Source organism: Dama dama, chromosome 31, assembly GCF_033118175.1.
Source record: "Dama dama isolate Ldn47 chromosome 31, ASM3311817v1, whole genome shotgun sequence".
NCBI lineage: Eukaryota > Metazoa > Chordata > Mammalia > Artiodactyla > Cervidae > Dama > Dama dama.
The window spans coordinates 57,624,459-57,912,816 of NC_083711.1; the positions used below are offsets into that span (position 1 = coordinate 57,624,459).

At 38.4% G+C, this 288,358-nt stretch overlaps 2 non-coding genes across 2 annotated transcripts; one reads left to right on the forward strand and one right to left on the reverse strand.

The window, feature by feature from the left end:
• Nucleotides 1-43,665: 43,665 nt before the first annotated feature.
• On the reverse strand, nt 43,666-43,772 carry LOC133050244 (U6 spliceosomal RNA). The gene has a single exon (XR_009691562.1). It is a non-coding gene; the product is annotated as a U6 spliceosomal RNA (small nuclear RNA).
• A 45,501-nt stretch (nt 43,773-89,273) lies between these two features.
• On the forward strand, nt 89,274-89,376 carry LOC133050255 (U6 spliceosomal RNA). Its single transcript, XR_009691572.1, has one exon. It is a non-coding gene; the product is annotated as a U6 spliceosomal RNA (small nuclear RNA).
• The last annotated feature ends 198,982 nt before the right edge of the window (nt 89,377-288,358 follow it).

The window sequence follows — 288,358 nt, forward strand, 5'->3', positions numbered from 1 at the left end:
GGCCTTGGTACAAATAGATGGGAGATTATCTCTAATCAGTGATATTATAATAAATGTTATCCCCAAATTTACTTTAAATTAAAAAAATTAATTTTATAATGAAAGTATCCAGGATAAAATATGTTCATGATAAATGTAAATAGACTACACATTCAAATTAAAGGAAAATGACAGTAAAAATAAATATCCACTCAAATTAAAATCCCACCTTCTTAAAGTTTAGATTGTGACTTTGTAATATGTATTTAATATCTATTTCTAATAAAGTTAATTTCCTTTTTAACTTCTTTCCATTTAACTTTTTTCTTGGCTAAGTCCCCATGTATTTTTGTTTACCATTTCAAAAATTTATCAATTTCCAAAATAATGGAACTTTGAGATTTTTATTAAAGTATATTTATCATTCAGATTGGCTTTTTAAAATTTTTGGTGTTTCCACTTAGAACAGGTTTTAATTTCTCCTTAGTGTGTCTCACTCAGTTCTAGTTATTGAGGCTTCTTTTGATTTTGTTGGTTTAAGTTTTTATTATTATAGTCATTGAAAAATTTTAAATCCTAACTTCTTTCCTTTACAGAACTATTATTATATTGTTTCAATAGCACTTTGTTTTCATTTTGCCATAAAGTCTACAAACAGAGCCAGCGCATAATGATAACTTTGAGCCTCCGTTAACTATTGACTGAATTCTGTGATGCTACCTTTGACTTATTCATTTAAAGTGGCTTCAAAATTCCACTTAGGAAATTCTCTGCAGCCTCCATTTTTATAATTTCTCCACATTGTGTACACGGCATAAAGGCAATATATTTAAATGCAAATTCTGCTGCCGTGGTTTGAGCACCTGTCATAGCCTAGATTCTGCGATCAGCTCTCATACACACACAGCCTTAATTACTCTTCACAACACCATGAGATATGTACTATTTAACTCCATTTTAAGTGAGAATGCATTTTAAGCTCTTAAAGAAAGATAACGAGCATGTTTTACATTCTGAGAAACCTCTTCCTACATGCCTTACTTAAAAATCATGAACAAAACAGCTTTTTAGAACAGATTTTTCAAATGTGGAACTTCTACACTTTTTCAGATGGGTTTCTTAGGTTGGCTTTTGTGTGGCATTTGTATACTGAGCAATGCGTTCTTTATACTATCCCTTACATAAAGCAGCAGAATTTTCTCTGAACAGCGTTAAGTCAGCAAGAGAGAAAACTTCAGTCCATGAAGTACTTATAAGATTTCAAGGGAAGTTCAATCAAATGAAATATGACCCTTGAAAAGCTCAGATATTCTGAACTTTCATCTAAAAACAAAGTAGATGAAGTACACAGTGACTCAAAAGTTGAATCCCAGGGAAGGAGGATCATTCAGAATTCCCTGTTCCTGCCAAAGGCATTATTAAAGAACTGTTCGCCATCATTTAATATTTTGTTGTTTTCAGGGGCATTGATCTTTACCCCAAGATGTCACTTTATGGCTATTTCTTTGGTCTCCCAGATTCAAATATAGGTTTCTTTGAAAGAAGATATATTTTACCTCATTGCACTATTTAGGACAACAGCAGTCAGACTTTGAGAAGCTCCAGCTCTAAGCCACTTTCACAAGGCAACCAAGTGCTCATTCAGAATGCGCTTCCAGTTTCTTCCAAAGAGTGGGGTTTGGGTACTGAACAGGAATCACTAAAGATAATTACCATGATTCTGCCACAGAGACCCAACTGTGTAGGTGTAGAGTGAGTGTGTGTGTGTGTGTCTGTGTCTGCATGGGTGTGAGACAGAGGGAGAGAGAATAAGATAATGATTTGGTTCAATGATAAATGCAACTATAGTTAAGAATTACAAGCCTTGCACTCTAAAGTCAATTTTTGTCTTCTAGAGTGAAACTGATTATTTTATTAAGCTATCCAAACAGAAAATATTTTTTTTTCAGTGTGTTTAATCATGCTTCAAGAGTAGTTGACAAAAAGACACTGTGTACGATCAATGAACTATGAAACATCAAGTACGACGCTAGCTGTTGTTCACACAGAAGCGAACATGGCAGGAACTCAGACACCGTTAAACAGATAGTTCAGAAATGAATTGTGCATTTGCAGTTTTGGTAAGAGTCACTTGGAGGAGAAAGACCACAAAGGGACTTGTTACAGGAGTCATAATTTATTCCCTCTTGTAATTGTGTGTGTGTGTGTGTGTGTGTGTGTGTGTGTGTGTGTGATCCTGGACTCCAATTGATAACTAGCATCTTGCTGGAGTATGGCATCTGACATGTTGGAAGAAAGATTAGAAAAAACAAACAAAAAACATGAGTTTGTCTGCTTTTCTTCACTTCTAGGATTATAGGACTATTGTGTTAGTCTTTATGCTATTTACTGTTGGATGATTAAGAATTACTTTAAAGTTTGGAATCTCTGTCAGAATCTGTCAAACTAGTATGTCTCCTGCAGTTAGTCAATGACCTAAGTTGGGATGAAATTATTAAAAATAAATGGAAACTGTGGCAAACAGGGATTAGGAGGTATAAACTACTAGGTATAAAATAAGTAAGTTACATGGACTTACACACACAGGGATTGCAGTCAATATTTTACAACCTTGGAGTATAATCTATAAAAACATCCAGTTACTATGTGGTACACCTGACACTAATATTGTAAGCCAACTGTACATCAGTAAACAATTAAAATGGGAAAGAAATAGAAGCTGTGAACCAGTCCTTGTCTTGGTTCTGGAGAATAACCTTGCAGTCCTGCTGGCACTCTCTGTTAGCGTGCCTGAAAGTAGAAGGCATGGAGTCTGTGGCCCATCATCTCACGGAGCCACTGATTATACTGTTCCCAGAACCATGGCATTTAGAGTAATGGCAAAATAATTTTACATGTTAGAAACCATTTGGATATGATGATCTAGTCTGTATACATTCATGTGGGTTGTTTAAAATGCTGAAGCAAGTCAATGTGTCAGTATTTATTAGAGAGACTTGAGAGATTATGATAAATATGATCTATTTCCCCCCCCCCAAAACAAACCTAGATATTAGACAAATTAAATGACTGCCTTGATTTCAAAATTGTGCTAATTACAAAAGAAGCTTTATTTATTTATTTATTTGGTTTGTTTTCAGCCTAAACGGGCTTCCCTGGTAGCCCAGATGGTAAAGAATCTACCTGCAATGCAAGATGACTCTTGTTCAATCCCTGGGAAAGGAAGATCCTCTGGAGAAGGAAATGGCAATTCACTCCGGTAATCTTGCCTGGAGAATTCCATGGACAGAGGAGGCTGGTGGGCTGCAGTCCATGGGGTCACAGAGTCAGACATGACTGAGAAACTAACAGTCACTTCAGGCTAAATAGGCTCAGTTCTTTCCAACATTTTTCATTGGAATTTTCAATTCCCTTACTAATTCAAATGCATACTTTGATGAGAAAAAAAAGTCATTAATAACATATTAAATAAAAATAAGTAAGGAGAAGCAAACATTTTGTTGGAAATAACCACTTTTCCTTGCATTTTCCCCCCTCGCTGCTTCTTATGGTTGCAACCACCAAAATTCCCTTCTGGAGAAGTGAATTCTTCTGCTTTTAGCCTCAGCTCATTTTCTTAGTGTTGCTGTTCTTGGTTTCCTTAGGGAGCATTTGGGGACAGAAGCATATTTCCTAGCGGCCATTAGGCTCTCACTAGTGGACTGGTTAGAGATGATAGATGAAATGTTCTTGTTAGCATTACAACAGTTGCACGTCAAACCATCTAAGCCTGAACTGGAAGTCTCCAACACATCCTTCTGGAAAACACCCATGCACATGATTATTGAAGTGACAGATGCAATTAAATCTGCAACAGCAGATGTCTGGTGGGAAGGGGCTTGAAAGTGAGCACATGGCTGTGGCCAGTGGGGCTGGGTTGGATGTAGTAGCTGAAAATAAAGCAACTAATCTTTACCTGATTTTCTCTGTCACCTCTTTTGTTCTTATGGCACCAGAGATGTATGTTTAGTTTCTTCCACATCAGCTCTTACAGAATTACATGTCTTCTCTGAAAGGGTCAAATGTCCTTCAGTTCAGTTCAGTTCAGTCACTCAGTCATATCCGACTCTTTGTGACCCCATGGACTGCAGCACGCCAGGACTTTCTGTCCAATACCAACTCCCAGAGTTTACTCAAATTCATGTCCATTGACGTGGTGATGCCATCCAACCATCTCCTCCTCTGTCATCCTCTTCTCCTCCTACCGTCAATCTTTCCCAGCCTCAGGGTCTTTTCCAATGAGTTAGTTCTTCCCATCAGGTGGCCAAAGTATTGGAGCTTCAAAATGACTGGTTTGATCTCCTTGCAGTCCAAGAGACTCTCAAGAGTCTTCTCCAACACCACAGTTCAAAAGCATCAATTCTTTGGTACTCAGCTTTTTTATAGTCCAACTCTCACATCCATACATGACTACTGGAAAAACCAAAGCTTTGACTAGATGGACCTTTGTTGGCAAAATAATAGCTCTGCTTTTAATATGCTGTCTAGGTTGGTCATAATTTTTCTTCCAAGGAGCAAGCATCTTTTTATTTCATGACTGCAGTCACCATCTGCAGTGATTTTGGAGCCCCCAAAAATAAAGTCTGTCACTGTTTCCACTGTTTCCCCATCTACTTGCCATGAAGTGATGGGACCAGATGCCTTGATTTTAGTTTTCTGAATGTTGTGTTTTAAGTCAACTGTTTCACTCTCCTCTTTCACTTTCATCAAGAGGCTCTTTAGTTCTTCTTCGTTTTCTGCCATAAGTGTGGTGACATCTGCATATCTGAGTTTATTGATATTTCTCCCAGCAATCTTGATTCCAGCTTGTGCTTCATCCAGCCCAGCACTTCTCATGATGTACTCTGCATATAAGTTAAATATGCAGGGTGATAAAATACAGCCTTGATGTACTCCTTTCCCAATTTGGAACCAGTCTGTTGTCCCATGTCCAGTTCTAACTGTTGCTTCTTGACCTGCATACAGATTTCTCAGGAGGCAGGTCAGGTGGTCTATTATCCATCTCTTGAATAATTGTCCACAGTTTTTGTGATTCACACAGTCAAAGGCTTTTTCATAGTCAATAAAGCAGCAGCAGATGTTTTTCTGGAATTCTCTTGCTTTTTTGGTGACCCAATGGATGTTGGCAAATGTCCTTAGAAATCACCAAACTTGGGATGGATGTAAATGTTGAATTTGGAGTTTATATTTATCCCATCATTTTCTAACCCTTTGAGGATGCCTGCAACTTGTCTCCCTTCAGTTCAAAATATGATTTGGCCATGCAGCTATCTCATTTTGCTTCTTGCCCATTGCCCTGTTGTTCATCCTAGTGTATGAGTTAAACATCAACCTAAACATTTCCCTGTAATAGATAGGTTCAAAAGCTCCCATGAAAATTTGACATGTTATTAGAAAATTCTTCCAGACTCTAAATCTACTTTTTGACTTATTTTATTTCTAAATTCATTCACAGGCAATCATTTTTTTAACTCTTTTAATAATCCTCTTAGGAGATAATTTTGATGCCCGAATAAATATTTAAAAGAGTTCCTATCATGTAGTAGGTGTTTGGTGATTGACAGCTAAAGCATGGAAAAGGTGGGAAGACCTGGATTTCAGTTTCAGGTAAACCTGTATTCCGGGTATATCTCCAAAGCTTGTTACTCATGCATTCTTAATTGCATATCCTAGTCTCTTTATGCATCAATTTCCTGAGTAGGAAATAAAACTTAACTTACCATGGTAATTTAAGGATTGGCAGTAACATCCCCAACAGAAATGGGGTGTTCTGTAAATCATAGTGATATCATCATCACCATCATTATTTTTAGCTGCTCATTTCAGGAGCCTGGCATCTTTGAATTGGCTGTTAAAATATGTTCTGTTTTCCGCATGAGAAATGGGATGGTAAACTCATAGCCTCATTGCCAGTTTGAAATAAATCCATGGGAAAGAACATGGAACTGGTATTATGGGCAGGATCCCCAGAAAGAGAAAACCTGGCATTCGTGTGAACTCTAGTCCCAGAGGTGCAATCTTGAGCTCGATGTGTCAGGCCATAAGCTTCTGTCCCCTATTCCTGTGACCTTCGATCGTTTTGGCACCAAGGACCGGTTTCATGGAAGACAATTCTCCCAGGGCTTGGGGTGTAGAAGATAGTTTTGGGATGATTCAAGTGCATTATATTTATTGTTCACTTTATTTCTATTATTATTGCAGCATCAGCTCCACCTCAGATCACCAGGCATTAGATCCCGGAGTTTGGGGACACTTGCCTTATTCTAAGAAGAGAGTTTTTCTTTATTAATTCACCAAATATTTAAGCTACTACACATAGGCCTGCCCCATGGCCTGGAGATGTATGACAATTTTCTCTGTCTTCGTGGACTTTACTTGGGGAGAATTGGAAAATAAGTAATCAAATGCATGCTTAGCTTCTGCCTGTTTGTTTGTTTGTTTTTTAATTGAAACTATGAATGCCACAAAGGAAAAGTACAGAATGCCATGACCACATTTAATGAGCACCCAAACTAGTCTAGGAGAGCACTGTGGAATATAACAGTACTTTCTGCAATCTGCAATATAGTCATGAGGATTAACTGTTACAATGGGGGAGGATTAATGAGGATTAACTCTTACAAAGTGTTTAGCAAGATGACCTGGCACAGAGTAAGGGCTCAGTAATTGTTTGCTATTAAAGCTATGTTTATTGAGCTCCAAATGAATAGTTTGCACAGGAATAAAAACTCTAAACATAAAAGAAATGTGAGTTCAGTTGCAAAACCTGTCCCCTAAGGATTAAACAGTCCTATTGAAGAGGCAATAGGTCATATAAATATGGGCCTAAATGTCCAGGCAATAAACTTTCAGCAATTCATATCAGGAAAATTATTAACAGGAGTATATTGAAAGATGATCCCAAGGGTGGTGGAATTTAATCTAGGTCTTAAAAAAAGACTACCTGTTGTAAAGAAGGAAGGTAAATACAATGGGTTAATATTAATGTGGGCCTTCCCTCTTTATTCCCTATAAAAGTTAGACTGATTTTAACATATCACTTGGTAGTTGAGTCTGAATTGGTACAAATGTTCAGTGATCATCAAGGACCAAGGTTCTTTCCATATGCCTCCATTATTCTTAGATTGTTTGGAAATCTCCCAAATAAAACAAAAGCACCTTCAAACATATACAAGTAGCTTCAAAGCCAGGGGGATAAAAAGACTTTTACCCCAGAAACTTTCTTTTTTAAAGTCAGAGAGGAAAATGTTTTCCATAAGTACACCCAACGGATCTCTTCTCACACATCATTGGACAGAAAGGGTTACAGGTCTGTCCCTAATCCAGCATTTGATAAAAAGGAATGTGAGTACCAAGAATGGTTTAGATGGATCATGATTCATCCCTTTCATATGGCATCTGGTGTTTGAATGCATGCGTGCCTGTTCAATTATGTCTGACTCTTTGTGACTCCATGGACTATAGCCCACCAGGCTCCTCTGTCCATGGAATTTTCCAGGTATTCTTGCCTGGCATACTGGAGTAGGCTATCATTTCCTACTCCAGGGAATCTTCCAACCCAGGGATCCAAACCTGCATATCCTGCATTGGCAGGTGGGCTCTTTAACACCTGGGAAGCCCATCTAGTATTCAAAAGCAGCAAAAACAAAAAGAGTTTTTTCCGTCAAAGGACTGAGGGGAAATTTGCCTCCCTGGGCAATTATCAGCCACACTTCCTCTCCCTCATCCTTTATTTGGAAATTCTCCTCTCATATTACTATCTCTTAAGAGCGCAAAGAAGACTCGTTCTTAGTGTATTATGCCCCTGATTCCCACAGACTGACTCCACGTTCTCCTGTAAGAAAGACTTAGTTTCATCTTCTTTACCATCACCTGCAAGACATAGTTAGCCAGAATTTCTTCTCAAAGATCTTTCAGGTGCATGATGTTACATGGGAGTAGTCTGAGAGATGGAACACATGGGTAGAGCCAAGAAAACCGTTCATAGAGGCATGTGATAAAATCAAAGACAAGAGTGCCTAATTGCTGTAGACTTTAGATCCAGAATCTTGGGAGGAGTGATAAATAGCTTTGGTATCGGAAGGACTGGTGAGCACAGACTGAAAGTTAGCAAAGTGAGACACAAAGAAATAAAAATGTACATTGTTGTATAAAACCATTGGTGATTAGCCAGGAGTGCAAACTCCTCCCACTTGTCAAAAATTACCACTCAGTACAATATTTGATTATGCATGTCATGATATACGGTTTTGATCATCTTCTTTGCAAGTCTTCTAGTCTTAGAGTGGGAAATTCCATACCTCTATGCTTTGCCTACGGAGCAAGTCAATCTATTCACAACATTAAATGTTTAGAAGGTATTCTGTAAAACAAGAAATGTTATTCCCCTGACCCTCTAAACTGAGGTTGTTTGAGCTCAGTACGGCATATGGTAGAGAAAAGCCCTGATCAATTAAATCAATAGGGGGCATGGAAGCAAGGGTTCCCAGGGAACATGCAAGTGTAATTGTGGTGAAAGAAGCAGAAAAATAGATACAGGAAATTCCAAACTTTTACAGAGAAGAGAGAACTAAAAGTTGTTGGGAAGACTGATTTAAGAAGTTAAGTACGAAAGAAGAAAGGAAAAAGGTGCAGGCATTTGTAGAAACTGAGTGAATTCAGGCCTTGCTGGGAGTTTCATTTCTATTACACTCTTCTGTAGTCGCCCACCACCAGCTCGAGAAAAGCCCCCGTTATTCCTCATTTTAATATCTTTAAAATGTTTCCTGGAGTTTAGCTGCTCTCGGATGGGGGTTTAGCTTCTGCTGCGTAGCACAGTGCCTCACCTACGTGTAGGTTTTATTGTCGTTGCTTAGTCGCTAAGTCATGTCCAGCTCTATTGCGACTCCATGGACTCTGTGGATTCCCGCCAGGCCCCTCTGTCCATGGATTCTCCAGGCAAGAATACTGGAGTGGGCTGCCGTTTCCTTATCTTTCAGACCCAGGGGTCAAATATGTGTGTCGTGTTGCAGGTGGATTCTTTCCTGCTGAGCGACCGAGGAAGCCCATGTGTATGCGTATACCCCCTGGTTTTTAATTTCCTTCCCATTTAGGTCACCTCAGAACACTGAGTGAAGTTCCCTGTGCTATACGCTAGGAGGTTCCTACCAGTTATCTGTTTTATATATAGTGTCAACACTGTACATATGTCAATCCTAACCCCCCAATTCATCCAGCCCTTCCTTCTTCCACTTGGGGTCATGTGTTTGCTCTCTGTGTTCGTGTCTCTATTTCTGCTTTGCAAACAGGTTCATCTGCATGGACCTAATTTTAATATTTCATATTTCCCTAAGTTGTAACATACTTGACATGTAAAACAGCAGCCAGTCTTTTGGGTCTGAATTTGTGCCAGAGGGTTAAAGGAAAGGGATGGCCATGTAAATCCTGGGTATCTGCAGTAGAAGGAAGGCTGAGAGGCACGTTAGTTTCATAAAGAGAGTCGAGGCCACCTATCTTGGGATGATTGGAATAGTCTGTTTCAGTCCTTCTCCTCTGAAATGTTTCATCTGCCCTTACAATATCTGTCGCCAGGTACTCAGCACTCTCGTGTTGGCGTCTCCTCTACCTCAAATACACAAACAGTCAATGGCTAAGGACTCTGATCTCTGCAATAAAATTCGGTTTGGCTGAGAAAATTACAGAACCAGGGATAATGGGACAGGCATTTTATAAAGGGGAGCAGCAAGTGAAAAAGGTCACTGGAAACCAAGAAGCATCACATCTTTCCCCATGCTTGTGGAGATTTGAGGTTTTAATCCAGAGTAACTTGTTATGACGGCTTTGGGGACCACAGCCCAGGTGTGGTGGGAGAGCAGGAGAAGGGCACCCCCACTGCCCTGCAAAGCCTGTGCCTCAGGGACAGAGGTCACCGCCGCTGCCCTTTGGAGTCGAGATTGTGATGGTGATGGAACCCCACTTTCTTGAGACTGGGCAGTAGATAGGTAGGGATTAGAGGATAAAGGGTGGGGGAATAAGAGGAACTTCTTATTTCTGAAAATGTGTTTGACCACACATGAACAAAAACAAATGGATACTATGTTTTAAACAAAAGTACAGAGACCACATTTAGGCACTCAGACAGGTAGAAAGGAATCAAGGGGGGAAAAAAGACAGAAAATTAACTATTGCAGTCTGTCTTCTGTCTGCACAAAACAGTGAGCATTTGTTTATTTGAATGCATCAAACCCTTTGAACTTGATGTTTTTATAAAACTCATGCTAAGATTTGATGGCACATTTTAGTGTCAGAGTAAATTCTGAGAAGTAGAATTTTTTATGATTTGAGCTCTACAGGTGGGGTTTACTTTTTGAAGCATTCTGTCTAGCACCTCACACTCCAGTCCTTCATTTTTACATGTTAAAAATCTGTTGCTTTGTACTTGGTCTGAATTAGGACCAATCATCCATGAATGCACAGAGATGGATGAAATCGATTTTAAATCAGTGAGCCTAATTTCAGGAATGTAAACTAAATATAAGCTGTCATCCTATAGCACTGCCTCAAGAAAACCAGGTCCTTAAGAAATAGCCTGTGATTACGCTGGATCTTCTGGTGAATAAATAAGCTACTGCTGCTTAAATGCGCCTTTACAATATACCTGACAATAAAGGGGAGAGACAACTGATGCTCTTACAAATGAAACAGCTACTCTCAGAAAAGGTAAGGTTAGGTATCCTGAAAGTCAGTGTCCTTTCTAAGTCCTCACATGCAGCAAATATAGCAGTAGTTTGCTATTATTTTAGCTTGTGTGTTTTGAGCAATTACTTTGTGCCAAGAAGTTTACAGTGGTCATCTCGTGGACTCTTCGAAACATACCCGTGATATTAGTATTACTAATGTCATCGTGTTACATATGAGATAACTTGTATGGATGTCCAAGGTCACAGAGTCCCTTGATGATAGACCTGGAATTTGAATGCAGATATGTCTAACCTGGTGCCTACACTTTTAACGTTCATCCACCTGCTAGGGTGGATGAAATATCTAGACCATCTCCTGGACTTTGCTGAGTAGTAATAATAAAGATTTTCTCTATAGCCCCTTTGGTTTTTCTGTGCATGTCACCTGCGCTTATCAATATAAGAGTCCTGACAGACGGGCAAAAAGTCTCACTGACTGCAGTCATGAGTCACCAAAACAAGCTTCTAGGTTCTCTCGACCTGTGTGCGCAGTCACGCCTGCATTTCAGTCCGTGTCTTAGTCTGCTCAGGCTGCTATAACAAAATACCACAGCCTGGGCAGCCTATCAGCAGCAGAATCTTTTTCTCATAGTGCTGGAGTCTGGAAAGTCCAACATCAAGAGCTAACATAGTTGGGCGAAAGCCATTTCCTTGGTTCATAGTCAATGACCTCTTCCTGTGTCCTCATTTGGTGAAAGGGGTTGGAGAACTCTCTGCAGCCTCTTTTATTAGACACTAATCTCATTCATGGAAGTTCCACCTCATAATATAAGTGCTTCCCCAAGCCCCATCTGCTAATACCATATCTTGGGAGTTAGGATTTGAACATGAGAATTTTGGCAAGACACAAGAATTCAGACCACAGCACTCCTTCACCACCTAGACCTGTGCTTGTAACAAATCTGGCAATTTAGAATTATATCCAATATGATGTTCTACCCTTTCTTCAGTCCAATTGCAATACACGGTAACTCACACTTCCTTACCAATATAAACCAGGGTGCATTCTCTTTGGGCTTCCCTGGCAGTTCAGTTGTAAAGAATCCATCTGCCAACACACGAGACTCGGGTTTGACCTCTGGGTGGGGGAAGATTCCCTAGAGGAGGGCATGGAACCCCACTCCAATATTTTGGTCTGGAGAAGTCCATGGATAGAAGAACCTGGAGGGTTATAGTCCATGGGGTCGCAAACAGTCAGACACAACTTCGTGACTGAACAACAACATATTCTCTTTAGCCTGGAACATTCACGCTGCATTCTGGCATTTCAGAATTTCAGAATCAAGCACCTCTGTACTTTCTAATGGAAAGCACATTAAAAGTATTCAGTTTAAGTAGTTTAAAGACAATACTGACTTTCAGATGGCTTCCCGAGCTCTTTGAGGGGCAGGGAAATGCCAGAGAAATCCTTTGTGCTCTGGTCCCCTTCCCCAAGTTTGATTAGATAAAAGCAGAGACAGTTGGCCTTTCAGTTACTATTTCCACCATAGCCACCTGAGATACTCTTCAAATGCTCTCCTGTTATATCTAAAATAGCAACATTTCTGCTAACCAATAATTCATTCTAACTACATGAACAAAATACTGAACAACTGTCTTTAGGATCCAAGAGGAAATTACTAGATAAGGCTTAACCAATTCTATTTTCCCAAAGGTCACAAGATTCATCAACCAATAGTTAAATAAAGCTGCCAATGTGGTTCTATGGAAGTGACAAAGAGCATGGCGATTTAGGAAAGCAAGTAAAATCAGCGTTTCTGGATGGCCCATATATGGGGGATGAGACGGAGGAAGATGCAAGAAAAGGGCAGATCGTGAAGGGCCTTCTGTACCAAGATTTTGGATTTTAATATTCAAAATAAATTTACAGAGACTTTTTTAATTGGAAAAAAAATTATAAATAAATTTGCAGAATATCAGTTCTGTTCCAGGGAACCGTTTGAAACAGCAATACACAACAGCTGCCATGACAGGAATAATTCCAGAACTCATGGAATTTAGTGTCCCACAGACAAAGCACATGATAATTCCCAAAGGGGAGGGGAGGCATTTGAGGAGTTTCACATAGGTAAGTTACAGCATCAGTTTTACTTTAATTTCTCAAAAATCAGCTCTCCGAGCCTATTTTCCACCCCCACCCCCGCTTGGAAGGAGAAGTGAAGATACATGAAAAGCTTCTTAAAAATTCCTGGATGTTTGAGAGCTGAAGCAAAACTCATCTCCGCCGGTACTTGGGACACGCAAACAGGAGCTGGCTGGTGGCGCTGATCCTGTGGGAAGTGTTTGCCTCCATGCACCAGGCTCTTACAGGCTCGGCTGGGTCAGCCTCCCAGTGGGAGCCATGAAGTCCTGGGGCTCTTCGTTTGGAAACAAATGCATTCGAATCTACAAAATATTTGCCTATAAAACACAGTGGCCACAAGTCTGTTCATATGTCTGTGTTTCCATTTCTGCCCTGAATGTAGATTCATCAGTGCCATCTTTCTATATTCCATTTACACGTGTTAATATATTTGTTTTTCTCTTTCTGACTTACTTCACTCTGTATAATAGCAGAGGAAGGGGAGGATGGAACAAATTAGGAGAGTATCATAGAAACACAGACATGACCATGTGTGAAATAGATAGCTGGTGGAAACTTGCTCTGTGACGCAGGAAGCTCAAATCCAGGCTCTGTGACAATGTAGAGGAGTCGGATGGGGTGAGAAGTGGGGGGAAAGTTCATGAGAAAGGAGATGTATGTGTACCTATGGCTGATTCATGTTGATGTATGGTAGAAATAAACACAATATTGTAAAGCAATTATCCTCCAATTAAAAATAAATCATTTTTTTAAAAGCAAGCACAAAATAAAGTGACTTTCAGAGATTTTAAACGTTTTCTAGTAATACTGACATTTGATGATTTATTGGAACTGCTTTTAAAACACAAGATAAAATGAAAATAATTATTTTAAGATTGTGTATTATTCCAGTGGTTCTCAAAATGCAGTCTCTAGAAAAGTAATATCAATATCACTTAGACACTTGTTAGAAATGCATTTTTAGGTCCTCCCCCAGACCTACTGATCAGAACCTCTGAGAGTGATACCACCTAAGCTTTCTGTGTGATTCTGATGATGCCTGTCTTAGGATCACATTTTGAGGTGCTCTCTGTCGTGTCCGACTCATTTTGGACCCCATGGACTGTAGCCCACCCGTTTCTTCTGTCTATGGGATTTTCCAGGCATGAATACTGGAGTGGGTTGCCATTTCCTATTCCAGGAGATCTTCCCGACCCGGGGATCGAACCTGCGTCTCCTGCGTCTCCTGCACTAGCAGGCAGATTCCTTACCACTGGGCCGCCGGGGAAGCCTGCCCTTGGAGAATCACTGTCACCTGACCAAATTAATACTATTTAGTTTAATCACTTTTTCCTGCTATCCACGAACCGTCCTTAAGGGACTGGATAGCTCCCAGCACGCCGCCCCAGGAGACGAGGAGATGAAACGGCCTCGTCACAGAGGCTCACCCGGGCGTCAGGCCGCAGGACGTTCCGGTCACCGGTAAGGCAACAGCAGAAACGAGCGGGGACGGCACAAGATTCCGTAACAAGTTTGCTGAAGAGGAGACGCGCCTTTGAGTGAATATGTGCTCAATCTGCCTAACAAGTTTCTGGAGAAATCGGTGGCCTTGAAATTCCGACTTAATAGAGCTGGAGTCATATTTCTCGCTTCTGACTGACTTCCCGCCACCTCCCCGTGATGGGCGCTCCAGTCAGGCCACTAACCGGGCTCGCGCGCAGCAGCGCCGTTCGGCCTTGCTCCTCGGTGTTGGGTTGCGAGAGGCCTCCGCGCCCATTACCGCCTCAGTTTCCCTCCCTAGCGACGTGGCCGTCCCAGACCCGGCGAGGCGCGTGCGCCCGGGGCTGCAGGGCTGGCGGCGGCGAGGCTGCCCTCGGAGCTCGGGCACCGCCGGCGGGAAGCAGGACAGGTCGGCGGCTACGGCTTCAGCAAGGCTGCGCGCTCCCGCGGGCTTCAGCTTGCCAATTCTGGTACAATGCTCTTTCACTGTGAAGAAACCCCAAGTGTTTCTTTCTTTCTTTTTTTTTCTTTTTACTGAATTTACATTTTCTCTGTAGAAAGTGAATTTTCTTAAAAAAAATTTAAATATAGTTGATTTCCAGTGTTGCATTAGCTTCAGTGTACAATAGAGTGATTCGGTTATACATGCATACATACGTGTATATATATATATATATATATATATATGCATTCTTTTTTTCATTCTTTTCTTTCTCCCCTTGTAGGTTGTCACAAGATATTGAGTATAGTGCCTTGTGCTATACAGTAGATCCTTCTTGGTTATCTGACTTATACACAGTAGTATGTATATTTTAACCCCAACCCCTAATTTATCCCTGCCCCTCCTCCCCTTTGGTAACCGTGTTTATTTTCTATGTCTGTGAGTCTATTTCTTTTTTGCACATAAGTCCATCTCTTTTAGATTCCACATGTAAGTGACATCATCTGATATTTGTCTGGCTTACTTCACTTAGTAGGATAATATATAGGCCCACCTGTGTTGCTGTAAATGCCATTGTTTCTTTCTTTTTTGTGGCTGAATGATAATCCGTTGCGTATATGCATCATATGTTCTTTAATCACTCAGCTGTTGATGGGTACGTAGGTCGCGCTGTATCTTGGCTGTTGTAAACAGTGCTCCTGTGAACACTGGGATGCATGTATCTCTTTAAATTGTGTTTTCCTCTAGAAACTCATAGGCATTTACTATCTGTAAAACGACAATTTTTTAAAGAAGTGACTGACTTATTTTGAAATCCATTTTTAGGTACATTGCTCCTTCTTTCAGACACACAAATTCAGGAGAATAGAAAGAAAGACAATTTTGGTTTTACTAAATGAGTGAATTCATAGCAACATTATATAGTCAAAGGGGTTTCTGTCTTAACACAAGTGGTTAGAATTCTAAATAGCTCTAAAGTTTTTGTTCTATTGATTTATATTCAGACCAAAAGGAAAAAAAGAAAAAAAAACCCTACTCTGTAAGCCAGGGAAGAACAAGCGTGTAGACAGATAATACAGATATCGTAGCTGCTGTGTCAGCAGTTTTCAATACTCAGCTCAGCAGACAAAGAGATTCTCTCCTGACATCTGTGTTTATGTACAGCAAGGGAAAGAATCCCACTCACCGGTATGAGGGGTACATATATTTCCTGTCACTTATTACCAAATGGATTATTGCCACCCTCAGAGAAATGCAAATCCTTTTTCTTTAATGGAACAAAAGTCTGGACACCCTTAATAAACTTCTTTTGAAATGAAGAAGTGATGTACTTTATAGCATGTCTTTTAGACTCAATTTTAATTATTTCTTTTTAAATACTGTACACTCTGGTGTCTTGATGCCAAGGGAGACATTTACTGTGACCTCTCACTTACCCTTCATTAAATCCTAGTAGATTGTAAAGAGAATGTGTTTGCTCTGTGGGAGGAATGGGAAGAATGTGCAAGATGCAGATTTAATTGGTAAAAGAGAATCAGACCTCTGTTCTCCTCCTTCCAACAATCAGAGTGTTTTCTCATTAAGGAATCAGAGTCCTCTCTTGTATCAGACATGCTTCATTGCTAGCAAAATCCACCCTGCTTTTCTATTTTCTCTCATCCTACAAATGAAAAAAAAAAAAAAAATTAAGTTGCCAAAGATAATAGAATGACATGGTCAAAGCAGTCCAGGGAAAGTCTGTCTGCTCTCGGGCCTGAGACAGATTGCTCCTGAGTTGTTCCTTCCCATTCTAGGAGAATGCAGAAGGCCATGGTTATTCCATGGGAAAATGCTAAGCTACTAAGTGGAATACCCTGGGTTGTATGCCAAGCCCACCCGCATTTACACATATCTGATAACATCTATATTTGATAGTATGTCCCTGGTGGCTCAGTCGTAAAGAATCCGCCTGCCAAGCAGGAGACCTCGGTTTGATTCCGGGGTCAGGAAGATTCCCTGGAGAAAGAAGTGGCCACCCACTCCAGTATTCTTGCCTGAAGAAATCCAGGGAAAGAGGAGCCTGACTACAGTCCACGGGGTCTCAAGAGTCAGACATAACTTAGTGACTAAACAGCAAGAGGATCATGATAACACATATATTTAAAAGAAATCATTGGCTACCATCATCAGATGACCCAGAGGAATCTGATTGTCTTTAGATGTTGCCTAGCAAGAAACCCCCTAGGGTTTCTTTTTTAACCTTTAGGGTTAATTTTACCTTCAACTGTCAGTCAGAAAGTATTGAGTATCTGAGTCCATATATTAAAAAAGAGTCTGAGCTCCATTAAGCTAGCAGAAATGAAGAATATTTTGATTGGAATGTCTGTCCTGGATGAGAAAGGGGGAGGGTGGTCTTGGCCCAAGGATTATCATTCGTTTTAGGAAGAGAGGACCATTACCCAAGGGCCAGTCAAATGTCTGATGAACGTCTCAAACTCATCTGGCCCATCACTGAAGTTCTTATCTGCTCCCCACCCGCCTCTTTCTCCCACAGTTTTCCCTATACCAATTGGAGACAGCCTTATCGTTCCAGCTGCTCAGGCCCAAGACCTGAGAAGCATTTCTGACCCCTCTCTTCCTCCTGCCCCCTTTCATCCAGCCTCTCAGGATATCCAGTTGACTCAACCTTCAAAATACAGCCACAGTCCATTGATATCACTTGGTAGTAGATACTACCATCTCTTCTAGGAAACCTAGGAAATCTGTCCATCCTACACTCACATGTAGTCTATTTGCAACATAAAAGTCAGATCTTTAAAAACTGAAGTCAGATTATGTCACTCTTTAGCCTTCTGCCTATGGGAACCTTTGCAGTGGCCATTTCCTCACCTGGATTCCTGTCCTGCTTTAGGAACACGCAGGGAGGCACACTTTGTTCCCTCAAGTCTTTTTCAAACTTCATTTTCTCATCAAGCTTACTCTGGCCTCATGTCGACTGGCCCCAGCAGTCCTAATCCTCTTTAATTTGATCTATACTTCAATAGTATTTATATATTAACATACCATATAATTTACTTGTACATTATGGCTTGACTTATTTGTTGCCTTTCTTCTTTCACTAGAATATATATTTCCTATCGACAGTGATTTGGGGATGTTTTGTTTGCTAATGGATCCCTAGAACCTATAATAGTGCCTAGCATATATTAGGCTTTTAATAAACATCACCGAATGAGGGAATAAATCACGTTCACTTGTGAATGTGGAGGATTATATTCAAGTGTTATTATGCATATTAAAGCTCTGAAAACAAAAAATCAAATATATAGACACATATATACAAAATCTAGATTTTCATGATATTGAATTTTTAGTTGTTTCTCCCTATCTAATTTATGGAACTATGCATTAAGAGATGAAACCATAATAGACTCATGTGGAATGATCTACATAACTACTTTAAATGGAAAGAAAAAACCTGAAGAGATTACATTAAACCCTTGAATTTCTACAGCTAAGATGAATTCTTCTCCTCATTAGGAGTTTATTAAATGATGAGTCAATTTCCTTTTTTTTTTTCTGTGATATTTTCTCTCAAATTTTTGTTATGGCATATGCTTTTAATCCACAGTAATAATAATATAGTTATTAAATTAAATGAGTGCATTTAGCATAATTATCTTAAGTAGATGAAAACTGTATTTGCAGCCACTTGTTTCCAGACTGCATTCTTTATTCAGTTTCTTGTTGATGATCAAATTCCCCTTTGCTGTGAGCGAAAGCTCTTGTTCTATCCATCTTCTGGCTCAATAGAACTTGCTAGCTACTCTAAAAGCCATTATAAAAGAAAGAATGCCATTTAAAAGTAGCTGAATTGTATTGTGTTAGATGATTATGGTGTTTTTTAGTACCCACCCTGCAAACAGTCTTTCTAAAACATTGTTATTTTAATGGAATGTGCCAAAAAGTGATGCAATTAAGCGTAACGAGCAGGGAATTGAACTGTCGGAAGAACTTTGGAATACCCTGGAAAAGCTGTAGCAAGGATAAATTCCCAATGGAGGCAACACCATTTAAAGGAAAGACACTTTCCCCGGGGAAAAGGGAAGGTGTAGCCGCCGTTGTCTTCCGCGAGCGCCCTCTTGTGACGGTGGCGTGAATGACCACGTGGGCTGTGGTTTTGGTGGATAGGAACTTGCTACTTGCTCCATGTTTGGTAGCAATCAGCTCAGCTCAGTCACTCAGTCTTGTCAGTCTCTTTGCGACTCCATGGACTGCAGCACGCCTGGCTTCCCTGTCCATCACCAACTCCCAGAGCTTACTCAAACTCATGCCCATCGCCTCGGTGACGCCATCCAACCATCTCGTCATCTGTTTCCCCTTCTTATCCAGCCTTCAATTTTTCCCAGCATCAGGGTCTTTTCCAATGAGTCAGTTCTTCGCATCAGGTGGCCAAAGTTTTGGAGTTTCAGCTTCAGCAGCAGTCCTTCCAATGAATATTCAGGACTGATTTCCCTTAAGATGGACTTGTTGGATCTCCTTGCAGTCCAAGGGACCCTCAAGAGTCTTCTCCAACACCACAGTTCAAAAGCATCAATTCTTTGGCGCTCAGCTTTCTTTATAGTCTAACTCTCACATCCATACATGACCACTGGAAAAACCATAGCTTTGACTAGACAAACCTTGCTGACAAAGTAATGTCTCTGCTTTTTAATATGCTGTCTAGGTTGGTCATAGCTTTTCTTCCCAGGAGAAATCATCTTTTAATTTCATGGCTGCAGTCACCATCTGCAGTGATTTTGGAGTCCCCCAAAATAAAGCAATACCTGTTCCTAATTGGGCATGAGTTGGTAAAGAATCTGCTTGCAATGCAGGAGGCCCAGGTTTGATTCTTGGGTCAGGAAGACCCTCTGGAGAAGGAAATGGCACCCCACTCCAGTACCCTTCCCTGGAGAAGCCCATGGACAGAGGAGCCTGGCAGTTACAGTCCTTGGGGTCGCCCGAGTCGGACACGACTTAGCGACTAAGCCACCACCACCCACCTCCCTAGGGTAAGCTTCCTGCAGGAAAGCTCCATTTACATAATCGGTAAATTTTAATCACAGCTTTTAACAATAATGTGTGTCCATTCCTCAGTGGCTTTTAAGAGAATAGGGTCTGGACGCAGGCTTCTTCCACAGCTACTAGTCATTTGAAATGAGGCTCAGAATCACACCTCTCTCAGAGAAATGCTGTGAGGATTGAATGTGAAGCACCCAGCGTAGTGCTTAATGAATGTTCACTATTAATATTTTCTGACTCTTACATCCAGCTTGTATGAGAAGTGCTTTCTTAGAAAACCCTCTGAACTGGCACCTAACTCATCAAAAGGATGGAAAGTTTCAGAGTCACTGAAATTCGTGGAAAACAGCCTTCTGATACAGAATCAAAAATGTATGTACTTGGTAGAAAAAATCCATTAAAATTTTCTGTAAATAAATCTTTTCTGGGTCAGGAAAAGTTACTGGAACCCCAAAGACTAGGAAATTCTAATAGCATCAGCCAGTGTTATCAGAAAGCTGTGCATCAGAGCACAGGGGGGTATGTTGGTCTTTTATCTCACTTAAATTTATTAGGCACTAAAAAGTTATAACTAAGTATCTAGGCCCATTTAGCAATTGCATTTGCTTTACTTTAAGATTAGACTAATTATACTGATTTAAATACAAGTCAACTCTGCTGCCTTGTTGGATGAACTAATAAAAATTCATCTGGACTCAAGGCATGATAAGAAAATGAAAGATACATATCAATGTTGGAATGAGCACCTAGGTGCCAGAAGATTAATATCTTTCAACTCCTGACATATCAGATTGTTCACATTGCTAGTTATCTTTTTTTTTTTTATAATTCCTTAAAACTTTAAACATGTTTAATTGTTGAGAATAATATATATGATGGAATGAGATAATCCAAATGCTCATTTTTACTTTATAGCCAAAGATCCTGCTATGTTAAATTCACCAAACATTTACAGCAGAATGCCATGCACTAAGCTGTATGCCAAAGGGATGCTGGGAGCCCAGAAATGATTCAGAGATGGTCCCTGCCTTCAAGGAGATGAGAGAAACATGCAAAGAGATCATTAGCATTGCAGTGGCACATGCAAAGAAATATTTGCAGGATGTATAAACTGTGCAATGGTTGTGTGAGAAACATACTTTTGGGCAGAAGGCGATTCATGAGAAGAATAAAACAATTTTAGAAAGATAAAGGGAAAAGAGATTTCTAGGAATGGAGACTAGCACTCGGGGAAGGACAGGTACATTCAGAGGTTCTGTTTAGCTGTGACATAGTTTGGTGTTTTTGCCATTATTGTACCTTTGGATGTTGGCCTATTGAAAGCATTCTTTCAATTGTTAATTCTGGCATTTTCCCAGAGTATCACTTCCTTTAGTCCTGTTATTTTATCCCCAAAGGGCCTACCCCAAATAATGCATAAACAGATTCTAGTGTACACCCCGAAACAGTCCACAACAAAACACATCGCTACTGCACAATATTCCCCCAAGTCTTTTTCTGAAGCTTTAAATTCAATCAGTCATTTTATTCTGTTTCTCTCTGATAATACTATGAAATTTGGATTTTTTTTAATGAGCTGTTTTCTCCCCATGTCTCCCATCCTACATCTATGTTGAATTCTACGTTGAATTAATCCTGCTAAATACTGAACAAATTCAGTGGTTGTGGGCAAAGGTGTAGGGTATTATGGGGGAAGCAGTTTGCCATGGGGTTCTCTTGTCTATAAGTTAAACTTCTTATCTTCAAGGCAGCTCCATAGGACCTGAATTTCAATAGTGTAGAAAGAGAAATTTTAAAAAAATAAATAAATAAAGGAAAAGAGGGAGCGAGGGAAGGAAGAAGGAAAGTAAGATAGGCTAATATGAAGTTTGAGCCCCACAGAGAGGTCTTCTACAAGGAGAACTATGAAATAAGGGAATGTTAGCACTTTAGATACCCTAAATGATGGGGTAGAAAGAAGACCTGCTCCTGCTAGTCCTCAGAACATCATTTGACCCTGGTACTACAAATACAAGAGTAAATCTAGTGTAGTTGTGTACCCTGCGAACTTTACAACTTTAGGAGACTAAGGAATTAATACCCTGGCTGAGAAGATCAACAGTCTTAAGAATGTCAGGTTGCAGGAGTGATCAATATTCTTGAAATGCCTCACAGTAAATATAGATTGGAAGCCACCAAAATGTCCTTCTGAAGATGAATGGATAAACTGCGGTACCTCCAGACTATGAATATTGTGTTAGTCACTCAGCTGTGTTCGACTCCTTGCAACCCCATGGACTGGACCTCTATCTGTGGAATTCCCCAGGCAGGAATACTGGAGGGGGTTGCCATGCCCCAGTGGAATATTATTTAGTGCTAAAAAGAAATGGACTATTGAGCCATGAAAAGGCATGTAGAAATCTTAAATGCATATAACCAAGTGAAAGAAGCCAGTCTGAAAAGCATACTGTATAAGTCCAACTATATGACATTCTGGAAAAGGCCAGACTAGAGAGAGTAAAAGGATCACTGCTTGTGGGGAAGTAGGGGTGGATGTGAATAGGCAAAAAAAAAAAAAAAAAGGTGTTTAAGAGAGTGAAGCACTCTGTATGATGTTACAGTGATGGATGTATGTCATTATACATTTTTCCAAACATATAGAAGGTACAGCACCAAGAGTGAACCCTAATGTAAGCTGTGGACTTTGGGTGGTTATGATGCTTCGATGCAGGTTAATCCTTGATAAAAACGTACCACTCTGGTGAATAATACTGATATTTGGGAAGGTCATGCATGTGTGTAGACAACAGATAAGTGGGAAATCTCTGTTCCTTTCAATTTCTTGTAAACCTAATACTGATTTAAAAATATTAAATCTTAAACAAATAGGCTAGAGTTGGAAAATAAAAGGGAACAGTTTACAAGAACACATGAGTACTTTGCTCCTGGTCATACAGACAGTAAAGAGCAGAGCTAAGTTGGAAACCAGTCTGTCTTAGCTCATAACCTCTGCTTATTTTCATAACAGAATGGAGGCTCAGTTCTTACGTCGTTTACACCTTAGAGTTCAAAGAACGAAGCCTCCAATGGCCAAAACAGTAGGGATGAGAAGATTCTCAATTCTTCTCAAGGCCCCCAAATTAAGTATGCCACATTTAGCAAATAAAAATAAGATGTCCAGTTAAATTTGAAAAGACTATAATGCTGGGAAAGATTGAAGGCTAAAGGAGAAGAGGGCAACAGAGACTGAGGTGGTGAGATAATATCATCAACTCAGTGGACATGGATTTGAGCAAACTCTGGGAGATGGTGGAGGACAGACACAGCCTGGCGTGAGGTCACAAATAGTCAGACACGAGTCAGTGGCTGGACAACAAGTTAAATTTGAATTTCAGATGAGAAGCAAATATTTTTTTTTTTTTTAGTTTAAATAGGTACCATATATTTTACACTGAATATTTACTTGTCATTTATCTGAAATGCAAACTGAACTCAGCGTCCTGTATTTTATCTAGCCAGCCATATTCAACACAGTACGTTGTGACGCTCTCAGTATTAATTTGCACTAAACAAATTTAAAAAATGGAGAAAACTAAGTATTCTAGTGCATATGAGCATTTCCTCAAAGCACTGGAGATAAACTACATGCTTTTTGCTGTTTTCTCTGAAGCAGCCAGTAAACATGCTCAGAATTTTCCCTGAATTGTTGAGAAGATCTACAAAACAACAAATACTGACAAAAACCCTTCAGAGAAGCTTTAGTCATCCTGTGTGCCTCACCATAAGCTATTCCGGTGATTCTCTAGCATGTGATTCACTCTGGAAGCAAAAACAAGAGAAATAATTGGTGTTTACTGAGACTAGTGTTTGTCAACTCATACCTAGCTACCATCATTGTTTTTTCCCACACTGAAAGCCAGCTTCTTTTTAGCAAACTGTACAAAAGATGAAGTCATTCCATCTAACCGACGCTATAGCAACAGGGAAACTTTATGCTTTCGGAATGTAAAATTACTAAGTTTGACATGCAATTAAGAAACTGGGGTCCACACTGACTTCCTAAAATTTAAAGATGTCTGACGTACTCAAAACCCTAATTTAGATCTGATGCAGTCAGCCTCTTTATTTGCCTGCAGTTTTGGGGCCTGAATATAAGAAGACTTGAGTCATTCCAGAACCACAGCAACATCTGCCATGAGTGTGAGTTCCCTGAGTATGTGATTGTAAACTGCATTTCCTACTTAAATTTGCTTTATGATCATATGCAAGTTCTGTGGCCTCTCTGTATGCAGTAGAGCTTAGGTGTTGAGAGCCTGGCTGGAGGTCAGGCTGTCTGGGTGAACCCTGCCTTCCCATGCCACATGTGCATAACCAAAGCAAATTTTGATTCCTCATCAGGATTGTTGGGAGGACTAAAATACACTTAGAAGAGTGCTAGGCACACAGTAGTTCCCCATACATGTTATTTATTTTCTTAGCAAAAGTAGTCCTATTATGCACTATTGTACAACGATAAATGCCAGTCATTGGCGTAGCAGCCTATGAAAGATTTTTAAATCTTGGTGTCCTTGAAGACAAGATGAGGAAACTTGAGAAATCATTCTTAAATAGTGATATATAAAATAATCTATCTAATTATTTGCAAGTGCTATTGATCACTGTTACAAGGCATCTTTAACAGATGTTTCAGATGGCCAAAAACAAAACAAAACAAAAAATCAGCTGTCCCTTTGGGAAATGGGGGTAAAAGCAGTAAAGTCAGATTTTCCCTTTCACTGAATGTGCTTCTGCTCGGGCCCTCCAGTACCTCATCTGTCTCTAGCACATTATCATCTGGGAGAACCCAGACTGGTGCAGAAAGATTATCCGGGAAACGCCCTTAACCTGTGAAAAGAGAAAAGGAAAACTCCAAGAGTCCCTGGTTCATGTCCAGTCAGCAAGCTGGTGGCTATGGTAACCACACCCCCCAAAATGACCCTATCGATTTCCACCTCCCAGTGTTCCTGCTCTTACATGAGCCCCTTCTGTGGTGTGGGCTCAACGTAGCTATTTCCTTCTGTGAATTTTGAAAAATCTGAGCATTCCTGGAGGCTCAGATGGTAAAGCGTCTGTCTGCAATGTGGGAGACCTGGGATCGATCCCTGGGTCGGGAGGATCCCCTTGAGAGGAAATGGCACCCCACTCCAGTACTCTTGCCTGGAGAATCCCATGGATGGGGGAGCCTGGTAGGCTACAGTCATGGGGTCGCCAAGAGTCAGACACGACTGAGCGACTTCTCTCTCTCTCTCTCTCTGAATTTAGTAAATAGGAGTTATGGTGTGTAACTCTGAGATGTAGGTCATAAAAGTCAGTGATTCCTTCCTCAATCTCTCTCACCCCCTTTCTCACTCTCTGTCTTTCTATATCTCTCTCTTTCTGTCTGTCTGTCTCCCCACATTTACACTGTTGAAAACCAGCCTAAGTCATGAACAGCCAAATAGAGACATTCCCTTGCAAAGGAAGTGAAGCCTTCCGCCAACAACCGTGTGAGTGAGTTTGGAGACTGAACCTCCATCCCCAGTCGAGTCTTCATGTGAAGGGCGCCCTGAGTGACAACTCGAACGCAACCTCGTGAGACTGAGTCAGAACCATCCAGCTGATCTTCCAGGACCTGGCCCTTGATTATTTGTTGTTGTTTTAAGCTGCTAATATTTGGGCAAACTTGTTGTGCATCAACAGATAAATAACAGAGACAGAGCTCTTAAAAGAGCATCAGGTTATTGCTGAGCTGACTGCAATTTTATCTGAGTAGAATGTAGAATGAGCATCATTTGTTTCTAAATTTTCACAACAGTTCTGAGTAATCATATACAGAGAGTTGAAATGATTAGCTTAAATAATGCTATTATTAGATCAAAGTTGAAATTATTATCTAAAATGGACTCATTGTTCAACTATAAAGAATTGAAAGTATTATAGCATTCCTTATTTACCAAGAAAGTACTGTGGCTGAAGTTAACATTTCTGGCATTTACTCAGACTCATCTAACCAGGGCAGACCTCAAATCCACCTCTCTTGTTTAAGGTGGATAAACATGTCTTAAAATTCCTGCAGGTGATGACAACTCTGGCAAACACAGTATGCACAGGTGGATTGGATCTTTTATATTGTGACAACAAAGCCAAGAACTAAGGACTTAAAATAGATTATATTTTTCAGACACAACACTATTTACATAGCAATCATTTCAAGTAGATCAGTATTTTAATCTTGGCTTAACACCATGAGGGAAACATACCAAACAGTGGCTCCCAGGTCATTAAAAATATGTCAGGTTTAGGTAAGCATAAAATTGGAGGTCAAGATGAATCCATGCTGAATCCAAGAGGCATTATGTCTTAACTGGTGAAGAGGTGGACAAAACCTCCCCAAAATCATTGTTCAGGAAGTCTGAGATACTTCAAGTCATAGTTAAAGGTAGCCATGCCTTCCTAGAAGGAGCCAAGGGCCTGAAAATAAATGCATTTGGAAAAAGATTAACCTAACTTATGGGAGACAAAGCTTCCTAGGGGACAAGGATAGAAGCCAAAGGAGTTAAATGCAGTACAAATACCATGGTTCTCAGGAGAAAGGGGCCTAGGATTACAATCGGCAGTCTTCACTCACATTGTCTCCCAGCATTCCCAACTTGGACCCACTGTTAGAGCCATGGATATTTCGTCATGAAATCAGATACATATTTTTGTACCCAAAGAAAAACTTTAAAAACAATTACATGTTCTGGTAAAAATTGTTTCCTTTGAGAGTGGCATGTTGTGAGATATTTTAACAGTAATATAGGTCATCCTTTTACATGCTCATTTCACACAATTATGAATAGGGAATTAGGTAATCCCCTACTGTATTTCACCAGACCTAGTCTCAAGTGACTTTTGACTATTTCCAAATCAAATCTACCTCTGTCCTTAGAGATAAAAATTCTTCCACCGTTGACTTATTTTTAAGCATGTAATCTGTACAAATCTCAAAGGAGTGACCAAATTTCAGAAATGCTTTTTGTCTACGCAGCATTTTATACATGCTATTATATGGAAATGAATACAAATTTTAAAAATATTAAAAAATGGCAAAAGGGACCTAAATAAAACATGAAATAACTGTCTCACCAAAAACTCTGTCCGATATTGGGGGTACTGCCTTGGGACTCATTTAGCATGGTGGAGTAGCAAGAACAGAGAGATTTTTATTTTCTAAAACTAACCTTTGAACCTGTAAACACTGGGTAAAATTACCCAGTGTTTAGAAGGTGCATCCAGCAGGCCTCCAACCAAGAAAAGCCGTTTTTTGAAATGAGATGGATGGATGGGCATAAACATCAGGGCAAGAACTGCATCTACAAAAACACAGCTTAGTAACTCCTGTCTCACTAGTTCCTTTTATCAGTGAGTCTGTTTCTGCTTTGCTTGTTTCCTTTCAGGAGTTTTAAGATTTCAGGTTCTTACATCCAAGCCTAAAATTCATTTTGAGTTTATTTGTGTATATGGTATAACAAAGTGATACAGTTTCATTCTTTCACATGTAGCTGTCCAGTTTTCCCAACACAGCTTCCTGAAGATCCTGTCTTTTTCCCATTGTATATTCTTGTCTCCTTTGTCACAGATTAACTGACCGTGTAAGTGCGGGTTTATTTCTGGGTTCTCTGCTCTGTTCTGCTGATCTGTGTGTGTTTTTGTGCCAGGACCTCACTGTTTAAATCATTATAACTCTGTAGAACAGTCTGAAATTAGGGAGCATGATTCCTTCTTTGTGGTTCTGTACAAATTTTGGTATTTAGTTCCACTTCTGTAAAAAAATGCCATTGGTATTTTGATGAGGATTGCATCAAACTTGTAGGTTACTCTGGATAGTATGGACATTTTAACAATATTAACTCTTTCAATCTATGGGCACAGTATATTTTTCCATTTATTTATGTCATCTTAAATTGCTTCTGGGTTTCTCTGGTGGCTCAGCTATAAAAGAATCCACCTGCAATGCAGAAGATGCGGGTTTGATCCCTGGGTCAAGAAGATCCTCTGGAGTAGGGAATGACAATCCACTTCAGTATTCTTGCCTGGGACATCCCATGGACAGAGGAACCTGGTGGGCTGTGGTACATGGGGTCACAAAGAGTCGGACACAGTGAAGCCACTGAGCACACAAAAATGTCTCTTACCGATGTTTCATAGTTTTCTGAGCATGGGTTTTCTCTCTGGTTTAATTTATTTCTAGATATTTTATTATTTTTTATCCAATTTTAAACTGGATTATTTTATTTATTTCTCTTTCTGATCACTCTTTATTAATGTATAGAAAAGCAACAGAGTTTTGTATACTATTTGTATCATGCAACTTTCCTGAATTCATTTATTTATTCTAATATATTTTTTTGTGGAATCTTTGAGATTTTCTATGTATCGTATTGCCATCAGTGAATAGTGACAGCTTAACTTCTTTCTTTCCAATTTTGATGCCTTTTATTTATTTACTTATTTTTTGCTCCCTAATTGCTGTGGCTAAGACTTCCAATACTACGTTAAATAAAAGCAGTGAGAGTCGGCATCCTTGTCTTGTTCCTGATCTTAGAGGAAAAGCTTTCATTTTCCTTAGTTGCTTTTAAGGGTCTGTCTTTATCCTTAACGTTCACCATTTTAATTATAACGTGTCTTGGTGTGTTTCTCTGAATTCAATGTATTTGGAACTTTCCGGGCTTCTTGGAGCTGGAGGTCTGCTTCCTTCTCCAGATGAGGGAATTTTTTAGCCATTATTTATTCCAATGACTTTTCTCGTCTTCCTCTTCTTCTTCTGGGGCTCCTGTAACGGGAACATTATTCTGCTCGGAGCTTTCCCAGAGATCGCTTGGAGGAGCTTCACTGTTTAGAATTCTTTTTTCATTGTGCTGCTCTGTCCAGTTTGGCTATTTTCATCACTTTGTCTTTCCGCTTACTGATTCACAAACCGCTCTAGTGTATTTTTTAGTTCAGTTATAATTTCTGTTTGGTACTGTCTTATATTTTCTACCTCTTTGTTGAAGTTCTCACTGTGTTCACCCACTCTTCTGCTGAGATCAGTGAGCGTTTTTATGACCATTATTTTGAACTCTATCATATAGCTTCCTTATCTCTATGTCACTAAGGTCTTTTTGGGAGATTTGCCTTGCTTTTTGGTTTGGAATATACTTGCATGTCTGCTCATTTTGCCCGTCTCTCTGTGTTTATCTATGTGTATTGGACAAAATGATTGCATCCCTCAGTCTTGAACAGGTGGGCTTGTGGGAGCTGCTCCATGGGGCCCCCAAGCACAGCCTTCCCTGGCCACCAGGGACAGGTTTTCTGCGGGCATCCCTTCGGCACTGCGTGGCCGGCTGCAGTTAAAGGCGGAGGGTTTGAAGCGATTGCTGGTCCTGGTTGCGGCCTGGTTTCTGTGAAGAGTGGGCCGCGTTCAGGGTGTTGACTGGGGTGGTTGTGGTCAGCGGCTACACAGGGACGGATGAGCTCAGGCCCTGCGCAGCCCGGGGGCGGCTCAGGAGCTGTGTCGGGGCACCCGCGGATGCCTAGCGTGGCTCAGCCGCTGTGAGGCTTGGGCGGCTTGGGGGGGGCACTCGTGTCAGCTCTGTGTATGAAGCTCAAGGCCAAGGGCCCTCACCCGGTCCAGCTGTGGTTCGATATCTTCCAAGGTGGTGCTCGCCCAGCCTGGTGAGGCGCCGAGGCTGTGTGGGGTGGGGACACGAGACGCTTGCCCAGCCCACCTATGGCACAGGTGGGCAGAGCGTGCGCTTGGGTACCGGCAGGCTTGGGGTGGGGGCGCTGAAAGCGGGCCCGTCAGCGCTGTTACCGGTTATAATGAGACTGCGAAAAGGGTATTGGTCAGTGTTGCATCCCTGGGTGAAGTTCTGCAGGGGCCTCTCTCTTCAGCAGCTGCGTTAAATGTAGTCAATGGGTCTCCTTTCCTTGCAGTCCAGGGGCATTTCGCTCTGTTGCCTTTGCGCCGGATCTCAGAGCCGGTGCCTTTGCGTGGAAGCACATTAAGGGCAGGAGCCCTCTCTCCTACATTTCTAGGACTCTCCTGCCCTTAATCCCCACTGATATTCAAAACCACATGGTTTGTGGGGTTATCATTGTTCGTATTTAGTGGAACATCTAATAAAAAGATTTTTCCTTTATTTCACCTAAAATTTCACCTAAAGGTCTTTACCTTAACAAGTCAGTTTTAATGATCCCTGATCTATGCAACTAGAATCTTGGGGTTTAGCCCTAACTCTTTCACTGATTAGCTGTTGTGACCTTGGATGAGTAATCACTCTGGGTTTGACTGCCCTTGCTGGAAACACCAATTTGTACAAAATGGGCTCTTCTAGCTCTGTCGGTCATTACCCTATTTCTTGCTACTGGGTAAATAGTTTGACTGAGAATTTCAAATTAAAGCCCTTTCTTAAACATTATCTTTGATTTAACTTTTAGCTCCATGATTTTCTGAGGATTTTCACTGGTATAGAAAAAAATGTTTTTTAATTATGAAATGCCATGAGAATCATCTATATCAATTCAGTAAGTACACAACTCTATGGCTCCTACTGATGAGCCAACATTTCAAACTTCTCATGATTGCTCTTTTTTTTTTTTTTAATGTGGCTTCCCTGTACCACTGCTCTCTGAATATAATAACATCATCATCATTAATTATAATTACACCTAATCTGCCAGCTGGTGATTATTTTTCCTTCTTCATTCTTGACTTTTTATATTTGAGATTTTTTTTTTCTTTTTGAATTAACATTCCCATCTGCAGTATATTTAAAACTTATAATAGTCTTCTTATTGCAAAAGTCTCTACAAGCCCTTCTTTCAAGGAGACATATACATGTGTAAGATGGAAAAAAATCAAAATCGTCAGGTTTTTGCCACTTGAATCTCACTGTAGCACTTCCATTTCTGTTCAAGTCAACCACTCCTCAAAGTGTGTCTATCTCTCTCATTCCAATAAAGCCTTACAAAAGGAATCCCCTCTTTAGTCATCTGGGTGTGCTTCATAAGCTTTTTACAAAAGACCACACGCTAATCTGCTATCACTAAGGTAACTACATAACATTACTGTGGGTGAGAATCTGGCCAATTACACATTTTCACAGACCTGCTATTAAATTTCAAGTAATTGCTCAATTCTTGCATAACATGAGCTATTAACATAGCTTATCATGTAGCATGCTAGTATTGAATTTCCATCTGAGGGGTTATTTAATAATGGCATTGAAATAAAAAATGAAATCTGTAGACCCTGAGCAATATCACAGCTTTTACATGCTCTGCAGTCTGTAATAGGCTATTAGATAAAAGATAGTAATGTATTCTGGAAGAGCGAGTCCATTGACAATGAATAAAGGGCATGATTTTATTCTTGCTTCACAAAGAATGATGTCTGAATCTTTCTTAAAAGAATTATAGTCTTCAAGAGCTCCCAGATTTATATCCTTTTGCAACTGGCATATAGGTCTTATTCTGTACAATATCTTAAGAAGGAACACCAGAAATGTTTTGGAATATATAGAAAGATATCTAAAAACATAGGTGTTTTGAAATGTTAAAAGCACTGAAAATTGTAATATCATTAATATCTGCATGTCTACCGAAGAACAAGGAAGAAGAAAAATATTTCGTTCATGACATTTTGTAAGATTTACCACATATAATTTTTAAAGTGTATTTTCCACTAAAACAAATATTCACAATGTAAATGCTTTAAATTCTTAGCTTTATACGTGTGTATATTTCTTAGTTCTTCAAATTAACTAAGATTGAGTAACTAAACTCAAATATTTAACACTGGGACAACTGTTACATAAATATTGATAAATTTTGCTATTTACGTGCTCAAAAAATATATTAGTAATTATCAAAGAGTTGACTCTCTCTAATTTCTCTATTATCAGTTCAACTTTCCAGGGCAATGCAAATGGAATTTTCAAAATTCTCCAAGAGCCAGAGTCATGAGAACCCAAGGTGAGCATGCTCGGGTTTTACGGCCACGTTTTCCCTACAGCTCTGGATAAGAGGGGATTGGAAAAAGACACAACTTTTGTTTAAAAATAATAATGTAATCTTAAGTTACTGTAGTAATATCTAATAACCTGTAAATATTTGAAAGTTGTATGGGCTTCCTGCTTGTACTGTTTGCGCTGTTGTTTAGCCTCTAAGTCACGCCTGACTCTTTTCGACCCTAGCCTTCCAGGCTCCTTTGTCCATAGGACTTCCTGCAAGAAGACTGGAGCGGGTTGCCATTTCCTACTCCACGGGGTATTCCAGACCCAGGCTCGAGCTCACGTCTCCTGCTTGGCAGGCAGATTCTTTATCACTGTGACACCAGGGAAGTGATTCTTTAAAATTACTATCTGATGAAGGAAAAATCATTGAACACAGTTGAAAAATTTGGCAAGTATTGAAATATTGAGCAAAAAGGAGAAAAAAGGTGGCAAAACTTTCTATGCCTTTTATAGGTATGGAAACAATTCTGAGTGTGATAGTCCCCTTTGATTTATAAAAATCATTTGGAATCCTAAATATCGAATTACACTACAGCCTAGTGACGTTTTTCAGTTTATTCTATTATAGGGAAAACTGCCTTTGACAGTTTGAAGTAGCAAGTATTGACAAGCCAATGCTTTTAACTGGATCTGAAGAAGAAATACATATATTAAAAGAAAAAGGAGCTATCTTGCTTATTTGAAGAGAGATCATTGGGCCCATCAGAACACAGTCTACCAGTTTGAAAACTAAACCTCATTAAAAAGCAAGGGAATTATTACAGCAATGGCTTTAAAACAAAGAAAACGAAAGCATCACGCAGACGACGAACTGAGAAAACTGGTTGACCCAGAAAAGAGCATCTGTCTAAACGTTAAAAGGAAAATTAAGCACAGGATCACGGTCTGCCCATTTATCATAGCAAAAATGCTATTTTAGCACAGTAATGGAGACAATGACTTTGTCTCCATGAAAAACATGAAGGGAGTTACTTTGTCAATTCACTGAGCTCCATTAACCATAGCAACTACAAAGGTTTGAAAATATAGTCAACAAGCTTCTTGAAGTTGGCTGATCCATATTATGCATAAACAGTATATTTGGTTCTGAAATAATATATGTATTATAGATATGAGTAAAAGCAATATATAGAGCAAATATATAGAGCAAAAGCAATTTTTAAAAGATTGGAAATAAAGATCAGTTTGTTCTCTTGCAGTTTTAGTCTATAACTGGGTTATCCTAAAGCTCTTGATTCAAAGAATTTGTCCCAAGGGATTTTTTTTGTATGGAGGGTAAGGAACTATAAATGCCTTTTCCTTTATTTCTCTTTGGATGCACATAAGGGGCATTATTATCACAACCATTGAACTCACCATGAAGGCTCATTTCAGGTAGAAAGAAGCAACTCTAAAAATATGTATGTATGTATATGTATAGTGTGTATCATTCGTCACATGATATGGCCCCCTACATGTTCACAGTATAATACTCCATTATTATTATAAAAAATATATAAAAAATAATGTTTTTATTTTATAAGGAGAGAGTTGTTAGAAACGATAGTTGGCACAGAACTAATTCTGGGCACTAGTCCAGCACTGGTACCAGCTTGTTTCATTATACAGGAGAAAGTCATTCTGCCTCACTAGGTTTTAATTTCTTCATTTGTAAAAAAAAAAAAAAAAAAGCAAAAAACCTAGCAAGGTGTTTTATCTAAGAAGAAACCAAATGTAGAATTTTGTATTTGTTTGTTTATGGATCAAGTGGCCAATAACTCCCTTGAACATCTATTGTTTAACCTGATATGACTGGAGGCTTAATGTTTGGTGGTTTAACTAAAGGAAGAAAGAGCTGTTGACTTTTTAAACTTTTTCTATGATGTTTTATTTCGTCCCACCCCACATGGACATCTCACAAAAGAAGAAGGAAAGCTGAGTTTTCATTTGCCCTTCACTTTCACCATCTTTCCCCAGCCTGCCCTACTAGTCTTGGAATTCTTTAGAGCTCCAAATGAAAGAAGCAAATATCATCAGGTAAACGAGGTACGCCCTAAAATGCTGGGGCAAACGGGCGTAGGACAGGTCCCTGGGAGGTTCTCTGGTGAGAGGGGGAGCTCAGCACTCTACCAGCCGCCCCGTTCCGTGAGCCACACTCACAGACACAGTCACGCCCTCCTCCAGCTCACACTGCCTCAGTGCAAGAGGAGCGAGCAGACAAGAACAGCCAGGCCAGGTGGGAAGGTGTTCTCTGAAAAGTGCCTGGAAAAAGCTACCCTGATAAGGAAGAAAGATGAAGATGAGCATGTTGTGATGTGCGTCTATGGGAATGCTCCAAGCAAGTGAAGCGTGTGCTGAGGAAGGAGGGTTGGGGGGAGGAGAGTAAGGTCTTGCACCAGAAAATCGGAGTCTAATGACCACTATTTATGATCTTTTTCATGAGACTTCCTTTGAACCTAAAGAGTAGTGGAGTGCAATGCAGATTATAAGATTATGCTCAGCTGGCCATACAGAAAGCTTGTGGCTTACCAGCACAATACCCCATAGGTGTCAGAACAGAGGAATACTAGTTTTAGAGAGATCTACATAGTGAAGGGCAATGCCTTGTCCCTAAGATGTTAGTTATCTAGTGTTTTGTGGAGGCAAAGAATCCTGGATGGTATGAAGATCTGAGCTGTGGCTTTGAGCCTGTCATTGGGTGAAATCGGAACTGTCTTTTCCTCCTTGTAAGCCTCCTTCCAAACTGCCTCAAGACCTTTACTTCCTTCTATAATGAGGAGCCAAATAAAGATGAAATGAAGATCCTTTCATTGTTATGATTTTGTTACTTCATTGAATAGAAAAGGCCTAATAGAATCGACGGATAATAAAAAAAAGTAAGAGAATTCCAAAACACTGTTTACTTTTGCTTTATTGAGTATACTAAAAACTTTGCCTGTGTAGATCACAACAAACTAGAAAATTCTAACAATATGGGAATACCAGACCACCTTACCTGCCTCCTGAGAAGCCTGTATGCAGGACAAGAAGCAACAGTTAGAACTGGACATGGAACAATAGACTAGGGGGAAAGTAGTACATCAAAGCTGTGTACTATCACTCTGCTTATTTAACTTCTCTGCAGAGTATATCATGTGAAATGCCAAGCTGGATGAATCACAAGCTGAAATCAAGATTGCCAAGAGGAATATCAATAACCTCAGATGTACAGATGATAGCACTCTAATGGCAGGAAGCAAAGAACTAAAAAGCCTCTTGATGAGGGTGAAAGAAGAAGGTAAAAAAGCTGGCTTAAATCTCAACATTCAAAAATTAAAGATCATTGCACCCAGTCCCATCACTTCATGGCAAATAGATGTGGAAAAAGTGGAAACAGTGACAGATTTTATTTTCTTGGGCTCCAAAATCACTGTGGATAGTGACTGAATAAATAAAATTAAAAGATGCTTGCTCCTTGGAAGAAAAGCTATGACAAACCTAGACAGCATATTAAAAAGCAGAGACATCAATTTGCCAACAAAGGTCCATATAGTCAAAGCTATGGTTTTTCCAGTAGTCATGTATGAATGTGAGAGTTGGACCTTAAAGAAGGCTGAGAGTTGAAAAATTGATGTTTTGAATTGTGGTGCTGGAGAAGACACTTGAAGAGTCCCTTGTACAACAAGGAGGTCAAATTAGTCAATCCTAAAAAAAAAATCAACCCTGAATACTCATTGGAAGGACTGATGCTGAAGCTGAATCTCCAATGCTTTAGCCAACTGATGCAAAGAGCCAACTCATTGGAAAAGGCCCTGATGCTGGGAAAGATTGAAGGCAGGAGGAGAAGGGGATTACAGAGGATAAGATGGTTGGATGGCATCACCAAATCAATGGGCATGAGTTTGAGCAAACTCAGGGGGATGGTGATGGACAGGGAAGCCTGGCGAGCTGCAGTTCACGGGGTCACAAAGAGTTGGACATGGCTTAGTGACTGGACAACAAAGGGGGAAATATCTGTCACCTGTAACTTCATGGTGACATAGGGTACCGTGTTATCAGAGTGGAGGATGTCAGCCTATGTCTGTAGCATCTCTGCTGATAGTTTTAGCTGTCTGTGTACATATACGGGCAGAACAAGCCCTGATTATCTTGATGCCCACAAGGACATAGATTATTATGTGGAATAATGTTAATGCCATTCTACTGAGGACAGTTCTTAGACTTGTGCTATCCATAGATTGAGCACTGCCCAAGTTGGAGCGGCATATGTCATGGCTACAGTCTGGTCATAATGCAGTTACCTTTGTTTGGTGGTGGCAGTTACAGCCACCATCAGTTCTTGAAAAGCATCAGTTCTTAAAAACAACTCAGGAATGTGCATCAGACACTGAATCTGAGCCTCTGTTGTCCTAATCATTAACTGTTCTATTTTGTACTTGGGAGGGGGATGGCCTTCAGGAGTCTGCTTGCTTCCAAAACCCTTATTCACATGTAGTACTATCCTTTGAACCTGAGTATGACAGAAAGCACAATTACATAAGAAATAAAGTGTTTATTTATTTTAGCCTTTCAGCATTTACATTGCTGTAGCAACTGAAAAAGGAGATTGTTTTCTGTGTCACATCCATTAATTTCAATCTTTGCTTACAGGATGAATCACCTGCATACCAAAGAATGTTATCTCCTTGGCTGCCTCTGTAGAAGAATGTACTTAATAAGGTGATAATCTTTGTTCTCCCTAAGCAGTCAATGAGAAAAAAAAAATGCTTGCAGTATAATTATACCTTTAAAGGAGAGAACTTAGCCTTAAGATAGGTCATGTTCTGCGAAGAGTGCTACCCAAAAAGCCATCTCCAGTCCTACAAAAACAACAACCCTTTAGAAATGGTCTTCTGTAGGCCTAACTTTAGCAGCTTGGTGAACAGATAATTTTAAATCTTTTTGAAATGATTTCAAAAATGGTTTAACCTATGGACATTTATCTTTTCTTAAGAAATGAACTTCATTTGCTGCATTTTAATGTTTGTTGAATTATGTGCTTTTTTAATTTAATATTCATCAGCCCTGTTCTTTTTATTTTATTTATTTATCATTTTCATTTTTGACTGTGCTGGGTCTTCATTGCTGCACAGGCTTTTCTCTAGTTGCAGCAAGCATGGGCGAATCTCTAGCTGTGACCCACGGGCTTCCCTCTGCTGCGGCTTCTCTTCTGCAGAGCGCGGGCTCCGGGCTGCGTGGGATTCAGTAGCTCAGCAGTTGTGGTTCCTGGGCTCTAGAGAAAAGCTCAGTAGCTGTGGCACACAGGCTTAGTTACTCCATGGCGTGTGGGATCTTCCTGGATTGGGGAGTGAGCCTGTGTCTCCTGCATTGGCAGACGGATTCTTTACCACTGAGCTGACTAAAGTGTGCCTTCTCTCCAGGCTTGTTGGCTGTGGCTTGCAGGCTTTAGTTGCTCTGTGGCATGTGGAATCTTCCCAGATGAGGGATCGAGCCCATGGCCCCAGAACTGGAAGGTGGATCCCCACCCATTGTACCACCAAGGAAGTCTGAGGATGCCAGATTTGTGAAGAGAGTTGAAGAGTAGATTTTCTAAACTCTTATCATGAGTCTCTGTGTCTGAGGTATATCCTCATTAAGAAGAGTTGTATGAAAAGTTTCCCACAATTATACAGTGATTCAGTTCAGTTCAGTTCAATTGCACACAATGTCTGTGACCCCGTGGATTGCACCATGCCAGGCTTCCCTGTCATCACCAACCCCCAGAGCTTGCTCAAACTCATGTCCATCGACTTGGTGATGCCATCCAGCCATCTTATCCTCTGTCATCCCCTTCTCCTCCTACCTTTAATCTTTCCCAGCATCAGGGTCTTTTCCAATGAGTCAGTTCTTCGCATCAGGTGGCCAAAATATTGGAGTTTCAGCTTCAGCATCAGTCCTTCCAGTGAATATTCAGGACTGATTTCCTTTAGGATTGACTTGCTTGATCTCCTTGCAGTCCAAGGGACTCTCAAGAGTCTTCTCCAACATGACAGTTCAAAGGCATTAATTCTTCAGTGCTCAGCTTTCTTTATAGTCCAACTCTCATACCCATACATGATTATTGGAAAAACCATAGCTTTGACTAGATGGTGATTATGTTAGTGTAACTAAAACTTTCCTGGTATGTTAATAATCTATAACTGAATATGTTTAAATACATCTTTTTAAATCATTAAACCTAGAACCTAGATTATTTTTACCATGATTTTTCAACACCAAAAATGCTTCCAGTTTGTATAGAATCAGATATTCTAGAGAACTATAGTAAACTGATTGACCATAGGTAAATCAACTTAAAATACACTTGGTGACCATAATCTTATATTGATCTCTAATTTATCTGGTCTCTTTATAGTCATACAAAATGAACTGTGATTAAAATATCTATGAACACCTTGACAAGGGTCTTGTATGGAAATACCTTCTTATATAGCTAGAGATTCACTTACAGAATATATAGAGGAATGTTCAGTTCAGTTCAGTCGCTCAGTCATGTCCGACTCTTTGCGACCCCATGAACTGCAGCATGCCAGGCCTCCCTGTCCATCACCAACTCCCGGAGTCCAACCAAACCCATGTTCATCGAGTCGATGATGACTTTCAACCACCTCATCCTCTGTCATCCCCTTGTCCTCCTGCCCTCAGTCTTTCCCAGCATCAGGGTCTTTTCCAATGAGTCAGCTCTTATATATATATTTTTTTTTTTCCAGTGGGTTTTGTCATACATTGACATGAATCAGCAATAGATTTACACGTCTTCCCCATCCCGATCCCCCCTCCCACCTCCCTCTCCACCCGATTCCTCTGGGTCTTCCCAGTGCACCAGGCCCGAGCACTTGTCTCATGCATCCCACCTGGGCTGGTGACCTGTTTCACCATAGATAATATACATGCTGTTCTTTCGCAACATCCCACCCTCACCTTCTCCCACAGAGTTCAAAAGTCTGTTCTGTACTTCTGTGTCTCTTTCTGTTTTGCATATAGGGTTGTCGTTACCATCTTTCTAAATTCCATATATATGTGTTAGTATGCTGTAATGTTCTTTATCTTTCTGGCTTACTTCACTCTGTATAATGGGCTCCAGTTTCATCCATCTCATTAGAACTGATTCAAATGAATTCTTTTTAATGGTTGAGTGATATTCCATGGTGTATATGTACCACAGCTTCCTTATCCATTCATCTCCTGATGGGCATCTAGGTTACTTCCATGTCCTGGCTATTATAAACAGTGCTGCGATGAACATTGGGGTGCACGTGTCTCTTTCAGATCTGGTTTCCTCAGTGTGTATGTCCAGAAGTGGGATTGCTGGGTCATATGGCAGTTCTATTTCCAGTTTTTTAAGAAATCTCCACACTGTTTTCCATAGCGGCTGTACTAGTTTGCATTCCCACCAACAGTGTAAGAGGGTTCCCTTTTCTCCACACCCTCTCCAGCATTCATTGCTTGTAGACTTTTGGATAGCAGCCATCCTGACTGGCGTGTAATGGTTCCTCATTGTGGTTTTGATTTGCATTTCTCTGATAATGAGTGATGTTGAGCATCTTTTCATGTGTTTGTTAGCCATCTGTATGTCTTCTTTGGAGAAATGTCTGTTTAGTTCTTTGGCCCATTTTTTGATTGGGTCATTTATTTTTCTGGAATTGAGCTTCAAGAGTTGCTTGTATATTTTTGAGATTAATCCTTTGTCTGTTTCTTCATTTGCTATTATTTTCTCCCAATCTGAGGGCTGTCTTTTCACCTTACTTATAGTTTCCTTTGTTGTGCAAAAGCTTTTAAGTTTCATTAGGTCCCATTTGTTTAGTTTTGCTTTTATTTCCAATATTCTAGGAGGTGGGTCATAGAGGATCTTGCTGTGATTTATGTCGGAGAGTGTTTTGCCTATGTTCTCCTCTAGGAGTTTTATAGTTTCTGGTCTTACATTTAGATCTTTAATCCATTTTGAGTTTATTTTTGTGTATGGTGTTAGAAAGTTTCTTAAAATTATATCCAATGCATGAAATATATTTTTAAAATGTTAATGTTCCCAGAAGTATTCACAAAGCATTTTTTATTTTTAAGATATGTGGGCTAAGGAAATAATCAGAGAGTAGGTCAATCAATTACGTACACATATATGTCTTCAATAGGGGTCATGCTTTCGGACACGTCGCTTTATATACCCACTTAAGTTTGCTTCAATTTCACTTAGATGTTTTACAGATATCTCAAATTCATTATGTTCAAGCTTTTGATACTTTCCTTATAAATTTCTCCTCTTTTAACATTTTTATCTTACTGTTTGACACTTTTTAATCACCTTCTCAAGATATTAAACTGGAAGATTTCCTTTCACTTCTCTTACTCTCATTCTCCACATCTGACGAAAGGACTGTCATTTCTGTCTCCAAATTACGCTTTGGCCCTATTTCCTTCCATCCCCACTGCCACTAGCCTAGGGCAATCTGCTGCCATTTCTACTATTGTCTTCCTCAGTTATTTTCCAGTTACAAGCCAGAGCAGACTTTCATGGTTTGCAGAGTACCTTCTTATTTCAGTCTCTTTGCATTTAATAAAATATGCAAAATCTTTTTAAAAAGAGACTTAGAAAGTCCTGGAGAAACTGATATCTGCTGGCCTTTCTGACCTTACCAGACACCAGTCCTCACTACCAACTCTCATAGCATGTCAACCAAATCTTCTTTAAGTTATGGAAAAGTTCTTTCCTGTCCCAGGGACTTTTGTACTTGATGTTTTCTCTCCCTGAGATTCCTCTCCTTCCCTTTTGTCCTATTAATTAAAAAAATCCCTTTAAAATATTTTCATTTTTATATATTTGTTGAAATTATTAAAATTTAAATTCTATATACAATTTTAAACTATAAAAGTATCTTGTTATCTTAGGTTCAATAATTTTCAGCTTTATTGAAGCATAACTGAAAAATAAAGAAAATGTACATATTTAAAGTGAACATCCCAATGAGTTTTGACTTATATATTTACTCATGAAACCATCACCAGCACTACAAATTCATTACTTTCAGAAGTCTGTCTGTAATTCCTCCTTGTCTCTTCTTGCCTTCATCATTCTTGTCATCAGGAAACTGTGTTATGCTTTCTGTAGGTGAGTTTTCTCTTTTTGAAATTTCATATATATGAAATCTTACAGTACGTCCATTTGGAAGCAGTGGTGGGGGGTCAGCCTTCTCTGCTTCAGTCTAACTGTTACATCCATGTTGCTGTGTGTAGGAAGAGTTCATTCATTTTTATTGCTGAATGCCATCCCATTGTACGGATGCATTAAAATTTGCTTATCCATTTATATGTTGACATACAAGCTGACTATTTCCCATTTTTGGTTATTAAAAATAAAGTTGCTGTGAATATTTATTTATAAGTCTTTTTTTCCAGTTGTATTGAGGTATAATTGATATACAAAAATCTGCATGAAATTATACATTTGGTGATTTTGGACATATATGTATACACTCATGTTATTATAACCACTGTAATGGAAATAAACATAGAAATGGCCTCCAAAAGTTTCATTGTGCCCTTTGCTGCTGTGTTTGTGTGTGTGAGTGGAGTGTGTACTTTTTTGTAGTAAGAGAATGTAACATGGAATTTATTATTTTGACAAAGTTTTAAGTACGCAATACCTGATCATTGACCATAGGCAGATCTTTGGAATTTACTAGTCTATATAACTCTACCTTTATACCTATTCAACAACTACCCCCATGTCTTTCACAACTACCCCAATGTCTTTCTACTCCCATCTTCTCATAATCATTATCCTAATGTCTGCTTCTATACATTTTTTTCTATTTTAAGTCTTGGTAGAAGAGGAATCATGTAGAATTTGTCCTTGTGACTGACTCATTTCACTTTGCTCTGCCTTCCAATTGAAGGCAGGAGGAGAAGGGGATGACAAAGGATGAGATGGTTGGATGACATCACTGACTCAATGGACATGATGAGTTTGGGCAAGTTCTGGGAGTTGGTGATGGACAGGGAAGCCTGGTGTGCTGCAGTCCATGGAGTCACAAAGAGTCAGACACGACTGAGCGACTGAACTGAACTGAACTGCCTTCCAAATCCTTAATGTCATCCAGGGCCATCCATGTTGTTACAAATGGTAGGATTCCCTTCCTTATTCAGGGTGAATAGTATCCACTGCATGTATATACCACTTTTTCTCAATCCATCCATCTGCTGATGGACATCTAGATCATTTCCATGTCTTGATTAGGTTAGGTACACTGCGCTCAGTTGTGTCTGGCTCTTCGTGGCCCCACAGACTGTGGTCTGCCAGCCTCTTCTGTTCATGTAATTTTCCAGGCAAGAATACTTGAGTGGGTTGCCATTTCCTTCTCAAGGGGATCTTCCTGATCCAGGGATCAAGCCCATGTCTCCTGAGTCTCCTGTGTTGGCAGATGGAGTCTTCACCACGAGCACCACCTGGGAACCCCAAAAGATGTGTGCCTGCTCAGTTGTCTGACTTATTGAGACCCTCTAGCCTGTAGTCTGCCAGGCTTCTCTGTCCATAAGACTCTTCAGGCAAGAGTACTGGAGTGTGTTGCCATTACCTCCTTCAGGGAATCTTCCCAACCCAGGGGCTGAACCCGGCTCGCCTGTGTCTTCCGCGCTGGCAGGCAGATTCTTTACCATTGTACCACATGGGAAGCATCGTGGCTAGAGTGATGCTAAAAAAATAACAAAAATAGCGCTGCAACAAACATAGAAGTGCAGTCAATTCTTCAAGATTCTGATTTAAGTATTTTGAATATATAACCAGAAGAGGGATTTTGGGATCATGCAGTATTTCTATTTTTAATTTTTTGAGTAACCTCCACTATTTTCTATATCAGCTAAAATTTACACTCCAATCAACAGTGTGCAGGGGTTCAGGTTTCTGCACAACTTATCTAATACACATGCACACACAGACACATGCACACACATACATATAACAGCTATTCAAATAGATGTGAGGTGATATCTCATTGTGATCTTGGTTTGCATTTCCTGATGATTAGTTATATTCAGTACCTTTTCATATACTTGTTGGCCATTTGTATATCTTCTTTAAAGAAATATCTATTGAGGTCTTTTGCCCACTTTTTAAAAAAGAAAGGTTGAGCTCTGAATTAAAAAAAAATTAAACTGTATTTTTAGAACAGTTTTAGACTTACAATAAAATCAAGATGAAGAAACAGAAATTTCCCCTATACCGCACCCCCACATGTATGTAACCATATAGCACAGCATCACCACCAGGATGGGACATTTTTACAAAGGAAGAACCTCCATAGACACATCATAATTATCCAAAGCCCATAGTTTACCTTAGGGTTCACTCCTGCTTTTGTACAGGCTATGGGTTTGGATAAATGTGTAATTACATCCATCCATTACTGTAACATTCACTGCCCTGAAAATAGTCTCTTCTGCCTATTCATTGCTCCCCCACTCTCACCCCAGGCAGCCACTCATCTTTCTACTGTCTGTACAGTTTCGTCTTTTCCAGATCTCCATATAAATGGAGTAATGCAGTATGTGACCTTTTAATTTTGGCTTCTTTAACTTAATAATATTCACTTAAGTTTCTTCCATATCTTATTATGGCATGATAGCTCATTTTTTAGCATTGAGTAGTATTCCATTGTCTGGATATACCACTTATGCATTGACTTACTAAAAGACATTTTGGTTGCTTCCAAATTTTAGCAGTTATCAATAAAACCGCTATAAACTTATCTATATGCATCTTTTTGTGTAGTTATAGTTTTCAATTCCTTTGGTTTTAAATATCAAAAAGCATACTTTCTGGATCTATAATAAGATTAAGTTTAGTTTATTTTATATTTTTTAAAAAACATGGAACACTTCATGAATTTGCATGTCATCCTTGCCCAGGGGCCATGCTAATCTTCTCTGTATCGTTCCAATTTTAGTATATGTGCTGCCGAAGCGAGCACAAGTTTAGTTCGATAAGAAACTGCCAAATGCTCTTGAAAAGTTGCTGTGCCATTTTTGCATACCCACCAATAAGGAATGGGAGTTCCTATTGCTCCACATCCTTTCCAAAATTTGGGGTTATCAGCATTCTGGATTTTGGCATTTCTAATATGTGTGTAGTGGTATCTCATTGTTTTAATTTTTTGTTCATTTCTGTATTTTGTTATTGAGTTGTAAGAATTCCTTATAATAAAACCCAATCTGAGGGTTGCATTCCATAAGATAACTGGCTTGTACTCTAAAATGTCAAGGTCATGAAAGACAAAGATGGACTAAAATGCTGTTCAAGTTTAAAGGATTAAAGGCTAGGGAGAACTGAATAGAATATATGAACCTGGATGAAATCCCAGAGCAGAGTTTCTTCTGGAATTTCTACTACAATTTTTGATATAAATGACATTATTGGGGCAATGTGCAAAATTTGAATATGATCTGTGTATTATATAATAACTGTATCAATATTAGTTTCTTAAATTTCATAATTGTACTACGGATAAGCAATTCAATTTCCTTGTTCTTAGGAAGCACACACAGGAAAGCAAGAATAAGACAAATATTGTTGAATATTAACGATTGGGAAATCCAGTGAATAATGAGAGTGCTTTGTAGTATTTTTATGGCCTTTTTATAGGTTGGAAATTATTTCAATATGTGAATTTATAGGAATATATCATGATGCCAAAGAATGGTAAATGGAAGAAGGATTGTGTAACTACTTTTAGTAAAAAAAACAAGGTTTAAAGCTATATATAATGTATCAGTATGTATTAACTTAAAATTCTAGAAAGAAAATTGTTAATAATATTTAGCCCTAAAAGACAGGATTGTATGTGATTATAACTTTTCTTTTTTATATATTTTAATATCCAAATACTACAATAGATATGCATTATTTTTATCATTGGGAAAAAAGTTAAACATATTTTACAAGTAATTATATAGTCTAAGGCCAAACATCCATCTCTTGAACGTTACCATGCATTGTGCTCTGTTTTCCCTTTTCCTCTGATAATTAACATGTATCTGAGTTCCATAGAAAGCTGTTTTGAAATAGCTTGCTTCTTTGACTATAGTCATAGGCAGTGAGGCTTTCAATTCCTGATAATTGTAATTGTCTGAAAGTTAGAATAGCTAATAAGAGTAGGGACTACAAGAGAAATAGACTTGGGTTCAAATCTTTTTATTGGCCATGTGATCCAAGATAAATCATCTCATTTTTAATTTTATTTTTCAAAGAGGGAAGATTATTTCATTTTTTAGTTTATTTTTCTAATAGGGAAAATACTAGTAAGAACTTCATAAGATTTGTTTTGGGCTGAAATCCAAACTCCTGCTAGTTTAGGCTATTCAGAGTTTTTACAGAGGTAAGGAAAATAAGATGAGTAAGGTTGGCCCTAATACAACATGACTGGTGTTTTCATAAGAGGAAGTTTTAACACACATACAGAGAGAATTCAATGGGAAGAGACACAGGGAGAAGGCAGTAATCTACAGGTTACAGACAGAATCTTGAAACAGATCCTTCCCTCAAGACTTCCAGAAGGAACCACTCACGCCAACGCCTTAATCTTGGACTTCCAGTCTCAGAACTGTGATACATTTCTGCTGCTTAAGCCACTCAGTCTCTGTTACGGAGCTCTAGCACGCTAATACAGGTTATAAGGAGCATTAAATGAGACCATACAAGCAAAGTTTTAACAACTCCTGGTACAAAAGAAACTTCATAAATGGGATTTGTCATTATTGTTTGTAAACTGTAGACGTTCTCATGATTACAGATTTTTTTTTTTCTGTATAGTTTACCCTAAAGTAAAATGCAATTGCAATTATTCATCAATTTTTAAATCACTGTTACCTGAAAATATCACTTAAAATAATAATTATAATTATATTTTTTAAAGTGATCTTGAAGTTAAACTAGCCTAACTCTTCCCCTTTTACTTTACTGAGAACAGGGAGATTAGATAATTTTTGTCCAAGTAGAAATCAAGTCAGAAGCAAAACCATTCTTACTGTATAAACCTACAGACTTTTATGGCAGAATTATTTTATACCATAGTATATTACTTATAGCTATGCTTGTTTTATCTTATAAAATTGTCATTTTGCTATATAAAATATCTGTTTTGTCTTTTTCCTCTTTGTACTCTTTAAATTAATTTTCATTTCCCTATTTCTGTGTGAAAGGATATATCTTAATTGTCCAAATTACTTTTTGTTATTTAGGGACTATTTCTTTTTTTTTTTTTTTTTTTTGCATATACACAAGATTTTTTTATTATGATAAGATGAAGCGTAATTTTGTTCCAAGAAATCTAAAAATCTAGATCACAGATGATTTCCAAGGGGAAAAACTGACTCAAAATTAGGTTGAAAACCTTAAAATATCAAAAACCATAAGAAAATTTTAAGATTAAAAAAGCACTCCTAAAATATACCAGGACTAGGATAATTTTAAGGCAATAAAAGAATAGATCAAGAAGAGAACAGATCATTTCTATGCCACATAAACCACTCTAGGGTATAGAAGAAGAAGAAAAATTTGGCAGCTAATTCTGACCCTAAAGCTGAAAGGCACAATTCAAATTAAAATGCAGGCTAATATCGCTTATTGAACAGGTCGGAGCACAGGGAACCTTCCAGCTTTTCTCCCTGGCCTGTATCTGGCAAAGGCTGACAGAGAATGCATGACTCGGGGACGCATGAAGCAGGGACTTCTGGGGACGTGAACCCTGGGTGGTTTATCCTGTTTCCAAAGCTGACTTTCTGGCAAAATGACAGTAATACTCACAGTGGCAATGATGGCAGCTCTGCAAGTTTGGATCACTGCTTGTCTTCACTTGGGCCCTCCTGGTAACCCAGTGGTAAAGAATCCCCCTGCCAATGCGGGAGAAGTGGGTTTGATCCCTGGGTGGGGAAAATCCCCTGGAGAAGGGAAAGGCTACCCACTCCAGTATTGAGTAGGAAGATCAGATCCATGAAATCTCTTTAGATACCAGGGAGAATTTGCATCCATCCTGTATAGTAGCTGGTATCATTATTTTTATTACCATGGAATTTGTCCCAGTCCTATTTAGAAAGCAGGATCAAACCCGCAGGCCGCAGTGGAAGAGCACTCAGGGAAAGTTCTGTGAGCGCAAAGCATGAGCCTGAAGTGGCGCCTGGGGTTGGGGCGTGGTGGTTCCCTCAGTGTAGACGAGAGGCGACCAGGGCCACACATATCTGAGGCTAGTGCTTTGTCTGTAGATCATTCAGAAACAGCCGCTAAGAAGGCCCATACATGAACTGGTTAGAGGGAATCATAAACATAGGGATGAAAAAGTGAGGATCCGGTCAAGTTATATTTGGAATAGAAATACACTTTTCTCTCAAGTCTGTGGAAGGAGAGAGATGTGAACTTAGAATATTCCTTATGAAGTGATTTTTGCCTCCGAGTAGAGAGATGATTTGGAATTCAAGAGTTTCTGCTACTTCTTTCCAATGTTAATGGACCACCAGTTTCAAAGCCACCTTAGAACACCCTGACAAGGAAATCCTGAGTGGCCCAAACTTGCACAGCGTGTCTGAAAGTCTGACTTTGAACAATAGTTCATTTAGAGGCGTCATTAAGTTCTAGTTAAATGATGTCTTAACTTCTGAGATGATCCAGTCTTTAATAGCTTGATAGACTTCATGAACAAGCTTTAACTTCTGGTTTAGACAAACTTGAATATTAGGTGACTTATTATTGAATCACGTGTAAAGATTTCAAACAAAATTGAAAGTGGTAATCAAATTTTAATAAGTATTTATTTAATTACAATAAGATAACAACCCCCACATGATGGTTATGGCTGTCTTTTGAAATTTCGGCCCTTGAAAATTTCTCCGAGTGGTTTGAAATAAGAAATAATATTTTCAAGGTTAAAATAATGTATGAAGGCTAAAGAAACCCTTAGGTAATGGTATGAAAACATCATCAAAACATAGGTTTGGAGTGGGAAAAGTATGTACCACTACTTTCTCATACGTATATAAAATATGCAGAAGGAGAGAAAAATGGAACAACAGTGTTTATTTGTTGGTGGTGGCAGTATGAAATGGGATCTTGGAGGACGGTGAAAGGGAGTGGAAAAAAAGAATTTTTTTAGTAAACACACATATGCACACACACACACACGTATATATATATATGATTTTAGCTTCATAAATATTTTACCTATTCAAAAATTTTAAAAAGTAGTATTTAACAGTAACATGAATTACTCCTTAATTAAAATTGTTGTGGTTCAGTCGCTCAGTTGTGTCCAACTCTTTATGACCCCGTGGGCTGCAGTACATCAGGCTTCCCTGTTCTTCGCCATCTCCCAGAGTTTGCTCAAATTCATATCCATTGAATCAGTGATGCCATCCAACCATCTTTTGACCCCTTCTCCTCCTGCCTTCAATCTTCCCCAGCATTAGGGTCTTTTCCAATGAGTCAGCTCTTCACATTAGGTGGCCAAAGTATTGGAGCTTTACCATCAGTCCTTCCAATGAATATTCAGGGTTAATTTCCTTTAGGTTAAAATTAAAGTAAAATAACTGTCAAGACCAAGTAGTTAAACAATTGTAAGGCTGGCTGTTGGGATACTTGGATGTAATAAACTTTAAACATGATTTAAAAGCTCAGTAACATTGTAAAAAATACAGTATTTGCCTAAAATTTCCATCAAATTTTACCTAATTCTGATGATTTGTGGAGTTTAATAAATAAGACAAATCAGAAATGTAAATATATTAGTTTACATAAAATTTATCTTTTCCTTCTTCTCAGAGTAATTTTAAAAAGATTTTTCAAGAATCAGAAAGCCATGTGATAGAGCTTTGAAATTCCTCTGTATTTTGACCAGTGCAACAAAGAGAGTAATTTGAGAAATAACCACTCAATGCTGAATTATATCCATGCAGCTCTTTAAAAAATGTTATGGTTTACCTGAGCCATAGTTTATTTGAAAGTGACCTCTTTGTGATGAACTCTTTGCTTGATACCATGTTTAAGAGAGAAGCGGAGGACAACAAAACAACCATGATCCTGAAATGCTGATGTTTCTCACCATTCGGACCTTTTTCCTATGTATCATCCCACATGCCTCACGTTCCCAGTTCATTTGAACCAACTTACTTGCATGTGCAGTATTGTCCCCAATAGAATACTGCTCCATTTCTTCAACCATTTAATTCTTTCCTTCACAGCTCACATAAAATTCGGTTTACTCTCATTGTTTTCCACTATCTGCCCTACCTAACAATCTGAACTTTCTGAAGACCTCTTATCAAGGTCATTGATGGGCCCTAGATACTACCTGTTTCATCTATGGTTTGTGAAAAAGTGAAAAAAGAGAACATGCTAGTCACTCAGTCGTGTCTGATTCTTTGGGACCCCATGGACTGTAGCCCACCAGACTCCTCTTAGGCAAGAGTACTGGAGTGGGTAGCCATTCCCTTCTTCAGAAAGTCTTCTTTAGGTGACAAAAATGCCCAAAAGAAACTGGAATATTTGGCTAAGACCCCCACCCAACCCTGTCCTCACTGATCTTCCCAAATCTAACTCCTACTGGCAGGCGTGACTAGTTTCATCTTATCATTCACTTAGAGCCCTACAGTTAAGCCGTTTGGCCACATATTATTCCCAGGCATCATTCTGCTGTAACAATCCCACTGGCTACTCAGTCTTCACCAGGCAAGAGCTAGCCTAGTTTTATTCTAATCTAGGTATTTTTTATGATATAGTCATATTACATCCAGAAGTTCAATGGGGGACATATTATTTGTTAAAATGTTGAATCATAACCAAATCAACTTCAAGTAGCTATGTCTGATATGAGGAAAGATTCCTTTCATTTCAATCATTGTTGAGTAAAAATTTGACGGTGGTTTAAATTCATACTGTTAATGCAAACTATTTTCAGAGAATATCTGGTCCAGACTTCTCATTTTCAAACAAGAAATACAAGTCTTGAGGAAGTTGAGTTCCCTCGCTGCATTTATGACTGTGGTGGAAGTAAGAACAGAAAGTAAGTCTCCCCAAGTCCTTCAGTTGTACAAATACTGATTTTTTTCTCCTATACTATACTATACTATACCATATTTTCTAGCAACAAAATCTAAAATAAGTAGCAAAATAAAATAATAAAATGAGTAACAAGATTAAATGGCACAATTTAAAAATCATTTAAGGAAGAAAATGTGTGAACACAGTATTTTAATTCACTTACGTGTACTATTTCCAGATATACTGAAAAATTAAATGCAAACATATTAAATGAACAGTGAAACAATATTTTTTTGCTTTCATGATGTTTATTGAATCATAGTGTTCATTACTGTTTCAAAAATTATTTAAGAGGGGCTTATTTTAAACTGTCATTTATTAGAATATGTATATTATAGCATTATAGAAAAGGCTGCTCTCTAAATGTTGGTGATAATGATGGATAATCCTCATAACTAATTTCTGAATCATGTGCTTCTTCCAGTCTCCTAGGTGTACTAATAAGGCTCTTTGTATTTTATGTTTCAGAGCTGTATCTTAGAATCATTGTTTCATGTATATTCAAGGTATGCAAGCAAAACTGAAAGTAATAAAAACATTCTTATAGCACAAATACATTAGGCAAGCAAGTCTCTTGTAGTTAAGGCTAGGGTGAATTCAGTTGGAATATGATTCACTATTCCATTCATAAATACTTATCAGTACTTACATGCTTTCTAAGATTCAGTAGTCTGAATAGTTTATAGCAGTCATTGAAAAGAATCATTTCTTCTTTAAATGGGGAAATGCTGAAAACTCAAGATAGTTCTTTTCCTTCTGGAGCTGTTATTTTTAAGAGAAATATAAATGTGTTTCTTTAATGATGCACACAAGTGATTTCAAATAAAATGAGAGTTACGCAGAGAGATTGAAGAGAAAGTAGAACCTATCATGCTTTAACTAAATGGAGCTCAGTATCTGAAAAAAAGTCATCCTTAGGATCAGTATAAACTTGAACAGATATTCAACTTTTGCAAAGAAATATAACCCAAGGCATTACTAGTTAACAGGAAGCTTTCTAGCAGTCAGTATACATACCATAATGATTTTTTTTTTTTTAAATTTCTACTCAAAGATGGAGTAGCTTCCCTGGTGGCTCAGAGGGTAAAGCATCTGCCTGTAAGGTGGAAGACCTGGGTTCTGTCCCTGGGTCAGGAAGATCCCCTGGAGAAGGAAATGGCAATCCACTCCAGTACTCTTGCCTGGAAAATCCCATGGACGGAGAAGCCTGGTGCAGGCTACAGTCCACGGGGTCGCAAAGAGTCGGACATGACTGAGCGACTTCACTTTCACTTTCAAAGATAGAAGACAGTCCCTGCTTCCACGCCTGATGTAAACTGCACAAAGTAAGATCATGCACTGTGAAAAAAAGTTTCATGATACCTTGGGAGAAGAAACCATGTTGGGTAAAATTAACTCTGACAAATATGGGAATATCCTCTATCGGGAGACTAGTCAGGGCAAAGTGCCAATGAATAAATTTTAATCAGAAAAGCATTTCTTGTTATAGCAACAACAACAAAAAGAAATATCTTTCACCTCCTGTGAAAATACAAAGTTAAAGAATTCTGTTAAGATATAGCAGGTGTAATGTAGCAGTTCCCATCCATAAGCCCGGGCTTCTAATCACTGTAGTATGATTATCATACTTAGTCCCTATATATAAAATATTTTGAGGGTTTTATTATCTTCTTTCTTCTTTTGAGTCATAGGAAGTGTAAAGTCTTAAGACTGTGCAGCTATTGACTGGAAAAGGTAAGGTTCAAATCCAGAGAACCCAAAGCCATGGCCAACTCAGTTAATCTCTAAAATGTATTGCATGTATGCTTGCATGCTTAGTTGCTCTGTCGTGACTGATTCTTTCCAAACCCGTGGACTGTAGCCCTCCAGGCTCCTCTGTCCATGAGGATTTTCCAGGCAAGAATACGGGAGTGGGTTGCCATTTCCTCTGTCAGGGGATCGTCTTGACCCAGGGAATGAACCCACATCTCCTGCATCTCCTTCATTGCAAGTGGATTCTTTACCCACTGAGCCATCGGATATTGGTTTCTGCAATTTTTAAATTATTAAACAGAGATCTATGTGCTACACGTTAGGAACTGTTGACTGGGAGGAAAACCTTTAGAGTTGGAGAAACTGAGCTCGAATTCCATTTTCAACACTTGCTAGAACATATTGAGCAAATTAATTAATTATTGGCTTCTTAGTTTCTTCCTGTATGGATTAACTCCTTGTTATCAATATGTATTCTCAATGCACTCTAGGAAATGTGAATGATCACTTGTAGGCTCAAGAAATGATGTAATGCAAATGTTGAAGATACAAAAGTAATATGGTTTCAGAGTATGCAAGACTTATATTTGAATTTATATTTGACAAGGAAGGATTAAAAAAAATTGGCCACAAACTAGATTTTCATTCTTTTCTCCTGCTTACAGTTATATTTGATATTAAAATAGTTCTTCATTAACTTTTCACATAAAAGTCTTTTTTTAATTCTAAGTTATCAACTGCCTTCTTATAATTTTGCCCTGATCCATTATTTTTTCCTAATTTTATTGAATACAAACAAAATAAAATGGCAATTATTATAACATGAACCTGCTAAGTGTCCATGAAGCAATCTATTTTTATTAACTACTTATAAAGGAAGTAAGGAGAAATGTTCATCTATAACGTGCATGTGAGCCATTGATGTGCAGGATTATTAGAGTCAGCAAACTAAAAACATGCTTACATTTTTACATGTTACATTTTAATTTTGTTTTGATTCCACCTCTTTTGTCTCAAGACATAGAAATGACTTAATTTTATCCCAAATCTAAAAAAAAATTTTTTCACATCTTTTTTATATTTTCTGAAGAGAGCACTGGTTTGAATATTTTATTTTGCTTGTTAAATTACAAAGTTTGCAAAATTAAGTCAGACATCTCACATTTAAATAAATATTTGTGATTTTACTTTATAAATACAATAATTTGTAGAAAGTTGTAACTGCATAGGTGACAATAAGATGCAAGAATCTATCAAATTACTTTGGAAGGTTAAATATAACTTTACTGGAATAAAATGACAGAAATGAAATAAATGATTTTTCCAAAATCAGGAAATTTTCTAATGTAATTTTAATTGGCTTGACATTGAATTCTGCCAGCTAAAGTCATCTTAAATTAAAGAATTTAATTTCTTTCAAGTTTCAGTTCAGTTCAGTTCAGTCACTCAGTCATGTCCAACTCTTTGCGATCCCATGGACTGCAGCACATCAGGCCTCCCTGTCCATCACCAACTCCCAGACTTTACTCAAACTCTTGTCTATTGAGTCAGTGATGCCATCCAACCATCTCATCCTCTGTCATCCCCTTCTCCTCCTGCCCCCAATCCCTCCCAGCATCAGGGTCTTTTCCAATGAGTCAGCTCTTCGCATGAGGTGGCCAAAGTATTGGAGTTTCAGCTTCAGCATTAGTCCTTCCAATGAATATTCAAGACTGAATTCCTTTAGGATGGACTGGTTGGATCTCCTTGGTGTCTAAGGGACTCACAAGAGTCTTCTCCAACACCACAATTCAAAAGCATCAATTCATCAGTTCTCAGCTTTCTTTATAGTCCAACTCTCACATCCATACATGACTACTGGAAAAACCATAGCTTTGACCAGACGGACCTTTGTTAACAAAGTAATGTCTCTGCTTTTTACTATGCTGTTTAGGTTAGTCATAACTTTCCTTCCAAGGAGTAAGCGCCTTTTAATTTCATGGCTGCAATCATCTGCAGTGATTTTGGAGCCCAGAAAAATAAAGTCAGCCACTGTTTCCACTGTTTCCCCGTCTATTTGTCACAAAGTAATGGGACCAGATGCCATGATCTTCGTTTTCTGAATGTTGATCTTTTAACCAACTTTTTCACCCTCCTCTTTCACTTTCATGAAGAGGCTCTTTAGTTCTTCTTCGCTTTCTGCCATAAGGGTGGTGTCATCTGCATATCTGAGGTTATTGATATTTCTCCCGGCAATCTTGATTCCAGCTTGTGCTTCATCCAGCCCAGTGTTTCTCATGATGTACTCTGCATATAAGTTAAATAAGCAGAGTGACAGTACACAGCCTTCACATAATCCTTTCCCAATTTGGAACCAGTCTGTTTTTCTACATCCAGTTTTAACTATTGCTTCTTGACCTGCATACAGATTTCTTTCTCAGAAAGTGGATCAGGTGGTCTGGTATTTCCATCTCTTGAAGGATTTTCTTTTCTTTTTTTTTTCTTTTTTTTTTATTATTTTTATTTTTTTTTTCCAGTGGGTTTTGTCATACATTGAAATGAATCAGCCATGGGATTTTCCACAATTTGTTGTGATCCACACAAAGAGTTTGGCGTAGTCAATAAAGCTGAAGTAGATGTTTTTGCTTTTTCCATGATCCAATGGATGTCGGCAATTTGATCTCTGGTTCCTCTGCCTTTTCTAAATCCAGCTTGAACATCTGGAAGTTCATGGTTCAGATTCTGGTGAAGCCTGGCCTGGCTTGGAGAATTTGGGGCATTACTTTCAAGTTTATTCTAAACTTTTTGTATATGTGCATGCCAAACATGCACATGTGTGTGTGTGTGTGTGTGTGTGTATTTCCCTTGAAGAAAATTCTTAGAATCTAAACAACACCACCACCAATACACAAATAGAAGTTTCCTCTATCTATCTATCTGTCTATTTATGTATTGGTGGTGATGGTGTTTAGTTTCTAAGTTGTGTCTGATCTTTCGTGACCCCATGGACCATATAGCCTGCCAGGCTCCTCTGTCCATGGGATTCTCCGGGCAAGAATACTGGAGTGGGTTGCCATTTCCTTCTCCGAGGGATCTTAATGACCCAGGGATCAAACATGCTTTCCTATACTGGCAGATAGATTATTTACCACTGAGCCACCCAGGAAGCCCATATATATATTTATCTCCAAGGAACTGTTGCCCAGTTATGCTCTGCAAATACTTTGAAAATAGATTGATGAAAATGTTCAGAAATCTGTAACTTGGCTTGGAACAACTATTACATAACTGCTCAGGGCAAATAACTCATGTTAGTATCTGAAAATTCAGATGGAACAAAGAAGGAATACCAAAATAGTATGATATTGTTACAATTTGTTATGACAAAAGGGAAGTTTCACATCTTTGTGAAACTGATTCTGAAACTCTATTGTCTCTTCTACTAATGTGTTTACGGTAGAGTAGTTCTTTTCTATTAAAAATATTCTTAGCTTTACAAAAACAGTCAAATGAAGCAAAAATATTGAAGTTGAACTTAGAAACAAGAACACGGCCTTTCCCTACAATCATATAGGAGAAACATTATGAGAGCAGGTGTTCAGTGGCCTGGACTTAGCTAAATTTGGTTCAATGACTCATTATTGAGAAAGGTTGACCTATTCAGTTTTTAAAATAATACTTTTTGAATAAGGCGGTCTAGGGTGAAGTTGACCAGATAGCACACATTAATGGCATAGTTTTTATTTGAGTATTTTTTTTTTTCTGTGACTTGTCCAGTTACTGCAAAAAGCAGCAAATGCATCTAAATTTTACTTATTCAGTTGGTGACAAGACTATGTATGTTCCTCTGGCTGCATGGTGATAGCAGATTGCTTGTTGTATTCATCAACTTGGTTTCCCCAGTGATTTCCAGTGTTTAAGCCTCCAGTGATTTCCACTGTCTCCGCAAGAGCATGTGTTAAAGAGGTCACCAGAAGAGCTGGTTGTGTAACAAAGGGTGTTTTCCAGAACATGCTTGGTGGCCTTTCAGTTTTCTTATTGGCTAGACTCCATATTTTTTTTCCTTGTATAGCGTAAAACATTTCTCACCACCCCAGACTACTGTATACCTAAAACAGACTGCCCTGCTGGTGCCTGTGAAGCAGGCAGAGTGCATCCTTGCTTTACACCAACTATTGCACCACCCTTGATTCTAACCCATCTGCCTTTCATTGCTTTTGCTCCAAGCCCACGGCTACTTAGACTCTTGCTTGCCCTCCCTTTCAGGATGGATTGATATTCCTCCTCTTCTAAGGTGTTTTTCATTTCTAGTCTGGTGATTTATCATTTTAACACCCATCCCCTTGATGTGTTGATTTCTTGTACACCTCTGCCTCTCAATTTGTTAAGCTGATCTCTGAAACATTTCTATTTATTGTATAAGTGCTCTTCGAGTTCATTAAGTTATATCCAGAGCCATGAAGATAGACTCTCATTCTTTTTCCAGAGAACATTGTGGAAATGGGTGTGTTCTTGTTCCTTTAGTAGGAACCACAGCTCCTTAGATTGCAATACCTGGGTCTCTCTCTCGTATCTCTTCAGCTTTCCTATGTTAGGCTAATAAGAGAGTTCTGCCTTTAGGATCATCTAAATCTACAAATTGTGTTTCTCTTTCCTCTGCAAATATCTGGAGTCATTTAACAAAAACCAAATTGCCGATTCATAAGATACTCATCAGCAACTTTCACACAGTCCAATATCCTCCAATTCTCTTTTATAGACACATACACAGTTGTAATAGTCATGCTCTCTTTATTCTTTGTTTCCATAAATTCATTCATGAAAACTCATACTAAACATTCCTTTTTAGTTGCTGCTGCTTTCTGAGCAACTGTTTCATGCCAGACATTTTGATAAGGGCTTTATAAAAATAATCATATTTAATTTTCTCAATAAAGCTACAAGGTAGATTGTAGTAGCAGCAGTAGTACCTCCTTTTTACTGATATGAAGACTGAATGAAACTGATTAAATATCTTGTACAAAGTCACACTGCCACCAAGGAGACATGCCAAGCCTCCAATTCGAGAATGTGTAATTCTGCAGCAGTACCAACACTGTATGCGACCTAAAGCTTGGTAAGCTCTATTCCGAAAGTGTGAAAACCTGTCTGGGGTTGCAAGAGTGAATGCTAGCTGAGACTGAAAAAGCAAAAGGCAGTTCTGCCATTAACCAGGCTGGGTAGGAGGTTGGCCATAGACAAATCTAGTCCCAAAGTTAACAGAAAAATTATTTCCCCAAGGCTGTGCAGTCAAATGCCATAAATGTCTTTGTATAACTTTTGCTTGTTTACCAGTGATGCTTCCAGAAGTTTTTTTTTTTTGTTGTTTTTTTCTCATCTATTACTGAGAACATCTAATTGCTAAAATGCTATCACCTCATAAGAGCACCAGATTCCTGACAAATCCTCATTCTCTTAATTCTAAAACCAGCAGTTGATCCAGAATTAATGCCCTCTTCTCTTAGACACTTTTCAGAATTACTCAACAGTAATTAAAGCTTTCAGAAGATGTCTTCTGACTCTCTTGTGTGGCTTTTCGGAGCTCCTCTGAAGTGTCCTCCTTTGCTGCATCAAGTCGATACATCTGATTCTATCAGACTTCACATTTGTGCCAGGTGGTCTTTGGCTGATTAAGCTTTTAACAATGCACAGTGAATTCATATGCATAGATAATTCCCAGAGGAAGAAAAACAAATAGCCATTAAATATTAGAAAGAATGCTTAGTGCCTCTTTAATAAAAATATTCCTACAAATTAAAGTGATAGGCTACTTTATCCATTTGGCAAAGATATTTAAAACTTCTGAAGATCCTGTATTATCAAGAGAATGCATATGCAGCTCACGTGCTCTGCTTAGCCGCTCAGCCGTGTCTGACTCTGTGACCCCACGGACTGTAGCCTGCCAGGCTCCTCTGTCCATGGGATTCTCCAGGCAAGAACACTGGAGTGGGCTGCCATGCCCTCCTCCAGGGATCTTCCCAACCCAGGGATCAAACCCAGGTCTCCCGCATTGCAGGCAGATTCTTTACCGTCTGAGCCTCCAGGGAAGCACACAGCAGTAAAGTGAGGAAGGCCGAGACGCTATCACACAGCCCGGTGGAGTCATATGTTAGATTTTCTGGTAGGAACTTTGAACTTAAAATATTCATTTGTAATCCAACATTGTTTTTTTTTTTTTTTTTGATGTGCTGTGAGGGATGCAGGATCTTAGTTCCTCAGTCAGGGATCAAGACTGCATGCCCTAGAGTGGAAATGTGGTCTTAACAACTGCACCACCAAGGAAGTCCTGTAATCTAACTTTTAATGTTATTGGAAAAAATAATAAAGGTACAGGAAAAATAAATGATATAAATGACCCCTCAAAAAGACATTTAATTAAACAAATGATGATTCATGTATACAACAGAATTCTATGCCAACAAAAAGCCTTTTACAAGTTGATAGTAACATAATATGTAGTTACATTAAAAAGATAATTTATTAAACAATACATATAACAAATAAAAATTTCATTAGAATTTTAGATTTATGTATGCATATATGGGTATATATAGAAAACTTATTAATCAAAATCTCTTAAAGACTTGGGCAGCAGAATAATAGGTACTATATTCTCTTTTTTTGGACTTTGTGCATATATTTTCCTTTGTAAAGCACATTATGAATATGTAGTGTAATGAATCTGAAATACATGAATATTAAGTTATTGTTTCAGGCCAAAAAATGTTAATAGCCATAGCCAATATTTTCACTAGTTCTTATTGGCTTGTTGTTGGCTATATATGGTTAATAACACCTATATTCCAAGCCTAATACCTTCATTCCACAAATCTGATATCCTCAATACTTCAGGCTACATTTTTGACGTGGAAAAAAGAGTGGAGTAAGAGACAAAGATCAGCAAAGTCCAGACCCTTTAACCCAAAGCTAATCCAGAAATTAGCGGAAATATTCCTTTCTACACACTTGATTTAAGACCTCAGATGACGAGAGAAACTGGTTAAACGTGCTACAAACCATGCACGCTGGAGAACATCCTGCGGTTTGCTCCCTCCACTCACACCTCCACTTCCCCAGGGCAGGCCAGACCACTTAGAAACGTTATCAGTAGAGGCTGACATGAAAGCTAAAGCCCTCCGTTTCTGCCTGCCCAAAGAGAACAAAGAATAAATGAAGTCCCTTTGGTTAAATACAGGGAACTCTCCTCAATTTCTCATGAAAACATTCTTCTTGAGTTACCCCTCTACAAAGAAAGACGGCAGGTGTGTGTGGCCTGAAGGTGACCCTGACAACTGAGGATATAGAATTTCTGACTACAACCCTTTAATGACTGCTAACTCAACCACAGCATTCAGCAGTACTGAAGATATTTTAATGTATTTCATCTGACTTTTGAGTGTTTAAAAGCATTAGTATTGATTGGAGAATATAGTTATAAAATAGCAGATATTAGGTAAATAATATTTTATGTTATTCCCTACTGAACCGTGTCCACAAGCCCATATTACTCCCTGAATATAAATAAATATAACCATGTGTCTATAGTTACTACTTCTCCTATGTTAGCACATGACAGTCACTCAATAAAGTTTATTTAAATGATTTTAGTTGTGTTCATATGTCATGCATAATTCATCATGGTAAGTAATTTGTAATGTTTTTAATTTGGAGGCATCCATTCTCCATTTACAATAAATAACTTTATTCTCATTATAATATGTACATAATTTTATTGTTTAATGCATGAAAAATATAGAAAATTATAATGAGACCAAAACTTTCTCACAATCCCATCAGCCCCTTCTCCCCCCAAAATCTGCAATTACCTTTTGAAATATTTTCTCTTTGCAGATATTACCTAGTTGTGGTCAATATGTGTATGTATCCTTAATATGTTTGTTCTCCAAGTGTTTTATTATATATTATAACATAATTCTATTTAGCACCCAAAAGTCTCTTAATGAAAGTCATTATGGTTAATATGTACACACTTCATGATATATACACATCAAGAGATAGTAACAAATTCTTTTTGATTGTTGTATCTATCCTTTCTTTTCCAGCAGCAGAGCCTCTAATAGATTTTGGACTTTAAATATTTTATAAAGTGTATATTTATGTCTTTCCCATGATATACAATACAACAACTGACATCGCTCAGTCGTATCCGACTCTTTGCGACCCGGTGGACTGTAGCCCGCCAGGCTCCTCTGTCCATGGGATTCTCCAGGCAAGATTACTGGAGTGGGTTGCCATTTCCTTCTCCAGGGGATCTTCCTGACCCAGGGATCGAACCCAGGTCTCCCACATTGCAGGCAGACGCTTTAACCTCTGAGCCACCAGGGAAGCAGCACCTACATTAATGAGTTCCCTCTTCCTACTATATCTTCACAGCTGCCTGAGTGGTGGAAGCTCATAACCATAGCCTCCTCTCTTTTCCCCGTAAATCTGACTTTAATGTGCTCCTTTTCCATTTGATAATCGTAATTGTGTATTTCACAGATGTCATGGTGGAGTTATAAAGCAGAACTCAAAAATATTGTTTTTAACATGCAACTTTCTTTTGTAATTCATTTTTTTTAAATTTTGAAAATGTTAAAACTTACATACATATGGAAAAATATTCATGATTTCTCCCTCTATTGAAATTCAACAATTAATATTGGAACAGTTTGGACTGAACTTGGGTCTCCCATATTGCAAGCAGATTCTTTACCGTCCGAGCCACCAGGGAAACCCAATATGGCGGGAACTGATGGCATAGATATGAGTCCATTAGTTTTGCTAACAACTCAGCCGATTACCAGGTCTTCAGAGTTGGTAATACTGATGATGAGGAAGTCAGACACTCCACAGTGTAGACCTCACATCTGAGGGTAACAATGTAAGAAGTAAAAGCACTTCTTTTAATACTTTGTTAAAATTCACTCAGTGTGTACATTATAGATTCTAGATTATAGTCCCTCGACCTTGAGAAACTCACTGTTGAGTGGGATGTCAGATATGTCAAGAAATAACTATCATGTGATAGTAATCATGTAAGAAATTTGTTTAAAGGGTATAATAGAAGCAAGTGTAAGCTCCTTCCCTTATGACTAGTAATCTCAGATGATGTACAACAGAAGGAAGACTTATAAGTGATTTTAGGCCCTGTCTATTGATCTCTGAGATCCTTGACCAGTCTTCAGGTAAAGTTTTTTTCTCCCCCTCTTTGTTTTGACCCCCCAGCTATCCCTTCAGCTGACCTTATAAGAATGTTATAAGGAGTTTGAAGAGGCGGAGAGTGACGATCAGAAAAAAAAAAAAAAAAAAAAAATGTACACGTTCCCTAAATCACCCTCTCTTTCTAAAGACACAGGTTCTTGAACATTTCAACAAGATATAGCAAAATCTATACAGTAACATTTGCTTTGTCATCTGAGAAATACATTTCAGTTCAGGTCCATTTGCTGCTAAAAATTTGTTCAGAAAGCAAAAATGTAAACCAGTATTTCTTGGGTAATGTTCTATTTACAGTGAAAATGTGAAATGCATACATTTTTTATCACCCCTACCCAAAGTCATTAGGACTTTTCAGCCTAAAATGAACAGAGAATTTAGTGTTTGTAGACAAGAATAACAATGTATTGAACGAGTGAGAAAGAAAGAAAAGGAAATAATAGTCCTTTGGGAAAAAAGATATTAAGAATCATAGTTGTTTTTCTTTTCATTCTATGTCAGTTCAAGCCTATCCTATTTGAGATAAAAGACCTATCCTGACAATATCTTCAGAAAGAAATAATGAAACAAAGAGTTGAGAGATACAAATTTGAATTACATTATCAAGTCTATTAATGAATTTTACGAATTAGCTTCTGAAGTTCCAATAGTTTTAATGAGCTCTTTATTTACATGAAAACTTTCTCATATAATAGAGCCTCATCTAGAATAAATACAGAAGAAATATATATATAAAATTGTAAATAGTCTCAGTAGTTGTGTCATGGAGAAAATAAATCAGAATAACATGATAGGAAGTGATTTAGATTTTATTGAAAGTTTCTCTGTGGCAACGACATAAAATTTGAACCTTAAATGAGAGGGAAATATTCATGTGACTAGAAAGAATTTTTCATACAGAGATAGCTAATGTGGAGGACCTGAGGAAAGTCCTTGCAAGTCGTTCATAACCTGATTTAGATTTACATTTTTCAAAAAGTATAACCCGATTTACATTTTGTTTTTCAAAAAGATTACCATCTACTCTCTAGGAAACCTATTGGCTATCAAAGGATGATAGCCGAAGATGCTGAAATCAGGAAAAGAGCTCTTGCATTGCTCAAGGTGAAAAGTAAGAGCCGTATAAACTAAAGTGTTGATAGTAAAGATGAAGAAAAGCAATTGTTGTCAAAGTATATTTAGAGAATTCTTAGCAAGTAGGATTGTTCAGGAATACTAATGTACTGCTTATAGGGTCAAAGACATAGAGGAATCAGGCATGATCTGGATTGGGAGGTCTGAACCACTAGATGGAATATGGTGTAATTTACTGAAATGGGAAATTCTGAGGAAGAAACAGGTGAGGGGGAATGGGGGGAAGGATTAGTTAAGCGTGATCAAGAATTATGTTTCAGGCATGTTAAATTGAAATGCCTATATAATATTCAAGGAGAGATGCTATGTAGCGGGTTATATATACATTTTGTGACCTAAGGGAAAAGCTACACTGAATATGAAATTTTTAGTATCATCAGCATAAAGATGAATTTCAAAGCCAGAGCTTGGAGAATATCACTTTTAGAGAGAATGTGTAGATAGAAGAGAAAAAGGTTCTGGGATTCTCCAAAAAATAAAAGCTGAGGAGTAAAAAGATTCAGGAAATGAGCCTGAGAAAGACTAGCACATAGGATGGGAGGGAAACAGACGCTCGTGTCATGGGAGCCTCGTAAGGGGTTTCAGAGTAAAGGAGTGCAGTTTGTATAGACCTAGCAGTGTTGCCAAGAGAATGAATAAAATGCAGACAAAGTGGCCAATAAAATTGTTGACGTGGAGATCATTGGTAATGTGGAGAAGAGCAATTTCAGAGGTAGAGTGGAACAGGAAATCGGGAGAGCTGGGACATAGGAACCACGGGAAAAGGTGAAGAAGCAGTGAAAGAGATGACAGATAGAAACGGTAGAAGAAGAATAGGGACAACTATCTTTACTTCTGTAATGATTAACGGGAAAATGGTTTGCAACAGTGAGCTGAACGTGGGATCAAAAGGAGGTTTGTTTATATCTTATTGTGTGTGTACAGTCACTCAGCCCTGTCCCACTCTTTGTGACCCCAAGGACTGTGGCCCGCCAGGCTCCTCTGTCCATGGGATTCTCCAGGCTAGAATACTGGAGCGTGCTGTCGGGCCCTCCTCCAGGGGGTCTTCCTGCCAGGGACTGAACCGAATCTCCTGAGTCTCCTGCATTACAGGCGGATTCTTCCTGCTGGGCCACCAGGGAATTTTTTGTTATTATGTATGACTGTCGTTTTGCACAGCAGTAGGAATGATGCACACAGTGGAGTTAGGGGGATTTACGATGCAGATGGTGGTGGCAGGAACTATGAGAGGAGCCCTTTAAAAAATTAACAGAGAATGAGGTGCCAGAGAAAAGTAGGGAGAGTTGGTCTCCAATATAACCCGTGATTTTTAATTGGTAAGAACAGAGTCATAGAATACAGATATGAGACAAAGAAGTTAGATTTGGAGGCAAGATAAGGGAATTCCAGCCTAAATGGTCAATGTCAATGATATATGAGTGTGACTATTTGCTGTGTGTGTGTGTGTGTGTGTGTGTGTGTGTGTGTTTAGGTGTAAAGAGTGAGAGTTTGATGACAAAAAATGTAATAAAATAATAAATTAGTTATCTTGGGATTAGAGCAAATATAAGATGGAAAGATATCATTAAAACTCAGAGTTAATTTTGTAAATTGATTTAAATATAGGTTTTATGAAGGTAAAACAGGAACAAGTATGCAAAGTCCCTGGATACAGTATCTGAGATAAAACAGAAGTTCTAAAATGATGACTTTAGTACCCCTACATTCTGTACCCCAGCCTTTTGATTATAAGAAAAAATGACTAGAGAAGATTAACAAAAATGGGAAGAAAGGGTAAATGAATATTCCTCTAAATTCCTTTTTCAATCATTGGATATAATTAACATATAATAAACTTCACATATTCAAAGTGTACACTTTGACACATTATGCACATGTGGGTGTATATGTTATATATACAGTCTATCAATAAAATTATTAGAATTTAACATAACTGGAATCATATAGTAGGTATTCTCTTAATCTAGCTTCTTTTACTCAGTGCAATTACTGGAGATTTTTTTAAGTGCAATTACTTAATAGTTTCTTCTTTCTTTGCTTAGTACCATACTGTTATTTTTCCATTCACCTGAAATGATTTATTCACCTGAGATTTGGGTTGTTTCTACTTTGGGTTGTTAAAAAGAAAGTTTTAATGAATATTTGCATACAAGACTTCATAGGAACTTATGGTTTCATTTCTTTGGGGTCAATACCTGGGACTGAAATAGCTGGGTTCTATGGTAGGTATATGTTTAACTTTTTAAGAAGTTGTTGAACTGATTCCCAGAGGGTTTGTACTATTTTACATTTTCACCAGCAATGTATAAGAGTTCTTATTGCTCCACATCCTTACTAGTATTGAAATACTCAGTACTTTTCATAGTAGACATTCCAAGATGTATAAAATGGTTTTTCACTTGTGATTTTAATTTTCATACCCCCAGTAACTAATAGTGTTGGACATTTTTTCATCTTTATTTCGTCAGTGTATCTACTTCAAATATTTTCCTCCTTTAAAAAACTAAGTTGTTTTCTTATTGTTGATTTTTGAGAGTTCTTTACGTGTTCTGGATATAACTCCTTCATCATATGTGATCTGCATATATTTATCCCTTGTTCATGACTTATCTTTTCATTGTCTTCATGGTGTCTTTTAAGAATAGAAATTCTTAAATGTGATGAAGTCTAACTTATCTTTCTTTTCTTTTATGGATCATATTTTAGCATGGAATAAAAAAAATAACTTGTCTAATTCCAGTTCATGAAAGTTTAATCTTGTATTTTTCCTGGAAGTTTTATAGAATCCCATTTAATATTTATTGAATCAAGAAATGCAAGTCACATCAACACAACGTAAAGATTTTTCAGTGGAAATCATAATAATAGTACATTGAGCAGCCCACTGGGCCACATTGAAAGGTTTCTTCAACTTCTATCCCTCACTTGGAAGCTTGTCCAAACCCCATCAATTAAATCTAACATCTCCTGCTGCTACAGGACAAGGTAGAATGATAACTTTGTCTTGTATCCAAGAAAGGAGCCACTCTTTTCTCCAAAGTTCCACAGCACAGTTGGACGGTTGCATATGCTCTTCACTCCTCTTGGGGACAGGAAGACTCTGGTCCCACCACTACTCATCCTTTTCTTTTAACCAACTGTGTTTGGGACCGTGGGGGAGGGAGGAATGCTGCGGTGCAGACAGTGAGAATGAGCAGCTCCATACATAGGCAGCAAGGGACATTTACTTCTAGATTCCTGTGGTGAAGCTCAGCCAACTAACAGTATACTGTGTTCACTCTACCCAATGGTTTACATTGAAAAACAAAGGTCTTCTTGCAGACAGCACTAATCTCAGCTTTGGGAACCTCTTGATTCTGCACCCATAGTCACATAACCATCAGTGTGGTGATGACAGCTTTGCTCCTTTGTCTAAGTCAAGTTGATTTACACCAAGACAGCATTTTTAAGGAGTTCAGTCTAATACATGACTTCTCCTGCTCTGATTTCACGATAACATCTTAAGTTTTCACGTAGCTTCATCCTAAGACTTAAAAGAGTTATCCAAATAGTAGAGATAACGACAAGAATTTATCTAGATTCCTTTGTGTCTGTTTCTCCAGGGGATCACTTTCATGAGCAAACCTAATCTATAATGATGACTCAAATACTGCTCAATGCCTCATCCATGGCTCCCTGTGAACTCTTTGTATACTAGAGAATCTCCCTCAAGAGGGCCAAGTACCCATATAGCAGCCAGAATCCTGGGAAAAATAACTCAGACTTTCTCTGTCATCCCTGAATGAATCTAAAGTTAGCACATAGACTGCAGGGCAGGCTGACCCATAAAACAATGCACTTGTTGCCATTCTTCTTTAACACACATTATAAACATCGCCCCACGTCCCAGTGGAATCAACCACACTGTGAACCTTTTGCTTCTCTGAACCATGCTGATCACTAATTCCCCTCCTTTTATCCTAAGTATAGCTGCACTCCTTCTTATCTCTTATCTAAAATGGGCTAAACCTCTGTCTACCCAGGACAAATCTCAATATTGTATGTCCACCTGAGGTTGACTGCTAAGTTACCAAGGCCATCACCTGGAGAGAATTAGGACACCTTTTGGTCAGTTGTTTTTGAATCTAAATCCCTGGGACTCGGTTTTCAACCACATCCTTAATTGTCCCCTCATTAGCAGGTGGTAATATAGAGGAGCATATTTTTGCCCAATATCCATGTAATTTGGTTAGTAACATTTTTTGTTGATTTCATGGTCTTTCCTTAAATCTTGATAACTTGCATGTGAAGCTCTCAACTTTACTTTTATGGAAAATCATATCTTTGTCAACATACCAAAGTTATCACAAAGTTGTCAAGAACTATGAAGTGTCTGAGATTTTCGTCAACTTACAAGCCAGTATTTCCCTGGTAGCTTAGACAGTAAAGACTCTGCCTGCAATGCACCAAACCCAGATTCAATCCTTGGGTTGGGAAGATCCCCAGGAGAAGAAAATGGTAATCCACTCCAGTATTCTTGACTGGAAAATCCCATGGACAGAGGAGCCCAGTGGGCTACAGTCCATGGAGTCACAAAGAGTCAGACACAACTGAGTAACTAACACACCAACACACAAGCTAATATGTTAGCCTGCTAGATATTCACATAAACTGTTAGAAAACATGAGATTCACGGGTCGGAGACAAAGGACTACTTATTACTCATTCCAATAGCAGCATCCTTGTGTTTTTGTTCCAGTTCCTGAGTCCTGTTTGTCACAAGATGATGTTAAAAGAGAGGTAACAGCTTCACAGGCTGTGCTTTGCTGATAGCAGAGAAATCCTGAGTTTAGGGAAGCCAAATGTTTGATAGTGAATATTAAACATGACTGTTGTTGCTCTGGATGGAGAAATAGCTGTTCACTATCTGAACATTTTTGAAAAAATAGTTCATAATAAAATTAATATCTTGCTTATGAAATGTGAGAGGCCCATTAAAAATTGTTCCCCAGTGATAAAGCTTTTGTTTTTTACTCTGTTTTTTATCACTGGTTTTAAACAATTTGAGTGTGATGGGCCTTGTGGTAATTTTCTTCATATCCCCTGCACTTGGATTTTTTTTAATTTCTAGATCTGTAAGTTTATACTTTTCATCTAATTTGAAAACTCCTTGGTTGTTATTTATCTGACTTTTTTGCTGTCTTCCCTTCTTTCTCTTTTCATTTGGCAACTCCAGTTACATAAATATTTGACCATTTGAAGTTGCCACAACTATCACAGATATTTTGCTTGTGTGTATATTCTTTTTCATCTTTTTAAAATCTTCATTGTCTCTTTTTGGATAGCTTTCATTGCATCTTCAAATTCATGAGTTGTTTTTCGTATAATGTCTAATCCAATGTTAATCCCAAGTAGTGTATTTTTTATCTCCAGCATTGAAATTTTTATCTCTGAAATATATATGTATCAAGTGCTAGGGCCTGGTGCACTGGACAGACCCAGAGGAATCGGGTGGAGAGGGAGGTGGGAGGGGGAATCGGGATGGGGAATGCGTGTAACTCTATGGCTGATTCATATCAATGTATGACAAAACCCACTGAAATGTTGTGAAGTAATTAGCCTCCAACTAATAAAAAAAAAAAAAAAAAAAAGAAATATATATGTATCTTCTATGTCTCTCCAACATCAATTTTCCCTCTGGTTACTTTCACACATAGCATATATATTTAATGACTTTTTAATGTCCTTGCTGCTAGTCCTCAGATCTATGTCGATTCTAGACTAGTTTTAATTAATTAATTAATTTGAAATTAAACTTTTTTTTAAAGTTAAGGCTATGTTTTTAGATCAGTGTAAGGGTCACAGCATAGTTGAGGGGAAGGTACAGAGATTTCCCATGTATTTCCTGCTCTTACCCAGGCATAGCCTCCCCTATTATCAACAACCTCTCCCAAAGTACTTTGTTAGAGTTGATGAACTTATATTGACATATAATTACTCAAAGTCCATGGTTTTCCTTATGGTTCATTCCTAGACTTGTACATTCTGTAGGTTTGTACAAATGTATAATGGTATGTATCCACCATTACGGTATTACAGAGAGTATGTATATGAGTTTGGGTAAACTCTGGGAGTTGGTGATTGACAGGGAGGCCTGGCGCGCTGCGATTCATGGGGTCGCAAAGAGTTGGACACGACTGAGCACCTGAACTGACCTGAACTGAACAATCCTGAATGTTGTTTCTGTTCTGCCTGTTCATCCTACCGTTAGCCCTTGCCCCTGTCAATCACTGATCTTTATGTTGTCTCCATAGTTTTGACTTACCTAGAGTACCGTGTAGTTGGATCATACAATCCTCTGACTTCTCAGATTGGCTTATTTCACTTAGTAATAGGCATTGACAGTTTCTCCTTGTATTTGTGAAAGTGAAAGTGTTAGTCACTCAGTTATGTCTGACTCTTTGCGACCCCATGGACTGTAGCCCACCAGGCTCCTCTGTCTATGGAATTCTCCAGGCAAGAATACGGATTTCTCTATTTATTTCTATGGCTTAATAATTCACTTACTTTTAGCACTGAATAATATTTCATTGTCTAGATATTCCACAGCTCCATATTCACCTGCTGAAGGATATCTTGGATGCTTTCAAGTTTTGAAAAGTATGAATAAAGTTGCTATAAATATTTGTAAGTAACCATCAAAATTACCTTCCAAAATGATTGTGCCATTTTTCATTCCAGCCAGCAATGGATAAGCACTCCTGCTGCTCCACATTCCCATCAGCATTTAATAGTCTCAGTGCTCTGGATCCTGGGCATTCTGATGGGTGTGTGGTGCTTTCTGGTTTTAATTTGCATTTACCTGATGACATATGATATAGAGAGTCTATTCATGTACTTCTCTGCCATCTATAGATCTTCTACTAGGTATCTGTTAAGGCCTTTGTTTCATTTTTAAATCATGTTACTTATTTTCTTACTGCTGAGTTTTAAAATCTCTTTCTTTATTTTGGATTGACGATCTTTATCAGATGTGTTTTTTACAAATAGTTTCTCTCAGTCTGTAGCTTCTTCTTATTCTCTTGATATTGTCTTTTGAAAAACAGAGGCTTTTAATTTTAATAAAATCCAGCTTATCAATTATTTCTTTCATGGGCTGTGTCTTTGATGCCAAGAATGATAACTTCTTTGGCCTTCAGACATCTACCTTTATTACCTCAACTCAGGAAGACCATGGGCTTTGCCTGGATTCTTTCTTAGTCGGGTGTGGCCTGGAAACTATCTCCAGAGAGTTAGCTAAGGAAATTGTGGGGATCACGTTATTTGTTTCCTGTCTCTCAGCAATCACTGTATTTCACTGTTTATGTTCAGTATCTTGAAAATTATTGTTTCATAAATTTGGGATTTTTTTTCAGTTGTTTCTAATAGGAGGGTAAATCTGGCTTCTATTGATCCATTTTAATCATAAGTGACATCAGTAGTTCTGTTCTTTAATATGAATAAGATGCTTTCCTTCACATTAACTCATATTTGTGTTCTATTAGCATGAAACCATAACTTTGTGTGGCTAGGAGCCAAATCTTTATCTGGATCTTTCTCATATATTGGTCGATGACATATAGAGAATATATATAGATTATGTGTGAGAGATTGGAACCCTGACACCTTAGAGAAAGAAGTTATTGACAGCACCTATTCTACTCCCTTGGAGAAGGAAATGGCAATCCACACCAGTATTCTTGCCTGGAGATCCCGTGAACAGAGGAGCCTGGCAGGCTGCAGTCCATGGGGTCACAAAGAGCTGGACGTGACTGAGCGACTCACACACACATTCTACTCCCTATGTTTGGAAAACTGGGACTGGAATAATTAAGGAAGTTAGCCTTTGGCTACCTAATTGGTGGTAGTAGGAAACTAGAAGCTGTATCTTGCAACTGCAGGTATACTGTGCTTCATTACTTAAATCCCTCTTTATAATTTTCCTTCTTTCTTTGTTTACTTCTTTATTTATTTTTGGCTGGGCTGGGTCTTCATTGCTCTGTCTTCATTATCTCTAGTCATGGTGAGCGGGGGCTCCTCTTCATTGCAGTATTTGGGCTTCTCACCGAGGCAGCTTCTCTTGTTGCAGAGAGGGGCATGCAGGCTTCGGTAGTTGAGCCACACGGTCTCAGGATTTGTGGCCCCCGGGGTCTTGAACACAGACTCAATAGTTGTGGCACATGGCCTTAGCTGCTCCGCAGCATGTAGGATCTTCCAGGATCAGGGATCAAACCCATATCCCCTGCACTGGCAGGCAGACTCTTCACCACTGAGCCCCCAGGGAAGCCCCTTAAATCATTTAAGAAATGCTTTAGAAGTGAGTTGCCTGGAATTCCAGCCCTACTCATGGTCAGGCAAGTCTCCATCCTGTGGATCCTTGATTTCATGCCTCTAGCTCCAAGTACACTTGCCATTCTGTCAACTACGTGAGACTTCCATGAACTGACTAACTCATGTCTGCAAAACACAGAAGTGAACAGAAGTGTCAGTCACTCAGTTGTGTCCGACCCTTTGTGACCCCATGGACTGTAACCCACTAGGCACCTCTGTCCATGGACTTCTCCAGGCAAGAATACTGGAGTGGGGAGCTGGTCCCTTCTCTGGGAGATGTTCCTAACCCAGGAATTGAACCCTTTACGAGCAGATTCTTTAATATCTGAGCCACCAAGGAAGCCCACACAGAAGAACAAATCACTATTAATAAGTCAAAGTTTGAAAGTTATTACCTACCAGTTTGTGCTATTGTGAGTTTTAATTATGCCAATTTATCATTGGCAGTTGAAAATCAATTGAGAAAATAGTGTTACAGTGATTACAGGGGAACCTCATAAATATAGCCATATCCTTAAAACATAAATCCCAATTTTATCCATTTAGAAACATACAATTAATGTCTCATTGGTATATTATGGCAGCATTTGAACTCTCATTTAAGTATTTTAAATAATCAAGCATTACATAACAATAAAAGCAAAATAGCAGTTTCATGGTGATGCTGCTGCCAACAGGTCTTAACCCAGGATTTTGCTCCTTATCAAAGCATGACTTTCTTCTCAGCATTTGCCAGTAAATTTTTTTAAATAAATCATTTAAATTGCACCGTCACAATACTAAATTGCTGTCACACAGATTCTACCATTCCTGTGGAAGGCTAACATTATTAACTTCTGCTGGCATCTATTAAAGTGTTCTGGCTTTCCAGACCCTGTAATATTTGCATTCATTTGTGGATCATAACTTTTTACGGTGCCAAACTTGGCTGTCTGCATTTCTCTTCCACTTTGGGGATACTTGTTGAGATAGTGTAGAAAATATGCTAGAGAAAGAGAGATAATGAAGTCACTTATTAAGCCAGGTAATAAATTTTAAGTCATTGAACCATTCTTTTGTTTCAAGAACAGTAATTTCAATATTGCTATAGATTTATAGCAACTCAGCAAGATGTTATATGAAGTCGTCTTGAAACACCTGGGCTTCAAGCAGATGTAGGATGACGTCCTTTACAGAAGTAAAAGTTGGCAAAATGAGAAATTATTATTGGTCCTTTAAAAAAAAAAAAAGAACATGTTGTGTTCAAGATATGATACTTAAAATTAATCTTGTGATGCAAAGGTTTAAAAAAATACAAAATTCCAAATAAAAACTGTATAAATTCTTTAGCTGCAAAACTGTTAATATAATAAAAATTTAGGTTGCTGACTTTCTATTTTTCATTTCCACTTCTGAGATCTTTGATATTATTCCTTCATCAGAAAGTGAATAATAAAAAAATATATAAAGTTTTTACCCAGTATAGTACCTGGTTTCTTCACAGATTATTTTATTTATCACTTGGAGGTATGTTCTCACCTCATCCTCTTTACTTCTATTTAAGTTTGCTTTTTCATTTCTATTTGCACTATTTCTCCTTACAAGTGGTATAGAATGCGATGCCCCTGTCATAATTTTCTGGAAGGTGATAAAAGGGAAAAAATAATAGGAAAGTCCATATCAATTAGTTAAATAAAACATTGCTTTTTGTGTTTCAATTATAACAATGATACAGTAGTTTTCTAACACTGTGTAAAATGTACCTTGTAGCTGCCAAAAGAGCTAGTAAAATATGAATCTAGCTTAGTAGAGCAGAAATACAATATCTTAAAATATAGGAGTTCCTATTCTGTGTGTGAATCATACTTTGGAGCACTGTATTCATTTCTGAAAGTTATACTTAGAAAAAAATGACAACTTGGAATAAAGTCAGAAGATAGTACCCAGACTATGATGGTATTAAAACTGGATCACATAGACAATGGTTGGAGTCAATGGATAATGGTATGTAGGCACAGTTTGAGTCATCTTTATATGTCTGAAGCTTTCATTAGAATTTGATCTATGTATATGATTCTTCATGTCAGAAGTAGGAAAAAATGCAAAAGTGATGGGAAGGCAGAGTCTGCTCAAGAAGAGGAGAAACTTTTTCAAATGACCATTTTGAAACTACTGAAACTGGAAGTCAGTATTCCAACAGTCCAAGTGTCCTGAAATGTTTTGAACATCCTATCAATAAGGTTAAAGGTTCTGCTCAATAATTTTACTAACTGATTTCTCAGTCATTTCCAGCTACAAGTCTATGACTTTTATTTGTCTTAAACATGGTTGGTACTTTCCCAAACAGAGATTTAGTTTACCTAGTATTTGAAATTTGAAACAGTAAAAGTTTCAAGTTACCCCAAAGTGATGTTTGGTAAAGGAGACATTTCCATAATGTTGCTTCCAAATTTGGAGGGTCATTGTGGATGTGTCCTGCACTGTTCCTAGCTATCAGCCTCTTTGAAATAAAAAAGATACATGCTGTCTAAGATTGTGCTGCCCCCTCACCTAAAGCACCTGTGACTAATTAAATTATGGGTATGAAAACTCAGCTCCCTTGCCTTACATCAGGACAACTCCAATGTTATTCCAGCTTCAGAATTCCTTGCGAAATGAACTGAAGTCATATTTTGGCTGTGCTGTAATCCACTTTTGAAAGTTGCCAGATCCTTTCTTTTGCTTTATCCCAAAAGTATTGACCCTTAGAGCACTTTCTAATGGAAATTCTTGTAATCTAGTCTCCTTTCACTTCCTGGAGAGATCTGAGAAGGAAGAAGCAAGGATTAGATTTTAGAGCTAGATTACCTGCTCTCCTGGGCGTAAGGATCCTACTACCTGTGGTGGGTGAATTTCTAGTACAAGGTTGACATGCAACTCTAAAATGTATGATGATGCACAAAAATAAACTCAAAATGGATTAAAGATCTAAATATAAGACCAGAAACCATAAAACTCCTAAAGGAGAACATAGGCAAAACACTCTCCGACATAAATCACAGCAGGATCCTCTATGACCCACCTCCCAGAATATTGGAAATAAAAGCAAAAATACACAAATGGGACCTAATTAAACGTAAAAGCTTTTGCACAACAAAGGAAACTATAAGCAAGGTGAAAAGACAGCCCTCAGAATGCGAGAAAATAATAGCTAATGAAGCAACAGACAAAGGATTAATCTCAAAAATATACAAGCAGCTCCTGCAGCTCAATTCTAGAAAAATAAATGACCCAATCAAAAAAAGGGGCCAAAGAACTAAACAGGCATTTCTCCAAAGAAGACATACAGATGGCTAACAAACACATGAAAAGATGCTCAACATCACTCATTATTAGAGAAATGCCAATCAAAAACCACAATGAGGTACCATTACACATCAGTCAGGATGGCTGCTATCCAAAAGTCTACAAGCAATAAATGCTGGAGAGGGTGTGGAGAAAAGGGAACCCTCTTACGCTGTTGGTGGGAATGCAAACTAGTACAGCCACTGTGGAGAACAGTGTGGAGATTCCTTAAAAAACTGGAAATAGAACTGCCATATGACCCAGCAATCCCACTTCTGGGCATACACACCCAGGAAACCAGAACTGAAAGAGACACATGTACCCCAATGTTTATCACAGCACTGTTTATAATAGCCAGGACATGGAAGCAACCTAGATGCCCATCAGCAGATGAATGGATAAGGAAGCTATGGTACATATACACCATGGAATATCACTCAGCCATTAAAAAGAATTCATTTGAATCAGTTCTAATGAGATGGATGAAGCTGGAGCCCATTATACAGAGTGAAGTAAGCCAGAAAGATAAAGACCAATACAGTATACTAATGCATATATATGGAATTTAGAAAGATGGTAATGATAACGCTATATGCAAAACAGAAAAAGAGTCACAGATGTACAGAACAGACTTTTGGACTCTGTGGGAGAAGGCGAGGGTGGGATGTTCTGAGAGAACAGCATTGAAACAAGTATACTATCAAGGGTGAAACAGATCACCAGCCCAGGTTGGATGCATGAGACAAGTGCTCGGGCCTGGTGCACTGGGAAGACCCAGAGGGATGGGATGGAGAGGGAGGCGGGAGGGGGGATCGGGATGGGGAATACATGTAGATCCATGGCTGATTCATGTCAATGTATGGCAAAAACCACTACAATATTGTAAAGTAATTAGCCTCCAACTAATAAAATAAATGGAAAAAAATAAAATGTATGATGAGGACATACACTGATTCACTTTGAAACTGACACACCTTGAGTATTGACACATTTGAAACTCTTAGCTTCCAAAACCCAGGGAATCCACTGAGCCTGATGAGGCGGATCACTCTTTCTAAGGCAGGTGTTTCACCCTTTCTAGAAAACATGTGTATGTCCCCACGAGACAACTCTTCCCCTCTAGGGACTTCCTTAATGTTCCTTTCTGACCATTAGACCAACAAGTAGATCAGATCCACATGTAATCAGTCCAGAGATGTCCTGGGCCTCCTGAGAGGGGAAAGGAATGATACCATGAAAAAACCAAACCACAGGGCCTAGAATATGTGTGATGGCAGAATTCAGGAGGAAGCAGAGAGCAGTAGCTCTGCCGTGGGGCTTCCCCGTGGCTCAGTGGTAAAGAAGACACCTGCCAAGGAGGAGACATGGGTTCAATCCCTGGGTCCAGAAGATTCCCAGGAGAAGGAAATGGCAACACATTCCAGTATTCTTGCCTGGGAAACCCCATGGACAGAGGAGCCTGGTGGGCTACAGTCCATGGGGCCAGAAACGGGTCAGGCATGACTTAGCGACTAAACAGCAACAAAGACTTTGTAGTGTTGGGTGTCGGGTGTTGGTTCTGCAGCCAGGAGAACATCTCGTTGGTCTACTGTATTGATGACATCGTCTTAATCAGACAAGATAAGCAACTAATAGCAAGAATGTTGGAGGCCTTGGAAAGTCCCATCAACATCAAAGAGTAGGACATGAACTACAGAGAGTTAAGATAATATTATTAAGATCTATAATCAAATTCTTAGGGATCCAGTGGTTTGCAGAATTCCAAAAAATACCTTCCAAAACAAAGGCCAGTGAACGTATCTCATACCTTCTATCACACAGGAGGATATTCCATGTGTGATGGGCCATACCTGGAGAGTCTTGGCCATCATACAGTGACATGAAAAGCTGCAAAGTTTGAGAAACACACAGAACAGGAAAAGACTTTGTAGCAGGTCTAGATTTCCAGATTTGGTGTAAGAGTTCCTAATGCTTGGATCATTTAATATAATAGACCCTGTGGTCTTAGGTATATCTGTGATAAGAAAATATGCTATGTAAGGCTTGTATAAAGCTTAGTGAGAAAATTACATTGATGTTCCCTGGGGTTCTGGAGTAAGGCTATACCATCTGCAAAGAATTAAACATCTCTTGAATAATAGGTCCTGGAGGGATACTAGCCATGCTAGAGATACATTATAAGACACCAAATGATATATAGTCAGAAGTGCTCAGTCAAATCTGGATTCTGTCAAACACACTATTTGAGGCCTTACAGCAAAAGTAAGGATAGAAGAAGGGAGTCCAGTTAGGAGATGATTATAACAACTCCAGGAGGTAGAACAGGTGGTGCTAAGCAGAGCTCAGATTTGGATTTACCTTCAGCAACCATTTGTTGTTAAGTTGGAGATGAAGTTTGGTGGAAAACAGAAGGACTAGGAATGACTAGAAACTGGAGCCTGAGCTGAAGAGGGGAGATGATTGGCCATGAACCGAGATATCAAATTATGAAAGGAGGTTTTCAAAACACCAGGGCCAGAGTGGGGTGAAGTTACTCAAAGTTCATGTTTTAGACATGCTAAATTTGAGATGCGTCTTAGACATTCAAGTAGAGAAGTCAAACAGGCAGTCAATAGACAAGTGTAGATTCCAGAGGAGAGACCCAAGCTGGAGAAATTTTGGAGTTATTAGCATATAGATGATATTTAAAGCCATGAGTCTATATGAGATCATTAATGGAGGATATGAAGATAGACAAGAGGGCCAGTGACTTAATGCTGGAACTGTCTTACATTTAGAGGTCAAGAAGATGAAGGAGAGCCAACAGCAGAACCACGATAACACAGAGATGAGAGGAAAACAGCCAGGCAAAAGTTTTTTCTCTTCGAGTCAAAGTAAGGAACTTGTTTTGAGGAGAGTGATGGGTGAATGGCATGTCATACACAGCTACTAAATATGATGACCCTACCCCCTTGTGCTGCTTCTTAAAATCTGTTTTACTTTGGCATTTTTGCCTCCACTCTTTCTAATTAGGTCCCATTATTTCTCTCCTTCCTTCAGCCCCTGTGTTTTTGCCCATCCCTCTTTCCTCATAATGAAAACTCTTCACATAACAGTACTAAATTCTTGGCAACTCACACTCTATGAAGTAGGAAAGACATCTATCTAGTTTATAAACACAAACATAATTCCTGACACAATTTGGACTCTGACTTTGTATGTCCTCCAAAGAATTCAGTTCTTTTTAGACATTACCTCATTAATCTCAAGATAAACCATAGTACATAAATGATAAGACATTAAAATTTATTTGAAAGTATATGGGAAGAATTGCCTGAAGTAGGCCATGAAGAATATTTAGACTAAGTAAAAGAAATGCACCTATAATTAAAGGCTTATTTTTCTTATAAGTTCTTATAAGTAAATATTCATGGAAACACAGAATGACTCATTGAAATATAAATTCAGATAACACAAGTAAAAGATCCAAAATGTTGTGCCTGATTGAAATAAGCACAATATCATATCATTAACAGAATTATCATCTTCATCAACATCACCTCCATTATATGAGAAACTTTAATCAGTGTTAGCACTGTGCTAAGCACTTTAAATCCTTTTTAATGTTATGTAAGTGTATTGTTTTATTCCAAGATTTCTGGATTGTGTTAAGATGATTTATACAGTTTTAGAGCTAAAAGATATTTTCAAGTTCCTGTAGTCTAATTCATTTTACAGATGAATGAAACAAGGTAAAGAAACAATCTGAAACTAGAACACTGAGCGCTAGGCTTCAGTGGAGCACATTTCTGTACACAGCACATATTCTATACACATTATGTACACAGTACTGAACTGTGTCATCTTTTCTTTGTTACATTTTGTAAGCACTTATTATTTTAATTGTCATAGCCACTCTATAACTATTAGAATTATCTATATTAAGATGAGGAATTATAGGCTTAGAAACTAAATAACTTGCCCAAGATCACACAGATTTAAGTGATGGACATAAAATGTGTGACTATAAAACTTAATAGCAATAATAATGGTGAGACTTAAATCTTGATTTTAGTGGAATAACTAAGATTGTTGCCAACAGTATCATGGAAGCTGAAATGAAAAATCTAGAGGATAGTTTAAGCACAGGGATCAGGAAACATAGCCCAATAATAACATCAATATTAAAAGCTGGTTCTTTAGGAAAAAAAATAAAGTTGATGAATGTCTAGCAAGACTAAGAAAGGTAACAAAATAGATAAAATATCTATATTTCCATCGTATCTATATAAATAGGAAAAGGAGTACATCAAGGATGTATATTGTCACCCTGCTTATTTAACTTATATGCAGAGTACATCATGAGAAATGCTGGGCTGGAAGAAGCACAAGCTGGAATCAAGATTGCCGGGAGAAATATCAATAACCTCAGATATGCAGATGACACCACCCTTATGGCAGAAAGTGAAGAAGAATTAAAGAACCTTTTGATGAAAGTGAAAGAGGAGAGTGAAAAAGTTGGCTTAAGGCTCAACATTCAGAAAACTAACATCATGGCATCTGGTCCCATCACTTCATGGCGAATAGATGGAGAAACAGTGTCAGACTTTATTTTTTTGGGCTCCAAAATCACTGCAGATGGTGACTGCAGCCATGAAATTAAAAGACGCTTACTCCTTGGAAGGAAAGTCATGACCAACCTAGATAGCATATTAAAAAGCAGAAACATTACTTTAACAACAAAGGTCCGTCTGGTCAAGGCTATGGTTTTTCCAGTGGTCATGTATGGATATGAGAGTTGGACTGTGAAGAAAGCTGGGCACCAAAGAATTGATGCTTTTGAACTGTGGTGTTGGAGAAAACTCTTGAGAGTCCCTTGGACTGCAAGGAGATCCAACCAGTCCACCCTAAAGGAGATCAGTCCTAGGTGTTCATTGGAAGGACTGATGTTGAAGCTGAAACTCCAATCCTTTGGCCACTTCATGCGAAGAGCTGACTCATTGGAAAAGACCCTGATACTGGGAGGGATCGAGGGCAGGAGGAGAAGGGAACGACAGAGGATGAGATGGCTGGATGGCATCACCGACTTGATGGACATGAGTTTGGGTAAACTCCGGGAGTTTGTGATGGACAAGGAGGCCTGGCGTGCTGCGGTTCATGGGGTCGCAAAGAGTCGGACACGACTGAGCACCTGACCTGAACTGAAGGTAATACAAATTTTAAAAGGAAATTGGCCCAGGGCAAGAAAAGGAAATTAAAGACTAATTTCACTTGTTAAAATAGATGCAAAACTTCTGCCAAAATAAAGATAACATTAGTAAAATTGATTAATTTTTCATATTTGAATTAATGCCTTGAATTCAAAACAGTCTTCTTGCCATCATCTTACTTCTAAACATTATTTGGTACGATTTTTTTTGGTTGATTTTCCTTTGTTCAAAGCAGTTCACAAGCAATATTCTTTAAAGCAATGGCAAATCATAAAATGGCATTTAGCAAGGAAGCGATTTGACCACATCTGAGCTTTACCAAGGTTATTCTGTCCTTAGTATATAGGATGTATTATGCTGGAAGAAAACATAGTGGGAGCAAGCTGTGAAGTTCCTGCTATGTACATGAATGTCTACAGTGTATGTGATTAAGCTGGAATAAGATAAATACTATAGATTTAATTGTTTAGTTAAGATTAAAGCTCCCTTTGTATAGTACAGATATTTAAGAACCCATAAAAATAAATGTCATGCTGCAAATTAGAGAAATTAATTGTCAATAGTGTTAATATTTTTGTGTTTTTGTTGTTTAGTCACTAAGTCGTGTCCAACGCTTTTGTGACTCCATGGACTGTAGCCCTCCAGGCTCCTCTGTCCATGGGGTTTCCCAGGCAAGAACATTGGAGTGGGTTTACATTTCCTTCTCCAGAATATCTTCCCAACCCAAGGATTGAATCTGGGTCTCCTGCATTGCAGGCAGATTCTTTATGGCTGAGCTTATAGAGCAATTTAAGCACAATTTTAATTGTGCTTAAAATTATTAGATAAAATTACTAGGTAAGTACAGTTAGACAAAGTACAAAATAAATACAGAAGATTTTTTTATATATGATAATAACTAGTTGTAAGATTCTATATTGAAAGATTAAGAAACTAATTTTATATCTATATAAATAGTAAAAAGATGTGAGTAAATATTAAAGTAATAAAGCTAGAAATTTTAATAAAGTAAAATTTAAAAGAAAGTTCAAACCCTATATAAATAAATGACACAACTCTATTCAGGGACATAAAAATATTTTAGTAAGCAGAGGCAAGCAAAATGGTTTAGATATAGAATTTTCCTGAAGAATGGGATATTGTATTGGTAGCAACAAAAATAAATGAACTTTTTATGTATAAAAGTATTATTTAATTTAAAAAATATTATAATTCATATGAATCAAATTCAAGTATCCACTTTTTAAATAGTTACCTGTGTATTTTTCAAGTAGTATCTAAATTATGTATTATTAAAAATTATTTTAATTGATCATTGCCATGGTCATTAATAATTTAGTTAACTGGTAGAACTAAATGTGACTCAAGTCTTGTATGCTGCATAGAACAGAATGATTTAAAATGTGGGCTTTGGAAGCAGACAGGCCTGTGTTTGAATGTTGGGGTGATGTTGCAGGTCAGAATGTTGGTCAACATGTAGGTCCTGTATATGTCGCAGTCCTAACTTCTTGTACATTTCAGTGTGACCTCTTTTGGGGATGGGCTTCCCTGCTAGCTCAGTTGGTAAAGAATCCCCCTGCAATGCAGGGGACCCAGGTTTGATTCCTGGGTCGGGAAGATCTGCTAGAGAACAGATAGGCTACCCTCTCCAGTATTCTTGAACTTCCCCTGTGGCTCAGCTGGTAAATAATCCGCCCGCAATGTGGGAGACGTGGGTTCTATCCCTGAGTTGGGGAGATCCCTCTGGAGAAGGGAAAGGCTACCCACTCCAGTATTCTGTCCTGGAGAATGCCATGGAGTGTATAGTCAATGAGGTTGCAAAGAGTCAGACACAACTTTTTAGGGATTAGGATCTCTGAAGACATCATTAAGATGGAATTATTAGGGTGATTCCTAATGCAATATGCACTTCACAGGTGGTAGCTAGTGGTAAGAACCCACCTGCCAATGCAGGAGACTTCAGAGATTGAAGTTTTACCCCTGGGTCAAGAAGACCCCCTGGAGGAGGGCATGGCAACCCATTCCAGCATTCTTGCCTGGAGAATGCCATGGAAAGAGGAGCCTGGTGGGTCCATGGGGTTGCAAGGAGTCAGACACAACTGAAGTGACTCAGCACACATGCAATGCGACATGACTGATTTAAAAAGAGACACAGAGACAGACATGCAGAGAGAATAATGCCATGTGAAGACAGGGTCAGATACTGGAGTGATGTGCCTTCAAGCCTAGGATTCGCAACAACATCAGCCACTTAAGAGAAAGGCATTAAATAGATTTTCCCCTAGAGTCTTCAGCTTGGGTCTGCAGACACTGACTTCAGATCTCCAGCTTTCAGAACTATGAGAGAATAAAATTCTGTTTGAATTTGCCCAGTTTTTGGCCATTTGTCACAGTAGCCCTGGAAAACTAATACAGATAAGTAACAACTTATTCCAGTTTCAAGTTTTCCCCTCCTTCAAATAGATATATTAATAATTACCATTAAGGTCTTAATTTCTCTGTAGTCTGAGCTTCCTCATCTGTAAAATAGGAATGATAACAGTATCCTCACCATAATGTTAAAAAGATTGAATAAGCGTTATATGTAAAGCATTTCCTTCTGAATTTTGAAATAGAAGAAAAGGTTCATAAGTATTTGCCATTTTATTTGATTTGTATCCTTGTAATGTGTTTAACATAGTGCTTAAAAATGACAAGTACTGGTTATATATTCCTATTCTGATTAAATAATAAAGCTATGTAAAATACAAGGTACCTCAAATGCAGTAAGGCTTCAAAAAAATGTTTGCCATTACAATTAATTGGTTTTGTAAATAAAGTAATTAATTTATCATTCAATTTATAATTTAATTTTCTGATGAAGCTGTAAGTTAATCTTTAAAATGCTAAAGTAAATTGCTTCAAATGGAGTAGTTTATGCTTTGATGAACTCTGAGGTTTGTATGAACTCTGAATTTAAGATGAGAAACAGACAAGTACTCCTTGAAGAAGTGATATACTACTTGAAAAAAAAATGATTTTAGAATAAACCAAAAAAGAGCAATTCCTAATTTAATTAACTATTGCAATTATGAAAAGAAGTGTCATGTTTTTAGGAAATGAACATTGAAGTATTTACGGGGAAAGGACATATTATAGCTGCAACTGACTCTGAACTGGCTAAGTAAATTATTCTATTTATCTGTCTATCTATGTTCATCATATTTAAACAGCAGTGGGTAAAAGTGTAGGTAAAATACTAAGAATATAGAAAATCTAGGGAAGACCACAGAAGAAATATTTTTCTATAAGTCTAAAGCTAATTCAAAAGTTAGAAAAGAGAATGTCACAAAAGAATAAGTAGGAAATTAATATAAAATAGAGATAACATGATTAGCCACTTGGATCTCAAAGTAATTTTTGATGAATGATTTAAAGCATGACTTCAGTAGAATCTAGCCTGCATAATTTGAAAATAAATGGGAAACAGGACTACAGACATTCACTTTATAGATAACTATATTTAAACAAAATCAGCTGAGAAAGTGATGAGCATTTTTTCACATTACTTTCTTTTACCAAACAATAGCATGTATGTAAATACAAATGAAACAATTATTTTTCCAAAGAAACATTCCTGAACCTTTTCAGCCATGCAAGGTCACCTGACATGTTACCTTTTTTAGCTCTCTGGAATATATGCAGAGAGCGTATGGACTAAATACTGTGACATCATTTTTAAGGAGCTATAACATGAAGAACATGGATGAGTTATTTTTGTTTCTATAAATAGGGTTGTCTGATAGATTCCTTCTATAGGGAGAAGTTTTTCCCTCTAATCTCACAGATGGGGCTTCCCTTGTGGCTCAGCTGGGAAAGAATCAGCCTGCAATGTGGGAGACCTGGCTTCGATCCCCTGGAGAAGGGACTGGCTACCCAACTCCAGTGTTCTGGCCTAGAGAATTCCATGGCCTGTGTAGTCCATGGGGTTGCAGAGTCAGACACGACTGAGTGACTTTCACTCACTCACTCAATCTTACAGATACAGTGTGGGCCACCAGATGCTATTTTTGTTTAATGATTTTCCAGCCTTAAAGACTTTTTCATTGTATATAGAAAGTTTCAAATTGGAAAGCTGCCAAATTTACTCTAATTTAGGCTTTGATATTACAAACGAATTTCCTCATAAGTCATAAATCATCGTGTAAAAATATCAATGAGTCTAAATGCCAAACCAAAACAATTTCAGGCCCAAAGGATGACTATGCTACATTGAACAAAAAGTTTAATTAGTCAGTAAATCAAAGCAAGTTTCAGTTATCCTCAGATAAACTGGACTACATTTTTTTAAAACATGTGCACCAGACTTCATCTATAGAATATTTTTTCCATCATTGATGTATATTTGTGGCCATTTATTAAGAGATGACCGGTAACTCTGCTTTGTACACAGTGTCATTCATGCAAAGATCTATCACAAACTGAAGTCAAACCTTCCCAATTTATGCTGCGAGGAACTAGCCTATCTCTGCAGTAACAGTATATTTATTGGTGGTGATAATATACAGCAAGGATCTTTTTCTCTAAGCAACAGTAAAACATCTCCATTCAAGTAAATTCATATTGTTAACTAATTTGTTTGGTAAGAGGCTTAAGAAGAATTATAAATTAGTTTTAAAATTTGTCACCTGTGTTAATTATTTAGCGGCTTCCCAGGTAGCACAGTGGTAAAGAACCCACCTACCAATGCAGGAGACATAAGAGATGCGGGTTTGATCCCTGGGTTGGGAAGATCCCCTGGAAATGGCATCCCACTCCAGTATCCATGCCTAGGAAATCTCACGGACAGAGGAGGCTGGCAGGCTACAGTCCGTGTGGTCACAGAGTCAGACACGGCTGAGCACACATGCACACTCATTAATTATTTGGGGCTCCCTGATGACTCAGCAGGTAAAGAATCCACCTGCAATGCAGGAGATGCAGTATTTGATTCTGAATATTTTACTGCCCCAAAACTTGGTGCTTTAAAACAACCCCATTTATTCACTCATGATACTGGGCATTGGCGACGCGGGCGGGCTCAGGGGCATAGTCCATCTCTTCCTCGTGGTTCCAGCTGGACTCAGCCACGCTGCAGTAGTCAGTTGACAGGTCAGCTGGCTGGTCCTGGAGGGCTTCGCTCACCTCACTGGCAACTGGCTGGAGCTGTTGGTCGGGATGTGCCGCAGTTCCAGCAGTCTCCCTCAGGCTTTCCTCTACAGCACCTGACTTCTAAGAGGACAAGAACACAGGCTGGACATCCTCTTATATTACTCTACCAAATGTTGGTCAAAGCAAGTTACATGGCCAGCCTATATTAAAGGGAAGGGAAATAGTCTGCACTTCTTCATGGGAGGAATTGCAAAGTCACCTTGAACACAAGCACAGAATAGAGATGAGAGCAATCGTTGTGGCCATTTTCGCAAACAATCAATTTATCATATTGATACATAAGTACTAGAAATATGTCTTTAAAAAAAATGAGTCTAATAGTAATTTTGCAAAATTTTCAACTAACTATCCCTCTTCATGCTGTTATTGTTTCCAATAGATTCATTTTAAATGCTTCCAAATATTTGTCCTAAATTCAGGCTACTTGTTTTCCTTGAGGTTGGGTAACTTTTCCTTGAAACCATAGTGACTTTCAGTAAAAATACCAGTGTTCGGTCTTTCTTTCACTAAGTTTTTAAATTGCTGTTTCTCCTTGGTCAACATCTTCTAAAATTGATCAGTTATTGCACATCACCTGGATATTTTAACTGAAGCCCATTAAGATGTTCGTATTTTGTTAAATTGGTCACAGTATCAAAACTTTCTTTCAGGGCTGTTTTGGACAAGCAAGCTGAAACCAGGGTGGAGGACTTCTTGACAACGGGAGATAGATGAGTGACTTTTCTTATTTCATGTATTTTACAGATGGCCTCATTGGTATGATCCAGAAGTGAAAATATGGAATGATCTGAATAACATGTAGCCAGAATAATTCAACTTTAGATTCCAAAACTTTATCAAACAAAAGACTTCATAACTGAGATATTAGGAGAGAAACTCTGAAGGTAGAATAGCAATCTCCTGCAAGCTCAGGCACAGGGCAGATTTTCTGTAAATCCTCATTTTTGAAATGCTGGGCTTCAGCAACCACTGCATCACTTATAACCACAGGCACGAAGTGCATCCTGCTGGAGGGCAACTATAAAGCTAATGGCACAAATATGTGGTTTCAGGAAAATAAGCAGCTTTCACAGATGGATCGTTATGTTCCCCTTCTCGTTTCCATTCTGCTTCAAATCTCCAAAAATGTTAGGTTTGTCCAGTGGAGTAGGTATATTATTTAGGGTACTAGTTGGGCTGATTTAACAGTGATTTACACCAAGACAGAATGTTTATTTCACTCTCATACATGTCTGAGATGCAGGGCTGTTCTGTTCCATGACCTGGCTCTGAGACGAGGGGTACATCTCCTTTGTTGTTCCTTCATTACCAAATCTTCTTGGTCCATGATGGCGCCCTGTAACTGAGCTGCGCCCTAGCAGGAGGGGAAGTGGGAGTGGGGGACAAGGAGCTTCCCTTTGGACATGGCTCAGCAGTTGCAGACATCACTTGGTGTACATGTCGCTTTCGATCAATCTAATTCTAAGGATGAGACTATAGTTTCTATTTGAATGTTGTTGTTCAGTCACTCCATTGTGTCCAACTCTTTGCAACCGTGTAGACTGCAGTACACCAGGCTTCCCTGTCCTTCACTATACCCAGAGTTTGCTCACATTCATGTCCACTGAGTTGGTGATGCCATCCAACCATCTCATCCTCTGTCGTCCCCTTCTCCTCCTGCCCTCAATCTTTCCAGGCATCAGGGTCTTTTCCAATGAGTCAGCTCTTCCACTATGTCATCAGGTGGCCAAAGTAGTGAAGCTTCAGCTTCACATCAGTCCTTCCAATGACTATTCAAGGTAGATTTCCTTTAGGATTGACTGGTTTGATCTCCTTACAGTCCACGGGATTCTCAAGAGTCTTCACCAGCACCACAATTTGAAGGCATCAGTTCTTTGGCACTCACCTTTTTTATGGTCCAACTCCCACATCTGTACGTGACTACTGGAAAAACCATAGTTTTGATTATATGGACATTTGTCAGCAAAGTGATGTCTCTGCTTTTTAATATTCTTTCTAGGTTTGTCATAGCTTTTCTTCCAAGCAGCAAGCATCTTTTAATTTCATGGCCGCAGTCATCATCTGCAGTGATTTTGGAGCCCAGAAAAATAAAGTCAGCCACTGTTTCCACTGTTTCTCCATCTATTTGCCATGAAGTGATGGGACTGGATGCCATGATCTTAGTTTTCTGAATGTTGAGCTTTAAGCCAACTTTTTCACTCTCCTCTTTCACTTTCATCAAGAGGCTTTTTAGTTCCTCTTCACTTTCTGCCATAAGGGGGTGTCATCTGCATATCTGAGGTTACTGATATTTCTCCCAGCAAGCTTGATTCCTGCTTGTGCTTCCTCCAGCCCAGCATTTCTCATGATGTACTCTGCATATAAGTTAAATAAGCAGGGTGACAATATACAGCCTTGACATACTCCTTTTCCTATTTGGAACCAGTCTGTTGTTCCATGTCCAGTTTTAACTGCTGCTTTCTGACCTTCATACAGGTTTCTCAAGAGGCAGGTCAGGTAACTGGTATTCCCATCTCTTTCAGAATTTTCCACAGTTTATTGTGATCCACACGAAGGCTTTGGCATAATCAATAAAGCAGAAATAGATGTTTTTCTGGAACTCTCTTGCTTTTTTTGATGATCCAGCAGATGTCTGCAATTTGATCTATGGCTCCTCTGCCTTTTCTAAAACCAGCTTGAACATCTGGAAATTCACGGTTCACGTGTTGCTGAAGCCTTGCTTGGAGGATTATATTGCTAGTGTGTAAATTGAGAGAAATTCTATGGTAGTTTGAATATTCTTTGGCATTGCCTTTCTTTGGGATTGGAATGGAAACTTACTTTTTCCACTCCTGTGGCCACTGCTGAATTTACCTACTTGGGTAGCCAAAACCAAGCTATAGTTAAATGGGGAAGGTTCTATTACTAAAGAAAACATTGAGGCAAATGGATTCTGTAGGACTACCAACCATCTCGGCCACATTATTCAAACTAAGTTGTGAACACAGCAATTAGTTGCCTCCAGGGAAGTTTGCATTGCATGTCAAAATCCTCCAATATGTACTCACCAGCACAACAATCATATTGCTAGGAATAGCACAAAAAATGACTATGAATGTGCAGAAAGATTTTTCTACAATTATTATCATTGCAATATAAATAATGTGAGAAGAAAAGCCCTACAGATTTAATAATAAGTAATGAATTTCCCAGGTGGCACACTAGTAAATAAACTGCCTGCCAATGCAGGAGACCAAAGAGACTCAGGCTTGATCCCTGGGTTGGGAAGATCCCCTGTAGCAAGAAACGGCAGTCCATTCCAGTATTCTTGCCTGGAAAATTCCATGGACATAGGACCCCAGCAGGCTACAACCCAGGGGTCACAGAGAGTTGGACATAACTGAGCATAAAAATTGAGTAAATATAGACTACTGAAGAACATTGTTAAACTGTAAGTTTGCTCTTTGGAGTAGTTATATTATCTAGAATATTGGATCAGTTGTTTTCATGGAGATCAAAATAGCAATGGATGACAGAATTTTCCCATGCATTATTAAGTAAAAAGAATTGAGCGTAACATAAATGATGTTTCATTTTATATAATCTTATCTATAAATTATGTTTTATGTCAAAACTAAATAAAGATTAATCTTTATTATCTCTCTAAATGGTCATATTCTTTGTTCTTAGAAAGGTGGGATAATTATATTATAAATAAAATATTTTTAATCCTCATTCTTTTAATGATAGAAAGTATATATACTAATAGAAGATTACTGAACAACATGGAATTCTAATGGCCTATCAATCTCACATTTTAAAAATAATCCTTTATCTTGGCTGAGTTTGAATTCAGCACAGTATTAGTAACTCTTCATTTATTTCGGAAGCTTTTTTGGTTGGGTTGTGCTGCAATGAAAGAAGGAATATGTTTTGGCTGCTGCAATCTCCTTGACTGCAGCAGCTTTGAGAATATAATCCATCAATTTGGAAATTCAGAATCCAAATAAATTGGCTCAGGACTGCTCACTTCTTTCTAGGGGTGTCCTATCTCCTTTAACTTAGGTCCGCATTAGGATTTGCTGTATTCTTGAAAAGGCAGCAAAGAGTTAAAATTAGCTTGCAATAGAGAAACAACATATCAGCTTGCCCCCTAGATCTAATTTAAATGGGAAATATTTCTGAGTAAGGACTGCATAAAGCAGCAAGTTGAAAGAGTTGCCAGGAATGGATTTAAAAAAAAAAATCTGCTTGTTACAAAGATCTGGCCAGAATTATAGCAGCGACTTATCTGGCTGGGTTCTTTTAATGTACACAATGACGGAACCCCATGATACCCATTTATTCGACCATCAGATTTCATTAAAGAGAAGGGAATTTAATCTCCTGATAGATTTCTTTCTTTACCAACTACCTAATTATGATAACTTCATCATGCTAACAAAATGGATTACATTTGTTTTCACTGCTCTCACCAGGGCCTAACTGTTAAATAGTCCATCAACATTTCCATTTCAACCCTAGTGTTTCAAGGGGATATGCTTTGACTAAAAAATAAGCTGCAGGCAACTACTTGCTCAGCCCCAAATTATTTTTCATTAAGTCAAATAGTTCTGTAGCAGTTTAACCTTCCTTAAGGAAAGGAGGACAAATTTGGCCCTTGTCTGCACCCACCAGTAGGTTTATTTTTCTTCCTCAAATATTCTTGGAAGCTCCAATTAGTATTTTAAATCTTCTATGAGTTTATAATGATTGAGAGTCTATTTTGCACGGCACCCAGTGGCCAGCTAAGACCCTAGGACTAGATTTTGTCTATTTCCGCTGAGAATGTAATAGTAGGTCAGACTCATACTTGAATGACTGTCTCCCTTGGAATAAATTATGGTTGTGCATTTTTAGGCAAACTTTAACTAAAAGAAATTTTGTTCTGCTTTTGTATACAATAAGATAAATGAATCTGACTTTCCTCTGCTATGATAGCTCAGTAGCATCTCGTACATACTTATAGACTAGCAATATGAGAAAGACCTCAAATGTCAACCACTATAGAAAAACCAACAGTTGGACACTTTCTCAGCTTCTATACAAATACCACGGGCTTGTGAGTGGAACAGGCATACTGAGGGATAATAATGATAACAGTAAGCAAAAATAATGTTTTTATTAAGTCTGAGAATGTATCTTAAAAATAAAATTTTTATATAATGAATCCAGGTGACTATAGAGGTTTTATTTTGAGAACTGTAAAACTTTTAAGACTTCAGCAGCACGTATACTAAAATTGGAATGATACAGAAAAGATTAGCATGGCCCCTGTGTAAGGATGACATGAAAATTTGTAAAGCGTTCCATATATCTTCTTTGTTGTATCTTTCATCCTTAAAAAGCTTGTTCCGTTTTCATTATGGGCAGTTCACACAAGGCAAAAATACTAACAGCTGATTTTAGTGTGTTGTATAACTTTGCTGTTTATCAAACTTAAGTTTTACAAGTTTTCATACTAAACCTCAAATCATGTAATTAATAACTTGCCTGTTTATTTATGACCTAATTGTGATTCTTTTATTAGTAAAAGCTAATGGAAAAGAAAAAAAAAACCCTGTAAAAAATGATACTCACTGACTGACACTCTTTATTGAAGTTTAACAGAACAGTGTGCTAACATAAGGATTTGCCAAATGACTCAGAGATGTAGCTTATATCCTTTCTTCTTGTTATATGTCATAATGTTATATGTCATTAAAATTTACTCCTCTTTATAATCTACACTTTTGGTCTAATTTTTTTCCTTATTAGGCTATTCTTATATTTGTATGCTGGATAAACTTTCCTATGAAAATATCAAGTTATCCTACAAATGCATGGCCATTTCAACTTAAAAATACAATTAAAATATGTTATTTAACAGAACATAAAAGAACAATTGGATAACTGTCTCAGTAGATGAAGAAAAGTCATTTGATAATAAATCCTTAATTTTAAAAAAATGTAGCAGAGTCAGAATAGAAGGGAATAGAGAATAACTATCAAAAGCCTATGGGGTTGTATGGGGTTGTATGCCACACCTTGGTTTTGGACTTCTGGCTTCCAGACCAATGTAATAATTCCTGTTGTCCTAAGGAAAAAAAAAAAAACTGTAGAGAACATCAAACTTAACAGTGAAAATTTAAGACCCATGATCGTTAGATGAGAAAAAGAAGAAAATGCCTGCTGTCATTATTTCTACTCAACTTTGTTACTGTTAAGTCTTAACTCATTCACGAAATCAACAGTCAGGAAACAAAACCCCCAAATGCCCTCGTTTGGAATCAACAGGGGAAAAAAAGTCACAGTATTCACAACGCAGCGTTCTTCCTAGTGAGCTGGAGAGCAATGCTGCCATTTCTCAAAACTGTCTGTAGGACTAGAATACCTAAGAATCCTGGAACAAAGCAGACGCTTTGCTTTTCCACTTTTTTATTTTATTTGCTTCTCTTCTGTATTCCCTTTGCATCTTTTCCCCATCATTCACCTCACTCTGACATTGGTTCCTTTGACTAGAAAATCTTGTAAAGTTCTATGACCATTGGAGTTGGCATTTTTCTGTTAAGTCATTGTGTTTGATGGATATAAGAATCATTGCTTTAATTTACTATGTCATTACAGTAAATATATTAAATCAACGCTTCACATTTCTAAAAGTAACTTATTTTAAAAATATAGTATATTTATGACTTCAGATATTAAAGTCATGTTTCTATTTTCATTTTAATCAAATCATAGCACAGAAAATCTCTTTAGCAGTTGAGATGACCACAAAATAAGTCTAAGTCCATAACTTGGCAGTAATTAACTTAAGGAGTAGAAATTATGTTTGGAATAACACTCAGAAACTGGATGTTGAGCTCTTGAAAGTATGTGTACTGAAACCGTGACTACCTTTACCCTTTTCCTTAAATATAGAGAAGGAAGTAGAATATGTATATGGCACGTGGATATAGCCAAGTAGCTTCCCTGGTGGTTCCGTGGTAGCATACCCACCTGCCAAGCAGGAGAAGTGGGTTCGCTCCCTGGGTCGGGAAATGCTCTGGAGAAGGAAATGGCAATCCACTCCAGTATTCTGGCTTGGAAAATCCCATGGACAGAGGAGCTACAGTCCATGGGGTCACAAAAGAGTTGTTGGACATGTCCTAGCAACTAAACAACAAACAGCAATATATCCAAATACAGCCACATTGTTCTGGGATTTGATAACTGGTAGAAACTAATTACCACTACCAATGTCTACCTCCAAGATTAACCTTGTGGTCTTGGACAATTTATTTCACTAATCTGGGCCCCAGTTTCCTCCCCCTATAAATTATTAAAGCCAATTAAGTCATCTCCCAAATGGTTTCCATTTCTGACATTCCTTGAGTGTTTAAACACAAAATGATGATATCTGCTGTTCATCAAATAGGATTTATGTATCTATCATGATGCTAAATATTTTATCTGCATTTTTATTAAATCATCACCACACTTCTCTGAGGGAGAATTTGTAAGTCCAATTTTATAGATGAGAGAACAAAGACATAGAAAGAAAAGATAACTGGACAAAATCTTATAGGTATAAAATTACAAAGGCAGAGTTTAAACCTTGAGTCTAAAATTTTTGGTCTTAATCACAATGATTCTGCACAATTCAGCTTTAACTGTGCTGATTTAGTAAATGTAATTATGCCAGTTATCCAGTTATTCTGAAAGGTCCCATCCAGGTCTGTAGCATAGCCCCAACACAGGAAGTTTAATAGTTGCTGTGGCAACCAACCGTCAGTATTAATCTTCCCAGCCCTGACCAAAACCAGTGATGGTGATACATACATCCATGAGTGAAAATGCCTATTTCCTTTACCAGTAGATGTAAATGTCACTATCATTGTATACATTTACCATCTAACATACTGTACAATACATTTACTTAATATGCTTGTTTATTGTCAGTTTTATAAAATGTAAGTTTGACAGAGCAAGATATTTGCCTATCTAGTTTATTGAATGTCTAGTTCTCAGAATAATACTTGGTATATAATAGATGCCCAATAGATATTTAATGAATGAAAGAATAATCAGGGGTATATGTTTATATCGAAATCTGTGTGCACACATGACTGAATTAGATGATTGAGTTAGAGCTGCACATATGTGTGCTGTTTTACAACATGAAACTAGTTTTCTTTCCAGTAATTTTCAACAAATCCTGTCTTATTTACAAGTCTTGAGTTAAACTGTAAAGGTAGAGAAGTAAGTTCTGATGTCTGGGCTATTGAACTTGTTTGATAATAGTAATCAAGGCTCTCTGGGTGAGTCATGAAAGCAGACCTCCTACATCACAGTAAGTATTTATCTAGGTACGAGGATTGTCTTTTTTGTCTGCTTATTGTAAGTTACACCTGGACCTCCCACAGTTTAAAAATTAAGGTTAGTGGCCAAACAGACTTGGAAATATCCCAGTCAGAAGATTTAATCACGTGTGTGTTAGTCGCTTAGTCATGTCCGACTCTTTGTGACCCCGTAGACTGTAGCCTGTCAGACTCCTCCGTCCATGGGATTCTCCAGGCAAGAATCCTAGAGTGGGCTGCCGGGCCCTTCTCCAGGGGATCTTCCCGACCCAGGATCAAACCCGGGTCTCTGGCGTTGCAGGCAGGTTCTTCACCATTTGAGCTACCTAATCAAATGATAGCAACTTAATGTGTTTTGTTGATTGATTCTAAATTGGAGTTAACCTATTTCAAATGATTCCTCTGCCAGTGAAACTTCATATGCAATAGATTTTTCAGTTTTCCTATTTAGTCACAAAAATGCCTATGATTCCTGTTATCTAATTAAGTACACTTGAGCCAAAACAAATACACTCTTTGGTTTGAAGGCATAACCATGTTGCATGCCGAGGTAAAAGAAAAAAGCCTCTTTAAATTACTGATGTCTTTTTAGTTTGGAGGCTAATGATAAGCAATGAAAAATAACCCATCAAGTACAAGTCACCATCTTTTAAATCAGCCTGTACTTTCACAGAGGTTAAAGTCTATAATTTTGTTCGTTGTAAACTTTATTTTCCCATCTTAATTTGGACTATTTCTAATTTTTGATTTTTTCTTTACAAGAAGCTTCAAATGTAAGCATGAAAACCCAACTAATATTAGTTTAATTGAATTGTATGGATTGAGTGAAATTTTCTGTATCAGGAGTATCTCACTAACATAGATGAACATGGAGAAAGGAGACAGGAAATTGTTACATACTTAGGGACCTAAGAGGTATGTGTAGAGTTGTAATGTCGTATAATACCTATGCTTGAGAGGCCTTTGCCACAAAGAGCCTGAGTTGCTATTTATTTTCTCTCTGTTTCTCATAAATTTCCCCCAAGGGTTTTTGAAATGTACACCATATTAGGTAGTCTAAAATCTGCACCGTTCTTACCACCACAGAATAAAAGACATTTAATTTTCAGAAATGATACAACAAATTTCATCTCCATTTTTCTTGAGTATTTTTGACATGAATACCGCCCCTAATTATCTCAGAAGTGTTATAAAAAGAAGGTAGAAAAATACCTTTACCTGGGCTAATAAGACTTCTGGTGCTTCTAAGAAGCTGGATTCTGTTGGTATGTTTTTATTTACTCTCAGTTTAGGCTTAAAATCTTGACTTACTGCAAGTTTATCGTTTTAGGGTTTTCTCATTACCAGTGACTGGACTTCATTATTAACTCCTTTAAAAAGTGCTTACCTACATCTTCTAACCAGAAAGAAAATTGTTCATGACTTCTTTTTAACATCACCTCCAGACTTCTTCCCCACTTCTTCCAAGGTCTTCCTGCCAATATTAAGCACACACGCATACATAATCTATAGTCTTTATTCTTAAAGCATGGCTAGCCCACTGAATACAGAGCATAAAAACCTGATTTAAATGGATCAAACATTAGACATAAAGACCCTCCAACCATTCATCGCTCTGAATTAGTAGCAACAATAATAGCAAAAGCCATTTAAAAAGTCCTCTATTCTGAATTAACATTTGCTGGCAAGGAGTTGAATGAAATTTATGAAACTTTAAGTGAAATATGGAACTTTAAATGAAATATGGAACATTAAAAATGTTATACTCAAAATTGTCCTGTTTACTAAATTTTCTAAGAATAATGCTACAAGTCAAAATTAAATTTTGACCCCACTCAGCACAGTATAGCGTCAAGAAAGCCTGAGCCAGCTGAAACTGATGAAGGCTGTACCGTCTTATGCAAAGACCTTTCTGAGACTTGGTTCTCTCAAACAGAAAGTGGAAATGCTAAACCTACTTGGCAAGGTTATTGTAAAAAAAAAAAATTTTACAGACCATAGATGATATGCAATAAATTACTTAATATTGCTAATTACATTAACTTTAAAGTAAAAATATTCATATATTGTGAGATTAAGTAAATACATGTTAATCATTCATAGAACTTAACACGCTTCCCAGTGGAATTTCATATGAAGGACTCCAGTAAGCTCATCCTTCTGAGAACACTTTCTCATACTGTTTCTTTCTCACATACTTTTCTTCTCACTCCACTATTTCTACATTGTGTGGGCACAAGATCACTATTATCTATGTTTTCTATAGCTAGTTCTTCTAGTTACTAACACAGACAGTTTATTACTATGTGACTGGGAGTCTCAAGACAAAATAGAGAACATTAACTGCAGGTTTATCTTGTATCAGAAATCATCATACATGCCTATTGTTTATATAGCATTTTGTTTTCATTATGTATCTTATACTTATAGACAAAGGGTTAAAATGATGCTTAAAATTCCTAGGGGAAACACATGATCTTGATGCTATATTTGAAGACATGGGGGATGAAGAAATGGAGAAAGTTGGGATAGTTCCCCTTGGTTAAGGAGACATAAGTTGGCCACTTAGAGAGATATATTCTCTAAATTGCATGACTCTACTTACAATAGACAGGACATGAAAGCAACCTAAATGTCCATCAACAAATAAATGGATAAAGAAGATGTGGTCCATATATGCAATGGCATATTACCCAGCCGTAAAAAGGGATGACGTTGAGCGATTTTCAGCGATATGGATAAACCTAGAGTTTGTCATACATAGTGAAGTGAGTCAGGAAGACAAAACAAACATAGTATATTAGTACATATATGTGGAATCTAAAATAATGGTACAGCTGGACCTATCCCCACGGCAGGAATGGAGACGCAGACATGGAGCATGGACATGTGGATGGGAAGGGGCGGGTGGGCCAGATCGGGAAGGTAGGACTGACGTGCACACACTGCCGTGTGTAAGACAGATGCCCAGTGGGAAGCCGGTCTACAGCACAGGGGTCAGCTGGGTGCTCCGGGATGACCTGGAGCGATGGGGATGGGTGGGGTGCTCCACGATGACCTAGAGGGATGGGGATGGGTGGGGTGCTCCGCGATGACCTGGAGCGATGGGGATGGGTGGGGTGGGAGGTCGGCTCTACACGGAGGGGATACATGTATACTCACGGCCACTCAAGTTGTGGTAAAGCAGAAACTATCACAACATTGTAAAGCAATTATCCTGCGATTAAAAAAAAAAAAAATGTGTGTGCGGGAGAGCAGAGATGACTCTCAGCCATCATGAACACCTTGCCAACAGGAACCATGGAGTGTTCAGTGAATATTAGCAAATGAAAAAAAATAAATGAAGACTGACCATTAGATTCTGAAGGAAGCTTATAGACTTATACTTGTACCAAAACTGAAGTTATACATAACCAGCAAGCATCAGTTAAAATGTTTTCCTGGGAATTCTAATGTTAATGACGTCACGACCTACTCATACTGTCTGCCTTGCTGCTTGAACCTAGTCTGGGACAGGAATTGCACACCGTGGATGTTGAATGAAAGCTTTCAGCTTCTGTGTATTTCTAGAAGGAGATAACAGCAAGGTGCCAAGATAAAACGTTTTTATTCAGGTTTTCTTAAGGGCTTATAGAAAAGCCACATTCATTTGGAAGTAGTGCAAGCTTCTAGAGACAATAACTCATGTTACCATTAGGAAAAACCATATAAGAAAAATATGCTAAGGAAAAGAAAAAAGTCTCGCCCACGGCAATCCTTTTAAAATCTGATGACAAATGTCATAGTACTATTGGACTAGTGGAATACGCCACATTGTGAAGAGCTAAAAAAGAAGACTGGATTAGAAGTGAGTCACAGAGGTAGGCTAAATCATTTACACGCTTAGTCTGAACATTTTCACTTGTAAAATAACAAGTCAGCTTCTCCAATCACTTGGAAGCCCAGAGATTTTCTACTGAATAACTAAAACACATTTTAGGTGCCCCAAATCACAGAAAGCCTCTAAGAAGAAAGACATGAATACAAGAGTGTAATTGTGAGCACGTGTTCACAAAGTGAGCCCAGGTGATTCTGATTGGTGAGAATTAAAAAGCGTGATCATTTCAGTACTGCATGGTGCTCAGTGATTTATCTAAATCAAGGGGGGAAATGGAAAAAAGAACTCTTTTCAAAGAAGTATTTCCTGCCCATCAGGAGCAGGCCCACAGGTCACGTGTAAATTCCCATAGTAGCTCTTGCTAAGGGATTACACATGCTGCCTCGTGAACTTAATTATATTTTAAAATAGCACACGAAAGAAGCATAGTGGAGAATTTTTGTACCTCGTAGAGTTGCAGCTTGCTTCTTTGGCCTTCGTCACAACTTGCCGTGAAAGAGAGCGCTCAGCAGATGTCGATAGGAAACCCCTTCCCTGCAGGATCCAAGAGGCAGGAATATTCATCCATGCCCTAGTCCCAACTCCCCACATCCTAGTTCTCTGGCTATGATTTCAGCCCCCAGGGACTCAGTTTAAAATGAACAGACTCCGATGTGACATTAAAATCTCTTCTGTCAAGTTTCGTGAAGTTTAAAATCAACCCCTAAGATTGACACATTCACAACACTGTATTTAAACTAGATAACCAACCAGAACCTACCGTATAGCACAGAGAACTCCGCACAATATTCTATAATAACCTAAATGGGAAAGTAATTTAAAAAAGCATAGATGCATGCACATGTGCAACTGAATCACCTCGCCACACATCTGAAACTAACGCAACATTGTTAATCAACTCTGCTCCAAAGTAAAGTAAAAATTAAAAAATAAAGCAATGAGAAAAAAATTTAATAAAAAATAAATAAAAATCTAGAGTAATAGTCTCTAAAAGGTTCAAGGTTCAGCAAGGCCCTTCACAATCCAGGAGCTAATAGTTGCAAACACACATACATATATGAAGCAATAGTTGGAGTGTAAGAAAAAAATATTTTTCCTAAATGCATATAATATTTTTAATGTTTACCCCCTCCCCCAAAACGAATTAACTTTAGAAACTTGTCATCTGGCCATTTACTTTTAAAACTGTAAAATGAAACTCTATGCCATGGAAAGTAGAATTACTTGGAAGAAGTAGGAAGAACACATTGAATGAATAATTTGGCTGCTATATATACTCTATATGCACACACACACACACATGCGCGCATGGTCATAAAATAAATAACATTCATAATATTATATTCCTCATTCTCTCTATGACTGATCACACTGTCAGAGATTTTGACTGTATTCTTCCACTATCCACTTCTTGTTCCCTTTGCCCTCAGCAAACATCTCAGTTGGTTATGTTTCTTTACCTGTTGGGGTGGCCCAAAGCTTCCTTCCTGAAGGTCTGAGTCATCTGCAGTCCTGGCTGGATTGGGTAGCTGTTGTTTCCAACTAGCTCTGATTACAGGATGTGCTAGTACTGAACGACCCCCAAGTAATCTGCTGTATGTCAGACACATTCTTCCTTGCTGCCACTTTGAGGCAGCAGCCCAGTCTCCCCTTGGTACTCAGGAGCAATTATCCCAGCAAGTACAGTGCTTCCCCTCTTTGCCTGTGGAACAACAACTGCTAAGCTTACGCTTTAGTGGAATTTCACGTGGGACGAAATATCCTCACATTTTTTTAGATCATTCAAAGGGATCTACTTGCCTGATTAACCATAGACCTCCTTGTCCCCAATTTCCCAGTTATATTTTAAGTCCCTCACAATCAAGCCAAACCACTGGCAGCAGCTTAATAAGCAGTAACTGCCATATGACCCAGCAATCCCACTTCTGGGCATACACACTGAGGAAACCAGATCTGAAAGAGACACATGCACCCCAATGTTCATCGCAGCACTGTTTATAATAGCCAGGACATGGAAGCAACCTAGATGCCCATCAGCAGATGAATGGATAAGGAAGCTGTGGTACATATACACCATGGAATATTACTCAGCCATTAAAAAGAATTCATTTGAACCAGTCCTAATGAGATGGATGAAGCTGGAGCCCATTATACAGAGTGAAGTAAGCCAGAAAGATAAAGAACATTACAGCATACTGACACATGTATATGGAATTTAGAAAGGTGATAACGATAACCCTATATGCAGAACAGAAAAAGAGACACAGAAATACAGAACAGACTTTTGAACTTTGTGGGAGAATGTGAGGGTGGGATATTTCAAAAGAACAGCATGTATACTATCTATGGTGAAACAGATCACCAGCCCAGGTGGGATGCACGAGACAAGTGCTCCGGCCTGGTGCACTGGGAAGACCCAGAGGAATCGGGTGGAGAGGGAGGTGGGAGGGGGGATCGGGATGGGGAATACATGTAAATCCATGGCTGATTCATATCAATGTATGACAAAACCCACTGGAAAAAAAAAAAAAAAATAGACTTGCACTTCTAGCCAATTTTCCTTCCTCCCCAAAAAATGAGCAGCAAAGCATACTACTCAAATGTCTGCCCACTGGGAGGATTTCCCCTCGCCACTGTCCTTCAGGGATGTCTCAGAAAGGAGCTGCATGCCAAACCTGTTCGCTTTCAGATGGCACCTGCATGTTGTATATGAGGCTTCCCTGGCGGCTCAGGTGGTAAAGTGTCTGCCTACAATGCGGGAGACCTGTAAACCACGCCCAAAGTAGATAACTCCCCATGGGGCCGTAGAGCCGGCCTGGGAGAGAAAAGACTGCAGCAGGAGGAGAGAACATGGCATTTGGGCCAGTTTCTCGTGTTACTTCTTGAGCCTTCAGCGTCCTCTCCAGTCTAATCCTGTGTACACCTCTTCCATTTGATAACCCCATGGTGCTCTGCACACCCAACTGTGTGTTTAGTGGAGCAGGCAATAGCCTGTTTGTGATGGGAAGTTTAAGTCACATGGTAATTGGGTGGTCCATAGCTAAGCCTTCAGTCTCAAGTAAGGCCCAGGAGCAAACCAAAAACCGTTTTTCAAAAGGAGAATAGTTGTCCATCAAGGATGGCAAGGCTTTCCTCCAGGGTGTGAGCTATGACACATCCATAGCAGCCTGCCAAAGGCTCCAACAGCATCTTACTGTGCCAGGGACACTTCAAGAACCATTGGATCTATTGGGTCCTTTGCCTAAATGATAGAGTGGCTTGCATGGCGTCCTGGACCTACTGTTGATCCTTCTCTCATTCAGAGCCCACTCAAAACTGGCAGCTTTTAGGGTCACTTGGCAAGTAAGCCAGAGCAGCACACCCAAATGAGGAATATGTTGCCTTCAAAATCCAAAGATGCCCACTTGATATTGTGCCTTGATTACTAATTGTACAAGGGGCTAAATGTAACAACTTATCCTTCATGTTAGAGGGAATATTTCAACCAAGTGTATCCCCTAGACACTTCACTGAGGTGGAAGACCCTAGAATTCTGTTGGATTAATCTCCCACCTTCTGACACATAAATGACCTCCCAATATGCTAGAGCAGTTGCTACTTCTGTTCACCAGGGCCAGTCTGTATAACAATGGATGATTATGTTGTCTTGTGAAAGGGAAAGATGATCAAGGTCTCTGCAGATTAAACTATGACATAGGATAGAGAGTTGAATTACTCTTCAGATAGGACAGTGAAGGCATATTGTTGGCCTTGCCAGCTGATAAAAATTGCTCTGGTTGTCAAAAGGTATTGAAAACAGCATTTTCCAGAGCAATAACTACATGGCAGGTACTAGGAGTGTGTTAATTTGCTCCAGCAATGAACTCATATCTGAAATAGCAGCTACAATTAAGAGTCATCATCCAATTAAGTTTATAATAACCCACTTCCATTCTCCAAGATCCATCTGTTTTCTACACAGATCAAATAGATATGGTGGGGATCATCACCCTTGGATGTTTCAAGTCCTTGATGATAGCACCAATATTTTTGATGCCCACAAAAATACAGTATTGCTTTTAGTTTAATGTTTTTTTCCAAGTCCAGGCAGTTAAATTGGTGTCCACTTGACCTTTTCCATCATGGAAGTCCTTATTTCAAAGGTCAGGGAATCAACACAGGGTACTCTGTAAGATGCTAAGTGTGTCTGTTTCAATGATCTACTCCAGAGCTTGGGAAATAAACATAGAACAGGTTTAGAGACCCGCTGTAACCACTGTGGAACTGATCTGGGCTGGAACCTCTGATCACTCAATCTTTATAAGTCCCTGCTCTGACTAGTAGATCACAGACATTTTGGGTCTCAAGGAATTAGTGTCACTTCAGAGGCAATGTCCAGTAATCATTGAAAGTTCTGATCATTCTCCTTCCCCCCGCACTGTCAGCCTGTCAAAAGGTCTTAGGCCCTTCGAGCAAAAGCTGATAGGAAGATTATAATTTTTGTCAGTGAAACAAGTTCCTTCCTCACGGAAAACTAGCCTCCCCTTCATTATAGGGGTTCTGAGTCTGTAAAGTGTCTCATGTCTAGGGTGAATTGAGGGGCTGACTCTAGTTTTATGATTTAAATTAGACTTCTGTTCACTTGGCTTAGAACTCTGCTTCTACATGTAAGAACTGAGTGGTCTGTGCGTCTTCTTCCATCCTAGGGGCTCCCTAGTCAGTTCCGCAATGCCACAGTCCCTGTAAGTCAGGCTGACCTGACTCCTGCGTTGCTTCTGCTGCCTGTTATAGGACCCACGTCCACCTCGTCTTTGATGATCAGAGGCTGCTTCTTGGTCCTGTCACCCTGGGATCCAATTTTTTGCATCACACTTAGGTTTCCCAATTCAGTGACAAGAATTCTCACTGTAATTTCTGAGCTACACAGAAGAACAAACGGAGCACTTCATGGATCCTGAGGCTTCTCCCGCAGGTGTATTTCTCACAGTCATGGTGAAAGGTAAGTTGTCTGGACTCTACCAGGGAAAACAAGAACATCTTGCAGGACAAATGCCCTCTAACATTTCAGTCTCCTTCACACTTTGGATACCTCTCTCTGCAATACACCATGGCAGTTCTGACACTGGAATTTCACTTAATATAGGTTAGTTTTGGTCCATGTTTCAGCTCCCTAAACAAACTGTTAGGACTTTGTATAACTTCTCAAGCTGCAACATTAAATCTAGAATTTCCACTAGATGGGTGCATATCAGTAAATTTGGCCTAATTCAACTTTTGGAGAAGGAAATAGCAACCCACTCCAGTATTCTTGCCTGGGAAATCCCATGGACAGAGGGGACTGGTGGGTTATGGTCCATGGGGTTCCAAAGAGTTAGACGTGACTTAGCAATTAAATCAGAGAAGGAAATGACAACGCATTCCAGTATTCTTGCCTGGAGAATCCTGTGGACGCGGGAGCCTGGTGGGCTGCTGTCCATAGGGGCGCACAGAGTCGGAACGACTGAAGTGACTTAGCAGCAGCAGCAGTTCAACTTTATATTCCTTCCACGGTTGTCTCACATTCTTAATATCCATTCCCAAACATATTCCTCGGGCTTCTGTTTGTATAATCTGGAAAACTCACACAGCCTTTTCACCCTCCTCTTTCACCTTCATCAAGAGGCTCTTGAGTTCCTCTTTGCGTTCTGCCGTTAAGGTGGTCCCATCTGCATATCTGAGGTTGTTGGTATTTCTCCTGGCAATCTTGAGCCCAGATTGTGATTCACCCAGCCTGGCATTTTGCGTGATGTACTCTGCATAGAAGTTAAATGAGCAGGGGGACAATAGATTGCCTTGTCAAACTCCTTTCCCAATTTTGACCCAGTCCTTTGTTTCATGTCTACTTTCTAACTGTTGTTGCTTCTTGACCTGCATTTGGTTTCTCAGGAGACAGGTAAGGTGTCTGGTACTCCCATCTTCACAGTTTGCTGTGATCCACATACTCAAAGGCTTTAGCTTTGTCAATGAAACAGAAGTAGATATTTTTTTCTGGAATTGCCTTGCTTTCTCCATGATCCAAGGAATGTTGGCAATTTGATCTCAGTTCCTCTGTCTTTTTGAAACCCAGCTTGCACATTTCAAAGTTCTCAGATCATGTACTGCTGAAGCTTATCTTGAAGGATTTTGAGCATAATCTTGCTCACATGTAAAATGAGTGCAATTGTATGGCAGTTTGAACATCAATGTCCTCTCTTTAATATCAGGTACCCTATGAGATTGGGAATTCAATTTGTTTTGTATTTTAGCTACTCACTTGATGAGACTCTGGACTTGGTTTTCAGCAATTTCAGTGCTGGGGCCATGGAAGATAAGAGTTTCTTGCAGAACACGTATAGCAAATTTTAAATCATTAATGTGGACCTTGAAATGGGAATCTGAAACTCTGAGCTCATTCTTTCTTTTCCAGTGCAGCTAAGAGCAACTAACCAACCTCATGATACTTCCTAGTTTCCCTAAAATGCTGTGAACTGTAATAGACAATCACCCATAACTTTACCTTTTGTAGGTGATATTTTCATCTCTATTGCCACATAATGGCATGGACTACCAGCTCTCACTTACTGCTGGGAATGTGCCTTTACATCTAAATCTAATTGAATTAGAGAACCACTTTCAGAAAACTCATTTTTAAGATTTTGTTCCTCAGAAACCACTCTCAGTATCAAAATCTTTATTAGTCGAAGTTCTAGAGAGAAGAAACAGACCCCGGTAGGAGATATATCTATATAGTTTTTGCTGTGTCATCTAATAAAGATCATAGCTCCTCCTTTTTTTTATCGTATATTAAAGGAAAAAATGAAGTAGGTTAAGGGCAAGAACTCCAACAAGAATTTGAAAGTTTCCATGCCAGCAAGTAAATTCTTTCAGAGAAAATCTTATTGAATAAGAATTCCGTAATTGATTAAGAATTCTACCATATCATCAATATCATATCATATCATCAATGACCAACAGCAAACACATATAATGTAATTTAAAATTCTGTTTGTTTTGTCAATGTTTGTTTTTTTTTAGGGGTGGGCAGGATTTAATGAGTGGCCATGAATTCTCAAGATAATTAATATATCTCCATACACTAGAGAAATTGGTAGGATAAAGTGAAATAATTTTCTACAAAGGAAAAAAAATCTATAAGAAGGTAAGCAGCAATGATAAAACTTGCTTTTACTGATAATTAATTATCATTTTAAAGTTTTTATTGTATTCTTGGCACCATGCTAAGAACCAAGTATTAAGATAATCTTACTTCATCCCCAAAGCAAATTCAGTGCTGTTTTTTGAAGGGCATCCAGTTTGCTCAATTCAAAGGCTGAGTTTATTCCTTCATAAAAGTACATTATATCAGCTTAATGATAGCATGCATTTAAACTGTCTTGCTAGCTACATTTTTTAAATATCATAACTTACGTTGTAAAACACACAGCATACACAACTGTTTGGATGGAGTTGTATTTTCAACTATTTAAATGTTAAAGCTTTAACAGTCTTTCAGCCGGTTTATCTAATTCTAACCCAGCCCGTCTAACCGGTGTTCTTTCCTTTACAACATTTATGTGCATGCCTGGATTCGTGGGCTTGCAATCTCTGCAGTCACATAGGGCCCCATGGTTAAAATCATCTCTCATGTGGTTTATGCTCAGCAGTTGCTATCTTGAAATTCTTCTTAATACTTGAGCAAGAGCCTTGAATTTCCATTTTTCACGAGGTACCACAAATGATGCATGTCCTACTTGTCTCCGTATGAAATTACTTTACTCTACTACATGCTTATATTTACTCTTCTACATGTCTTCCCTGCTAGAATGTGATCTTTATGTGTGTTAGATGTGTCTGACTCCTTACAACCCCATGAATAATAGCACACCAAGCTCCTCTGTCCATGATATACTCCAGGAAAGAATACTGAAGTGGCTAGCCATTCCCTTCTCCAAAGGATCTTCCCATCCCAGGGACTGAACCCCAGTCCCATGCATTGCTGGCAGATTCTTTACCCTCCGAGCCACCAGGAAGGCCCTGTAATGTTTATAACAATAGAGATTTTGTCTATCTTGCATACCAAAGTAAATAGTAAGTGCTCATGAAATGTTTCATGAGTTTTGTACCTGGCTCACTTATTCTTATCTGAAAAAAAAGCCATATCTTTGAAAATAAGCCTCCCAACCCCAGGAATCAATTTTCATCTAACATTACTCATATTTAAGGGAGTACCAAGGATGACACAAACATTCTAAGTCTGACCTTGAATTTCCAAACTTATTAAGTAATGGTAAATGTCACAGTGTGTCTTGAGAGAAGGATGCCAAATTTTCTCATTCAAATCAGTATTTAAGTTACAATTTCTTGGTGATAAAATTCTATCTGGAATTTCACAAGTAAGTGGTTGCTATTCTGTTGATCTTTTCCCATCCTCTTTTAGCTCCATCTTGTTACTTTGATCCCTACATTAACCAGTAAGAACAGGAAGGAGAAAAAGAAAAATGGAGAACTTAAATAACATAAAATAAATCATATCTGTTAAGTTATTGCCCTTAAAATTAAATTCTGGCTCTGATACTCTACCACAACCACCAGCACCATTTTGCATAGTATATTAAATATGTTCAGACCCTTCATCATGAAAAATTAGCTTTATATACTAATTTTAAGTTTTAAAAGTTAAAATAATTCTCTGTGATATAAATTATTCCTGGCAGCTGTTTTTCATGGTGTGTATAGATGTGGATCTGTGAGTTTATCCTTCTGCCAATTCATGAGCTTCTTAGGTGTGTAGATTGTTTTCATTATTTTTAAAGCATATTTTCTGCCTTTTTCTTTCTCTCATCTTCTGAGATTCCCATGAACGTGATGGTCTATTTCATGATATCGCACAGAGCTCTGAGGCTCTCATTTTTCCTTCACTCTTTCCTTTCCATTCCTCTAAATGGATAGTCTCAATTGACTTATTTTCAAGTTCACTGATTCTTTTGTTTGCTGAAACCTGCTGTTGAGTTCCTCTAGTGAGTCCTTTCAGTCACGACACTTTTCAACTTCAGAGTTTCTCTTTGGTTCTTTTCTATGATTTACACATTTTACTGATAGTCTATATTTAAAGGTAAATCATTCTTTTACTTTAATTTAGTTCTTTAGACATGGATTTTTTTTTTTTTTTAGTTCTTTGAACATATTTGAATAGTTGATTTAAAAAGTCTACGTCCAGTAAGTCCAACATCCAGGCTTCACCAGAGAGAGTTTCTATTTGCTTTGTTCCTTGTGTATGGACAATGCTTTCTTGTGTCTTGATATGTCTATAATTTTTTGTTTAAAACTTGCTGTTTTAAATAATGTGATGTGGTAACTTTGGAAATCACATTCTCCCCTTCCCCACAGTTTGTTGTTCTTTATTTAGCATCTTTTCTGAACCAATTCTGTAGTTTATATTCTTTTTTTACATGTAGCCACTGAAAATGCTTTTATTCTGGCTCCACTCATTCTTTAAAATTTCAGTCCTTTTCAAACTCATGCTAACCGGTTTCATGATATTCCACACAATGTCATACAGGGATCCCTACTGTTGAGAGTCATTCTGAAGATTGAGAAAATAGCTATAATGTCCAGGAAGCTGCTATCTCCATTGTTTCTCAGCTGAGAAAGAAGCTGAGTCTTATTTCTGATGAGTCCATCATATTCCTCCGAGAGCATGCACAAAGTAGATGTGCCCCCAACTCCCCAGGCAAAATTGGAATTACATTCTGCAATATTGTTTAGCAGTCTTCGACATGGGCAATGCATAATTCTGTGAGGTGTACAGATACATTCCCTATACTCACACAGGCAAACATTCCCCCTCCTACCAACATCTGTTACCAGAGTGCTATGTTTGTTACAACTGATAAAGTTACTCCAATATGTTATTATCAGCTCAGGTCCATTGTTTACATTAGGGTTCACTCTTGGTATTGTATATTGTATGGGTTAACCTAGCATATTAAAAAGCAGAGACATTACTTTGTCAACAAAGGTCCATCTTGTCAAGGCTATGGTTTTTTCAATGGTCATGTATGGATGTGAGAGTTGGACTATAAAGAGGGCTGAGCCCCGAAGAATTGATGGTTTTGAACTGTGGTGTTGGAGACTCTTGAGAGTCCCTTGGACTGCAAGAAGATCCAACCAGTCCATCCTAAAGGAGATCAGTCCTGGGTGTTCATTGGAAGGACTGATGCTGAAGCTGAAACTCCAGTACTTTGGCCACCTGATGTGAAGAGTTGACTCATTGGAAAAGACCCTGATGCTGGGAGGGATTGGGGGCAGGAGGAGAAGGGGACAACAGAGGATGAGATGGCTGGATGGCATCACTGACTCAATGGACATGAGTTTGAATAAACTCTAGGAGTTGGTGATGGACAGGGAGCCCTGGTGTGCTGCAATTCATGGGGTCGCAAAGTCGGACACGACTAAGCGACTGAACTGAACTGAACTTGTGTATGTCGACTATCCACTATTGTAGTATTACAGAACAGTTTCACTGCCTTAAAAAATCCTCTACTTTCTGCCAATTTTTTCCTTTCATATGCATAACCACTGGCTATTACTGATCTTTTAATGTCTCCATAGGTTTGCCTTATCTAGAATGCTATACAATTGGAATCTTACAGTGTTTAACCTTTTCAGATTGGCACCCATCATTTAGTAATATGCATTTAAGATTCCTCTATGTCTTCTTGTGGCTTGATAACTCATTTCTTTTCAGTGCTATGTAATACCCCATTAACTTGGCAATTATGAATAAAGTTGCTATAAATATCCATATTTTATTTTTGTGTTGACATTTTTCAATTTATATAAGTAAACATCAAAGAATATGATTTCTAGATCATATGGTAAGAATAGACTTAGTTTTGGAAGAAACTACCAAACTATCTTCCAAAAAAGGTGAAAGTGTTGATCGCTCAGTCATGTCCAACTCTTTGTGATCCTATGGACTGTAGCCTGCCAGGCTCCACATGGAATTCTCTAGGCAAGAATACTGGAGTGGGTTGCTATTTCCTCCTCCAGGGGATCTTCCCGACCAAGAATCAAACTCAGGTCTCCTGCATTGCAGGCAAATTCTTTACCATCCCAGTCACCAGGGAAGCCCTATCTTCCAAAGTGATGATAATATTCTGTATTCCTATCAAAAGTGAGAGTGTCTGTTATTCCATATCCTTACCAGCATCTGGTGTTGACAGTGTTCTAAATTTGACCTCTTTATAAATATGTAGTGGTATCTCATTGTTTTAATTTTCAGTTCTCTGGTGATATCTTTTTGCATATTTTCCTGACATCTATAAGATGCCTTCTTTGCTGATGTGTGTCTTTGGGCCATTTGCCCATTTTTCAGTCAGGTTTTAAATTTTCTTGCTGCTGAAACTTACGAGTTTTTTTTGTATATTTTGGAAAAGTCATTCTCAGATGTGTCTTTTGCAAAACTTTTGTATGATTTCATTTCTCTCCTTTTTAGTATATCAATTATATCTTTTTTTAAAACCATTTTTGTTGGTTGCCCTAGAGTTTGCAATACACCTTTACAACTAATCCAAGCCCACTTTCAAATAATACTATACCACTCACATGAACCTTAAATTCCTCGCAAGAATAAAACATTCCCAATTCCTCTCTACCATCCTTTGCATCATACATAGTTCATCTCACTTTTACATAAGTAAATATATGTATATAATATAGTCTAAAAGTACATACACAGACAAAGGAAGGGAGGGAATAGACTATCATTGCAGCTGTTATTTGAAGCAAATTGTTATGTTAAAAATGAGAAAAATAAAAGTTTGATTTTACCTTTTTTATATTCTCTAATAACCTTACTTTATGTAGAATCAAGTTTCTAAACTATAATATTTTCTTCCCTCTCAAGAACTTCTTTGAACATTTCTTGCAAGGTAGGTTTACTGGCAAGAAATTCTTTCAATTTTTCTGAAAGAAAGTGTTTACTTTCCCATCACTTTGGAAGGATAATTTCACAATTTCAGAATTCTATGTTGGTGCATCTTTTTCCCTCAAAACTCTAAAATTTTTACTTCACTCTTGCTTGCATGATTTTGAGAAGTTGAATGTAGATCTTTCTTCTTCTATAGGTAAGGTGTGTATTCCTCTGGCTCCTCTCAAAATTTTGTATTTATCTCTTATTTTTTGATATTTGAATACGGGATGTCTAGATATAGTTTTTAGTGAAATTTATGCTGCTTCATATTCCCTCAGCTTCCTGGATCTGTGGCCTAGTGTCTAACATTAATATGGGGAAATCTCAATTATTATTGCTTCAAATATTACTTGTGGGTTTTTTCCCCTCTCTTCTCCTTTGCTATTTTCTATATGCATATTTTATGTTTTGTACTTGTTCCACAGTTCTTGTATATTGTTTTTTTTCCTCTGTTTTTCTCTTTGTTTTTCAATTTTGTAAGTTTCCATTGTCATCTTCAAGCTCAGATATTCTTTCCTCAGCTGTTTGCAGTCTACTAATGAGCATATCAAAGGTATTCTTCATTCCCATTACAATATTTTTGAACTCTAGCATTCCTTTTTTTTTTTTCTTTCTTAGAATTTCTCTCTGCTTATATTACCCATCTAGTTCTTTCATGTGGTCTACTTTATACATTAAACCCCTTTGCATATTAATAATACAGCAATGATATGAGCTTTCAGAGATGTGAGCATGCGTTTCATCACCATCAGGCTTGAGTGAAATTACAGCTTTCCCTCCACCTCCTGTTGCTGTGATCCTTCAGCTCTACCATCTCCCATCTCATCTCTCTCTCCCCCAATCAGTAACTCTTCTTTTCCGTTCACTTCATGCCAACCTCTGTATGCCAGCTTTTGTACTGTACAACTATAATTTTCAAGGTGCTATAAGATTAAAAATATTTTCTTTTGTTTTTTGTGTTTGCTTTTTTATGTATTATTTGTGTGAAAACTATTATAAACCTATTATAATACAGTACTTATATAGCTGATTACTTGGCTACCTAGGGTAACTTGGTTGGCCTTATAAACAAATTGGACTTATGAATGTGCTCTAAGACTGCAACTCATTCATGTGTAGGGGACTTATAGTTTTTTAAACCCTTGTTCTGATAATTTCAATATTCCTGCCTTATATGAGTCCTATATTCCTTCCTTATCTCTTCAGATTATATTTTTTGCTTTTTAGTACACCTTGCAACATTTTGTTGAAGGGTAGGTGTGGTATGCTATAGATGTGGATAGACTTAGAGACGGTCATACAGAATGAAATAAGTCAGAAAGAGAAAAATAAATATTGTATATTAATGATATATTGGAAACTGGAAAAATAGTACAGATGAATCTATTTGCAAAGTAGAAATAGAGACACAGACGCAGAGAACAAACATACAGACATCAAGTGTGGGGGGATGGTGGGATCATTGGGAGACAGCTGTAGGTCACTACTAGGTATAAACTAGATAGCTAAGGAGAACCTACGGAACAGCACGGGAGGGAGAAGAGAAGGTGCAAAGCAGTCAGCGTAAATGGGCCCTTAGTAACGCAGTAGCGCGGTGTGTGGGAGTAGGGCGTATCCTGTGGTCCTGTGGATCTGTCTTTTGGTGAAACTGCGCTCCTGAATTGTGAACTGTACCGGTGCTTCTCACACCCTCTCCCCTTAGGCGGGCCCAGGGACTGGGGAGTTAGAGCTATGCATTTCCCTCCCCCAGTTAGAAAGCTAGAGTCAGCTGGAGCTAGGCATTCCCCTTCCCTCAAGTAAGTTAGGCTCTAATAAAACCCCAGAGTCGCCCTGGATAGTTTTAATAGAACACATTTTCAGTTTCTAAATTTTCTTTTGTGTATTTGCTTTGCATCTGTAGACAATGCAGTGCTTCTTTTTCCATCCCATGTTCCCCTTCATACTCACTCTCTTTCCATTGTATAGAAGAAAAGCATGCTTCTCCGTCATTCTATATTTTACTGTGACTACTGGAAGGTATAGAATTCTCTGCATACCACAAGAATAAACAATGCAATTTATTAGTGTCAATCCAATATCTTTTAATTAAGACATTATAGTGCTTCATGTCTTTTGCATTCTTATACATATTTATGTTTAGGGTGGTAGTGTCTTACTATAAATCATATTATAGTTCATATTGGAGTATTATAAATTAAGACAAACTGCAGAGTGGGCAGCATGACTAATTTTTATTTCCCAATCTTGGGTTATTGGTAAAGAATTAAGGAAGCGAGAATATTCAAAGCAGAGAGAATATACATGGAAAATACTAGATACACTGCAATAACAGTTTACTCCCCACTCTATATTTACACCGCTCTTGGAGATGAGGAAAAGTTTGGTGAATACTCCCAGATATTGTTGTATCAGTTGTGTCTGAAGCTTCAAAGTATACTTAAGGTGCATGTTAAGATAGAACAATGATTCAAAGTTACTATCAAAGATATATTTAAATTTATTATTCTAATTTTTCACAACTTTCACATATAGCCTATTAAAAAAATATATCCAAGTGAAAAACTATAATGTACCTAAATAGTCATTTAATAACTTTTCATAACATTTTTAGTTTACTTTCCAGAAATCTAATGACTATGTAATAAATCATTGTGTAAATCTATATTGTTTATAATTCATTGCTCTCTAAAAATGTTCCAGAAGACTTAATATGTAGTTATTGATGACGATAGATCACAATGTGAATCTTAACATATAAAAGAAGCTTTAAGAATTAATGGACACTGTTTTTGTAAAACCACCTTTAAATTCCCATTTACTCTCTTATGTGAATAAGGTTTCATATATATGTATATATGAATATATATATGTATATAATATATGTATATATATATATGTATATAATTAGGATAAATTTGATGTTAAGCCGTTGGGCTTCCCTGGTAGCTCAGTGGCAAAGAATATACCGACAATGCAGGAGACACAGGTTCGATCCCTGGGTCGGGAAGATCCCGTGAGAAGGAAATGGCAACACACTCTAGTATTCTTGCCTGGGAAAATCCCATGGACAGAGGAGCCTGGCAGGCTACAGTCCATGGGGTTGCAAAGAGTTGGATATAACTTACTGACTAAGCAGCAACAAATAGCAACAATTAGTTATTGATTCATATGTAAGAACTAGTTATTAAGAAATACATATCTAATGATAGTTTATTGTATATTTTTGTTACCAATAAAATCTAAGCTATGTTTTGCTATTTTGAATAATCCTGCAGTATTATTCATTGTAACATAGCTCAATCAAAAAAAAAAAAGGTAACTCATTTATAATTACCAGAACTTTTAAAACTTAAGATTAATTAATATACAAAATTTTCCTGCAGATTAGTGTTAGGTGATCAAAAACAGTACTTAGAGATATTCTGTTTGAACATGGAACAAAAATATGAGTTCAAGAAGAAAAAGAACATTTCTGTCTGCTTAAGGAAAAGCAGTTTGTGTATTTTTAAATAAATCAAGGGCAATGTGAACTTCCTAAGTGTTTGGAGGAGTGAAATAATTTAAAAGAGAAGTTTTATTACATTAAAAATATAACAGTTTGATTTTGAAAAGTGTTAATAACTGCAATGTGTTGAATACTAAAACATTTGGAACAATATAAATTTAGGATGAAAATCTTTAGAACTCAGTTTATAAATGTACAATTACATAATTGAAAAAAAATAATTTTTACAATACAGAAGCAAAGATTTTGGAAATAATCAGCATAAATTGCAAAGGATACTCCTTTAAGAATTCTTTGTCTAAGGTAAATTTACTGAAGCTATACTAAACTTTTTCCTGCCCCAATTATTTACCAATTTTTTCTGATTTCATTCAAAATCAGTAGCAGTTGCTTAGTAATAATCATCAGCTTTCTTCATTCTTGTCATCGGCTCATTGACTATGCAAGATGATCTGATTAGCATAATTTGTAATTTAGACTGACCTCTAGAGAATTTTGAATAGCCAGGTGCCAGATGTCATAGACTTGCCTAAGGAAAGTTGAGGCATCTGCATCTCGTTATTGAGCCCCCCTAGAGTAGTAAAGAGTACTAAAAAAGCTTGTTTTATATATTGGGCACATCTGTTGATGACAATTTTCAGAAGCAAAATGAATTTTTATTGATAAATTTCTATAATTTTGTATTAATAACAGTATCATTTTTATTAACAACTAGCATTAATTCTGAGCTAAATACTTGAATATGTTATCTCGTTTAATACTCATAGAAACATGAATTAGCTAATATATTTTAACATCAGTCCAATTTATAACTGGGGAAAAGTCTCAGAGATATTGAGTAATGTGTGCAATTTTATTTCTCTAGAAAACAGTAGAGCCGAGATTTGAATGCTAGAAGTTGCCTGATGGTTATCCTACTATATTGTTTACTGGGGAAGTCATACATAATGTTAGACCTTGGACAACATATCCTAGATCACTTCTGGTATTAACTCAGAGCAAACGCTCTGTCTAGACAGCATTAAAATCTATATTTTCTTACTGTACTAAAATGGTACCTTGGAAATGTCTAAACAGAAATTACATCTGTCACAATTATGATAGAAAATAAACACAAACTAAGCAATGTTTTCTTACCCTTGCCATGATAAAAGAAAATTTTGATTACTGTGCAAAGGAATAATGCTAATGAGACATGCCCTGGATGGAAACTATCCGGTTAGAAAACGTGATTTACAGCACATATAAAATAAGTGCTGAAGCAGATCTTGCTCTTTGACACGGGAAACTAATGTTGAAAAATATCTACTGAATTTCGCAGATTTCTTTATTGAAAGCTATAGATTCGGGTTCCTAGATAAAGAGCTCACTTTGGTACTATTTTAGTCTTTTAACAGAAAAATACATCAGGAAGCTACTGTGTTGTTTTGATGTAGAATCATCTCTATATATCCTCCTTCAAGAGCCAGGAGGCTAGATCCCATTGAGAATATGATGCTCCTAGTTAAAGACAGCAAGCTTTTGCATGGAACAATAGAATGGGAGTAGTTAAAAGAAATGGGGAGTCTCATTTTCAAATACCTTTATTTACATATTGAAAAACTAAGACATAGAGAGTTCTAGTGTTGTATGGTAACTTCATACATATTTTCCATATAAGTTACTTTCACACATATCTAAGTTTACTTTCTCTGTTAAATATTGTTTCCACTAGCCTATTTCTGATTGAGGGAGAACAGAGTGCTTTTTCTTTTCCCTGGAAATTGTAAGTTTAAATGAGTTCCAAGTTTCAAGTTGACTGCTTACCTAATACTTTTTGGTTTCTTTTTTTTCTTAAAGATTTTTTTTTTCTTTTTAATGTGGGCCATTTTTACAGTCTTGATTGAGTTTGCTACAGTATTGCTTCTGTTTTATGTTTTGGCTTTTTGACCACGAGGTATGTGGGATCTTAGCCCCCTGACCAGGGATAGAACCCATACCAATGCATTGGAAGGCAAGGTCTTAACCCCCAGACCACCAGGGAAGTTCTGCCTCTTGGCTCCTTGTTTTGATATATGGGAGAGCAGTAAGCCAGACCAGGCCTGCAGGCATCTCTACTTAACCTTTTGGGTTTGAAATTTTGTACACATCAGTCTTTAACAGCCTGTGACTTCTCCTAGGAAGCAGGCAGCATTGTGAACCAGGAAAAATTGTAGACAAATCACTCCAGGGCCATGCAGCGAATGACTGTGAGAGAAGCGGACCAGGCAGAGAGCAAAGAGCATGGGCAGCCAGAGACCGCACTTCTCGTGGAAGCAGCTGCTGGGCTCTCGCCAGTTTTCAATAGAAAATAGAGCCCCAGTGTGGCCAGATAGTCCCATATCTCATAAAAAACCAAAATCCAGATTTCGTTATGAAGTCTCCCGATATTTGAATATTGGAAACTAATTTTTAATTTTGCTTAAACTCTGTAAGCCAAGTGAAATACATCCCTCAGATGGAACAGATGCATGTGTTAGATGGAATGTAGACCACAGGCCACCAGTATGTGAGTTGAGAGATTTAGCCATGCCAGAATCCCAAGCCAAGAATCCTTTTCCCTGGGTAAAATCTAAAGCTGGTATCCAATGTACATGGCTGACTGGAACCTACTTGGAACCCTGCCATGTTTGATCCTAAACGTGCCTTAGATTTCTGGTTAGTTCTCTAAACTCTATGGGCTGGGTCAATTCTTGAACTCCAGATGTTCTGGCACACTTTTTTGCAAGAATTTTCTACTGAGAATAATGCTCATATGTATGCATAACCTAAGGCACTCATTGAAAACATGCTCCAAATTAATCTCATCAACTAAAGCAAAAGCAGTCACCTATTTTTCTCCAAACACCCCAGCTCACTGAAAATTCAAGCTACCTTTCAGCACTGACCAGACCAGATTCCTTTGAAGCTGGCATTCACCTGAATCAAGCACCCATGTGTAAACCATATGTTAGGCCGCATACTTGGAGTTACTGATTGCCTGTATTGGGAACAAATTGCTTAAATTGACCCAGATCCCCAGAAGCCATAGTATTTTGTACCCTCAACATCACAACAGTCCCTGGCTTACATTCTAATTCAACTTACTGTGGAAATCTTAGAAATCGATTGAACAAATTTAAGTACTGTGCCCAGACCTATTAAGCATCAAGAAAGTAGCAGTTTGCACGTTTTGATCATACTTTATACACTTGGTACTTTATTCATACTACTGCTTAATCTGGTAGTCCTGTGAGGTAGGCTTACTAGTTGGTAAGTAGGCTTTCTAGGCTTACTTATCAGTTGTACAGAAGAGTGGGAATATATGAAAGCTATCAAACTCACCAGGAGTCAAATCCTAAAGTCCAGAACTCTATCATACTAATTTTTGTGACTAAGGAAATTACTTTCAACGTAAAACTCTTAGAAAATTTAAAAGCAAACAAAATAAGAAAAAGACATATCTACAAGCATACTAACAAAATATGGGCATCATATTTTATTATTGCATAACTCAATTTTAAAATATTATTCATTTTATTTTGTCAAAGGCTTTCTCTGCATCTATTGAGATAATCATATGGTTTTTATCTTTCAATTTGTTAATGTGGTGTATTACATTGATTGATTTGCGGATATTAAAGAATCCTTGCATTCCTGGGATAAAGCCCACTTGGTCATGGTGTATGATTTTTTTAATATGTTGTTGGATTCTGTTTGCTAGAATTTTGTTAAGGATTTTTGCATCTATGTTCATCAGTGATATTGGCCTGTAGTTTTCTTTTTTTGTGGCATCTTTGTCTGGTTTTGGAATTAGGGTGATGGTGGCCTCATAGAATGAGTTTGGAAGCTTACCTTCTTCTGCAATTTTCTGGAAGAGTTTGAGTAAGATAGGTGTTAGCTCTTCTCTAAATTTTTGGTAGAATTCAGCTGTGAAGCCATCTGGTCCTGGGCTTTTGTTTGCTGGAAGATTTTTGATGGCAGTTTCGATTTCCTTGCTTGTGATGGGTCTGTTAAGATCTTCTATTTCTTCCTGGTTCAGTTTTGGAAAGTTATACTTTTCTAAGAATTTGTCCATTTCATCCAAGTTGTCCATTTTATTGGCATAGAGCTGCTGGTAGTAGTCTCTTATGATCCTTTGTATTTCAGTGTTGTCTGTTGTGATCTCTCCATTTTCATTTCTAATTTTGTTAATTTGGTTTTTCTCTCTTTGTTTCTTAATGAGTCTTGCTAATGGTTTGTCAATTTTGTTTATTTTTTCAAAAAACCAGCTTTTAGCTTTGTTGATTTTTGCTATGGTCTCTTTAGTTTCTTTTGCATTTATTTCTGCCCTGATTTTTAAGATTTCTTTCCTTCTGCTAACTCTGGGGTTCTTCATTTCTTCCTTCTCTAATTGCTTTAGGTGTAGAGTTAGGTTATTTAATTGGTTTTTTTCCTGTTTCTTGATGTAAGCCTGTAATGCTATGAACCTTCCCCTTAGCACTGCTTTTACAGTGTCCCATAGGTTTTGGGTTGTTGTGTTTTCATTTTCATTCATTTCTATACATATTTTGATTTCTTTTTTGATTTCTTCTATGATTTGTTGGTTATTCAGAAGCGTGTTATTTAGCCTCCATTTATGATTAAAACTCTCCAAAAAGCAGGAATAGAAGGAACATACCTCAACATAATAAAAGCTATATATGACAAACCCACAGCAAGCATCACCCTCAATGGTGAAAAATTGAAGGCATTTCCCCTGAAATCAGGAACAAGACAAGGGTGCCCACTCTCACCACTACTATTCAACATAGTGTTGGAAGTGCTGGCCACAGCAATCAGAGCAGAAAAAGAAGTAAAAGGAATCCTGATAGGAAAAGAAGAAGTAAAACTCTCACTGTTTGCAGATGACATGATCCTCTACATAGAAAACCCTAAAGATTCTACCAGAAAATTACTAGAGCTAATCAATGAATATAGTAAAGTTGCAGGATATAAAATTAACACACAGAAATCCCTTGCATTCCTATATACTAACAATGAAAAAACAGACAGAGAAATTAAGGAAACAATACCATTCACCATTGCAACAAAAAGAATAAAATACTTAGGAGTATATCTACCTAAAGAAACAAAGGACCTATACATAGAAAACTATAAAACACTGATGAAAGAAATCAAAGAGGACACAAACAGATGGAGAAACATACCGTGTTCATGGATTGGAAGAATTAATATTGTCAAAATGGCTATTCTACCCAAAGCAGTCTATAGATTCAATGCAATCCCTATCAAGCTACCAACGGTATTTTTCACAGAACTAGACCAAAGAATTTCACAATTTGTATGGAAATACAAAAAACCTCGAATAGCCAAAGTAATCTTGAGAAAGAAGAATGGAACTGGAGGAATCAACCTGCCTGACTTCAGACTCTACTACAAAGCCACAGTCATCAAGACAGTATGGTACTGGCACAAAGACAGAAATATAGATCAATGGAACAGAATAGAAAGCCCAGAGATAAATCCACGAACCTATGGACACCTTATCTTTGACAAAGGAGGCAAGGATATACAATGGAAAAAAGACAACCTCTTTAACAAGTGGTGCTGGGAAAGCTGGTCAACCACTTGTAAAAGAATGAAACTAGAACACTTTCTAACACCATACACAAAAATAAACTCAAAATGGATTAAAGATCTAAATGTAAGACCAGAAACTATAAAACTCCTAGAGGAGAACATAGGCAAAACACTCTCCGACATAAATCAAAGCAAGATCCTCTATGACCCACCTCCCAGAATATTGGAAATAAAAGCAAAACTAAACAAATGGGACCTAATGAAACTTAAAAGCTTTTGCACTACAAAGGAAACTATAAGTAAGGTGAAAAGACAGCCCTCAGATTGGGAGAAAATAATAGCAAATGAAGAAACAGACAAAGGATTAATCTCAAAAATATACAAGCAACTCCTGAAGCTCAATTCCAGAAAAATAAATGACCCAATCAAAAAATGGGCCAAAGAACTAAACAGACATTTCTCCAAAGAAGACATACAGATGGCTAACAAACACATGAAAAGATGCTCAACATCACTCATTATTAGAGAAATGCAAATCAAAACCACAATGAGGTACCATTACACGCCAGTCAGGATGGCTGCTATCCAAAAGTCTACAAGCAATAAATGCTGGAGAGGGTGTGGAGAAAAGGGAACCCTCTTACACTGTTGGTGGGAATGCAAACTAGTACAGCCGCTATGGAAAACAGTGTGGAGATTTCTTAAAAAACTGGACATAGAACAGCCATATGACCCAGCAATCCCACTTCTGGGCATACACACTGAGGAAACCAGATCTGAAAGAGACACGTGCACCCCAATGTTCATCGCAGCACTGTTTATAATAGCCAGGACATGGAAGCAACCTAGATGCCCATCAGCAGATGAATGGATAAGGAAGCTGTGGTACATATACACCATGGAATATTACTCAGCCATTAAAAAGAATTCATTTGAACCAGTCCTAATGAGATGGATGAAGCTGGAGCCCCTTATACAGAGTGAAGTAAGCCAGAAAGATAAAGAACATTACAGCATACTGACACATGTATATGGAATTTAGAAAGGTGATAACGATAACCCTATATGCAGAACAGAAAAAGAGACACAGAAATACAGAACAGACTTTTGAACTTTGTGGGAGAATGTGAGGGTGGGATATTTCAAAAGAACAGCATGTATACTATCTATGGTGAAACAGATCACCAGCCCAGGTGGGATGCACGAGACAAGTGCTCCGGCCTGGTGCACTGGGAAGACCCAGAGGAATCGGGTGGAGAGGGAGGTGGGAGGGGGGATCGGGATTGGGAATACATGTAAATCCATGGCTGATTCATATCAATGTATGACAAAACCCACTGGAAAAAAAAAATAATAATAATAATAAAAAAAAAAAGAAAAAAAAATAAATAAAATATTATTCATTTTATAATATTGCAATATTATTGTATGACTTTTTCAACAATTTCTTGGTAATATATCTCATAATTAAGTAGTCTTTTAAATGCAATTTTTATATCTACATAGAAACACATTTAGCATAATTTATTTATTCACCCCCTTATTGTTAGTCATTTAAGTAACTGTGGTTGTATTCTCTTATAAAAATGCAATAATTAATATATTTGATGTTAAAATTTTGAACCAATCAACCGCAATGCAATGGCTAGTTCGAAGCAAAGGCACCATTTTAAGATTCGTTTTCCAGAAAACTTGAACCTACTTAATTTCTTAACAGTAATTTTGGAAAGTTCCTTTTACTCGATTCTTCATATTGCTAATTGTATATAAAGCTCCCAATGTAATCATCCAAGTCTTGTGTCTCACTATGTTGATTTGTTGTTATTGGGGTGAAATATTTCCCCATCATGATAACAACATCAAGGAATTGCAGAGCTTTTAAATGTGTGAACTATTAGAATGTGTGGGGTTAAATCCACACAGTGCTTGGTGGAGAGAATAAAGTAGAAAGATGGCTCCACTACTGTGAGATTTGGGGAAAGTTATTTAAATGCTCTGGGACTCAGTTTTCTCTTCTGTAAGATAAATGAGAAAATAATAGCATCTAACTCATTAGTTCCTTTTGAGGATTAACAGGTTAACACTGTAAAGGGCTTAGAACACGCCTTACAGGATTATAAACACAACAAACATTCACTGGTGTTCACTACTTATCTGTATTTACTACTTATCTGTCATCTGTGTTTCTTCTTCCACAGTATACATTTCATATTATGGTGTACTTTTCTTGTGAAGGATCTGTTTCTCTCATATCGATATTTAAGAGCTTTAAAAAGCTTTATGGATATTTACCACTTATTCTATATAGCCTGCAGATATTTCCCCCCAACTTGTCATCTGGCTTCCAATATAGTTTATGGTGTTTTTTGTTGCTGCCATATATTTCTTCCTTTTATGCTAACTTATCTATAATCAGTCTTTTATTGATAAGGTTTACATCTGCTTATAGGCTTTCATAGACTTTCTTATGCCAAAACAGATGAATATTTATCCTCTGCTAGTTGTTTAGCAAATTTGTTCTGTATATTTAAAATTTTAGTTCATTCAGAAGTTGTTATTTGTGTGTAGCATGGTATCCATTCTTTTATTCAGGCATAAGTCCTGGATTCTTGAGCAGTAAATCTGACGGGGCTTACAGTCTAGTGGGGAAAACAAATAACCTTGTAATTAAGTAGACTATGATAAGTTCTAAGACAGAGAAATGCAAGATGACATGGAAAGCAACTGGAAGCCACGGAAGCCACTGAACACCAGCTTTGAAAGCTAGAGTCTTTCCATAGGAATTAATGACTCAGATAAACCCTCAAGGGTCAGGAGGAAACAGAGTACCTAGAAAGGCTCATGGTGAAGAAGAATGTGTTGCAGTAAGGGAAATTCAGTACGGCCAGAGCTTAGAGAAAGGGGGTGGGGCATGAGGAATAGAGAAGGGGGATTGGCAGCATTGGCAGGTACCAAGTATTAGTGTGAGTGTGCATGCTACATTGCTTCAGCTATGTTCGACTGTGCAACCATATGGACTGTAGCCCACCAGGCTCCTCTGTCCAAAGGATTCTCCAGGTGAGAATACTGGACTGGGTTGCCATGCCCTTCTCCAGAGGATCTTCCTGACTCAGGGATCAAACCTACATCTCTTATGTCTCCTGCATGGGTGGGCGGGTTCTTTCACCACTAACGCCACCTGGGAAGCCCCCCAAGTAGTAGAGGACCTTGTAAACCAAAGGATTCTGAACCATATCCTAAAAGAATAAGGATTAACTCTGATGTTTTAAGCAGCATTAATGCCATGTGATTTATATTTTTAAAAATCTCATTCCAGCTTCAATGCAGAGAAAGGCTTATAAAGGGGAAAAAGGACTGCATTGATCAAAGGACACAACTGCTGTTATCTGGGTAAAGTGGAGATGAGTGGTAAACTTTACTAAGGGGATAAATTTCACAGCATGTTAACAGGAAATGGAGAAAAAGAGTGTGAAAATAACAAATTCAGTGTGTGTCTGCATGTGTGTGTGTGTGTGTGTGACAGACACAGCCAATATGACAGAGCTTGATTACGGAGGAGACAGATCTGGTGAATAAGACTTTGGATATACAAGACATAGAGTGCATAGTTCATAGTGTAAGAATCACAATGAAGCAAAGATGCTGAGACCAGAGTACCATGGAGGGACTGAACTCAGAACGGGAAAGGACACGTCACTTATTGTAACAAAGATGAGGGTGGTGGGGTGAATGAATGTAAATGAATATATATTTATAAATTTGAAGGCCTGAAATGTACATTAATGGTCTCTAATTCTTCTGTGAAATAAAACTTGAAATTATCTCAGTTTATTTGGGTTACTGGGCTTCCCAGGTGGTGCAGTAGTAACGAATCCTTTTGCCAATGCAGGAGGCACAGGAGATGCGGGTTTGATTCCTGGGTCAGGGAAAATCCTCTGGAGGATGATCCCCTGGAGGAAATGGCAATCCACTCCATTATTCTAGCCTGATAAATTCAATGGACAGAGGAGCCTGGTGGACTGCAGTCCATGGGGTCGAAAAGAGTTGGACAAGACTGACCGACTGAGCATGGATGCATTTGGGTTACTATCTGCTAAAGAGGACAGAAAGAGAAAGAAAGCTGTGTGAACGGAAGGCTTATGAAGAAGAGTTAAAGGTCTATTTTATTTTGAAGATGATAAATTTATAGTGTAACATAGGAACCATGAACTTCCAGATGTTCAAGCTGGTTTTAGAAAAGGCAGAGGAACCAGAGATCAAATTGCCAACATCTGCTGGATCATCAAAAAAACAAGAGAGTTCCAGAAAAACATCCATTTCTGTTTTATTGACTATGCCAAAGCCTTTGACTGTGTGGATCACAATAAACTGTGGAAAATTCTGAAAGAGATGGGAATACCAGACCACCTGACCTGCCTCTTGCGAAACCTGTATGCAGGTCAGGAAGCAACAGTTAGAACTGGACATGGAACAACAGATTGGTTGCAAATAGGAAAAGGAGTATGTCAAGGCTGTATATTGTCACCCTGCTTATTTAACTTGCATGCAGAGTACATCATGAGAAACGCTGGGCTGGAGGAAGCACAAGCTGGAATCAAGATTGCCAGGAGAAATATCAATAACCTCAGATATGCAGATGACACCCCCTTATGGCAGAAAGTGAAGAGGAACTAAAAAGCCTCTTGATGAAAGTGGAAGAGGAGGGTGAAAAAGTTGGCTTAAAGCTCAACATTCAGGAAACTAAGATCATGGCATCCAGTCCCATCACTTCATGGGAAATAGATGGGGAAACAATGGAAACAGTGTCAGACTTTATTTTGGGGGGCTCCAAGATCATCACAGATGGTGATTGTGGCCATGAAATTAAAAGACGCTTACTCCTTGGAAGGAAAGTTATGACCAACCTAAACAGCATATTAAAAAGCAGAGACATTACTTTGTCAACAAAGGTCCATCTAGTCAAGGCTTATGGTTTTTCCAGTGGTCATGTATGGATGTGAGAGTTGGACTGTGAAGAAAGCTGAGCGCCGAAGAATTGATGCTTTTGAACTATGGTGTTGGAGAAGACTCTTGAGAGTCCCTTGGACTGCAAGGAGATCCAACCAGTCCATCCTAAAGGAGACCAGTCCTGGGTGTTCATTGGAAGGAGTGATGCTGAAGCTGAAACTCCAATACTTTGGCCACCTTATGGGAAGAGCTGACTCATTTGAAAAGACCCTGATGCTGGGAAAGATTGAGGACAGGGGGAGAAGGGGACAACAGAGGATGAGATGGCTGGATGGCATCACCGACTCAATGGACATGGGTTTGGGTAAACTCTGGCAGTTGGTGATGGACAGGGAGGCCTGGCGTGCTGCGGTTCATGGGGTCGTGGAGAGTCGGACACGACTGAGCAGCTGAACAGAACTGATAGGAATTATGTTTGCTTTTCTAAATGCAACCAATTGCCTACTAGCCTTTTATTGTGTAATCCGTCATTCAGTCTAATTTGAAATCCTTGCTTTAGAGCATCCAACAGCGTTTAAACCATTCTTCTTGCTAAACAACATGGTATGTGGTTAAGAAGGTTTTTCATCTTACACAGGTGCTCAGTCAGAATTTATTGAATGATTGACTAAATTAAAGCATAAATGAATTAGTGATAGATCCACTTGCAAACCAAGAAGAAGAAGTAGCATAAGGTTATATATTTTTTTAAATGTGTGTCAAAGCATTATAATAAACTATGGGATACGTGTGAGATTCTATTTTCCTGAACTGTCAGTTATGCTTGACTTCTGATGTAGTCCAGCTGTCCTCAGCCCCTCCCTGGGCCAGGTTTGCTGGATAACTGCCTGTCATTTATACAAGCGGTGATGTGTGATGCATACATCTGGTATTTCCACATTTTTATATAACCTGTGGGCTACACAGCAGGTGGACTCTGGTGGCACAGTGAAATATTGTGCCTGAAAACTACATGTCGGATTCAAATGGCATAACTTGGTAAAGGTGATTGCTGCAACTACTCAAATATGACATGATTTTAGGGAATGTGCTGAGGTATGTTCAATCTTAAGAAGTTCTCAACTGAGTCGGTCCAAGGACTGGTAGGACCTTAGGTTGGACACACAGAAAACCACCACCACAAACCCAAGCTCTTCTCCTTGAAAGAGTGTTTTTTCAACCTGCCAAGCTTGTCAATCACCACCAGCCATATATCTGTTTGGCCCTGTATCTTCATGGAAGGACTGTCACATGTTTTAAGATCACTGTTGCAGTCTGTTCAAGCTGCTAGAATAAAGTAACACAGACAAAAGGTTATTGCTCACAGATATGGAGGCTAGCAGCCTAAGATCAGAGCACCAGCATGGTCCCATGAGAGCACTTTGGGGGGTTTCAGGCTTCTAACTGCTTGCTGTGGCCTCACAAGGTAGAAGGGGCAGGGAGCTGTCTCAGGCCCATTTCACACAGCACTAAACTTGTATCACCTCCAAAGGCCCCACTTCCTAATACCATCAAATTGGCCATTAGGACTTCATTGTGAGAATTGCGGTGGAGGGTGGAAGACACAAATATTAGACCATTAACAGTCACCACAGCAATAAACTATAATACCTAACAATTTGAAAAGCATTCTTAATATGATAACGGAGAATTATAATCTTGTACTCAATAAATAGCTTTGGAATGTTTAGTGGTGTGAAACCTCTTTTGTAGAAAATCAAATGAAATATATAATATAGGATAAATGCAAATACTTTGGTCATCTAGAGAAACAGATTCTTATATAAAATTCTATACTATCCTTGATGTCTCTGTAAAATGATATATAACTTTCTTAGACATTTTTCCAAATTAATCCTTAACATTGAAAAGATTTATCTGAGTGCTTTTAACTAGACCATCCCTCCGTCCTTAGTCTCACTAGTTCAATATTGCAACTAGAAAAACAAAACTAGAATTACCAACCTTATAATAGTCATAGAAATTATATTTGACAAATATCTGACTGTCAAGCTAAAATTTTCTGAAATGAAAGTCATGATAAAACATTTAAAGGAAATGTAATTTTGTGATTATATAGTTAAACTCTGAAGTTGTGTGTTTGGGGGTTCAAATCTTAGCTTCTTTAATGTACTAGCTGTTTGATTTTGGTTACTTATCTTCAGGTAAGCTTCAGGTTCATCACTGTGAAGGAAATAATAGTAAGTTCTCATAGTTTTGTTGTAAAAATCAAACAATATAATTCAGGTAAAGCAACTAGCATTTTATATAAATATTAGCTTAAAATATTTGTATCAATTACCTCTATAACATTAGAATTACTAGATTTGCTCTTAGAGTATATTTACCTTGTCCATAAGTTAATAAAAAATGGTTGAGTTGCTTAATTGATTAACTAATCTAAAAACCAATTCACTAAAAGATTTCCTATATTTAAATAAAGTTAGATTCTAACTATGCATACCTGTTTTTAAAATTTTCCATTAGCCTAACAACTAAACATTAATTTTCCATTAGCCTAATAACTCCAGGAGTTGGGGATGGATGGACAGGGAGTTCTGGGGTGCCGTAGTCCATGGGGTCTCAAAGAATTGGACACGACTGAGCGACTGAACTGAACAATTAAACATACCATAAAAGTACCAAATCTCTTCATATTGAATTCTGTAAATTATAATAGACTGTAGGTGGGACGCAAGGAAGAGCCCTTGAATAAAAGATAGAAATAAGACTATTTATTTGGACAATGTCTGAATTACAAACTAACTTCAAAAATTATTCTTGATGCTACTGACTCAAAGTCATAACTAAGGGGCTTCATTACACTGCATGCAGAAACAAGGATATTTAATGGAAATCTTTTTCATGACAAATCAAGGAGAAATGTTTTTATTATAGCTCTAAAGATATTTCTCTATAAACACAGATTTAAATTATGACATATAAATTCATTTGTACAATATCAAAGTTTAATTAACAGAAAGTTTTTCTTGTCTGAATTGCTCACAAATGACAAAGCTTTGGCAAATATAGCAGATCATAGCAAGAAAATGCCAATTGGATATTTGCATTTCTCTCTCATAAAGTCAAGAGAAATGACCTCTAACATCATTTTACTTCAAAATACAAAAGATAAATTTGCACTTACTTATATCTTTACTGTGAAATATAGTACATTTTTCCTTATCTCTTTTCATTTATCCATTATATATACTTATAAGAGAATAGGAAAAAAATAAAGATAGGTTCATGCAAGTGTTCATACCCTAGAATCATAAGAACTATCCAAAGAGTAAAATAAAACATATTTAAAAGTATACAATAGTATAAAGAAAAATTATGACCCATGGCATTAATACAGTTGAGCCATGAGACTTTAAGGAAGTAGCTTAAATCAGCCTTCATTTTGTCAGTTAAAAATTGAGAGGATTAAACTACATGATAGAAGTTCCTTTGAGCTCATTTCTGCTTAAATTAGTTTGGGTCTATTTTTCTTGGTTGCAACCAAAAATTTTGAATGATTCAACCTCCCACCTATTTGCTTCCACCTTCTGTTCAACACTCTGATTTTATTAACTTTCTTATATTTGTGTTCTTTGTTAATGGGCTGTTTCAAAATCATTGAGTAAGAGATGGGATATGATTAAATACAGTAAACCACAGTGGCTCTAGCAAACCTTCCTTATTTTTCTGAAGACATTCTGTCTCTTAGAAAGCTACCTTGCTTCAAATACTTATATTTGTTCACTTCAGTTTCCACATGGCATTATGTTTTCTGTCCGTAGTTATCATAATCTGAAGCACTCCCCACATACAATCACTGCACATCATTACTCCTCACAAGTTATTTGCTTCAGACTTACTAAGATTAAGTTAGATTTTCACTTACAGAGCTCATACCCATATGGTACTAAAGCACCTAAGTGTATTCGGCTAAATCTCATTTCATTCAGTTCCACAATTCTGAATTACTTTCTCGTATAGACCTTGGATTAATACATCTTTAGAAACAGTCATGTACTTGCAATTATTCCACATCATCTTCCAGACCCTGCTTTAGGAACTCATTCATACACACAGGTCTTGTAAAACATGTTCAGGCTTATGCAGTCCTGAAAGCCACACAGCAAAGTTTTAAAACATTTTATTTTATTATTTTTAATTGTGAAAGGACATGAAGGTCCAATCTTAAGTGAATTTATCTGAGCTTTATATATTTTCCACGTTGGTTGATGGATTTCTATGTACTACATATGCTTATAGCCACTAATAATATGTCACTGAATAAGATGAATTATATTTCTGCCTCATGGAAGGCAGAAATATATATGGATATGTATATATGTATGGATATATATCCATATGATATATATGGATATGTAAATATACACATATATTTAGATATTTATAGGTAGATATAATAAATGCAGATAAATATGCAATTGTGGATTGGAAAAGTGCTAAAGAGAGATGCAGAATAGCAGGAGAGTGAGTGTGCACAGGGTGAGGGGAAGGTGGATGTGACTTGGGGAAGGCTCTCTTGATGCAGTGACATTAAAGCTCAGAATTCTGGGATGAAGGAGATGCAGAAACGAGGAGGATGTAGAAGGGTATCCCAGACAGATGGAGGTGCAAAGGCAATGAGGAATAAATGTGTCCAAGGCAAACGAAGTGGCAGAGACAGAGTAAGGGTGTGATACAAGCAGAAAATAATCAAGGGCTATACTATGTACTACAAAAATTTGTAAGGTCATGATAATAATATTGGTTAGTATTGCAGAACAATGGCAAATTACTGCTTACCATAAGAAACTCTAGAGGAGGCCCAAGTTAGGGGTGGGAGATAATTCACACTAGGACATGTTAATTTTGACGTATATTCAAATTAAATAGCAGTGTTGAGTAGCATCTGTATGCATGGTTATAGGAATAAGAGAGAGAACTGAATTAGATGAATAAATTTGAAAAAGTCAGTGTAGCAATCCTTCTACAGACATGGACTTTAGTAGGTAGTGTGCTAAAGAGGGGTCTGAAGAGAGAAGTCGAGGGGCAGTCTTGAAGGATGCAGCATTTAAAGCCCAATAGAGAAGGAAGAATCAACAAAGGAAGTTGATAAGCAATAGAGAGAAAAGCAGATGGAATCTATGTGGTTATTGAATCCAAAGGAAGAGAGTTTCCCACAAATGTGACTAACTAATAACGCATAAAATTTTCGAGAGTCTGAGGAAGAAGGGTGGAGGTGGAGGAGGTTGGTGGAAGGGCAAGCGAGTGGCTGTTGCTGCCATTCCTGCGACTAGTAAGGAAGCCAGAATCAGGCCCTTGTGTGTTAACTTCAGTTACGTCTGAAAATCAATGAATGGAAATTAAAAGGGGCTCAGACAAGAAAAACATTCGGAAAGTTGGAATTATAGCTAGGTAAGAGATATTATATAAAGTAGGTGAAGGAGGAAAAGCATTAGAGGAGCATTTGAGACTTATCTGGCACCCTGGAAAATTTAAGGAGTGGAAGAAATAAAGGTGTTTGCAGAAGAACTGCATTTGAAAGAATATGATGTGTTCCACCCTACTGTCAACTCCCGTGTCACTCTCTGCAGTCAAAGAAATTTTCTCTTTTTCTTTATGTTTAATCCATTTTTTAAATTAGTGTTGGAAGAATTCAAGTTATCACAAATTTGATGACATGAGAGAAAGATGGAAAGTCTCAAGACAAGAACTTGACCTCAAATTTGGCATTAGGCATTGGTTAACTTATTCACTACATGCATAATAAAGACAGATACAGATATGATCTCTCCACAAATGTTCTCTTATAAATGAAACCTTTAGATTCCTTGATAATGTGAACTGTCCTGAGAGCTAGAGCTGAGTCTTCATCCACAAGTAATTTCAAGTTGCAAAATGACTTCTATGTAAGAGAACTGACAGATGAGTAGAGAGGACTTCTGCTGCTCTTGCAAAAAGTTTCCTGTACACTTTAGTTAAATTTGTTTCATCATTTCATGCTTGCTAATAAGACATCTCTTTGGCTGAGAAGGGCTTTTGGCCCATCCAAGTAAAACTCACCTGCTGTGCTGTTGCAGACATGGACCAAGCCTTGTCATCCTATTCTCTTCAGCAGAATATGACGTGCAAGTAGTGAACTCAGCATGCAGAGTGGTGAAGCCAGCAGAAGGAGACTAAAAGGGTTTATCATGTCCTTGAGCAGCATAAGGGGTTTTACTTCCTAAGGATCCGCATGACATGCCAAATTACATATTTTCATCCCCCTGGTTATTAACATTTCAGTGCCTCTTCCTAACATCCCAACTATCTTATGACATGTAGATGTCAAAAGAACTATGTATTTATATTGGTCATATTTTGAAAACATAGTATGTGTAGCACAGATTGTGGTCTGAAAGATGTGACCGATCACTACGCTAGATTAGCCTGTCATCAAATTGGGGAGACATCAACATTTTTTACGAGCATGTTTCACAAACTGGCATTGTTATGTCATCTCTAAACTGTTACCTATCACACAGGGTTTTGTTTCACATAAATTTAGCACTGGCCTCAAAGCCATGCTGGCAGGCCCATGAGCGTCTACAATACTGCAGAACTCCCCCGGAGGAAATGAATCACTTTGGAAGAACGAAGAACATTTTCACTCCTTAACCAAGAAAGGGAACAAAGCTAGGAAGCTTAGGAAATAGTCAGGAGGAAAAGAGTTATACCCTTTATAATGAGATAAAGCCAGATTCTATTACTTTGGGACAGCAAATCCATTCCTTTTAGATCCTAACAATTTCGTGGAACCAGTATGAGAGTACTTCAGAGAAGCATTGGTTATAGAAATTATCCGTCTAATCCTGATCTCAGGCTGTATGGCCCAATTGAGGCATCTACCAGGTAAACTTGTGTCCCAGGGCCAGAGCTAGAGTGAATTTTCCTTCTGGATAGAGCCAAGGTTGGGATAATCTCAGAGGTGAGTCTGAACCTGATCCCTTATGAGTAAAGCGTATTGATCTATATGTCAAAAATACAAGAAGAGTCAAAATCGCTTAACAAGCTAAAGCTTAGGAATCAATTAAAACTGGAACACTTACTCAATTAAAACTGGGATGCAGCCAGTTAGGGTACATTTAGCTGAAGTACCTGAGGTTTATCTTCTGTCATTCAAATAATTCACAATCTTTATTAAGCACTTACTGTATGCCAGGCACTATTCTCAGCACTTGGGATAGTTCAGTGGAAAAACAAAACCAAAAACAGGTAACGATCTCAGGTTTCTAAGAACCTAACTTCTAGGTTGAGAGTTAGGAGAAGATAATGTCCTATGGACATAATAAGTATATTATGTAATTATAAGAAAATCATTAGTACTATGGAAAAATTTAAACTATAACACGGTAATGTGGGTTAGACATCCCAGGAGGAAGGCAGTTTGCAATTTTAAATAATGATCAGTGCAAACTTCATTGAGAATACAACATTTTAAAAAGATTTGAAGAAATTAAGGGGATTAGCATGTGAATAACTAAGGCAATAATGTCCCAGGCAGAAGGAGCAGCCCTTGTAGGCCCTGTGGCAGAGCTGCCTTAACCATTAGAGACTGTGCTTTTGTGTTGAACTGGCCTCAAGGTTAAAGGATGTGCACACATTAGAAAGGCTTCCTGAGCCCTTTAATTTTTCAGTGACTGCCCACGGCCCTTACTTTGGTCACCTGTATTTTGTCCTTTAGCCCCATAGAACTTTTGTAGTATCTGTCTCTGTATGGCTCAGATTCTGTAATTCCCAGTAGACAACTGGAAATCTGCTTTTACCTAACTGAAGATTCATCCAACTGAAGATCCACTTACCAAACATCATTTCTGGAAGTGGGATAAACCCAGATGGACCCAGTATGTGTGGTAGACAGAATAATGGCCCCAAAACATTCCTATATTTTGTCTCTGCAACCTATGAATATGTTACCTTACAGGAGAAAAGGGACTTTGCTGATGTGACTAAAGCTCTTAAGTAAAAAGATTATCCTGGATGTTCTTTGCACTGTGCAAGTCGCATAGACTCTGCAACCCTATGGACTGTAAAACCCACAAGGCTCTTCTGTTCATGGGATTCTCCAGGCAAGAATACTGGAATGAGCTGCCATGCCCTCCTTCTGGGGATCTTCCGGACCAGGGATTGAACCTGTGTCTCTTACATCTCCTACACTGGCAGATGGGTTCTTTATCACTGGCTCCACCTGGAAAGCGATATGTATACAAGGGTCCTGATGAGAGTGTATTGATGGGTCAGAATCAGAAAGAAAGAGATTTGAAGTGCATGTTGCCAGTTTTGAAGATGAGGGAAGGAGCTTAGAACCAAGGAATGCAGACAGCTTCTAGAAGTTGAAAAAGGCAATGAACTGGATTCTACCCTAATGCCTGCAGAAGTAAGCTTGATTTTTGAACTTTCAACTTCTGTGGCTGCAAGAGAATAAATCTGTGCTGTTTGAGCCTGAAAAAATTTGTTCTAACTTGTTACAATAGCAAGTTGAAAGAAGTCATCAAGAAGCCGTGACCTCCAGTTGACTTGTGAGCTAGACCCAGGCAATTGGAGGCTGCTCACCCTTTCCTCAGGGTTTCTCTGGTGGGTCAGTGGTAAAGAATCTGCCTGCCAATGCAGGAGATGCAGGTTCTGATCCCTGGCTCTGGAAGATCCCCTGGAGAAGGAGATGGCAACTCACTCCAGTATTTTTGTCTGGAAAATTCAGTGGACAGAGGAGCCTGGTGGGTTACACTCCATGGGATCTCAAAGAGTTGGACACAAAAGCAGCAGCAGCACCATTCCTCACCCTTGTGAGCTGTTTGCCTTCCCCAGTTCCGGAAACTGTTGCAACCTTGAACTGGAAATATGAAGTTGAAGTTATCTGAACTATGCGTGTGGCTGAACCCAGGGCAGGCACAGAATCTGCTAGTTTTGCAGCAACCCATGAAAAGCTTCACAACCAAGTTCTCTTGCTCATAAACCTGCCCCCCAGCAGTCTGACGAGGTCTGCCCTTTTCTCCCTAGCTTCTCTGTCTGGGGGCCAGTTTCAGGTTATATTTGGGAAGCCTCAGAGGAGGCTGCAAAGCAACACAACAAAAGGAAACTAATGCAATATGTCATGAGTCTGGATTTATTGGCCTGAGGAGCCCCAATCCTACTATTTGTGCTGGTCCCAAAGATCAGAGAAGATTCTGACCTCTACGGATTTGGATGAAACATAGAGACAAAGTTTTCTCAGTGCCTAATGAACTTTTCTGAAGAGCAGGCATTACAGCTCATAGAAACTGTTTCCCAAATTTATCAGAAACCCTCAGTACCCCATACCAAGTGCTGCAAGCTTTCAGGGAAGCCCCAGCCCAGCCCAGATGCCTACTGTCACTCAAAGTTTGATTGTGTATAGATTGACCTTGGCTTATAGGAAGTCAGAGAGTCATTCACATCATTGCTTTGTCTTCTCTGTACTACATTGTTCTTCTATTACCTTGACAAGGCTGACACTTTTCATATGCCTTGGCAGATTTGAAAAGACTCTCTATGTCTAAGACTTACAGTTCTTGGATATGGGAAATATTTTGAAACTATTTGTATTCTAGTTCATACATTCAATGGAGGATACATCATTATATGTTGATAAAATTACAGAGTGAATACAACGAAATAGATTGTACTCTTAGCCCTGTTGAAGATCGTGTAGCCTTGAACACTTGGCCTTGCCATACCACTCTCCAGCCTCTTAAAATGTAATAATCCTCAAGGTTATTGACAGAATAAATGTTCTGAGATACCTGGAAGAACTCAGAGGCAGAATTTCATAAGCATTTAAAGTATAAAATGTTGGAACTGGAAAGCACTTTAGCAATGCAATGGTCTAAGACTCATTCCCTAGGCAAGGAAGCTTTTGGACAGAGAAATGCAAGTGATTTCTACGATATCATATAGCTGGTGGGGACAGGGGCAGAGTCACATAGCCAGTGGGACACAGCCTCTTTAGTGCCGTCCCAGGCTACACTCGTTTTAGCATATACATTTTTTAAAAAATCCAATGTTTTCAAAAGAGTAAGCAGAATTCTTTAAATCTTTATTACAACTTTTTTTTCTAACACCCCATCAATTTACCATAACCAATAAATTGCCACTTTCCTAAGACTAAACGTGGGGACAGTGCCCTTTGGGTTAGCAGATTCTATTAATGATGAGCCTGGATGAATAATGAAGTAGAAACAGGAAGACTTTGAATACATAACTTTTGAAATATATGAAAACTATGATTTCCCTCAGTTTGTTTCCTTGTCTCAGGCTTGGAAAATCTTTTATGTTGTTTAGCTGTTCTAAATATCATCTAACAAATGATCACTCATCTATATATATATATATATGTTTTCCCTCTAGTTTCTCCTAACTGGCCTTCTTCAGAAACTTCAAAATACTATTGGCTTGATTACCTGATGGATATTCCTCTCTTGAAAACATCAAGAACACCAGGAGGCATAAGGCTATGGACAGAGAAGGAAATTGTTCCATGCAAATAATAAATAAAGAGATTTTCCTGAATGCCTTAACTTGTGCCTTTTGCCTTCTTCAAGGTGGCTTAGTGCACGAAAAAAGGACTTCTGAGAACGCAGAGCCATGTATGGAATAAGCCTGAGTAGAGGTGAGCCTTGAGTCAAGAGTCAAATAAAGGAAGGAAGCCATCATTAAAGGTGCAAAACAATAAATATGAAATAAGAGAGTTACCAGGCCATGCAATGAAACCAGCCACAAGGTGCAGGATCACACAATATGAAAGTAGGAATTGAAGTCTGATTGTTGAGAAAATCACTGCTGGAATATCATTTGAGCTGGACACACGAGTCTACGTGGTGAGATTTTTTTCTCCCTTCTGTAGCAGGCTTAGCTTGATTCCAGAGTATATGTGCCTTAAAGCAACACTGAGGGTGTGTTTGATACCACTGAGTCCTGCATTTCTAATATGACAGAAGGAAGACATTTTTATAATAAATAGTCATATCAATAGGAGTTTCTCAGCTTCTTTTGGTACATACTACAGACTCTTGCTTCAGTATTAGGAAATATGAAGAAAGGATCCTGCCCTTTGAGAAATTCACAACTGGGCACTCAATAAATGTGTGCTCTATTACTTTTCCTGAAAGAGAATTTCCATGGTTTGCAAGACCTTCAAACCCCAGAAACAGGGGATTTTTATTTTTATTAATATTGAGAAATGTCACCCACTATTATGTTTTTATGGTCGGATCCCTGGTGATTATCTATTATCACTACAGACAGCAATTCCACACTGTGCTGCTAACATTTTAAATACCTGAATTAAAACAGAAGTTGTGTGAGGCCCTGAGACCACAGGAAAATGTGTTTCTTTTTTAGTTTGCCTTGTAACAATAATTTTATATTTTGAAAAATTAATGTGGAAGCTAGGTGTTTAAAAACAAGGCACAGTGTATAGAACTAATAAAATCTTGGCAAACAGGACATTATGACCCCATTCACAAGGATGGTGAAGACAGCAGGCTAAATTTTCAAAGTGGCATTTTAGAAACTTTATTCTAATCTATTTTTTGAGATTTAACCACCCATGGTACATGCCATGTGTTGTGAATTTCAACCATCTCTTTTTGCCTTTACTTCTTGGAATTCTTCAATTCTGTATTGCAACAGTTCATCCTAGTCATCATTGTATTACTCTTTAAAAATGGAGGGAAGAAGGAAGGAAGGAAGGGAGTTGCAAAATACCTCACCCTTTACATAATAAAACATATTTTCCTTTGAATTAGAAAAACTGACAGAAGAATTTACACCATTCTCACAGTTACAAAAGCTTTTAACTAATAAAAATTGAAACTTGTATTACAAAGAGCGTCTTTTGCTAATATAACCAGTCATGGTACCAAAATCTGATAGAACCACTCAAGGTACCAAAATATTCACCAAATAAATAAAACCACTAGAACCAGTGGAGATAGAGAGAGAAAGATTTTAATTGGCTTGTGCATTTGTGGAGGCTTGGTAAATACAAATTATCAAAATCTGACGGAGCTGGCCCACAGGCTGGATTCTCAGGGAAGTCTTATAGGACAAGTCCAAAGGCAATATTTTGGTAGACTTCTTTCTTGCCCAAGAGGAGATTGGTCTTTATTCTATTAAGAGTTTCAAAGAAATAAGTCAGGCCCACACACTTTATGAAGGGTCCTCAGTGATCCATGCAAAGAAATAGAGGAGAACAATAGAATGGGAAAGACTAGAGATCGCTTCAAGAAAATTAGAGATGCCAAGGGAACATTTCAAGCAAAGATGGGCTCAATAAAGGACACAAATGGTATGGACCTAACAGAAGCAGAAGATATTAAGAAGAGGTGGCAAGAATACACAGAAGAACTATATGAAAAAGATCTTCATGACTCAGATAACCACGATGGTATGATCACCCAGCTAGAGACAGACATCCTGGAATGTGAAGTCAAGTAGGCCTTAGGAAGCATCACTATTAACAAAGCCAGTGGAGGTGATGGGAATCCAGTGGAGCTATTTACAATCCTAAAAGATGATGCTGTGAAAGTTCTGCATTCATGCCACAGGACTGGAAAAGGTCAATTTTCATTCCAATCCCAAAGAAGAGCAATGCTCAAGAATGCTCAGACTACAACACAACTGCATTCGTTTCACATGCTAGCAAAGTAATGCTCAAAATTCTCCAACAGTACATTGGAGAATTCTCCGACAGGCTTCAAGAGTACATGAACTGTGATCTTCCTGATATTCAAGCTGGATTTAGAAAAGGCAGAGGAACCAGAGATCAAATTGCCAACATCCACTGGATCATTGAAAAAGCAAGAGAGCTCCAGAAAAATACCTACTTCTGCTTTATTGACTGTGCCAAAGCCTTGGACTGTGTGGATCACAACAAACTGTGGACATTTCTGAAAGAGATGGGAATACCAGATCACCTGACCTGCCTCCTGAGACATCAGCATGCAGGTCAAGAAGCAACAGTTAGAACTGGACATGGAAGAATAGACTGGTTCCAAATCGGGAAAGGAATATGTCAAGGCTGTACATTGTCACCTTGCTTATTTAACTTGTATGCAGAGTACATCATGTGAAATTCCAGGCTGGATGACGCACAAGCTGGAATCAAGATTGCAGGTAGAAATATCAATAACCTCAGATATGCAGATGACACCACCTTTATGGCAGAAAATGAAGAAGAACTAAAAAGCCTCTTGATGAAAGTGAAAGAGGAGTGAAAAAGTTGGCTTAAAACTCAGCATTCAGAAAAATAAGATCATGGCATCTGGTCCCATCACTTCATGGCAAACAGATGGGGAAACAATGGAAACAGTGACAGACTTTATTTTTTCAGGTTCTAAAGTCACTGCAGATGGTGATTGCAGCCATGAAGTTAAAAGATGCTTACTCCTTGGAAGAAAAGTTATGACCAACCTAGACAGCATATTAAAAAGCAGACGCATTACCTAGCCAACAAAGGTCAGTCTAGTCAAAGTTATGGTTTTTCCAGTAGTCATGTATGGATGTGAGAGTTGGACTATGAAGAAAGCTGAGCACCAAAGAATTGATGCCTTTGAACTGTGATGTTGGAAAAGACTCTTGAGAGTCCATTGGACTGCAAGAAGATCCAACCAGTCAATCCTAAAGGAAATCAGTCCTGAATATTCACTGGAAAGACAGATGCTGAAGCTGAAGCTCCAATACTTTGGCCTAACTGACTCATTAGAAAAGCCCCTGATGCTGGGCAAGATTAAAGGCAGGAGGAGAAGGGGACAACAGAGGATGAGATGGTTGGATGGCATCGCTGATCGATGCACATGAGTTTGATCAAGCTCTGGGTTTGGTGATGGACAGGAAAGCCTGGCATGCTGCAGTCCATGGGGTCGGTCGCAGAGTTGGACACGACTGAGCAACTGACCTGAAATGAACTGAATTTGCTTTACTCGAAGTCCACTGCTTTAAATGTTGTGGTTTAGTTGCCAAGTTAAAGTCTTTGTGACCCCATGGACTGTAGCCTTACAGGCTCCTCTATCCACAGGATGTCCCTTGCAAGAATACTGGAGTGGGTTGTCATTTCCTTCTCCTAGAGATTCTCTTTACTCAGAGATCTAACCTGCTTCTCCTGCATTTCATGTGGTCTCCTGAATTGTGGGCAGATTCATTACTGCTGAGCTACTATAGAAGCCAGATTTAAATGCTAATCTCATTTAAAAAAAACACCTTTGCAGAAAACATTCAGGATCATATTTTTCTATTTATATGGTCACCATGGCCCAGCCAAGTTGACACATAAAGTTAACAACTACAAATATGTAGTTTTAAAATCAGTGTTATCAACAGAAAGAAAAAAAGATCCAAGAGAAAAAGAACACACTTCTATTTCACCCTTAAGGCAAAGTACCCATTACCCTCCATACCTTGGCTTAGATACACCTGCAGTCTACCTGGGATCTGTGTGTGTGGTATATTCATGTGTGTATACACATCTTAACAAATAAGTATCATTCTAATGATAGAAATTGTAAGCATTATGAAACTTCACCCTGATGCCAAAGATCTCTGTAGATATACAGTAGTCACTGTTCACCGTCCCCTGCTGCTTCTCCTTAGTCACTTCAGTCGTGTCTGATTCTTTGTGACCACATGAACTGTAGCCTGCTAGGCTCCTCTGTCCATGGGGAGTCTCCGGGCAAAAATACTAGAGTGAATTGCCACATCTTCCTCCAGCACAATCTCCTAGGAGAGAAATATTTTCTAATTCTTTGTTCAGTTTTCTCTCTTGGATTTGGTTGACTTATTAGATTATTTTGTATGTAATATGTTATTGAATATGGATTGTTTTCTGAACAATAATATGCAATGCCTTTCTTCTTTATAAAGAGTATGACCATTGAAATATTATGTTTCATATTCTTGAACGAAAACTTTTGCTTCTAACTTTTTCACCTTCTACACAAAACAAAAATTTTGAAGTAACAGTCACTTTTTTCACTGTAGGAAGTATTTTCACACTATGCCAGGAAGTTGTTAAGTGTTTTCAAGGTTAAGAGGTAATGTATTTTGCATTAATTGTGTTTAGTCTAGATATTTCTTATTAAGTGTTGGAAAGCACTTAGGAGTAACAAAGTTAAATCAATTTGTTGTATTGGTTCATTTTGACATGTTTGACATAGATAAATTGGCTCCTTTTATTAATGAAAACAGTTTCAAAGTAAATAAAGTCATCATGGTGTTTGTGCAGCATCAGTAGGATGTGAGAGGAGGTGTTAATGACCTTCAAAAGCCTTTCCAAAAATGTTATGGTGAATCAGGCACTTTCAAGTTTTACTTTTCCTTATTTTTTTCATTGGCAAATAAATAAAACTCACAGTATATACTTTTAAAATGAAATTAATATCCATGAACATATTTATTCAAGGGAAGGTATAAACACATTTCATTTTCTTCTTAAAGACCACAGCTCCAGTTTTCTGATTTTTCTGTAGTTCCCATTATAAGACTATATATGAAATAGGAAAAATCAATATTTTGCCATCCTGAAAAATGGTTAACCAGTCACCAACTTTTTACTAATAGAGCATCTGTCCTAATGTGTTTGATGTCACGCCACAGTTGTTCTAATAAAGAAACTGACAAACAGGAAAATGAAGATCTGGGTGGTCCCAGGCTCTTCATCTACACTGACCAACTTCTTGGATTTTCCTATGTTCCAATCCAGCTTTGCTATGTCATTATGTGAGGCAAAATTAAAACTAACTGGGTGAAGGAAGCTAATATTTTTCAAGTTTTTAATATGACCCTGCAACAATAGGTGGTATTATATATCTTCTAATTTAATTCCCAGAACAATCTTTAGAAGGTAGGATCAGTATACTTGCTTTACACATGTAGAAACTAGAGAAGAGTTAACAAATTTGGACTCTGATCTATTGGACTCTGTAGTTTATGTTCTTTATGCTATTTTCACAAATGTGAGATATGTCATTTTCAAAGGTAAGATATGCCATTATAAACTCAGGAGCACTAAATTAAGTAATAGTCAGTCGGTTAGTGTTAGTCGATCAGTTGTGTCCAACTCTTTGAAACCCCATAGGCTATAGCCTGTCAGGCTCCTCTGTCTAAGGGATTCTCCAGGCAAGGATACTGGAGTGGGTTGCCATGTCTTTCTCCAGGCGATCTGCCCAACCCAGGGACTGAAACTGGATCTCCTGCATTGCAGGCAGATTCTTTACCATCTGAGCCACCAGGGAAACCCAAAGCAAACAATAATTACATTTAATCTATTTAACAATACTGTTTAGCACTCAGCTCCATGGTACATACAGAAGGCTCTGAATTTCCTCACTTTAGGGTGAGGAGGGAACACACTGTCAGTGCCCTAGCCTGAAGTCTGTGAATTTCGTGGAGTTGTTTCAGGCTAGACTGTGCAGTTGTGGTTTCCCCAACCTTTAAACAGATAGCTCCTCTTTGATTTGCCTTATGTATGATCTCCTAGTGGGGGAAAAAAAAAAAAAAAACCACTTCACTGATTTTAAGAAAAATAGGTCTGACCATAATTCAAAATGATGTGTATGCCCTACTATTCATTGCAGCACTATTTACAATAGCCGGAACATGGAAACTGCCTAGATGTCCAACAACAAATGTCTGTTCTTATGGTACCTACACACAATGGTATATTACTCAGCCATAAAAAGGAGTAAAATTCAATCATTTGTGGAGTTATTAATGGACCCAGAGTCTGTCACACAGGGTGAAGCAAGTCAGAAAGAGAAAAGCAAATATTATATATTAACAGATGTATGTGGAGTCTAGAAAACTGGTGCTGGTGACCTATTTCCAGGGTAAGAAAAGAGATACAAATGTAGAGAACAGACATGCAGACACAGGGAGGAAAAGGCGGGTGGGATGAACTGGGAGATTAAGATCAACATATACACACCACCATGCGTAAGACAGACAGCTAGTGGGAGCTTAGAGTTTAACAGAGGAGCCCGGCCCAGCGCTCTGTGACGACCTGGATGGGCGGGATGGGAGTGGGGAGAGAGGTCTAAGACGGAGGAGGTATAGGTCCGATTCACTCCGCCGAACAACAGGCAGTAACGCAACGTCGTAATGCACTTATACTCCAGGGAGTATTCCTTCTCCAGGGAATTATACACCGATTTTAAAAAAAAAAGTGCTTTCCTTAAAAACTAGATCTGAAACTAGATAATTTCTAAAAGGTCCTCCATTTGGAATATGAATTAATCTGTGAACAGCATGACAGCTGACTTTAAATACAGAAGTTCCTTAAGGGCAGGACATGACTGAGTATCACACAAACGCTCACAGTGGCTTGGGAATCAGCTTCCCCACCCTGCTTGAATTGTACCTGGCACCATACAGGTGCGTCTGTCTGGTCTGAGGAATGCAGGAGCTTCTCTTTAGTTTCACTGCCAAAAAAGTGCATACCTTGGGCTTTCCTTGCTCTAAGTAGATTGTTAGAACCCAGTGTTCTGACATTTAAAACTTAATAAATGTAGACAAAGAGTATGACTTTTGCATAATTTAAATCTCCATCATATTAAAAATAAAATTTCAAATAGAGAAGGGGAAGGAAAGATACACTCAATCACCTACAAGATAATGATGAGAGAAACAAAATGAACAATCAGCTGCTTTTTCGCATGGATTACTCTTCTGATATAAAATGATCTTTTGGAAGAAAATATAAAACACCCTTAAATAATCTTTACTTTCCATTTTGTGAGTGGCTTGAATTTGAGGGACAAATGAATAAGCCCTCACATTATAAACCAAAGGCAAAATGAGCATAGGAGTCGGGCAGATGGAATTAAACTATTGGTTTATTACTGATAGAGTTGTGGAAGTGTGTGTCTTTAGGTTCATTAGCCAAATGGGCCTGCCAAAAGCTTACTCCTAAATTAGTTCTTCGTTTTCAGTCGCAGTCATTGGGATCTCAGACCCCCCGGATTCCCCACTGCCTCACCCTAAAAAAAAATCACTTGATCCTGGGAAACTTACTGCCTGGTCCTGAGCAAGAGGGTTATACATGTTTTCTTCAGGCAGACTGATCTTTCTCCCAGACTCAACCATTGGAAATCACCATTCCCTCTTTAAAAGGAAGACAGGGGAAGGCCACTGACAAGAATTGAATGATGTCAGCTAGTCAAGTCGTTTATTTGGTTTTCAGTACCTCTTCCATAGTGGGTGATTTTGATGGGTGCTATATGTGTACAAAAATGTATATTCTGTGTACTCCTGAATATCCATCCATGTTCCTTTCCTCTACACCTTATCATTAATCTTCTAATTATTTTTCCTTCCAGGCCCCTGAAGCACTAGCTAGGTCTTTGACCCCTGTTCAGGTATCCATATATATAATTCTCACCTTCAGCCATTTTTTTTTTTTCAATGTGGGGAGGACCCAGCAAACCATTTGCCTCTCTGCTGATTGGGGAAATTTGCCCTGCCTTACTCTTTCAACACCATATTTCAGCATTACAGAAATACAGACACCACCCATCTTTGTCTTGTGCTCACATGGTGATCTGATACACTCTTAAACCAAACTGGGATCTTTTTCCTTATCCTTCAGCTGGTTATCCGAGACACTTTTTCCTATAGCTATAGGGGAGAGGTAGGTATATTCTGTTGATGGGCAGTGTGAGGATCTTGACCACCCGTCATGAAGCTCACCTATACCCTCTAGTCCTATTTGAGTGGAACGGCAGCTATCCCATTTCCATCTTACAGTCGACGGCTGGTCCATCTGTCTGTCTTTATGATACCAATGCCAGCTCAGGATGGAGCTCCTGGAGGGCATTCCAGAAGCACAATCACTTAGTATCTCACGGTTTTGATCCTGTCTCTCCCAGTGCCCAATTAAAAGCTGGAAGCTGTTTCTCAAAAGTAATATAATTCTGTTAAAAATGGCATTTCTTGCTTCTGAACTCAGGGGCCTGTGTGGGGCTTTTTTCGTTGGAAAGGACTATGGCTTGGATTTGGGCCATAGTCCTCAGTAAGCCCCAATAAAACTGAACTTACACCTCTCAGGTTGTGTGTGTGTTTGTGTGTGTTAGTCAACATGGGTTTTCCGGCCTCATGAAATATGTTCAAAGCAGCATGACCACTTTCGTCAAAGTTTTTTTTCCCTTTTTCTATATGCCAGGGAAGCCCAGGCTTTCCCACTTCTCTCAGCATGAGCCACGCTTCCTCTGGGCTTTTGAGAACTACCCTCAGTAGCTTGTCACCCAATCCCCTGTAGTTACTGCAAGGTTATGAAATCCTATGTCCCCAAAACCAGTGCCCTGAGTCTATGAATCTTTATCTGTCTAGTCTTATGTTCAAGGGCCCTGATAATGTGTCTTCAAAGCCAAATCCTAAGGCTATGACTATGGCTTCTATAGGAAGGCAGCACACTCCATACCTAAAAATTATGATCAGACCCATATGCCAAGCGACACAGAAGAAAGCTTAACAAGAAAAAGCAGAAGTGCGTTCACGGGTGCCTAGGTATGCATCTGCTGCTGGTCTTCACTCACTGAGTCAGGTCTGATCCTTTGTGACCACATGGACCATAGCCCCACAGGCTCTTCTGTCCATGGGATTCTCCAGGCAAGAATACTGGAGTGGGCTGCCGTTTCCTTCTCCAAGGTATACATCTGGAAGCACTCAATGGTGAGTAACCAAAAGGAGTAGTTACAACTTGGACTTATATACCATCTTAGACTAAAGAAAAAAAAAAAAAGGAATTCTAGGTTTCTGGGAAGGTGAAGCCAGTTATAAGGTGACCAGGTTAAGTGTGGTAAACAAGATTTGTTCTGCTTAGAAACATTTGTTACTTTATGCTGGTGATTTCCCCATTGATAAGAGTTGCTAAGAATCCTGCTCTTCTAGTACTGAAGAGGGTGGCGTCTTTACAAGTGGAAATTTGCTTTATAATTATACATTTATTTTAAAAAAGAAAACATGTGTCCTGTTTTTAGAGTTTTTTCTGTATCTGCTGGTTCTCGGTGGCCCTTAGTTTAAGACAATTTGTATGCTAAAAAGGCATATTTTGTTGTGAAATGTGGTGTTAGTGGTAAAGCACCCATCTGCCAGTGGAGGTAGACATAGGGGAAATGGGTTCAATCCCTGGGTGCAGAAGATCCCCTGGAGGATTCTTGCCTGGAAAACCCTATGTACAGAGAAGGCTGACAGGCTGTAGTCCATAGCATCGCACGGAGTAGAACATGACTGAAGCAGCTTAGCATGCATTCTGGTACCGTCAGGGGAAGTGGTGTCCACAGTGACAGGGAAATGGCTGTTTATTGCTAAGTTTTACTGATGCAGAGGGCTAATGAAAAACTGAGGGCTGTTAGCAAGAATCAAAGGATACGTATGAGAGCTATATGTATGAGAGGAAGCAAGGGCTTCCTTGCAATGCTGAGTCATTCAGTTGTGTCCGACTCTTTGTGATACCATGAACTGTAGCCCACCAGGCTCCTCAGCCCATGGAATTCTCCAGAATACTGGAAAGCTGGGGGGAGGGGGCATTTCCTCCTCCAGAAGGGCTTCAGTTCACTTCACTTCAGTTCAGTAGCTCAGTCATATCCAATGCTTTTGGGACCGCACAGAACACAACATGCCAGGCCTCCCTGTCCATCACCAACTCCCGGGGTTTACTCAAACTCATGTCCATTGAGCCATTGGTGCCATCCAGCCCATCCAACCATCTCATCCTCTGTCATCGCCTTCTCCTCCTGCTCCCAAATCCCTCCCAGCATCAGGGTCTTCTCAAATGAGTCAGCTCTTCCCATCAGGTGGCCAAAGTATTGGAGCTTCAGCTTCAGCATCAGTCCTTCCAATGAACACCCAGGACTGATCTCCTTCAGGATGGACTGGTTGGATCTCCTTGCAGTCCAAGGGACTCTCAAGAGTCTTCTCCAACACCACAGTTCAAAAGCATCAATTCTTCGGTGCTCAGCTTTCTTTATAGTCCAACTCTCACATCCATACATGACCACTGGAAAAACCATAGCCTTGACTAGACGGACCTTTGATGGCAAAGGAATGTCTCTGCTCATTAATATGCTGTTTAGGTTGGTCATAACTTTTTTTCTAAGAAGTAAGTGTCTTTTAATTTCATGGCCACAATCACGATCTGCAGTGATTTTGGAGTCCAAAAAAATAAAGTCAGCAGCTATTTCCACTGTTTCCCCATCTATTTGCCATGAAGTGATGGGACCAGATGCCATGATCTTAGTTTTCCAAATGTTGAGCTTTAAGCCAACTTTTTCACTCTCCTCTTTCACTTTCATCAAGAGGCTCTTTAGTTCTTCTTCACTTTCTGCCATAAGGGTGGTGTCATCTGCATATCTGAGGTTATTGATATTTCTCCTGGCAATCTTGATTCCAGCTTGTGCTTCCTCCAGCCCAGCATTTCTCATGAGGTACTCTGCATACAAGTTGAATAAGCAGGGTGACAATATACAGCCTTGATGTACTCCTTTTCCTATTTGGAACCAGCCTGTTGTTCTATGTCCAGTTCTAACTGTTACTTCCTGACCTGCATACAGGTTTCTCAAGAGACAGGTCAGGTGGTCTGGTATTCCCATCTCTTTAAGAATTTTCCACAGTTTATTGTGATCTGCACTGTCAAAGGCTTTGGCATAGTCAATAAAGCAGAAATAGATGTTTTTCTGGAACGCTTCTTAAGGTGACAAAAATGCCCTTCCTTCCTGTGGTGAATGAGGGGAGCACACTTAATGAGAATCCTCAGATGTGATGATGGGTGTCACAGAGCTTAGTAAACGCTTAGCTGAAGCAGGATTGTTATGTCAGTGCATCTGGGTGTGTGCGCTGATGTTTTAGGCTCTGTGGACCCATACAAATGTTTGAAACTTGCAGAGGTGTCTCACCATTTGTACTGTGAGATGGAATGTGAGAAGACAATTAACAACCTCTCTCCCTCGCTCTAGGCAGCACAATTCTGCTATAGAAATTATTCCATTATTTTTCTCTGGATCAGGCCAATACCTGGGGTTAAAATCTCAGTATAATTGGGAATGTACAAAGCCTGTGAAGAAATTATATCCTGAAAAAGCTGTACGAATTAGCTGGCAGGAGTGCTCTCTACAAGGACTTTTTTTTTTTTCTTCTAATCTACGAGGATATTTTTTTCTATTCACCAGCAGTGACATCTACAGCAAGTGAATCATGTCATTGTGTTAGGAACTAACTGCTCCTTTTTTGCTCTCAACAATGTGGTCCTCCTTACCATGTGGATGGTGAGTGAGAAAATCCTACATCCCATCATAACATCTATTTCCTTAGACCTTTACAAACACACTAGCTATCCAGGTCCTCTTAGAAGCAGATGCCAAATCCAAATTTAGATGTGCAAGCAATTTATCAGGGGAAATGCTTTTGCTTTTTTTGTAAGTTTTTTTTTTTTTTTTTTTTTAATGCTTACCAGTTTAAAATCTTTATTGAATTTGTTACAATACTGTTTGTTTTATGTTTTGGTTTCTTTCTCTTTTTTTGTAAATTAATTTAATTGGAGGCTAATTACTTTACAATATTGTAGTGGTTTTTGCATACATTGACATGAATCAGCTATGCATGGACATGTGTCCCCATCCTGAACACCCCCCCCACCTCCCTCCCCATCCCCTCCCTCAGGGTCGTCCCAGTGCACCCGCCCTGAGCACCCTGTCTCACGCATCAAATCTGGACTGGCGATCTATTTCACATATGGTAATATACATGTTTCAATGCTCTTCTCTCAAGTCATCCCACCCTCGCCTTCTCCCACAGAGTCCAAAATTCTGTTCTCTACATCTGTGTCTCTCTTGCTGTCTCACAAATAGGGTCATCATTACCATCTTTCTAAATCCTATATATATATGTGTTATTGTACTGTATTGGTGTTTTTCTTTCTGACTTACTTCACTCTGTATAATAGGTTCCAGTTTCATCCATCTCATTAGAACTAAGTCAAATGCATTCTTTTTAATAGCTGAGTAATATTCCATTGTGTGTATGTACCACAGCTTTCCTATCCATTCATCTGCCGATGGACACCGTCTGCATTGGAAGGTGAAGTTTTACCACTGGACAATGAGGGAAGTCCCAGGTGAAAAACTTCTGAAGGATAAAGGGGGAGAGAGAAAGAGTGGGCAGGGAGCCCTTGATGCATGCTTGACACCTATGAGAGAAGAAGGGAAGGAAGATTGGATGAAAAGAACCTCACATGATAACATAGTCCTGAGAATGCTGTGACCTGTTCCAAGAGTGTCACATGCAGGGGTAATGGCTCAGCTCTGAAATCCTCTACCGTGCTGTTGTTGTCTGGAAACATCCTGGGTAACTTTGGTGAATGCTTCAAGATTAATATGGAGGTACGGCTGCCAGAATTATCACCCACAGCAGTTCTCCTGAGAACAAAACCGCGCTCCCACATTCAACATTAGCTTGATAACTCTTAGAAATTATACCATAGAGTCATTCTCAGAATTAGAACAGGCCATAAAATATAAGGTCAGTAACAGATAGATTAAGGGATACAGTTTACGATGATAGAAAAAACACCAGACTGGAAGTTGGGAAAGTTGCGAGCTCCTCTCTGACTGTACTTTTTCAGTCTTCAGTAAATGAAGACAATAGTAGAAAACCTTTTATTTAAAGCTATGCCACTGGTCATTAAAGAAAAATCACTAAAGGGAAAAAATTGCAATGACTTATGTCCTATATATTTCCTTTGTGTATAATAAAGACAACAACGACAAAATGCACACCATCTTTTGAACAAGGGTCCACGTTTGAGTTTGCATTTGCCATGTTTGGAATTCTGCCTTTTTAATTTCTGTAATCTGAGCTCCTGTGTGTGTTCAGTGTCTGAGTCACATCCGACTCTTCGCAACCCCATGGTCTGCAGCCCCAACGTCGGCAATGCCCCTTGCCAGGCTCCTCTGTCCATGGGATTCTCCAGGCAAGAACACTGGAATGGGTTGCTATTTCCCTCTAAAGGGGATCTTCCCAACCCAGGGATTGAACATGCATCTCTTATGTCTTCTGCCTTGGCAGGCAGATTCTTTATCACTGTGCCACGTTAGAAGCCCTAACCTGAGCTCAAAGTACACCTAATTTTTATTCCATGTTTCTCCAATCTCTTTTCATTGTTTTCTTACACCTGATTTGACAAAGATGCTTTAGCAACTGAATTTAACTTAAACTGTCCAAGGAAACTTGCACTGTTTTATTTTGGGGTTTTTTGCAGTCATGTTTTATTTGCATGCATAAGTCTTAATTAGGCAAGTATAGGACCAATTATTAGTAAAATATATTTCAAGTCATTAAATATAAATACTTTTAAACTATAGAAATTAGCCTAAAATCTCTTAGAATTTACAATGTTTATAGAAATGGAATGAGCTGGAATTACAAAGAGTAGGTGACATAGTAAAGATGGATTAAGAAAACCTCTACAAATCTCAGGCTTCCCTGGTGGCTCAGATGGTAAAGAATCTCCTGCAATGTGGGAGACCTTGGTTCGATCCCTGGGTCAGGAAGATCCCCTGGAGAATGAAATGGCAACCCACTCCAGTATTCTTGCCTGGAGAATCCCATGGACAAAGGAGCCTGGAGGGCTTACAGTCTGTGGGGTGGCAAAGAGTCAGACATGACTGAGCAAGTAACATACACATACTACAAATCTCAGTGGGCTTTTGGAGAGTCTAAGTTGAATTAATAAATAAATAATCCACAAGCACCAATCATCAGATTAATTTTTGAAGTTTTATACTTTGTACATCATTTATTTTGATTGCCTTTTATCTCCTTTCTGCCAAGATGTGGTTTCTAAAAACTCCCTTTAAGAATCATTTCTTTACAAGATGCTCACAAGCACTAGGTATTTTCTGGGAAGCCAAAGGTAACGCGTTTGCTCTCTAGAAAGGCACTCATACCCTAGCTTCTCTTCTATATCTTCAGTGACCTGCCTAGCTTTGGATTACTAATCCCTACTTTATCTCTTTTCGTCATATACCAAGTCTAAGTGGAAATTATTACCCTAAATGGTCAAATAGCCCTAAAGTTAATACTGATTCACAGTAGCTATTTACACAACTTGATACTCTGTATTTAAATGAATTTCTTTAGCACCTTTTTTCCCCAAAACATTTGAGGATCTTTCTAGCAGTTTGTGTATCTTTTACATGGCAAAATTTAGACAAAAGTGAGTTTGACTCTGTAAGTAAGTTTAGCCTCTTCTGACCATTAATTTTTATTCAGAGATTTGAAAAGGAGAAGAGCCCAGAAAGTTGATCAACAGGTAGATGTGATGCTGCTTTTCATGAAAATCAAGTCTTATTTTTACTTCACATAATATGGTGCATGTTCTCATATCCTTTTTATTACGCTGTCAGGCTCAAGTGCCTAAACAATTAAATGGTGTTCCAGCTTTCAAATTCAGTGCAGCATATAGTTCTTGACTCCTTATTGTGTGCTAGACATTATGGGAAAATGAGAAGATTCATAAAGTACAGTCCCTACCCTAATGAAAATGACAACGAATTGAGTAGTTTTAAGATAAATACATAATCATGCCATAAGGCAGACAGTCAATTCATTTGAACAAATTGTATTGATCATAAAACAAAATAACCCAATACAAGGTGTAGCAGAACCTTTAGAAAGGAGGTTAGGATGCCAGCAGTTGGACTGAGATTTAATGAATGAGAAACAGCCTGGAAGAACGGCATTCAAGGCAAAAGGACCTCAAAGATAAAAGGCCTTAGACAAAATATAAGCTTGTCATGTTTGAGGAATAGAAGTAAGACTGAAGTTGCTAGAGCATAACAAGTTAGGGGATTCTAATATGAAGTAAAACAGGGACACCACAGGATGTCTTGTCTAGATTCAGCGTGAAGCCTGTAGTGGGTTTTAAGTAAGGAAGTTGCATTCTATTATTTTTACTTATCACATTATACAATTCTATGATATTATTTATATATAACATGCATGCATGCTAAGTCAGTCAATCATGTCTGACTCTTCAGTCATGTCTGACTCTTCGCGACCTCACAGACCATAGACTGTAAGGCTCCTCCGTCCATCGGACTCTCCAGGCAAGAACACTGGAGTAGCTTGCCATGCCCTTCTCCAATATACAAAGTATGTATTATATATTATGGGGCTTCCCAGGTGATGCTAGTGGTAAAGAATCTGCCTGCCAAAGCAGGAGACACACGTTTGGTCCCTAGATGGAGAAGATTCCCTGGGGGAAGGCATGGCTACCCACTCCAGTATTCTTGCCTGGAAAGTTCCATGGACAGAGGAGCCTGGCGGGCTATAGTTCATGGGGTCCCAAAGAGTCAGACACAACTGAGCACTCCTTCTACATTATGATTACATAGCGATGATCCCTGACATAAGGTTTCAGTTAATATTTTTCAATTTTATGATGATGTGGAAACAATTCACATACTTTGAATGCTGATCTTTCTCCCAGCTAGCAATAAGCAGGACTGTCTTGTGAAGCTGGGCAGGGGCAGCAGCCGAGCTTCCCGTCAGCTGCACCATCACAAGGGCGAACAGTGGATACACTTACAACCATTCTCTACCCACAACACCATTCTCTTTTTCACTTCCAGTACAGAGTTCAATGAATTACATGATATATTTAACACCTTATTACAAAATAAACTTGTGTTAGACGATGTGCCCAACTGTAGGCTTCTCTAAGTGTTCTGAGCACATTTAAGGTAGGCTAGGCTCAGCTGTGATGTTTGGTTAAGTTAGGTTTATTAAATGCATTTTTGACTTACAAACCTTTCAACTTACAATGGATTTATCAAGGCATAAGCAAGCAAAGTTTTAAAATTAAATAATCATATTATTCCTCATTTGTGACTGTAGAGATAGAATCCAGCATTATGAACTTTCTTCTTTTCTCTTGACTTTCCCCCAATATGGTTGTTTTTGTGATTCTACTCACTTATGACTTACTTCGGTAGGACCTCAGATGTAGGGCTTGATCTCATGAAGAGTTGACAACATTAGTGAGTAAAGAGACATACTCTGTTATGGTCCATAGGTGTGCTACAGATGGCTAAAAAGTGAAAGTGTTAGTCTTTCAGTCATGTCTGACTCTTTGCAACCCCAGGGACTATAGCCCACCAGGCTCCTCTGACCATGGAATTCTTCAGGCAAGAATACTGGAGTGGGTTGTCATACCCTTCTCCAGGGGATCTTCCTGACCCAGGGATAGAATCTGGGTCTTCTCCATTACAGACAGACTTTTTACTGTCTGAGCCACCAGGAAAGCCCTGCTAGAGACAGCCAGTGCTCACAAAATCCTCCAAGGTCTCTTCTGCATTTTCTAGCTTCTTTTTCAGGAAAGTAGGGACCAATGGATTGAGTACAAGAATTATGAGCATTACTGCTGGGCCAAGACAGTTCAGAGCTAACGTGTCTCCTCCATCTCTCTCGCTGGTTTGGAGGTTGTATGTTGGGATGATTATGTCCCAGCTATGTGAATCCTATTTTCTAAAAGTCAAAATGCTCCCATCAAATTACATAACATTTTATAAGAAGAAGTTAACTTTTGTGCTAAGCCATTGACCATTATCTCTACTACTGTGGGCAGGAAGCCCTTAAAAGAAATGGAGTAGCCATGATAGTCAACAAAAGAGTCCAAAATGCAGTACTTGGATGCAATCTCAAAAACGACAGAATGATCTCTGTTCATTTCCAAGGCAAACTACTCAATATCATGGTAATCCAAGTCTATGCCCTGACTAGGAATGCTGAAGAAGCTGAGGTTGAACAGTTCTATGAAGACCTACAAGACCTTCTAGAACTAACACCCAAAATAGATGTTCTTTTCATTATTGGGGACTGGAATGCAAAAGTAGGAAGTCAAGAAACATCTGGAGTAACAGGCAAATTTGGCCTTGGAGTACTGAATGAAGCAGGGCAAAGGCTAATAGAGTTCTGCCAAGAGAACACAATGGTCATAGCAAACACACTCTTCCAACAACACAGGAGAAGGCTCTACACATGAACATTACCAGCTGGTTGACACCGAGATCAGATTCATTATATTCTTTGCAGCCAAAAATGGAGAAGCTCTATACAACCAGCAAAAACAAGACTGGGAGCTGACTGTGGCACAGATCATGAACTCCTTATTGCCAAATTCAGACTGAAATTGAAGAAAGTAGAGAAAACAATTAGACCACTCAGGTATGACCTAAATCATATCCCATATGGCTATACAGTGGAAGTGAGAAATAGATTTAAGGGACTAGATCTTATGGACAGAGTGCTTGATGAACTATGGACGGAGGTTTGTGACATTGTACAGGAGACAAGAATCAAGGCGATTCCCAAGAAAAAAAATGCAAAAAAGCAAAATGGCTGTCTGAATAGGCCTTATAAATAGCTGTGAAAATAAGGGAAGCAAAAGGCAAAGGAGAAAAGGAACGATATACCCATTTGAATGCAGAGATCCAAAGAACAGCAAGGAGAGATAAGGAAGCCTTCCTCAGGGATCAATGCAAAGAAATAGAGGAAAGCAATAGAATGGAAAAGACTAGAGATCTCTTCAAGAAAATTAAAGAAACCAAGGGAATATTTCATGCAAAGATGGGCTCAATAAAAACAGAAATGATAGGGACCTAACAGAAGCAGAAGATATAAAGAAGAGGTGGCAAGAATACACAGAAGAACTGTACAAAAAAGATCTTCATGACCCAGATAATCACGATAGTGTGATCACTCACCCAGAGCCAGACATCCTGGAATGTGAAGTCAAGTGGGCCTTAGGAAGCATCACTACTAACAAAGCTAGTGGAGGTGATGGAATTCCAATTGAGCTATTTGATATCCTGAAAGATGATGGTGTGAAAGTGCTGCATCAATATGCCAGCAAATTTGGAAAACTCAGCAGTGGCCCCAGGGATGGAAAAGGTCAGTTTTCATTCCAATGCCAAAGAAAGGCAATGCCAAAGAATGCTCAAACTACTGCACAATTACACTCATCTCACATGCTAGTAAAGTGATACTTAAAATTCTCCAAGACAGGCTTCAGCAATACGTGAACTATGAACTTCCAGATGTTCAAGCTGGTTTTAGAAAAGGCAGAGGAGCCAGAGATAAAATTGTCAACATCTGATGGATCATTGAAAAAGCAAGAGAGTTCCAGAAAAACATCTATTTCAGCTTTATTGACTATGCCAAAGCCTTTGACAGTGTGGATCACAATAAACTGTGGAAAATTCTGAAAGAAATGGGAATACCAGACCACCTGACCTGTCTCTTGAGAAACCTGTATGCAGGTCAGGAAGCAACAGTTAGAACTGGACATGGAACAACAGACTGGTTCCAAATAGGAAAAGGAGTATGTCAAGGCTGTATATTGTCACCCTGCTTAATTAACTTATATGCAGGGTACATCATGAGAAACGCTGGGCTGGAGGAAGCACAAGCTGGAATCAAGATTGCCAGGAGAAATATCAATAACCTCAGATACGCAGATGACACTCCCTTATGGCAGAAAGTGAAGAACTAAAGAGCCTCTTGATGAAAGTGAAGGAGGAGAGTGAAAAAGTTTGCTTAAAGCTCAACATTCAGAAAACTAAGATCATGGCATCTGGTCCCATCACTTCATGGCAAATAGATGGGGAAACAGTGGAAACAGTGACAGACTTCATTTTTCTGGGCTCCAAAATCACTGCAGATGGTGATTGCAGCCACGAAATTAAAAGACGCTTGCTCCTTGGAAGGAAAGTGATGACCAACCTAAACAGCATATTAAAAAGCAGAGACATTACTTTGTCAACAGAGGTCCATCTAGTCAAGGCTATGGTTTTTCCAGTGGTCATGTATGGATGTGAGAGTTGGACTATAAAGAAAGCTGAGCACTGAAGAATTGATGCTTTTGAACTGTGGTGTTGGAGAAGACTCTTGAGAGTCCCTTGGACTGCAAGGAGATCCAACCAGTCCATCCTAAAGGAGATCAGTCCTGAATATTCTTTAGAAGGACAGACACTGAAGCTCTAATACTTTAGCTACCCAATGAGAAGGGCCGACTCACTGGAAAAAGACCCTTTTGCTGGGAAAGACTGAAAGCAAAAGGAGAAGAGGAAAGGCAGAGGATGAGATGGTTAGATAGCATCACCCACTCAGTGGACATGAATTTGAACCAACTACGGGAGATGGTGGAGGACAGAGGAGCCTAGAATGATGCCATTCATGGAATCACAGAGTCGGATATGGACACGACTTTGCTACTGAACAGCTGCGACAATCCTGTCCCCTCCCACCCTTCTCAGATGCCAGGAACCAGGCTTTCCGCAACGCTGCTTTCCGCACTGCTCCATCTGTGAATGAAGATCCTTTTTGTGTGAAGGATGGATAATCTATTCCTTCAAATGTGTAAATAATTAATATCACTAAAGGATTTATTAACAGATGTAGTGGATCAAACCAAAAGGAAAAGCATAAATTAAACTTATATATCTAAGTAGGTAAAATTGCAGATTTTAAATCCAGTTGGGAGGGAACAGTCCTAATATTTACTGAATGTGAAGTGTGCTCCTGACACTGTGAAAGGAGTTTTCACGCATATTATCTTCTTTTATCTGTACAGTAACCTCATGGTTAGATATGATGCTTTTTTATATATAGATAGAGAACAGTGTTTGAGAAAGATTAAGCAATTTGCTGAAGGTTACAAAGTTAGTAAGTAGCAGAACTGGGATTTCATTTCCAGGCCTGTCTGACTACAGAATCCACACTTTCCTTCTCAATCATTTTACATCTTCTAGTTTCTGAAATGATGTTTTGAAAACTGCTGTAAGCCCCTGAGGCTGGCCCTGTTTAAAGCTCCATAGAATCACACTTTTAACTCTTTTTATTTGCCAAGTGACATTATTTAAATTTTAAAACATCTCTCACGGTGTGAACCATATTTCTCTGTTCCATCTAGGTCTCCTATAAATGAAAATGCTCTGACAAAAAGAGAAGAAAAAGAGAAAAGCAGAATTTATGACACCTACAACACGGGTATGATTACATTTAAGCACCACTTAAACCTATTTTTTTCCCTACTCATTTAATGTAACTTTTACAAAAATATTAACCCCAGTGAAAGTAATACAGATTTATTTCTTTTTTGTGGGGAAGCCTCTCATGAAATGAAAGCTTTTTTATTTTATCTTATACTTTAAGGAAAATTGGAGCAATTTCATTTGTGTTTTTAACTTTACAGATTCTGCAGCACAAGAAGTTAGGCTAGATTTTGGAACTGAGTAAGCCAATGAACTGGATCCACTACACTTCCAGGATTTACTGCTTTAGAATGCCTTTTTCTTGGGCTTGAAACTGTGGGAAGTTTGATGAAAGTCAGAATATTTAGCAGTGAGTTTGAGAGCATATATTCATATATACGGAATTCCTCAACTTTTTTTTTTTTTTTTTACCTAAAAGGTACTAATCAACATCACAAAAAGGGAAACAAAACAGAACTATCTCACTTGCTAGTATAGAAGCAAAAATCCTAAATAAAATAATAGCAAGCAGAACACACCATGACATTAAAAGTAACAATATATCACAAACTCCAAATAGTAAAGGCAATGTCTATCCAAGCTCCAAAATGGATTTTTTGTTGAATATAGTTTAAAAGACAGTTTAAATTTTTTCTATTCATGATTTTCCATATTAACAAGTATTAGTATGCTAATAAAAAGCATCTCAGTAAGAGCTAAATATTAGAAAATAAGTTCTGAAAGAGATAAGACTACCAGACCACCTGATCTGCCTCTTGAGAAATCTGTATGCAGGTCAGGAAACAACATTTAGAACTGGACATGGAACAACAGACTGGTTCCAAATAGAAAAAGTACGTCAATGCGCTATATTGTCACTTTGCTTATTTAACTTATATGCAGAGTACATCATGAGAAACGCTGGGCTGGAGGAAGCACAAGCTGGAATCAAGATTGCTGGGAGAAATATCAGTAACCTCAGATATGCAGATGACACCACCCTTATGGCAGAAGAAAATTGAAATCATTCCAGAAGAATTTATTTTTTCTGACGTTAAACTGTGTTATAAATTTTTAGTGAATAAAATATTTTTATACTGTTGAATAGACAAATGGTTCAATATAATAGCATAGAGAATGCCAAAATAGAAAATTTGTTAAACATTAATATTTTGAATTAGTGATTATTCATTATAATATTTTGTGAGAAGTCCTGGGTGTTCATTGGAAGGACTGATGTTGAAGCTGAAACTCCAATACTTTGGCCACCTGATGCGAAGAACTGACTCATTGGAAAAGACCCTGATGCTGGGAAAGATTGGGAGCAGGAGGAGAAGGGGACGACAGAGGATGATATGGTTGGATGGCATTACCGACTCAATGAACATGAGTTTGGGTAAACTGTGGGAGTTGGTGATGGACAGTGAGGCCTGACGTGCTGTATTCCATGGGGTCGCAAAGAATCGGACACGATTGAGCGACTGAACTGAGCTGAACTGATAGGTGCAAAAAAGTGCAAAAGATGGACTGTTGTTAATCTCCAGGTGGAATTAACTAATTAAATAGAAAAATAAATCCACATAACTACTAAAGGAAAATTTAGGTTACTATTTCCACAATATTGTAGCAGTAATTATTTTTAAAGTGTATCTTGAAAGCTATAAGTTGTCAAATAATGGTTAATTGAAAATATGTTAATATTAAGAGTAAAAATCTCTATTGAGCAAGTTGACTTCAAAAGAGGCCCATGATACATTTTAAGTGAAAAAAAAAAATCATTTAGCATAGCACTGTGTGTTTTAATAGTACTTTATTCGTATGTGTGGGTATGTCTCAACCTGAATAAATCTCAGTGTGCCTACACATGTCTATATAAACAATGACTCGAAGTCTATTCAACAAAATGTTATTAGGTATTACCTTAGGACAGTGGAATCATGGGCATCATCTTTCTGTATTATCTGACTCTTATACAAGGATTATATATTATACTTACATATTTTTGCAAAGGTATTTTAATTCTTGTGAAGGATTACCTTTTGGTTACTTAACATACTCTGTCTATAATTTTCAGTCTTGATTCATTTATGGATAAAAACAAACAATATACAAGATTCTTATAATGGAAATGATAAAACTCTGTTGAGAGACATTAAATAAGAACTAAACAAGTGGAAAGTGAAAAGTGAAAGTGAAGTCACTCAGTTGTGTCCAACTCTTTATGAACCCATGGGCTGTAGCCTACCAGGCTCCTCCGCCCATGGGATTTTCCAGGCAAGAGTACTGGAGTGAGTTGCCATTTCCTTCTCCAGGGGATCTTCCCGACCCAGGGATTGAACCCAGTTTCCCCACATGCAGGCAGATGCTTTACCATTTGAGCCACCAGGGAAGGCAGATAAGTGGAGAAGACCTAAAGAAAGACGTTAAATAGGTAAATATTTATGAAAAAGAAAAGTCAACATGGTAGAAATGTGAATTCCCCCATGAATTCTGGTAAATCCTATACTTTACATTAAAATATATATATAGAAAAAATGTCTATTCAACATGTTGTTGAATGACTTCTAGTCATTGGGCCTTAGGAAGCATCACTATGAACAAAGCTAGTGGAGGTGATGGAATTCCAACTGAAGTGTGAACTTCCAGATGTTCAAGCTGGTTTTAGAAAAGGCAGAGGAACCAGAAATCAAATTGCCAACATCCGTTGGTTCATTGAAAAAGCAAGAGAGTTCCAGAAAAACATCTACTTTGGCTTTATTGACTACGTCAAAGCCTTTGACTGTGTGGATCACAACAAACTGTGGAAAATTCTTCAAGAGATAGAAATACCAGACCACCTTACCTGCCTCTTGAGATATGTTATGCAGGTCAAGAAGCAACAGAACTGGACATGGAACAACAGACTGCCTCCAAATCAGGAAAGGAGTACGTCAAAGCTGTATGTTGTCACCCTGCTTATTTAACTTATATGCAGAGCACATCATACAAAATGCCAGGCTGGATGAAGCACAAGCTGGAATCAAGATTGCAGGTAAAAATATCAATAACCTCAGATACGAAGATGACACCACCCTTATGGCAGAAAGTGAAGAAGAACTAAAGAGCCTCTTGATGAAAGTGAAAGAGGAGAGTGGAAAAGGTTGGCTTAAAGTTCAACATTCAGAAAACTAAGATCATGGCACATGGTCCCATCACTTCATGAAAAATAGATGGGGAAACAGTGGAAACAGTGACAGATTTTATTTTTTGGGGCTCCAAAATCACTGCAGATGGTAACTGCAGCCATGAAATTAGAAGATGCTTACTCCTTAGAAGAAAATCCATTACCAACCTCGACAGCATATTAAAAAGCAGAGACATTACTTTGCCAACAAAGGTCCATCTAGTCAAAGCTGCAATTTTTCCAGTAGTCATATATGGATGTGAGATTTGGACCATTAAGAAAGCTGAGCGCTGAAGAACTGATGCTTTTGAACTGTGGTGTTGGGGAAGACTCTTGAGAGTCCCTTGAACTGCAAGGAGATCCAACCAGTCCATCCTAAAGGAAATCAGTCTTGGGTGTTCATTGGAAGGACTGATGTTGAAGCTGAAACTCCAATACTTTGGCCACCTGATGCAAAGAACTGACTTATTTGAAAAGACCCTGATGCTGGGAAAGATGAAGGCAGGAGAAGGGGACAACAGAGGATAATATGATTGGATGGCATCACCGACTCAATGGACATGAGTTTGGGTAAACTCTGGAAGTTGGTGATGGACAGGGAGGCCTGGCATGCTGTGGTTCATGTGGTCGCAAAGAGCTGGACATGACTGAGCAACTGAACTAAACTGATTATAGGTTCAGGAATGAAGAAGTTAACCAATGTTTGCAAAAGTAATTAAATATATATGTAACAAATATGAGAAAAGAATGGTGTATTCAAGTATGGAGCTAGGCGGGTAGTATCAGTTAATTGGAGAAAAAAATGTAGCTGGATAGATAAGAGGCAAATCTAGGCAGTTTACTATGATTGCTCAGAAATTTACACTTGTAATTTCAAATTAAAAACTTGATATAATTGTCTTAATTTAGACTTGGAGGTTTTCATTTTGTTTTGTCTTCTCTTTTTGGCAGTATAAACTAGAGGGAATTATCCACCTGACCTAGAGTCAATTTTAAAACCAGCAAAAGAGCACCCATGAACTTGATTTGATTTTCCCAAAGCCAGTGCTAATTTTCATCCTTGTTTTATGCTACTTAAATGAGTCATTTACCTTTGCCCTAAGGCAAGGAAGTGTAAGCAGGATAATCTGTTAAGATATAAATGTATGTATGGTTTTTCCTTAATTTCCTTTCTTCCCATTCAAGCAAGTAATAAGGCCTACATATTCATTGCCTTAAATATGGATAATTTCATAGGTAAGACATCAGATAATGGCTTCTTTCTCTGCTCAGTAAATGCCCAGCACACCGAAGAGACGGCACAGAACTAAAAAGGAGAGAATTCTTAGAAGTTTGGAGGAAACAGAGATGGGTGAACCTTCCCATCTGCGGACCTTTGTGCTCTGCTGTGTGGGGATGCCCTGGAGAGAAGGTGGGACTTCAAGGCTTTGGGAGCATGTTGTACGAGGGGAGCCTGGACACTGGGTGGAGCCGCCCACCTCTGCGAAAATGCCCATGCCCGCTAACAGCCCCTGAGTGGGCTTCCGGCAGTTATAGCAGATGGGGGCAGCAGCAGGCGTCATAATGCAGGCCAAGACTTAAGGCCCTGCCCCTCTTTCAGAAGTTACTTGGTCTTCCCAAGTTCTAGAGCCATTTTGTTGAAAGGAAAGGCCTTGACACTGATTAAAATAGAATCTCCTTCCAGAGGGTGTTGGAGTTGGCACGGAGAAGTTTGGAGGCGACTTTGAAAGCGAAAGTCACTCAGTTGTGTCCGACTCTTTGTGACTCCATGGACTGTAGCCTGCCAGGCTCCTCTGTCCATGGAATTCTCCAGGCCAAAATACTGAAGTGGGTAGCTGTTCCCTTCTCCAGGGGATCTTCCCAACCTAGGAATCAAACCCAGGTCTGTTGCATTGCAGGTGGATTCTTTATCATCTGAGCCACCAGGGAAGATTTATGTTGATTTAAAAAATATTTTAAAACAGACTTTGTTGCTCTCCAGAGTTTGCAGATTAATATTCATTATTAATATTGGTGTACTGTATATGCTTGATAATAATACTTATTGAGTCAACAGGGCTGACTTGACAGAACTTCAAAGGTCCCACATGTTTATTTAGATTGAGTTGATATCTTTGAACACATGGGAATAGAATAATCTTTAGTATGTATACACACGTGTAGAATTTTAGGAAGAAAAACAAACAAACAAAATCTATTTAAGCTGATCTCATTTTTTTTTTCAGATGGTAAATAATCTGAAATCCAAAGCCATAAGATGGCCTTGAAGATCACCAAGGTTGAGCAGTAATGGGACTAGAGTGTGGAATGTGATTCCTTGACTACTAGACTCTCTAGGTCATGTTCATAAAGCTCCTAAGCCAGGCTGACCCTTCTTCCAAAAGTGATTGAGAAGAGGAAATCTTTGCCTTCATTCTTGACAAGTTTTCCCAGTTATTACTGCTGCTTTCAGAAAATAGTATTCTTTCAGTAGCTTGTCTACTGCTTGACATTGTTCTTCACAGTAAAGCCTTGAAGGTTTTGGATCTATTAGTTTGATTTGTCATCAGGCCCCACTATCATCAATTCATCAGTTTATGTGAGACCTGAGATGAGAGATTATGCTAGGAGTAAAAGAGATGAATTGAGTTTACTAACAGCTTGCAAAAGAGACGTTGGAGCAAAGTCAGCCTTATTTCTGGGCTCATGTAGCAGCGTGAAGAGCACAATGCTTCAGTCCGTGACCATGTACAGTTACAATCGGAGAGACTGCAGTGAGACCCTGCACATCTCAGCAGCAGTGAGCCAGGATGGAGGAAGGGTGGGTGGCGAGGAGGAGACAGGGCCCCGGGGGCAGCCCACAGCTCTTTCAGGGAAGGCAGTAGGACCTGCGGCAGCGGTGAGGCCTCCCGCTGCTGCTCCTCCTGAGCAGCACAGCATCACCGTCATCCCCAGAGAGAGCGAGCAGTGATGGGCACTCCAAGGGGGCAGAGAGGACATGGCTGAACACATGGGCCACACCCTCTTAGGACCCACAGAAATAGTCCACGGCAAGAGGTAGAACCTGTCATGGTTTCCCTGACAGAGGGCTAGGACTGTAGAAACAGAATCAGAAATGGCTAATGTGACCCAAGTTTTACCCACGGGCTGCTTTGGGGCTTTAAGACCGTTCAAATAAAATAAAATGAGACCAAACCATTTAATCCACGTGCATGTCTGCCTGTGTTTTTAGTTTTTCAGTGGTCAACTCTTTGCAACCCCATGGACTGTAGCCTGCCAGGCTCCTCTGTCCATGGGACTCTTCTGGCAAGAATACTGGAGTGGGTTGCCATTTCCTCCTCCAGGGGATCTTCTCAACCCAGGGATCAAACCCGGGTCTCTTAGGTCTCCTGAATTGGCAGGCAGATTCCTTACTATTTCTGCCACCTAGGGAGCCCATTTTTTTTAAGTGCCTCTGATAACCAAAAAATAAACTTAAATTATCTTCTTAAATGGTGTAACACAACCACTTTTAACCTGCTGTCTAGAAATGCTTATGGTAATAAATGATCTTTGTAAAAGTTAGGTGACTTCCTGCTTTTTACTTCTCAAGTCACCCTGTTATGTCATGCCTCTGAGCTTCATATTGGTTTTGAATTTGAAGACTCCTAGTTCACAAACTGGGCTTCCCTGGTGGTTCAGATGGTAGTTAAGAATCTGCCTGCAATTCAGGAGAGCCGGATTCAATCCCTGGGTCAGAAAGATTTCTTGGAGAAGTAAATGGCAATCCACTCCAGTATTCTTGCCTGAAGAACCCCATGGACACAGAACCTAGAAGACTGGAGTCCATAGGGTCACGAAGAGTTGGACACAGCTGAGTGACTGAGTATGCATGCAGCTCACAAACTGTTATTTTGTGCACAATAAACTCTTACTGAATACTTTTACTGATCTGGCTTTAATTTATACTGTTTTTAAATCTTTGACAAGACAGAGGGGTTCGACTGGAGCAATAGTTTAGAATTGTCCGTTTTCTTTTTTTTTTTTTTTTTTAATTTTTTTATTAGTTGGAGGCTAATTACTTCACAACATTTCAGTGGGTTTTGTCATACATTGATATGAATCAGCCATGGATTTCCCTGCTTTGGCCTCCCCAGTTCCTACTCCCCTCCCCTCTGGCTCAGACTTTCTCTTCCCAGCGTGTGGTGTGAACTTCTTCTCTGTCTTGAAACGCTTCTTCCTAATCTGAACCTCAATGACTTTTCATTTATTCTGTGCTACCTAGTCTTATTGGTCATCTTTTCATGTGCATCTAATTTTCCCCTCCTAGACTGTAATCATCTGGATTTTGTCTGTGAATAACTACCACTCAGTAGAGCACCTTAAACCTAGTAAAGTTTTGATAAATGTCTATTGCTGGTTTTATTGACATCAAGTTTAAGGTTTAGTTAAATATTCTGTATCTAATTAAAAAGAACACAGTAATAGAACTGTAAAAATAGCTGTTTCTCCACTTGTGTGTTCCATAAATTAAAAAACTCATAGTTGTTTGCACTGACAATTAAAAGGCTGTTTTAGATTCTCTCCCAATGCAAAACGGATATGGGACGATATCAATAATCACCTTGAACAGAGGGAAAGCAGTTTTCAGTTTCTCTATTTTCTTGTTTTGTGCTGTGCTGTCCCTCCCTTGTGTCCGACTCTCTGTGACCCTAAGGACTGGAGCCCACCAAGCTCTGTCTGTGGAATTTTCTAGGCAAGAATACTGGAGTGGGTTGCCACGCCCTCCTCCAGGGGATCTTCCTGACCCAAAGATGGAACTCTTATCTCTTGTATCTCCTGCATTGGTAGGTGGTTCTTTACCTCTAGAGCCACCTGTTAAGTACTCCTAAATACCTCCTAAGTTAAAAGGAATCAGTGGGTAGGGGACAGTGATCTATCTATTATTATCTGTAATCTATCTATTGCAGGTAAGCTACAGAAAATAAATGCAGTATTTTTTAGATGCTGATTTAAAAACAAAAGATTTTAAAATTAGATTACAAATTAAAAGCAGTCAAAACACCACATTTCACACTTTATTTAAAATGTGTGCTAGTTAAGTTTGTTTATTTCAAACTTAATAATCACATGTGAAGGTGGATTATTTTTCTTTTGGAAAAGATTTCCCTGAGGACTTTAAAAAGATGAGTTCCCTGATACCTTAAAAATCTGAATCAACCAAACAAAGTCCACTCCAGGATAAACAAAGAAGACATTTAAAAGCCCCCAGTGCCTCCATCTATTTCATGCCTTCACAGAAAATTCAGGGCTGGTCCGCACCTGACCTCTGCCTACATATCAGCCCCAGGATGTGTCCTTCACTCCAATGCATGTTGCTGTCTTACCATCTCTGGAGGGTGACTGAGCTTTCCTGCTCTGGCCCTTGCATTTGCCTCTTCACCCTGAGAGAGCTCCCCTTTGCTCTATTTATAGACATAGCCAGCAGACAGGTCTCACCAGTCCCTCTGCCCAAAGGCTTTCTCCCTGAATTCTTGGCATTCGTCTCATTCCCAGCCTCTGGCATGCACGCCTGCATGCTAAGTCGCTTCAGTAGTCTCCAACTCTTTGAGACCCTGTGGACTGTTGCCCACCAGGCTCCTCTGTCCACAGGATTCTCCAAGCAAAAATCCTGGAGTGGGTTGCCATTCCCTCCTCCAGGGGATCTTCCCGACCCAGAAATCAAACCCACGTATCTTATCTCTCCTGCGTTGACAGGCGGGAGCTTTACCACTGGTGCCCTCTATGGAGGCTTCCCAGCTGCCCCCGAGCCCTGCCACTCTCTGGATTCAGGTCAGAGGTCACAGCCACAGAGAGGTCTTCCCTGACCACCTTTCTTCCTCAAGTTCACTTCTATCTTTTGGTCGGATTATGTCCTTTGTGGTAATCACAATTTTCAGTTTTTTTTTTTTTTTTTTTCAATTTGCCAATACATTTGCTTACTTATTTGTTTACATGTTTATTGTTGGATTGCCCATGTAAGCATTAGTTCTTTGAGATCTTATTTGTCTCTCTGTAGTTCTAAATTCCCCAATTCCTGTCACATAGACTACCCTCATAAAAGAGGAATGGGTTTTGAAATGTTCTGTTAGTGCATGTAAAAAGTAGGTTGACATCAAGGTGAGAATCAGGAGATGTTTGAGATAGTCTGGAATTTGAGAAGCTGAAGAAGACCATCAGTGGAGACTTTGCCTCTAGCTTTCCCACTGAACCAGCCATGAGAGTCACAATGGGTGACTTTGGATGACATATTTGAGACACTTCAAGGCTTTAAAACTCTGTAGTTCTGTGATTTATTGACTTTGCTTTAGATTCAAATGATTACATTGTGCTACTTTCCAAAGATAATCAATAGCCTATGCTTAATTTTCTTTTGTTTCAATTTTTTTCAGCATTAGCTGTCTGACTTCTCTCCAGCAACTTAACTATTTTTTTTTTTTTTGGTTGGTGGGGGGAGGCAGAGGTTTCTGTATTTGTCAGTTTCTTCATCTATAAATGGAGAGGGCGGGAGGAGAAAGAGTCACTAAATGTTCCTTTGGAGTTTTTTTGTTTTGTTTTGTTTTTTGCTTTTTTGTTTTTTATTTGTTTTGTTCTTATAATATGAAGTGGCATGAAGGAGAAACCCAGGGAAAGAAAAAAATAGACACCAACAACCTACCTTGCTGAGAGTCTTTCAGAGGATGTTAGCAAGCCCATGGCTACTTGCTGATGATTGAAGCCAATTTCCTTTTATTACTTGCAGGTAGAAATATACACATTTTCTGTTTCTCCTGCAACATAACTATTCAGTAAGTTTCCAAGTGCATTAGCTGGTTTTAGACAACTGGTATGGCGTTTGTCACATCAAAAGGCATACCTAAATGTTTACAAACATGGTCTTTAAAATAAAAGTTTTAAATGATAGTTGTTTAATATCCGAGAGTGAGAAAGTATGGAAACAGTTGTACAGGTGGTGTCAGCATGAACACTGGAGGAGTGGGCTTTCTTCTACAATTTTAGGCTTTTCTAATGCCTCAGTCACTGATACTTTTAGAATCCTGTGCTCCTTTTCCCACTAAATTTTGCCCAATACAAGCACCCTTGTTTCTGTCCCTTTTGAACTGGTAACCGGATGGAGCAGATTCGTTACTTGAAGTAGCACATGGCTTTAGGAGCATCTACTTCTGCATTCACATGGAAGATTCATCAATGGAAAACCAAGGTCTATAGCAGTCAAGGGGCTGCTGGCAGCTGGCATCAACTTCACATATATGAATGTGCCCTGAGCTAAATGGTGTGTCTTCCATGGCTTTCCCTATCCTAAAATAAAGGTTAAGTGAAGTCGCTCAGTCGTGTCCGATTCTGCGACCCCGTGGACTGTAGCCTACCAGGTTCCTCTGTCCATGGGATTTTCCAGGCAAGAATACTGGATTGGGTTGCTGTTTCCTTCTCCAGGAGATCTTCCTGACCCACGGATCAAACCCAGGTCTCCCGCATTGCAGGCAGATGCTTTACCATCTGAGCCACCAGCAGATGCTAAAATAAAGTTTCATTTCAGTTCAGTTCATTTGCTCAGTCATGTCTGACTCTTTGCGACCCCATGAATTGCAGCACGCCAGGCCTCCCTGCCCATCACCAAATCCTGGAGTTTACCCAAACCCATGTCCATTGAGTTGGTGATGCCATCCAGCCATCTCATCCTCTGTCGTCCCCTTCTCCTCCTGCCCCCAATCCCTCCCAGCATCAGGGTCTTTTCCAATGAGTCAACTCTTCACAAGAGAGGGCCAAAGTATTGGAGTTTCAGCTTCAGCATCAGTCCTTCCAATGAACACCCAGGACTGGTCTCCTTTAGGATGGACTGGTTGGATCTCCTTGCAGTCCAAGGGACTCTCAAGAGTCTTCTCCAACACCACAGTTCAAAAGCATCAATTCTTCGGTGCTCAGCTTTCTTCACAGTCCAACTCTCACATCCATACACGACCACTGGAAAAACCATAGCCTTGACTAGACAGACCTTTGTTGACAAAGTAATGTTTCTGCTTTTTAATATGCTGTCTAGGTTGGTCATAACTTTCCTTCCAAGGAGTAAGTGTCTTTTAATTTCATGGCTGCAATCACCATCTGCAGTGATTTTGGAGCCCAGAAAAATAAAATCTGACACTGTTTCCACTGTTTCCCCGTCTATTTTTCCATGAAGTGATGGGACCAGATGCCATGATCTTAGTTTCCTGAATGTTGAGCTTTAAGCCAACCTTTTCACTCTCCTCTTTCACTTTCATCAAGAGGCTTTTTAGTTCCTCTTCACTTTCTGCCATAAGGGTGGTGTCATCTGCGTATCTGAGGTTATTGATATTTCTCCTGACAATCTTGATTCCAGCTTGTGCTTCTTCCAGTCCAGGTTTTGTAGGGTTCACCCAATCAATCCTCTTGATTTAAAAGTAAACATGCTGTTTTCAGGGTAAAAATAGTTGATTTATTAAATGCACTGATTAAGAGCCGTCTGGATATGTATCCTAGCCCTACAACTATTTTCTGGTTTTGGAAACTTGAACATCTTAGTGCCTACTACCTCGTCAGTAGAGCTGATGTAATCTAGTACCAGAAGCTGTGATAAATATTTTACATTCATTTTCTATTTAAGGAAACATCCCCCTAAAATGGGAATCTTTGAGCAAGCAGAGGACTTTGGGAGAGATACATTTGAAGGTGTGAGGCAAAAAAGAAAAGTGTTCTTACACCTAACCATGACACAACTAGGTTAATCCTGTGATAACTAGTGCAATGGGGTTTTACTTTCTGAGACAAAAGCGACTGTCAAAAAGGAGAAAGTCTTCCATAACCCATTAACTGAAAGAAAATATGCCGCCACTAATTATCTTCTTTAAGCATTTTATAAATACCAGAGTGTCTCGCTCCTGAAAATAGGATTTGTAAATTTTAGGCATATGTGAAGAACTTTCTTAAACTTGTTGACTGATAATGTGAGTCATCAGAAATACTGAGCAGGAGGGGGCAAGTGAGATGAGAGAGAAAAAGTGATTTTTCAATGTCTCTATCTCACTTACAGGCAATATAAGCATACTGTAATGTGCTTATAAATAAAATACAAATTATCTTCTTATTAATTACTTCAAGTTGTCTTACAGAAATGATCAATTAATACTAAACTTTTAAAGACAGAAATAAGACAATTAAATTTATGTTTTTACATAGTTTCTTTGATTATCTCCTTTGGAAATACCATTAATTTTAGTTCTCCATGCTTTTCCAACTAGAAATAATGTGAAAGTCAAAATTACAATATAGGAATTTTTAAGAATTTATTATTTTATTGTCTTTGTGCTCATTTATCTGCCATTTCTCCTATAAGTAGACTCTCTTTGGTTTGGTTTGGTTTAGTTTCACTTATTCTTATCTGATTTAGTTTGGGTAATTTTTTTTTTCCTTTGGTTCTATTTTGCTGTTGGACTTCAGTTACTAGAGTCTATTAATGAATCAGTAAAGTGTCATCCAGCACATTGCCCACCAATGCAGGAATTGTAGGAAACTCAAGTTCAATCTCTGGGTCAGGAAGATCCCCTGGAGAAGGAAATGGCAACCCACTCCAGTATTCTTGCCTGGAGAAGCCCATGGACAGAGGAGCCTGGCGGGTTACAGTCCATGGGGTCACAAAGAGTTGGACACAACTGAGTGATTGAGCATGCACACATGCATGCACATGCAGTTTATTTATGAAACTTGTGTACATGCTAGTATACTAGGTCACTGCTAAATCCAAGACAGGCAAAATGTCTTGTTTGTTACGGTTTTAAAAGAGGTCTTAACAGAAACCAATACAGCTTCTTTTATATTCAAATTAGATATTATGAAATATTTCAGAGTTGAAATAGTGCATTTAGAAGCTTTGTCTTGAATTGTGTTGTTCTTTTGACTCCAAACAAGGATACTTCTGCCTTAACTACTGTCCAATATCAACCATTATTAGGAGGTATAATCATGATTGTATGTCAGCAAGTAGAACTGTTTTAAAGTAAATACTATGTACAGGCACCGTGTTTAGTATTATCAAGTATTTTCTGACTTAATGTGTGTGTGTGTGTGTGTGTTAGTAACTCAGTCGTGTCCCACTCTTTGCAACCCCGTGGACCATAGCCGGCCAGGCTCCTTTGTCCATGGAATTCTCCAGGCAAGAATACTGGAGCGGGTAACATTCCTTTCTCCAGGGGATCTTCCTTACCCAGGGACTGAACCTGGGTTTACCACATTGCAGGCAGATTCTTTAACCATTTGAGCGTCGTACAGCAGATTTAAGTATCATTGTTTCAAGAAACTAAGTAACTTGACCAATTTCAGAGTTACTAAAGTACTGAAGCTGAACCTTTAACTTGGGTTTATTTGACCAAAAGACTGGGTATCAGTCTTCACTTTTAAATTAGTCAGTATTTTATTCTTATTCTGCCAAATAGGTATATTAAAATGAACATTCTCAACAGTAAAAATATAATACATTTAAAGATCTTTATTTTTCTCAGTTGAGAGAGGAACATTGACATATGTACACTCAGTATGTCCGACTCTGTGAGACCCCATGGACTGTAGCCCGCCAGGCTTCTTTGTCCATGGGGATTCTCCAGGTATGAATGCTGGAGTGGGTTGCCATGTCTTCTTCCAGGGGATCTTCCCAACCCAGGGATGGAACTCTGGTCTCCTGAATTGCAGGCAGATTCTTTACTGTTTGAACGACCAGGGAAGCCTAAGAATACTGGAGTGGGTAGCCTATCCCTTCTCCAGGGGAAGGTCCTGACCCAGGAATCGAACCAGGGTCTCTTGCATTGCAGGTGGATTCCCTACCAGCTGAGCTCCCTGAGAAGCCCTGTATACTTGCTACCATGTGTAGAGTAGAGCTAGTGGGAAGCTGTTGTAAGCCTCAGGGAGCTCAGATCCAAGCTCGGTGACGACCTGGCAAGAGGGGGAAGGCAAGGGCGGGGTGGCGGGAGGTGCAAGAGGGCACGAGTGTGTCCTTGGGGCTGACTCATGCTGTTGTACGGCAGAACCCAATGCAAAACTGTAAAACAGCTATACTCCAATAAAAAAAGATCTTTACTACTTGCGCTTGCTCTCTTTCTCTTTCTTTACCTCTCACTTTCTCTTTAAAATTTTTGTGAAAGATAGGGATATTGAATTTATCAGTATATCCTACATTCTCAACAAAATGCATTCTATTTTTAATTTAATGTATTTCCATTTATGTCAATGTACTTTTAGAAAAGTCATACAAACATGTTAGATATTTTAAAAGAATTCTTCACCTATACCATTTATTTAATTCAACAAAGAAGACTTAGCAGAATAAAATTAGCCATAATATCATAAATTCATATTTCTTTTTAGCACAACAATCATCCTTGACCAGCTTCAACATTCAGCAAAGGAATTCAGTAGAGTGCTTATATTATCTTGAACTGAATTACCTGGAAGCAAATTAAAAATGAAGAAAATTAAATTCATGTGCTGTGTAGACTTCAATACGAATTTTACAATAATTGTATTCTAATTTCAGTTTTTGCTTCACTTAGCAATTGCATCGCTGTGAGAATTATTGGGAGAATTGTTGAGGAAAAAGATAGATATAAAATTTCTAAACAAAAATAAAATAGTTGCATTCTGAAAAAGCATTGTTTATTCAGTGAAAATAAGTTGTTTTAAATAGAGAGTCTAAAACTCATTATATGATATCTCTTGAATCTGAACTCAAAACAACACATAACAGAATATGGGAATAGCAGGTGGGTTGGAGGGTGGAGGATGGAGAGATTATAAAGACTGCATAACCTGGTTTTTGGCAGATGTCAGAAGATAGACTGAAGGATTTCATGCCATCCTCAAATTCTTTCATTTTGCTGACTTGAATGAAAACAAAGTTTTAACAATAGAATTATGGTTTGATTCACAAAAAGAAAGAATTCAGTTGAAATTGCATAAGCTCATAAATCATAACACAAAATATCAAATTAGGAGAACTCAGTAATCCAGACTGGAGAAGACTCTTCAGAGTCCCTTGGACAGCAAGGAGATTGAACCAGTCAATCCTAAAGAAAATCAGCCTTGAGTATTCATTGGAAGGACTGGTGCTGAAGCTGAAGTTCCAATATTTTGGTCACCTGATGCAAAGAGCTGACTCATTGGAAAAGACCCTGATGGCGGGAAAGGTTGAGGGCCAGAGGAGGAGGGGCAACAGAGACTGAGATGGTTGGATGGCATCACTGACTCAATAGGCAAATTCATGGAGATATTGAAGGACAGGGAAGCCTGGCATTCTGCAGTTCATGGGGTCGCAAAGAATCAGATATGGCTTAGAGACTGAACAACAGCAACAAATAACCCAGACTAAACTTGAGTTCTCTCTGGAATTATAAAACCACTCTTTCAGTCCAGTGTTTATTGAAAATGTGGTCCATAAACTGTTTATACCATAATGCCCCAAAGGAATCTATAATCCATACATAGATTTCAGGTAGGGACTACCATACAACCAAATCAAAATACCTGTGGCAGAGCTCAGGAATTTCAATTTCAGAAGGTATTCCAAGTTTTTTTTTTTTTTTTCTTTTGAGTTTGCTTCTCCTTATGAGATGAAATTTTATTATAATACATTTTTTAAATGTTTATTGGAATATAGTTGATTTACAATGTTGTATTAGTTTCAATATAACATTAAAATACAGAAATCTCAAGTGTATCTGGATGAATATTTGCATATGAATATACCCACATAACCTCCATTCAGAATCAAGATATAGTAAATTTCCATCAATAATGTATTCTGTCTTAATTGCTTTATAGTTTCATAATGGATATTTGGGTAGTCTTCTAGGCAATTCTTATGAACTATAACATTTAAAAATCTTACATTTCGATCTTTTGAGAAGTATTCTATGGTGGATTGAGGCAGCCTGCAACCAAAATAACAACTTTCAAAAGTGGTATTGCCAAATCATTTTACCATGGGGGTTCAAATTTGAATAACTTCCTTGTTTAAAATAGTCACAGAGGTTTGAATTTATATTTATATAAATGTTATCTGAGAGAACTTTATATGTATAAACCACATAAAATGCTTTATCATATTACCATGTATAGGTTTATTAGATTAGTTGGAAGGTTGAAACAGGAAAAAACAATGAACAAGAGGTATGAAATTCTATTTTGATGATAGGAACAGGGCAGGGAGAGTTAAGGAAGAGAAATAGAGAGTAAAGTGGTCCATGGCACCTTTGGCCACTTTCTCAAATACATGGCATCCCTTTTCAGTCTCAGCTCAGACGGTCAAGCGTCTGCCTACAATGCGGGAGACCAGGGTTCGATCCCCGGGTTGGGAAGATCTCCTGGAGAAGGATGTGGCAACCCACTCCAGTACTCTTGCCTGGAAAATCCCATGGAGGAGCCTGGTAGGCTACAGTCCATGGGGTCGCAAAGAGTCGGACACGACTGAGCCACTTCACTTCACTTCTTGTTGAACTCATCCTTGACAGGGTAGAGAACTTCACTCTCTTTGCATGTGTTCTGGGGAAAATACCAACATCAAAAAGGCAGGATTATCTCTTAAAGTCTCTTTCCCCCGGTTCAGGCAACAAGACCTAGGTTGACAAGAAAACTCCTTTCTGTGTAGCTGTGGTTGGTGCCTCATCCAGAGTAGCGTCAGGTGTTACCTCTGACAGACAGTAAACACAGAAGGTTCCAGGGTGGTTTATGAATATAGATGGTCTCAAACTTCACCCTTTACTCAGCATGGTGCTGGGTGCAGGCTAGGGAAACTCAAAGAATGGGACATTCCCGAGGTAAAATTTAATCCACGTTCAAATTTACTTTTGAACAGTAGATATATTTCTTGTGTAATTTAACTAACACTGGGGAATTGGTTTCTTTGTTGGGTCCTTGAGTATCTGAACCCAAGGGTCGGTGAAGAAGCCTGGATTTATGGTAGCGGTCTAAAGCTCTTTGCAGTCTTCCATGTGAAATTATCTGTGTATATTTACATCTGTGTACATGTGCATGTGTAAATGTAAATGGCTTCTGAATAGGTTCACTAGAATGTGCTGGATTGGACTAGGACTCCTTATTATTTCTCAACTTAATTCCTCGCATTGGAGGCATCCTTGTCAAAATTCAGTCAAAAGCTGAATATCTAGCATAGTCTTGTATCACTTAAAAATGCCTAATATTAACAACAACTGTGAATCCCTGACATATTTCATATTTTGCACTGGATGATTCATAAAATTTTCCCCCTTATTTCTTAATTATTTTGCCATAGTAGCAACAGCCCGTTTGCTGGGTGTTTCTCTGGTTTTCTAACCATCTATAGCCAATTACATAAGGACTTCTGGAATCTGAAAACTTTTCGAGATTTAATGTTTTCAAAATAATGCATACTCAAGAATTAAGAAAGCTTTTGAGACTTTTACAGGGTGGGTCAGAACGGAGATTTGTTTTGTTTTGTTTTTTACTTTGAGAAATTGGGCAACTAAGGCAAGGAGAAATAAGTGATTCATTTGAAGAATTAAGAAATGATGCTAGGTGTAAACCTTACTGTTAGGTTATTACCTGCATTTTTGCACAAATTTTTGCTAGAAAGAGAACAGCTAATCCAAGAGGCCCTTGCACAGTCTTAGGAATTTTGAGTTCAATCACTACAGTAAGAAAACCACATGTGAAAACTGAAAAAAAAAAAAGCTTGTCTTTGTATAAGAGTACACTTTTCAAGGCTAACTTCTAAAGCACCTTTGCCTTTCATTATGGAGAAATGCACCATTCATATTTTTATTGTAAGGACTGGAAATTGTCTCCTTTTAACAATTCAGCACTCTCTTGTTCTTCTCAAACATCGGGGAAGAACCCTGGATGCTGGTCTCTCTCACTTCCATACATAGAGGTCACACTAGAGCAACCAACTTCTGTTGGCAATATGCAGTTCAACCAACCTGAGGACATCTAAGTCAGCTCAGAGCACTTTGCCAGAAACTTTGGGAGCTTCTTATCTCGCCCAGAAAAGAATCTAAAACCTAAAAAATAAAAATAAAAAATTCAAATTCCTTACATTGGTCCATAAGTTTGTAGATTATCTGTTGCCTCTCCAACCTCATCTCCTACCCTTCTCTTCCTTGCCTCATTATTTCCCTAGGCATATTGGCTTCCTTATTGTTCCTCACACACCCAAAGCACACTCCTGGCACAGGGCCTTTGCCCTCATTGAGCCTTCAGCCTGAAATACTCTTTCCAGAACTATTCCCATAGCTTGTTCCCTCAGTTCACCTCAGTTCAGTCGCTCAGTCATGTCTGACTCTTTGCGACCCCATGGACTGCAGCACGACAGGCTTCCCTGTCCATCACCAACTCCCGGAGGTCCTCAAACTCACGTCCATCACATCAGTGATGCCATCCAACCAGCTCATCCTCTGTTGTCCCTTTCTCCTCACACCTTCAATCTTTCCCAGCATCAGGGTCTTTTCCAATAAGTCAGTTCTTAGCATCAGGTGGCCAAAATATTGGAGCTTCAGTTTCAGCATCAGTCCTTCCAGTGAATATTCAGAACTGATCTCCTTTAGGATGGACTGGTTGGATCTCCTTGCAGTCCAAGGGACTCTCAAGAGTCTTCTCCAACACCACAGTTCAAAAGAATCAGTTCTTCTGTGCTCAACTTCATTAATAGTCCAGAGTCCAAGGGACTCTCAAGTGTCTTCTCCAACACCACAGTTCAAAAGCATCAATTCTTCAATGTTCAGCTTTATTTATAGTCCAACTCTCACATCCATACATGACTACTAGAAGAACCATGGCCTTGACTAGAAGGACCTTTTTTGGTAAAGCAATGTCTGCTTTTTAATATGTTGTCTAGGTCAGTCATAGCTTTTCTTCCAAAGAGCAAGCATCTTTTAATTTCATGGTTACAGTCACCATCTGCAGTGATTTTGGAGCCCCAAAAAATAAAGTGTCACTCTTTCCATTGTTTCCCCATCACTTTGCCATGAATTAATGGGATCGGATGCCATGATCTTAGTTTTCTGAATGCTGAGTTTTAAGTCAACTTTTTCACTCTCCTCTTTCACTTTCATCAAGAGGCTCTTTAGTTCTTCTTTGATTTCTGCCATAGGGTGCTATCTTCTGCATATCTGAGGTTACTGATGTTTCTCCTGGCAATCTTGATTCCAGTTTGTGCTAAATCCAGCCTGGCATTTCATATGATGTGCTCTGCCTATAAGTTAAATAAGCAGGATGACAACATACAGCTTTGATGTGCTCCTTTCCTGATTTGGAACCAGTCTGTTGTTCCACATCCAGTTCTAACTGTTGCTTCCTGACCTGCATACAGATTTCTCAGGAGGCAGGTAAGGTGGTCTGGTATTTCCATCTCTTGAAGAATCTTCCACAGTTTGTTGTAAACCACACAATCAAAGGCTTTGGCATAGTCAATAAAACCAAAGTAGAAGTTTTTCTGGAACTCTCTTGCTTTTTCGATGATCCAGCAGATGTTGGCAATTGATCTCTGGTTCCTCTGCCTTTTCTAAAACCAGCTTGAACAGATGGAAGTTCATAATTGACATATTGCTGAAGCCTGGCTTGGAGAATTTTGAGCATTACTTTGCTAGCATATGAGATGAGTGCAATTGTGAAGTAGTTTGAGCATTCTTTGGCATTGCTCTTCTTTGGGATTGGAATGAAAACTGACCTTTTCCAGTCCTGTGGCCACTGCTGAGTTTTCCAAATTTGCTGGCATATTGAGTGCAGCACTTTCATAACATCATCTTTTAGGATTTGAAACAGCTCAACTGGAATTCCATCACCTCCACTAGCTTTGTTCATAGTGATGCTTTCTAAGGCCCACTTGACTTCACATTCCAGGATGTCTGGCTCTAGGTGAGTGATCACATATCACACCATCATGGTTATCTGAGTCATGAAGATCTTTTTTATACAGTTCTTCTGTGTATTCTTGCCACCTCTTCTTTATATCTTCTGCTTCTGTTAGGTCCATACCATTTATGTCTTTTATTGTGCTCATATTTGCATGAAATATTCCCTTGGTATCTCTAATTTTCTTGAAGAGATCTCTAGTCTTTCCCATTCTACTGTTTTCCTCTATTTCTTTGCTTTGATCGCTGAGGAAGGGTTTCTCACCTCTCCTTGCTATTCTTTGGAACTTTGCATTCAGATGGGTATATCTTTCCTTTTCTCCTTTGCCTTTCCCTTCTCTTCTCTTCTCAGCTATTTGTAAGGCCTCCTCAGGCAACCATTTTGCCTTTTTGCATTTCTATTTCTTGGGGATAGTCTTGATCACTGCCTCCTGTACAATGCCATGGACCTCTGTCCATAGTTCTTCAGGCACTCTGTCTATCAGATCTAATCCCTTGAATCTATTTCTCACTTCCACTGTATAATCATTAGGGATTTAATTTAGGTCATACCTGAAAGGCCTAGTGGTTTTCCCTACTTTTTTCAGTTTAAGTCTGAATTTGGCAATAAGGAGTTCATGATCTGAGCCACAGCCAGCTCCCAGTCTTGTTGTTGCTGACTGTATAGAGCTTTTCCATCTTTGGCTGAAAAGAATATAATCAATTTTATTTCAGTGTTGACCATCTGGTGATGTCCATGTGTAGAGTCTTCTCTCCTCAAATGTCACTGTATTATGTAGAACTTTCTAGACGGTGCTGTATAAAAGAGCATCTTCTTTTTTCTCTGGCTCTCCTCAGCCCCTAGACATACGACTTCCCCTTCATTTAGTGAAATTTTATTGCCTGTTGCTATTTCTCCCAACTAAAAGCTGAGTTCCATGAGGTTGCACCTTTCCTTGTTTCCTACAGTTTTCCCAAGAATGGAAAACAGCACATAGTTGATGCTCGAAACATATTTTTAATACATGAAGGAATAGGGACAAATAATGGTATAGTAAAACCTAAAATGTGAAACAGCTGAGGTCAGGCCCAATTCTGTTTGTCTTTTATTAGCAAAGACATTATTGTAAAGAAATGGCAGCTGGCCCAACAGGTGCCAACACAAGTGTTTGAAGCTCACAGACAAAAGATTTTGGGGTGACATGTGTGTCAAAGACAGGGAGCGTATTTATGTCTCATTTCTACAGAACTGATGTCTCTGCAGCGTGCCCGAAGAGGTCACAGAGACATAAATCGCGAACCTCACTCCATGCAACAGGTGTGACCTCGAACTCTCAGCCTCCATTTGTAGCTTCAGTGGGCAACGAAATTATGACACATCAGAAAAGAGCAAGGATTCAAAACTGGTTTTGAGATTCTGTTACCTGTCAGGTATGTATTTTAATCTCTATCTTCTTTTCTTCCTTGACTTCCTAATTCTTTAACACTTCCCATCATCTTTTCTACATCCTCAGGAAGTGCCGATTTTCCCAGTTCTAGAAGAGCTCCACGATCCTTTCTGCTTTCTCCCTGCATGCCATTTGGTGAGGAAATAGTCTGTACCTTGCCTCATAGTTTCTGAAACAAGCTCTGTCCAACACCAATGTGGATTCTCTGCTCTCAAGAGGAAGCAAGTGGTCTGCTGGAGACTTCAAATCAGAGTCAGCAGGAGCAGGCTTTTGTTTCTGTTGGAACCAGCTTTGCTCTGCATCTCACATAGAAATTCCCTCTAGAAGCCTGTGTTCTAAATCAGCAGGAAGTACAAGGGAAGAGGCCTGGAGGTGGGGAGTTATAAACATCTTAGTGACTGATGTTAGCAACAGGAACAAGCACTCAGCTCATCTATAGTTTTTCTAACTTCATATATACCACGAAAGTGGTCCCACAATGTGATGAAATGTGGGGAGAAAATCACACTTGATTTTTTTTAAACTGCAATTACCATTTTGTAAGGGAACGAGGAGCCCAACAGAACAGGGAACATAGAAATAATAGCTGTATTAGGATAGGGAGATGACAGGTACATTTTTTTCAATTTTGAATTTTATGATTGTTTTATTATCAGGAAGGTGCATTAATGATTATTTAAAAGTTGGGAACAAAGTCGATGTTGTATGGTGGGTTTGTTGGTACTAAATCTAGGGACTGTATCTCAATTCTTAAAAGAAAAGATGCATAATAATACCTATAAATGCTTTCCATTCACACCCAGCAAATAGCAAGACATCAAAGTATGGAAAAATTAGGATTACAGGTGATTATAGTTCACTTTTTGCAAATCAAACACTAGAAACAATTTCACCATGACATGGAAGGTCAAACAGGAAAAAAAGTAATTCTTGCCGAGCACATAATACATGGCAGACGTTCTCAGGCTGTCTCATCAGTCCACAGCAAATCTTGGTGATGGACGTATTACCCCATTTAAGAGAGGAGCAAATGGGGTTTTGAAATGATTGTGTAACATCCAAAGCCACAGAGCCAGGAACCTGATTCAGACCTCTGCCTACCTGCACTTGAAATAGGAGCCTGTGAAAATTAATAATCACATGATCCTTACAGAGTTCATGACTTTTATATTAGCAAAGTATTTTTATGTTCATGTTTAAATAATATGGAAACTCTGAATAGCTGGGTTCTTGAAGACTAAGATTATTTTACTCTAATTTTGGTGAATTCATATATATATGTGTGTGTGTGTGTGTGTGTGCACGTTTATTAGAAAATCTTCTAACCTAGCTTCACATCATTTACCAGCCAAATATAGTAAAAGTTTACACACAGAATGCCTTTCTCCATTCCCTCAGTAACATCCTTTCTGAGACCCACAGCACACGGAATACCAACAGGCCCGGGTGTCTATGCATATGTACTTCTACTCAATTAAATGCATCTGTGCTTTTTCAAAACCTGTTTATACCAGCTTCATGTGTTACTAAAAATAAATAACTTAATTAGCTATGATATAAAACACCGAAATAACAGTAGGGAAAAATGTTGAACTGATGAAAATTTAAGTGAATACTTTCAAAAGACTTAATCAAAGTAGATCATTAAATGATCGCTGTGGAGCAAAGTGTGATTCAGATAACTGGAAAGATTGGGGGCAGGAGGGAGAGCAGATTGGCAACATTTAGAATGATTCTGTAAGAAGACTGTTACACAATCACCTGTAAGATCTGACTCCACTTTAAGGAACATGAAACTAGGAAATACAGAGGAAGCATTGTAAGTATGATTTATATAAAAAGATTGAAATTTTAATTGCAGAATTAATCTGTCCTACAATAAAAATCAGAAAGTTAATAAACATATGCATTTAGCTTAAAAATTTTAAATATGTTTAAATCACTTGTCATGAGTATTTGCTTTAAATAAAGACTTTGATTAATAAAAATGACTCTTCTTAATTAATAAAAATTAACCACCTCCTCTTGATTGCCCCATTTATTAGTTTTCTATTGGCAGCTTAAAACAATTCAAATACAATACGAATTTATTTTTTCAGTTTCTGGAGATCAGAAGTCGATGTGGATGAATTCCATACTCAAGGTCTCAGAGAGCTGAAATCAGGATGTCAGTCATGTGGGGCTGCCATCTGGGATTTAGAGTTCCTTCCAAGCCCACTGGTTGTTTGCAGAAACCATTTCCTTGTAATTCTAAGATAAAGGTCTCCCATGTTCTGCAATTAGCTGGGGACCACGCTCAGCTCCTAGAGACTGTCCATAGATCCGTGACATATTGGCAATTCACAACAGGGTTTGCTTTTTTTTTTTTTCCTGGGTTTTCTCTGGCTTTCTCTTCGCTGACCAGCTGGAGAAAATGTTCTACTTTTAAAGGGCCCTTGTGACTAAGTTAGACACTCTCGGATAATCTCACTTTCTTAAACTGTCTTATTTGCATAACTTCATCACCAGAGTGAAATTAATTATAGCCACAGTGCCTATAATCATAGAGGACACGTGCACTAGAAGCTCACAATCTAGGCGGGCAGTGGGAAGTCTGCACCACAGCCACAGACGAGGCCAACACGTGACTGCAGTGGACTCCAGCGTTCCCCAGTCCACATCAGATAGGCAAAGCTCAGCTGAAACCAAATGACTACCCGCAACCTCGAGTTGTTGCTTTCATCCTTTTTTCACCCTTTTGTCCTTTGCAAAACAACCTAATGTTTGCAGGATGAAAAATGGCTCATGATAATATTATCAAAGAGTGGTGGTTACAGTACTGAGAGAAAGATAAATTTTTATTTTATTAACAACACACTTTGAAAAAGATTCTCACTCAGACATCCTCCTACTCTCTGACACCCACATCATTTTTCTTTAAAAAGAGACTTACTTTCCAAAGAAAGTGCATTTATTTGGAATATTATTAGTTCGGGTTTGTGAGAGTAGATTAAAATTGTGATTCCCAAAATAACTATTTGCTGTCTCCAAGGAGAAAATACTTCACAATAAAAAATTAAGATAATAGCAAAGGAAAACAATAGCCATGATGCAATATCTGAGAAGTGGAGAGCGGGCTGTAGCCCGTCGGCAGGACACGTAGTCTGCAGTCAGTGAGACTCTGCTGACCGCACACACCAAGGATGGCAGAACGGAGGTGTTTTGATGGCTCTGTCCCCGTGGCCTGCAGGTGCAGACACCGCGGATCTCTCCGGCTCTGTTATCTCTGCTTTCTCCTTGGAAGGGCATCAAACAGCGCCCCTCCTCTAGAGCTTCAGCACCACGTAGGAAGTGTGCTCTTTGGCATCACACACGCTCCATGTTCTCTCAGAATAAAAAAAGGAAGCATAACTGATACAAGTGAGAAACTAATGACAAAGCCCATTTCCAGTCCTTACAGAGACATTCCCCAGACCTTCTCCGGGCCCAAGGAAGCAAATCTTTCTGCTGTTGAAGGTAAACAGCACCTGGAGAAATAGAGGAAATGGAAGCATCAAATGAAGGCTATGACTGGATGTTTTTAAGACTCTTCCCTACCTTTCCATGAACCTGTATATGGACTACATCGTCAAATGTGGAGAAGACTTTAGAAGTCAAGCAAAGTGGACATCAGTGAGTCAGTAGTTGTGAGTCATCATATTCTCATTCTTTCTACTAAGCACCACCCCGAACAAAAAAAAATCAGTCGACCCTTCTTCAACCTTCCTCTTTGTTTTTCCTTAAGTAACCATTCTCTCATATAAGACATAAATATATGACTATCTATCATGTATAAATGGTGTTTCAAAACATACATACTTTAAAATGCTTAAACAAAACTGCCTGAAATGTTATTAGCTGAAGTATAATGCAAATAGTCCAGATTTAAATAATATTTAGAAGCATTGTAAGAATAGCATGGCGTTTCAACTTGTAGAATTAAAAACAAAAATTTTCCACTTTCAGTATCCAAACTCTTCTTGTCATTCAATACCTGCCACTTTAATATAGAAGAGAAATATCAGTTTCCAGAATAACTACCTATTCTATATAGGAATTAACCAGGCTAGAAATTTTGCACCAGCATTTATAACTTAAGTGAAGCACATTTTGTGATGAAACTCTTTATAAGTATGAAGAATACCTAAAATCTCTCAGCCACCAGAGGTCTGCTATACCTTAATGAACTCCGAGTCATGGATGGAGCAACCTCAAGAAATACGGCTGAATTTCTCTGAATCAGACCTTATAAAAGGTGGCTCATCTCTTTTGACTCTGCTGCTGTTTCTGCTTAGTTGCTCAGTCGTGTCCAACTCTTTGTGACCCCATGGACTGTAGCCCGCTGGGCACCTCTGCCCATGGGGATTCTCCAGGCAAGAACACTGGACGGGGTTGCCATGCCCTCCTCCAGGGGATCTTCCCAACCCAGGATTCAAATCGGGGTCTCCTGCATTGCAGGTGGATTCTTTACCAGCTGAGCTACCAGGGAAGCCTTACCCGTTCCTTCCTGTAATGTCCACAGGAATTTGGGGAAACTCCAGGAGATAACAGAGGACAGAGGAGTTTGGCGGGCTGCAGTCCATGAGGTCACAGAGTGGGACACAGCTTAGGGACTGAAGAGCAGCACTAACCTTCTGTGAGGACTATGTCAGCTTTTCACACTGTGCACTCAGCCTATCACCAGCCGTCTGCCTGGAAAAACACAGTTTTGAGGAGGGGTCAGAAATCCTGACACACTTCTGCAGGAGTGTAAAACAGTGCTACCAATTTGGCCATCAAATTTGCAATTTTGTAAAATGTTAAACATACATTTACCCCATGGCCCATAAAATTCACTCCTAGGAACTCATTAAAAAGAAAGGAAAACATGTGTTCATGGAAAGCTTGTACAAAAGTTCTCATAACAGATTTATTTATAATAGCTAAAAACTGGAAACAATCTTTGTGCCCATCAAGAGGAGTATTAATTAACAAACTGAGAAATACAATAAAATATTATTGAGAAATAGTATTGAGTTACCAAAATGTACAAATTAACTGAATCTAAAAAACCATGCGACTGAAAGAGGTTAGGCACAAAAGAGTGCATATATAAAATTTCATTTATACGAAAAAGGCAGAAGTACCTTACACTGGTAGAACATGGATTTATGGATTCCACAAGATTCTCGAAGATTGACTGGGGAGCAGGAGGCACTATTTGCAGTGATGAAATATTTCGTAACCTGATGGGGAGATATGGGTTAAATAGATTTTTGCATTTGACAGAGCTATACAAACTATAAACTGAAGATGGGTGCACACAATATAAAAATACTACTTTCATAAGAAATAATTTTTAAAAATATTCTAAATTTTTGTTTGAGTTAATAAGTTTGAAAAACATAGGATTAAACAAAGTAAGACTTCGTTGGTAGTACCAAGAATACTACTTCTTTTATAGAATTAATGTTTGTGCTCAGTCACTTCAGTCACGTCCAGCTCTTTGCAACCCCATGGACTGTAGACTGCCAGTCTCCCTGTCCATGAAGATTCTTCAGGCAAGAATACTGGAATGGATTGTTATGCCCTTCTCTGGGGTATCTTCCCAACCTTGCATCCGCATCTCCTGCATTGCAGGTGGATTCTTTACCGCTGAGCCATTGGAGAAGCCCAAAGTATTGATATTCACTATGAATTTCCAAGAGCTGTAGTAAGTAAAAGTTTGCCATAGAACATTTTGAGGACCACTTTTAGAGATTAAGCCTCTTCAGAACACAACCCAAGGGTAAAATTTTATCATAATGCATACCAAAAAATATTAAGAAAAAGAGTATGTGTGTGTGTGTGTATGTGTGTTAGCAATATGATAATAGGAGTGAAATTAAATTAAGAAGACATCAGTTTCCATGGTACAGTGACACATATCATCTCTTCAATACCACCTGTTAATAAGGTCAGGGAAAAAATGGAAATTGTCCCTGAGCCTGCAGAGAAGATTAGAGGAGACAGCTGAAGAGAACAGCAAAGGGAGATCCCAGGACAATAAAAGAACAGTGTGTTGGGACTTTGATTCACAGAAGCGAGGCAGGTGTATAGGAAGAATCAGGAGTTTCATTTCAGCTCTGTTTGCAGACTTAGCCAGGGGCCCCTGAGCAATTCATACATGCAATTTATGACACTCTGGTTGGCTTAGTATATCTGACCCAAGAGTTTGCAATTGTCTGTGACTAGTGGCAGCTGCCCCTGGAGTACAGTAAGAAGGTGAATCTTCTGTGCTTCATGTTTTGGGAGCCACCAAAGCTACAACAGAAAATATGCTAGTAAAGAAAACGAAATATTCAAGATCAACTGTAAATAGATCACTTTGTGAATGCTCCTGATGAATTGTAATACTTACTTTAAGAGTGTCCAGGTGTTTCAGAGCTTTCAGAAAACTGTAAAATACACTCAGGGCTGGAGATAGACAGTGGGGTGAGGGTGACTCAGGTGGCAATCTGATGCCAAGAAAGAACTGAAAGACATCTATTAAGTTGATACAAAAGTAATTGCAGTTTTGCATTGTTGAACTTTCCCATTTGATATTGGAGTACTTTCTTAAATAAACGTGGTCATGTTATACATCATTTTAATGGGCATTTCTCACTTTATGGTTTTTTTTTTTTTTTTTTTTTTTTGCTAATGACTTATTACTTACCATTTATTTTATTTTAGATTGGGAAATGATGTTCAATAAAAAAGCAAATTTGAGCAATTTTCTTATTGAAGTTCAAAATGGGTTGTAAGGCAGCGGAAACAACCCTCAACATTAACAACACATTTAGCCCATGAGCTGCTAATGAACTCACAGGGCAGTGGTGGTTCAGGAAGTTTTGCAAAAGACAGAGAGTCAAAGATGAGCAGTGCAGTGGCCAGACAGCGAAGGTTGACAGCGAAGAATTGAGAGCAATCGTCCAAGTTGATCCTCTGACAACTGCACGACAAATTGCTGAAGAACTAAACGTTAACCATTCTACAGTCATTTGGCCTTTGAAACAAAATGGAGAGGTGAAAACGCTCGATTAATGGGTGTCTCATGAGCTGACCACAAATCAAGAAAATCATCATTTCGAAGTCTTGCCTTCCCCTATTCTACACAACAACAAAGAACCATTTCTCAAATCAGATTGTGACATGCGACAAAAAGTGGATTTTATACAACAACTGGCAATGACCAGCTCAGTGGCTAGACCAAGAAGAAGCTCCAAAGCACTTCCCAAAGCTTGTATATTCTAATATACAAGGGAAGGGGATGGGGCAGTTGTGAGGCAGAAAGCCAGTGACTCATATATTGCTGGGATTCAATACAACATAACTGATATTAACATATCCCACTGATTGATTAACTATGTGAAAAAATACTAGGGGCACATGAATAATTGAGGCTTGGTTGAGTCACCAGGCACGCTGCTGCCCCAGGGCCTTTGCATGTGTTCTCAGAAACCTCTGCCTCTAGATATCCTCCTAACTCACTGACTTCCTTAAAATAACAGAAGTCACTACTCATTACTCAATGATGCCTTCTCTGGACATCTAGTATTTCACTCCCTCTAAGTATTTCATATGTTCTTCTGTTTCATTATTTTTTCTGAGCACATATCACATCCAATGGATAATCTATTATTTAGTTATTATTCATCTATTTGTTGTCTTCGCCATACAAATGTACACTCCTCATTGCAAAGGACTTTTATGTCCTTTTTTACTGCCAAGTCATCGCACTTAGAACACTGTCTAGTACATAGTAGGCCTTGTTAGCCATTTTGTGAATAAATAAATAAACCCATGTTGAATTATTATCTCTGAAAAACAAGAGGCTAGATGGGTTTTTATTATTATTATTTTTAGCCTTGTAGAGCTAATAATAACCTTGAAGATCAAGAGGCTGGATCAGTTTTTATTGTTTTTATTATTAGTCTTGTATTATAACTTTACTGAGACACACTCTCATTGAAAAGTGTATGTGTGTGTGTGTGTGTGTGTGTATATATATATATATATATAATATTTATTTATTTTTGGCATGCCAGGTCTCAGGTGGCATGCAGGATTTTCAGAGCTGTGTGGGCTTCTCTCTAGGTGTGACATGTGGGCTCAGTAGCCCTGAGACATGTGGGATCTTAGTTCTCCGGCCAGGGATCAAACCCACATCCCTTACATTAGAAGGAGGATTCTTATCCACTGGACCATCAGGGAATCCTTGAAAAGTATACTCTTTTCTTAAATAAAAAGATCAAATATAAAGAAAAATCTTTCTAAAATGATACTGAATTTGACAAATGTTTGGACACTCCTGTGGAGGTTTCAGATAGGTTTTAACCCTTTTTGACAGCCAGTTTGGAGACATACTTACTAAATAATGAAGAAATTGGAAAAATTAGCTATTCTACTAGTTACTGAAGACAAGATTGAATGCTTCTCAGAAGAGTTACTGGCCAAAATATTTTAAAGACTAGATCTAAAGAAACAAACATGCGGAAAAAATGATAGAATTATCTTTTAATTCTGTAAAATTCAAGACTGAGAAAAATGTTTTAATTATTTTCTTCTAATAAAGAATATATGTATTTCATTGTGTAACATTTAAAAAATGGAAATTGGCAAAAAGAAGAAATTTAATTCATAATCTTTCCGTTCAGAAACAGTTTTAATATATGTGTGGACATTTTAGAGTTCTAGTCCCATATGTGTATGTATGTGGGTGAGTTTGTGCGTTGTGTTTGTGTGTTGTGAGTTGTGTGTATGTATAAACCCCCTCTTATTTTCAACCTAGGATTTGTGATACAAATACATTTGAAGAGCAAGATCGGACACTTTCCTTCTTTGTCCTGTAGCAAACTGGCCATTTGTACTCTAACGACTACACAGCTACTATTACCTAAGAGTAGATTAGAGCTTTTGGCCTTGAGCTTGAAGTTTCCATGTCGCCTGTTACTAATCTCCCGAGACAGCTTGTCCCCAGACATTATTTCTTTTGGGCATGTTTTCGCCTAAGTTCCTTCTCACAATAACCCACTAAGAATCTCTCAGTCTGAGAAGACTGAAAGCTGATCCTTGGAAAAACCATACCACGCTTCTCAAAGAATATGTTGAACCTTGATCTTCTTGTAGAAATTTCATGGTTGGTATGAACTGCCCTATCCAGAAAGTTTCCCTTTACTGTTAATAAGGAATAACTCAGAGAATAGCATTTTTTTTTTTTTTTTTTTTTAGTTAACAGTGGGGGTTCCAAACACATATGGAGCACACCAAACAGAAGCTCTCCAAAAAAGAAATCCACTTCTTCTGGGTATCATTCCCTATTTTTATAAATAATCAGGTAGCTATTTTCTCCATTTTTTATTTTGATCCCTCCATTCTCTCTTATAGATTCTGCACAAAGGACCTGATCCAATCATGACAAGGTCAAAAAGGCACTGAGTTCCGAACCCATGCATAAGAGAGAAAACAAAAACACACAGCATTTGCCTTAAATTTGTCTCTCTGTTGGCACTCAGCTATCATACATATATGAAATAATTACCAAACTGAAGCCAGGAAAAAGAAAAATCCCTTGTGACACCACTGAGATTAAAATACCACAGTGAATTCCCATTGGCCTCAGAATGGTATTAAAGATTGACTCATAGAGGAGCTTACATCACAAGTGCATATATTGGGTGAACAAAAAGTAAACCCCTTTCTTGCTACAGGAAATCATGCACCTGTTTCACTGCCATTTCAGCACAACCCTTAGTACATGGTAATATATAGACCTCTGAATACCAATTGAATTCTTTACGTGCAATTGAATTTGTTTAAACAGCTACTTTAGTAAAAATGGATCCTCTAATTCCTTAAAGTATTTATAGTCTGAAATCCAGTTAAGCATTAAACTCATTGTATGCTCAAAAACACTCAATGCCAGCATTTTTATTGTCCAAATTATTGGCGGCATTGACATTTTTCCTTTGTGCATTTCTAACTGGATAAAAATACGTTTGAGTTTGACTGGAAATTTAATATTAATAAAAGGGGTGAAATTATTCTTCTGTCCTTCTGAGATAGTACTTTTTAGCATAGCTTAGATGTAAATATGGGGCTTCCCTGGTGGTTCCGAGGTAAAGAATCCACCTGTGAATGCAGGACATGCGGGTTCGATCCCTGGTACAGGAAGATCCCCCAGAGGAGGAAGTGGCAACCAACTCCAGGATTCTTGTCTGGGGATCCCATGGACAGAGAAACCTGGCAGGCTACAGCCCATGGGGTCGCAGAGAGCTGGGTACAATTTAGCAACAGAGCACACACACACAGATCTAAACGCCTATGTTGACTTCTAAAATTTAAATGGTGGAGAAAATGGCCCTGTTCCATTCTCCTCTTGAAAATCATGCCAGGAAGAAGGAGAAAGAGAGACAGAAGCAAAAGTCTCATTTTAAGGGAAGGGGAAGAGATTTAAAATTCAAACAACAGACATAATGTGTGAAAAACTACATAGTAGAGGTAAAAGAGTTATGAAGAAAATGAGAAGCATGAATGATGTCAAGATCTCAAGTCATCAGCTTGTTCACACCTACCCAACAGGAGATGGTACACCCCAATGGACATACCCAGAATCCACGCCAGGAACAGTAAAAATATTGTGTGGAAGCTGGCGCTGCGTTCCTACTTCGGCTCTGAAGTGATACCCAGAGCAACAAGGGCGGTAAGGCTGAAAATCTGCTGTTTCCACAAGGAAGAGATTTGCACATGTCTTTTGGGAAGAGATTCTGAATCATGACGATCCCTGTAGCTAGAAATACTGTTGGCAGAAGAAAACAGAAACGGGATACAAAATGTATAGAGCTCTGTCATAAGGAAATTTCATGTGAATTGGGGAGAATCCTCACCATCTGGAAAACCGGTGCTGCTCACTTTTCCAATGACTATTCTATAACTAAATCACCTTGTTAAAACTCATCAAATTCAGAGATGAGAAGTAATAAAAAAATGAAACAAACTGAAAACCGTTAGAAAATACAACAATGGAAAGAGCAGGAAAAATAAACCTCAGATGAAGAGAAAGCATTACTACGGAGTAGTGTGCTCCCGTGAATTTGAATAATTTAACAAATCAAGAGTCTCAATAGAGACCATCACTCAGCATAGCAGCGATGAGGCAGGAAAACACAGACTACAAGCTAACAGCGCCCGGCAGAAAAAGTATAAAATAAAGACAAATGGTAACATAGATAAAGGCAACATATATGTGGATGTGGATAAAAACACGGAGTTAAGAAGAGTAAGCAAAATAAAAATGTGAAGGTTTATAAAGCAAATATGAGATCTGGAAGACAGTCAGAGGAGGTACTACATGAATATAAATACAGCTGGAGAAGAAAATCAAACTTCCAAGAGAAAAACAAAATGTGTTTAAAGATATACATTTAGAAGTTTTCTAGATATAAAAAAGTCAGATTTACAAATTGAAGGAGCATACTGAGCCTTTAAAAAGGTCATTTTATTATTCTAAATGGGCACCAACATGCATCCTAGTAAAATTTCTGGACTTCAAAGATAAAGAAGAGTCAAAAAATAAGTAACCTTTTGAGGCTTCATGCAGGAAAATAAAGAAGACTTGAGTCGCACAGAGGAAAGCATTCAGATTCTCCTTACACACACTGTCTGCAACAATCTTCAACCCTAGAATTCAGTGGAGAAATACATTGACAAGTCTCAAGGGGCAAAAACACTGAGATACAAGAACATCATTCTTAACAAAGTGTTGGGCTCTGGGCCCAAACAGTGTTGGCAAAACAGTGAAAGGATGGATAAATGAATAAGCTTAGTGATGGTATATGGGTTTGATTCCCTATTGGACATTTACAAGAGGCAAACTTAAAGACATAAAGAGAAAGCCCAGGAGGAAAGGGGTCACATTTGTGAACCATGACAAATTAGAAAAAAAAAGTATAAGCCAGGAAGGAGATAAAAAGCCCAAGGAAAATAACTTTCCATAACAATATCCTTTCAGAACTAAACTCTATTAGATACAGTAAAAACACAATCTAGAGTAAGATAATGCTTACTGTTTGCCAGGCCCTGTCAAAAGCCTGTGACATGAATCAACTCATTTAATTCTCATGAACGCCATGTAAGTAACTACAGCTATTAGCACTATTGCCTCCATTTTACAGACAGAGAATGTGAGGCACAGATGACTTAAGTTCCATGGCTATTTGAACACAGTCTGGCTCCACACACGTAGTTGTTTCAGTCAGTGAGAAAGGAATACCATCCCAAGAAAGCAATAGGCAATCACACTGACAACAGCCGGACACTACAGAGAGGTCAAGTGGTATTTGGCAATTAGGTGGGCTTTCCTGACAGTTGAACAAACAGCCTCAGCAAGTGTTGAAGGTAGAAGCCAGACTAAGGTGAAAATAGTAAGTGTGGGCAAGAAAAGTGAAACGGTGAGTCTAGATCAATACACAGACACATTTGATATGGAAAAGAAGATATGAGTATCTCCTACGACGTTTCAGGGAGTTTCCGGGTGACTCAGTGGTAAAAAGAATGTGACTGCCAATGCAGGAGACATGGGAGATGCCGATTCAATCCCTGGGTTGGGAAGATCCCCTGGAGGAGGAAATGGCAACCCACTCCAGTAGCCTTGCCTGGAAAATTCCATGGACAGAGGAGCCTGACAAGCTACAGTCCGTGGGATCACAAAGAGTCAGACACGACTGAGCATGCATGCATAAATAAGACATTCTGGACATGTTTTTGGTCTTTCTTCTGTAAGGGAAGTCTAAACTTGACATCGTCATTTTTACCTAATTTGAGAACCACATCTCAGAAATGTATATATATATGCAGCATTTAGATTTTATTTCTCTTGTTTTAAATATCGTATTTTGACTTGTAAACCACACAGCTTACAGGGGAGAACTGCAAAATGGATAATCAGAGCATAAACCACAAAAAGTTGTAGGAGATATCAAGAGTATCTGGTTTGACCTCCATTTGTCTTGTTTTTAGGTAAACCCATTTACAGGACTGTTTCACCTCCTTGTTTACAGCTTTGGGGATTTTGTTTTTGTCAGTGTTATAGTTCACAAAATTGTTTACCTAAAATAGTGATCTCAGTAACTCAAGTGCATAAAAACATGCTTTTGATAAAGAGCATACAATGCAAGTTACAAGCTGCAGAACAGTATTTTTACCTAAATAAGCAAAGAAGTTTTGAACTCCATCACCTCCTCTTTGATTACCTCGTGCTACTGCCCATTAACAGCGAGTCTTCCCAAGGTGAGTCAAATAAAGCAGGTCTGCATGTGCTGCAGATCTTAAAAACCTGTGAATTTACACTATAGAGTAGGCCCCTTGAGGCTCGAGGCCACATATAAATAGTGATGACACCATCATTGGGACGTTTGGGTACATCACTCCAATAGTACAAAGGGAGCTTTTTTCCTTTTTAATCACAAAAACAGTTAGCCAGCTGTTGCAGCATTTCCCTGACTACTTTCAAGACCATTTCTCTCTTTCCTTTGATGGAAACAGCCAGCCACTTTTCCCCAGCCTTCCGTTTTTGCGTCTCATACAGTATCTGGGATTTGACAGTGGAGAGATTTTGTGTTTGCACTGTCACAAAACAGTCTGCCACTGCTTGAAAGCAGCAGAAAATATGTATATAAAGCATCGTATATAAAAGGAGGCTATCCTCCACTTGGCAAGAGAGAGATGTGTGAACAGACACAAACAAGACTGCATTACTCATGCGTGCACTGGAAGACACTCGGATCCTTGTAGAATTTAGCTACAAGCAAAAATCTCATGCCATGAACCAAGCTGGTAACCAAGGTTCTAAATGGAAACAAGGCCCATAGTGACTTTGGGCTCTTGATCGTTTGGCATTTCCCCCATGGAGTCCATTCTAAATAACTAGATGTTCTTTGCTCTGAGGTTTCTATAAAAGCTAAAATAGCTAATTAGGATTTCTGAGAAGTAAGAAGATAATCCTAAGCACCGAAGCGTATCAATATCCAGCATATGACACAGTCTCTGCGCCCCCTCCTAAGCTAGTTATTACTGAGTTACAGACTTTGAACATTTTCTTCATAGCATTCACAGGCATTTTCAGATTTCTCAGTCGTTTAACTTTGGTGATTACCTAGGGCCAAGTGTGTCCTGTGGTAGGAAGTATACCTGGTTTTATAGCCCCTCTTTTTATAATTTAACACATAATTACTGGTGAAAAAAAAATGTGGTATGAATTGTCTGTCAAAAGATGGTTCTATACCCTGAGAGAAAATTTCATGTGGATTTTTATATTTTTAACCCCAAATAACTGCATCTCCCCTAATAGATTGGGCTTCCCAGGTGGCTCAGAGGGTAAAGAATCTGCCTGCAATGCAGGAGATGCTGGAGAGATGGGTTTGATTCCTGAGTTGGGCACGGCAACCCATCCAGGATTTTTGCCTGTAGGATCCTGTGGCCAGAGAGGCCTGGTGGGCTGCCGTCCACAGGTCGCAAAGAGCTGGACACGATGGCATAGACACAGCAGCGCAGCGCTGATAGATTAAGTCTGGGGTGAGAGAGCATTTTCAGGCTGTTTTATGACTTTATAGTCTTCAAAACCTGTTTTTAGCAGGAAAAAAGCAGCCATAAATGCCTCATCTTAGCCTAAGCCGAACTCTGTCCACTAAACTCTTCATTAGAGGAGGATCACGCTGATTTTACGTCAACCAGTGAAAGTATGTCCTGAGCACTCTATCTGTGCTGCTTCACGTGTTTGGGCAAACTCTTCACCCGCTTTTATACACTTGCAATTTGGGCTGCTCTGCTCCTCAGTCTTCATCCAAGAAGTCCGGACATGCACAGTGCTGGAACACCCTTCCAGGACCTGTCATTTCTCCCCCCGGGCCCCCAGGCAGGGCTCATGTGTGCACTGCAAGGGCGGCGTCTGTGAGAATCCGCCCGCCTTCCAGGCTGGTCACCGGTCCCACCTGCTCCTGGCGCCCCCTGCTCTTGGACAGTGCCCATTCATTCCCCTCCAGCACCGCTGCCTGAGGCAGACACTGTCTCTCACAGCGCCACGCTTTGGGGTTTTCCAGCTCTCTGACTTCTCTGAGCATGCTTACAGGGAGCGTCCCTTCATCTGGCACATAGACCATGCCCAGGCAGCCTTTGTCTGGTGACTGGAGCCCTCTTGAGAGTGCCATCAGAGTAGTTACACGGCCTCTTGCCCTTTAGATTTACCAGACGTGAGTCAGGCACTAGCTCACCGAGCTGCAGGGAGCGTTCCTGTTGTGGAAGACAAAGGCCCCTGCCCCCATCCCCTCTCCATGGGCAGAGCACCAGACGAGAGACAGTTGACAGTTCTCTCCAGAACTCCTCTTCAGACCTCCGCCTGGACGTTTAGGAATTTAGACTTAGTGTGGGTGAGGAACTGACTCACAAGCTGGACTTGGCCACACAGGCAACACCTGCAGGATGGCCTCTCACCTCGTCTGGGGATGTTTATCAGGCTCCAACAGAACTGCGTCTAAAACAGCTCCATTTCAAAATAATATCACCGATGTGTGAAGCACTACAGAAATATCGGTAAGAGAAGATTTCCTTTTTGCTACATGAAACTCAACAACTGGATTGACCAAACTGCCACTATTGTGCAAAAGATCTCATAAAATAGGAACTCTGTTAACCGTCAGGGATCAATGGATTTTAAATGAGACGGTATGGAGAAGCTAGTGATAAATATAACATGAAATAATTCTAGATTTTTAAAATATCAGTTGGGAGCATTATTTTGAAAGGAGATCTTTTAAGCTTTGCTTGGATTTCTCCACTCCTGCTTTATTGACTATGCCAAAGCCTTTGACTGTATGGATAACAGCAAACTATGGAAAATTCTTCAAGAGATGGGAATATGAGACCACCTGATCTGCCTCCTGAGGAATCTGTATGCAGGTCAAGAAGCAACAGTTAGAACTGTATATGGAACTACAGACTGGTTCCAAATACGGAAAGGAGTACGTCAAGGCTGTATATTGTCACCCTGCTTATTCAACTTGTATGCAGAGTACATCATGCAAAATACCAGGCTGGATGAAGCACAAGTTGGAATCAAGATTGCTGGGAGAAATATCAATAACCTCGGATATGCAGATGACACCACCCTTATGGCAGAAAGCAAAGAAGAACTAAAGAGGTTCTTGATGAAAGTGAAAGAGGAGATGAAAAAGTTGGCTTAAAGCTCAACATTCAGAAAACTAATATCATAGCATCTGGTCCCATCACTTCATGACAGATAGATGGGGAAACAATGGAAACAGAGAGAGATTTTATTTGGGGGGGGCTCCAAAATCACTGCAAATGATGACTGCAGCCATGAAATTAGAAGACACTTGCTCATTGGAAGAAAAGTTATGACCAATCTAGACAGCATATTAAAAAGCAGAGACATTACTTTGCAAACAAAGTCCATCTGGTCAAAGCTATGGTTTTTCCAGTAGTCATTTACAGATGTGAGAGTTGGACTATAAAGAAAGCTGAGTGCCGAAGAATTGATGCTTTTGAACTGTGGTGTTGGAGAAGACTCTTGAGAGTCCCTTGGACTGCAAAGAGATCTAACCAGTCCATCCAAGAGGAAACCAGTCCTGAATGTTCATTGGAAGGACTGAGGTTGAAGCTGAAATTTCGATACTTTGGCCACCTGATGCAAAGAACCGACTCATTGGAAAAGACCCTGATTTCTGGGGAAGATTGAAGGTGGGAGGAGAAGGGGATGCAGAGGATGAGATGGCTGGATGGCATCACCAACTGGATGGACATGAGTTTGAGTAAACTCTGGAATTTGGTGATGGACAGAGAAGCCTGGCGTGCTACAGTCCATGGGATCGCAAAGAGTCGGAGATGACTGAGCGACTGAACTGAACTGAAGTGAGATTTCTCTACATTCCTATCCCCATAAGGATAATCCAAGATCTATTTATTGGCAATGATGATTTAGTTGCTAAGTCATGTCTGACTCTTGCAACTGCATGGACTGTAGCCTGTCAGGCTCCTCTGCCCATGAAATTCTCCAGGCCAGAATACTGGAGTGAGTTGCCATTTCTTTCTCCAATTTATTAGCAAGATAGGGCTCAAAACTGTGACTTTCTTTAGGTTTTTATGGTGATTTTTAGACATTGAAAATTTTCCCAGTCTCTAAATTCAAAATAGGTAGCATGTGGACAGAGGATCAAAGGAGAGAGAAGCAAGGAGAGAATAAACATACAAAATTCTTGTGGTTCAAACAAAACTGTACCTGCATTCAAACCAGTCTACTGTTCTGAGCAGCGGTCCTCTTAGTCACGTACTGTTCTCTGCCACAGAAGCAGTGGTGGCTGCCTTTCATTCATGTGTTTCCCGCTACAGATTAGGAGCTATACTAAAACCCTCTGAATCTTGTTCATGAATTTTTTTTTTTCTTTTTTCTCCAAAAAGGTTCTTCTTTCTTTTTCTCTTTCCTCTCCTCCTTCTCTCCTCCCTCCTGTCCTCTCCCTCTCTTTCCTTCACCCTCATTCTCTAATCAAAAACCTCTCTCTTCCCATCACTACATGGACTTTCATCCTTTCTGTTCCTCCCCTTGTAGTTTTCAGGTAGCTTCCCAAAGTGAGCCTTACACATAACCCTAGTGACCCATCCTTCCCCCTGTCTTTATCTTTCTCTTGTGATGTAGCCAAATGCCCTTTGAGGTTTCAAACTGGCAGACTGGTCAAACTGGAACACTGGTGCCTAGAAAAAATTCACCAAGAAATTTTTACAAGTATGACAAACTAAATTTTGCTATTTACTTAAAAGAAGAAAAATGCATTTGCCCATTTTTCTGGTTGCATCTGACAAATTTATTATTTTCTATTGTCTGATAAAATTTATGCCATATCACTTTATGTATTGCATTAGAAAGATAATTTTATACTGGGCACCACCTGCAGAAAACATAGAAGTGTTCAAACTATCCTTGAACTGGTGAATAATCTGCAGCAAAAATGTCCAATAAAATCAACCATCAGCAGTTCAGCCTGTCACTAATTCTAATAGGATGACTGTCTTAGCCTGTCTAAAACTGCATTTTTTCATCTCATCATGTTTAGGTCAGCACTGTTGATAGGCACAAAACCAGTACTTTATGCAATTCCAGAAATAAGAAAAGTAATGACTATTTAATTTCAATAATAGTAATGAAATACAAGCTTATGAATAGGATATTTTATGTACTAAAATAATCGTGTTGAATGAAAAATAAGAATTAAAATGCAAATAAAATTACTACTGAAAGGAGAGACTTAAATCTTGAACTTCATCTACAGCAATACAAGTTGTTAGGGAAAAACCAATAAACATACTGCCTACTTTTAAATAAATCGGAAGTACAATTAATCAGAAAACATTTGTTAACCTTTCTAGGGTACAAGTTAGTGTAAGGGCTTCCCTGGTAAAGAATTCGCCTGCCAACCAGGAGACCTGGATTGGATCCCTGGGTTGGAAAGATCCCCTGCAGGAAGAAATGACAACCTGCTCCAGTATTCTTACCTGGGAAATCCCATGGACAGAGGAGCGTGGCAGGCTACAATCCATGTGGTCGCAAAGAGTTGGACACAATTGAGTGACTAAACAAAAATAAGTTAGTGTAAGCTTTGGAAAGGCTATTTGAAATGAATCAAGTGGTGTAGATTATAATGGAATAGAGTCAGCTGAATAGTAAACAGAAGGAACGGGGAGGAAAATGAAAATGAAAGGCAAGAGAAAGAGAAGGAGATGGGGAAGGAGGAAGAGGACATAGGACATGCTCAGTGGAAGCTCGAAGAGTCCCATCTAGAAAAGGCTTAGACTGCAATCTGCCTGGGAAAAAGTGAGCTTAATTCTCTAGTTGTTAGATAAAACTCATACAATCATGTATTTGAACTTCCTGTCCCTCCTAGAGTTATTAACAGACTTTTGAATATTATGTCCAACACAGAAAATAGTATTACCATTTTCATACCCTACTGAAAGCCACTCATTCCTGTCTAACTCTTTGCTACCCCATGGACTGTAGCCTGCCAGGCTCCTCTGTCCATGGAATTCTCCAGGCAAGAATACTGGAGTGGGTTTCCTTCTGCAAGGGATATTCCCAACTCAGGGATCAAATCTAGGTCTCCCGCATTGCAGGCAGATTCTTTGCCGTCTGAGCACCAGGGAAGCCCAAGAATACTGGAGTGAGTAGTCAATCCCTCCTCCAGCTGATCTTCCCGACCCAGAAATCCAACCAAAGTCTCCTGCATTGCAGGTGGATTCTTTACCAGCTGAACTACCAGGGAAGCCTCTATTGTCCCTATTGCTTATTCTTAAATTGATTATTTTAATGATTTAAGTAGTCACAGAGATGCTTATTCCCAAATCAACACAGATTAATGGTGAGAAAAAACTAGCACCCTTTTTTTAAGAAAAGGGCATTTATTAAATTCATACTTTAATTTTGACACCTTTCATAACTATGTGCTCTGCAGTAATGCTTTAACAAAGGGATTATTAGCTCCATTTTATAGTTTATTAAATGGAAATTCAGATAATTTAATTCATTAGCTAGGGTCACACAATTTGTAATTCATGATTCCTGATACAGTTATAGTTTCTTGGACTAGTGCTTCTCACCACAATACCTTTACTTAATGAGCTTGCTTCCTCATGATTCTCTCTCTTAGTCTGCAGGCATCCTCCACATGTGCTATGACAGAGTCATCATGAAAATGTAAATGTTGGGTTAATATGTTTTCTATGTTATTATCTGCACCCCATAACTAAACTGACTATATTTACTGTGAAAAGTTATCTAAGGATCATTCAACTGCAGCCAAAACAATTGCAGTGGATCCCAGAATGCACCACCCAGATCTCCTGAACAGACTGAAACACTTACTTTCTCAGCTTTTCAGAGTGCCGGCGGCTAAGAGAACTCAGGTGAGCATGTCTTCAGGGCTTCCTCGTAGTCATGCTCCATTTCCAGAAGCAGTGAGTGTCTAATGATGGAGTAATAGAAGAATATAAAGATCCTTGCATCGATCTCAGACAGCTTTCAAGGGCCATCTCAACAAGAGGGCTCCCAGTAGGATTGGCTGGGTCCTCTTACATAAAACTTATTGCAGTTAAATCTCTTCCTCTACTTGATTGATACCACTTCTTTTACTTTCTTCTTGGTGTTGATTGCGGGAGAACTTCCCAGTAAATGTCCTCAATGCAAAGGTTTGTTTCAGGGGATGCCTCTGGGAACTCAATGTGAAATAGGTGGTGCTGGAGTGGTCTGAAAACACAACCCTAAAATGAGATTTTGAAGCTGAATCTCCGGCTGGTGAGAAGAGCCCTATCATTGGTGGTCAGTGTAGAGACAGCCTTTTGTGTTAGATAAGTGGGACAATTGTCAAAACTTGTACTGGTTGTGAATTTGGATGCTATACTTCGAGAAGGAAATGCATTAGTAGATACAATGTATAAAGTAGTTAAGAAATACAGAGCAACCATGATTACAAGGATGATGGAATGTGATGACTGCTGTTGGGGGCAATTGATGATTTGAAAAAGACAATGAAACACTGAAGGTGACTAATCACAAATTAAGGACTAAATATGAAAGACAGTTGGCCTCAAAGGCAGCAAGTAAACAGACTTATCTTTCCAACTAGAGAGTTCTTTGTGCCTTTAACATTCTTGCCACTTCTAGTTCATCCAGTTCAATTAATGTGGTGCCAGTGATGTAGTGGATAAGTTTGGTGTTTGTGAGATGTCCTCATAGTTCTTTAAGCCTCCCAGTTATTTCAGACTCTGTATGCTAAGAGGCCAACAGACAAGAACGATGAATCAATGTTCTCACAGATGTAATTGATGTTAATCTTAAGGGGGAGTTGGAGATGCTACTATAGGAGGGGCCATGAAGTGTATGTTTGGTACCAGTTAAGTAACCATGCACAAGCTGCTTGACTTCTATGGCTCAATTTCCTCATCTATAAAGTGGAGATAGTAATAGTGGGAATAATAAATGTCATTATGAGAATTAAATTAATACAGAATTGAGAATACTTTTAGATATATAATATGATATACAAATACTGCATAATTTTAGCTCTCATTGTTTCTATGACTTTTACCCAAATTTCACTGCTCACATTTTTAAAAAGGATATCATACTTTTATTTCATTAGTGACATCACATTTTTGATAATTTTACATTTTGCTGCTATAGGCCTTATTTTCACCTTATGGATTTGTGCAACGAAAGTATGACTTTCAGAGACAAGTAGTACATTTCTAGGCACTGATCCACAAGTCATTTGAATACTACCACATTAATGGTGGCTGCTGGCTAATGTTGTCATCTGGTTAGCTGAACCTTTCTAAGTATTACTGATGGAGAACACAAAGGCCAAAAAGATTATTTTCTAGATTTTCCCATTAAGGATCAAAAAGTACAAAGTATACCTTGATTTTGCTAATCATGGTGAGGATTTTCTAACTTATGATTATGCAATTCTTCATATACCAAATATATCTGAAAACTGCATCTGGTAACTGATAGTATTGACAGCCTAAATGTTAGGCAAACACTATTTCCCAGATCAGTAGATCTCAAACGGGAGATCAGACGTGTATAAGAATCCTAAGTAAATGTTATTAAGCTCCTCTCTTCCACAACCCCACTCTGTTATATACAATAACCATTCCCACCTTGGGACTGGTGAGAATGTTGGACATGGCAAAAGGACAAGTCCCCCAGAGACGTCTAACAATTCCCCATGCCCAGCATCCACTCCTCATTTTTCTGGTTAAAAACTCTGGTTCAGAGCCTTTTCTTTCATTCTGCTCCTAATTGTCTTCCCAGGAAAGTTATTCAAACTCTTTAAAGCTACTCCATCTGTACAGTTTTTCATTCATATTTCTTGAGATTTTTCTTTCTGCACTAGAGAAAATTTGATGATCTCCTTATCTATAATATTTCAAATCCGTCTATATCTCAAGACCTTGACTCAGAAACTCTCCCTAGAAAGTTAATCCTTTTCTGAAAAACAAAAAATTACTTTCTCTTTTCCCTATTCCTTGATAGACCTTTATTTAAAAAGCCATTAAGATATATAGATAGTTGACCATTGATATGCCATTTTTATGTATTCCTTGAAGACAGAGCTCTGCCTTATTCAGTCATATGTCCCCTATATCTGCTCTAATGCCTGGGACATAAAAAACCTTACTCATATACTTTTTCCTTTGTTCTTTATGGAGTCAACATAATAGGGTGTGGTAATTCTTGGCATTCTCTGTGTACAAGTATCACCAGGGGAATCTGTCTAAAAGTAAGTTCCTAGCCTGTCCTAGAAGAGAATTTTATTTGATGGATCAGGAAGAGAGCTAAGGGTGGCTGTTTCTGTAGCCAGCCCAGGTGATTCTAATAACAAAGACTGTCAGGACAGCGGAAGAAACAGCAGTCTAGATCAGGTCTACAGCCTCACAAATCTGGAAACTAGAGTTTGCCAGTAAACTTAAAGACAATCAGGATCAGAGTAACTAATTCACAACAAACATGATCACAACATTTATATAATAACATAAAATGAGAAATAAAACTATAGAAAGACTTATCAACTAATCAGTTAATTTTCTCCTATAGGGAAATTAACAAGACATCAGTTCAGTTCAGTTTGGTCACTCAGTCGTGTCCAACTCTTTGCGACCCCGTGGACTGCAGCACACCAGGCCTCCCTGTCCATCACCAGCTCCTGGGGTTTACCCAAACTCATGTCCATTGAGTCGGTAATGCCATCCACTATCTGTCATCCCCTTCTCCTCCTGCTTTCAATCCTTCCCAACATCAGGGTCTTTTCAGTCAAGTCAGTTCTTCACATGAGGTGGCCAAAGTATTGGAGTTTCAGCTTCAACATCAGTTCTTCCAATGAACACTCAGGACTGATTTCCTTTAGGATGGACTAGTTGGATCTCCTTGCAGTCCAAGGAACTCTCAAGAGTCTTCTCCAACACCACAATTCAAAAGCATCAATTCTTAGGCGATCAGCTTTCTTTATGATCCAACTCTCACAACCATACATGACTATTGGAAAAACCATAACCTTGACTAGACAGACCTTTGTTGGCAAAGTAATGTCTCTGCTTTTTAATATGCTGTCTAGGTTGGTCATAACTTTGCTTCCAAGGAGTAAGAATCTTTTAATTTCATGGCTGCAATCACCACCTGCAGTGATTTTGGATCCCCCGAAAATAAAGTCAGCCACCATTTCCATTGTTTCCCCATCTATTTGCCATGAAGGGATGGGACCAGACGTCATGATCTTAGTTTTCTGAATGTTGAGCATTAAGCCAACTTTTTCACTCTCCTCTTTCATTTTCATCAATAGGCTCTTTAGTTCTTCACTTTCTGCCATAAGGGTGATATCATTTGCATATCTGAGGTTATTGATATTTCTCCCAGCAATCTTGATTCCAGCTTGTGCTTCCTCCAGCCCAGCAATTCTCCTGATGTATTCTGCATATAAGTTAAATAAGCAGGGTGACAATATATGGCCTTGACTGTATTATACTCCTTTCCTGATTTGGAAAACATCCAGTCTGTTGTTCTGTGTCCAGTTCTAACTGTTGCTTCCTGACCTGCATACAGGTTTTTTGGGAGGCAGGTAAGGTGGTCTGGTATTCCCATCTCTTTCAGAATTTCCCACTGTTTATTGTGATCCACACAGTCAAAGGCTTTGGTATAGTCAATAAACAGAAATAAATGTTTCTCTGGAACTCTTTTGCTTTTTCGAATGATCCATCAGATGTTGGCAATTTGATCTCTGCCTTTTCTGAAATCAGCTTGAATATCTGGAAGGTCACAGTTCACATACTATTGAAGCCTGGCTTGGAGAATTTTGAGCATTACTTTACCAGCGTGTGAGATGAGTGCAATTGTGTGGTAGTTTGAGCATTCTTTGGCATTGCCTTTCTTTGGAATTGGAATGAAAACTGATCTTTTCCAGTCTGTGGCCACTGCTGAGTTTTTCAAATTTGCTGGCATATTGAGTGCAGCACTTTCACAGAATCATCTTTCAGGACTTGAAATAGCTCAACTGGCATTCCATCACCTCCACTACCTTTGTTCATAGTGATGCTTCCTAAGGCCCACTTGACTTCACATTCCAGGATGTCTGGCTCTAGGTGAGTGATCACACCATCATGATTATCTGGGCCATGAAGATCATTTTTGCATAGTTCTGTGTATTCTTGCCACCTCTTCTTAATATCTTCTGCTTCTATTAGGTCCATACCATTTCTGTCCTTTACTGTGCCCATCTTTGCATGAAATGTTCCCTTGGTATGTCTAATTTTCTTGAAGAGATCTCTAGTCTTTCCCATTCTATTGTTTTCCTCTATTTCTTTGCACTGATCACTGAGGAAGGCCTTGTTATCTCTCCTTATAAGATTTAAATCAGAAAGTTGTGCCTTGAGCTAGGCCAGTTACACAGGTGCTGTTCCAATAAATGGCCTATTTGAACTTGCTTTATAACAAGAAAGTGATATCATACAATAAATGTCATAATTATTTTTATAAAATTTCCTTAAGCAAAGAAGTGTAAATGAAAATTTATTTTAAGCAAAGAAATTCTAATTTTGCTGCAGAGTTTGGTCTTTTACTTCTCTTAGAATGCAATTTCTAGGAAGGGTACTGTGCATCTTCACTTGGCAGATGAAGGAATTTTATCTTCATGGGATTCCCAGGTGGTGCTAGTTGTAAAGAACCTCCTGCCAGTGCAGGAGACATAAGTCATGGGTTCGATCCCTGGGTTCGAATGGTCCCCCGGAGAAGGGCAACCCACTCTAGTATTCTTGCCTGGAGAATCCCATGGACAGAGAAGCCTGATGGGCTACAGTGCATGGGGTCGCAAGGAGTCGGGCACGACTGAAGTGACTTAGCACTCAGCGTGCACATGCATACACATACTAAAAATCCATGCTGAAGTCAGAAAAGCTGAAACAAGATGTCCTTACAAATTGCAGGGGCAACTACAGAAATACAAAAAAGAGGCACCATCACCATCATCCTGGCACCATCCTGGCACCATCATCATCAGGAGTTAAATGGACAACTCTAAGGAAATATCCCCTGGCAAGTGACCCCCAAAAAAGTATCACACTTCTGCCTAACAAAATAAGAATCCTCGAGAAATGCTCCCCAAAGCAGCAAAACATACCCGCCCCCCCAAAAAAAAACCAAGGGGAAAATAGATTTAGGCAAGAAGAAAATGAGAAAAACCCTAGACGAAGATCCAAAGAAGGCAGCTTTATTCCTCAGGAAATTCACATTAATATGCTTCTAGAAAACACCTTTATCTTCTCTTTTTTCACCCTTGAATCAGTTTAAAATAAAAGTATGGAGCCAAAAGTGCTAACATTTCAACTTCTGCTTGTTGAGATTTAAGTGGATTTTCATGAGTAAAATATGTTAAATCGCCAAACCTTTGCACTATCTACTTGACATTACACTTTAATTTTCGGAAGATAAGGGCAAACAGCAATTTCAGTCTGTAGAATCAGTGGGATAAAATCACCACTGAGAAAATTATATGTGCAGTAGCTTTTTGTAACATGTCTCTAGAATATCAGAGATTAAAAACTAGGAGATTTGAAAATGAAAAAAGAAAACATTAAATTGAGGAAATATTTCATTTGCACAAAGGCTACTGATGCACATAAACAAGAATCTTTAAAATGTCATTCTGGTAGAACATTCGGGATATATTATTCACTTTAAAAATACTCTACAAATGGAGGACTTGCTGCTCAAAAAATTAAGGAATTTATATATAATTCTTTTCACTTCTCTCTCACTAATTTACTGAAGGACCTTGGTAGCAAATCTCTTAACTGCTCCAAGTCTATTTCCTTCTCACTTTCAAAAGACAAAAGAATTCTACAAATCTGGGGCCTTAGATAAACAATTAGTATATGGTAGATAAAAGATGGCTAAAGAATCTTTGTTATCCCTCCCCCCTGAGATGTGGAGCCAAATTCCAAATGAATGTTAGCTGGCTTTAGGAATTGCGAAGTGAGGAGGCCTCAGATAACCACATAGTCACAGGAAGAGCAAAGATAGTCAGCCAACAGCCATGTGCTCCAGCATCCCAGGCCACCTGACAGATATGTGAGTAGAGAAAACTTCAGATAACTCCAGCCCAGATATCATCTGACTGCAATCATAACAGAGATCCTGAACAAGAACTGACCAGCTGACCCAGTCAACCAAAACATGTGAGAAAGAATAATAAACTGTTTGAAGATACTAAATTTTGACATAGCCTATTGCATTTCAATAGATAACTGGAGGGCTTCCTTGATGGCTCAGATGGTAAAGAATCTGTCTGCAATGCAAGAGATCCAGGTTCGTTCCCTGGGTTGGGAAGATCCCTTGGAGAAAGAAATGAGTGTAAAATTTTTGCAGAACTCTGGTTTCCTGCAGTAGACTTCACAAGTAGCTTCTGTAAAACTCTAGGGTACTATAACATGCTGCTAACGGGTTCCCCAGTAGAGAGCAGTTTTTTGAAATAAACATAATTTTTGAGCTTCAAAAACTACAATGCTTGTGCACAAAGTGATGGACATTGACCATGCGGTTTTGTTATGAATTTCTTTATTGATTCCATATGGAAGCAAATAGTAGAGCTGAGTATTTGGTTTCCATTCTCCATTTTTGGCATGGAAAGCTGTTCACAATTAGTGCTTTCTGTATTACAAGAAGGGGATGATGTTAGGTTGATGATAAAAAACCTCTCCTTCCCAAATTATTTTTCTCAATTTCTTGTTACACATAATTGCCAGAATTGCAGGCATGAACAAGCTCTATTAGTGTAATGGAATTATGAGGGAAATTTTTGTAATAAAGAAAAAAATCCTCAGTTTTATTTGCCTCTTTTCTGTTGCTGAACACATTGCAATACATGACTTGTGTAGATTAGAAATAAATTGTAATGGGACAGTTTTTAACTGTTTTGGAATATTTTTCATTTAGTTATTTTTGTATCTCTCTGTTTTATATTCTTTTGTTTTTGCTGTTGTTGTTTAGTCACTAAGTTATGTCCCACTCTTTGCAACCCATGGATTGTAACCCACCAGGATCCTCTGTCCATGAGATTCTCCCAGCAGGAAAACTGGAGCAGGTTACCATTTCCTTCTCCAGGGCATCTTCCTGACCCAGGGATCAAACCTGAGTCTCCTGCATCACAGGCGGATTCTTTACCACTGAGCCATGGGGGAAGCTCATTACTATTTTCTATTTTACCAACATTTTTGAGGATCCAGTGTGTTCATTTTTTATGATAAGGTATACGAGAGAAGAAGAGAAATTTAGATCTGTCCTAAAAGAATATTCTGATAAAGTTTATGATGAAGAAAATGAAGACCTCAATCACAAACTGTATGAGCTCATTTACTTATGACAAGTCACATGATGCTAAAAAGATTTTGTGCAGTAAACTAGAAACCAGTGGCTTCTCCATATGTGTTTACTTGTCAACAGGCTTCATCAGTAAATGTCATTTTTCAAAGACTTTTTAATATTTATTTTTGTATTCTTGGCTGTTCTGGGTCTCCGTTGCTACATGGGCTTTTTTCTAGTAGAGGTGAGCGAGAGCTATTTGTTAGTTGCGGCACTCAGGGCTTCTCATTGCAGTGGCTTCTCTTATTGCAGAACATAGGCGCTAGAGCCCCTGGCACACAGGCTTAGACGTCCCATGGCATGTGGGGTCTTCCCAGACTAGGGATCAAACCCATGCTCCCTGCTTTGGCAGATGGATTCTTTACCACTGGACTACAAGGGAAATCCGGTAAATGTCATATTTTAGCATTTGCAAGATTCAAAAATAATTATGAATTTTATAATTTTTCTCTGCTGTGAAAAGCTGATCCCCAAAAGCAAACATCTCTTAATTTCTGGAAACACAGTATGTGCCTTGGACAAACTGACTTGGCATCTGTACCGATGGTCTTCTGTTAGAGATTTTTGTCTCTCTTATGAAAAAAGAAAATACTATCATAACATGCTATTTTTGTCATGTCAGAAAGGTGCTAGAGTCAAATAGCCTTGGAGATGGAAAGATAGAAGTTCCCAATAATGGCCCCCAAATGCTTAGTTTTTCATAAACCAAAACTATTTCATTTAAGAATATTCTAGAAAACTGTGAATGCTTCTCAACAGGATGTTTTAACTGAAAGTATAATTGCAGAAGTGCTATCAAGAAATTAGCCAGATTTTGCTGAAATGCTTTGAAGATGAAGCATGACTACCCATCACTGATCTGCAGAACTTGCCTGGCATTTTTCATCACATCAACCATTTTTATATATCTCAGCAAGGTCCTAGAGAAAAATGTTTAGACTTCAAGGAATGTAATTCTTGGATATGAAGGGGAAATGGAATATTTATAAAAAACCACGTTGCAAAAGAAATCATAAAATGTTTCATTTGCTGGTTGGGCCTGAGAGTAAGGAAAAAGTTCAGCAAGTTTCAAATCCTATTGAGAACCAAAAATTTTGTTTGTTTGTTTTTGACCACATTGCAAAGCTTGCAGGATCTTAGTTCCCTGACCAGGGATTGAACCGGGACCACATCAGTGGAAGCACTGAGTCCTAACCATTGGACCACCAGGGAATTCCTCCCAAACTCTTTAGAATATGGTAGACCCTCTTGAACAGTCTTTATGTATGACTGAGTGAAGGAACCTATCTTTGAATAATCTTCTCAGCTGAAGAACGTGAATTTGAGAGACAAAGAAGAACTCAAGGAGCTATATCTGACCTGGCAGTAAAGAGAAAATTGACTGAATTCTGGAAAAGTTCTGGGCTTCTGAAAAAAAAACAAAAGTATCCTGCCGTTATATCATAGCAATGAATGTTTTGCTTTGCATTTCTGTTTCTTGCATGTTTGTGTAAACTTTTTCTTGCTGATCAAGCATCAGGAGCATGATACAAATTGTCTCATTTTTGTTGAAAATGTTATCTTGTGTGTTCATATCATTTTTAATCATAAAATGAGAATTTGTGCAGCAAAAACACAAAACAAAGCAAAAATATAAAACACAGATTTTAGACTAAAGATAAAATTTTACTTCTTCACATTTAGCTTCAAATATTACTTCTTATCATATGTAGATGCATAAATATCATCAAATAATCAACTTGTTTATATTTTGAAAGCCTATATTTGAGTCTTACATCTCTGATTAGAAAATGCATTTTTTTTCTTTTTTTTTTTGTTTATTTATTTATTTATTTTTTTCATTTATTTTTATTAGTTGGAGGCTAATTACTTTACAATATTGTAGTGGTTTTTGTCATTTTGCATCATATGTTATATTTTTACTCAGCACTTTGGATTATGACTTTAAAGTTTTATTATTCATATTGTTAATAGATGTTCAAATTGCAAATAGCCTTAATTAAATCAAATGGCAGCTTGTGTTGAAATTGAAATCTACCAAGCTTTCTTTTAGAAGAAATAAATGTCATTTTGTCTTGAGACAGTTGTTTAACAGAAATTTGTTATGTATACCTTATGACTATGTAAAACTTATAAGATGGGAAGAAAAAAGTTAACTTTGTGAAAAGTAAAATTAATATATTATTTTTTCTAAAAAATTTGACTAAAATTCCTTTCACTTTTTTAAAAAAGTGACCATATGGGTCTTTTTTAAATCTCTTTATTTTATATCAGAGTGTAGCCAGTTAACAGTGTTGTGAGAGTCTCAGGTGTACAACAAAACAACCAGCCGATACATAAACGTATATCCATTCCCTTTCATCCTTAAACAAAAAATACTGTGCTTGAACCTGTTACACACCTTATCTCACTAGCAAACACCATGAAGAAACATGCAATGAAACCTTTAGATTAATATGGATAAGCTTAGAAAACTGAAGTAGGATTCTTTTTTATGAAAAATTGAAGTTTCTTACACCTATAGCAGCCACTTGTTTTAGCTATTATAACCTGTGTAGAGGGTGGAATCGTACAGAATGAACAGGCTAATAAGTTAGCTATAATAGATAGAACCATATTTGAAAATGGTACTTGATGCAAAACAACACTGGCATTTACTATAAGATTTTCTGATCTACAACTTACTGATCGATCAAATATACTGTGAGATATAGATATCATAGCTTTATGCAGGCCTGCATAAAGGAAAGTTTTGTGTGTTCTTCCAGAATAAAAAGATTAAGAGGTTGATTTAGAGTGATGACTTAAAAAATAGCACCATGGCATAGTTTTATAACAAGAATTAAGGTATGGTAGTATGTTGTTCCCTGGTGCCAAACAAATTTAACACTGCAACTTGATGAACTCCTCCAAGATAGCTGCTCTTGCTGAAGGAGGAAATGAAGGAAGGGAGGAAGTAAAAAGGGAAAGAGAGAAGAAAAACAAAGAGAAGAGAGAAAAAGAGAGACACTGTGAAGCTTTATGACGATGACAACAACCAAACTCTGAGCCGAACAGTCAATCACTGGGCTACAATTTGTGTTTTTGAAAGGACTTGTACACATTCATCTTTAAATAGCCATGGAATACTCCTAGAAAGATGCCTAGTTCAATGTTTGCCTAAAGGGAAAGAGTCTGGGGGTTTGGGGTCCAAGATCTACTTTTCATTTTTGTGTCTCCACTGTTTGAAGTAATTTTTAGAAATGTCTAATTTTCTCGCAGAAATCTGGTTAACAATAGTAAGTCCACTTTGGTAATGGCTTGGTCTCCAGGCACCTATTCCTAGGCTTAAGATGAAGAAAGACATCACTCTGATTAGTCGGGATTGGGATCAAACAAGGAATCCTCAGATGAAGGATTAAGGAGCAGAGAAATTGAGAGAGAAAGGTAAACACTGAGGAGTTGGACGAATACTACAAATTGTGCAATATGATTCCTCACTCCTGATTTCTTCTGATCCTGAAGAAACTTTAATTTGAATGTGCTTGAATTTCTTGTAAAACCTGAAAAAGATGCCACATGAGATCATGAGATGAAGTTGTGGAGAAGTGGGAGAAACATAATAGATATCTTGGTTGACTGAATCAAATAATCAAGACTATTTCATACCTACAGAGAGACAAAGGTGGAAGGGAGGAAAGAAAAAGGGAAGGAGAGAAGAAAAAGAAAGGGACGAGAGGAAAAGAGTGAGGGAGAGGGAAAAAAGGAGAGAGGGAGGGAAGTAAAAAGAAACAAGAAGAGAAAAAGAAAATGAAAGAAAGGCGGAGAAAGAAAGGAATAAGGAAAGGAAGAAAGAGAAAAAAAGAAAGAAAGAGAAAAGGAAAAAAATTAAGTGATTTGAGAGAAATTCAGCCCTAGGACAAATCTAATCAAATGCAAATATGCTCATGTTCTGTAAAGACATTGTTTTGCCTGATGTCCAAATCCCCGAGTGGGAAGAGAGAAGTCTCCCAAGACAATGCAATTCGCAAAAAGGGAAGTTTATTACTGACTCGAGCCAGGGCTTCTGCCGCAACCAACGCAGTGGTGCAGGGTCGGAGAGCCCTGAGCCCAAGCTGTTACCCAAATTTATAAGGTGTGCATAAGCAGTCGGTAGCTGGCTTAAGCGGATTGGTTACATGTTTGCAAAACAATCTTATTGGCCCAAACCTTCACGGGCTTGTTTTCAAACTTGGGCGTTTGCGGGCTTTTCAGCTTTCCCCTGATAGGTTCCCTTTTTCTTACTAGGCGCATGTTGATTGGCTGGCTCCAGGTGGCCTGATAATCATGTTACCCCGGAAAACCGGGCCTACCCCTAATCTAGGCTGCCTGTCATGGTGTCAGCCCTGGCAGCCTCACAGAAATGAAGTGAAGGAACTAGAAGTCAGGGACCAGGTACTTGAGCCTTTAGGACCTAAGCAGAAGGAGAGGAGTGAGTCAGCCCAGAGGACAGAAGGCTCCGATGGGAGAGATGGGTAGATGAGGACGTGGGATGGAGAGAAATACGGATGCCACTAACTACTCCTCCAGAGAGACAAGTTCAGAGAAGATATGAGAAAAAGGCGTTGGACCATGGGAGAGACAGTGACATGAAATAAAGGAGAAGCGTGCAGAGATCTTAGCTGAGGCGGAAGTGGGCCAGTTTCCATGTAACAAGCGTGATGGGTAACAGGAAGGGAGGAGGTACAGGATCATGCTGGTGACGTCTATCCTCTGTGAAATATGGTGTAGACTGGATGCAAAGGAGATTCCCCGGAGAGGAATAGTCGGGAGTAGCGGAGATCCTCTTACATGATCTGAAGTGTAGTCTTATCTGAATGAAAAAGTGCAGAAATTTTAGCACTTCCACCTTCAAAGAGCGAAGCAGCCCTTATTTAGGCCAGGGGTGGGCAGAAAAATAAAGTGGTAAACAAGGAAGTGAAACTAGAGACTACTATTCAAATCCAAATTCATGCCCAGAGTAGAAAGTTTAAATGAAGTTGCAGGGTACCTGTAATGAGTAGGGGTGTTTTTAGCACAGTTGGTAAACTTTAGCTCAGTAGAGCATGTGCAGGGCTAAAGAGAACTTACAGGTGGAGGGAACAAGAGGAATGTGGAATGGAAGCCCCAAAGTCCTGAGACCAGGGACTTGGGAGAATATGCTTATTGCTGCTTGCTGTTACGAAGGCGTTAAGAGTTACTCGGTCATGGAACGGATGGACATGCTGCGTAGCCCTGTCTCACCACAGCTTTACTATTTATACGTGTAGAGCCAACTTTGCCTTTTTTCGTTCCCTATGGACACAAAGGTCAGCACAGTCCCTTGAATAAAACAGATTCCTGATAAATATTGAAATGAATAGATAGGAGAAATCCCTTATCATGTTGGTCCTTGTTTCTGCTCCTTCACACACAAAAAATATTATAATCCAAAGTTTACTTTAGGATGGAGTTAACATTACATTTCTACCAGCCATTATGTATTCTATTCCTATATTTGAGGTAGCAGTCACATACTCATAAGGTAAAAATCTAAAGCCTGAAACCCATTAATTTCCATGTGAAAAGCCTTGATAGGAAAATGTCCAACATTGAACTGAAAATGACCTCGCAGTAGAAACTGGCTTTCACTGGCTGTTCCTTTTTCCATACATACATTCATTTCTCTGCTACAAAATGGCCACATGTATTTTTGGTGTCAATAGCTTTCCAAAATAACAAAATATCTTAATATTTTATAGGTGTTCTTACAAAGTTATAGTTTCTTAACTATTCTCTGGTTTGTAATTTTAGAACTCTGGTAACTCCTATATTAACTTATATCTGATGGCAAAGTGCTGGAGTTGTGTACATCTTAGGAATGTTTCTAAACCTGAATACATAAGCTTCAGTGGACGAGAGAGTAGCCTGTTTAATTCTGTGTTGCCACTTCATTCTATGTCAGTTTCTACTCTGTCATCATTCAAGTTTCCCTAACTTATACTTGCGAAGTTTCCTTGGCAATTAACTTCTCTGAAGGGCCATGCCAGATCCTTTAATCTTTCCAAAAGCTTGCTTTTCCTTAGTCGTAATTAAACAATAATTTTAAACTCTACATGATCCCAGCTAAGAAGATGTAGGTAATAAAATGAATCTTTTTTTTTTGTTCTGAGATCTGAACTTCATACTGGACCACTTACAAATTAGAAGAAAAAAGGTATCTTTTTGTAGATAAATTTATAAAATATAGTAATCTAGAACAAAAGAATTTTTTACCTCAGCTTTCCTACTTGATTCTGAAGCTAAAATGTCTTGAAGAAAATTTTGTTTCTTTGGTAGGAGACATATAATCTCTATGCATATGAGTGACATGGACTTCATTTCCTGTTCTTTTGACCCAGTCATTTTGGGTTTTTCTGAGGAATGTTGGAGTGAGGCTCATTGTGCATGGGGACCCAACACATGTAAACTGTTTAAATCTTCATTGCTCAGTTGAGCTCCCTATGATCAGAAGTTGCACAATACTATGAGGACAGTGTCATTGCCCTTTGATGACGATGTAAATTTAGTAAGTATTGGTAAGCCCCTTGAGTTCAGCATGAAGAGAAGGAGGTTAGGCAAGTCGAAATTATGGATTTCAGTGAAATTTGGGTTGCTTGGATTTTCACCAGACTGTAGACTGTGGCACATAGCTGATCTCTCCAACATCCCCCAGACATTCCCTGGGGGTGACTCATCCAGTTTTAAGTATCACGGACTACATGCCTCACTGCTTCTTTTCAATTCTGTATAAAAAGCCTATGAATCTTTGGAGGAAAATGAGAAATGAATTTCAAAGGAGGCTCTAACAAATGAATGGCATAGAGTTTGCACCACGGAGGAAAACAGGCAGTGGGGGAAGTAATTAAAGTATTGAGAGACTCACTGAATTTAGCAAAGCTAAATAACAGAGCTAAGGGTGGAGCTGCACCCTGGTTAACATTATGCAGAAATGCCACTATTTCCTTTCATTCTTCTCTGGAAATGAATTTAAATCATATTCTTCAGGTTACTTAACAAAAGGTGGTGCTTGTGAGAAATTACATGTCATTGTTATTGAGATGTGTGATTTGATCTGAAGGAAAGGAACTCACAAAGAGCTTTCCACCTGGCTACGACTTCGTCATTCTGACAGGGGGGGTTGGAGGTTGTGTAATTGGAGACGAGAACTATTCCTCTAGGTGTTCCCTGGTAACTCAGCTGGTAAAGAATCTACCTGCAGTGCAGGAGACCGGAGCTGGAAAGATCCCCTGGAAAAGGAAATGGCAACCCGCTCCAATATTCTTGCCTGGAAAATCCCGTGGACAGAGGAGCCTGGCAGGGTACAGTCCATGGGGTCGCAAGAGTCGGACACGACTTAGCGACTAAACCACCAACATTCCTCGCCTTGTTGGCCTGTGTGTTGGCGAGGGACTGCAGGTGGAGTTTGGCTTAGGCTGTCCTTCACACTGTGCATATCTGGTCACGTGCTTCAGTGTTTCCACTCCACTTACTGAATAAAGTCCAAAGTCCTTAGTGTGGCCTAACTAGCCCTTCTCGGTACAGGTTTCTGACTCCTCCACCCAGCCTGACTCCTGGCTACTCCCCCCAGGGCAGATCCCAGGCTTTGTCATTCAAATGCTTGCGGCTCCTGCAAGGTTTTCAGCTGCAGGATGGAAGGCAGTTTCTCTCTTAGGCTGGTCCTGTCTCTAACACACAGCCCGGCTTTATCTACTTTATGAAAGCAACGTTTTTTACATCTTAAAAAATTTCTCCTTGTTCCACCTCCTATAGTTTTTACAGCATTGATCACATTTACCCAGGCCTACCTCTTGAAGCAGACCACCAGCCCCAGGAAGACAGGAGATGTTATTTTTATCTTTCTTTCCCTTAGAGTATAGCAGTGACTCAAATAAGACAGGAAGCCTATTTAATTTTTTATATTTAAATTTTTAATGATTCTTCATTTTGCCTGTAAGGGAAAGGCTGTAGACAGCTTCTAAGATGACTTCTAATAAACTTTACCTCCCATATATTTGCTCCTGTCTAATCCCTCCACTTGGACCGAACTCACTGACTCACTTCTAATGAAGATAATGCAGTGGATATGATGGAACGGCTCTTCGGAGGTTATTTTACAAAAAGACTCTGCCTCCCATCCTGGTCTTGCTCTTGCTCTGTCCAATTCGCCCTGTCTGAGGACAGTCAGATACAGAGAGGCCCATGTGGTAAGGAGCTGAAGAAGGATCTGGCCAACAGAGAGGACGACAGAAGGCCCTCGGTCCGGTATCCTGCAAGGATCTGAAATTCAGCCATTCATTGTGTTGTAACTGAGCTAAAACGCAAATTCCCCCCATGGAGGACTTCAGAGGAGACTGCAGTTTCAGCTGACTTACGGACTGCTCCTCGTGAGAGTCCTTAACCCAGAGGCACCCGGCCAAACTATGCCTACATTCCTCACCCATAGAGACTGGGAGACGAGAAATGCTTCTTGTTTTAAACCTCTAAGGTATGCAGGAATCTGTTATATAACAAAATGCAACTAATGCAGGGAGTAAAGAATTACACTAAATTACACACTCTAAATTACATGGTCGGTAGTATGCTGTGAGTTGGTTTGGGTATATAACAAAATAGTTTAATCTAGGCTTTACTCTGTGTGCTTGATGAAAAAAAAAAAACAAGAAACACTTCTCTGCTTCCATAACAAAATGCCACTAAGTGACTAGCTTAAAGAACAGTTATTTATTTACCAGTTTTGGAGACTGAGAAGGCCCCCATTCAGTTCTTGGTGAGGACTCCCTTCCCGTCTTGCAGATCAATGCCTGATTTCTAAGTTTCCTCGGATGCAGGGAGAGACGGGAAGCTCTCTAACATCTCTTCTTGTAAGAACACTGGTCACACTGAATCAGAGCCCCACTTTTATGGCCTCATTTAACCTTAGTAATTTCCTTTTAGGTCCTGTGTCCACATATAGTCACATAGGGAGTTAAGACGTCAACGTATGAAATTTGACGGGATACGAGTCAGATCATTGCCCTCTGCTTTTCAAAACATTGTACTTTTTCTTTATTGTTATTTATTTTATCCCCCCAATACAAAAGAATTGTTAAAGTATCTGGGAATAAAACAGGGAAAAAAGCAGGAACCTATTCCTGTTCCAGTTAATGGTATATTAGTATATATTGACTAATCTTTCTACAGATAATAATCATAAATTCTGAAGAAAAAGAAATGTTTGAAGCTATTTAAAAGCACAGGAGAGTGGATGAAAGTGCAGAAACGAGAAGATTTGAGCCTTGTAAGATAGTAAAAGATCCAGGTTTATATGCTCTTTACCCCCAAGAAGACGTCTTGGTCAGTTGTGAATATAAAACTTCTATAATTTGAAGAGAAAGTGGAGTTCTCACTGATCTGATGGTTGAGGGACAGAATGTAGGCTGCCAAAGAAGCTTCAACTTGTGAACCTGGAAAAGGGGTGGTCACAAAATATATGTATCCAGAATACATAAATAATCCCTCATGCCTGTTGCTGAAGAAACAAATCATCCAACAAAAAGCAATGGGAGAAACTTTCCCGTAACCCAGTGGTGATGACTTCAACTTCCAGTGTAGGAGATGTAGGTTTGATTCCTGGTCAGGGAGCGAAGATGCCTTATCCCTTATGGCCAGAAAACCAAAAAATAAAAATCAGAAGCAATATGGTAACAAATTCAATAAAGACTTAAAAAAAAAAACAAAAACTGTGGAAAAAAGATTTGAGATACACTCAAAACATCATACTACACATAAAAGATTTGTATGCTTCACTGTATGTAATTTTTACAAAATTTTCAAAAAGAGAAAAGCAAAACATACACTCTTCCTATTCACAGGGAGCTTATATTTTGACTAACATGATTTTATTTGTCTAATTCAGTTTAGGAGGGAAATTTGAATGTGAGAGGGACAGAATCCAGAATGGTAGGGTGTAGAATAGAAAAGATTGGAGTGTAGGCAAATAGATGCAGTCCTTCTCAAAAAAGCAACTGAAATACTTAGCAAGGCATTCGCCACTGTGAGGTATTACTGCCTGGTTTTAGGGAGTGAGATGCTTTACCAGACTCTGATCACAGTCATCAGCTCCATGTAGCTTTTATTCCAAGGCTTGGGTTTAGTCTTGCAGACAGGAAAGTAGATGACAGTTTTCCTTCACTATCTGAAAGAGTATTACTGTGAAACTTTTCTTGAGCCAAAATAGTATAAAGCAAAACGGCAATTAACCTTGGACACATGTTGCCAACAGATGCACAAAATTAATCGAGATAAATAAAGCAAGATGCTCACAGACACAGTTCAAAGCTACGGCAGCTTGATGTGGATGCTGAAGGTAGTTCCTGGGGAAAGAGCTTGGTGGAGCCACTCCTGCCGGCCCTGGGTGCTCACTGCTTCTAAAACAGGCCTACTGCAAACCAAATGCTCAGGGATAATGCTGTTGTTTGCATAAAAGCAAAAGTCCTTTTCGGATTTCGTTCTGTTAAGGAAAACAGGTTCTGATGTAGGTCTTTCCTAAAAGCAAAGTGGCAGAAAGTGAGGTGGGGATATGTGTACATGCCTTTCCCAAATGGATATGCTCACTGGTACACCAAAGATGAGAAAGAGGAAGAACTTAGATGCAGCAGGAAGGAGAATTTTATCATGGACGCTGGTTAGATTCACTGGTGCATGAGAACAACAAGACTGGGCTGATTTTAAGTCGATTTTACTGTTATTTTTAAGTTCTCCAGAAAAACAACGCACCCCTTATTGCCTGCGGGGAGATGGATGCTCCTGCTGTTCTTTTCCCTCTGGTGAAACACTGGATGTCGCCATTTGTTGGACCAAGTTACCTTAAAGATAGGACACTGCTGTTCACTTAGCAGCCTTGGTTCCCAAGTCCCTAATGAGTCTGGATCCTTTTGATCCACTTTCCTCTGTTCACATCATAGAAAGAATGTAAAACGTAGACTCAAGAGGCCTAGGAGTGACAGCTCTGCTTTTGGCTCATAATCACAGGGTAAGTGAGATGAGTCTATGGAGCAAGCCCACGCTCTCCTTTGAAATTTAAATGGAATTGCACAAGCTACCTAACCCACGATTTTGTGATTTTTGTGAATCCCCCTGGGTTTAGTTCCTCATAATTGCCTCTGGCCTTGAGTTACCACTTCTCTTCACTTATTTCAATCTTGTCTTACTCAAACTTAATCTCTTCACTATCTTCTCTCTGACTCAGGTGTAGAACACAACATCTTTTCCCAGATTTCACCAAATCCACTCATTCCATGCAATTATTATGTGTAGAAGACTTGAAAACTATGGTCAGGGAAGTTCATCGTTCAAGAACACACCCAGCTAAAACAATCCAAGACCTCGCTGCTATTCGGCAGCAGCATTTTTTTTTTCCATCCAGTACCAGCTCAAAGCATGATCTCTGATTCTTTCTCAAACTATCTTCCTAGTAAGTCTACCTTTGATCTCCAAGGATTCATTTGTGGGATTTTCTAAGCAGAGGTGCATCTTCTCTGGATCTTAAACAGCCAAGGAAAATAAGCAGAAACTAGACATTCTACTGTGTGTTTTCTCTGTCCCGCATGACACTCTGAAATAAAAAAGATGAAGATATTTTCCCCCATTGGTATGGTTTGTGTCATCCCTCAGAAGCAAAAGGCTTTAATAATTAGCTTTAAAAAAAAAAAAAAGAAAAAGCTTTTCCCTACCCTATATCTTAAAAAAAAAAAAAAAATAGCACATTAAAAGGCATTTAATTAACTTTTGTTTTCATTCTTTCTTTAATAACTATTGGTCAAATGACTCAATCTCCTTTAGTCTTAGTACCCATTTTGACAACATTCAACATTTTTTGAGCCTATATTGTGTATCAGAAAAAAAATGATAAAATGGTAAATAAGGTAACCTCGTAATTTAAGTTACTTATTTCTCCCTATAATACACACTAACTGGCCTTACTAGATACAGATAAATATGACTCTGTCTCCATATAAATGTGTCCTAGAATGTTCTCTCATACTATTTATGCATACAGGAGTCTAATGTTATCTACCTCATAAAAAGTCTTTCATTTTCCATTTTGCAATTTTGTTTCTGAATTTCCATAGCCCTTGTGTTTTTTTCATGCATTTCCATAGTTAATCATTTTCCCCAAATCTTGCACCTCTTTTTCAATTAATGGTAAATTGATGAAAATATTTCCATTTGATTTTGTTGTATTCCTCACATATTTTTGTATTCCTTTTTGGATCTGCTATAATGCTTTCCCCTTTTAGATATTCAACAAATATTTGTAGAAATGATACATTTCAGTAGACATTGGCATTTTATCATGTTTTCCCAATTGGAATTTAAGAATCTTCTTTGACTGTGTATCTGTTACTTAGTACACCTTTTGAACCAAATTTCACATTTTTTTTTATAGTATACTTGGTATATTTAAAATTCTACTTTTACCCTATTTCACCAATAAATCAAATATTCAATCCTTTCCTGTCCTATCTTGGTAATCTTAAAAATATTTTCTGGAAATTCATTTTAGATTCAGTGGCCCAATAATTTTCTTCTTGCTCTCTTAAAAACCTCAACCACCTTCTTGAAACAGTTCATTTTCTCCTCAGCCTTACATTAAGAAAAAGGAATGCTTTATCTTAGCTTCCTAGACATCAGTCTCAGCTATTAAATGAAATACTGTTATCTATTCTTTTTAGCACTAATGTAACCCACACATTAAGATATCTGTTTTGCTAATTAATTTTTAGGTTTGTTTTTATCTCTTTTACATTTCAATCTCCAAGCAGAGAGGAAGGAAAAGAGGAGAATTAACTGTGAAGATTGTAATAGAAATATGAAGTATGGTAACCATTACTTTAAAAACTTGCAGAAAGGATAACAGTATGTATTGGATTATTATGGTTTTTCTAAATGCAGATAATGTTAAATAGTTGCAGGGTTATCTTGATCATATTTTGGAATACATATGTATGAATATGGTAATGGCTCAAAAATATATTAATTGATGGCATTTCTGAAGAAGTCATCTGAATTGATAAAAATGGCATCAGTATAAATCTGATCAAACACAAAAGGGTATCTTCAGAAAATATTCAGTGGTGAATAACCCCAAATTCCCTGGGTATTTTGTTGCCATTGAAATATAAGAGCAACATTAGGGGAGGAAGGTGATGCCAAAAATTGGAAGGTAACCTGCAATAATCTTCATGGGAGTGGTTTACATCAATTCATGTGGTTTCATATAAGTACCAGGCTCCCTTATATCCAATTAGAATTTCCCAGAAATTTCACAGTTGCTTTTCCACAAGGAAAAAGAATAGTTCTATATTATCCTGATTCTGGAAATATAGCAATCATATATCCTGGATTACACTGAAGTGACTTACTTAGCACGCATGCATACAGAGCCATGAGTGCATACTAAGTCGCTTTGGTAGTGTCCGACCCTTTGTGACTCTATGGACCATAGCCCCCCAGGCTCCTCGGGCCACAGGATTCTCCAGGTAAGGACAGTGGAGTGGGTGCCCATGCCTTCCTTCAGGGGATCTTCACGATCCAGGGGTTGAATCTCTGTCTCTTTTGCCTCCTGCTTTGCCTGGTGTATTCCTTACCACTAGCGTCACACCATATCTATTTTAAAAACCTTTCCCATAGCTGGATCTTGCATCAAAATGCATTCCCCAACACATAATTCTGGAAAAAAAAAAAAAAAACCTAGAAATTTCAGAACTATTCTTTTATTCTGGTGTTTAAATTTAAGTTTTTCTTAGAGGCAACCCTTTCTTCTCTGATAACTGAACACTATGTTAGTTTTATTAGAGAAGTAGAATTGGCTGACTGAAATAAAACTTTACCTCTAAGTCTGGAAAGATCAGAATTGATCCTGTAACCTACAGACTAATCCATCAACTGCTCAATGATCAGATTCTGTCTCTCTAAGATGAATAAAGAGACACAGAGGGAGTAATACAAAGGTCTAGGGTACGTGAAATGAAAATTCATGTAAGGTCAGATTTGACCACGTGTACAATGAGGAGGAGCAAACTGGTCTCTTCTTTTGGCTTGAAGAATGGAACAAACATGAAGCCCCTAAGTGGCATTTCAGGGGGCTCCGATGAACTGTGTTTCTTCATGTCTCAGTGTGGAAGGAAGTCGGCACAAGGCAAAATGATAGATAAGTCATTTATTAGAATAGGACACTTGTGAGGCTCACGAGGTGGGTGAGGGAGTTCTGTGCCCTGAGAACTAAGTGAACTACAGTTTTATAATCAAAGGAAGAGTGGGGAGGGGGAGAGACCATCTTCGTCCTCATTTCTTCAGTAGACATCATGCTTCCATCATCAGCTCCCCCTCTATGTCAGACAGGGCAGTTTTCTTGTCCCTAGATGGCCAAGGCAGGACGATCGCAGCACTAAGGAAAAATTATTTCAGGTCTCAGGGCAATGAGGGTCTTTACCTTTAAAATGTCACTTTTCCATAAATTACTGTTTTGTTTTTATGTATGCAGGGAGCTTCCCTGGTAACTCAGCCGGTAATGAATCTGCCTGCAATGTGGGAGACCTGGGTTTGATCCCTGGATTGGGACAACCCCCTGGAGAAGGGCATGGCAACCCTCTCCAGCATTCTTGCCTGGAGAATCCCCAGGGACAGAGCAACCTGCAGGCTATGGTTCATGGGTCGCAAAGAGTGGGACATGACTGAACGACTAAGCACAGCCCAGCCCAGCACATGCAGAGAGCACATCTGAGGGGTCATTACATTACTCAGGTCACTGGGCAAGATGTGGGTCTCACACCACCATTATTTATCCTTTTGGGGGCAAGATGTGGGCCTCACACCACCATTATTTATCCTTTTGGGGTCAAGATGTGGGTCTCACACCACCATTATTTATTCTTTTGGGGACAAGGTGTGGGTCTCACACCACCATTATTTATTCTTTTGGGGACAAGGTGTGGGTCTCACACCACCATTATTTATTCTTTTGGGGACAAGGTGTGGGTCTCACACCACCATTATTTATTCTTTTTGGGGACAAGATGTGGGTCTCACACCACCATTATTTATTCTTTTGGGGACAAGATGTGGGTCTCACACCACCATTATTTATTCTTTTGGGGACAAGATGTGGGTCTCACACCACCATTATTTATTCTTTTGGGGACAAGATGTGGGTCTCACACCACCATTATTTATTCTTTTGGGGACAAGATGTGGGTCTCACACCACCATTTATTTATTCTTTTGGGGACAAGATGTGGGTCTCACACCACCATTATTTATTTTTTGGGGGGGGCAAGATGTGGGTCTCACACCACCATTATTTATTTTTTGGGGGGGGCAAGATGTGGGTCTCACACCACCATTATTTATTCTTTTTGGGGACAAGATGTGGGTCTCACACCACCATTATTTATTCTTTTGGGGACAAGATGTGGGTCTCACACCACCATTATTTATTCTTTTGGGGACAAGGTGTTGGTCTCACACCACCATTATTTATTCTTTTGGGGACAAGATGTGGGTCTCACACCACCATTATTTATTCTTTTGGGGACAAGATGTGGGTCTCACACCACCATTATTTATTCTTTTGGGGACAAGATGTGGGTCTCACACCACCATTATTTATTCTTTTGGGGACAAGGTGTTGGTCTCACACCACCATTATTTATCCTTTTGGGGACAAGATGTGGGTCTCACACCACCATTATTTATCCTTTTGGGGGCAAGATGTGGGTCTCACACCACCATTATTTATTCTTTTGGGGACAAGATGTGGGTCTCACACCACCATTATTTATCCTTTTGGGGGCAAGATGTGGGTCTCACACCACCATTATTTATTCTTTTGGGGACAAGATGTGGGTCTCACACCACCATTATTTATTCTTTTGGGGGCATGTCTCATGCTCCTGTTGCATAGCTTTGTTGCTAAGCAAGTCTGCTTGGTTTTGTGGTTAAGTGAACCTGTTTTCTTGAGTGCTCATTAATTTACAGGAGTCTCCCATATTTTCTCTTTACTTACAATCCCCTAGTGGGGTTAGCTATTTAATCAGTTACTTTGTCCTTTTACTCTGTCCCTGTTAGACATTCAAAGAGAAGTCCTGGCCCCAAAGGTCCTCAAGTCCTCAAAGGTTGTCTCCCATGGGGACTGGCTAAGACTTGTTTCTTTATTCTCCTGTCCAGCTTTCTTCTTCAGCCTGCCTACAGGGGGCCTTGGGGCTTCCCTGGTGATTCAGTGGTAAAGAGCCTGCCTGCCAATGCAGGCAGTTTGATCCTTGGGTCAGGAAGATCCCCTGGAGAAGGAAATGGCAATCCACTTCATGTTTTTGTGTGGGAAATCACACGGACAGGACCCTGGCAGGCCGCAGTCCATGGGTCACAAAAGAGTCAGACGTGACTTAGCAACTAAACAGCAATAACAAAGGGGTCCTTTGTTACCAACACGTTGACTAGAACACTAGTGTTTGAGCGGTGGAAAACATTGTGTAACTGAGGCAGATTTCCAGGTCATTCCAATTAAAGTATATTTTAGGGGGAGATACTCCATGGGAGATTAATTATTTTCATTTCTTAAAAATATTAATTTTCTTCCTTATCTACCATAATGAATACTTTAAACAGAGAAGCTAAAGGCAAAGGAGAAAAGGAAAGATATACCCATCTGAATGGAGAGTTTGAAAGAATAGAAAGGAGAGATAAGAAAGCCTTTCTAAGTGATCAATGCAAAGAAAGAGAGGAAAACAGTAGACAGGGAAAGACTAGAGATCTCTTCAAGAAAATCAGAATTACCATGGGAACATTCATCTTCCCTTGTAGCTCAGTCAGTAGAGTCTGCCTGTGATGCAGGAGACCTGGGTTGGAACCCTGGGTTAGGAAAATCCTCTGGAGAAGAAATGGAAACCCACTCCAGTATTCTTGCCTGGAGAATCCTATGGACAGAGGAGCCTGGCAGGCTACGGTCATGGGGTCACAAGAGTAAGACACGACTTAGTGACTCAGCCACCACCACATGGGAACATTTCATCCAAAGATGGGCAAAATAAAGTACAGAAACTGCCTGAACCTAACGGAAGCAGGAGATATTAAGAAGAGGTGACAAGAATACTTTAAATAGAACTTTCTTTAAATATTATTCCCTTAAAAAATTGGAAAGATCATTCAAATTTGTGACTATTTTAATGAGTCAAAGAGTGCAAGGAACAGCCTAAATATAGTCTCTTGTCTTAACTCTCAATAGACTAGCCATGTGGCTACAAGTCATAAGTTTGGCAAGTCACTTTCTCATAGCAATCAAGAGACGCAAGGCCCAGTTCCTTCATCCAAAAGCAAAGAGGTTAAATTAGAGGTCATCAAAGATTTCTTCAAGTATAAGAAAAAGTTGTGATTTCTATATTCATAGGAAGTGATGCCCAAGAAAAATTAAAAATAGCCACAGTTAGGTATTTTTTAAGCTTTCAATTAACTTGCTCAGCTGTGAGCACTGTGATAAAATTGCAGTGTAATTGTGATTAATGTTGTAATCGTTATGATAATTTTTATCATAACAAATCAGGAGGAGATATCCGACAGCTACAAAGGCAACAATACAGTACAGATTGCTGCTAATATTAACGCTTTTCATTTATATAGAGTTTTACAGCTTAAGAAAATATTTTATGTGCATTTTCTCATTTGATCTCACACCTACTCTGTGAAATATGCCTTGATAAAATATGCTCTCAGAAACTGTAAGATGGAATCATGGAGGTTAACAGAAAGATGATTTTTAAGTTAGGGGAGAATTAGTACAATTTATACGGCCAATAAAACTGTAATTCCCAACATTTTAAATGGATATGTAGGTCACAAATCACTTTAGAATCTGAAGAGACCTGTGAATCTCTAACCAAAGCATGTACATACCTACAACTATTGACCCTATAGAACCTCTAGGTGTTCATGAATCCTTCGTTATTTACCTCTGGCTCTATTTCAGAATACTGTGAAACTTGAGAACTCATCAAAGGGAAAAGTAAAATAAATTTTTCTTTAAGTCTACACATGTAGGTAGAAGAAGAAAAGATATTTAGGTAGTAGATATATAGAAGAAAAAAAGGATATTTAAGTGTAGGTAAAGAAGAAAGGGTATTTTGTATTTACTGAGTGGTGCTTACATGTGAAATATTTTACATTTTTATCCTATTTAATTCTAATAATAGCCCTAAAAGTAGAAATTATCTTCAATTTAAAGCTAAGGTCCAGAGAAGTCTATACACAATTAGAAAGCAACAGGAAGAATTTAAATGTAAATGGTTAAGGTCTGCACGAAGGATAAATTTAAACTTAGAAAAATAACTTTAAGAGAATTTAACCTGAGGAAGAGTCTCTGGTCCTTAGAAAGGATGTATTCTTTCTGTTACAACATATTGACTAGAATGTTACTGCATTGTTCAGAAGAAAATAACCACTTTTGTTTGACTGTCTTTGTAAATAGTTGAGCTTAAGAGTTTAGATAAATGACTTTGCAGAACTCCATCTTTAAGTTCTAAACAAGAGGTGAGGAGAGACCATGTGGTGCATGAAGAAGTGATGATGTCACATTATATTCAAAAAATTATTTACATTGTGAAGATATATTTGAGGGGAACAGAGCAGACTAGAGGTATCGCAAGACTAGATGTAAGCACGTATCAGGCAAACAGAAAAGATGGTTTATCCGTGATGCCAGAGCAGTGAAAAGAGTGCCTGTCAGAGGGATGTGGGGCTGCAGGGAGGAGGGCGAGTCACAGCTGGAACCCGTCCTCAGGTGTGTAAGCACTGTCTCGGGGCTGGATGCCCCCTCGCATACTGAGAAGGATCACTTCCTGGTTATACTTAGAGATACACCCTTACCATGGGCACATTTTGTCAAGGCGGTGATCCATGGGCAGAGCCCTACTATGCATTTACTGGGCCATTCTTCTAATTCCTACCCTCCCCAGTACCGGCGGACCCCAAAACATCGTTCTTCAGGGGTAGTCTGTAATAGCTGATTAGTGAAAACGGAGCACCTTAGCTCTCCAGGTCCTTGCTTCTCTTCAGCTCATCTACCTGTCAAAGAATGGAACCCAGCACCGTTAAAGGAACTTCCAGCAAAAGACTCCTCCAGATTGACTTCCATGGGAGCCTCTCCTGGGAATTTACTGCGGCCACTGCCGGAGAAAGAGATGGTCATTTCTCTGGAGATTGAGCTCCTAGAAATCTCTGGTCTACCCGTTTCTTTTTGCTTGTAGGTAACATGCTTCTCTCACAATCTCCATGACAATACCACATGATGCTGCAATACGGACACTTGTCAGAATCATTTGGAAAGCTTTCATACATATTGATTCCAGGACTCAATTCTTACGGCTGCCAATATGGTAAATCTGAGGAAAGATCCAGAAATCTGCCTATTTATCCATGCATCTATCTATCCTTCCTTCTGCCCACCGCCCTAGGTAACTCTGGCCATCAGTTTGGAGTATCTCTGGACTAAAAAACATGCAGGGTCAGATCCACAGTTCAGTGCTTTTATTTGTATATCACCAAGAAACAAATACTCAACAAATAATTCAGAGTCTTGATTATTTTAAAATACATTTTAGGATGCATAACAATTTTTATTAGGGAAGCTTCAAATGAAAACTGCATGATCTTTGGAGAAAGATGTAAATACACAGTCTTATTATTCAAGTTTGGCACCAATTGCATCTGCCAACAAAGGCTTTAACTAACAGACCCACCTCTGGGCTTGAGTTTCTCTTTCCCAGCCCCAGGCTGAACTTTTCCTCTTGGTGTCATGACATCCGGGAAGCGAGGCAGTCTCCTCTTTGAAACTCTGATTGATGCCCAGAGCTTCATGTCTAAATTGCCCTTCTCAAAGTCACTTGAACTGTGACCCAATCAGATTTTTCTGCTTTAATCACAATCTCAGTGAGCACATCCCAGATTTACCTCTACTCTTAATTATCTTTTTCAATAATGAGCTTAACTTTATTCATATCCTTTTATAGCTCCTACTTACCTGGTAGGTGCTACTGTACTAGATTCTCCTTTCAGTTACATTGCCTCAAGATCACAGTTTCCTTTGGCATTATCACAGCTACTCCCATACATTTTTATTTTATCATATGATCCCTGTTAAACAGGGGCAGTCCAACTTGATTGTAAGAAGGTGTAGTTTCTACAAGCCTATAAAGTGTAAAGAGATTGCTGTGCTTCTTAGTTTAAGAATGGTTGTGAGGCAAATGGGGTTTCTCAGATGGCATTGGTTGTAAAGAACCCATCTGCTAATTCAGGAAACACAGGAGATTCAGGTTCAATCCCAGGGTTGGGAGGATGCCCTGGAGGAGCTCATGGCAACCCACTCCAGTATTCTCATGAGCAGAGGAACCTGGAGGACTACAGGGGGTCGAAAAGAGTTGGACACGACTAAAGCGACTGAGCACTGTACCACACCATGTGGCAAACAGCACCACGGAACTCAGAAAATTCCAAATGGAAGCGAAAGAATGTGAATTCCAGAATTTGTAGGTTTAAGTTCTTGAGGATGAAGGAGATATGCAAAAGAATAGAGGACATCAAAGAAGTAAAAAAATAAAATGAAGAAAGTAAAATTTTAAAGTCACTGACAACATCGAAACTAAAATTAAAAAGAACAAATAATATCAGAATGCTAAAGATGCAGGTGGTGACTCTGTATTGCAGTTAATTCAATTTAGTTACCCCACCTTACGTTTATAAGTTTCTGTCCATTCTGGATTCATATGGGTTACCACATGGAGCGTCCTCATTTCCTTTATGAGACTCAAATCTGCTATTTCCTGATCTAACACGTTTACTTTAAATTGCCTTGCAATTCCCAGTGATTTCAACTTCAATTTAATGCTAGCAATAATTGACTTCTGGTTAATTCTGAGCTTCATTTACAGGAAAGAGATCAATATTGTGTGCTGTAGTTTCTGAGATCCACCTTGACAGTGCTCAGAGGAATCCAGACCTAGAATTTTCAAGACAGAAATCATAGGCTCTACTGAACATGTGAAGCAAAAGTCACGAGATAGAAACTAGAAGTCTGCTCAAATCTGTGAGTCTGAGGCAAAGTCTGAGCTGTATTTCTGACCAGAAAAAAAAGAAATCCAAAATATAATCTCTTACATTTTTCTTTATTTGATAATCATAATTCAAGGAAAGGAAGGCATATTTCACAGTGATTCAAAACAGTATATAGACTCTGTTCTCAGAGTTTGTGTGAAAAATAAATAATATTTCATATTAAAAAGCAAAATAAACAACATTCTATATTGTGTGTGTGCTCAGTCATTCAGTCCTGTCTGACTCCTTGTGACCAGGCTCCTATGTTCATAGGATTTTCCAGGCAAGAATACTGGAGTGGGTTGCCATTTCCTTCTCCAGGGAATCTTTGCAACTCAGGGATGGAACCCAGATCTCCTAGGTCTCCTGCATTGGCAGGCAGATTCTTTACCCCTGAGCCACCTGGAAAGCCCTACATTCTGTATTACAGCACTCTAAATAATTGTGTCATTCAATGTGTTTCCAAATACCTTCCATTGTTTTATCTTCATAGCAGGAGGTAGACAGATTGGTCAACTGTGTTTTATAGTGAGAAGTCAATATTTAGAATAATGAAAGGTCTTGTCTCAAAATCTACCTTTGTTTCAACAACTATGCTAAAGCCTTTCACTCTGTGGATCTTAACAAACTGTGGAAAGCTCTTAAAGAGATGGAAATACAAGACCATTGAAACTGACTCCTGAGAAACCTGTATGCGGGTAAAGAAGCAACAGTTAGAACCCTGTATGGAACAACTGATTGGTTCCAGGATTGAGAAAGGAGTAGACAGGGCTGTCTGCTGTCACCCTGTCTATTTTGGGCACATCATGAGCAATGCCAGGCTGGATGGGGTACAAGCTGGAATCGGGATAGCTGGGGGAAACAACAACCTCAGATATGCGGGTGATGCCACTCTAATGGCAGAAAGTGAAGAGGAAGTAAAGAGCTTCTTGATGAGGGTGAAGGAGGAGAGTAAAAGAGCCAGCTTGAACCTAAATACTGAAAAACTAAGATCATGGCCTCCAGCCCCGCTACTGCATGGCAAATAGAAGGGGAAAAGTGGAAGTAGTAACAGATTTCCTCTTCTTTGGCTCTAAAATCACTGTGGATGGTGACAGCATCCATGAAGCCATAAGACAATTGCTTCTCAGCAGGAAAGCTTTGACAAACCTTGACAGTGTGTTGAAAAGCAGAGGCATTACTCTGCGAACAAAGGTCTGTAGAGTCAAGGCTGTGGACTTCCCAGTGGTCACATACGGTTGTGAGAACTGGACCATAAAGAAGGCACAGCACCAAAGAACTGATGCCTTCAAACTGTGATGTTGTAAAAGACTCCTGAAAGTCCTCTGGACAGCAAGGAGATCAAACCAGTTAATCTTAAGGGACCTCAACCCTAAATACTTGTTGGAAGGACTGATGAAGCCCCAGTATTTTGGTCATCTGATGTGAACAGTTGACTCATTGGAAAAGTCCCTGATGCTGGGAAAATTGATGGCAGAAGGAGAAGAGGGCATCAGAGGATGAGATGTCTGGATGGCATCACTGATGCAATGGACATGAACTTGGGCAAACTTCGGGAGATGGTGAGAGACAGGGAGGCCTGGTGTGCTGCATTCCAAAGGGTCGTAAAGAGTTGGACACAACTGGGAGACTCATTAACAACAACAGCAACATATGTGGAAAACCCAGATATATCAAATGTTAACATCTTGCTTTATTTCTTCCACGTCATTCTTTATCAAGAGTTAAACATTGCAGATACAGTTAAGACTCTCCTCTCTATTTCTTATCCTCCTTTCCCATGAAGGCACACTACACTGATGTTGTTGTGGGTAAGTTTCAAGTATTTATCTTTTCATATGCATATTATCATTTATATATTTTTAAATTTACATACACATCATCAAACTGTGAAATATCCTTTTATCACTCAACTTAATGATGTTTTTAAAAGCATCATTAGTGTGAGTGATAAAAGGACATTTTATGTTTTACATTCTTTTGTATATAAAGTGATATCAACCATTAATCTCTACTTGATTCATCTTATGCTTACTAATGCTTACTAAATAAGCATTCTACTTTATCAACTGAAACTAAATTTATTCATTCCTCTCTTAAGAGATGACTAGGCAGGTAGTTATCATTTTTCTTCTATTGCAAAAATACTACAGTGATTTTCTGCACATTTGGGAGAATTTTTCTGAGTATATACCTAGATCTCTATTTGTCCTTTAATTGCTAAGCTGTGTCCAACTTTTTTGTGAATCCATGAAGTATAAGCCTCCTTGACTATAGGGATTGACTATAGTCAATCCTTGACTTGACTGGGATTTCCCGTCAAGAATACTGAAGTGGGTTGCCATTCCCTTCTCCAATGGATATTCCCGTGTCTCATACTTGGCAGTAGGGTAATTTACCACTGAGCTGCCTGGACATCCACCACTATCTATCAAACAGACTCCATGGGCATCTTCAGCTCTCCAGGTTCCAACGAATTGCTTTCCAAAATTTTGGTAACAATTGACTCTCCTACCAGCAAGACTATTTTCCTGCACCCTTACCATATTATCAGACTCAAATTTTGCCAACTGAAAGTATATGAAGTGGTATACAATTGCTTTTAATTTACATTATCTGATTATTAGAAGGAGCAAGTATCTTCTAAAAGTTCTCTTATTACATTTTACTTCTTTTGGTGGTTGTGTAGGGATGTGAGATGGGGTAGAGGCACAAGAGAGTCAACAGTAAGTCGCTAAAATAAGTAGTCACTACCTAGTTATCTATGTAGTTATAGCCTGAAGACTCCTGTAATTCAAAGAATCTCAACAATGCCATTTACAAACAGGAAAATAATCTGCCATTCCTTACCTTGGTTTTGTTGTGTTTGTATCACAGCGACCACTCTCATGGTTCTCATGTACTTGTTCTACTCTTCTTAAAACAATTGGCAACCACAGAGAGAAACAGAATCATAAAATAAGAATAACTTGGGATAACGTGATGTATTTCTCTCAAAATTGAGATGAATGTGTACACTCCCACATGCCTAACTGGGATAAAATGACCTTTTGAATATTTAAATGAGTCATGACTCTGAAAAATTCAATTAATGAGAAACAACTAAAATACAAAGAAAGACAACGTGGACAAAGGCTGTCTGCTGCTTCTGAGACTGGAAGACTAGCATAACTATGCAATAGCTTATTTTTAATTAAAGTACCATCAATCATAAAAGATTTTACTGTGGGGCATCTTTCAAGAGCAAATCATCCACTGTGTCTCATGAAAAATTGAAAATGAAAAATCTTCATTTCTGAATTCACTGTAATTACATTTGCTATTAATTGCCATAGACTTTGTGGATACCTTGGTGGGATGTTTCAAACAAGCACAATTACTATGACAGTTCTGCATTTTATGACATTTTTCATTTTTCCCTGATTTATATGCTTTTAGGTTACACATTAACATGCTTTGTTGCATTCCATATAGAATGAAATGGGATCAATGCACATCTTAAACTCATTATGCTGATATTACAAATGCAAATTGCCTGCTACCTACAGAGTAGTTAAATATCATCCTGCAGTTTCCTGTTACTTATGAACAATTTAGAAATAACATCTGCAATTTTAAATATGTTTTCTTTGTCAACTCAATCTTGCAGTGCTCTCAAATATATGCCATATCTTGGAGAAAGACTTGCAGAGGCAAACTTTTTTTTTGTTTGTACATCTAGCATTTCCATCTCTCTGCTGAGGTGTCAACACAAACTCTTTGCTGTCCAGACAGGGCCACACTTTCAGGGAGGGACTTCAGTCTTCAGAGCCTCTCATGACAAAGCAGCAAGCACTGAATATCCCCGGGATTCCAAAGCCATGCTTTGTGAAGCTTCTCCCACAAGCAGCATCGCAGAATAGTACTAATGAGGAAATGAATACCCAATTTGGCCCCAGTGTGTGACAGCATTTCCAGGACAATATAGGCTTCAAAAGCATAATTATCGCATCAATGTCTGCTTGCAAATGTCATAGGAGAAGTCTCAACAATTCATATGAGGAACATATTCTCTTCTTAATGATCAGGAAAAAGGATTTGACTTCTTTGCCTCTCTTGGGTCTCACGCTTTCAAAAACTAGACACAGAGTTCAATGAAGATTTCTCTTCTTTTCTGCAGGCTTGGGGCTTCATTTGGTTTCTCAGTCAATGAGAATTTATAGCTGATTTGCTTTCTTATTTTTTAAAAAATCCTTCAACCTTTTTGCTTTTGTTGTGTACACATCCAGCACTTGGCTATCTGTGCATGCTTCTTCCTGGGGCTCATCTTCTGGCTGTTTGTGAACTTTCCAGACCAGCAATTAACTAGTCTGATAAGTTCATTCATGCCTCTGGTCCACTGCAGGTGAAGCAAAGAAGTAAAGATATTTACCGTTGACTACATTTAAAGGTTTCTTTCTGTATTTCTTTTCTGTTGTCCAAATAGTTAACTTTAATTGGAAATTTCAAGTCAGGAGGAAGACAATGACAGTGAAATACAAGAGAAGTTGGTGTTTCTGGATAGACTGAGCCTTAAATACGGTATGTGTTATCCTTCTCATATCTTTCACCCCAGTATATGAGTGGTCCCAAGCATAATGATAACTCAAACTGGATTATTCATTTATTTCATCAAATTGAAATTTTGTAATTAAATATGCATAGCGAAATATTAATAAGGAGTTGTATTCATTTCCCAGGGTTCCCCTACAAACACCACAGACTGGGTGACTAATAGAAATTAATTTTCTCATAATTCTGAAAGCTGGAAGTCCAGGATCAAGATATTGGCAGGTTTGTTTTCTCTTAAGTACTGTTTCCTTGGCTTACAAGAGGCTGCCTTCTCAGCCTGTCGTTACATGGCCTATCCTTAGTGTTTGCATCCCTGCTGTCTCCCTGTGGGTCCAAATTTCCTCTTGTATGAGGACACCAGTCAGATTGGATTAGGGCCCACCCCAGAGGCCTAATTTTAACTTAATCACCTCTTTAAAGGTCCTATCTCCAAGCAATCACATTCTGAAGGACTGGGTGTTAGAGCTTCAACATTCAAATTTGAGAGTACACAATTCAGCTGATAAGAGACCTGAAAATAATTATGCTCCATTTTTAATGCTTAAAGCTGTAAATGTTTTAAGAGACATTTTGATAAAATGGCTTATCATGCATAGCATCTTAAGACAATTCTGAATCTAGTCACCCTTGCCTTCAGAGAACAGTGAGGCCAATTGGTAACAACAAATGCTTGGCATAAGTAATGTCACCCCTCTGTCTCACCAACTGACAGGAATTAGTAACTGATGAAAATATTCCAAGCCCAGACATGGTTTCTGAGTCTTTTCACCACAACTTCCTAGGCTGTTGTTAATAATCAGTAAGAGATGGTACATAAAAAAACTTAACTTCCCTACTAAACTCATACATTAAACTGCATGACATAAAATTAAAAAAAAAATAATACAAATAAATTTTAGTTAATAGTTTGGCTTTCTCTTTATACCTAGCCACTATTCTATTAACACAACTTTTGATTGGATTTGCTCAGTGTGGCTTAAAGATGGTATTGTAGGCATTTTACGTGGAATAATTAATTCTTCACTGTTGTAGACTTGCCTCTGCATTACCTGCTACTAAATGTATGCAGCATCCCCAGACACTGTAAAAAGTTTCCTTTCACATATCCAAACTCTCCTGAGATAAGTTCAGGTGAGTTTTAAAACATGGACCTGAAGCAGCCACACAACACTAGCAGAATAGCATCATCTGAAATTATTTAATATTTTTCAATGATAGCTCTTCTCAACTTGCTGTGGTTTTTTACACAGTCTTGTAGGTATGCCTACTAAATTTCATCTTGTTGATTCTCCAGTATATACCACAATTTGAAGGAATTGACCCTTTGACATTATATTTTTTACTTCCAAGAATTTAAAGATATATATAGGCTTCCCAGGTGTGCTAGTGATAAAGACCTTACCTGCCAATGAAGGAGATGCTACAGACTCAGATTCGATCCCTGGGTCCAGAAGATTCCCAGGAGGCAGGCATGGCAGTGAACTCCAGTATTTTTGCCTAGAGAATCTCATGGACAGAGAAGCCTGTTGGGCTATATTCCATAGGGGTGCAAGTACATATAGGTGAAATACACATGGATATTTATAAAAATATTTTTATAAAGACAATAAATATCAAGCTTAAATATTAATAGGAGGAGAGTGATAATTAAGTGATAGCATATTTGCATAGTGGAATATTATGTAGCCATCAGCAAGATGAATGAGCTCTAAATGTATTAACATGGAAAGATGATAATAACTAAGAAAACAATAGAATAAAACTTTTACAATATGATCTCATTTTACAAAGTTGGTGTTTACATAAATACATATAAAATTATAAGTATATATTTCAAGTTTTATAATTGATAGTTTGAAGTATTGAAATAAATTAATGTATATTTTAAATAAATATATGTATTTATATGTATGACACTTTGCATATAACTTTTTTAAATGGATCTAATTATATTTACAATGAATATTATTGAATTTATACTTATAAAATATTTTTCCAAAATTTATCTTATCACATTTAATCCATAATTCTACCCTAAAATCTGTGGCTCCTGTTTCAATCATTTGATACAGTTTATATTATTTCTAAATTTGATAAAGAAAATCCAGTATCTTTACTTAAACTTTAGATAAAAAGGCTCAACTATAAAGGACTAAGGACAGAACAAAATCTAAGCCTCTGGAAATATTCATTTATTATGCAATACCCTTTTGGTAAAGTTAATCAACCATATGGCTCACAAGGGTATCAAAAGAAATTAGTGTCTGAATTCTGGAAATGGTATATCAAAAGCATTGTTTTTATTCATTCAGAGTAGTAGTTAGGAAATGTTAAAAAGGAAAGATGAAGAAGGAGGAGAAGGAGGAGGAGGACTATGTAGGAAGGAAGGAAAGAAAAGAAGAAAGGGAAAAATAAAGAAAGAAACCAAGAAAGAAAGAAATAAACAAATAAGGAATTTTAATAATTTGATTTGATTTTTTGTAAATCCATGCTGATCCCTATTAACACCTTCAATGAACTGTTCCAAAACCTTTTTTTTTTTAACCTCTTAATATGTCTTTCCTGTTAGCTCAGCTGGTAAAGAATCCACCTGCAATGCAGGAGACCCTGGTTGATTCCTGGGTCAGGCAGTTCCCCTGGAGAAGGGATCAGCCACTCCAGTATTCCTGGGTTTCCCTGGTGGCCCAGATAGTACAGAATCCTTCTGAAATGCGGGAGACCTGGATTCCATCCCTGGGTTGGGAAGAGCCTCTGGCCCTGAGCCTGGCAACCACTCCAATATGCTTGCCTTCCGAATTCCCCATGGACAGAGGAGCCTGGCAGGCCGCAGTCTATAAAAGTCACAGAGTCTGGCTCGACTAAGCTCAGCATGCCTCTCAGCTACACCGATCTCTTTACTGCCTTCAAATCCTGGTATGTGTCACCTTTCCTTCCAGAAGCTCCTCTCAGCCTCCTCCAGCCTCCCTCTCGCCCACCCTGCCATGCACAGGCGCAGAGCGTGTTTAATCTCCTGGTGAATCTTCTGATAAGAGATGAAAATCCTCCACTTCAGGCTCTTTGGAATTCTACTGTGTATTACTTGTATTAATTGCCTATTTACTTGCATATAATCCCCCACTGGGTTGCAAACTCTTTAAAGTTATGAAGTTTCCTGGTTATCTCCTGTTTATCTCTGTACCCCAACACCTAATACCATGTCTGGCACACCTGAATTCAATAAATAATTACTCAATGACTGAATCAAATAATTAATCAATGAATGTAGGCATCAAAGTCACTAGGAGCCTGGGGTTTATGTAATCTCTCCACTTCCCTTTTCTGTATTCTGAATATATGTGCTTGTTTGCAACCTTCTGGAACCTTGTACACCCTCTGCAAGTCCTTCTAACTCCAAGCTGAGCCTACAGTATTAAATTTATTTAAGGGACCCAAAGGCCTTTTTATTTTTCCTGGTCTGAGTTGCCTTTTATCAATGTTTCTTCACGTGCTTTTCATTCTGTAGAAAATCCAACTTGGAATTCATGTTTAATCAATGAAAATTGTGAAAGTCAATGTTATAATTTAAATTCATAGAAAATAAATCTTCAATTTTAATTTTTTAAAGCAAAGTGATTTTTTTTAGAATGAATAAATGCAAAGTGTTGGCGTATCAGCACTTTGAAAAACAAAAGAAATTTGGCAGAGAAATCCAAGAACTAACCCCTGGTAAATGTTGACCAGAAATAATTAAATAATAATAGTAATAAACAGAATCATAAAAGTAACCAAGTCTGTCTTCTCTCCTCACATTTAAAAGCTCTCAACTATAAAATTCATTATAGACTGTGAAATTACAATTGTTTCCTAGCAGGAGTGATCATTAATAGTGCTGTGACCAGTTCCTAATTTAAATAGAATTTTAAAGGTCTTCCCCTGATTCATGGTATATGGAGAAAAACAGATACACAAAGCTAGAATTTTATTATGCACATTTTCCTGGCTCACAAACACTAGGTTTTTCAAATAATTTATTTAATATGTCAATATTCAACTATTTTATTGCCCAGAGGTTTTAAAAGAGCTTGTTTGACATTAGCTCCATTTGCCCTCACAATTTCAAAGGCTTTTTTCAAAGGAATAGAGAGATGTTAGAAAATGCAATGCAGAGGTGAATTAAATATGAGGCTATACCAATGACTTTCTGAAAAAAAAAAAAAAAAAAAAATAGCCAAAGCAAAAAAGGAAAAAAAGATGACAAAAATTTTTAGAAACAGTCTTTTAACATAGACAAAAATAAGTCACTTCCAAAGGTATGTTGTTTACCAGTCTGCCTAGCGGGAAGATCAAATCCCTAAATTCTGGTTTATAAATCATGGTACATACCTCTTTGTAATTTAAATATACAGTTCAGTTGGTTCTGAAGCACAGATTTGTAAACTGCCCTCGGAACAGACCTGAGGAGTGAATGCGTTCTTCTGCAGAAAGAAAAGAAAGTGAAAGTTGCTCAGTCATGTCTGACTCTTTGTGACCCCATGGAATTCTCCAGGACTCCATACAGTCCATGGAATTCTCTAGGCCAGAATACCGGAGTGGGTAGCCATTCCCTTCTCCAGGGGCTCTTCCCAACCCAGGGATCAAACCCAGGTCTCCCACATTGCAGGTGGATTCTTTACCAGCTGAGCCATTAGGGAAGCAGAATCCCTGGAGGCTTTCTGTGAACTGGACAGCTCCAGGTGTCACTTGCACTCACAAACTAGCAAGCTGGTAGGGTCCTTGACAAAGAGAAATATTCTCAAACCAACCGGATAAATATGAGTTTAATAGAATCACAATGGGATGATTTGTTTAGTCTTCTGAAAGATTTTTTAAATAAAAGAATAATCAGCTGGCATTATGGATGACTATAATTTTCTATTTTTAACTTTTTTTCTAGTTTCCTAACTTCACAATTTGTATGCATTGTGTTTGCAATTGTAAAGAAAATTAAATGTTTTGTTGTGTTTGTTGATGGTGAGGTGGCAGAGTTTGGCAGGGGTACAAAAGAATAATCACAGATTATTGAAAACATTTGGACTAAATCGCACTAAAGATTGTTTTAAAATAGAGTCACCAGGTTACTGGGGAAAGGAAAATGTCATTTGGTCAGAAAAGAAGTGGCTTTTAAGAAGCAAAATACAGGTGAAATACTTCTATCTATGGCAAAGGGTAAAGAGTGCGATTCTTCATGAATAATTCCAGATCTATTTTACTTAACATCTTATGAATGATTGGAGGCAGGAGTAAAGCAGAGTGAAATCTCACATTTTGGAAGCACAGAGCTCTTATAGAGGATAGTGACACGTGAACGAAGATAATAGTAGTTTCTCAGAATCTGTGCAAGTAGATAGAAGCATAGAAGATAGAGCCATCTGAAGGTAAAGATTATATAATCTCATTCATCTGTGTATTTCCAGCCCCAGTCATAGGGTATGGATGTCATATTCTTGCACAAAAGCTTGTAGATAGATAGTTTTCAAAGCTAAGAAGTCAAGAACTGGAAATCTAAGACTTAGGTACAAACTAAAGAACAGTAAGCTGTTATTCACAACTCTGCAAAAGGAAGTGGGGATGGATAAAAGAAGTTGGGTCAGTATGCCCTGGGTACCAAGAAAGGCATCAAAATTAATTCAGTTCGATTCAGCAAACATTAAAGTACACATAAAAAGACCCAGACACAGATAGACCTGAAGTGAAAGGAGGAAAGGACTGGATTAAATCACTCCATTTCCACTTGTACATAACAGGACTCCTTACAATTTTGGCTAACTATTGGCACTTACTGTATACAATGATAAATCCCTGTTCTTGTAGTAAAGCAACTTTAACCAAGAGATGACTTAAATATGTTTTGCCTGAGAGACTTCAAAACAAAACACGAAGTTGAGAGACTCTTTCCAAGTCCTGGGGGACTTAAGTGGTGCCAGCAGAAGGGATAGCAGGGGAGAAGACTATTTCTTCTCCATCAGTAAGCATTTGGCTTGTATTTCTTAAGTCTCTATTATGTGTCCAGTGCTGAGGATATAAAAGTTAGAAACAATAAAGGATTACCAAAAATTCATTTGATTAAAAGATGCATCAGAACTTTCTGCTCAACAAGCATTTAATCCAATCTGAATTAGTCACTATGATGGGGAGGGAAAGGATAACAGGAAAGAAAGAGATTCCAAGTGCACAAGAAACTGTGAAAAGTCTGATGCTCCTTCTAATGCATACAATATATTTTAAATATCCTTAGGAAACTGCCTTCTGAGGAGGTGGGCATTGTATTGAGCATTATCAATTATTGCAGACTTTCTTCATTTGAGGAAGCTTATTTATTATTTAAACCTTTAATGGAAAGTTTCACATAAATATAAAAGAGCAAACAGCATAATAAATCACCATACTGGTGTGGGTTGCCATTTTCTTCTCTGGGGAACTTACTGATCCAGGGATTGAACCCAGGTCTCCTGCACTGCAGGCAGATTCTTTACCAACTGAGCTATCAGGAAAGCCCACCTATCAATCAGCTACAACAATTACAAACTCATAGCCAGTCATACTGCATATGCCCTTGTCCAATTTCTTCAACCTCAGATTATTTTGAATCCAAATTTCATTTCATATACTTATAGCTTTTTTAATAACTAAAAGATAAGGACATTTTAAAATGTGACTGCAATACCATTTTAATAACTTAAATAGTATAATAATTCCTTAATATCACTAACTAATTGCATTCAAATTGCTCATATTGTCTCAGGTTTTAATAGCATGTTTATTCAGATCAAGATTTTAAAATTTGTATACATTGGAAATAGTTGATATATTTAAGGTATTTAAAATTATCTTTGATTTATAGCTTCTATCATTATCACCTTTTATTTTTTCTTTGCAAATTATTTTCTGAAGAATTCAGACTTTTTTGTCCTGAGACTTTTTCGGGCTGGATGTTGTAGACTTTATTCCCATGGCAACATTTAGCACCTTTCTCCAGCCTCTTGATTTCCTGTAAACTGATAATTAGTTTTAGAGACTTCAGCAGATTCAGGTTCAATTTTTAGAAAGAATAGTATCTGAGGCTATATTTATTTAAATAAACAAATACTCAAAGGTCTTTCAGAGCCCAATGTAATGAGAAAGATGGACTGTTCACTTGAATAATAGCCTTTTAAGAGTGTATCTTAGGAGAAATATGACTCAAAATTAAAAAATTTATTTATCAATTTTACAAAAAAAAATAGCTTTGCAGACAATTCCAAGAATAGTTGCAAAGGCTTTAAAAGAAAAACTTTTTATTTTGTGTTGGAGTATAGCAGATTAACAAAAAATGTTGTGATAGTTTCAGGTGAGCAGTGAAGGGACTCAGCCATCCATGTATCCATTCTCTGCCAGACTCCTCGCCCATCCAGGCTGCCATATAATATTGACAGAGTTAAAGCAATAGCAACATGATTTAAACATACAGAAAATGGTCCCAAGGTGATGCTAACTTTTGTGAAGTATGAAGTGACTGTATGTTTGAAAAATTAGTTCTTGTTGCTTTTGCTTTAATATGTGTCATGATTCTGACTCTCAAGAACTTAAAGTCTTTTGACAGCACACAATACATACGATAAAACAATTAAAGAATACAAACTAATGCATGAAAAATTACTATAAAATATGTTTGAAAACATTCTCACCAAAAATAAGAGAGTATTTTCTGCATTGGGAAAATACAACATAAATAAAAAGCTTTATGATTAAGCCAAATTGGAAAAAGTATAGTCAAAGTTAGGAAAAGATGTTTGAGGATAGAGTCATTTGATGACCTGAGAGAAAAAGAATGATAGAAAGAAAAAACAGCCATTAAAATGACTTGATTTTCATAAAAGTAAAAATGAGCAAATAGGACTTAGAGTTAAAAGCTTTTGCACAGCTAAGGAAACCACACACACACACACACACACAATGAAAAGATAACCTATGGACTGGGGGAAAATATTCGCAAATGATGCAACCAACAAGAGATCAATTTTCAAAATATACAAATAGCTCATAAAATCTAATAACAGAAAAACAAACAACTCGGTCAAAATATGGGCAGAAGACTAAAGAAATATTTCTCCAAAGAAGACATACAGATGTGCAACAGGCACTCCAAGAGATGCTCAACCTCACTAATTACTGGAGAAAGGAAAATCAAAACTGCACTAAGATACCACCTCACCCCGGCTAAAAGAGCTATCATTAAAAAGCCTGAAAATTAGCAAATGCTGGAGAGGGTATGGAGAAAAGGGAACCTGCCTACACTGTTACTGGGAATGTAGATTGCTGCCTCTATGGAAAACAGTGTGGAAGGTCCTTTAAAAACTAAAAGTAGAGTTGCCATATGATCCAGCGATCCCTCTCCTGGGCACACATCCAGAGAAAACTATAATCTGAAAAGATACACGCACCCCAGTGTTCATAGCAGCACGATTTACAACAGCCAAGACATGTACACAAACTAAATATCCACTGACAGGTGAGTGAATAAAAAGATGTGGTATATGTACACAATGGAACATACTCAGCCATAAAAGAGGATGAAATAATGTTATCTGAAGCAACATGGATGGACCAGGAGATTGTCATACTAAGTGAAGTGAGTCAGAAAGAGAAAGCCAAATAACATATGATATGTAGAATCTAAAATATGAAACAAATGAACTTATATACAAAACAGGAACATAATCACAGATATAGGAAAATATATATATATAGTTACCAAAGATGAAAGGGGCAAGGAGGAAAAAGTTAGGAGTTTGAGATTAGCAAATACAAACTGTTATATATAAAATAAACAACAAGATTATAGGGAAGTATATTCAATATCCTGTGATAATCCATTAATGGGAAAGAATATGAAATAAAATATATGTGTGTGTGTGTGTGTGTGTATATATATATATATATATATATATATATATATATATATATATGTGAATCACTGTTGTACACCAGAAACACATAATATTTTTTGTTTCCTTGATCACTTTTATTGTAAATTTATTTATTGAAATAAATAATGCATTCTCATAAAAAAATAACATACAGAATGTAAAAAGTAAGTGACTGTCCATTCCCCATTTCTGACCTTCAGTTCCCAATTCACTTATCTATTTCTACTAACTATTTAGTAGACACTAATTATCTATTTCTACTAATTAATATTTTCACAATATTTTAAATCAACTATATTAAAAAAGAAAAGAAAACTATCTGATTTCCCCAAATTTGATGAATATAATAAATGTTTAGACAACTTATACCCTTGTCTAATTTTAGATTTCTATAGTTCAGACTTTGAACAGATTCAATCCTATTTTGTTGAATATAGCAAAATTAGTAGTAAATATGATTGCATTATGAATAAACAAATTGATCATGACTTCAATAACCTATGAAGATAGGTTAGTTATCAACAGGTTAGAAAGCATCCTTGTATGTTGATGGAATAGAATCAATCACAGTAATAGAATCAGAATGTGCAAATGTGTTTATAGGAAGTTATCGGTGGATTAAGCTTATAAAAAAAATTTAACAGTACTTCTCATCCAAGGGCATTTCTCCATTGAGATTTTAATTATTAACACATGTGTTTTTAAATGACACATTCTGAGAATAACAAATATGCCTTAATAAGACATGCTGATCAAAGGAATCCAAAATGTACTATATGGTGAGATACCCTGAGACTTTTCAGTGAGACTCAAGGTGGGGAGATGTGATTCAGCATCGAGTATAAGGTAGCTTCAAAATTGCCTAATTACGGTTTTCTGTGGACAAAATAGAAAGCGCGTTTGTGCCATCTCATCTCTCTTTCTTATGGGTCTTAGGAGAAAAACCTGGGTTTTTATCCTAGGACATCACCTTACATTGTACTGTGGAGTAATCAAGAGTTCCCAGTATCAATCTACATAGCAGGTTTTTTAATCATAGCATTAAAAAAATACATGCCTATACTTGTGTGTGTGTGTGTTTAATACATACAAAGTACATTTGTTTGAGATGAAACTGTGACTAATGAATTTTGTGCCCCTTGGGAATTTTCCTAAACTTTTCTCTCTGATATTTTACATGGCAAAAGATAGCAGGTGTTTAATTTATCCTACCGACATTTGCTCAAACATATTTCCAGTAATCAAGGCAGTGTATATTAGCTAATGCATCTTACTTGACCTACCAGCAGCATTTGGTACAGATAATCGTTCCACATTTATAAAAATTCTTCCTTCCTGGCTTCCAGAACACCATCCTTCTCACTTCCCTCCCATCTCCTTAGATGCTCCTTTGCATTATTTTCCTGGTTTCTCCCTTTGATCACAAAATATCAGTGCCCCAGGGATCAGTCCTCTGGATCTTTTCTTTATCTATGCTCAGATGCTGGTGATCTAATTCAATCTAGTAACTTTAAGTATCATTCGTATGCCAAAGATTCAAATTTAGACTTCCAGTGTAGACTTTCCCTCAAACTGCCATCTTGTGTTTCCAACTGTCTCTTCAGCATCTTTACTTGGATATCAAATGTGTATCTCAAATGCAACATGTCACAAAATGTATTCCTGATTTCCAGCTCCTTCTGTTCCCCCTGCAGTCATCTCCATCTATGAAATGTGATGCCATCCTTCCAGTTGCTCAGACAGAAACATGAGGGTCAACTTTGGCTCTTCTTTTCCTCTCAAACTCCAAATCCAATCTTTCAGCAAATCCTGTTGATTCTAGTTTCAAAATATGTTTAGAACTGATTATTTCTCTTCATATCCTGGGACCTGGTTTATAACCATGCAGTTCCAAATTGTTGTCATCCCTCACCTGGATTAATTCAGGACCCTTCTAACTGGTCTCCCTGCTTTGAACTTTGACCACAACCCCTCCCACCCTCTTTCAATATGTCCTCAACCATTCTGAGCCTAAGTCACAGCATGAAACTCTCCTGCTCAAGCCACTTTTGATCTTACCAAGTAAAATCAACCTGGAAGAGTGAAAAAAATAAAAAGGTTGAGGTTGAAGAGGAAATGGAATTGGGAGCAGATCATAGGGACTCTGAAGTCCTTTGTGAGAACTTTGGACTTTACTGTCGGAGCAGGGGGAACTTTTCAGTATTTTAGGTAGATAATACTTTTATCACCATTTCAGATGGTGATAGTTACCATAAGAGAACAAAAGGGAGGGAAAAGCTAGTGGGAGTGGGAGAGGTCATTTGTAATGATACTCTGGGTGAGTTGGAAAAGGCCCTAAAACCCATGTGGAAGCAAGCTCTATGAAGACCTGGGGGATGGTTCCAGGCAGAAAAATCAGCAGGTATTAAGGTCCTGAATTTTGTGTACAGCTTGCTTACTCAAATATATTTCAAGAAGGACAATGTTTCTTGAAACCAACCACAAATCATAATCTCGTGCCTCCCTTAGAATGTGTGTTTCATGAGATTTTTAAAATTTTCCTTTTCACTTCCATATCCCCAAATTTTAGAAAAAAATACTTCACATGATATACATGTAATAACAACTTGTTTAATAATGAGTAGATAGTGCTAAAATAAGGTGTAATTACATATGCTGATCCAGATTTGAAAATTATTTTCAGCTGAATCCGTAATTAATAACTCTCAGTATATCCCACAATCCACTGACTTTTACAAGGTATGAGCTAAAAAGAACAGAGAATTCTGTGAGTATATGTAAAAAAGTCCTTTCCTGACCACCACAGTCCCATCAGTCTGGATAAGGTACCCCTTCTCTGTGTATTATTGTGTTGTCTATTATACTTGTCCTAACCCTTATTATATGCTGAGTGCTCAATTGCATCAGACTCTTTGTGACCCCGTGGACTGTAGCCTGACAGGCTCCTATGTCCACGGAATTCTCCAGGCAAGAATACTGAAGTGGGTTGCCATTTCCTCCTCCAAGGGATCTTCCCTACCCAGGAATCAAACCTACATCTCCTGTATTGGCAGGCAGATTTTTTACCACTGTACCACCTGGGAAGTCCCATGGACAGAAGAAGCTGGTGGGCTGCAGTCCACGGGGTCACAAAGAATCAGGTACAACTTAACAGCCGAACAACAACCACAACTGATAGACCACGGACTGAATAAACACACATTGAACACTCACACTGAGTGTATCTGTCTCACAACAACTGACAGACCACCAATGAATAAACATGCATTGAACACTCACACTGAGTGTATTTGTCTCTCGTTCCACTAATGAGATTTCAGGGGTAAATAAGTAAATTCTTCTTCCCTGCTCAAGGAAGACACAAGAATCAAAAGTGAGTGAGAGTTTTAAACGTCAGTTTTTGTGGAGACTTATAAAAAGGAAGGAGGAAATGGCAACCCACTCCAGTACTCTTGTCTGGAAAGTCCCATGGACAGAGGAGCCTGGTAGGCTACAATCCATGGGGTTGCAAACAGTCAGACCGGACTGAGCGACTTTACTATAAAAAGGAAAAACACTGAAATGAAGGCTATGACTGAGGATGTGAACAAATGGTCATGATAATTATTTACCACCTAGTTTAATATATATAGTACTCACTCAGTGACTCATTACAGATGGACAGCAGTTGCCTTCATTCTGTGTGGAAAGTGTCCCTCTCTTTGCAGGACAGAGAGCACCTGCTTTCTGCAAACAGAAAGCTTCAAATCTGAGTGGTTTCACAAGAGAGAAGCCAGACATGTGCAGTGTGTGTGTGCGCTAAGTCTCTTCACTCATGTCCGACTCTTTGTGATCCACTAAGCTCCTCTGTGCATGGGATTCTCCAGGTAAGAATGCTGGAGTGGGTTGCCATGCCCTCCTCCAGGGGATCTTCCTGACCCAGGGATTGAACTTTTATCTCTTATGTCTCCTGCATTGGAAGGCGGGTTCTTTACCACTAGGGCCAGATGTGCAGTACCTGATCCTACACACCACATCAGGTAAACTCATAAATCTCCTCTAAGCAGGAATGGTAAAGGGGTAGAGAAAATCTAGGATTGATAATTATCCTCTCCTTGGAAATATGAAAAATAGGGGAAACTTGTCTCATCCAATTTCCAATACCCACTGAACCATAAATCATGAATGTGTCTGTTGTGTTCTCCATTTAAGTCCTTGTGCTTAAGAAAAAGTCTCATATATAGAAAATGAATTATATCTATATATCTATATTAAAAGAAGCTCTTGAAATATCATGTCCAAGATCAAATACTATCCCCCCCCCCTCCCAAAAAGAAAAGAGTAAAACAACCAAAATTATCCAGAGGAGGCAGAGGCAGAATAGATAGAATATGCTTAAGCATCTTGCTTGCTTTCTACTGGGCCCAGTAAAAATTGCCAGAACTTATTTTTATGTCTGCCTCCCTCTGTCTCCTGTACAAAAATAAACAAGAGGCAGTGATCAAGACCATCCCCAAGAAAAAATAATTCAAAAAGGCAAAATGGTTGTCTGAGGAAGCCTTCCAAATAGCTGAGAAAAGAAGAGAAGTGAAAGGCAAAGGAGAAAAGGAAAGATATTCCCATTTGAATGCAGAGTTCCAAAGACTAGCAAAGAGAGATAAGAAAGCCTTCCTCAGTGATCAATGCAAAGAAATAGAGGAAAACAGCAGAATGGGAAAGACTAGAGATCTCTTCAAGAAAATTAGACATACCAAAGGAACATTTCATGCAAAGATGGGCACAATAAAGGACAGTTATTACTGGTCATACTTTACTTTTTTTAATACTCAAATAGCATTTGTAAGCTTACATAGTTGGATAATTATAACGTCATAACTGAATAATTTAGTCTATTATTTGTGAGTCAAAGAAACTTTTACTTTCATTTTCTTCGTTTTAATCCTAAAACTTCCTCTCAATCCATTTCTAAATAAAAGCTAACCCCAAAATGACTTTGCGAAAGGATTCCAATTTTGTAAAAATGAATAATGTAAACATTGTCTTCGAGCACAAGAGAGATACAGGCAGTTTTATTGGGAGATCAATGATTTAATTTCTAATACATTCAAGATGTATGCCGTCATTACCCAATTAGCTAGTGAAGAGACAATGAGAAGGCAGACTATACACGTGTATACAATAATAAGACCAATAATGTCTTCAAATGTCTCGGCATACATAACCCCTATATTCAAAATGAAGTCTTATAACACAGAGTGCAGAAAATCTAAACTCTGTCACTCTGTGTTGATGGCTTTGACGTAGGACGCTACAATTTTTCTTAATGATCTCAGATTCTGAGCTCATGAGTCCCACACATCAGTAATAACTGAGATGATCTGCATTGATGAAGTATCAGGATTTTTTCAAATGTGTCAGTTCTTCACATCAGGTGGCCAAAGTATTGGAGTTTCAGCTTCAACATCAGTCCTTCCAATGAACACCCAGGACTGATTTCTTTTAGGATGGATTGGTTTTATTTCCTTGCAGTCCAAGCGACTCTCAAGAGTCTTCCCCAACACCACAGTTCAAAAGCATCAATTCTTCGGCGCTCAGCTTTCTTTATAGTCCAACTCTCACATCCGTACATGACTACTGGAAAAACCATAGCCTTGACTAGATGGACATTTGTTGACAAAGTAATGTCTCTGTTTTTTAATATGCTGTCTAGGTTAGTCATAACTTTCCTTCCAAGGAGCAAGCATCTTTTAATTTCATGGCTGCTATCACCATCTGCAGTGATTTTGGAGCCCCCCAAAAAATAAAGGCAGTCACTGTTTCCACTGTTTCCCCATCTATTTACTGGGATTTAACCTTGAACTAAATTCAGTCCACACTGTTTACTCAGTGGCAACAAAGACGTTAGTGTTAAATTCTACAGCATTTCTAACCTGGAGAAAATACTGACGCTGGAAAACCATATATGCTGAAGACAGTGGGGGAATCCCCAAATGGAAAGAATCGGAGAGGGGAATCCTCAAACTTTTTCAATTCTCAGACAAATTTCTAACCCAAGCGGGCACAGAACAGACTCAAACCAACTATGCTAAAGACAAAAGATCTAGACTTAGATAAAAGACGCCACCCAGGAGGCAGAGTCTGCAGTGCAATTCCAGCCGAAAGAAAGTGACCCTATGGGACAAAGGAAGTGCTCACTGGGGAAAATACGCACTCCAGAATCTCCAAAGTGTAACATTCATAATGTCCAAAATACTATCCAAAAGTAACTGAGATAAAGAGAACCAAGAAAATGAAACCCTTTCTCAAGAGGAAAGAAAATCTATTCAGTCTGACAGCTAAATAAACTAGATATTGAAACAAATGGATGTGGATCCTAAAGAAGTTATTATAATTGCTCTCAGTGAACTAAAACAAAACATGTTTCCAATAAGTAAAAATATAAGCAAAATGATAGAAAGCATCAGCCAAGAAACAGAAACAATGAAAATCAATGAACGAAATGGAAATTCCAATATAAAATTCTGAAATAAAAATAGGATAAACTTGAGACTGACCAAAAAATGAAAAGGACAAAAAACCCCACCCAAGACAGCAAAGATTAAGATAGATAGATGGATAGATAGATAGGCAGACAATGGGATATTATTCAACCACAAAAATGAAGAAAATCTTGACATTTTCATCAACATGGATGGAGCTAAAGGACTTGTGCTAAGTGAAATATGTCAAGCAGAGAAAGATTAATACTGTGCAATCTCACTTATATGTGCATTATAAAAAATCAGGCTCATATAACCAGAGACTGTACCAGTGATTATCAGGGTCTGGGGCAAACTGGAGTATCAGAAACGATAAGAAGCTATTGTTTAAAGGGTAAAAATTTTCCATTATAAGACCAATAAATCCTGGAAATCTCATGTAAAATATGATGATGATAATTATTAACATGTATACTTGAAATTTGCTGAGAGTAAATCCTAAATGTCCTCATCACACCAAAAGAAACAAAAAAATGTATTATGTGAGGTGACAAATGCAAAAATGAACTTGATTGTGGTAACCATTGCAAGTGTATATGTCTATGTAATCATCATGTTGTTCACTTAAAACATACTCAATTTTTATGTTAATTGTACCTCAATAAACTGGGGAAAAAGGAGGAGACAGGAAATAAAGGCATTTTCAGGGAATCAAGAGATACAAATCTGTAGTACAATAGATACTAAAGGAAATTCGTCAGTCTAAAGGAAAGTGATACCAGAAAGAAACAAAGATTCCCAAAAAAGAAGAAACAGCTGCTAAATATATGGATAAATGGTAAATATCCACAATCTGGATAAGTGCAAGTTATTTTTCATGTTGCCTTTTACAAATTTGTTTTTTTGTAAGTCATGCAATGTTTAATACAAAATTTAAAATATCTTCTTTTAGGATTTTAAAATGTATTTATATCATACAGATACATTTTTACTACACAGACTTTATATATATATATATTTATTTATTTATTTATCAACTAAAAAAGGAAGGAAAATGGATCTATATGTTTGCAAGATGTCTGTAATTTATCTCAAGTAACATGTATTAACTGTAAGTGGTCTATGAAAATTTAATGATGTATGTTGTTATTCTATAAGGCAATCATTTAAAATGCAGAAATATAACCCAAAGTTTTCCAGGAAATTTTAAGTGGATTTCTTAAAAAAATCCAAAGATAATTTTTTTAAAAATAATGAACAAAGGAACAGAGAAACAAAGCTAAAAAAAGCAATAAAATAATATTAAAATATTAGACTCAACTATGAAAATATTAATTATTAAATTAAAAGTTAATTAGATGCTTTAATTAAAACATAGAAATTAAAAATTATTTTTATAATCCTGCTTATATTCTGCCTACAAGAGACATACTTTAAGCAGCGGTCCCCAATCTTTTTGGCATCAGGGATCAGTTTTGTGGAAGACAATTTTTCCTCAGACCATGGGGTGGGGATGTTTTTGGGTTGATTCAAGTACATTACATTTATTGTACACTATCTCATTATATTACATCAGATCCACCTCAGATCATCAAGCATGAAATCCCAGAGGTTGGGACACCTGCTTTAAGTTATAAAGCTAGATTGGCTATAAGCAAATGAATGGAAAAATCTACCATACATACCCTAAGCATAAGAAAGGTATAGTAGAATATTATATATATACAATATACATACATACATACATACACATATACATATGTATGTCAAAGAAAGCAGATCTTAAGACAAAAAGAGGGGCACTTGATAATAAAAAAGCCCTTGACTGTGTGGATCACAATAAACTGTCGAAAATTCTTAAAGAGATGGGAATACCAGACCACCTGACCTGCCTCTTGAGAAACCTGTATGCAGGTCAGGAAGCAACAGTTAGAACTGGATATGGAACAACAGACTGGTTCCAAATCGGAAAAGGAGTACGTCAGGACTGTATATTGTCACCCTAATTATTTAACTTATATGCAGAGCACATCATGAGAAACGCTGGGCTAGAAGAAGCACAAGCTGGAATCAAGATTGCTGGGAGAAATATCAATAACCTCAGATATGCAGATGACACCACCCTTATGGCAGAAAGTGAAGAGGAACTAAGGAGCCTCTTGATGAAAGTGAAAGAGAGTGAAAAAGTTGGCTTAAAGCTCAACATTCAGAAAACTAAGATCCTGGCATCCGGTCCCATCACTTCATGACAAATAGATGGGGAAACAGGGGAAACAGTTGGCTGACTTCATTTTTCTGGGCTCCAAAATCACTGCAGATGGTGATTGTAGCCATGAAATTAAAAGACGCTTACTCCTTGGAAGGAAAGTTATGACCAACCTAGACAGCATATTAAAAAGCAGAGACATTACTTTGCCAACAAAGGTCTGTCTGGTCAAAGCTATGGTTTTCCAGTGGTCATGTATGGATGTGTAAGTTGGACTATAAAGAAAATTGAGCACTGAAGGATTGATGCTTTTGAACTGTGGTGTTGGAGAAGACTCTTGAGAGTCCCTTGGACTTTAAGGAGATCCAATGAGTCCATCCTAAAGGAAATCAGTCCTGAGTGTTCATTGGAAGGACTGATGCTGAAGCTGAAACGCCAATACTTTGGTCACCTGATGCGAAGAGCTGACTCATTGGAAAAGACCCTGATGCCGGGAAAGATTGAAAACGGGAGGAGAAGGGGACGACAGAGGGTGAGATGGTTGGATGACATCACGGACTCAATGGACATAGGCTTGAATAAAACTCCGGGAGTTGGTGATGGACAGGGAGGCCTGGCGTGCTGCGGTTCATGGGGTCGCGAAGAGTCGGACATGACTGAGCAAGTGAACTGAGCTGATAATAAAGTGTCAATCAGGAAAAGATAGCAATCATAAATATACAAGTACCTAATAACATAAGCTTAAAATATATGAGAACTTAACAGAATTGAGGGGAAAATTATAAAATTTCACAATTTTACATGAAGATTTTAGCACTCATTTTCTACACAATTTATTAAATAATTAGGCAAAAATGAACAGACATGAAAAATCTGAACAGCACTATCAAATATCTTGACTTAATTAACATTTATAAGACTCTACATCCCAAAATAGTAGAACAACATCTGTTTCAAATGCATGAGTACATTTACTAGGATAACTATATTTTGAGTAATAAAAAAAGCCTCAATAAATTTTGAAAAGTTTGAAAGCAAACAAAATATATTCTCTAACTCCACTGTAATTAAATTAAACCCCAGTAATAATGTTTCCAGAAAAAATCCAGATGTTTGGAAATTAAACAACATATTAATTAATTAATTACATTCATTACAATTAATTAAATATTGCATTGGATAAAAAATTAAATGATCAATGATAATAAAATATATCAGCTGTATCTATAAATTTTATAGATAAAAAAATCTAAAAATCTATAAAATTTATAAGCTGTATCTAGAGCAATATTTCTAGGGAAATGCTTAGCACTAAAAGCCTATGTTAGGGTAAAAAAGTCTGAAATGAAGGACCTAAACTTCTATTCTAAGAAACTAAAAAACAAATTAAATTAAGTTAAGCCCAAGACAAGCAGAAATTGGGAAATAAATATGAAAGCAGAAATCAATGAAATAGAAAGCAAAAACAATAGATATAATCAATGAAATTAAAATATTTGGTGGGAGGGAATCAGTAAAATGAATGTTTAACCAGAAGGAGAGAGATAAAGAAAAATGAAGGGAAGAAAGGAGGTAAGGATGGAGGGAAGAAGGAAGGAAGGAAAGATAAGTCATATATTACTATCAACAGGAATGAAAGAGTACATGAAGAGCCTTCAGACTTTAAAAGGACAATAAGGTAATATAGCAAAAAATTTTATGACAATAAATCAAAATGGACACATTCCTTAATGATTACAAACTACCAAAAGTCATCCAATAAAAAGTAGAAAACTTGTATTGTCCTATATAAATTTTAAAAATTGAATTCATAATTAATATTCTCTTCCATCCAACACATACATACTTGCACAATTCCTTAGGCTCAGATTGTGCCATTGGAAGTTTTTTCCAAACATTTAAGAAATTTCAATCCTACACTTTCAGAGAAGAGAAAAAGGAATGATTCTAAGCCATTTTATGAGGTTAATGTTATCTTGATTTCAAAAATACATAAAGACACCACAGGAAAAGAAAGCCACAGACTGATGTTCCTCATGAATACAGCTACAAAAATTTGAAAGAAAACATTAGCAAAAATAAATCCAATAAAAATGCAAAAAGAAGAATTCATTATAAGGATGTAGGAGTCGATCCTGGGAATTCAAAGTTGGTTTAATGCTTAAGAAACCAATCAATATAATTCACCACAATAAAGGATAAAACATATGATCACTTCAATGGATACAGGAAATTGATAACCTTATTTTTAAATTTATATGGAAATGCAAAAAAGACCAAGAAGAACCAAGATAATTTTGGAAAGAACAAAATTGAAGCACTTACATTGACTAATTTTAAGGCTTAGCCTAAAGATACAGTACTCAAGACAATATGATCTTGATATAAGGGTAGACCAATTCATCGATGGTACAGATTAGAGTCCAGAAATAGAGTGTATATAATAAATTTATTTTTGACAAAGGTGAAAAGTTATTTAACTGAGAAAAATATATTCTTTCAACAAGAGATGCAAGAATAATTGGTTATTTTTTTTTCTTGTTTGTTTATCTTTTTATAATTTTGCATTTATTTGTTGAGGTTTCATTTTAATAATTTGACAGTGTCCTTCTCTTTGCTTTGAAAGAATGTTTAAAACTAGTGAACTAGATTTATTTGTTTTGTATTGCATTTAACTTTCCTTATGTGTCACTGTTATGTTTTCATCTTTCCAGTTTTATTGAGATATAGTTGGCATACAGCACTTTATGAGTTTAGGGTGTACAGCATAATCGTGTGACTCACATGCATCATAAAATGATTACACTACTTAATATGGGTATGGAAAAAGATAAACTTTAACCTCCTCAGCCAATGCAGAACTTAAGTCAAAGTAGGTAGTAAACTCAAATTATGAAACCTTAAAGGAAAGCACAGGAGAAAATCTATGTGACATCAGGTAGCTGTTCGGTCACTCGGTTCTGTTCAACCCTTTGTGACCCCATGGACTGCAGCACACCAGGCTTGCCTGTCTCTCACTGTCTCCCAGAGTTTGCTCAAACTCTTGTTCATTGAATCAGCGGTGCCATTCAACCATCTCATTCTCTGTCTTCCCCTTCTCCTCCTGCCTTCAGTCTTGCCCAGCATCAGGGTCTTTTCCAATGAGTTGGCTCTTTGTATCTTCCAAGGAGCAAGCATCTTTTCATTTCATGGCTTTAGTCACAATCTGCAGTGATTTGGAGCCCAGGAAAATAAAATCTGTCATTCTTTCCATTTTTCCCCATCTATTTGCCTTGAAGTGTTGGGACTGGATGCCATGATCTTAGTTTTTTGTATGTTGAGTTATAAGCCAGCTTTTCACTCTCCTCTTTCACCTTCATCAAGAGGCTCTTTAGTTCCTCTTTGCTTTCTGCCATTAGGGTGGAGTTATCTGTATATCTAAGGTTATTGGTATTTCTTCCAGCAATCTTGGTTCCAGGTTGAACTTCATCCAGCCTGTTATTTTGCATGATGTATTCTACATGTAAGTTGAATAAGCAGGGTGACAATATACAGCCTTGATGGACCCTTTTCCCAACTTTGAACCAGTCCATTGTTCCATGTCCAGTTCTGACTGCTGTTTCTTGACCTGCATACAGGTTTCACAGAAGGCAGGTAAGGTGTCTAGTATTCCCATCTCTTTAAGAATTGTCCACAGTTTCTTGTGATCCACACTGTCAAAAACTAGCATAGTCAATGAAGCAGAAGTAGATAATTTTCTGGAATTCCCTTGCTTTTTCTATGATCCAATGGATATTGGTAATTTGATCTCTGGTTCCTCTGTCTTTTCTAAATCCAGCTTATACATCTGGAAGTTCTCAGTTCACTTATTGTTAAAGCCTAGCTTGAAGGATTTTGAGCATTACCTTACTAGAACTCACAAATGAGTGCAATTGTGAAGTAGTCTGAACATTCTTTGGCATTTCCCTTCTTTGGGATAAGAATGAAAACTGACCTTTTCCAGTCCTGTGGCCACAGATGAGTTTTCCAAATTTTGTGGCATATTGAGTGCAGCACTTTAATGGTATCATCTTTTAGGATTTGAAATAGCCCAGCAGGAATTCTATCACCTCCACTACCTTTGTTCATAGTAATGGTTCCTAAAGGCCCACTTGACATTGGGTTAGGCAATGACTTTTTAAGCAGCACCCCAAAATCATAAAATGTTTTAAAAGAAAATATGATAAAATAAACATCAAATTTAAAGCTCTTTCTGAAAGCCATCCTTACCAGAACCAAAAGGCAAGTCATAAAATGTGATAAAATTTTTGCAAAAATATATCAAGCAAACAGCTTACTTCCAGAATATATAATATGTAAAGAATACTTACAACTCAATTTTGACAATAAAAAATAGATAAAATATATGAAAAATATTTCACCTAAGAACATACACAAATGCCTAGTAAGCACACAAAGTGTTGTTTATTATCACAAATATCTGAGAAATTAAAACTACAAGGAGATACCATTACACATGCATTAGAATAGCCAGAGTTAAAAAGACTGACCTCACTAAGTGTTGGTGAGGATATGAACAACTAGAACTTTCAAATGTTGCTGGTGAAAATGCGAAATGTTGCAGCCACTTTTGAAACTATGCAGTATCTTATATAATTAAGCATATACTTATTCTCTTTCTAGGTACTGATATAGGAAAAATAAGATTAAATGTCTACTCAAAAACATGTACATGTATGGTCACAGCAATAATAACCCCAAATTACTAACAAACAAAATGTTCATCAATTGGGAAATCCATGAATAAATTGTGATACATCTGTACTATGGAATACTGCTCAGCAACACAAACAAAATAATAATATACCCAACAACATGAATGCATCTCAAAAACATTTTGCTAAGCGAAAGAAATCAAGTAATGCACATTATGATATCATTTATATGTTATTATAGGAGAGATAAATGTATAGTAACACCAGGTAAATCAGTGGTAACTGGAAAATAATCAATAACAAAGTGCCATGAGAATACTTCTAAGATAAGGGAGCTAGTTTATATTGTTATTAAAATGGTGCTTATGTAATTTGATACAATTACCAAAATTCATCCAGCTGTAGCCTTAAAATGGGTGAATTTTATTGTACATAAATAATATATTTTAAAAGAGCAAGTGAGACTACACATTGCTCAGAGGGTCACAGGAGACTTTATTAACAGTTTTGTGTATGTGTGTGTGTGTGAAATCTGGGGCTTGAATGATAAATAAAATGCTCTGATAGGTAAGAAATTTCCAGTCATGGGGACCTCATTGCTTGGCACAGAAGCTAGTAGATATAAGAAAACTAGAAATGATGATGGAAGAAAGAAGGGGAAAAGAAAAGAAAGAGATCAGCCATGGTCAAAAGAGAAGCAAAGTTCAGGGTGGCCAATTTTCTCAAGTTCCTGGATCACAGAAGCAGAGCCCTTGATTTGGTAAAGCATTTGCATTTTACTTAGACTGTGATGTTAATTCACTAGAGAGTTTGGAATAGTGGAAATACATTTTCTCATTTATGTTTTGAGATTTTTCTGGATGTTGGGTGAATTGTATATAAAAAGGAAGACAAAAGTGGACACAGGAAGATAGAATAGAAGTCTGTTATCACAGTATATATGAGAGGTGATGTTTGGGACAGAGTAGAAGTTCTGAAAATAGAAAAGTGAATGGTTATATTTTGCAAACAGATCTACAAAGATTTGCTGGATTGGTGGTGCAAGAAAATGAAGACTCAAGGATGATTACCCATACAAATTGTTTGAGCAAATAAGTAGGTGGTGATGCCATCTCCTTAGATCAACAAGATTTTATCTAAAAAGGAATATTATATTGTGAAATTTCAGTATTTAAAACTCTTCTGCTTAATATATATTTTCACCAATTTTCAGCATTCAATTTTTATGAATATTTTATGTATAAAAGTAGGAAACAATCCGTATTTAAAGCTGGCTTGCTATATCATGCTTCACAATTGGGTGCTGACCTCTAATATTCAAAGCAGTTATTTTCTTAAATGTGAGACTTCTGATAACAAAATGTAAGACTGCATGGGAAAGATACAATTTCATTAAGCACTGGGATATAAGGTTTAAAATAAATATGTTAGATGGAATAACCAAGGGTTTTACAATGCTGCATAAACAGTCATTACCCGGCTCTGTCTTCATTTTCCTAATTTCTTCAGAATCCTGACAAAATACAATCTGAGACAAAAAGAAATCATTTCTCACATGGTTCCCTGGTGATATCTTGTCTGATATAAATTACTTCATTAAAATTAAACCACTCAGTGTTATAAGGGTTAAGATGACTTGAAATTAAAATTAACCTCCCTGGAAAAAGAGTCTCCTATTACTTATATTTATAAGCACTGGATACCCTGGTAGCTTGCAAATGCACACAGTACTGCAGAATTTAAACCAGCAAACATATCTCTGAAGAGAGAACTAAGACTTAAGTCCTGAAGCTGACAGAAATTTTAATAGGATTGGTTCTTTACGATCCATTAACATTTAGGAACAAGGGCCCAGAGTCTACTCTTCCCCAAGTATACCTGTCTCTGTAGCTCTGAAGCCTCCCCTTCAGAAGAAGACATACAGGTGGCCAAAAGCTACATGAAAACTGCTCCACCTCACTACTAGAGAAAGTGAAAGTGTTAGTCACTCAGCCAAGTCTGACTCTTTGTGACCCCCATGGACTGTATAGCTCGATAGGCTCCTCTGTCCATGGGAGTTTCTAAACAAGAATATTGGAGTCGGTAGCCATTTCCTTCTTCAGAAAGTGAAAAGTGAAAGTGAAGTCGTTCAGTCGTGTCCGACTCTTTGTGACCCCCATGGACTGTAGCTCGCTAGGCTCCTCTGTCCATGGGAGTTTCTAAACAAGAATATTGGAGTCGGTAGCCATTTCCTTCTTCAGAAAGTGAAAAGTGAAAGTGAAAGTGAGGTCGTGTCTGACTCTTTGTGACCCCATGGACTGTAGCCCGCCAGGTTCCTCTGTGCATGGGATTCTCCAAGCAAGAACACTGCAGTGGGTTGCCATTTCCTTCTCCAGGGGATCTTCTCCACCCAGGGATCAAACCTGGGTCTTCTGAATTGTAGGCAGACGCTTTACCCTCTGAGCTACCACATAGGGGATCAAACTGCTATCTCCTGCATTGCAGGTGGATGCTTTTCTGTCTAGCCACCAGGGAAAGCCAACAATTAGAGAAATGCAAATCAAAACTACAGTGACATATCACCTCGCACCAGCCAGGATGGCCGTCATCAAAAAGTCAACAAATAACTGCTTGAGATGTGGAGAAAAGTGAACTTTCCTACCCTGTTGGTACAAATGTCAATTGGTACAGTCACTATGGAGAATAGTATAGAGGCTCCTTTAAAAAAATAGAGCTAAGACATGATTCTCCAATACCACTCCTGGGCATACATCTGTAGAAAACCATGCTTCCAAAAAGGTAGATACATGCACCCAAATGTTCATTGCAGCACTGCTTACAATAATCAAGACATGGAAGCAAATGTCCATTGACGGAGTAATGGATAAAAAAGATGTAGTATACATACTTAATGAAATACTACTGGTCACATAAAAGAATGAAGTGATGCCATTTGCAGCAACTTGAATGAACCTAGAGATTATCATACTAAGTGAAATAAGCCAGATAAAGACAAAGGTCATATGATATTGCTTTTATGTGGAGTCTTTATTTTTTAAGTTGGTACAAAACTAAATGCAGTTTTGCATTATTCAACTTTGCCATTTAATATTGGAATACATTTTTAAATAAATGTGGTTTTGTTATACATCATTTTATTGTGCATTTCTCATTTTATTTTTTGTTGGTAATGATGTATTACTTGTGTGTTTTAAATTTATTTATACAAAAAAGCAAATTTGAGCGATTTTCTTATTCAAATTCAAAATGGGTCATAAAGCGGCAAAGGCAACTTGCAGCATCAACAATACATTTGACCCAGGAATTGCTAATGAATGTACAGTGCAGTGGTGTTTCAAGAAGTTTTGCAAAGGAGATGAGTGCCTTGAAGATGAGGAGTGTAGTGGGCAACCATAGGAAGTTAACAACTAACTGAGAGCCATCATAGCAACCGATCCTCTTACAACTATGTGAGAAGTTGCCAAAGAACTCACTGTGGACCACGCTATGGTTGTTGAGCATTTGAAGCAAATTGGAAAGGTGAAAAGGCTTGGTAAATGGTGCCTCATGAGCAGACTGGAAATTTTTTAAAAATGTCATTTTGAGTGTGATCTTCCTTCATTCTGTGCAACAACTATGAACCGTTCCTCAGATTGTGATAAGTAAGGAAAAGAAGGTTTTATGTGACAACTAGCAAAGACCAGCTCAGTGGTTGGACCGGGAAGAAGCTCCAAAATACTTCCCAAAGCCAAACTTGAACCAAGAAAAGATCACGGTCACTGATAGTCTGCTGCCCATCTGATCGACTATAGCTTTCTGAATCTCAGTGACACAGCAGGCGTGCAGTACATTTTTCCCTTTATTGTTCACTCAGTCATGTCTGACTCTTTGTAACCCCATGGACTATACCACTCCACGTCTTCCTGCCCCTCACCATCTCCTGAAGTTTGCCCAAGTTAATATCCATTGCCTCGGTGATGCCATCCAGCCATCTCATCCTCTGATGCTCTCTTCTCCTTCTGCCCTCAATCTTTCCCTGCATCAGGGACTTTTCCAATGAGTTGGCTGTTCATATCAGATGACCAAAATACTGGAGCTTCAGCTTCAGCATCAGTCCTTCCAGCGAGTATTCAAGGTTGATTTCCTTTAAGATGGACTGGTTTAATCTCCTTGCTGGGCTTTTAGGAGTCTTCTCCAGCACCACAGTTGGAAGCCATCAAAACTTTGGCATTTTGCCTTCTCCATTGTCCAGTTCTAACAACCATACGTGACCACTGGGAAGATCATAGCCTTGATTATATGCATCTTTGTCGGCAGAGTGATACCTCTGCTTTACAGCACACCATCTAGGTTTGTCATAGTTCTCCTCCCAGGAAGCAATCATCTCCTGATTTCATGGCTGCAGTCATCATCCGCAGTGATTTTAGAGCCCAATAAGAGGAAATCTGTCACTATTTCCGTCTTTTCCCCTTCTAATTGCAAAGGAGAATGGATATGATACAATTCCACATCTTGAAAATGCTTCACTTTACCATAATGTTTACAAATAATACTGTGAGTGGTATATGTGATATGGAAGCAGATTAGAATCTTTACAAAAGAGACTTTTTATTAATTCTTTGTGTGACTATTTAGGTGTTTTTTTTTTTTTTTTTTTTTGCACTTACATTGATACATAAGGCCATTCCTGTTCACTACAGATCATAGAACAATTTAGATATAGGTAGAGGGTTTAATTTTAAAAGAAAAAAAAAAAACCCACATTACTTCAAATACAAATCAAATACAATTTGAAATAACTTATGAAATAATTTGATTTAAAGGTAAACTACTGTTTTCCCTTGGTGCATTCCATAAATATTTGCCAAATAAACTTTTTGCAATAAAAACCCTTTCCTCTACTCCTTGGCATCACCACTATCCCAGCTGTGCTGAGGAATATAATTTCCAATACATTTTGAAGCACACATTTACCTGAATTGATGTACTCAATCCTTCCTTATACAGAACTGAACATCTGCTCTGTGCCAGGCATCATATTAGGCTTTGAGAAATACGACATTCATGACAAACCATTTTAATTTTTCATTAAAACATATGCCAAATACTTTCTAAGCAACACTTTGCTAGCCTATATTAAAACAGTAATTTTGCCAATAATCAATCCGAATTTATTTTATGATAGTTTAGAAGTTTTACAGGCCCTGCTTCCATCAGCCTGAAATGACAAATGCATCTCACACCCCATCCCCTTTTCGGGGTCAGGTTTTCTCAGCCCTCCTCCAGTTGCAGTTTTCTCCGGCACTACCTTTGACAAAGTCTAACATGATAGCATCTACCCTCAGCTCTAGCGTGGATTTCTCATGTCTGTTCTTGGACTTTCTGACTCAGCAGCAAGCACGCAAATGCCATGGAAAGAATGAGGGAGTTAATATTCCACGGAGCACTTGTGAGTAACTGTCCCCCTCGTCCAGCCCGTGCTAATGACTCCACAGGGTCGCTCCTCGGAGGTTCACTGTTTGGGGCCCGCGTAGTAGTGAAGGCGCGTTGGCTTTCCCTCCTTCCCTTCTGCCCTTCTCCTTCCCTCCTGACTCCTCGGGCGACTTCTCAGAATAAACAACTTCTCGGCAAGCCCTCTTCCCAGCCTCTGCACAGGGTGGCGCAGTGGTAAAGAAGCCGCCTGCCGGTGCAGGAGACACAGGAGGCGTGGGTTCAATCCCCGGGTCGGGAAGATCCTCTGAAGGAGGAAACGGCAACCCCCTGCAGTGTTCTTGCCTGTGGAAACCCATGGAGAGAGGAGCCTGGTGGGCTACAGCCCATGCGGTCTCAGAGTTGGACACGGCTTAGCAGCTGAGCAACAAGAGTGCTAACAAAGACCGGGCCGGGAAGGCTTCACTAGTCACAAAACCTTCGGTGGGGCTCAGAGCTGCAGACCCATGGTTCCTGAATCGCTCCTCCTCCCTTCAAGGAACGGTTCATTAACATATTCTTCTATTCACAACTTATCTAATAAAACCGAAATTTCCTGCCTAATAGTAAAGGTTCTTCACACGCTGCTTCCCCATCCCAGCCAGCTTCACTCGCAATGTGCAAGCTCACTCCCGCTTTCATGCTCAGCCAGAAGCCCCTTCTAGATGTGCCCTCACTGCTAGTCAAGCATATCCTGCCTCCAGTAGTGCTCTGAACTCTCAGGTTTAAAACAATGGTAATGTCTCAAAACCTCTTTTTTTTTTTTTTTTTACTCTTTCCAATTACACTTTGAGGATAAAGGTGCTAGTTATATTCCATTTTTACATTTCACAACACTTAGCAAATTGTGTGCACAAAGCAGGTCCTTACTAAATGCATACTGTCGATGAGTTTCCTTCCAGCATACTTGACAGGATACTACCTGTTTTCCAACATCAGCTGGGCGAGAAAGATAGCCTAGGACTTCAACAAGGTCAGACTCCTTACTCTCAGCTTTTGAGAAAGATCAAGGATAGGACTAAATCTGACAAAAATCAGCATGCACAAATGCATGTACTCACACACAAAAAATAAATAACTACTAGGCTTCTACTTCAGGGTAACATGTCTTTTTTTTTCTTTCAAAAGAAGTGTAAATCATAGCCAGTAACTCAAATTTTTAGGGAAATACAAATTTCTAACTTTCTTGGGGAGTTTAGAAAACAGAAAACTCTATCTTTGAGGAAGCACTAGCCTCGATTACACCTGGGCTCTAGTCACAGTGCTGTTACTGAACCCCCTTCCTCTAGTAGATAGCAATTAGTAGCATATGATACAGTTTGCAGGATGACAATGTCTAAAGAGCTCAGTGCTCCTGACAAGCTCTGATGGCAGCAGAATGTGTTTGTTGGCCATCATCTATAGTCACTGCCTCAGCTCAAGCCCTTAGAGCTCCTCTTCTGGGTTAGTGATATTTTCCCAGGACAGTCCACTGAATAAAAGTGAGTCTTTCTATTATGGCCTCTAAAGTCTTCCTAGTTTGATCTCTGAATATGTCTTCAACTGGATCTCTCACCTGCTTCTACCTCTCCCAAACCTAAATTCCCATCGTTCAGAATTAATTGCCATTTGCTTTTAACTCTGCCTTTGAACGTTCTGTTTCTTCTTTTTGAAATGCACTGAACTTTCTTTGTTTGATTTACTCATTTTTGATGCTTTACACTCAACTCAGTCACCATTTCCATCCAGGAGCAACCCCTGAAGCTTCCACCTCAGTTTAAGAATTTATTGATGTATGTCCATCACAATAATTCAAAGTATTACACTGAATTGTATTTAGCTGATTTTCTATATCTAAGTTCAATTAGCCTAAAAGTTTCCTAAGGGCATAAGCTAGTTTATATGTGCATTGATTTCCTCAACATATAATAAGCCATCAATAAATTTTTAAAGAATAAATAATTTAACTTACTGGATATTTAATTTATTGGATATAATATCTAAAGGATATTGAAATAAAAGCTAATATTCTATTGCTGTTAAAAAGTAAAGGGCAAAGCAAAGGTCTTAATTATAAAGAGATATCTGGGGGGGAAAGGGGGACTAAAATGAAATGAGAAAAAATTAAAGCAACAATGTGGAACTGAAGTAGTCATACGAATCCATCACTGGTGATCCCCAAAATCCAAGATGGTCTAGGGAAGAACAAAAGAGCTTGGATTAGAGAGATTTAGGGAAAGAGCTATGTACAAGGTTTTTTTGCTATAGAAGATTCACAGACTGAAATTTCTCACACTGGTAAGTACCTCACACACACTAATTGACTAAATGATAACTAAATTTGTGTTTTTGAGCTACTTTGATCGGTACAGATCCTGGATCCATCATTTACTTGCTGAAAGTGTTTAACTTTACTGAATTTGTTTCTTCACCAACAATGTAAGGCTGCCTGAGTATGTGGGTTGTAGTGAGGATTAGTAACAATGTATACAAAGAAAATAATACAGATACTAAGAGCATATTTATTTAATCAATGGCAGGTATATTAGTCAGTGTCCTCCAGAGAAGTAGAATATAGTGCTGTGAATATATACACATATATATGTGTATATATATATATATATATATACCTAGCTGTTGTTTGGTTGCTGAGTTGTATCCTACTCTTTTGCAACCCCTTGGACTCTAGCACACCATGCTCCTCTGTCCCTGGGATTTCCCAGGCAAAAAATTCTTGAGTGGGTTGCCATTTCCTTCTCCAGGTGATCATCCTGACCCAGGGATCAAATCTGCATCTCTTGCATTGACAGGTGAATTCTTTTCTACTGAGCCACTAGAGAAGCCTATATATATATATATATATATATATATATATATATATATATATATATATATATATATATATATATATATATATATGAATATACTATATTATATGCTGGAGACCCAGAAAAATCAGTGGTATAGTCTGAAGGCCTGAGCACAAGGGCAGGCAGAAGATCAATTTCCCAGCTCAAAGATTTAGAGAAGAAATTCAATCTTTCTTTGCCTTCTTGTTCTGTTGAGACCAAATGGATTGGATGTTGTACACCAATGGAAGGGCCTAAGAGAAGCAGAAGAGATTAAGAAGAGGTGGCAAGACTACACAGAAGAGCTATACAAAAAAGGTCTTAATGAGCAGGATAACCACGATGGAGTGCTCATCTAGAGTTAGACATCCTGGAGTGTGAAGTCAAGTGGGCCATAGGAAGCATTAGTATGAACAAAGATAGTGAGGGTAATAAAATTCCAGCTAAGCTTTTTAAAATCCCAAAAGATTATGCTGTTAAAGTGCTGCACTCAATATGTCAGCAAATTTGGAAAACTCAGCATTGGCCACAGGACTGGAAAGGGTCAGTTTTCATTCCAGTTTGAAAGATACAGTTGCATTCATTTCACAAGCTAGCAAGGTAATGCTCAAAATCTTTAAGATAGGCTTCAACAGTATGTGAACTGAGAACACCCAGATGTACAAGCTGAATTTAGGAAAAGCAGAAGAACCAAAGATCAATTTCCAACATCTGTTGCATCGTAGAAAAAGCAAGGAAATTCCAGAAAAATATCTAACTCATTAACTATGCTAAAGTCTTTGACTGTGAAGATCAGAGCAAATTGTGGAAAATTATTAAAGGGATGGGAATATCAGACCACTTACCTATCTCCTGAGACTCCTGTACGCAGGTCAAGAAGCAAGTTAGTTAGAACTGGACATGGAACACGGGACTGGTTCAAAATTGGGAAAAGAGTACGTCAACGCTGTTTACTGTCACCTTGCATATTTAACTTATACACAGAGTACATCATGGGAAATGCCAGGCTGAATGAACCCCAAACTGGAATCAAGATTGCCAGGAGAAATAACTGCAAGCTCAGCTATGCAGATAATACCACTCTAATGGCAGAAGGTGAAGAGGAACTAAAGAGCCTCTTGCTGAAGGTGAAAGAGGAGAGAGAAAACGCTGGCTTAAAACTTAACATTCAAAAACCAAAGATCATGGTATCCAGTCCCATCACTTCATGGCAAATAGAAGGAGAAAGTGGAAGTAGAAACAGATTTTATTTTCTTGGGCTACAAGATCACAGTGGAAGGTGACTGTAGCCGTGAAATTAAAAGAAGCTTGCTTCTTGGAAGAAAAGCTATGAAAAACCTAGACAGTGTATAAAAAGCAAAGACATCACTTTGCTGGCAAAGGTCTGTAGAGTCAAAGATATGGTTTTTCCAGTAGTCATGTATGGATGTGAGAGTTGGACCATAAAGAAGACTGAGTGCTGAAGAATTGATGCTTTCACACTGTGGTGTTGGAGAAGACTCTTGAGAGTCCCTTGGACTGCAAGGAGATCAAACCAGTCCATCCTAAAGGAGATCAGTCCTGGGTGTTCATTGGAAGGACTGATAAAGCTCCACTACTTTGGCCACCTGATGCAAACAGCCAACTCATTGGAAAAGACCCTGATGCTGGGAAAGATTAATGGCAGGAGGAGAAGGGGACAACAGAGGATAAGGTGGCATCACCTACTCAATGGACATGAGTTTGAGCAAATTCTGGGAGACAGTGTGGGATAAGAGAGCCTGGTGTACTGCAGTCCATGGGATCTCAGAGATGGACACAACTTAGCACCTGAAAACAACACCAGCTTTGGGGAGGGCCATCTACTTTACTCAGCTCATCAATTCAACTCTAATCTCTTCCAGAAACGCCCTCACAGACACACCCAGAAACAATGTTAGCTATTTACATGGGCATCCCTTGGCCCCATCAGTCTGACACGTACAACAGCAGCTGTTGTTCTAGTAGCAGCAGTAGTTGTAGCTTTCGTTTTAGGAGTAATAAAGATCATCTTATCTGAGGAGAAGATATCCTTGATTCTTTGAGAGTCAGCAGCAGAACTCCTCTACTAAGGTTCCACTACGCACTTTCATCATGGGATCCGGACTATTTCCTCCTTTCTCAAATTTGCTGCTCTCGACAGTCTGAGAGATCTCAAGCATACCAAGTTGTTCTAGTATAAATTAAATGAGAGAGAGCATCATGGCTACTTTGAGTTCTTCACTACCATATTCAACTAAGAAGATGCTCGAGTAAGCCTTTTCTCCTCTGTTAGAAGCATTCCGATAATTGAGCATCTTCTCACATCTTTGTGTCGTGACCATTATAAGACCACCAGAAGAAGAAACAGAAAAAGGCACAGTAGATTGGATGTTGAACTATTTTTTATTGTTATGCCATGTTTTTAAATTCTCTCTCATCCTGCCTGCCAGCAGCTCCAGACACTTTTAAATCTCTGAGACTAGGTGAGCATATTCTCTAAACAAATTATTTTTAACAGAATCCCCCGTGTCTTTCCAAGCAGAGCACGTGACTCAGAAACCACCCTCTCTCCTGCTGGCGGCCATCCCTCTCTCATCTCAGGATAAACAGACCACTTTAGTGTTGATAACCACTGTAAATGGAGTGCCAAATTAACGAGATCCACACTTGATGTTTGTCCTAATTAGCTATTACTAACACACATGAGATTTGTGTTTTTGTTTTTTTTTTTTTTTTAGTTTCATGTGCTGCAAGGGTTTACACATAAAGTAAACATTCTTGTGTTGCCAGGATGTTTTTTTGCAAGCCATCTTTAATTCAAGTTTGAAGCAAAATATAATAATGGGACATAAGTCTCCTTAAGAATAGTTCAATACCTGTCTGATGGCAAAATTCATTAAAACCCACGGGTCTCTAATGATAAGCCAGTACTTTCTGCTTGACATCAAGATAATACATGCAGAACCTTCTCAAAGAACCAGCTGGAAAGATACCTCATCAAAAAGCAGGGTCCAAATTATTGAATCAACTCCTAGAGTACACACAACGCTCACTGTCATGTTGGAAGAGCCAAGAAGCAACAAACCCACTGTCTGCAGTAGGCTCCATTTAATGATTTAAAAGAAAATAATGGATTTCTGTGATAATCTATCTTTGCATCCAGAAAATTTCAAAAATACAAACTGAATAAATTTTATCTTCAAATTTATATTTTCCATTTCAGCATATTACTTCAGTAAACAGAAATATTTTAAAATAAATACAAAAAGGAATAACTTGACAATGATTAATTTGAATGGAGTATGCATATTCACACAGAGAGGAAACTTTATGGAATTACCCTCACTGCTATACAAATGAAAGCCCAAAATAGGACAACATATTATCACAGACCTATACTTATTACTCTATATAATTCGTAACATAGCAGCTTTCAGGAAAATTACATGTTTCCATAAAAAGCCATCCCATAGTCTTTGGTTATTGAAGCTGTGTGCTCCTAAACCTAGGAATTTGGAGTTTTAGAATGCCACACCTGTACAATTGAATACTGTTCTTCATGCTATTGTCCAATCAGTTCTTATCTTCTCATTCCCAAAATCCATTTATAGCAATAATAGCGACATAATTTTTCCTTCATTCAGTATAATCATGATTATAATAACAATGGCAAAAATGTATACACTTTTTTTCTCAGAGGGGCATTGAGACATTTATAGATGTTTGTATTGTTGCATTGTCTTTGTGAAATAAGTTGAAGCAGATTATACACCTAGCAGTTTTCACCTAGAAAAATGAGGACAAAGTACTTTTCCTAAGATTGGCCTTGGCATGATTATATCATAGGTTTTTATTTATCCACTAGTTAAACATTGAACATTTCACTATTTGTTCCCTTCTCTGAATAGCAAACAATCAAACAATATTTTATTCATATAGTATCTACACTTCTATGATTCTTACCACTAGTTCCAAAACATATCCTCAAATTAAAATGAGCTTTTCTCACCCTACATCTACTAGTGTAACCACTTTATAACACCCAATACTTTTACTTATCACTTCTTTTCAAGCCATAGCAGTTCAGTTTGAGAGGTTTTCTGAGATGGTTTTGATATGGAAGAGCCACTGGAAAAAGAAGCTTAGGAAAAAAACAGGAGATTCTATTTCTAACACTGAAGTATAGAAATAAAGAGTAAGGCAGTGGTGAAGGTGACATGCCATTGCTATCACGATGAGATACGGTATTTGAGTTAAGTTGAAAGGAATGCATTTCTAATTATACAGCTAAATGGCAGGTGACAATTTGGACTGCTTGATGTAGTTTGCAGATTCAGAGTTTGCAGTGCCTTTATCTGATTTCTTCTCCCCATCCTTTGATAACCTCTTAAATGGAATGCTGAGAAAGCCAACCTTCAAAAGTGATTGGACACATAGGAGGCTTAACTTCTCCTAATGACCTTTTAATGCAAAGCAAAAGGTCAATAGTGTTACTCACACTGAGTTTGACAAAGAATGTGGACTAAGTCTAAATGACAAAAGCTTGTTGTTGGAGGTCACTTCTCAATGGACTTTCCTGACATTAATGCTTGTTATAACCCAGGCAACTAGTTTTCAAGTTGCTGTTCTCACTTCAAAGCGCTGCTTATTATAGATAACATATTTGTCAAAGACATAGGTCACTGCTTACTCAGTTACTTGAATAGTCTGTAGAAACAAACCTTCAAAGGTTACTCATCCCGTCACAAGAAACATAGTCTGGTACATTTTTTTAAAACTAGCTTGAAATTTTAAGTCATGTCTCTAGAACATACATGTAGAGTTTAGGTCTTTGGCATCCCTAGATATGTCAGTGGTGTTATTACTGTGGGTATGTTCTCAGGGTCTTCTTGATTTATATGCATTTTCAGAAAGTGTGGTAGAGTGGAATGTGGACTGAACTCCCTCAGCTGACCAGCGTTGCAGTGCCCACTCTGATAGTCACCACTCTTTAATTAGCATTGTTTGAGAAGCTGCTCTTAAGGGCTGCCTAAATTTTATATGAGAGTCTAGTGGACAGAGTCCTGTGTGGGTCTCAGGTTTCTAATGTATCACCCGGGATTTGTATAGATGGTCTGTAATAGCACCTATGCAGATATTGCATTTCACACGTGGCTGTCCCTCATCACTTTTACTTGAACTGTAACATCTTGAACATTTAGTAACCCCATTTATTCATATTAGATTGAACACTGTGATCTCTGCCACTCCTTCAATTTTGGAAAACATGTTTTCATAGCACTTTGGACAATCTAAACATGTTCACTGGTCATCTCCCACTACGATATGTTTCTTTCTCACAAGGGACACAGAAGAAAGAACTGTCCCATAACTTCAAATTCAAAGAGTCATATGATCTTAGGCGAGGAGAATCCTTAAACAGTCACATGCTTTACCTGCGTTACTCATTAAACATTCACACTGGTTGTCTCCTGCCAAAAGGTTTGCTAGACCTGCACTGACCAGAGAGTCACTAGCCACATGCAGATGCATGAATTTAAATTAATGAAAAATTTTAAAGTAAATATCCAATTCTTCAGTTCTTGGCCACATTTCACATGCTCATAAGCTGGCACATGGAGCTAGTGGATTCTCCATTGTACAACAGAGGTACAGAGCTTTTCCACCACCGCAAAAAATTCTATGAGGCATTGCCAATGTAAACAAAGCTTTAATACTATCATTACAGAAAACTCAGTACCTCCCAGGAGTATCTGTGATGCTTTGTAAATACTACTTTTTAAGGATTTTTTTCCATATATGTTATCAAACTTCTACCCATTTGTACTAGCTCCATTCCCTAAAATATACCACAAATTACATGTTCTTCTACATGGTTCCCTTTCAAATTTTTCAAGAAATTTGTCATGAGCCTCCTCTTCTTTATTTGTCCTCTTATATAACTATCTCCTGTATTTTATTAGATACATAACAGAATTTGGTATCTTTGCCTTAAAAATTCTGAAGTCACAAATTTTATTCTGAGTCACAAATTTACAAACCTAGGTCACAGGTATATATATATATATATATGCATAAATATTTTACATAAAAAGAAATAGTTATGTATCCTCCAAATTCTCAATTCCCATCCTGATTTCTAGGCATAGAATTGATGATCAGTAAATATTGGTTGAATAAATAAAATAATAAACTTAACCAGGGAATGTTGCTCTTAATGTATTAATGGCTTTCTCTTGAAGTGTAATTTTCTCTATGTAGTAAATTAAAAACTCTTTTGATTATAAAATAATGATATTCAACATAGGTAACCTTGAATATGCACAAAAAAAAATAATCAAGATGCTACCACTATAATTACTATTAATCTTTTTGTTGCCATGGTTTTTTGTGAACAAATTTAGAGTATATGTTCATATTTATAATCTTATATTTTTCAACTGATACATCATGAGAATTGTCCCATGCCACTGAGGAGACTTCAAACAGCTTTTATTTTTTTGTTAGCTATATTGTATTAAATTATTTTATGTTAATTCATTTTGGGTTAGTAAATATTTACTTGAATTTATGGACTGTAGTGTGTCCCTTCCAAACATATATCTGGAATCCCCAACCACCAGTACCTCAGAACGGGACTGTGTTTGGAGATCAGGTCTTTAAAAAGGTAGCTAAGTTAAAATGGGATCCTTAGCATGAACCCCAATTCAATACAACTAGGTGATCTTATAAAAGGTAAAGAACAGGACAGAGACGAGAAGAGACAGTGGGAGGGCCATGTGAGGACACAGCCAAGAGACAGGATCTGCAAATCTGCAGTCAGTGAGGAAGAAGCCTTCAGGAGAAACCAAATGGCCGACACCTTGATCTTGGACATCCAGCTTCCAGAATTGTGAGAATATGTATTTCTGTTTCTTAAATCACTCCGTCTGTGTTCATTTTCTTATGGTAGCCCTAGTGAACTAATGTGCATTATTTCCAATCTTTAATTTTCATAAGCAAAGCTATGCTTCAAAGGTATCTTTGTGCACATCTCTGGTGATTTTCTCACATGGATGTTTAACCAAAAATTATTTTTAAAATTTTATGGAAAAGGCTTTGATATATATTTTCAAATTTTCTCACTAAAAGTTATACATTAAAACATGCAAATTTTTTGCCAACTCAATAAACAAAGAAAAAAAAAAATCACATCACCCTGTGTTTAATTTAAAAAGACAAGTGAAGTGGAACTTTTTTTTCAAATAGTTATTGGCCATTGTTTTTGTGGTCATGTGATATACAAACTTAATAGTCTTAATATACATGTAAATATACACTGATTAGGTTTTCATGTATTTGAACATAGATTTTTATATACGATATATGTTCTCTGCCCTTGCTTTTATCAGCCAACATTATTTTGATATTTGTTTGCATCATGCAGCTAGTGGCATGGTGTAACATTATTCCGTACATCTCATTTATTTACCTATTCTCTTCCCAATGGGTTTTTAGGCTTTTCTTTTTATTATCAACATAATTGCTATGAGCATATTTGTATCTCTGCACACTGCAAAAACTTCTGCTATGATTTACATCAATAAATGAAGTTACTGATTTTACTAGTTGAAAGGAACAGTGTAATCTAACGGGGAAGAGGATGAACTCTGAGGCCAGACTGCCTGCATTCAAGGCTGCTGATACCAGTAACGGGCTTTTTGATGCTGACCAAGTTGTCCAAACTCTCTATACCAATTCCCTTATATATAAAGTGATTAAAATTACGGTATGTACCTCACAATTGTAAGGATAAAATGAAATAATATTGGTAAACTTAGGAAAATAAATGGAACATAGTAAACATTCCACAATGTTCATTATATTTCCAGTAATATAAGATAATAATAGTTTTCCAAAGCAGTCATTTGAATTGATACTTCCACCAGTGTCACATGAGTTCATGCACTGATTTTGTGGAACTTTAGTGCATGATAAATGGCTATAACTTTCACTGCCAATGTTATATATTATTCTGATGTAGTCATTACTCTCAGTTTAGTTGTTCTCCTTTCAAAAAACTTTTAGATAGCTCTCAATCTAATCTTGCTATTCCAAACATCACTATTAGGAATATTTTTGTATTTTGGTGTCTGTTGGCAAATGTTTCCCCCAGGTTTATGCAAAATATATATGTTATCTCAAAGATAATCACATACACAATATTTGAGAGGGAATCAAATACAGAGCCCTAGATAATGTATCTATGTCTAAGGTTTAAACTCTTAATCTCCAATTCTCAAAGATCTCTAGAATGTTTTTTTTTTTTTCCCCTCAAGCAGTCCTAATATATAAACTCTTCCCAAGATGTAAAAGCTGATCAACCTTTTCTACTCAGCAGGGATTCAGTTGTGGTTGTATTTTTGAAAAGAAATGGAGACTTTGAAATATCTTCAGTAATAAGTGCCACAGCATACTCAGAGAATATACATCATATACAAATAAACACACTTACCACCCTCAGGATTTCAGAGTCGTATCTGCCCTCTGCCAGTCATGGCTTCTTGCCATTGGACAGTGGCAAGGATATCATGGAATAAAGGAAATATTCCAAGGTTATTTCAGAATGTGTAGGCCAGGCACATGCAGTAACAGAGACTGAGGGGAAAAGTACTATTTTCTGCCTTCTCCTTCTGCTGAGATGACACCAGTTATCCTGATTTCTTCCCTCTTATTTAGTTACTTCTTCAGTATTCACCTCTAATAAAGTGTAGCAACAACCTCTCATTGCAATCGAAGGACAAAATCATAATGTAAAATGTGACAAGAGGCTGCATTAAAAAGCAGCCTGCTTTCTCATCACAGAAGCACTGTCAGGAGCCTTCATTCACACTTGGCTCCATCATCTTATTCACTTTTCTTCAGGCTGGAGCTCATCCTTCCTTCTGCAGTGACCAGAGTCACTGGTTTCTTCCACCACATCAGCTACAAGGTGGGAAGAAACATTAAGGGGTACAAATGACCTTTTAAGTAAAGACTAATCCCAGAAAACAGGATGGGAGTAGTCTCCACAGAATGAGTCTACAGTATGTCTTTCAAAGTAATTCAGATCTGGGGCCCTATATCTTGAAATAAAGACAGAATGAAAATGTCCAACATTGTGTTTTTGCAAATAAGATGAAAGAGGCACATAAAGTTACTGCTGGTTTACAGACTACTCAAGTGCAGGGCGTCAAATGACTCATAGCTATCACGCTAAAGTTATTTCAAAGGAGAAGCATCATGGTTCATGTTAATACGGCCAAAGCAACATAGAAAAGTAGAACAGGCACTGAAACTCGTCAGAAAGCATGACTGGTCTTTCAACGTCTGTATTACTTTGTGCAAACCACTGAATTCTGTGATTTTTATATTCTTAAGTTGGTAATAGTAAACATGGAATGCTATAGTTTGTTGTTCAGTCACTCAGTCCTGTCTGACTTTTTGCAACTTCATAGACTGCTGCACCCCAGGCTTCCTTGTCCATCACCATCTCCCAGAGCTTGCTCAAACTCATGTCCATGGAGTCGGTGAAGCTATCCAACCATCTCATTCTCTGTTGTCCCCTTCTCTTCCTGCCTTCAATCTTTCTCAGTATCAGGGTCTTTTCTAATGTGTCAGTTCTTTGCATCAGTGGCCAAAGTATTGGAGCTTCAGCTTCAGCATCAGTCCTTCCAATGAATATTCAGAATTGATTTCTTTTAGAATTGGCTGGTTTGATCTCCTTGCAGTCCAAGGGACTCTCAAGAGTCTTCTCCAACACCACAATTCAAAAGCATCAACTTTCGGTGCTCAGCCTTCTTTATGGTCCAACTCTCATATCCATACATGACTACTGGAAACACCATAGCTTTGACTAGACAGACCTTTGTTGGCAAAGCAATGTCTCTGCTTTTTAATATGCTGTGTTGGGTTGGTCATAGCTTTTCTTCCAAAGAGCAAGTGTCTTTTAATTTCATGGCTGCCACCACCATTTGCAGTGATTTTGGAGCCCAAGAAAATTAAGTCTGTCACCAATAACTGAATAATTTTCTCCTTGACACATCAGTTCAGTTCAGTCACTCAGTCGTGTCCAACTGTTTGTGACCCCATGGACTGTAGCACTCCAGGCCTCCCTGTCCATCACAAACTCCCAGAGTTTACTCAAACTCATGTCCATTGAGTAGGTGATGCCATCCAACCATCTCATCCTCTGTCATCCCCTTCTCCTCCTGCCTTCAATCTTTCCCAGCATCGGGGTCTTTTCCAATGAGTCAGTTCTTCGCATCAGGTGGCTAAAGTATTGGAGTTTCAGCTTCAGCATCAGTCCTTCCAATGAACACCCAGGACTGATCTCCTTTAGGATGGACTGGTTGGATCTCCTTGCAGTCCAGGGGACTCTCAAGAGCCTTCTCCAACACCACAGTTCAAAAGCATCAATTCTTCAGCTCTCAGCTTTCTTTATAGTCCAACTCTCACATCCATACACGACTACTAGAAAAACCATAGCTTTGACCAGACGGACCTTTGTTGGCAAAGTAATGTCTCTGCTTTTTAATATGGTGTCTAGGTTGGTCATAACTTTTCTTCCAAGGGACAGACTACTTTTAGTTTCATGGCTGCAGTAACCATCTGCAGTGATTTTGAAACATGTAGGAGGCGCAAACAGAAGTCTAAAGTTTTCCTCTCCCTGTTAACCACAGCTACCTTGATCTGTTTCACATACTGGATTAGACAGCCTCTGAGGTGCTTTGCATGATCTCTAAATCACTTTAGAAAACTACAACCATTGTTCTCAACTCTGGCTGCAAATTAGAATCTTCTTGGGAACTAAAACAATCAGTACCCAGAATACATTCTCGGAACTTGTGACTTAATTGGCTGTGGTGGGACCATGCCAGTGTTAATATTTAAAAGCTCCCCAGGAGACGTTCTGCAACTAGGGTCAAGAAACCCTGCTCTCAGGGTTTATGAATACATGACTGGATTGAGACTCCTGATTTGTCCATTTACATTAGTCCACATGCCAAACACCAAAAACCATTCAGTCGGCAAGAAATTAGGCAGCAGACTTGAAAGAAACTGGATAAATATTTCCTTTTTATTAATCTCTCTGGCTAGACTTTTCATGGAAATATATTGTTAAGAGTCTGAGCAGCAACAGCTGGTGTATTCCTAGGCCACTGTGATGTTGAGCAAGGGACTGTTTGGGAAAAGTTAGACTGGGATGAACAGACTCAGTGAACTTCAGTGCACTTATACGAAACTTGGTAAGCCTTTCAGAAAACCACCAGACTTCCTAAATAAATATCCCAGGGCAGGCTTTCAGCAATAACCAAGCCAACCTTTCCTACTGTGTGGGTGAGGTAGCAAGAATCCATGAATTAGTGGCAATTTCATTCTCATTCAGTATTCACCTAATCTACCCCTGGTTCAAAAGTTGTGGCCACTCAGCTGACACCTGTTGACTCATTCCAGCTCCAAACTCTGTGACCTAGAAAATCTGTCATTTCTACATACATAGCAAACTGTAGCCTACTCATTAGTGCTACAAAAATCTTCCCAAGACTGAGGATCATTCTGCGTTTCATCTTTTATTGAGATAACTTTTTTACAAAATTCATATCAGAGAGCTGCATTACTTTCATTTTTATTCCAAAAGTAGAAAGGTTTGTTAATCTATTTTAAACACAAGTAAGAAAAATTATTAAACTTTATTTATAACATGAATGTACCTGTTATGAACACTGTTGATGTTCAGTTGCTAAGTCATGGTTATGAACATAAGCTCAGCTAAATGAAAAGTTGACTTTTATTACAATATGGAAACATATTGATAAATATTAAGTAGGGGATAATAATTTATTATTATTATTAATATGTATGACAATGCATTAATTATCCATAACCTTATGTATATGGTCTGAAAAATAGCATAATAAAAGTAGATGATATCTAGAGATAGCTAGATACTCATAAATGGAGATGAGTATGAAAGTGGCGTATGAAATCATAACAAATGAATAGCCTAGGAGTGGCAAAGAACAGAATTATACCAGACGCCAGTGCACGCATCCTTATTTTAAATCAGGAAATACCTTGGGCAAGGGGATGACTGGTCCATGTTCAAGGCTGCTAAGTACAATGTCAATTTTTACTTAACATGTGAATGCTTAGATTTTAGAGTAACTTATCGAGAGTAGAGGAAAAAATGGTCTCTCCTCTCTCTGTGAGAATGTAAAAGCTTCCCAGGTAACTCAGCTCTTAAACAGTCCACCTGTAATGCAGGAGACCCCAGGTCAATTATAGGGTCAGGAAGTTCCCCTGGATATGCTACCCAATCTAGTATTCCTGGACTTCCATGGGGTTCAGATGGTAAAGAATCCACCTGCAATACGGGAGACCTGGGTTCAATCCCTGGGTTGAGATCACTTGGAGAAGGGCAGAGCAACCTACTCCAGTATTCCTGCTTGGAGAATCCCCTGGGCAGAGAAGCCTGGCAGGCTAAATCCACGGGGTCACGGACTCAGACATGAATGAGTGACTAAGCACAGTGCTACAGAAGACAGGAAAGAAAACATTAAGATGTAATAAGTAAATAAAATAATAATAGAGATATCATTTTTAAAAATCACGGTCAGGCACTAATACAAATTATATATGTTTTATACACTTGCCAAATTCAGACTTAAAGTGAAGAAAGTAGGGAAAACCACTACACCATTCAGGTATGACCTAAATCAGATCCCTTATGATTATACAGTGGAAGTGAGAAATAGACTTAAGGGACTAGATCTGATAGACAGAGAGCCTGATGAATTATGGATGGAGGATCATGACATTGTATAGGAGACAGGGAGCAAGACCATCCTCAAGAAAAAGAAATGCAAAAAAGCAAAATGGCTCTCTGAGGAGGCCTTACAAACAGCTGTGAAAAGAAGAGAAGTCAAAAGCAAAGGAGAAAAGGAAAGATATACCCATTTGAATGCAGAGTTCCAAAGAAAGGGAAGCAGAGATAAGAAAACCTCCCTCAGTGATCAGTGTAAAGAAATAAAATAAAACAATAGAATGGGAAAGACTATAGATCTCTTCAAGAAAATTAAAGATACCAAGGGAACATTTCATGCAAAGATGGGCACAGTAAAGGACAGAAATGGTATGGACCTAACAGAAGCAGAAGATATTAAGAAGAGGTAGCAAGATTACACAGAAGAACTGTACAAAAAAGATCTTCACAACCCAGATAATCACGATGGTGTGATCAGTCACCTAGAGCCAGACATCCTGGAATGTGAAGTCAAGTGGGCCTTAGGAAGCATTACCACGAACAAAGCTAGCAGAGGTGATGGAATTCCAGTTGAGCTCTTTCAAACCCTAAAAGATGATGCTGTGAAAGTGCTGCACAAAATATGCCAGCAAATTTGGAAAACTCAGCAGTGGCCACAGGACTGGAAAAGGGCAGTTTTCATTCCAATCCCAAAGAAAGACAATGCCAAAGAATGCTCAAACTACCGCACAATTTCACTCTTTTTGATGCTAGCAAAGTAATGCTCAAAATTCTCCAAGCCAGGCTTCAGCAATACCTGAACTGTGAACTTCCAGATGTTCAAGCTGGTTTTAGAAAAGGCAGAGGAACCAGAGATCAAATTGCCAACATGTGCTGGATCATCGAAAAAGCAAGAGAGTTCCAGAAAAACATCTATTTCTGCTTTATTGACTATGCCAAAGCCTTGGACTGTGTGGATCAGAACAAACTGTGGAAAATTCTGAAAGAGATGGGAATACCAGACCACCTGACCTGCCTCTTGAGAAACCTGCATGCAGGTCAGGAAGCAACAGTTAGAACTGGACATGGAACAACAGACTGGTTCCAAATAGGAAAAGCAGAACGTCAAGGCTGTATATTATCATCCTGCTTATTTAACTTATATGCAGAGTACATCATGAGAAACACTGGGCTGGATGAAGCACAAGCTGGAATCAAGAATGCTGGAAGACATATCAATAACCTCAGATATGCAGATGACACCACCCTTCTGGCAGAAGATGAAGAACTAGAGAGCCTCTTGATGAAAGTGAAAGAGGAGAGTGAAAAAGTTGGCTTAAAGCTCAACAAACGAAGATCATGGCATCTGGTCTCATCAATTCATGGCAAATAGATGGGGAAACAATGGCTGACTTTATTTTTTGGGTCTCCAAAATCCCTGCAGATGATGATTGCAGCCATGAAATTAAAAGACACTTACTCCTTGGGAGGAAAGTTATGACCAACCTAGACAGCAGCTCCTCCCTCCATGGGATTCTCCAGGCAAGAATGCCGGAGTGGGTAGCCATTTCCTTCTCCAGGGGATCTTCCCAACTCAGGGATCGAACCCGGGTCTCCTGCACTGCAGGCAGACGCTTTAACCACTGAGCCACCAGGGAAGCCCAATGTTAAAAAGCAGAGACATTACTTTGCCAACAAAAGTCCATCTAGTCAAGGCTATGGTTTATCCAGTGGTCATGTACCGATGTGAGAGTTGGACTATAAAGAAAGCTGAGGGCCGAAGAATTGATGCTTTTGAACTGTGGTGTTGGAGAAGACTCTTGAGAGTCCCTTGGACTGCAAGGAGATCCAACTAGTCCATCCAAGAGGAAATCAGTCCTGAATGTTTGTTGGAAGGACTGATGTTGAAGCTGAAATTCCAATACTTTGGCCACCTGATGCAAAGAACTGACTCATTGGAAAAGACCCTGATGCTGGGAAAGATTGAAGGCAGGAGGAGATGGATGACACAGGATGAGATGTTTGAAAGGCATCACTGCCTCAACGGGCATGAGTTTGAGTAAACTCCAGGAGTTGGAGATGGACAGGGAGGCCTGGTGTGCTGCCATTCATGGGGTCGCAAAGAGTCAGACATGACTGAGTGACTGAACTGAGCTGAATTGAACATCTAATGTAGTCTATAGCTATTAATGTGCAATTTGTTCAAAAGCTTCAAGGCCATATTTAAGAAGAAAATTCTTGTATGGATCATCACTTCATACTAAATTATGCTGTTCTGAAAATGCCCAGCCTGAAGAAAATATTCATTTCTTTGCTGAATAAAAGTTAATATTTCAGTGCTTAAAGATGTTGTTTGTTAACAATTTTTAAATCCATTTCCTTTTATAAATTAATTTAAATTTTCCCAAAGTCCAATAAAGTGTTTACCCAGAAAAGGAATCTGTGCATAAACATCTTTAATGCTAAAAATGTAAATTTTTAATGCTTCATGCTAAAAAATATCAAGTTGATTAGATTCACAACAAATACTTCTTCTTAAAACCTTTGAAAAGTCCTGCAGCAAGAAAATCTGTTCAACTCAGCATTTTCTAAACCTATTTCACCACAGAGTTCCTCAGTTTTTGACCCCCAAAATTCTTGTATTCATTTATTCACTTTTAAAAATCTATCACTCTTATCACTAATCTTCACTAATTTTTGTTAAATTTTATCATTGGCTTACTCGATGCAAGGCACTGATCTAGATATGAGAAAAGTGGAGTGGAGTAAGACACAAGTGTTGACCAGAGGGAACAATAAATTCTAGATAAAAGAGATAATATTACTGCAAACTGTAAGCTCAAACAACTTGACTTTAAATTCAACTCAGCCACATAAAAATTTTGCAGCCTTGGACATAACATTTAAACTATTTTTATATCAATGCCTTCATCTGTAAAAATGAAGATAATAATAACATGCACTTCAAATCATTATTTTAGAAATTAAAGATTATGTATAAAATCCTTAATACAGTTTACAGATCACAGTAAATGCCCAATAAATGGCACTGATGCTTGCATGCTAAGTCAATTCAGTCGTGTCTGACTTTTTATGACCCCATGGACTGTAGCTTGCCAGGTTCCTCTGTCCATGGGATTCTCCAGGCAAGAACACTGGAGTGGGTTGCCATGGCCTCCTCAAGGGGTTCTTCTTGACCCAGCAGTCAAACCCAAGTCTCTTATGTCTCCTGCATTGGCAGGCAGATTCTTTGCCACTAGTGCTACCTGGGAAGCCCAAATGGCTCTGATAATGATAGTAAGAAAACAAGGAGGACAAGAGGAGAAGGAGGACAATTTGATGGAGGCAAAAAGATAACATAAGATATTTTGTTAAAGGTCAAATTGATTATGTGATTATTTAAATCAATTGTGGAAAAGATCAACTGAGGTGGAAGAAATAAATCAAAAAGAACCAACGTAGAAGTTATGCAGAGATTTGTGATTTGTATTCATACTTTGTTGTATATATCTTTTCTTATTTAAATACAGTGTTAATGCAAATAAAAACTCCAGATAAATATATCTTCTAGTTCCTGACAAGGTATCACATGTTAGATTTCATTAATTCCAGGATCTAGTTGTAGACCCAGAACACAAATATCTTACTTTACCTGATTCTGCTATGTATGAACAAAATGGTATGGCTTTCAAACCACTAACTGAAAAAATTTACTTTAAAGCATCACAAGTAATCAACTTTAAGTAGTAAGAAATACCAGAGAATAAATCAATGAAGTAGAAAGCAGAAAAACAGTAAAGAATACAATAAAATAAAAAAAAAATTATTTGAGAGGATCAATAAAATTGCTAAATCCCTAGTCAGACTAACAAAGAAAAAAGAAGATTCATATGACCAATGACAGGAATGAGAGAAATGACATCATGGGATTCTATATATATTAAAAGCAAAGTCAAAAAATAACATAAAGAAGTTTATGCTCATAAATTTGGCAACTTAGAAAAGTTCTTTGAAGTACACAAATCCCCAAAAAACCTAATAGCCTTCTATCTATTAATTAGATTTCTCTGACAGCAAAAACCAGTGTCCGTAAGGTAAATAAATAGGCCCCCATAACCTTATTAGTGAATGTTACCAAATAGTTAAGAAGAAAATAATAGAAGTTCTATGATGAATCTAGCATTATCCTGAAACCAAAACCAGACAAAATTATGTAAGAAAGAAAACTACAGGGCAATATACTTCATAAATATAATGTAGATACTTAAATTGTTTTTTAAAAAATAATTTAGAAATCACAGTCCATGGGGTCACAAAGAGTTGGACATGACTGAGCACACATGTGCAAATCCTATGAGATATAAATCACACCAACTTGAGATTTATACTGAGAATGCAGAGTTGGTTTTATACATAAAAGCAATTAATATAACTCACTATATTACCAAACTGACAAAGAAAAACCATATGAATATTCTCAAGAAATGCCAAAAGAAGCATTTGACAAAATCCAACATCTATTACTGACAAAAATTCTCAGCCCAAAGGGAATGGGAAGAAGACTCTTCAACTTAATACAGGGCATCTACAAAAATCATACAGCTAATAAATATGATTATCTATGCTGGAAATTCTATAGAATCTACAAAAACACTACTATAACTAAACTTGCAGAATAAAAGACTGTCACACAGAAATCAACAGTTTTATCGATGTATTAGCAAAAAAATTTGAAATTTCAATTTAAAAATGTCATTTGCAATATCATCAAAAAACTATGAAATACTTAAGAGTAAATCTAACAAAATGTGTTCAAACCTGTACACTGAAAATTGCAATATATTGCTGAGAGAAGTGAAAACTCCTTTAAAAAAAAAGAAAGTGATATATACAAGGTACATGAGTCAGACAACTCAATATTTTTAAATAACAGTTTTCCACAAGTTGGTTTATATATTTTACAAAATTCTATCCAAGATCTCAATAGCATTTTTGAAAATATTGAAAAGCTAATTTTAAAACTCATGGAAATGCAACTGGCAGAGAATAGTTAAAACAACTTTGAAAGGACTGCCCAGTGTTGAGAGTTCTTCAAGTTATAGTAATCAAGATGGGCTGAATCAGCATAAAGGCAGGCAAATAGATCAATGCAAGAAAACAGAGCTCAGAAGTAGACACGCACGTGTACAGAAAAGTGACCTTGACAAAGGGAAAGATCGATTCAGTGGAGAAAAAATTGCCTTTTCAATAAATGGTACTTGGACAACTGTATATGCTTATGTCAAAATTAAAATAAACAAAACAAAATGAAATAAAACAGAAAAGCTTAATATCTATGCATTTTTAAAAGCCTAAAATAGATTTTAAAACTAAATGTAAAACCTAAAACTATAAAATTCTATAACATAATCTATATAGACTTAGACTAGGCTAATTGCTTCGAAATAAGATAATATCAAAAGTATTATCCATACAAGAAAAGAATACATAAATTAGACTTCATCAAAATAAAATATCTTTCTTTTCTGGCATAATTAACAGAATAAAAACATAAGCCCACAGACTAGGAGAAAATATTTGGACATCATTTATTTGCTAAAGGACTTGTGCCCACAGTATATTTTGTAAAGCTCCAAATTCAGTAATAAAGCAAGCAACTCAATAATAAGTGGACCAGGGACTTTGACAGATACTTTCACCAAAATGATAAATAATCACATAAAAAGTTGCTCATCTTTCTTTTTCTCACCTTAATGAGTCAGTAGGAAAGGCAAATTAAAATCAAACTGAGATATCACTGTACTCCTTCTATAATGGCTAAAGTTCAAAGACTGACATACCATGCACGGGCAAGACTGTAGAGGAATCGGAAGTATTAATATAAACTGATAGGAATGTAAAATGCTTCAAGCACTTTGACAGTTTCTTTAAAAGTTAGACATACATTTAGCATACCAACTTGTCATTCCATTCTTAGGTATTTATACAAGAGAAATAAAAGTATATCCACACAAAAACTTAAATACACATACTTATAACATTCATGTATTTGTAATTGTAGCTGCCATACTCAAGCATTTATAACTTATAAAAATCTATCACAGGTGAGTGTATAAGCAAACTGTTATATATTGGCAGTATGGAATACTGGTACAATGGAATACTGTGAATGCTCAGTCATGCAGTCATGTCTGACACTCTGTGACCCCATGGACTGTAGTCTGCCAGGCTTCTCTGTCCATGGGATTTCCCAGGCAAGAATACTGGAGTGGGTTGACATTTCCTTCTCCAGGGGATCTTCCCCACCCAGGGATCAAAGATGTGTCTCTTGTGTCTCCTGCATTGGTAGGCATCCTCTTTACCACTGTGCCACCTGGGAAGCCCACTAGAGAATACTAATCAATGGCAAAAAGAAAGAAATGCTTATATATGCAATACATAGATGAACCTCAGGTTAATTACATGGAGTGACAGAAGCAGTTCTTAAAAATGTAGTGAAAACAGGTCTGACCACAGTTTGTAGCCTTCCCATCCCCCAGTCTTTAGGGAGGACTAGACGGGGAGATTAGAACGGGCAAGAGGGGCCTTCCACAGGTGATGGAGTGTTGTTGTTCAGCCACTCTGCTGTGTCTGACTCTTTGAGACCCCACGGACTTCAGTACCCCAAGCTTCCCAGGGAGCACCATCCCCTGGGTTTGCTCGAACTCATCTTCATTGAGTCAGTGACGCCAACCAACCATCTCATTCTCTGCAGCCCCTTCTCCTCTTGCCTTCAATCTTTCCTGGCATCAGGACTTTTTCCAATGAGTTAGCTCTTCCCATCAGGTGGCCAAAATATTGGAGCTTCAGCTGCAGTTTCAGTCCTTCTAATGAATATTCAGTGTTGATTTCCTTTAGGATTGACTGGTTTGATCTCTTTGCAGTCCAAGGGACTCTCAAGACTCTTTTCCAATACCACAGTTTGAACACATCAATTTTTCAGCACCCAGCCTTCTTTATGATCCAACTCTCATATCCCTACATGACTACTGGGAAAACTATAGTTTTGAGTACACAGACCTTTGTTGGAAAAATAATGTCTCTGCTTTTTAATATGCTGTTTAGGTTTTTCATAGCTTTTCCAAAGAGCAAGCGTCTTAATTTCATTGACTGCAGTTACCATCCTGCAGTCATGATTTTGTGATTTTGGAGCCCAAGAAAATATGTCCACTATGTGGATAGTAGTGGTCATTTCATGAGTGTATTCATACATCTCAATTTACAAAATTGAAAACTTTAATTGTGAAATGTGTTCAGCATGTTATATCAATTATATATCAATAACACTGTTTTATAAATGGAATGAGAACACTTGATGTTTATGTATATGTAATACACAAAACGGAATATTATTCAGTCTTGAAATGGAAAGAAATTCTGAGCTGCATCATGGATGAATCTTGAAGACATCGGTCTAAGTGAAATAAGCCAGTCATAAAGAGACAAATACTGTGTGATATCACCTACACAAATCTAAGAGTAGTCAAATTCACAGAAACAGAAGGTAGAATGGTGGTTGCAAGGGCTGAAATGCGAGGAAAATAGGGAGTTACTGTTTAATGGGTACAGAGTTTCAGCTTTGTAAGATGAAGAAGTTCTGGAGACTGGTTGCACAACAATGTGAATATACTTAACACAACTGAACTATACACTTAGAAAAGGTTAAGATTGCACATTTTACATTATGTGGTATTTTGTACCACAGCCTTTAAAAATTTGTTTTTAAAAAATCATTCAGGCCAAATCATTCAGGTTGGGGGCAGACAGGACACTCTGCCTGCCACACACAGAGTGACTCTGAGGTGAGCACCTCCCCTTGTGGAGGAATGATGGAAAGCGGCAAAAGTCACTTGTAACTCTGGGATCTCATTTGAGGCAGTTGCAGTGGGTAGACATTTTTTAGTCCTCAGTAACCTAGACGCTGGGAAAGACTGAACACAGAGGAGACAGGAAATGAGATGGTCATTTGGCATCACTGATCCAGTGGACATAACTTGGGCAGATTCTGGGAGATGGTGAGAGACAGGGAAGCCTGGAATGCTGCTGTCCATGAGGGTGCAAAGAGCTGGACACAGCTTGGTGATTGAACAACAACACTAAAGCATAAACAAATTTAGGAAAAGTAATTTCTATAGAAAGAAAGTTTTCACAGAAATGTTGCTAGAATTACTCATATAATATTTTGTGTTTTAAAAAGGGCCTACAAACCTCTTGCAACCTACTTCATTATCACATGTGTTGATTCTATTTTTCTCAAGAAAGAGAAAAAGTTATTAGTTGCCCAGTAAAAGTCAAGAAGGAGATCTTTAGACTAAATTATAACCAAAGTATACCATGAACTGGGTCTTAAATGCTAAAATTTGAGAAGGAAGTGGAAGTTTTAGGTATAGAAAACAGAATGGCCATATCAATTTTAAAATAGGCTTAATGAAATATGTAAAGATTTGCTTTCAAATACCAATTTTATTGCTTTCCTAACTTTTCAGTTATCTGCTGAAATGTCATCTCATCAGGCAGGACTCCCAATAGCACACTGCATAAAGTTAACCTTCAACCCTCTTGCTCTATCATCTTAGCCAAGTTTACTTTTTCTGCAGAGAATTGTAAGTACATGACATTACATTATGTAGTACTGGAACACATATTTGTTTACTCTTTTGCTCACAATAAAATAATTTCCATGAATGAAGAGATATTGTATAAATGTCTTCTTCACACTATGTCGTCAGAGCCTAAAATATTGCCTACAGAATATACTGATTAAATATTTGAATGAATGGAGTTACAATAAGCCTTCAGATTTGTGTATGTCCCTTGTTACTGCTGTGCTGTGATGGGGATTAGAAGCCAATCAATGAGCTAGATTCTATCCTACCATTTCTCACCTCAAACTCAGAGCACCTCATGGGTTACAAACACTTTCTTCCATAATCATTTGGAGTCAAAGCTCATATTTTATATCAGCTCTTTTTTATGTATTCTATATTCCAGGCAGGTGAAAAAGTCCCTTACAACTCACATTCTAGAAAGTCTCCTCATTATATGCTCCCTGAATATCCTTGCAAATAACAAAGGAAACAATTTTTTTTAAAAAAAGAGAATTAAATTTGCATCTGTGGACCAGCAGATTCCTCTATTGCTTTATTTTCTGTCATAAATATAGCTCCTGGGGGGAGGGATAAGTTCACTAGAATTTATGCCAGTCACTACCAGGAAAGTTCACACTGTAAAACTCTTACAACAAAATGAAAAGGGTTCACATTAGTGTAGCCAGATATCCCCGGGTGCTGACAAGTCTCTGAAAGTTTGGTGTATGAACAAAGACTGTGAATCTCCACACAAACAGGTACTAGGCCCTTTCTCTTTAGCTTTCCTGGGTACCCTCTCTAGAGGTCATAACCTTCTCCACTTTGGAGATGCACAGCCATTTGTCCCAGCCTCAGGACTTCCAGGTGGGTCTCAAGGTAAAGAAATTATATAGGTCACTATTAGAAGAGTCTGACAGTGATATCTTGATCCCAGATTATCTTAATTATGTCTATGGTCACCTCTATAAGTTGTTGGAGACAGACATTTTGGAACAAGTTTTCCTAACGATAACCCAGTGTAAAATAATTAGAATTAACATAGGCTTGTGCTGCTTCACAGCCTCACCTCAAAATGCTGCTTACCTATAATTAACCACAGCTCACCGGGCTCAACCATCCTCTAATATTACAGGTGCTCCCACAAATTAAAATGACTTAAGAGATGACAACAAAAATGAGGAGTGATAAAAATCAAATTATGCTGCAAAATGCATCTCCCCATAAAAATGTCAAGAGTTGGAAGGACTCCAGTTAATAAGATACTTAGATCCTGGTCCAACTGAAATAAAAAAGGGGAGGTTCTGGAGGTGAAATGAAGGAGGCAATATAGGAGAAAGAGCCAGAATAAACCTGGGGCCCCCAAGCCCCATTTCAGTGCTTCTTTTACAACTATCCTTAATGTTCTGGAGTTGTGATGTCTAAACATTTTTTTTTTATTTTTTCTTTTGAGGAAGAACCTCTTTCTCAAACAATTTTCAACTCAAAGCCTGATATTACCAACAGGTGAAAGAGAGGCGATCTCGTGGGAGGATTGGGGATATATTTCCCAAAGCAAAATAGCAGGGCCCCAACTTTAGTTTTCCCATCCAGAGTTGCAATTGGAAGTAACGCCTAAGAAACAACCGCAAAGTTGTTGAAATCTGTCATTAGTGTTCACAGAGCTATTGTTCTACTACCGTCTCTCTCTTTAGTCACTACTTCTGATGCACTTACCCTTTCTGCATGCTAAGCCTCCTTTTTATTTAAACCTCAAAGCAGTCACTGACACATTGATTTAAAACTATTCACACCAATAATTATACAATTACAGTCCAATTTGCTTTATAAGGCTTTTCTCTTTAACTGTGAGATATAAGTGCCTCTCCCATTGAACATTTCGAACAATTGGGGTAATTATTTAGGTGACAAGAGTTCTGGTTGCTTCATAAAGTGAGTTCTCTAACTGGCTTCAGTTATTCCAGGCATCCTGTATGGAAATTGAGAAACGCTCTATTAGCTTGGTGCAAAAGTAATTGCGGTTTTGGACTGTGACTTTTAAATCGTTATGACGAGGCTCAAGCACATCTTTATTAATCAAAGTAGGAACCATTACATTCAACACATTTTTGCCAAAGAGAAATGTTTGTTTATTCCTGTAGCTCAAAAATCTGTGCTTCGAGACTCGAAAAGCTTTTGGAAAGCACTTTCTGCATTCTACTGATCGTGGGAGCATTTTCCCTGCAAAAAGTTGTCTAGATACTTGAAAAAGTGGCGAGAAGTCAGGTAAATATGGCAGATGAGGCAAAACCGTGTAGCCCAATTTATTCAACTTTTGAAGCTTTGGTTACATGACATGTGATCAGGCGTTGTCGTAGAGAAGAATTGAGCCCTTTCTGTGGACCAATGCCAGCTGTAGGCATTGCAATTTTCAGTGTATCTTATGTATTTGCTGAACATAGTTCTCAGATGTAATGGTTTCACCAGGATTCAGAAAGCTGTCGTGGATTAGAGGGACAGCAGACCACCAAACAGTGACCATACCTTTTTTTTTCTTTTTTCTTTTTTTTTTTTTTGGTGTAAGTTTGGCATTGAGAAATGCTTTGGATCTTCTTCCCAGTCCAACCACTGAGCTGGTCATCACCAGTGTCTGTCGAATAAAATCCATCTTTTTTTGCACATCGCAATCCAATAGAAAAATGGTTTATTGTTGCATAGAATAAGAGAAGACAACACTTCAAAACGACAATTTTTATTTTTGGTCAGCTCACAAGGCACCCATTTATTAAGTTTTTTCACCTTTCCAATTTGCTTCAAATGCTGAACGACCACAGGATGGTTGACACTGAGTTCTTCAGTAACTTCTCATGTAGTTGTAAGAGGATCAGCCTCGATGATCATCTCAGCTGGTCGTTGTCAACTTCTCATGACTAGCCACTGCACTCCTCATCTTCAAGGCACTCATCTCCTTTGCAAAACTTCTTGAACCACCTCTCTACTGTATGTTCATTAGCAGTTCCTGGACCAAACACATTGTTGATATTGCAAGGTGTCTCTGCTGCTTTACGATCCATTTTGAACTTGAATAAGAAAATTGCTTGAATTTGCTTTTTGTCTAACATCAATTCCATAGTCTAAAATAAGTATAAAACACACAACAAGTAATAAGTTGATAGCAAAATAACATAAAGTGAGAAATGTACATTAAAATGATGTGTAACATAACCATGTTTATTTAAGACTTAATATATAATATTAAGATATTATATGATATCACCATATCAAAGGGCAAATTCAACAATGCAAAACTGCAATTACTTTCATTCCAACCTAATAATATTTTCTTTCCAGCTCTCCATGCCTGGGTTGTAAACTAGACCCTACCAATCACTTGCTATGTAACCTGTTTAACTTTTCTGATAGATAGATAGACAGATAGCATTAATTTTCTAATCTGCCAAATGATCATAAGACTTCTGCATCACAAACTCATTGTTCATTCGCTTGGTTGTGTCTGACTCTTTGCAACCTCATGGACTGCAGCACACCAGGCTTCCCTGTCCTTCACCATCTCCCAGAGCTCAATCAAACATATGTCCACTGAGTCAATGATGCTATCCAATCATCTCATCCTCTGTCACCCTCTTCTCCTCCTGCCTTCAATCTTTCCTGGCATCAGGGTCTTTTCTAGGGAGCTGGTTCTTCACATCAGGTGGTCAAAGTATTGGAGCTTCAGCTTGACTATCATCCTTCCAATGAATATTCAGGGTTGATTTCCTTTAGGATGGATTGGTTTGATCTTCCTGTCCAAAGGACTCTCAAGAGTCTTCTCCAACATCACAGTTCAAAAGCAATTCTTGGTGCTCGGCCTTCTTTATGGTCCAACTCTCATACCCATACATGACTACCAGAAAAAGCATAGCTCTGACTAGATTATATCACTAATCACAAATTTTCTTGTAAAAGAAGCATTAATATGTGTATATTATGCTCATCTTATTTTAATAAATAGCAGCACATAGATTATTCTTTAAAGTTAGCATTAATTATCATTTTAGTGATCTAAAATAATTTTTCAGAAATTGAAAAGAGGAAAGCAAAGTAGATAGATAAACACAGTAAGACATTAATATCTGGGATGAGCAAATAAAGCTACAAGTGTCAGTTATATTAGTATAACATCCCTTGACAAAGAGGTGCCTGTTGTCTCCTACCTAACATCCTTCCCTTTCCTCTTCCCTGCTTTTGTTCTGTAAGAACTATTTTCTAGACTCTTCTGTCCCAACACTTCTGGGTAGACTTAGCTAAGTGGAAGGCAGTAACCAAAACCTAGACATAAGCAAGGATGGGAGGAGCAGATGAGCTATTTCTTTCCCTTCTCCATTTCCTGTGGTATCTTTGTCAATGACTAAGTTTTCTCTGTGGCAGCAGCTCCTATCGGACAGGCCAATATGGTCCAGGCGCTGTGGGATCACAGACCTCCTTGCCTCTCTTGCAGCTGACAGGGGCTTCCTTCTGACGCTAATCTCATGGTTGACTCATCATCTGCTCTGTGGCTCCCCAGAGAGTCTATAACCTGTGTAACCAGCTCCCAACATTAAATGTTTTCAGTTTTAAATGTTTCCAGTATATCCATGTTCCAGTTTAGACTTTGATGCACAGGGCTTGGCCTAATATATGTATATTATACATTCAAATGTGTGTTGTGTGTGTATCTGTGTAACACTGTGAGCACACTGGAGACAAAAATTAATTTATATACTATATCCAACAGTAACAGGCGTTAGCAGACATTTAATGTGTACTGCTTGTAAATTAATTATTTATGGTATCAGGAGAGAGAAGATAAAAAATAATTCAAATGTGGGAAATTCATACTAACTAAAATAATTTCACTACCTAATAATCATGAATGCCTCTTCACTGTTTTTGAAAGTAATGCTTATTGCACATGTGTCAGAACAAGAGCGTTCAAAGTTTCATGTGACTAGACACCCCCACTGCACATTGGATGCCTGCTTGGTTCTTCACGGCTTAAGATGCATAACTGCTTCTCACTACTTAAATATACGTACTGCCTACTGAACAAGAGATCCTTTCCCCCAAATTCTGAAATCTGATTCACATTTTGTTTGGCAATAATCAATCAAGTTTCTCGTGGCATTGTATCAGCACTATTTGGAGCTTATGGGGAGAGTAAGGAAACCAAATTTATAAAAAGATATCAGGATATATACTGTGCATCAATTGTACTTCAGTTTTTAAAAGACGAAAGCAAAACAAACAAAAAAGATATAATGGTATAGTGCTTAATAAGATGCACAATGACTAGAGAGAAAGGCCACATCAGTGGAGGCTGAGGAACCTGGGACGCCTTCTAGAAGGGAGTGATCCTTTGCCCCCAGGTTGTGGGGAATGGCTGGCAGGTTGATCTCACCTACGTGCTTCCACTCTCCCCTTCCCGTTCAAGCAGGATAGCTCTGCATTTATCTGCCTGAAATCTTAGCTTTCATCTAAGATTTATTATGTCATTATCTTACTTTATGAAGATTTATTAAGAGCAGTTAGATTATTTGATCTGTTACTTGGCTGTAAGATAAATACTCTAAGCATTAGAATAAACAATTAGAAAACGAAACTTGAAAATAAGTTACAATGCAGAAAGGAAAGTTAATAGAGAAACATCTTCAGCAAAGCTTAGAATATTAAGCCAGTATTTTTAGGATGATTAACCAGTGACGTCCTTTTAATAACATAAATAATGCTGACATATATTAATGTTCTAAAAGAAAACAAGGGCTACAACAAAGACTTCAAGGTTTCTAGTCAGCATGCATGGAGAAACAGCAATATCACCTACAGCAATAGTTAAGGTAGAACAGGCTGGAAGGATGATTAATTTGGTGAGTATGTAGAGTATGAGATAATACTAAGTACCCCAAGTGAAAAGCCCAGTAAGATGGAAAATTTCAAGTCTGCAAAACCTTCAGACTGGATTGAGTATTAGCCAAAAGATACATTAAACTTAGTCATTGGTGCATCACATTCTTGCGCAGCTGATTAGTTTATCAAGCACCTTGTATGTGCTGCGTTCAGTTGTTCAGTCGCGTCTGACTCTTAGATGGAAGAAAATAAAATTCATATTAAAAGGTTCACTAAGAATTGTTTCTAACGCGCCAATGAGGGAAAGGCCCAATATTTTGATTTTTCCATATACTTGACAGTAATGAATACTGGTTTTGCCCAGATAAGATGAAGAAACTCAGGATTTTCAAAGCAGTAGTCAAGCATGATTTGTTGGCTTCATCCATAATCTTCAACATGAGAGTCTCTTTCTAAAGAAATTTACACTTCTTCCTCCCAATGCCTTAATAAAAGAGTGGAGTGCATTTCATTGCTTCCCCTTTGGCAGATTTAATTTTATTTTGTAATTAACAATAACTAGTTTGGGAATTACACTGTGGTGTCTCTTGGTTTTGAATTTTCATTGAGTTCTTTTATGAAAAAATTACAAACTTCTCAGAGGGACTGTTATAGTTTGTTGCCATGGATAATTGTCTCTAAATAAACTTAGGGTAGTTAAGTAGATCTGAACAGATGGAAATAAATTGATGGAAGTTGACTATTGAGCCTCTTGACTCCTATTTATTTGTCACCAACAGAATATCTTTTTGTCTTGTCATGCTTGGAATTTTATGCACTTGAACTTTAACAACGTCAGCTGGATTCCCCCTCAGAGCCTGTGTGAAACTGAACCCCAGGATAGAGCTTTCTGCCAAGCTGGCCAGAGTTACTGTAGAGACCAGTGGCCTAGTCACAGTTCCCGAAGCCTTATAGAAAGGAAGGCCACGCATCTTGGTTCAGCTGTCTAACCATGCCCATGTTTACCTAGCCTCAGCTGGAATTCTAGGCAGGCCTCTGTTAAGCATCACCATTTCTCTTTGCTTATTTTCCACATAAGAAAAATAAAGCCAGGGAGAGGAAATGATTCAGCCGAGGGTTTAGTCATTCATTGAACTAACTCCTCAATTAGTTATGAGGTGCCAGCCACAGACTAGCCACTCTTCTGGATGCTGGGAATGCTATAGTGACAAGGCACCGCCTCTGCCCTGGGAGAGCTCACAGCCCAGTGTGGGAAAGGGACAGGTCACCAGAAAATGAAAATATGGTGTGCTAAGCATGTCTCAGGGGCTTCCCTGGTGGCTCAGACGGTAAAGAGTCTGCCTGCAATGCAGCAGACCAGGATTCAGTCCCCGGGTCGAGAAAATCCCCTGAAGACGGGAATGGCTACCCACTCCAATATTCTTGCCTGGAGAATCCCATGGACAGAGGAGCCTGGTGGGCTGCACTCCGTGGGGTTGCAAAGAGTTGGACACGACTGAGTGACTTATACTTTCACTTTCAGGCATATATCTCAGAGTGGAATGGGAGCTCATGAGAGGGGCACTTAATGTAATTTTGATTAGTGGAAAGGACATCTTAGTTGTGACTCAAACGATGAATACTAAATGGCCAACTGGGAAAATAACTTACTGCCAAACTTACTGCCAATATAACCACACCCCTACATATTTTGGTTTAAACCAATAAATGTTTATGGGAAACTTGTATGCTTCTAACATTCTAATAGAAATTCAGGAGGATCCCAGAGAAATAAAAATACCAAGATGCCTGCTCTCAAAAGAGAACAGAATCAAAACACTTGAATCAATTAGGGTACATTACAGAAAACTATTTGATTAAAAATTAAGATATATAATGCAAATTATGTTGTCATATGAGAGATCCTCAGAGTAGTTCAATAACATTCAGTTAAAAGGCAGAACTAAGCTGAGGCTTGAAAGATGGGTGGACAGTACAGCTGAGACTTTGTGGCTTTTCCTTCTGATTTCATTAATCTCAAATTCTTTTTAGATTCTATTCTCAGTATAATTTTGAATACACTTTTTAGGCTGGTTCTTTTGGAAACTACTTCCTTTTCTCAAACCAATTGTTATGGGTTATATTGTGTCACCCAAAAAGATAGGCTGAAGTCATAACTCTTGGTGTTTGTAAATGTGACCTTATATATAAATAGGGTCTATGCAGAGGCAATAGGGTTAAAATGAGGCCCCATAGATTAGAGTGAATACTAATCCACTATAACTCACCTCCATATAAGACGAGTAAAAGGGACACAGAGATGCACAGAGAAGGAAGATGATGTGAAGACACACGGGGAGAATGTCACATGACAAACGATAACACATTTAAGATTACTTAACAGTCAAAACGGAGTAGCTATGGTTCAAGCATCTGAAATGGAGTCTGCTAGCCACGGTGGATGCAATTTCAGACAGGTGTCTGCACCACCGAGAACTTGAATTTTCTCTAAACTGTATCACACTCAAGGAC